Source organism: Balaenoptera musculus, chromosome 6, assembly GCF_009873245.2.
Source record: "Balaenoptera musculus isolate JJ_BM4_2016_0621 chromosome 6, mBalMus1.pri.v3, whole genome shotgun sequence".
NCBI classification, from domain to species: Eukaryota; Metazoa; Chordata; class Mammalia; order Artiodactyla; family Balaenopteridae; genus Balaenoptera; species Balaenoptera musculus.
The window spans coordinates 31,919,154-32,207,511 of record NC_045790.1 but is presented as its reverse complement, the minus strand read 5'-3'; the positions used below and the strand labels follow the sequence as shown (position 1 = coordinate 32,207,511).

Below are 288,358 nucleotides of genomic sequence, written 5' to 3'. Positions count from 1 at the left end.
CTGAGAAAAATATCAGGGAGTACTTTATTCTGAATATTATTAGGTTTTCTTTCCTTTAAAAAAAAATTGAACTGTGAGCTTTTATTGGAATAATAAAATATACAAGATAAATTGTAGTTGTAATTTATTCTCCAAAAACCAATTCCTGAAACTATACACAATGGAAAGAACTATAAGAACAATCACTATGCAGATCAGTGGGCTTTTCTGTGTATTTCTTACTAAATAATATTAACATCTTTGTATATATTTCTTGTTAAAAAAAAAAAAAGAAAGAAAAGAAAAACAACTTTAAGTACTAACAAAACTCTTATAGAGTTCCCATGATATGCCGGATACTTTATATACATTATCTCATTTAATTCTCAGCATGACCCTGCAAGGTACATGCTCATATTCCCATTTGAAAGGTAGGAAAATAGAGGCTCTGGGAGTCAGCACAGAGGTTAAGAGGAACTTGGGCTCCAGAGCCAATGCACCTTGGTTTAAAACCCACCTCTCACTTCTGTCTGACCTCAGCAAGTCACTGAGCTTCCCTGCTTCAGTGTCTTTATGTGTAAAATAGGGATAATAATACTCAAACAGAAGTCATCAGGATTAAATAAGCCTCCATAAATGTAGGTTCTTCTTGTTTTTAAGTAAATGTCTGAAGCTCACAGAGTGGAGACTTGTCCTCTCTCATGGCAATAACCAGCTCCCTCACCCTCTGAATTTGCTGTCCTATAAATGCTTTAAATCTCAATTCAAAAACAGTAACATGAGTGGCACTTCAATCTACTTTCTCCAGATCATAGAACAAGCGCCCATATCTGGCATCCCATCCCAGAAGCACAGAGGCCTGGCTCTGACCCTCAGGCAGGATGCTGGTGGCCACACCCTGAGACAACCTGCAACTAACAAGGTTCCCAAACCGCTGGCTACCGGGTCGCTTCAGACCCTCCATGTTCTGCAAAGATGTGTATCAACAGCGTGCGCACCTGCAAACACGGGCAACCCAAACACAAAAACACCCAGCAAGAAAGGGTGGAGAAGCTGTCTTTAACAGGTTAATCTTTAATTTTCTCAAGTCTGTGGAAGTGATAGGGAAGAAACATTTTTTTTTTAATGGAAAAGCTGACTGTGACCACGAAGAACATTCACTTCAGCTGCACAAACATTTATTGAGAGTTTACTGGTTCAGACCCTGACAGACGCAAAGGAGTAGGATTGGAATTTTAAGTAGTTTATAATTGGGCTTCCTATTAAATATGGCAGGTTGAACACCTGTGTTCGCTCCCCAGATCGCTCTACAGTGACTGAAAACTAATTTTTCAAAAAGAAGAAATAAAGTTTAAAACCACCCTCTCAGCTGACCCCCATCCTTACTCTCAGCTAATGACCTCGCCTCATGTTCCAAGAAAAACTCTCCCAAACTCCCATCACCACGTCTCCCCCTTCACCTGCTGCAGCGTTCACACCATGTGCCCTTCCTTCCTGTGACTGAAGGCCGCCTTCCAGCTGTAAAGCTCCCCATGCTGTGAGCTAGTTCAGAGAACAACTCCAGAATTCTCCCCCCATCCTACCCTATCATTTATCCTCTCTACGGGGTCATCCCCCGTCAGCATACAAACTAGCTGAACTCTCCTTGCTCCTTCAGCTCCCTCCCTATTTCTCCACATGAAAGGGCTGCAAAACCATTTTACAATGCTTCTGCATTTATCCCAACTCCTCTCCCTTTCGTAGGCTCACTCCACTCACGTTTTCATCCCACAATCTTAGCGTGGTTACCAATGACATCCTTCTTGCTAAATCCAATAGTCAGTTCTCTCTTTCCTTACTTGGCACAATTTATCACTCCTCCAACTTGATACACTTTCTTCCCTTTGCTTCTCCAAACACCACTCTTTCCCGACTGCCCCACATCCCTCATATTTAATCCTTTGTTCTCTCTTCCTGTTCCAGGGGAACTTGGAGGCCACATATTGAAGATGGTGGCATCAAAGGATGAAAGGACCCTGAGTTCCTGAAGATGTGGAGAACATCTTCTCATCTCTTTTAATGACCTACTTTGGAAAGAAATTTTTATTGTGTTAAGCTAGCATGATGGAGAGGTTATTATATCAGTTAGCGTTCTTAGCCTGACTCATATATTCAACCACTGTAATAAGAAGGCAGTGAAAAATCTGATTAATCAAGAAATAGACATTGAAGCAAAGTATTTAGACATATGGCTGTAGATAGCCAAAGAAACAGGAAAAAGAGGTGAAAGTGGTACATCCAAGGAGTAATCCTAGTAGGACTAGGGTGGGGTAGGGTGGGTGACTGCTGGTTTTTATTATAAGCCAAATACTATTGATAATACTTAAATTTAACTACAAATATGCATAATTTAAATAAAAATATAAATTACTGATTTAAAAGAGGTTTACAACTTTCGAGGAGAAGGAGACATGAACACAGATAATTATAGAATACATACTGTAAATACCCAAAATGACACATGATGTGTTATGAGTGAAACATAGGAAAAGCTCTTAAAGTGGATCTAATGCAATTGAGGACAGTACAAGTTGTGTTCCATTTGGTTAGGCTGTTTTGCAGGTTTTGGATATGATGGCTTCTTGGAGGGTAGAAAACTTGGGAGTGTTTTCTTTCTTTTTTCTTGTCTTTATCTTTTGGGAGAAGTGTAAGAGGGAGATATTTTAAATAGTAAGTGGAAGAAGGCCAAGAATCAGGGCTCTGCTAGCACATACTATTCCTTTGTGCAAATTTTTTTAAAGCACCCCTTCCTTGAGACAATTTTGTCTGTTGGAAAGTTGCTTTTACCCTCCTATGTTGTTAGAATTAGATGCTTTACTGACATCTGGTGGATAATCATCATAATAAATATTCAAGTTCAAATATTCATACCTGCAAAGTGAATTGCTCTCCTTAGATGTGTGATGTGGTCCATACACAACCTGTACCCAGGCTTTGGGCATCGTCATTGCTAAAATATCTGTTGACAGCTCCAGGCCCTTGGACCCTGATCCTACCTTGCCAGCCTCTTTGCCTCTTTCCCCTTCTCCTTTCTCTCCTTCTCTTTCTCTCTGGCCCTCCTGTCTAAGAGTGCCTGTCCCCTCCAAAGAATCACCCCCTTCTTTTGCAGAGCAAAAGCCCTGGTTTCAGCAGACACCTAGACTTTTAGAGCTTCTCCTTCTATCCCAAGCTCTATCCAAAACTACGATGTAAATCCAGAGCCTACTGTTTATAAAAAAAAAATTATTTTCCACCTCAATCTAGAGGCAGGTCATAATTCAGTCTATCTTTTAATTAAATTCTGTGCACTGAGTGAATGGGATCCTAAGGCAGCTGCTGAAGACTCCTGGCCCGAGGCTCTCTGGTTCCACCATTAGGACCATGAACACCACGTGGGCTTGGAGGTGAGTAGTTGCCACACCCACTCATATTGTTTCCAAGCCCTCCACTCAGACAGGGGCCAGAAAGTCAGTGCGTGCTTTCTTCACCCCTTCTCTTAGGAATCTAGGCTGGTTTTGCTGATGGTTGCTCAGAGCCCCTCATTCAGCTCAGTTGATTAAAAGGGAAGCCTCACTTATTTTTCCTCTGTTTTTTCTTTTCCAGTTTACTTAAGAGATTGGCTGATACACATTTGAAGAAAAAAATAATCATACTTCACTCTTTCCAGGTCTGACTCCTCTCTTTCCCTTTGTGGGAAATTGAATGAACCTGCCTATGATTTGAGGATATAAAGTGACCCAAACCCCTTTACCTACATGCATAGTTTGATGCCACCACTTCTCTGGATTACTTTCTAAAACCCATAATACCAGATTGGATTAAAAGATTTACGTTCAATGAATCCCTTTCTTGCCATCTGTCTGCCCTAACACTACTGAAGGGAAATGAGGAGGCTACAGGGGGCAACCCAATCTCAATGACTAGCTTCTGAATCATTTTGATTCTTAAAACATGCTGACCTGTCGTAAAACAGAATAATTCTAGGAGACATAGTCCCCAAACCAGGTACAGTATAAATTCAAATGTCTTTAGACAATTTCATCATACTCTTCTGAGTTTGAGTCCTGGGAAATTTTTAAGAAATTGGGATAATTTAGTCCACCAAGAAAAAGAGAAAGAAGCCGGAGAAGATTTGACTGCCTTGAGATATAAAAACAGCTGTTATAAGGGTCTTACCATTCATTTTTATTTATGTCCAATAAAATTACCTTAACCTGCAATTATGTAGCTTTCAGTTAGAGAAAGATCTCAAATGTGTGGATAAATAAGCTTTGGAAGGCCATCCTCACTCACACTAGAGAGCTTTTTTTGCTTTATTGGCAGCTCACTGGAGGCAGGGGAATGAAGAGATGGCTTCCCGATCTCCCTGGAGCCCTGAGTCCACCCTACTCATTCAACAGGCATTGATTGGGCATCTCTATTTGCCAGATACTTGTGAGATTAGGAGTACAGAGTGAATCAACTAAAATCCTTGCCCTAAGGAGCCCATGACCTGCCAGTGGAATCCGGTTTGTACAATCCTGTGAGAACTCTTTTTGTCCACCAGGTGAGGGGAAGTCACTCCCTTAAGCTAAATTCCTGCTGATCTGAGCATCTCTCAGACTCACCTGCCAATATAAGTGCAGCTGTAATTTAGCCTAAATCACTGAACACCAGGAATCTATGCCTTCCCTGAGAAGATCCCTTGGCTCTCTGTAAGCCAGCCAGCATGGGAGGAAAGAGGGTTTTTTAAGTATCCTAGAAGTACCTTTACATGTATTATACATTATGGATGATTGAGGAGTAATGAAAGGAAGGAATTCCTACCCCAAATTGGAAAGTTCAATGCTGATCTGTCTCTTCTGCAGCTGTAGTTGAGGCTTCGCTTGCCTGTCCAGGATCACAAGTTTTGTAAAAAAATCAAAGCGCGGGTAATATCAAGACTGCACACACTGAAATGTGAAAATGTGTCATATATTTCCCTTAGTCCTCTTAGAACTAGGTCATTAATAGCATGCTTAATTAACGACAATTTTTCATAGATGTGTAGCAGTCAAGGTTCCAGTAGGAAAGAGATGACATGCTCAAATTAGGATAATTCAAGAAATATTAAATCAAAGAACTATTTAAAATTTTGCAGGGAAACCACAAGGAATAATGCAGTCCCCTGGAACTACTGTCACTGTAACTAGACACTCGGGACTCAAGGGAAGAGAGGAAGGCATGATTACCAACCAGAAGGTAAAAATCCTGTAGAGGATGCCATCTTGAGAGGAGCTGCAATCTTCTGTCAAAGGGCACAGCCATCCAAGGCCAGCCAGCCCACAGGAGCAGGGATCCAGGAGAACAAATATCCCAACCTCACTCTCCTCCCTCCAACTCCATCAGCTGAATCCAAGAGGGAGCTGGAGGGCAAGGAAGCCCATTTGTTCTGTCAGGTTCATTACCATTAGGGAGAGAGCCGGGGAGAGTAGATGTGGACGGGCAAAGAAAGCATCCAGCCCAGAACCCGAGGTCTGAAAATGACAGTTCCTAGAGTCCCCCAAACAACTTTAAAATTATCACAGTCAACCCAGGGTGATTAAGAAACAGATGTAGCAAATTCTCAGTCCAAATTTGACCAACCTCCCAACCCAACTTCCTGCCCCCCATGCACTTTTTTCCAACCTTGTGTCATCAAGTGCCAACGGACATCCTTAATAAGTCACCGGAATGTGTTAATGAACTCAGTGGGTGGAAACGTTTCACAAGGCATACGTCTGTCAAACCATCATCTGGTACACTTTAAATATCTTACAATAATTTTACTCCAATAAAGATGTTAGAAATAAATAAATAAATATCTTACAATCTTGTTTGTCAATTATGACTCAATAAAGCTGAAAAAAATAATAAACTATTTTTTTAAAAGAGAGAAAAATAATGTCACCTGAAAAAATAAAGATACTGGTAACAATTTAGTAAATGTATTTAAGATAAAGGGTCAGAAGCATGATTACTAAATGGAGGAGCACCCATAAAAATTCAAAACCTTTCACAATTTTTTAAAATAATTCTTGCTTTTCTTCTCATTGCTCTATATATTCTATATTGTTCTATCTATATCTATAGATAGATACAGATTCTATAAAAATAGAATGAGACTTGCCATTCAAAATACCCAACTGAATACAAATATTTACCTTTTCTCTCTGTAAAACCCGCACTGAAATAATAAAATGAATATAAATAATTAAAATAAATCCATAGCAATTCCTGTAAACCAGAGAACAGTGCCACCAGAAGATCAGATAGTGATAAATTTAGAGATAAAGCAGAAGGGAAGCAATTGATGGTAAACTAATAGGCCTGAGGAACTCATAAACCCAAAATTAACAGGGAAGGACATCCAAAAGTAGTGAGGTTCGCCATTCAGAACTTCGGAATAATCCCAAGTCAGCAACAAAGGCCTGGAGAAGGAGCCTTTAGGGGGCTAAAATCTGACCATTGGCTCTAGCTTTCTGAAAGTGCACTTCTGATGAGTCTGCGACCCTGGGTGGTTGCTGGGAGCCACCAAAGCTGATTTTTATAAGGGACAGATGATGCCCTTGTTACCCAGAACACAAGCTACCAGCACACCTGCCTTGTACCCGGCAAGAGAAGGAGCTCACTGTGCGGGCTGAGGCGCTGGAACCCACACTGGACACTGTCAAAAACAAAATACAGCGAGTAAATTTGCAGCTCTAACTGGCTTTATTCAACAATTCCTGAATTGGGCAGCATCCAATCTAGCAACTTGAAGGACGCTCAGCTCCTGGGAGTGGTACAAAATGGAAGGCTTTTATAGAAAGGAAGGTGGGGCAAGGAAGCCATTAGCAAAAGAAACAAAAAAAGGTTATTTGGGGCCAGGACACCTTCTTTTTGGAGGGTAGGGAACAGCACGGGGTTTATCGTGCAGATTGCCTCTTCTTCCTCTGGAGGTGGGGCGGGGGGTGGAGAGGACCTACTTGACCAATGACCTCGTTGGTGCTGAACAGAAAACTGCTTGATTAGGATTACATTTCTGGCGAAGGTCGTAACTGCAAATAAGTTTGGTATTGAATCTAGGTTTGGCATCATGAACTTTAGCACAAGGGACACCATCTTGGGCCTGTGGTTTTTCTCCTTAACAGCACTTTGGAGGGGGACATCGGCTCCAGGCCCACAAACCAGCTGATGCCTTTCCGAATGATTTCAATCAATATTAAATTTAAGAAATTTTGTTTTAAAAAACATATGTGTAGTAATCCCACCCTTCAGAAATTATTTCTGTACATATGTGTGTGCACCCACACCTAGATGCATAGACAGGTATCTATTTTAATGTTCAGAAAATATTAACACAGGTGTTTGGGGGATAATTGGATTTAGTGTGGTTTGTAGCCTTCTTTTTGTACTTTTTAAAACACACACCTGTAAAGATTGAATGGACCACAAAAGGTGACGTATCCTCCTTACTGTGTCAGAGCAGAACTGGGACACAAGCACAACTTCTTAATTCCTCTACTTGTGGGCCTGTGAATCCTCGGTCACATCAGCTGCAATGACCAGCCTTCACAACCAGCAGCAGACCCCCAGGCTCCCAGAGGAACGTCGGGTGCCTGACTCACCAGTAAATGTAATTCTTAGAAAATTAGGGGACAAGGGATGTGATGGGGGGTTCTAAGAAGATCAGGAAAAGACTGAACTTCCTGCCAACCTAATGGGTTAGAACTGAGACTCTTTATAAGCGGACATCAAGACAAGAGGGGCCTAATCTATTCTTCCATGCTGTTCTCATCCATTATCGCTCTCAGGTGTTACCCTTCTTTTCAACTCTGTTCCCTCATTAGAAGGAAGAAAGGAAGGAAGGATTGCCATTTATTTTTATATTTTTGTATCTGTATATATATTGCTATATATCTTTATATATTTATGTATCTCTGATTTGCTAACTCAGTCTTTTAATCAACTGCTTTATAACACATATTCCAGTAACAATTATTCCATTTATCTGACAATTGCTTCCTTCTCCCTCTATCCCACACTGGAATATAATCTCTAGGAGGGCAAAAAGAATACCTATTTTGTTTATCACAATATTTCCACTGCCCAGCACAGTCCAATGTCTATGTAATTAATAAAAAAATGTCCTTAGAGAACAGACTTGTGGTTGCCAAGGGGGAGGGGGGAGGGAGAGGGATGAATTAGGAGTTTGGGATTAGCAGATGCAAACTATTATATGCAGGTGGATAAAAAACAAGGTCCTACAGTATAGCACAGGGAACTATATTCAATATCCTGTGATAAACCATAATGGAAAAGAATGTTTAAAAAAGAATGTAAATATATATGTATAACTGAAAGAGTTTGCTGTACAGCAGAAATTAACACAGCATTGTAAATCAACTATACTTGAATAAAATAAATTTTAAAATAAAATAAATGTCCTGAGTGTGTACCATGTGGCATTTCACACACTGGGTGCTGTATCTACATCATCTCATTTTAGGGACTTCCAGCAGTTGGACTAGATATTCTGAAATAGCTGACAAAACACTCAAATGTTGGATGAATTCATCAAACACAATTTAAACCACATCGTTGCACTCACAAGAAAAGACATCTCCACCCCACGTCACCCTGCCAAAAACCCCAAACCTGAAAGCTTAAAATAGAACAAATTCAGTAGCTGGGGCTACACTGGAGTGAGAGCCAATGTTGATGCCAGGGACCCAGAGCCTCAGGAATTCACAGCCACGGGCATGGGAATAAGATACTGGGCCTTGAGTCCACTGAAAATGAGACTCTTGCAGAAAGCCAGGACCCCTGAAGTGGCTACAAACTCAGTGAAAGGGTGGGCAGGGGAAAATCAGCCAGAATCAAAGGGAACCCACAAGGAAACTTACCTGTCTCTACCGGCTCCCAGTAGAAAAATCAATAATCCTGTAGTGTCCCTGGAGAGACTGTAAACGTAGGCCTGTTCACACAAGAAGCTGAGAAGAAATCCACCCTGGCTGGGAGGGGCTTTGCAATGTGTCCCCTTGGCTGGCGTGAACCACACATCCCCAAATTCCCTTCATCCCAGGTTTCCTGTCAGAGCGGGAGACAAAAGAGACCTTGTGGGAGATTTGGAGGCTGGAGGAGAAGCTGCAGTCATGCTGAAGCTCACACACTTCCTGGTTTACCTGCTGGTGCACCTCAACTGCATGAGGCCACAGCCGGGCCTGCAGCGGCTCCTCCTTCCTCTGGGCCCTCTTCAACTTCTCTGACTCCTGGGCCAGGTGTGTCTGTTGAGCTTCCTGAGGAAGAGCCCACGCCACCAAGATCAAAGGTGATGAGAACGGCCATGGTTTTCAGTCTGTCCTCCGAGGCTCCTGTTTCTGCAGTGGTCTGACTTGTCCTTGCTCTTCCCCGTGCTACAACCGTCCTCTCTTCTTCAGCACCCGTGGGACTTGGCTCCAGCATCAGATGCAAAGACCGCAATCCCACAGAACCTGCTTAAATGGCAGCCATGAGTGCATAGTCAAGTACTGCAAAAATCATATACGTGTACTTATCCTGGGGGTCCAACTGCTCTAATTGAACCCTGACTGACACAGAATTTGGTACCTGAGTCTGATTCTAGAGGAGCAGAACCTTAAGGATAGGTTCCCTGAATTGCTTCTGGGTTTTCTTTTCTTATTATTTTTTAAAAATTGAGATATAATTGACATATAACATTGTATTAGCTTTAGGTACACAACATAGTGGCTTGATACATGTGTACACTGTGAGATGACTACCACAATAAGTCTAGTTAACCTCCATCACCGCAGTTACAAATTTTTTTTTTTTTTTTTTTTTACAAATTTTTTTATGATAAGAACCTTAAAACTCTACTCTCTTAGCAATTTTCAAATATATAGTACAGTATTATTAACTACAGTCACCATGGTGTACACTACATCCCCAGGGTTTACTCATCTTATAAGTGGAAGTTTGCACTTTTTTGATCACCTTCCCATTTTGCTCATCCCTCCCCCCCCCACCTCTGGCAACTACCAGTGTGTTCTTTGTATCTATGAGCTTAGTTTGTTGGGTGCTTTTTTGTTTGTTTTATATGCTATACATAAGAGCATATGGTATTTGTCTTTCTCTGTCTGACTTATTTCACTTAGTATAATGCATGCCATCAAAGTCCATCCATGTTGTCACAATGGTAGGACTCGTTTCTTCTTTAATGGTGAATAATATTCCATTGTGTGTATATATATCACATTTTATTTATCCATCCATTCGTTGATGGATGCTTACATGTTTCTGTGTCTTGGCTATTGTAAACAATGCTGCAATGAACATAACTGCAGTTATGATAGTGATATCATTTCCTTCAGATAAATATTCAGTAGTGGAATTGTTGGATCATATGGTAGTTCTATTTTTAGTTTCTTAAGGAAACTTCATACTGTTTTCCATAGTGGCTGCACCAATTTACATTCCTACCAATAATGCACAAGCATTCCCTTTTCTCCTGTCCTCCCCAACACTTTCATTTCTTGTCTTTTGGTAATAACTGTTCTAACAGGTGTGAGGTGATAGCTCACTGTGGTTTTGATTTGCATTTCCCTGATGATTAGTGATGTTCAGCACATTTTCATGTGCCTGTTGGCCGTTTGTTTTGTGAAGAAATAAAACAAAACAAAGAATTGTTTACAACACATACTCTTTCTTAGCCCTGCTCCCTGTCAACTGAAACTGTTCTAGTTCTTGAAATGTTTGCTCCAGACTTAAGATTAGAAATTATATAATTCTTCCAATCATGTGCCTGAAGGCTAGAGTTAATGTATGATTTTCATGTTTTCTTTCATTTCTTAAACCTTAATTTAGCTTTTATCTTTATAAATATATACATAATTTTCTAAGTTTTTTCCTTCCCTGGTTGACCCATGCTCTTGATTAACCCCATCATGCCATGTCATTTGGTATCTGCCTACCCAGAGCCCCTTCTAAGGAAAATCACTCTACCAACAGCCCCTGCCACCTAACCTTAAAGCACTTGGACCCTCTACACCCTCATCTTTGCAGATTGGGCTAGGAAGGGCAGGACCCTCGGGATCAGGGTGACACTGCAGAGTGACCAGGCTGAGTCTCTCTAATCTAATTCATCTCCTGGTGTCTCCTGGGGCAGAGCTGTTGGGACACATTTTCCCCAGGGTCCCATGTTTGGAGTGGTCCCTGATAGCTCCCCTTCACCCACACCTTCTTACCCCCACTCTATCTTGGGACATGAACCATTTTGAAAGTTGAAAGTGAAGTTGCTGCTGTGAGAAAATGAGTGTAGCGCAACATTCAGCTATGGACCTCACCAGTCGGCCATCAACTCACCTTATCCTTCTTCCTCAAACAGAAACACCTTTCTTTTCAAGTTGCTTTTGTTACAGAATTAAGGAAATGGCTGCTAGGGCTTGATGAGAAAATCCACCAAATGTCCCAAGCATTGCTAATGCTCAGAAAGATGGGCTTTGTGTATGTTCTTATGAACAAAGTTTCCTCCCATAGGTGGAAGAAATGCCAGATACACCAAGCATGGATAGTTCCAAATTTATTGTTTCAACAGAGACAAAAAAGAAGAAAACATTACCAGCAGAGACATGGCCTCTGGGAAAGATTTGGTAAATACTGAAGATTCAAGTCTCATCCCCCAATCCCATCCCTGTGGGGCCTTGTCAGCAAATTCATTGCCCTCCCAACCATCAAAGGAACACTTCTTTCTCACAGAAGAGTCCTGAAGAACCTCAAATGCGAAGAGAAAAGCATCTCAACAACAGTGGTTTTAAGGGAACTTTTCAGAAGGAAAATCTGCTCAATTAAAGATGGGGGATGGAGCTCTTCAGGAAATCTGTGCCTCTGGAAGAATACTGGGACAAGGGAACTTTGAAGTGGTCCCTGAGGTTGCAGGGGACCACTAAATGGGCAAAAGATAGCAGGCTGGAAGCTCCACTATCAAGTTACTTGGACGAAAGTCGAGCTTCCTAAAAAGTGTGAAACAGGAACACATCATATGTCAGGAGCAAGTGTTTGAAACGTCTAAGTGAATGTACCTTGTGACGGAGCTTTGTGGGGAGGGAGAACTTGAAGACTGAGAATGAGTCCAGGTTGATCATCCAAAGCCTCGGTCATGTCAGCTAGAGCATATCTTCACAACAGGATACACAGAGATCTGAAGCTGGAAAGCACGATGGTTTAAAGCAGCTTTATTGATGCTACCAACTTCAACATAAAGGCAATTGTGGCTTAGCTCTGCAGAAGCCATGCTGTGAGGCACACGTGGGACCCCTGCAGCTATCAATGCCCATGGCCAAAGCCAGCAGTGTGACATTGGGTCACAGATGCATAAGGACATGTTATTATGTGGGAACCACACTTTTTAGCAAGCTCAGAAGAGAAATTTTTGAATTAATAAAAAAAGAGAGAACTATGTTTTGAAATCCACTTGAGGATTCGATAAGTGATTGTGCCAAAAGCATTTTGAAACAACCTACAAAAGTGGATCTTGCAACTAGAATCCTGCCTGAGGAACTGTTAGATGACCAGTGGTTAGCAGGAAACATGCTTTCTTGGGCAAGATCCACCAATGTGCTGGAAATTCTTTAAGAGGGAAAAACAACTCAAGAACTGATGAAGAAAACACAGCAAATGGAAAGAAAAGCAATTGCTCCATTCGAGGACAATCGAGAAGTTACCAGCACAGGGGAAGTGGATCTGGTGTCATAACACTTTGATTGAAGAGGAAAACTAGCGTTCTGCTTGTGAAAATGTAACTCCTGTGACCAGAAAGAAGGTAAAATGGCCTATTTGGACATGTTCTCTTCAGCCTCCACGTCTTGCAAACTCTTTCCAATTGGGCTCAAGGAAGAAATAGAGAAACCCATTGTGATTTTGAGCCAAGGAATAGCAATCAAAGGAACTATTAAATCCAATGCCCTGTGTAGAACCAGAAAGTGTATGGTTTCCTCCCATGCTGACCAGTACAATGACAGGCTGCTCTTCCTAGTGATAAGATGAAAGGATGGGAGGGGAAAGGGTGGAGCTATGCTGAGCCTGTTAACACGCTGAGTCCTACATCTGCTTTGCATCCATTTAAAAGTGAAGCTAGGGGCTTCCCTGGTGGCACAGTGGTTAAGAATCCGCCTGCCAATGCAGGGGACACGGGTTCGAGCCCTGGTCCGGGAAGATCTCACATGCCACGGAGCGACTAAGCCTGTGCGCCACAACTGCCGAGCCTGCACTCTAGAGCCCACGAGCCACAACTACTGAGCCTTCGAGCCACAACTACTGAGCCCATGAGCCACAACTACGGAAGCCTGCGCACCTAGAGCCCATGCTCCACAGCAAGAGAAGCCACCACAATAAGAAGCCCACACACCACAAGGAAGAGTAGCCCCTGCTTGCCACAACTAGAGAAAGCCCGCATGCAGCAACAAAGACCCAACACAGCCAAAAATAAGTAAATAAAATAAATAAATTTTTTTTTAAAAAGTGAAGCTAGTTATCTCCAGAGCAGCATGACCTGCATAAGGGGGGTTAAAGGACAGCCACTGGTGGGCTTGATGGCAGGCTGTGACTGGAACCCAGTTGGGACAGATACAAGGGTTGTCTAGACAGGCAGAGACCCTCAAAGCAGTAAGGCCCCTTGGGAAGACTTCGGGGTACACTTGCTCAGTTTTACTTATATCAAATTGTATTTAGTCACAATTATTTATAGAGGAATACAAGTGGCCAGATATGATCATGGAGGTCCCAGATTAGATGCATTTTGCAAGAGAAGACTTTGTTAGGAAATCCCCGATAACCTTGACACAGGCTTTACAGGAAAGTGCTCTGACCATTCACACATGTTCTCATGGTTTTAGGTTGCTAGAGATTGCTCAAGACAACTTATTTTAAACTTGGAAAAATATATTTTCTAACTACTTACTATTAACCAGCTGCTAAATTCCCCAAACATTGATAGAATTAATTAAAAGTAGATGTTAACCTTACCTCCCCTGGCCCCTCAAAAAGTGAATTCTGCAAGAGCAAGGGGAGATTCACTGCTGGTGGCAATGTTAATCAGAACAAATTTTCTGAAAGTTATGGAGCATATACCAAAAGGCCTCACAACATGCATATTCTTTGCACAATCATCTTTGGCCTTGGTTTTCTCATCTGTAAAATGAGAACAATGATGTCCCCTCCTCAGATTGCCATGGGAAAACTGAAATTCTGTGTTCAGATCAGCTGAAATGAATAGCTGCTCAGTAAATGCCATTTCCATTTCTCTCTTACCTGTGGTAAAACCCCATCTTGTTTGCCACTGTGTCCCTTTGCTGAGGTCCTGCATATGTACGACAACTTGGTGGATACCGTGACTACTTGTGTTATTAGTTAGACCTGGTGCCTTGTGGCATGCACTCTGAGATGGCTTTTAAACAGAGATGATAAGCAGTGTAAGTCTGAGGCCAAGAAGCCAGTTGCAACCAGCTCATGAGACATTAAATCCATGATGTCCTCACCCTGTTAGCTTTGTGTTCTGATCAAATAAGCCTAGAAGGAGACAGAAAATGCACCATGACTATCTGTGGTGTACCCAGGACTGTCACATGTGTGATCTTATTTAATCCCCACAGCAACAAGATGAAATAAAACATTATTAACTCTACTGTAATGGGTGTGACTGTAATGTAACATGGTGGATAAGGGCCCGCAGCTCAGAGGAAATGAGTGGCTCCCACAAGGCAGTCAGAGGTAGATCTGGGGTTTAACCCAGGTCTTCTGACTCTGAGACCCATCCAGGGTCACCACCCCAGGAGGACTTCTGATTCCATTTCTGACCCAGTCAGCACTTCTGTGTGCAGGCATCATGCTGGTTCTGGGAAGGCAGGGGGCAGTGAGCCAAAGCCCCAGCTCAGCACACGAACTTGGGTTTCCACTAGGGAGTCGGTTTGTGGGGAACAAGGAAATGCACTGAGGGGAGCCCCTGGGGTTGGATGGTCAGAAGATCCAAGGAGACTGTACCTGAAATGAGACCTGGAAGTACCATCCCTGTAAAGATCTCAGGGTGGGGAAGCCCTAGCAGAAGAGCAAGAAGAGCAAAGGCCTCGGGGTGGGTGGGGAGCGAACAGGGAGGGGATGGAGGAGAAAGAAGGCCAGTGTGGCTGGAGCAGAAGGAAGAATGGAGAGTGTGAGAGAGGCAGGGGGTGACCAAGGTCTTGATCAGCCAGGGCCACGTGGACCAGGATGGGTTGTACTCTGAAGTGTGGAGGGAAAGCTTTAAAATGTTTGTAGCAGGGAAATGACACCATCTGATTCAAATTGTTTAGAGCCTTCCCTGGCTTATGTGTGGGGAGTGGAGTGAGGGCAGTACCACCAGTTTGGGGGCTGTTACTGTACTTCCAGAGTGAGCTGGTGGCGCCTGGCCAAGGGCAGAATCGGGAAAATGCAGCAACGTGGACCATTTTGCTATTTTTGAGGTATCACTGAGTCAACTTGCTAATGAGTTGAGTCTGTGATGATTGGGAATAAGGGTAGGGGTAGGGGAAAGAAAGAATTTGAACAAGGTGGGTGGTGAGGCCATTAACTGAAATAGGGAGGCCAAGGGGACAAACAGATAGGACGCTGGAGATGAAGAACTCTATTTTGGCTGTGGCAAGTTTGAGGTGCTGGTTTGATACCCAGATGAATACAGGTAGGCAGCTGAACTGACCTTTTGCCCTATGGAGTGATCAGAGTTGGGTTGTATCAACTAGGAAGTGAGTATAGAAGAGAGCGAGTTTGGGTCCTTGTTTAGAAAGTTGGAGCAACTGCCTGCTCTGCCTTAAAGATGGTCTTCACTAAGATTGAATGAGTGCAGACTTCTGTTTCAACGTCAGGGATCGTCACTAAGTTGCAAACACCACACCACCATTCCTTCTTCTCAGAGGTAAGAGGGCTGATGAAGAAAGATGGCTTTGTGGAGAAGCTCTCCAACGGTGAAGGGTTGGGAGGGGTCCTGGAGTGATCACCACTCTCCCCTCCAACACCAGCTGGTTTCTCTCAGTCCTGGCCTCATTCCAATGAGCCTGGGACAACTAAAAATAAGTTGGTCTTATTAAGGACAGGTCTTATCCTGTCCTTGTTTCTGTGAAGCCCATCACCATTGCACAGAAATATGTAACACGACGGAGCCCATCATGTTGTTGAGTTGCTCGTGAAGCTTTGGGGCAGTTGACCTGAGAAATGTGAGTAATGCCAGTGCTTCCTTTTCTCAAACTTTATAGGCACATGTTTCTGCATGGAGAATTTAACACATGGAAGTTTTCATTTTGTAATTTCCAGATGTTCTGCTGTTATCTATGAGGAAGACCAATACCATTTATTTTCTTTGTTTGCGTGTTAAACACACACACACAACCGTCCTCCCATCTAGCTACAAAGCAGGGAATATTTTTTTCTTTGATCTTTATCTTTCCTCTCCCTTTGAATACAGATCAAGCATGGAAAATTTCCAGTCAAAGGAATAATTCTTCCCAAAGCTGTGATGCAAATGAGGAGGGGGTGGTAATGACGTACACCTGGATACAAGGCTGACCACTCGTCGTGGCATCCAGGGGGGCAAACACTGGCCTGGGAAGGCCGCCCCCGCACTGTGTTCACCCCTCCACAGCTTGTCCAGCCACTCGGCCACCCTGGGCTTCATCTCCCACCCTTCCAACAAAGAGGATGAAAGCATTCATTCTCTCCCCAAGGATGCCATGGAAAGGGCGTGTGCGAATCCACTGTGTGTGCTGTGTGGTCTGGGTCACTCTAAGATGGAAAATGTAGGAACGGAAGTATGAAAGTAAAAGACATGCTTTAAGGAGAAAGTCTTCTTTGATCTCACTTGGTGATTAAATAAATCAGTATTATTCACCCAATACGTATGTTTCCCACTCATTCCCTCAAAAACACTATATACAAATAATATTATAAATGTCTACGTACGTCTATCTATGTAGAGACACACATACTTCTCATACGCAATTATACACAAGGACACTGTAGGTTGCATGTATATTAAACATCTAGAAATCTTTTCTGAACTCCTACCCTGTGCCAGGGTCTATGCTAAGTGCCATGGTTTCAAAAATGAATAATGCGCAAAATATCTTTCCTTGTGGAGTTCACTATCTAATAGTGGATACAGAGTTCTAAACAACCTCGGCCTGCTTATCAAGTGCAACATTAAGCATTTTGTTCAGATATAGAGACATTCAGGGGAGATTCAGAGCACCACTATCTTGCAGACAATAGAGGCTGAATAATGGTCCCCAAAGATATCCACATCCTTACCCCGGAAGCCTGCAAATGTGATTATCCATGTGGGCCCAGTGTAATCACAAGCCTCCTTATATGAGGGCTGCAGGAGGATCAGATTCAGAATAAAGAGATGTGACAACAGAAGCAGAAGTTAGAGGGATACGTTTGAAGATGAAGGAAGGGGCCACAAGCTGAGGAATGTGGGTGACCTCTAGAAGCTGGAAAAGGCTAGGAATGGATGGCTCCCTCTGAAGCCCCCAAAAAGGTATCAGCCCTGCTAATATGCTGAGTTTAGACTTCCGACCTCCAGAACTGAGAGAGAATAAATGTGTGCTGTTTTAAGCCACTAAATTTGTGGTAATTGGTTATGGGGGAGACAGGGAACTATTGTATTGATAGAAGGCTCAGAAGGGATTCCTGGAAGAGGTCAGATTTCGGTTTGAAAGCTCAGCAGAATGTTTCAGGAAGCCAGTACAGGGCAACAGGCTGGGGCAGCCAGAAAGGGGAGCGTCTCAGCAGTGGGTGAGAGTGTAGAAGCAGGTGTGCTGCAGAGGCTGTGCTTTAGTTTTTCATTCTGTTCTGATGGTAGAGGGTAGTGGAGAGGAGGGAGAGGTGACACTAAGCAGTCTGTGAAGGTCTTGCATGGGGAATATCAGTTATCTATGGCCACAATAATGCTGCACAATACGCGATGCCAAGACTGTAGCTTTAGACACCACCCATTTCTCATTTCTCACAAACCACTGGGTCATCTGGGGGGCTATGCTGATGTGAGCAGACTCAGCTGATTTAGTTGGGCTTCTCACGCATCTGCGGTCAGACAGCAGGTGGGCCGTGAGATGGATGGTCCAGGTTGACCTCAGCTGGGAGGTCTTGGCTCTCCACGTATCTCTCACATCCTTCCAGGGGGGTGTCTTGGGTATGTTCTCTCAGTAGTATCAGGGTCAAAAGAGAAGAAGCAGAAATTTACAAGCACTTTTCAACCTTCCTCTTGGCATAAAGATTATTACCATCCCTGGTGACCTAAATGGGAAGGAAATCCAAAAATGAGCGGACATATGTACACATATAGCTGATTCACTTCGCTGTACAGTAGAAACTAACACAACATTGTAAAGCAACTATACTCCAATGAAAATTAATTTTTAAAAAAAGAAATAAGTAAAGAGGAAGAAGAGGTTACAAACTTCCAGTTATTAAATAAATAAATCATGGGGATATAATGTACAGCATAGGGAATATAGTCAATACTATTGTAACAACTTCATAATGTATAAAAATATCAAATCACTATGCTGTACACCTGAAACCAATATAATATTTTATGTTAACTGTAATTTAATTTTTTAAAGTAAAAAAAAAAAAAGATTACTACCGACCCATTGGCAAAAGCAAGTCACAAGGTGTAATCATTTGCTAGGGCTGCCATAACAAAGTACCACAGACTAGGTATCTTAACACAACAGAAATTTATTTCCTCACAATTCTGGAGGCTAGAAGCCCAAGATCAAGGTGTTGGCATAGTTGTTTTTTTCCAAGGCCTCTCTCCTTGGCTTGTAGATGGCCATCTTCTCCCTGTGTCTTCACATTGTCTTCCCTCAGTGCATGTCTGGGTCCTAATTTCCTCTTCTTATAAGGATACCAGTCATATTGGATTAGGACCACCCTAATGACCTCATTTTAACTTACCTGTTTAAAGGTCCTATCTCCAAATACAATTACATTCTGAAGTACTGGCGCGGGGGTTAAGACTTCAACATACGAATTTTCGGGGGGACACAGTTCAGCCCAGAACACATGGCTTAGTCCAGAGTCAGTGTGAGAGGGGGGTACCAAAGGGTGTGGACCCTGGAAAGCATGAACATTTGGGACCACTAATGTAATCAATCTACCACACAAAGAATTGAGAATTTTGATTGAGATTCATTACATGGTTGGAAGTCTGAGGAGTTTTAACTGGGGAGTATAATAATAATAAATTGCATTTAAGGAAATTATCGTTCCAAACATATTTCTTGCTAAACAGAGCATTGACTTACAGAATACTAATAAAAGTGGGTTCTAAATGTCATGGCTTTGATCCAACATACTGATTTCAGTTATCTATTGCAAAGTAGTCCAAACCTTAGTGGCTTAAACAACCATTTATTAGATTTCATAATTTTATGAATCAGGAGCTTGGGCTGGACTAGCTAGGTACCGCAAAGCCCCGAGAGAGAACTTCCAAGAGAGAGAAAGTAGAGGATTGCAGCCTTTTAAGGATGGGCCTGGAAGTGGGCACAGAGAGCCCTCCACTGCACTCTATTGGTCAAAAGAGTCACAAACAAGATCCCTCTATTCATTTCTAAAATCCTGTTGCTTCCTCAGGAAAACGGGGCCTGAATAGCTGGCTTTCCATGTTGTCCTTTTTGCACATGTTTGAGAAGGGCTTTACAAGAATGTGAGCAACGCTTCAAACCTATGTGGAACGAACAGCACATGACCTGGAAGGCAGGTTTGTGGCCTCTTCTCCATCCTGGAGAACTAACCCACACACCTATGCATGGCATCCAGACCCAGGGTCTCCCAGCCTGGGCTCCTGTGTTCCTTGGTGCTACCAGCAGCAGTGGGCTCCATGCCCACTGAAAAGCGGTGGAAAGAATGAAGGAGGACGACCTTCTGGCCCTTTCCTCTTGGTGTTATCATTCTACTAGCCCCCTCCAACAAAGGAGTGAGGGGCCCGGGAGAGCATGGTTCCAGCCCCTCTGCCCCACGAGAGCCTGGAGGTGGGGCTGAGTTCCTGGAGGTGGGGCTGAGTTCCTGGAAGGCTTTTTCCTTCCACTCGCTCCTCTCAAAAGTGCTCACTTCCTCAGAATCTCCTCAACCCACCTCCCCTGCTCAAAAGAGAAAGGCAGTTAATCTTCCCGCTACACACGCTAGAACTTATGTCTGGGATTGGGCTCCCCCAAAGCGGACTCCGAGACGAGGATTCAAGTGCAAGAAGTGAACTTGGGAGGTAATGCCAAGGAGCACCTGTATGGAGTGGGAAAGGGAAGGAACCCAGGAGAGGACGTGTTAACCAGCAGATAGCCATGATGGGCAGCCAGGGCTCACCCTTGCTGACCTCTGGGGATGCCGTAGAGGGTACCTCAGAGTTGGCCCATGCATATGGGGTGGAAGCCGGGATACTGACTTCCAGCCCCGCCCATCCTGGCTGACGACTGCTCTCAGGCGCCAACTCCCCTGCACATTGCACCTGCCCCAGGAGTGGGCCTAGCAGCCAGAGACAGCCTCAGGCAGAGCCACGGGTGCTCCTGTAGGAAGCTGCCAGCATGCGCAGGGCAGGAACAGTAAGTGTTGAGGGGATAAAGATGGGGCACCAACAATGTCTGCCACCAACTCATATCCAAGGACCCACATTAGACCTCACATGATGGCCTTTTTTACCAATTACATCACTGCGACGTTTTTATCAAATAAGAAGAAAATCAAATTTTGAATGTAGTATGTATCTTCAGCAAAATAAAATATAATGAGAGAAGTTAAAACAGTACAGAAAGGTAAGGAACCAAAAATAAAAGTCAGTCTCATCTCTGTCTCCGTACCCTATTCCACAGAGGTATCCACTCTCTTAACTATTTTCTGTTGTAAATGCTTAGTTATAATCATCCCTCTAAATCATATACTTAGACAGGAGGTCCTCATTATCCAAGGACAATTGGCACCGGAAAAAAAGCCTCTTAAAGTGAACCCATTTAAAATGGAGATCAAAATTTCACAGTAAATGGTGATTAGGAGATTATCTTGCAAACTGAAACTAAAATGATAAAAATAAATGCATTTTATTTAATTAAACTTTTACTATAATGGCAACTGTGCACTAATTCTTAGAAAGAATAAAGAATAAATCAAGCATTTATAGGGTTTGGGGAGTAATTCTGCAGACAAAATTGCATAATAGCAGGATAAGACATGGTGCATTTCGTATTTGACTTTCACTGTTTAATCATAGAATGGACATTTTTGCAAAGAGCATTTGAAGACTTCATAAATTCCAAGCACTTCTCTTTATTGTGTGATATTCAAATCCATTTCCTATGAATGACTGCACTGTTGTCACCGTGCTCAGCTTTTCTCTTCTCAGTTGTTAACTGGCCTCACTCCACCGAGTCCTTGTTTGTCCTTGACTTTGAGTGTTATTCATGAAGCTGTCCTGTATCACTTTAGAGTTTACATAAACTCCTACATCTTACCTAAGGTTTGCAATTGACTGAATTAATGTAATAGGTGCAGAGAACTGCAAGTGTCAAGAAGGGAAGATGTTTTAGTAGGAACTAATTTTACCAATATTTATATCGTTTTTTAATATATGCATACTTTGACAACTTTTGATTCCCTACACAACCTCATAAGTACAGGGACCAGCATAATGAATATTCAGATAGCAGGGAGCATTGTACCTCCATTTCTTAATTTACCAATTTTGGACAATATCCACTGACATTCCCACTATGAAAGATGGGAAATCACTACCCTTAAATTGCCTGCTTCATCCCCACTCTCCGTACCGCTGGATTTTTATTGTATAATCTTATTCGTTCTTCTAGGTTTGCCTTTATACTTTTAGATATACTTAAACTTCTATTTCCTGATCCAGAAACGTTAACCTTCATCTCTTGACTCTGTCGCTGAGAACCACTGTCTTGAGCCACCAGCAGAGCTTGCCCAGTGGACCTAAGAACATGGAGACACGTGTAAGAAGTCACGACCACAGCTGTGCAGGCCCCTGTAAGGCAGTTGAAATAGCAGTTGATTCGGACCAGGTCTCTAGATCCATTCTGTTTTCAGTTTCATGGGGAAACTGAAGTGGTCGACTGTGCCAGAAACGCACATCTGTGCGCAGCAGAGAAACCATCTTTTATATGACAATCTATTACGAAAATAGGAGCTAACGTCAATGATAATTTTCAAACCAATGTATCTATCCTGTAAAGTGAATTAAACCTAAAATCTGAAAGAACAGTAACCTTGAGGGCAGAAGTTTCCAAACCTGGTAACACATCCCAAGCACCGGAGAGCCTGATTTCCCAGTCCCACTTCTGGCCTCTGGGAGGAGGGCTGGGGAATCGGGCTTTTCATCAGGAATGCCAGGTTTGTGATCCTTCTGGAGCCACTGCAGCCCAGGGCCTCACAAGAGCACTTCTGGACCACCTCTGTAGAGGCGGTCAGTTGTCCTGGCTAAAGCCACAGGCACTGAAGCGGGAGGAGGAGTGGTGAGAGAGGGGAAGACACGTAGTGTGCACCTCATTCCCACCTAGTGCCGGGCCAGGCTCTCCACGTGTTTTGTCCCCTTTCATCCTCACAACACTGCCATGAAGTATTAATATTCCCATTTCACAGACAATAAAACTGAAGCTCAAAGAGGTCAGGCAAATTATTCAGGTCATTTAGCTTATAAATGTAAAAACCAAGATTCAAACCCATGTAACTTGATTAAGCAAGACCATTTCTGGCTACAGAATGGAGAAGATGGTGTGATGGGTTGAATTGAGTCCCCTCAAATTTCATATATTGAAGCCCTAACCCCCAGTACCTCAGTTTGTGACTGTACTTTGAAATAGGACATTTAAAAAGATAATTAAGGTTAAATGAGGTCATAAGGGTGGGCCCCAATCCCGTAGGACTGGTGTCCTCGTAGGAAGAGGAAGAGACACCAGGTATGCAGCAGTACAGAGGGAAGAACCGTGAGGACACGGGAGAAGATGGCATCTTCAGGCCAAGGAGGGGGGCCTCAGGAGAAACCAAACCCGCAGCACCTTGACCTTGGACTTGCAGCTTCCAGAGCTGTGAGAAAATAAACGTCTGCTGTTTAAGCCAGCCCATCTGTGGTATTTTGTTATGGCAGCCCTGGCAAATGAATACAGAGGGAAAATGGAAAACGCAAGGAGAAAGAGAAGGGAAGGGAAAATAAAAGAAAGGGAAGCAGAACAAGTAAGGAGAAAGCGTTCATTCTTGGTTGCACTTGGGATTTGGGGGAGGAGCTTGCACATCATGAATCCGTGGAAGAGCAGCGAACAAAACTTGGAGGAAGCCTCCTTTAACCACTGACAGGGAGGCCCCTAGAATGAGCTGCACATGGACACGAGCTCTCCACACGTGTCCCCATCCCTCCTGAGCGTCTGCTGGCCCCCAACAAGGGATGACCTCTGCTTCCCCGCCTCCTGCACTTGACATAACAGGATGCCCCAAATGGAGGCATCAAGAGGAAATCGTACAGAAGTCCGACTAAACAGTCAGATTCTGTTTTTCAAATGGGTTTTCAAATTCATCATGGAGGGATGGTTTACATCTGTGTTTTTCCCAACTTTGCAGCCCTGTGTTTTCCCTATCCTCACTGCTGCTGGTTCTGACTTCAAAGGTCCAGGGAGGTTTAAAGAAGCGAATTGAAGACAAGCGGCTTTGTCTCCATCAAAAGCAGGTTCCACAAAGCAGCAGCAGCGCTGCACACAGAGCGTGTTGATTGCTCCACGTTCACAGTTAACAGCCTGTCAGCTGGGGAGGGGTCCGCCCTGGTAGGGCCGAGGCACCTGCCGAGGCGTGTTCACAGCAGATGCTTCGATCTTGCTTTAATGTCATCTAATCATTAGACGAAGCGGAGCTTAAAAGAGATTCTGTCTGAGGATGCAAAGGGCTGAGCACCTCACACTAGTAGCTGAGAAAGTAGGGTCTTCAAAGATGTGATAAACTCATGACCACAGGGAAGTATTGTTAGTGCTGGGGAGAGAGGATTATTTTTTTTTTTTTTACTTTGCATTAGAGATTCCAAGAAAATAGGACAGTTTGGGGTTGTTTGTTTGTTTGTTTTGGCTTATAAACAACAGGAATTTATTTCTCACAGTTCTAAGGCTGGAAGTGCATGATCAGGGAGCCAGTATGGCTAGGATATGGCAAGAACATTTTTCGGGGTTGTAGATGACCAACTTCTCACTGTGCCCTGATGTGGTGGAAGGGGTGATGGAGCTCTCGGGGGTCTCTTTTATAAGAGCACTAGGCCCAAACATGAGGGCTCCACACTTGTGACCTAATCACCTCCCAAAGCCCACCTCCTAACACTAACACATTGGGTGGGTTTAGGATTTCAACATATGAACTGGAGGAAGAGGGGGACACAAACAGACCACAGCCCAGGGTGACCAGGGAAGGCTCCTGTGAGGTGTTTAAGCTGAGATCGTCAATGAAGTGGGACTTCTGTGGCTGCAGGTCTTAGAAACACAACTCAGAGTCGCAGGCACACACACCCTGAAAGAACTTATTGACTTGCCTAATAAGGAAGTCGAGGAGTGGCTGGCTTCAAACATGGCTGAACTTAGGACAAGGTCATTTATCGTGTTATTAGTTTGTGTTTGGCTTTCACTGTGTTTTTCCCCTCTGAGTACCAGAAAAGCAGTCATGCCTTCCTTGTTTCCAGACTTCAGAGAGTCGTGTTATAGGGAAAACAGCAGGAGTTGCCTGTACCCCACTCACCTTTTGTTTCCCTGAAACATGGTGTCCTTGGGAGGGTGCCTGCGTGTGGGAGCCTCTAAAACACACCCTGAGATAAGAACTTCAGTGCCCATAGCTGTTTGGGAGGCATTGTCAGCAGCACCGTAGGAGGGAGGGGAAGTGAAGGAGGGCAGGAAATGGGCAGGTTACCAGCGTGGGTGACTGGAGCTCACGCCCACCGGGAAGCTCTGTGAGATGGTGTGGACAATGCCTCTGAGATATCCCAGTCGAGAGGGGTATTTATCCACCAAATCCCATCCATCATTGGTTGAGGGCTGTTCCTGGGGGTCATTAACAGCCCAGTACTTCAACCTACCCTGTGAGCAGGCCAGGAGGCCACAGAGGCCAGAGGAAGGCAGAGTCTATGCACACTTGCAGTTGGAAGGGGCTTGGGAATGACGAGGGCTGGGGGGACTTGGGTGGGACACCACAGTCTCTGCCCCAAGGGTTATGCTGAGGGAAGAGAGAGAGGTGAGTGCCTTTGAGGACCATGAGAGAGAGGAAGAGAGTTCCCAGGAATGAAGGAGTCAGGTGTCACAAAGACCGGCAGGGTTCACACATAGGTTGGTCAAGACCTAAGGTTATGGGCCCCAGCGAGGCAACAGGACTGGACTGGCCATCCTGTGTTTGTCTTCCACATTTTTGGGACCCAGGAATTGTTCCTACCACTGGAGTTTAGCCTCCTCGGGTGCACTTCAGAGCTACCAATCAGAAGAGACACCCAACGAATCTTAAAGGACACTCAACCAATCAGAATAGATGTCCAACAAGTTAGAATTGACATTCGGCCAGTCAGAACCAACAATGGCCATTAACAATGGGTTGAATAGGTAGAATAGCTCTAGCTGTAGGGAAACCCAGACCTAAACACAGGCTTGAGGTCAGTGAGCTCTGAGTATCAGTTCCCAGCCTCCACTTCCTGCATCCTTTCTCTCCTCCACATTGTCTCTCAGCAACCCAATACCTTCATGTGGCCCAGTGCTCTTTGCTTCAGAATTCTCACTCAGGAAAGTCTCGTTTATCAGTCATTTACACTATAGTCTGAATTTAAGACACTAAAGCATCTGAACAGCGAGCTTCATCTTGACTGTGGAAGAAAAGGCAGAATCTCCGTGAAAGATGCATCGACAACAGGGGAGTTTGCCCTGAAACAACCCCATGGTGACAGCCCACAGGGGTAGCCTATTAAGTAGGGCAATCTTACTTTAGTGTTTTTAGGGATATTGCTGCCTGCCTGTCTTCCCAGACCTGTCACAGCTATTGGGTCTTCTGTCCCTCACATGTCAAAGTCTGATGACCACCTAGGTTACCAACTCAGCTCTTCCTTACTGACCTACCCACACATAACATGGTCTCACCAGAAACCAGCTCCATGTTTTATTATTCCACCGAGCAGTGAGAAGCCTCAGGATTTTTTTTTTTTAATTTTTTTTTGGTTGCATTAGGTCTTCGTTGCTGCACACGGGCTTTCTCTAGTTGCAGCAAGGGGGGGGCTACTCTTCATTGCGGTGTGCAGGCTTCTCATTACAGTGGCTTCTCTTGTTGCAGAGCATGGGCTCTAGGTGCATGGGCTTCAGTAGTTGTGGCTCATGGGCTCAGTAGTTGTGGCTCACGGGCTCTAGAGCGCAGGCTCAGCAGTTGTGGCACACGGGCTTAGTTGCTCCGCGGCATGTGGGATCTTCCTGGACCAGGGCTCGAACCCGTGTCCCCTGCATTGGCAGGTGGATTCTTAACCACTGCGCCACCAGGGAAGTCCCCTCAGGCCTATTTTAAACAGAAAGTCCTGTGCCAAGTACAAGACGGTGCCAGCCAGGTTCCAAAGAACACCATGCGTGTGCTCTTGGTCATCTTGGATGAGGGCTGGAGCTGCGGAAGGGTCAGGAAGAACTCCTGTCTAATCTTCCACAGCAGCATCTGGTCCCTCCTTACTGTTCCCACAGCTACAACTCACCTGAGACTGCATGTCATCTCAATCAGTCCCCCAAACCCGGGCGAGTTCTCCACCCTGACTTCCAGCCACCACCCAACACCCTGTCCTGGATGTTGCTGCAGATTTTTCATTTGAAAACACAGCTTGAGGTGAGCCATTCCCCCCCAGCTGACCCTCCCCTGGGTTCCTGCTGCCTATTCAGAAGTTCCAAGCATTGAACCTGGATTCAAGGTAACAAAAACAACTGGTGCCATGCAGCTTTCCTACACTCTTCTCCCAGTTTCAGAGTCCTGGGAACAAACCACCCCCACCTCAGTGGGTAAAACAACAACCATTTAACATGCCCATGGATTCTGTGGATCAGGAGCCAGAAGGGCACAGGAGGACAGCTCACCTCTGCTGCGACGTGTCTGGGGCCTGAGAAGACTTGGAGGCTGGGGTGACCCAGTGTCAGGAGACTGGAGTCATCTGAACGCCCAGGCCTGGGCTGGGAGGACAGGAATGCTCGCCAGGGTGCCTCTGTCCAGCCACTCCGTGTAGAGCGGCTTCCTCCTGCCCCGGCAGGCTCAGCGGGGTCGGGCTTCATACACGAGGGCTCAGATGCCACTGGTGAGTGCTCTCACCCACAGGGCAGGAGCTGCAACTCCTCATATGGTCCGGCCTCGGAAGTCCTGTGATGTCACTTCCACTGCATTCTGATGACTACATACAGGGCATGGCCACAGGATTCAAAGGGAAGGAAATTCGACTACACCTCTTGATGGGGAGAAAAATATGGGGTCATCTTTGGAACATACGATCAGCCGCGTACCTCAGAGCCAGAGGACACATTGGCTGTTGGCCAAGCATGCCCACTCTCCCACCCCTTGTCCCTTAGCCCCAGCTGCCTAAATCCGACACATCCTTCAAGGCCCACCACAAATACCATCTCCTCCGTGAAGCCAGTGCCCCTGCCGAAAGTAAACTCCTCCTCCTCTCCACGGCCCATGATGTAGCTGTTCTTCTCGGGTGTCTACCCTCTTCTACCCTGCAGCCTAGGTGTCTGGGCCTGCCCTGGCTCATGCCCCAATCTCCCTCTGGCCCTTCTGTGTCTGAGCATTGGACTGACCCGCAGGAGGTTCAAACCCCATACATTTTCCAAGAGTGCACTGCGCACCGTGAGGGGCCAGAGTAATGGGAACAACGTGTGCCGGACATGTGTCTGTGGATGAAATGTGTCTCTGGAAAGTTTAGCAGCCTTTGAAAGCAGCCCAAGCCTGGCCCAGCCCCAGCTGGCAAGCTCTGGAGGACAAGCTGGGCATTGTCACTTGTACTATCCAGGCCCACATTCTCGCCCATGGCTCCTTTAATATGATGCTCTGAAACGAGGTTCCCCGGCACTAGGCAGACATCGCCTCCGGGGCTGCATGGGGCAGGCCGGCACCCAAAGCTCTTGGCTGTACAAATTCTCGGGTCCTGTGGAGCCTCGGGTCAATCCGAGACATCTTTTCCATTTGGTCAATGACACTCCTGTGAAACACTGTGGCTGCTCCATCTTCTTTTTATTTCCAGCTTTATTGAGGTATAATTGGCAAATAAATGGTAAGCTATTGAAAGTGTACATCATCATGATTTGATATATGTATACGTTGCGAACGGATTCCTCCCATCCAGTTAATTTCCTCCATCTTCTTGATCAAGTTCTACAATTTATACCCAGGGATCAGATCCAGCCCAGTGCCTGCGTTGGTGAAGTTTTACTGGAACACAGCCATCCCATTCATGGCATTTTGTCTATGGTTACTTTCCCACTACAGTGGCAGAGTTGAGTGGTGTGACAGAGATCATGCCGCCGGCCAAGCCCACACTATTTCCTATCTGGCCCTTTAAAGAAAAAGTTTTGCCCAGCCCTGCTCTAGATGCTCCTGGATGCCCTCACCACCCCCCGGTCTAGAGATGGGTGTCAGGGAGGAAAAGGACCAGCTGGCATGTCCCACCTTTTCACTCCACTCAACCAAAAACATAGCCCAGGGGTTCAAACAGGGAGGAGAAGACTCCAGAAAGCCCACGAGACAGAGTCCCACATAATGGATCAAAGGCATAACAAGAAAGAGATCCCTGGGACCACCAGGCCACCCAGCCTCTGCTTCTCCCACCTCCCCCTATAGAGGTGGGCAAGCTCCCTTCCCCCACTTTAGTAAGAGCTGGGATTGGTATTGTACTAAGGGAAAACCCAGAAAAAGAACAAAAAAAGAGGGTTGGGGTACATCGAAGTCTCAGGAGTGAACTTGTGGTCAAACGAAGGAGCATGTTGCTGAGGGAAGGAAAGTCCAGCTCCAATCAGCCAAGCGAGAACCGCCCCCAGACTCAGGGCCTGCAGCCCCCCCTCCACCAGGCTGGGGCGCAGTGGCTGGCTGGCCATGAAAGCTGGGTCCTCACATAAGATTCAGGTCCACCATACAAGGTTCTGGTTCTCTGGGGTCCGTTCTCATCCCAAATCACAGCTGTCACCACTATCCCAGGACCCCTCTTATAGGACTGTTAGACCCATTCTTCATCGCCACAGTGAACCACCCGCCAGACAAGTCTCTACAGAGGGACACTCTATTCTTGCCTACCTGCAGGAGACAGACGGAGACCCTCCCCTGAGCCCAGGGAATGCTCAGATGCTTTCCTTCTCAGGGGATCAACTTGTAGACTTTCCTTTAAGGAAGGAAGCTTGCTGAATCCTAGTCCGTAAGGCGTTCCAAATAATGAGTTCCAAGAGTGAATCTGTCACTTGCCAGCTTTGTAACCTCAAGCAAAGTACTTAAATCTCCTGAGCTTCATTTTCTTTTTCTGGAAATGGGATAATAATACCACCCGGGATGGTTAAATGATATATATGAGGCCCTTGGCACACAGGATAAATGAAGGCTTTAAACAAATGGAAACAGTGGCATGTATGTGACAGGGGAAGTTTCCTTCTCTCACAGCACCCCTTGGGAATATCCCTGTTTCCTCCCTTTTAGCCCATTTCACCCAATTCGTCCTTATTTTTCCCCACAGAAATTCCTTTCTCTTTTTATTCCATTCTTAAGGCAATAAAGAATAGGAGATACATTTGTAAATTAGATTTCTATTTGATTAATTATACTATATTGAAATTATTATACTAAACTGAAATTATACTATATTAAAATTTGGCAGGACAGTCCTATACCCCTGCTTCCTTTCTTTCTTACCCCAGACCAAAATCAGCCCCCATATGTGGAGCCAAATTTATTTATGAATACATATATATATGTGTGTTTGTGTGTACCCGGTTTGCATAAAGGTGTAACTAAATAAAACTTTTAAAATACTAGGACTGAATATCAAAAGACCAGGATTCCAGTCCCTGCTTTACCACAAACATTTTGTATAACCTTTGGAGAGTCACTTGACCTCTATGGGCCTCAGTTTCCCCATCTGCAGCATAAGGGATTTAGACTAGATTTTATTATGTCCTTGCTGTATTATAGGATATACAATGTGAGAAAGGGGTTTGGACAAAAGGCTCTGAAGGCTCTTCTGATTTGGAGCCAATCAGTCATTGCTGAGTCAAAGCTGGTAGGTTCCCGGAAATTAGAAAAAAAATTTTTTTTGCCAATGATAGAATTTATTTTATTTTTTTATTGAAGTATAGTTGATTTACAGTGTTGTATTAAGTTCAGATGTACAGTAAAGTGATTCATTTATACATACATATATATCTGGGGTTTTTTTCAGATTCTTTTCCCTTATAGGTTATTACAAAATATTGAGTAGAGCTCCCTGTGTTGTACACTAGGTCCTTGTTGTTTATCTATTTTATATATAATAGTGTGTATATGTTAATCCCACATTCCTAATTTATCCCTCCCCCTCCCTTTCCCCTTTGGTAACCATAAATTTGTTTCCTATGTCTGTGGGTCTATTTCTCTTTTGTATGTAAGTTCATCTGTATCATTTTAGAAACCAGTTTTTAATTTGATTTCTTCTTATGTCAGTCCTCCTTATTTTTGCTCTCTCCCCTAATCATGTAAACTTCCCCTACAAATTTGCCCTCAGTCATCCTTCAAAGAAAAGAAAGTCTTGGGCTTCCCTGGTGGCGCAGTGGTTGAGAATCTGCTTGCCAATGCAGGGGACACGGGTTCGAGCCCTAGTCTGGGAAGATCCCACATGCCGCGGAGCAACTAAGCCCATGCGCCACAACTACTGAGCCTGTGCATCTGGAGCCTGTGCTCCGCAACAAGAGAGGCTGCGACAGTGAGAGGCCCGCGCACCGCGATGAAGAGTGGCCCCCGCTCGCCACAACTAGAGAAAGCCCTCGCACAGAAACGAAGACCCAACACAGCCAAAAATAAAAATAAATAAATAAATAAAAGAAAAGAAAGTCTAAAAGAATCTGCCAAATCCCTGATTATTGGAACTCATCATTCTATGGGTGTTGGGCATTTTCAGAACATACGCCAAGGACTGGGGCTCTCCGAGGTGATCAGTTGTCTGCCATGGAGCCAAATGTGTGTGTGTGTGTGTGTGTGTGTGTGTGTGTGTGTATATATGATAAATATATGTATGTGTCCTTGGTTTGCATAATGAAGTAGCAAAATAAAAAGGAATTATTTCTAAAGGCATCATAAACGTCATCTTCAGCAACCTCCAGAAACCACTGACTGGGTGGGGTTAGTCCCCAGCCCCCAGTTAGTAGGTCTAGGCCAAGAGCCTCAGGTCCTTTGTCTGGGGTCCCAGAGCACTGCTCGATCTTCAGAGGACTGTCGTCTCTCAGGAGAAGGTCGGGGAGGCACAGGAGAGCTCAGCGGCGGTGGCGAGTGGCCTCAGGAGCCGTGCCAGGACTCCTGCTTTCCCCGCTGCCTCAGCCCATCCCTCTGCTGTGGACCACAGCCCAGCACCTGATGCACCCACGCCCTCTACTCACTGTCCTCACCTTTACAGTTGGCTCTCAGTCAGCGAGGCCAAGCCTAACCCCAAGCAAGGCCCTCCTCTCAGGCCTCTCTGCAGCCCTTCTCTCCTCCCATCTACCTTCCACATTCCTCATCAGTGATCTCTGAATTTCAAAAATGATCCGGCCACCCATTGTTTAAAAATACTTCCCGATAGCTTGAAATTCACTCTATGGCACTATGACATTCAAAGATTCAACCTACCCTTGCCACCATTATTTTTATGCCATAGACGCCTTCCCCACCATACAAACGCAAACACACACACGCACACACACACACACCACACACAAAGCCAGAAACATACACTCAGACATGCACAGACCCACATTCATACACACACCCAAACCCTAAATACACAAAGTCACACACTCATACATACACATAACACAAACATGCACACAACAAACACACTCTCATACACACACACACACACATACACACTCCAGAGTCACCATTTACTCAATGAACCCTCTTTGTATTTGCACACAGTGTTCTATGAATCTGGACTTTGAGACATCATCAGTCAATGGTGACCCCCTCTTCTTGTCCCAACTCCTCTATGATACAATTGTCTTTCTGGGCGGTAAATTATCTATTTCTATGTCTTTTTCCATCCAGATGGAAAGCTCGTAAGGGGTAAGGACTGAATGGGTCTTAGGATTGGAGCATAACAAGTCTCTCACAACAGGTTTGCTGAGCCTGTACCTCAGGTTGGGATCTGAAGCACAGACACCTGCTCAAGTATTATCACAACTATTGACGTAACTCATGCTGATCCCCTTTCATTAGCACCCACCATGACATCTGCTCTGTTTGGGGTAAATGCAATCCTATTGACATTTTCTAGAACTCTCCATGTCCTTATTTTGCATGTCTGTGTTAATGAGCAGCTTCTCCCCATTCATTCTCACCCATGTGGTGTGCAGATGAGTCAAAGATCACTGTGTACACTCCAGGAACGTAAGTAATCCCAGCCCGAGTGGACCACACAGCCCAGTCGCCAAGTGTATCCACAGGATTATTACTCCTCTCTTCTGACCCCAAAAGTCATTGTCACCCGTCCAGAACATGCTTAATTACATAAATTTCTTCAATGGGATTTTTTCTTACCTTGCAGTCTCTCTTTCTCTCTCTTTTTTAGCAGACTTTGTTTTTTAGAGCAGTTTTTTTTTTTTTAGAGCAGTTTTGGGTTCACAGCAAAATTGAGAAAGAGGCACAGAGATGTCCCACATACTCCTGCCCCTCCCCCGCAAGTCTCTCCCATTATCAATATCTCTCAACAGAGTGGAATGCTGACACAATATTATCACCACAGTCTACAGTTTCACTAGGTTTCACTCTTGGTGTTGGACATTCTATGGGTTTGGATAAATGTATAATGACATGTATTAGTCATTATAATATCACACAGAGTAGTTTCATTACCCCATACTCTGCTTACTTATCCCTCCTTCTCCCTAACTACTAGCAGCCACTGATTTTTTATTGTCTCCATAGTTTTGCCTTTTCCAGAATGTCATATAGTTGGAATCATACAATACATACCTTTTTCAGACTGGCTTCTTTCACTTACTAATATGCATTTAAATTTCCTTCATGTCTTTTCATCACTTGATAGCTCATTTCTTTTTAGCGCTGAATAATATTCCATTTCCTGGATGTACCACAGTTTATTTATGCCTTCACCTGCTGAAGGGTATCTTGGTTGCTTCCAAGTTTTGGCAATTATAAATAAAGCTGCTATGAATATACACACACAGGTTTTTGTGTGGACATAGGTTTTCAACTCCTTTGGGTAAATGCCAGGATCATGATAGCTGGAAAAGGTATATGTAGTCTTATAAGAAACCATCAAACTGCATTCCAAACTGGTGGTACCATTTTGCATCCCCACCAACAATGAACGAGAGCTCCTGTTGCCCCACATCCTCGTCAGCATTTGGTTTTGTCAGTGCTCTGCATTTTGCCCATTCTAATAGGTATGTAGTGATATCTCATTATAGTTTTAATTTGCATTTTCCTGATGACATATGCTGCTGAACATTCTTTCATATGCTTCTTTACCTACTGTATATCTTCTTTGATGAGCTATCTTTTAAGATCTTTGACCTATTTTTTAAGTGGGTTGTTTGTTGTCTTATTGTTGAGTTTTGAGTGTCCTTTGTGTATTTTGGATAATAGTTTTCTTTATCAGATATGTCTTTTGCCAGTATTTTCTCCCAGTCTGAGGCTTCTCTTTTTATTCTCTTAAAAGTGTTTCACAGAGCAGAAGTTTTTAATTTTAATAAAGTCCAGCTTATCAGTTATTTCTGCCATTTATCATGGCTTTGGTGTTGTACATAAAAAGTCATCACCGCACTTCCCTCGTGGCACAGTGGTTAAGAATCTGCCTGCCAATGCAGGGGACACGGGTTCGAGCCCTGGTCCGGGAAGATCCCACACGCCGCGGAACAACTAAGCCCATGCACCACAACTACTGAGCCTGTGCTCTAGAGCCCATGGGCCACAACTGCTGAAGCCCATGTGCCTAGAGCCCATGCTCCACAACAAGAGAAGCCACCACAATGAGAAGCCTGCGCACCGCAACAAAGACCCAATGCAGCCAAAAATTAATTAATTAATTAATTAAATTTATTTTTTTTAAAAATCAAGGCAAGTTTGAGAAACTGCCAAAGCTAAGAAAAGCCTAAGGAGATATGACAGCTAAATATAATGTATCCTGGATAGGCTCCTGGAACAGAAAAAAAAAAAGTCATCACCAAACCCAAGGTCATCTAGATTTCTTCCTATGTTATCTTCTAGGAGTTTTATACTCTTAAGCTTTACATTTAGGTCTGTGATCCATTTTGAGTTAATTTTTGTGAAGGTTGTACGGTCTTTGTTTAGATTCATTGTTTTGCATGTGGATGTCCAGTTGTTCCAGCACCACTTGTTGGAAAGACATCTTTTCTCCACTGTACTGCCTTTGCTCCTTTATAAATATATTTTGCTGCTTTGGCTATATTTATTGGGTCTACTTCTGACCTCTCTATTCTGTTGCATTGATCTCTTTGTCTACTCTTTTGCCAATACCACACTATCTTGATTACTATAGCAATACAGTAAGTCTTAAAGTTGGGTAGTGTCAGTCCTCTGATTTTGCTCTTCTCCTTCAATATTGTGTTAGCTATTCTGGGTCTTTTGCCTCTCCATGTAAACTTTAGAATTAGTTTGTTGATATCCACAAAGTAACTTGCTAAGATTTTTATTGGGACTGCAATGATCTATAGATCAGGTTGGGGAAAACTGACATCTTACCAATATTGAATCTTCCTATCCATGAACATGGACTCTCTCTCCATTTATTTAATTCTTATTTGATTTCTTTCATCAAAGTCTTGTAGTTTTCCTCATATAGATCTTATAAATATTTGCTATATTTATACTTATTTCCTTTTTCTGAATGCTAATGTAAATGGTATTGTGTTTTTAATTTCAAATTCCATTTCAAATTCATTGCTAGTAATTGACTTTTGTATGTTAACCTTGTATATATAACTTTTGTATATTAACCTTGCATCCTGAAACTCTGCTATAATCACTAATTAACTCTGGGAGAGTTTTTGTGTGTGTGTGTTGACCCTTTCAGCTTTTCTACATGATCAATCATGTTATCTTTGAACAAAGACAGTTGTATTTCTTCCTTCACAATCTGTATATCATTTATTTCCTTTCCTTGTCTTATTGCTTTAGCTAGGACTTCCAGAATGATGTTGAAAAGCAGTGGCAAGAGGGGACATCATTGTATGATCTTAGTGGGAAATCTTTGAGTTTCTCACCATCTGTTCTTGTATGTTGTCTACTTTACCCATTAGAGCTCCAAGCATGTTAATCATAGTTGTTTTAAATTCCCAGTCTTATAATTCCAACATTCCTGCCATGTATGTGTCTGGTTTTAATGCTTGCTCTATCTCTTCAAACTGTGCTCTTTGCCTTTTAGTATGTCTTATAATTTTCTTGATAGCCAGATATGATGTTCTAGGCAAAAGGAACTGCTGTAAATGGGTGTTTAGTAATGTGTTGGTAAGGAATGGGGGAGGGGAAGCATTCTATAGTCATGTGATTAGGTCTCAGTCTTTTAGTGAGCCTGTGCCTCTGGATTGTAAACTTCACATGTGCTTCTCTGTCTTCTTCTCACTCTCCACCCTCCACTCTACCCCTGTATTAGGTGGAATAGGAAGGATAGAGGAGGCTAGAGCTGGGTATTTTCTTTCTCTTGGGTCAGTTAGGCTCTGATGTAACCCTAGCCAGTTAGGCTCTGGTTAAATAGTTTCTCCTGAAGAAACAACTTTGTTAAGAACAGAACAATCAGATTTCTCTTTGATAGTCATTGTGAGGACCTGGTAGAGCTCCTGGAGATAAAACTCACGAAGGCATGTGGCCTCTCTGTGACTGGGCCCACCTGGAGTTTTTTAAACTCCAATCTTGTCCACACTGAGCCTCCAGCAATTCATCAATTACAGCTAGGTTTACTTAACTCTGGCACTGCTTCCCATGAATGTTGCTTTGCTACTCGTGGTTTTCTGCCCTGGTAAGTTTTGATTCTCTGTATTCACCAGTCTGTGGGGGCAGTAGTTTTCCCTGTGACCTCACTTCTCTGATGGATCTAAGAATTGTTGATTTTTCAGTTTGTTCAGGTTTTTAATTTATTGTTAGGATGGAGTGGCAACTTCTAAACTTCTTACATGCCAGATTGGAAACCAGAAGTCTCTAATGAGATTATTACTCTTGAGCAATGGGTCTTTCCCAAATGTGAATAGTATGAGGCAATTATGGAATAACAGTAACTTGGAATAGGTAGATAAGGAGTAACTCCACCAACGAGAAGATTTTGACTCCCATAGTCAATAGAAGGACAGACTCAAAGGAACAGATAAAATATGAAATGATATGGAAGAGGAAACCACTGAACACAAGAGGGGAGAAAATCTACTCTTATCACATGGAATAAAATCCACTGTGCAAATCCCACATTGCTGTAGTTTGGAAATTATAAGTTTGGATCTCCCTCTCTAAACCTTTTATTTTGAGGACATAAAATTATGTGTATAATTAGCATATGCATGACTCTTCCAAATTACAGGTTTCTTAACCATATCAATGATTTTCTGTTTGTAGCCTTGGAATCTTGCTTCAAATAGAATCTTTTGTGAAAAATCCAAGAGATAAACAAAAGTAGGTGCATATGACTGAAGGGTTCTTGTCCTCCCTGTCACATCCCTGGCCCCTGAGGTGCCTCCTCTTTTTTCCTGAGGCTCTTCAAAGTAATTTTTAAAAATCATACCTCAGATTATCCTTATTGTAATCTATAGTTTTCCTTACAGCTTTCTGGAAGAGATTCTACATGATACACTTTCTACAACTTCTGCAAAGCAGCCCCTTTTAACAAAGGAGGCCACCTTTCCCCTCACTCTTAAAACTCTCACTATTTTGAAAGAATCCAAAGGAGAAGCTAAGAAACTGCAACATAGTCTTCCTCCCTCCGGAGATTTCCTCCTGCCCAGAACAAGGCAGATGCTGTGGGGAAGTGAAGACGCAATAACTCAATGGCCTTTAGTCCTCTATCTTTTGCAAGATCCAGGATCCTGGGTAGAGAGAAGGAGCAGGATACTAAAATACTTGAACTGTACACCCAGTCTTGGAGCCCAGAAGTTATCTAGGGGATGGATGTTGATTTTGTCTCTCAGTAGCAATGTATTCTCCTGCTGACAACAGCACACAACTTTCCTGAGGGTCCACCTCTCCTCCACTTGTGCTGTACCTTCCAACTTCAGGGCTGAAGCATGTGACTAACACCAGAAATCAGGGGATCAAATTCCCCTGGCCACAGGATTGACTCAGGAGTGGGAATATGACTCAATCAAAATCAATAAAACATAGTGATACTTTTCTGAACTTGTTAGAAGTGGATATTTCTCATATGAACCTGAACCCGAGAAGAAGAGGGACTGGCAGCCATCTCACCATCAGGTGGCGCCTGTGAATTAACACACACATTGGGAGGAAACCAAGAACTGACAGTATCATTTGAGCTTCTGGATCAAGCCACACCTGCAGCTAGCCCTACACCATAGTTTTGAGCCAATAAATTCCCTTGTTATTATTGTTCTTTTGTTGAAAATTGGTTGAGTTGGGTTTTTATCAACTAAAGGTCCAGACTGATTAAAATGCCCAGGAACCAAGTGCCTGAACATCCAGAAATGCCTGTCAACTCAACTTCTTAACAGCTGGACCCTGCCTCTAGGACTGAGTTGAATGTCTTGACAGACTAAAGCTCAGACTTCTTTCTTTTGTACTCATCTAATGGGAAACTACCACTGGGCTTTGCATATAACATCCTGGCCTGCACCTTAAACCTTTTTCGTGAGCTGACATAGCATTCTGGGTAACTGAAAGTTGGAGCAGATTTTTTATTCCAAATTTTAAGTATTTCTCCCATACAAAGACCTGAACAAGAATGGTCATAGCAGCATTATTTATAAGAGACCAAAATTGGGAAAAAATTAAAATGTCCATCAACTGGTGAATGAGGAAAACATGTGGTATGTCCATGCAATAGAATAATACTCTACAATGAAAGGAAATAGACAACAGATACACGATGAGACATGGATGGACCTCAAGAACATTTCATTAAGTGAATGAAGCTAGACACAGGAGACTGCATATTGTATGTTTCCATCTGAAATGTCCAGAAAAGGCTAATATACAGAGACAAGTAGATTAGTGGTTGGTGGTGCAGAACAGGGGTACTGGGAGGAACAGGGATTAACAGTAAAGGTACATGAGTGAACTTATTAGGGAAATGTGAGTTATGGTAATGATTGCACCACTTGGTAAGTTTACCCAAAAATAAAATCATCGAATTGAACACTTGAAATGGATGAACTATATGATATGTATACTATACCTCATAAAGTATTGTTTTAATTCTAAAATTCACAAGTTTGTATTTTAAAATCCTTTTTGCATGGCTCTGCCTCTGAGCCTCACTAAATCAGCTGGGTGAACCATACTGCATTTTCACCTGATTATTGCCAAAGGTTTTACACTAAAAATTCAGAAACTTCAAATACGGAGCTAACACTTTGAATCCCAAAAGACCTAGGCAGAAAGTTTTTTCTTTAATTAACAAGTCTCCAGCTTTGATACAGCTGCAAGGTGTTCATATTTCTGTAGGCTGGGGTCTAACTGGTCAGGATTTTTATCATACTTTCTTCTCTCTTCCTCCAGAGCCTCCTCCTGGGGAAAGAGAGACAGCTAGACAGTCAGAAGTGTTTGAGGCAACCTGCAATAGGGGCCCTATTCATTCCTGCACTCCCCTTCACCTAGCACATAGTAGAAGCTCCATAGTTATGTGCTGAATAGAAAGGCAGGGCATTTGTAGTTCATTTGTGAAACATACATGGTCCACCGCCCAAGCACCTCCAAGCCAGCAGCTGGCTAAAGACAGCAACAGTGAGTCAAATTTGTGTTTGCAGGGGAAACAAATAATTAAAACAGATCAAAGACTCAATGTAATAATTAGAAACATGCTGTTCAGTTGCCACTGAGGATCTCCACTCTCAAAGATGGAGAAAAGGCCACAGGCAGTGTTTTAAAACTGTCTTCACTCCCTAACCCCATCCCTTGAGTTTAGTTCTCTTTATCTACTGAGGGGCTGACATTTCTTCTTGCCATATTTGCAACCAAAGGATCAGTCCCCTTCTTTCTCAGCCTGTTGGCCTCTTGTACATCCTTTAAGACAACCTGCAATGCCACGTCCTCTGGGAAGCTGGTCCTGGTCCCTCGGGGCTCAGGCTCACAGCTGTTGGAGCACTTCCTACTGCTTTGCTCTATGACCAGAAATGAGGCTGCTGACTCCGCCCCGGGACCATAGGCCCCGTGAGGGCAAAGCCAGTGGCACTCACCTCCTTGGCCTTTTGACTGCCCACAGCGAGCGGGTACCCAGCCTGTGCGCAGAAAGGCTCACTCAGACACACACCACTGACTCGACAGTGATGGTGTCTCTTGCCCTCCTGGAAGGGTCCACCACACGCCCCGCTGCCTTACGTATCCAGCCTCACTCGCCTCTAGAGTCACCGAGAAGAGAAAACATTCGGACCGAATATTCGCTCCACCTCTAAACTGTTTGAGCTAGTTTTCACCTGGTTCCTCCCCGTCCAGAAGAAGAGACACCCTTCCTCCTCTGCAAAGCCATGCTTTCCATTCCATCCTTTTCCGTTTCTTTGTTGCATCAAATATCCGCCATCTCGCCTGATGCCCTCCCCCTCCTTCACTTCTTAACCTCTCAGCAAACTCCAGTCAACTTTGCCCTCACCTCCTTCTCACACGCACCAGCATGCACACATGGCACTCAGTGACAGGGGAAATGATGCAGGAAGGGAGGCTGAGAAGAGGAAACCAAAGAGGGGACACTGGCACGAACACCACAACACACTGGCGGCCCGGGGCTTCTGCCATCAGCCTTCTCTCCAGGCAATCTCATTCCCCCTCTAAGTTTCCGTTAGGAGCAGCACGGCCCACAGGCCACTCCTGTCTTTGTCTTCCCCGGGAGGGTCACCAAGCGTGTAAACTTTACCCTTCCCTCCCCGCCCTTTCCATCCGTCCACCTTCCATGCCCGTCTCACTTAACAGCACCCCACCACCTGCCTGTGGGCCACACACGGCCACTCAGGGGGCCCCGCCATCAGGCACCAAGGCCCAGTCGCTAAGTCTCCAGACTGATTCTTCAATCCTTCTCTCCTGCCACTACTTTCTTGGCTCTCCAAGTCCCCGACAGGCAACCTCAGAGAGCTGACTCCAGCCTCACCTTCAGGTGACATTTGGTCACGTCACCTGCTCATCTGCCTTCGCTGGCTCCTCATCGCTCAGAAATTACTGTCCCCAACCTCGGTGTGGCCTTCGAGACCTTCTAAAGCCCCCACTCTGAACCTTCCTGCCACCCCCCACCCTTCATTCCAGCCTCACCAAATGACTTGCCCCTTCTTACCCCACCATGCCCACCCTGCTCTGTGTCTCTACAAGTGGTTTTTTTCCCCTTCTCATCTTTCGAGATCCAGCTCCCTTTCCTTGGCGCTCACAGCGCAGTCGCAAATCTAGCACTTCCTGCCCTGCCTGAGTGGTCGATCTGTGTTTGCTTGTCTGTGTCCCCATCCAAACTGTAAGGATCCTTAAAGCAGGGACTCCAATTTGCTCACCTTCACATCACAGTGCCTCACGTAATGCCTGGCATATAGTAGGCATCTTAATAGGTTTTAATGTTATTCAGTTATGGTAATGCCAACAGATCGGGAGAGGATTGCCATTGAAAAAATAGTTGATTACTCCCAGTTCCTAGGAGAAGAGGGCCCACCACACCTCGGGGGCCACGTGGGGAAAACCAGGATCCATCAGGAGGCAGAGGGAGTGAGGGGAAAACAGGGATGAGAGACTTTATTGTGGTTTCCACAGAAAGTAATGGGCAAGGCAAGGCAAACAGGCTTAAAATTGGCTCGTTTGAATAGTTTCAGAGCACTCGGGTGGGGGAAGGCTTCTTCCTAATTGCCTGGCATCTGGCCCTTGGGTGATAGGGCAAATGGATAGTGGCCCTAAGTGTGAACATCCAGTAAGGGAGGTAGTTGGGGGGTAGACTCTGGATTAATTGCTTTGGAATTGGAAAGGCACCCCTGGGAGGAGGACATGGGAGGCAATGAGGGAGACAAGACAGCAAGGGCAGGCGATTCAGGCATATCTTCAGTTTGTCCAGAACAAGGTGTGTCTGACATACGCACGCAGGGCAGATGTTAAAGCATCAAGTTTACAAGATGGCAGAAACATGGTTGGGTGAATGGATGGATGGATGGATAGATGGCTCATGTGCTAGTAGTTTCAGACAGTCTAGAGAGATCACTAAAGCATTTTGATTTTCCATCCTTTAGTTTTTTGCATATTTCAGATATAGGAGAATTATGATTTGTCTGTAAAACAATTTTCAGAAAAACTTTGAGAAATAACAACAGTTTTGTTTCATAGCCTGGCTATGGTATATATATTTTACAGATACCATTTATTCACAACTTTTTCCTTCTAATTATGGTTAAACATAAAACTCACTGTAGTTCTAAGTTGGGGGAGAGGAGTGGGGTGGGGAGGGGGAGTGTGGAATCTATAGTCACCATCCCAATAAATGCAATAAAACGGCAATATCCTGGTTTTGAAGAGCTCATTTGCACTAATAGAGTCCCAGACCTGAGTGGGATGTTCAAGGTCAGATGGGAAGAGGACTTTAGGAAACTGAGCCTCAGAATGGTTCAGTGGCCTCAGAAATGACTGCGCCGAGACTGACACCCCAAGTCCCCTATGCCTGATGCCCAAGGCTCTCTCTGTCTCTCTGCAGCTGCAGATACAAATGTTTGCCACCAATTAACAAATTACTGATGATTTCAAACCTAGTGCAAAGATGTTTCAAAAGGAAGCCACACTCTGGACACAGAGCCGGAAATCCAACTCTCAGATGCATCCCAGAAATATCCCTGCTGTGCGTCCCCCACTTTAATCTGTTTTCTGTGATTATAAGGGGATTTAAACTTTTTTACAATGCCATTACCAATCTCATTAAAAAAACAAAACAAAACCATCCTGCCAGTGTACATAATCCAAGTTAATATAAATCCAAACAAATACAAAAGGAAGAAAGATTGTATTTATAAGACGGAAGAGAGCAAACCATCGCCATTACTGAAATCTCATTTTCAATGGCTTTGGTCCACACTCAGAATAGCGTTGAAGACCATTTGAGATGCTCAGAGGCGAATGTGAAGCTGAGATACCCACGTCTCCCAAAAGAGAGGCACAGGGGCTCGTGTAGCGTGGCCTTTAGCTGGGAGCTAATAAAAAGTGGGGAAATAAAACACATTACTGCAGTCAGGACAAATGAGACGGTATTTGGTTAAGCAGGCCACACAGTTTATTGCCCATTTCTCAGGCCCCAGTTCATTAAGCATCGCTGTTGAAAACCATGGTTGATCCAAGTTCTAAATGAAGTGGACGCTCTTGGCAATGAGAGATTTGGGGAACTGCAGACTAAACCTGTTTAGTGTTTTTCCCCCAGGTGACAGAGCACAGGGACCAAGCAGTCAGCACGCCCAGCCCCTCAATCCGGGGACGTACAGCAACCCAGTTCAAACAATAAGGCATCGTCAGGGGCCTGGGGGCACTTGTGCTGCCACCATGTCTCTCCAGCCTCCAACACCAAAATCACATCTCCCCCGGCTTTGTTAGTTCACTGCTATTTTCTCCGTGCTGGGTTAATCGCAGCAGCCCCACTGGGGCAGTCGCTGTCTTCACCAAGGTGACCATGTTTTTCTCTTTCTGCCCTGCCACTGCCCCTGCATCAGGACCCCTAGGTATCTTGTCTCTGGATAAATTTGCTAACTTGCAGGAAAACTTCCAATTAAAAAAAAAAAAATCCTACTCCCCACCCCGACCCCTCAGAATTCCTTGAAGAATTTCTAATTCCAGCCCCAGCACCTGTTAAAAACATAGTCCCAGGTGATTGTAATGCATACGCCAGGATTGAGAGCCCTGAATATTATCTCTACTTATTATATAGACATTATTATACTGAAATAATACTTTGCATACTCTGGATTAGTTTGAATATGGACTAGACAATTGATGATATTATGAAATTACTGGTAATTTTCTTAGGTGTGATAACAGCACTATGGTTGTTAGGAAGATTTAAGTACACACTCATAGAGATAGAGAAATCATACATAGCAAAATGTAAATCACTGAATCTAGATGGAGCATATGCAGGTGTTCATTTTACTATTATTTCAACTTGTCTCACACTTTGAACATTTTCATAAGAAAACGCTGAAATAAGGAAAAAGTCAAATACATATTATTATAAAATCCTTATTATAACTACAATTTTTTAAAAATATTAATTAATTAATTAATTTGGCTGCACCAGGTCTTATTTGCGGCATGCATGCGGGATCTAGTTCCTCGACCAGGGATTGAACCCAGGTCCCCAGCATTGGGAGCATGGAGTTTTACCTGCTGGACCACCAGGGAAGTCCGTATAACTACAATTTATAATAAGAAAAAATTTTAATTTTTATTACATACAGATTTCCCATTTCAAGATATGCTAATCGTTCAGAAATCTAAGAGGAAGTGACAAAAAAAAGTGTCCTCTGCACAGACTTCAGGGAAGGCAGTTCAGGAATGTTCCTCAAAAGCAATTCCACTGCTAAGAGTTTAGCCTACACTTGTAAGAAAACAAAGGGAGCTCAGACATATGAAGAAGGATATTCAGCACAGTTATAAAAGCAAAAACACCCCTCGACTGGGGGCTGACATAGCCACAGGGTAGAGTATGACTCAGCTGTCACAATTTAGGTTACAGATCTATGTGTGTTAACCTGCGGGAAGATGTCCGCAGTTGAAAAAGGCAGGTTAGGTACAGACAGGCAGACACATACAGACAGGGAGACATTATACCTTTTTTTTTTTTTTTTTTTTTGGTCTTCAGTCTTTTTTTTTTTTTTTTTTGGTCTTCAGTCTTTGTTTCCTGAAAATTTTTAAATGCTCATTTATTACTTTTGTAATTAGTCGGGGGGAAAAGGCCATTTCCATTTGGGAGCCAAAAGGACTCATGCCTTGAGACCCAGAGTAAATCAATGGGGCACAGCATGTGCCACGTGGCCCTGTCAGTTCCCAGGGAGAGGAAGGATCACTCTTGACAGTTTCCTTTTTTTTTTTTCTGACAGTTTCCTGTCACCCATCCTGAGGGAACACGTGCACCCGGATCCCTCCCAGGGACGAGAGGGTGGGCCCAGCATCTCAGCTCTCAGGCTCCTGCGAAGGAAGAGCACAGGGGGCCATTCTTCCCCTCCTCCCTCCAGGCTGCCAGGCTGCATTTCATAGTTTGACTGAAAGTGTGCCATCCCGTCTGTCTCTCTACAAACAAATGGAATATTCTGAGCTTCCAGCATTTGGAGGCACACAGCTTGCATGTTTTTATGAAGAAAAATAAACACTGTGTATGGTAACAACGGAGTCCTGATGGAGAAAACATGCTGCCATCCAGAAGCACTGGCACAGCCCAGGCCGCAGACTCCAGGCAGGTAGGGACCGGCCTGGCAGTGAGGGGACACAGGCCTGGGGGCGAGGAGCATTGGAGGCTGTGTGTGCACGTGCCATCGGGAGGACACACTTATCTGGTCCTGTCCCCACCGTTCCTGAAGAACAAAAGGCACATGTTGGTTATTCCAGTGGCGACAGTCAGTGGCGACGTCCAGTTCCCTCCGGGCACCCAGTCACGACTCCCATCATTCACGTTCGCCCCTTCCCGCCCCCAACCCTCCCCCCACCTCCTCCGGCTGCTCTACATGAGCTCACACATGAGCTTCCAACCCATGCCTTAGGACCACTGAGCAGTGGCTCTCAAAGTGCCGTCCTGGACCAGTAGCATCCGCATTGCAGGGAGCTCGCGAGAAATCCAAAGGCGCAGGCCCCGCCCTGACCTACAGGAGGGGGGATGGGCACAGGCAAAGGGCAAGCGCCTGGGCCCGGGAATCTGCACCCACTTACACACTGTCCAGAAGGCTCACCCAGTGGGTCCTACTGACGCCTCTTTGGCCAGCACTGTGTCCTGTGGACACTGCTCCCTGCGAGGAAGACTGGGTAACGTCGCTTTTTCACTGGGCCCATTTAGTTGGGGCACACACACGCACACGCACATCCCCAATAAACCAGGCTTCAGTCAGTGAGGAAAAGGGGAAAGAAGGCTGCTGGGAGGTGAGGTCGGAGGGTCCCTGCTGCCTTGTGTGTCTCTTCTTCGTCCTCCCTCTCTCGGCCTCTCATAGCAAACGAACCACGGAGAACGGTCCACCACCTACACTGGCAGACTGGAGGGTGCTGGAGTTGGGGCTTTCCTGCAGGGTTAATCCACTTCATCCCTGACCACCTTCCGTGTGAGGGCAGGAGAAGGTAACCCCCTCTCTGTACTCTCTCTTTTCTCATCGTAGGATAATACTCCCTTTGGTGGCAGCTCGCTCCTGATGTTAGAAAGGTGTCCTCACCTTTCCTCACCAGAGCCCTTTCCGTATGAGCTACATGCTGGCAGATCCTGGTCTCTGTCCTGAGCAGGAGCTCTGTGTGTGGTGCCCACTGGGAGAGCATCTTTATTCAGCCTGCACAGCCGTGTCTGAGCCAAGGACCAGACGGCCCCGCCACTGCTGACCTTACCAGCCTCCTCCTTCCCTCTTGCCACCTCCTAATCTGACCACACTGAGCACCCGTATCTTCTCCAATACCTTGCGTCTGTCTCTCTGCAGGCTTTTGCATATTCTATTCCTGCTGCTCCGAACTCTCTTCCCTGGCTTCAGAGTCTGAAGTTCATCCCACAGGTCCCAGCTCAGACATGACTTCCTCCAGGAAGACTGACCTGACCACACAAGCCCAGGTGAGATGCCCATCCTCTGAGCTGCTCTCGTCCACCCCAGCCTGCTTGGCTGTCATTCATTGGTGCTCCTCCCCACATCCCGTAGACCAATGACCTAAGACTAAAGCTGGACCAGCAGATGAAGCAAGCAGGTCTGAATACAAACACCAGCAGTAGGCGGAGCCTCGTTCTCATAAGAATAGGGCGTCCTTCTCGTAAGGGTAACTGACCTAACTGTCCCCCGGCACCAGGATCACCAGATGCGCTATTTTTGAGACTCTTCCTTTCGTAAAAAGAAGTCATTGGGCCGTAGTTGCTAAATGAGCAGTGAGCAGAAAGAAGATGGGAGGAAGCTGAGTCAGTCTCTAGATTTTGCATGAGAGTCAAGAAATCACCACCCACCCCTACCAAAGCTGACCCATATTCTCCCCCTGAGAGCAACGGGCAGCTTGACTCCCAGGCCAGGCTCTGAAAGCAGGGCCTCATCTCTCCCACTGGTGCCTGCTTCCCTTCCTTCTGCCTGGGGGTTTCCTATGAAAGCCTCTTGTGTGGCCAAGAGTGATGAACAACTGTCTCCAGGCTCGCCGTTATAAACAAACGAAGAACCCCAGGCAACATGTGGCAAAAGTGAAATAGGTGTTAAAGAATACAGTTCTCACCAAGAGGCCAGGGGACTGCCAGAGCCTCCCAGGAAGCTTGCACCTAATGCCAAAGCAGGCCTGGGCTGTTCTGGGAGTACTGGCCCAGAGAGGGGTTGACCTTCCTCTCTCCCCAGTCAGCACATGGACTAGGTCAGGCCCTCACTTGTCTGCAGATAAAACCACCATTTCCCGCAGAGACCTGAACCCCTACTCCCAAGGGAACAGAACAATCACAGTCATGTTCTTCCCCCTGCTTTACCACCCCTCCTATGACTTTATTTCTTCCGGGTGCTCTTCCTCACTTAAAGGCTGTAGGCCAGAGTAGCTTGGGGAGATCTTTGTAGCATGTGTTCTCTAGTAAACAATGGCGAAAAGTAAATCCTGATAATGGAAAAAACAACGTCAAAGGAAAGGAGAGGCAAGAACAAATACTCGTTTAACCCAGTATGTGCCCTGCGCGGTAATAGCTTTTCTCATTCATTATCTTAATACCCACAACCATCTTCAGAGGTAGGTATTACCATATTACAAATGAGATGATTGAAAATCAGAGAGGTTCAGTAATTTGTCCAAGATCACACAGAAGAGGCAGGAAATCCTAAAATGATCACCTTTTTTTTCCTTTTTCTCCTGACTTTAAGGTGGCCGGCTTTCTGCTCCTCTGCAATGTGAAGTCCATCTGCCTTCCGAAGACCCCCTCCTCCCCTGCCACCGGCTCACCCACTCCCACCCAGGCCCCTGGCTTGCAGGAGCCTTTGTGTCTGTTTGACAAACCACAGGAGAGAAAGCTGGTCCAGGCGCAGGTCAAGCAAAAAAAAGCAAAGTTTTTTGGAATGAGGGGTTTAAAACCCACCTTTTTTTGAATGATCCCAATTCTGAGAGAAACAAATGCAAACCAGAATTCTTTGGCTGCAGTCTGTTGGAATATCTGGACACTTTTCCCAGCATGTGACATCATTTTCCTTCCAGACTTCAATGTTAAAAATAGCCTGGCAAACCCTTTGAACTATTGTCTCCTTCAAACACAGTTGGATTGTATGTGTGTTTACCACTTGGAAGAAACACTCTGTGAGACGAGACATGCTGACAGTCTGTTCCAGTGGCTAAGGGGATCCACAGACTTGTTGAACTTACACTGAACAGACACACACACCTGGACACACACACACACACAGGCCACTCTTACGTGGTACAACCATTCCAAACCAGCTGCTAGTTTTAAACAACCCTATGAGGTGATCCAATTGACAAAACTCAGCAGGAAGCCACATTTTCTCTCTCCCATTCAGGTAGATCAGGCAAAAGTGCCTGATCAGGAAGAATTTTAAGACGCTGCCATCTTAAAATTACTAACTGCTTTTCTGCCTGGATGGGCCCAGCAGATTTTGTTCAAGGAAGAGTCGCTAGGTGACCTTCCTGGCTCTTTAAAGGTGAGGGCATAGGCCTGCCCTGGGCCTTAACAAAGGTCACTCCTTCTAGAACCACTTTCCATGCAGAGCAGGCTGCTGGAGAGACGTGAGGAGATTTGCTGTAGAGCGAGGACACCTCCTGGGAGCACAGGGATGGGGACCTGACCTGAGTCTTTGAGGTTCATGATTCTAGAGCCTCTAGGTTGGACTGGAACATTCTGGCCACGGTCAGCTGGCAGGATAGGATCAAGAGCTAGTCAGAAGACAGGCGTTTGACTGACAAGCCCAGATCAACACCAGGACCAGTGGGCCGGGCAGCCCTCCTAAACCAGTTGCCCTGAACGAAACTGGCAGAACCTTCAGCAAGCGCGGAAGTGGTTTCCCTCAGAGAACCACAGAGGCTGCCAGGGATCTGAGGGAAGGGCTTGGGGGGGAGGCCTGACATTTGGAAACAGGGCTGATCCCTTTAAACTGAACAAACCCCAGGTGGCAGGGAGACACCAAGAAAGGTGGTTCTGGACGTTCTGTAAGGTGGGCAAGAGGGTGATTGTGGCTCACCTTGAACGTTACAGGAAGACATCACGCCCGTCACACCGCTCCTGGGTCTGTGCCCCAAGCTGGTCAAGTAGGTCATTCAGGTTACACCCCGTGCCTCACACTCAGCCTGCAGTAGAGAAAGACTGGGTGTCCCCTGCTGGACTTCTTTCCACTCCAAAGACTGAGTGCCTTGCCTGCTTCTGGGGAAAGGGGTGTCGACTGCAGAAACGAGCCCCATTGAGGGTCACCAGGGAGCGCACAAGACGCCTGGTCAGATTCGAGCTTCAGATAAACAATGAATAAGTTCTTAGTGCAAGAATGCCCCAAATATCACACTGCTGTTTATCTGAAATTCAGGTTTGACCGGGCATCCTATCTTTTTGTCTGCTAAACCTGGCGGCCCCAGTCTCACTGCAGAATCTGCTGTGGGCCTGTTTTCGTTGTATTCTTCCCATGCACCGTACACAGCCCTCTGCCCTCTTCCCGTGAATCAGAGGAAGTGGTTGGGCTGAGCAAGGATGAGGGTCCCTACCGTCATGGGTGTGATTTTTTTATTTAGTCAGGAGGGGAGGAGGATATAAAAGAATTGATGCCTTAGGAAAATAGGTTTGAAGACCCAGGAGGCCCACGGAAGCTGTGGACTTGAATTCCTACCATTCTTTGTGCCCTGCTAAGCCCTGGGGCAACTTAATGATCCCATCTGTTATGTTTTTCTTTTTGAATCTTTTTTTCCCCCAAAACTTAAATGAACAGTAACCAGGGCCCAAAGTCCCATAACCAAGCTGTTCAGTCACCTGCTAACTGCCCCTGGTGGGGGCTTCACACCCACACAAATGTCCCTGTCCATCCCACATCCACATCAGAGATGACCAGCTGGGAGGAGGCGTGGCTGGCCCTCCTGTGAGAGCAGAGGTGGGGTGGCCTGAAGGTCTGAAGGGCGTGCACCCTGTGGGAAGCTCTCCTGGCCGCACCTCCCTTTGCGTCCTTGGGCCAGACCCAATGCACCAGCTGGTACAACTGTTTTTGAGCATCATCATGCCCAGGGCCAGCAGGAAATAGTGCCCAGCAGAAGAGCCTGCTTGAGTCTGTGCAAAGGCAACAGGAGACCCCAGCCTGGGGAGGCCGGCCTCATATAACACTGACCTCCAGAGCCAGGCCGGCCCCAGGGACCTTCGCAGTGCAGGCCATCACCAGCCTGCTCTCCTCCTGAGCCACCCCCACCCACCCATCTCTCCCAAGGGTCCCAGGACAGGAGGAGAAGCCCCAGTTTTGAAGGGGCTTTAAGGAACATCTATCTTCTCCCACTTCCCATCTCTGTCCTCATCCCTGCCTGCATCCCTGCAGAGACGGGGAACTCACTCCTCCTCAGTCAGCATATTCCCCCCTCCCCCCCATTCATCTCCTTACATTGAGTCCAAACCCATCAGTGCTCACACGTTCACCCAGACCCCACAGGGGCCCATCTAGAGCCCTGCAGTCCTTCTACTATACGAAACCTGTACCAGTTTATTGAGCAGTTCTCAGCTCTTTGGGGGTACAAGCATGAAACAGTTTTGTTTTTTGCCAAAGATTTTTTTATTGAGGTATAACTGACATATAACATTATATTAGTTTCAGATGTACAACATGATTCAATATTTGTATATATTGCAAAATGATCACCACAATAAGCCTAGTTAACATCTGTTGCCATACATAATTACTAAAAATTTTCTTCTTGTGACGAGAACTTTTTTTTTTTTTTTTTTTAATTTATGGCTGTGTTGGGTCTTCGTTTCTGTACGAGGGCTTTCTCTAGTTGCGGCAAGCGGGGGCCACTCTTCATCGCGGTGCGCGGGCCTCTCACCATCGTGGCCTCTCTTGTTGCAGAGCACAGGCTCCAGATGCGCAGGCTCAGTAGTTGTGGCTCACGGGCCTAGTTGCTCTGCAGCATGTGGAATCCTCCCAGACCAGGGCTTGAACCCGTGTCCCCTGCATTAGCAGGCAGATTCTCAACCACTGCGCCACCAGGGAAGCCCGATGAGAACTTTTAAGATCTACTCTCTTAGCAACTTTCAAATATACAATACAGTATTATTAACTATAGTCACCATGTTATACTTACATCCCCAGGACTTACTCATCTTATAACTGGAAGTTCGTACCTTTGGACCCCCTTCACCCATTTTGCCCACCCTCCATCCCCGCCTCTTGCAACTACCAATCTGTTCTCTGTATCTATGAGCTTGGTTGTTCTTTGTTGTTTTAGATTTCACATATAAGTGAGACCACACAGCATTTGTCTTTCTCTGTCTGACTTATTTGTAATAGGGAAGAACAAATCTGACTCCATATTAGATCTGTTCCTTTTCCTGTGCTTAGTCATGCTGGCTTAGCAACTTTTGTAAAAGAATGTTGCCATAGCCTGAAATATACAGGATAGCCTATTCTCAGGGCTCTGACCTTTGAGTCCGTTCATATAGAGATAAAAAGTTGCAGAACAGAGAATAACATTTGTCATGTTGGAGGTTTACCGGAATATCGTGACCTGACATATGTGGACAGCTGCAAGAGCAAAGGATTCCGACTTCAAGAAGTTTGCAACAACTAAGTTTGCACGCCCCTCCCTCACCTGGCCTTTGAAAGTGCCTTGCTGAAACCCTTCAGAGAGTTCGGGGTTTTCTGGGCATGAGCCAGCCATCTCCTTGCATGGCCCTGCAATAAACCTTTCTCTGCTCCAAACTCAGACGTTTTGGTTTGTTTGGCCTCACTGTGTATCGGGCACATGAACTTGCGCTCCGTAACAATTTCACGTAACATAATGGTCAATAATTATTTTCAATTATACTGTGTCAAATCTCCCATTTCCTTCCCTCAATGACATTTTGAGTTCATACATATATTTAACTTCGAATTTGATCCAAGCCTCATCTTCTCCCTCCTCCAGTGCTCACTCGAGGGAGACCCTGAGCACATGCAGGGGAGAGGTCGTGGTTGAAATTCGCATCACCCCTGGTCTTTGGGGCCATGCCCCTCCAGCGTGTTGGGGTGAGGAGCAGGGAGAGGCAAATGAGCAAGTGTTTCTTTAGTTCACTGGGTCCCACTGTAGCTTTCTTTCTGTTGGTTGCCTCTGCTTCTCGGACTGAGAGTTAGCGACAAGATCTGGTCCAGCTGTAAACCTCCTGGTTGGGTGGCACAGCTTTTCTGGCTCACGTCGAGGGGCTCTTGGTGCCCTCTGGGGGCAGGTGTTTCGGGAGGCCTGTGTCTGCAGGTTCCTCCTCATGGCACAGTTCCCTGCAATCTCCTAGTGCCCTCAGCTTGATACCCACCAGGGTTCTTGGCCTTCCCCAAGCAATAGAAATTGACCAGAGCCAGACAAGAAATTCAGGCAACGCTTTACTGGGGTCCCTGCTGCAGCAGTGGGTGGGGGGGAGCGAGAACAAACAACAGGTTCCCTTGCTTGCTCGCTCCCTGAGGCGTAGGGGTGTGTCCAGGGGTCAGACCGGAGGGGAGGCCTCGGTGTTTTGCCCACCCCTTAGGCGGTGTTGAGGGCTGGGGCCATGCTCAGTACCCTGCTTTTGCTCCCAACACCCTGTTTTTTGGCTCCTGGCTCTTCGGAATGGCAGTTCAGTTGGTTTTTGTTTTTGTTTTTGTTTGTTTTAGCCTTTTGTATCTTTTGGTCCAGAATTTGCCCCAACTGCGCATGCACACTGTTATTTTTAGTCCCATATAGTTTCTTTGTATTTCGTAGCTCGAGGAGAGGTGTGTCCAGGTACAAGCACTGCAGCACTGCAGCAAAGGGTCCCAGGTCCCAGGCCTGTCTCAGGCTCATGTCACCAGCATCCAGCCCACGGCCCTGGAGTAGGGCAGGCGCATCTGCTGGGTGGTGCCCTCGACGAGGACGCCGGAGAAGCATCTCCATGGCTGTTCCCACAGCTCCCCCTCCCTGGTGCACCAACACCTAAGCACCCCCGTCTCACCTTGCCTGTCCCGTCCACTGGCTCAGAGAACTCTGTTCACTGGTGATCTCATAGGTATCGAAGGCACAGGTGTGACCATGCTTAGTGAAAACAGCCGGAAAGTTCCACCTTCCTGATATTAAAAAGTTAAAATGGCCAAGGTCACTCCAACAGAATGTGACATTGTAGTAGATTCAAAACGCAAGGAAAATAAGACTACATGGCTGAGAGCACCGTGGAGGTGTGCAATTCTCTCTCTGTATCTTGAAAATGACTCCCCACAAATACGGACATAAAACTGGCTGAGCCATTCAAGCCCAACTGGGTCAGGCAACTTCCCAGAGCACCTGGCAGTTATGAAAGACAGTGCTGGGCTGCTTCGTGGTTTCATCTGCTATGTTTTTATCTCTTTTCCCCCCAAACTTAAACCAAACTGTTATTCCACATTGAGAATTCATCACACGGAAAGCCTTAAAATTCAACCCATCCTGCACAATTTGACTTTTCTAAATGAGGAGAGCATATTTTCCTCATTCTTGTACTCTCATGACTCAAAAGGGGTTAAAATAAACTTTCCATGCTCTCGCAATAAATAAAAAGCAGCACCTTGAAGCTGAAGCCAAACATGAAAACGTTTAACTCAAAAGCGAAAGGAAAGGTGGTTAGTGTTGTTTATCCAAAGAGTTGAGTTGCAGCTTCATTAGACACACACAGAACTCATCATGTGGGAGCTGGAAGGCTGGTGGGTTTTGTTTGTTTTCCCTCCTCTGGATTAGTTTTCTGTTGCTACACATTTAGCAGACTGAAATCACTCCAAATGTAGCAGATTAAAACAACACAAACATATTACCTCAGTTTCTCTCCGTCAGAAGTCTGGGCCCAGGAGTTTAGAGGGCTCTTCATGGCCTGAACCCACACAAGGCTGCAGGCAAGGTGTTGCCAGGGCTGTGATGCTCTGGGCACCAGCCGGCTTCCAAGTTAAACTTCATTTAAGTTGTTGGCAGATTTCCTTTTCCTGGAGAACTGGAGTCCCACTCCTTTGCTCTGGGCCAGGGTCGCTCCCAGCTTCTGGGGCCGCCCGCGTTCCTCGGCTCACGGTCTCCCCACTTCCATCTCCAAAGTCAGCGACGGGTGCTTCAGATCTCTCTGACGGACATTTCTGCCTCCTTTCTCTGAGTCCTCTGCCTTCCCCTTCTGCTTTTAAGGGTTCGTGTGATTACTTTGGCACATCCAAATAATCCAGGATAATGTCCCTATTTTGAAGTCAGCTGGCTGGTAACTTTAATTACATCTGCACAACCTTTCAGCAGTACCTAGATTAGTGTTTGACTGAATAACCAGGGAATGGGAATCCTGAGCGACATAACTAGCATTTTACTGATCACACTCTTCTTCCCTCCCATTTGCTAACTTGGTTTTTAGCTTAATTTTCTTCTTGCATAGATGGAGGTCCAAGCAAGTCTAATACAAATTTCACTTCCTTTCCACTCTTCTGATTTGGGGGGTATTGGGGTGGCAGCATCTCTGCCATGGCAGAAAAACCACTGGACTTACACACCACACAATCACATACCACATCACACACACCACACAGTCACATACCACACCACACACACCACATACAGACACATACCACACACACATACCATATACACACCCTACATACACACATATACCACATACACACACACACACACATCCTATGTGACTCATGCACATCTCTTAACGGGAGATCAGCTAGAAACTTTTAGATCAGGAAAAAAGATTATGAAAATGGTACCATTTGCTCAAATTACTTGGTTAATGAGGACATTTCTGTAAAGACAGGTATTTTCCACTCGCCCACAATGGGAGGTAGAGGGGCAAATGCTCCAGAGCGTGAGTGGCAGTCACCCAGATCTCTGTGAGGACTACCAGTAGGACGTGTCTCTATGTACGATCACTTTGCCAACGTTATCTGCCTTAGGTAAATATTCTGTCATGTGATTGCGTAAATTAAGGTGATTGCCTAAAATACCTTCCATTTATACATGTAACAGAAACCAGAAACACTTTGTGGAGGTTTGAACAACGTGCATGAGTAGACGAGGGGCTCCGCACTCTCCACTTCCCCATGCTGACCCTCCTTAGGGACTCACTCAGCAAACTCATTAATCAGGAATTTGTTTGCAGTTCTGGTGGGAAGGAAAATTATTTGTCAATTGCTGTAAGACCTGCTAGCCTCGGAGAACTGCACTCTGTGACATATTGACGTAGCCTAGAATCCTTAGTTGAAACGTCAAGATCCATAGTGCACATGCACTTGTTAAATCCAAACCCATGATGTCAGACAGAGCACAGGTAACTTTGGTGTGACTATCTCTGTCCGTTTTCCCTCCTGGACTATGGAGCAGGTTGCAGCAGGCCCTGGCTCAGAGGGAGGGTGGGCTTGTTTCTGATTTCCTAGTGGGCCTCTCACCCAGGGGCAGCTAGTGGCCTGAGGGATCTGGGGGTCAGCTACAAACTCATCCCCAAATAAGGGAGTTGAGAGGCAAACCTAAGAAACCCAACTGGTTGTTGGATCCAGAAGTGAAATCAGGGGTTGATACCCTCCCAATGATTCTTTAGCTTTCTAAAACATAGCACTAATCCCATTGCTTATTTGCTTAAGATCCATCTGTAGCTCCCCACTGACCTATGGAAACAAACTCCATAGCATAGCTTCCAAATCCTTTCATGACCAGAGCACCCCCCACCCCCCACCCCGCCTCTCCTCACCTTCCCACCTCCAGCCTCTGTGTGTCTTGTTCCCTCTGCTGGAACACCTGCACCTTCCCCCACCTGCTCTGCCTGCACTCCCCCCGCTGCCAGTTCCCTTCTCCACTTTTCAAGCCCCAGCATTCTTTAAGATCCAGCTGGGTCTCACATCCCTGCACGTTTCCCAGAGGCCCCTTTCGGGATTGGTCATTCCCGTGTGCCCTCTCGGCAATTTTGTCCCTTCTCCTGGCGTCATGTTCTGTCTTGCATCGCTGTTGTTTATTGAAACCATGCTTATCTCCTCCATGGGCTCCGAGTTCCTTGCAGATAAGAACCACGCCTTACTCCCTTTCTCGTTGCTTTCACTTACCACGGTGCCATACACATCGGTACTGAATAAAATTTTGACAAACGAATGAGTGAATGAATGCTCTCGATTAAGAGCTGCCAAACTCATAGGCAGATTTTCTATGTGTCTCAAATCCAAAGGCAGGTGGAAATTCTCCTCCAAGAATAGAACAATTAAATCACTGAGGCAATAAGAAAGAAAAACTTTTTTTTTTTTTTTGGATAGACCTACCAACAATAGAAAGTACAACTTGTAAACAAAGGATAGGAACATAAACATAAAGCTTTGAAAAAAAAGAAGAAAAATCAGTCCTGAGGTGCTTTGCTACAATTCTGAAAAATAATCAAAATCTTAACCAGTATTTGGGCAATGACTTGACATTTTGTGCCTTTCAAAATACAAAATGTACCAGCACAACTGCGGACCAATGATCAGACAACTAGTGTCACTGAAAAGTCCATTACCAAATCCCATCTGCCCAGATTTCTCATTTCACATGCGCTAACATCTTGCTGCTCTCCTATGCCACCACTTAAAAGCCTCATTATTAGGCATGGGGAGTGCATATTTGGATGGTAGAGTATTTGCAATTATCCTTTAAGGTGCTTCCCAGAGCTATAAAGTCAAAGCTATAAATGGCAAGATGGTTAATGTAACTGTCAACAGACTATGAAACAAGTCTGAAATTGAGTCAGTTCTGCTCAGCCTAAAATGATGTGCCAGCAGAGTGTACACATCAGAAAAGATTTGATGAGAGGGCGGTTCAAGGAGCAGAGTCAGAAAGCTGAGTGGCCTCAGGCAAGCCACTTAAGCTCTCTTGGACTGAATTCATCTTAAAAAGAGTGGGGGACTCAATGACCTCTGAGGGTCTTTTCAGCACTCAAGATTTTATGGAAGGACAGAAAATTTCTGAAATACTAAGTAGAATAAATGAGAGTCAAATGGCCCACCACCCACAGAGTTACACTATTTACTGAGCTGTTATTTTGTCCCGGGCTTTATACATGACACCCTACAAATCTGGGTTTCTATAACCTCACAAGTTGTAACAGTATTTGGTGAATTAATTAAATAGACAGTAAATTCTCCGCCCAACGCAAACTATTCCAAATTAGTAAAGTAGACCTATGAAAGGGCATCCTCAGCTCCATAAGTTATTTAAATCAGACTCTACTCAAACAACGATGTGAGTGACTCCGCAAGCCCACACCAGGCCCTGTGCCCCTCCCAGTGATAACCCTGATAAAGGGAAACACTCATTTTCCCAGGAATATTACCATCTAGTTTCATCAATAAGGACAACAAAATAGAGACATGCGTCTGACAAAGATGCAAAGGCTGAATTAGTCAGGTACTAAGAGCTGTTGGGTTTGCCCTGCTAGTGGTTCACTGACAAAAGTGTCTCCAATTTCCACAAATTCTAGTGACATTTTTGACCCCAAAGGAAGAGGCAATTTCTAGACAGTTTTAAGCAAGATACAAAGACGATAGACTATCTCTTGCTTTCCTTTCCTCTGTCATAAATGTGCATTATTATCTTGTGGGAATAGAGTGGACTAAATTCCTGAGTTGCATCATTTTCTTTCAGCCAATAGGTTGCCGCTCTTACTTCGGGTCTCTATAACCTCACCAGCTGTGATAGTAGTACTTGGTGAATTAATTAAATGGACATTAAATCCTCCACCCAATGCAAACTAATCCCAAGTTAGAAAAGTAGACCTATGAAAAGGCACCCCTGGTTCCTTTGAAAGAAGTCAGATAATTTGAAAGAATCCACAATTAATAAGATCCCAGGCCTCTGAAACTGGGACACAAAAAACAAACGTACTGTGGACAGCTGGCGAACACAGGGGTGGTGCTGATGAGCAGGGAGGCTAAAGATGAAAACAATCGTTTGAAAGATCTATGGAGAACTCGCACCTTGGGTGTTATTACATCTGTCCCTAGTAAGTTCCTAGGCAGGCGGCTTTGACTTGGGGTGGGGGCTATTTGAATATTAACATACCAAAAATGAAAGGTAAAGTCTTGCTCTGCTATGCCCAGATTCTACCCCTATGTCATCCTGTGTGGACTTGTAAAATAACACAATTTTTGAAACAACTTTCCACTTCTCTAAGTCTGCAAAAGTAAGTTTCATTGTTGCTGCACAAGTTGACACTTGCATATGATGCAAAACTGCCCTGTGAGTCACAGCCCTGTCACTGCCCCTGATTCTGCATTTTTCGGCCCATTGATTTTACTCATTAGAGTCCATGACTGTCTCCATACACAGCCCCCCTTGCACTACCTGTACAGTGGATCCCAGGCAGGTGCCTAAGGGGTAATGGACACGCTGTAAAGTGTGGCACTTCCCTCAAGAGGGAACTCTCACAATCCATCTTTATTAATCAATGGTTTCTCATCATGTTGATCCTCTAGATTTATAAACAAGTAGCACAGGAGATATTTTAGACATATATATATAATTATTATATAATTGTATATATATAATTATATAATAATTATATATATACAATTATATAATAATTATATATATATAATTTTTCTCAGGACCTGCTTTTTTCTTTCCTTTTAACAACAACAAAAGGTTTATGATGGGTATAATTGGGGAACTGGACCATGTAGTGGCTGAATTGCTATCTGAATTCCATCACGCTTACCCACAAGGAGGCATATGACGGGGGACAGCCCATAAACAGAGCTACTCCTGGGAAGTTAAATGTGACGGCCATCCTGCTACAGTTCCTGAGTTAGCGAGGGTCCTGAGATTGGACTTAGAAGCATTGCACGATACCTGTTCCTTGAGGGTATAAGCAAATTGGCAGGCCCATGTAAATAAGCCATGCTTGAACCATACTGGCCATGAAATGTACTCCCTGGTGAGATACTGTGGAATCTGGGATGACAACTTGTAAAACCCCCAATGCCAGTTCTTTTTTTGTTGTTGTTGTTGTTTATTTATTTATTTATTTATTTATTTATTTATTTTTGGCTGTGTTGGGTCTTCATTTCTGTGCGAGGGCTTTCTCTAGTTGTGGCAAGTGGGGGCCACTCTTCATCGCAGTGCGCGGGCCTCTCACTATCGCGGCTTCTCTTGTTGCGGAGCACAGGCTCCAGACACGCAGGCTCAGTAGTTGTGGTGCACAGGCCTAGTTGCTCCGCGGCATGTGGGATCCTCCCAGACCAGGGCTCGAACCCGCATCCCCCGCATTAGCAGGCAGATTCTCAACCACTGCGCCACCAGGGAAGCTCTAATGCCAGTTCTTAGTAGTCACTTTCCTGCTTGACTTGAATAAGAATCAACTGATTTTCCAACATTTATTAGTTGTGTGATCTTTAGCAAGTTAGTTTCCACATCTGTGAAATGGGGATAATAGTACCTGTCATAGGGTTGTTGTGAAGATTAGACATACACATAGTACATAGATTGGTGCCTGTAGCATTGTAGGCACTCTGCAAATGCTAGCCTTTATTATCATCAAAGCGAAAAGCATTATTTTATTCACTCCAAGTATAGGACAGATCAACGTGCTTTGGAGTGGTCTTACTAAAAGGTTTTGTAAATTTAATGGGCTTACTTGGAAAGATATGTGAAACTTTCCGCGTCACATTAATTAGAAGTAAAGCAATGTAGAAGAGTCCTAGAAATCTCTTCCTGTTCAGGATGCTTATGCTTTTGGGTTTGGTATACAAACCCTAGGAATGACCCATGGTGGATGTCTTCTACAATGCAAGCAAGAGTGCACCTTGTCAAAATGGTACAGCAGCAGTTACCCAGCTTTCCAGTTGATACTATGGCACTCACACCTTTAGAATTACCAAAACTTGAGGATGATGCAAGCCAAATTTAACCAGCCAATGAATAAAAAAGTCTCTATAAAAATTTGGTCAAGGGGCTTTCCTGGTGGCACAGTGGTTAAGAATCCACCTGCCAATGAAGGGGACACGGGTTTGAGCCCTGGTCCAGGAAGATCTCACATGCCGCAGAGCAACTAAGCCCATGCGCCACAACTACTGAGCCTGCACCCTAGAGCCCATAAGCCACAACTACTGAGCCCACATGCTATAACTACTGAAGCCCGCACATCTAGAGCCCGAGCTCTGCAACAAGAGAAGCCACTGCAGTGAGAAGCCCATGCACCGCAACGATGAGTAGCCCCCGCTCGCTGCAACTAGAGAAAGCCCGTGCACAGCAACGAAGACCCAATGTAGCCAAAAGTAAATAAATAAAATAAATAAATTTATTTTTTTTAAAAAAAGAACATGCTATGGACTATACTTAAAAAAAAAAATTTGGCCAAGAACGCAATCATAAACTAATACAAATATAAAGCTGGAGTGTTTAGGTTATCTTATTCTTGTTTTGTATTATAAAAATGCTATATTCCTCTAACTAAAATTCAATCTAGAAAAACAGGTAATTGTGGGCTTATTTCTAAAGCTTATTTGTTGGCCCTGTCAGTTAAAGTGATAATGCAGTTACAGAATAAACTATCTTCCCAGTAAAAACATAAATTCTTTAAAGAAAACAAAACAAAAATGTACTTTAGGTTAAGTCTATGAGACAAAATGTACTCTAGGTAAGTATGTTAGACAAAATTCTTTTCCCTCACCATCACAGGTATAAAAGCAGCCTTGAGGGAAAGCAGAAAAGACAGAGAAAGGCTTGTACTAAACCATTACCTGTTTTGTTAAACATAAAAAAGACTCCAGGGTCTTTTTCCTTTAATGTATATATATATATAATGGTTAGAAACAAAAACTGGATGGACCGCCCTCCTCCTAACCACCCATAAAAATACTGATTTGGAAAATAGGAGAATCATTCCATGGGCGAAAAAAGAAAATTTTTCCATTGAGAACGTTTTCATGAAGCACCCAAGAGAGTGCTTCACACACACCCGATACTGTCAGGTTTCGCTCTGCCCACACACCTTGGGGACCCTGTGGTGCGTAGTGATAAAACAGTTGCATATTTTTCCAGCATCATCAAACTATCTACACAAGGCTGGCGGGGACGGCTCGTTTGCAGAGGTGGCACAGGCCGCCGATTACTCTCTGGGAGAGAAGCACAGAGTGGTCGGCAAAGGGGCCGAGGGCGGGTCTGAGCCCCAACTCTGCTATATACTAGAAGTCCAGGTAAGTCATATGGCCTCTCTAAGCCCCACGTTCCTCACATATTAAATTGCAATGCTAATGTATCTGTTTATTTATAGTGCTTTCGTGATGCTCAAATGAGGTAACTTTTAGGAAAGCACTTCTTAAAGAGCTGTTGAAATGCTTTTTTTTTTTTTTAATTATTTATTTATTTTTGGCTGTGTTGGGTCTTCGTTGCTGTGCGAGGGCTTCCTCTAGCTGAGGCAAGCGCGGGCCACTCTTCATCGTGGTGCGCGGGCCTCTCACTATCGCAGCCTCTCTTGTTGCGGAGCACAGGCTCCAGACGCGCAGGCTCAGTAGTTGTGGCGCATGGGCTTAGTTGCTCCGCGGCATGTGGGATCTTCCCAGACCAGGGCCCGAACCCGTGTCCCCTGCATTGGCAGGTGGATTCTCAACCACTGCGCCACCAGGGAAGCCCTGAAATGCTCTTTAATCTATGAATCTTGTGTGGATGAAAGGCAGGGATCTGTAGTTCCAATCAGTGGGTGGATGGAAATTGGTAACTGAGTAATATTAAAACTTCATCCCATTATATTTGCTCATTGGTCTAACTGATGTAACTCAACAAAGGGATCTCTGTTCCCTCGCAGCTTGCTCCCTGGGTCCATCTTGTTATATGATGCACCACTGAGGAGGTATTCACTTTCAATATTAATATTTCACAACATTTGTGTCCTCCATTATTACTACAGAGAACTTTCAAGATGCTGGAAAGTCAGCTCTTGGGATAATATTCTTTCTGAACAAACCAATAACAGGTCTCATCACTGGAGGAAATAATTCCTGAGTTTCAAGTAGGCAATGACAAAAATATGTCGTTTCTGGCCCAGTAAACTTTTCTGGCAGACACAAAATAAAAATGAGTTTGTCTGACATGTTTGAGTGGATATCTGCTGGTCTTGCCTTCCCAGAGTGTCTCTTCCTTTTAACATCTCTTAGGACATATGCTTTGGGTGGAGCCACCCCTTCAGGGATGGACACTGAAGGTTGCTGGGTTTTCAGGTAGGTTTCAGACATACACACCTGTGTAACAGACATATCTTTTCCAGTAACAGAAAATTCAATTTTAAACAGCCTACACTTTGAAGGTGATTTATAACTGACGCAATTGAGATTTCACATACAGCTTGACACAGGGCTCAAGTGAGAGAAAGATGCAGTTTCCCTCAATGTCTTGCCTCTGTTCCTTCAACATTGGCTGTCTCGGGCACGCTCTCCTCTCAGGGCTGTATGGTGGCCGTCAGCAGTATATCTTTCCTTACCAAGACAGGGTCTTTGTTCCAGCACTACCTTCGCAAGTCCCGACAGTCATTCTGTTTGGATTGCCTTAGATGGTGTGCCCGCCCCAGATGCTCAGCAGAAAGAACAAGCTGGCTGGCTCGGCTCAGGTCATGGGCTCCACTCCTGAAGTGGGTACCTCAGAACACACAGATCTTGAAGGCTGGTTAGGGCAAAGGGGAGACTGGATGTGTGCCCACAGCATCCTGTAAGTGATCTGGGTTAAAAAGTGGTGTCGTTTTTGATATTTTTTCATCTTGTGTAGCTCTTCAGGAGGGGGAAATAAAGGTTGGCAAAGGTAGTTATCATTGGACATTCCTCTATAGTAAATACAAATTATACTCCTTTAACAGCAAAATTTTTAGATTCCGAAATTTATCCTATCCAGTTCATGCACTCTGTTTCAAGTGCCCACATTTTGAAAGAAAAAGAAAACAGATGAAATGTCAAACATTTCTAAGAATTAAAAGGAGGAAAACAGGAGAAAAAAACAGTCATAGATAATACAAAGAATAGGAAAGCATAAGTAATTTTAAAAAATAAGGACACTGTAAATAGAGTACATAACTTGACTTCACTATTTTACTATGAGCACTGAACATGAAAATACATTTTCAGTCTTAAAATTCTCTACTTAATTACACCTTCAGCTAGAGAAAAAAAGCTTGCAGAGAAGTCAACGTATTTTCAAAGGTGTAGACTTTACATTTATTTATTAAACACTAGCCTTTCCACTTTAATTTCCAATAATGAGCATCTTTGCCTTTTATAATTTCTTCACATTTGCCATTTATCACAGATCTTTATGTGGCCTAAAAGTACACTAAAAATATTTGGAAGATCAGCATCATAATTACCCCGACCGGATTTTTCCTGCTGCTCACCTCATCTTCGCTGGGCACTCTATCAATGGTGTCTTTGAGATGGAGAGTAGAATCCAGTTGATATTATAAAAATAAACCTTCCTAAATATTTGGAGCCATATCTCTTCAGCCCTTTAAAGCTGTCTGGGTTTACAGGTAGGAGGGCACTACAAATCCATTTCCACTTCACAGGGCTGAGTATGCTGTGTGAAGATGCACATCCACAGAGACCCCTTCAGTACTCACCAATGTCAACCATGTCCCAGACTCCCAAATACCACTGTGACTGGCCTGCATGATGCCTCAGATGCCACCATAACAGGGCCATTCACTTAGATTTAGGTACTGCATGTTTGGCAAACTCAAATTGAAAAACAGGTTGAATGACTCAATGCCCCCAATGCTCTAAAGACTTGATCAGATTTGACAGAGGGTGCCAGCAGGTCCAAGAGCCTGAGTATAAAGAAGGCTTATGAGGTAGAATGGGCAGAATAAATGGCCATGGGCCTAAGTTACTGTTCAGGGTCTAGAAAGAGGAGGCCACCACAAAGGCAGACCAGTATAGGTAAGTAGAAGTGCTTTATAAATATTATTAATAGCTGAAAACAACTGAATTGTAACATGGCGAGGACTAAATCTTCAAAACACTAACGCTCATAAAGAAAATGAGACTTTCTTCTTAGTTTCCTTTTTTCTATGCAGGAATTTGAATATGCTTTAACCAGAGAAATATTTACTTAATAATTAATGACAATATTCTGTCATGTAAAGTAGAATAGCCTTTCAATTAAAATATTGCTTCAACATGTTTTTTGCTAATGGAGAGAACTAGGGTTTACATACAGCTACTAAACTTTCACCAAAATAAGAGAAAAATTCACTGATTTTCAATTAATATTTTGTAATGATTAAAATACATATGCGAAAACGAAAAGATTCATAAAGATACATTTATAGTTTCATTACAGTAATTTATTTCTGGATCATGCACAAAAACAATTCCATTAGTACACTTATTGTATGATCCATTTCAGTGCTTATATTAATATGATCATCTTAATTTGGATACTTGAAATTCAGAAGTATCATATCCACTGCGGTTCATATGTTCTCCAAAGTGGAACTCCAGCTTAGTTATTTGTAATTAGGATTCAGACAAATGTCCATGTTTCTAAACACCACACAAAAACTGGCAAAAGTGGCAGAGACTGATTAAGAAAGATACTTAAATGCAGAACAAAATCCTGTATTCAAACAACACTATGACTGCAATAAAGGAAAAGCCATTGTGAACCATAGGTTTTTGCCAGACAAATTTTATAAGCTCAAGAAAGACCGACCCTCGAGCTTTTAATATTCCTCATTTTGGGGGGAAAGGCAAAGAACAGCATCTCCTTCTTTGGTAAGAATATGAGGCTAGTTGTCAGGAGACCTGGGCTAAAGCCCTGGCTCTGTCCCTCAGTGACCCTGTGACCTCACCTGATCTCTGCCTATTTTCTCGATTCTGCAGATTAGCTTGATGTAACTCATCCTTGGTGCTGAGAAACTGCGATGCTGAAAGAGCATCAGGTCATACCAGTGACTCTCACAGTGTGGCTCCTGCAGCGTCACCACCTGAGAATTTTTAAGAAATGCAAATTTGGGGGTCCCACCTCAGATCTACAGAATCAGTAATCTGTGTTTTGAGAAGCAAGTCCAGGTGATTCTGATGCACACAATATATACCGTATAACCAGGGGTCCACAACTCCCAGGCCGCAGACCGGTACTGGTCCTTGGCCTGTTAGGAACCGGGCCGCACAGCAGGAGGTGAGCGACGGGTGGGCGGGAGAGCCAGCAAAGCTTCACCTGCCACTCCCCATCGTTCCCCATCGCTTGCATTACTGCCTGAACCATCCCCCACCCCCACCCCCACCCCCGGCCCGTGGAAAAACTGTCTTCCATGAAACCGGTCCCAGGTGTCAAAAAGATTGGGGACCGCTGCTGTATACAGTTTGAGAACCACTGCATTAGATCAAAACTACAGTTAAGAAATTCACAGCTACAAATTCAACGTAAATTCAATAAATCTAAATTCCATAATAGACTCAGTTTATCAGCCACATTAATTTTCAGGATTATGGCACTGAAGGCACCTCAATCATTCTTTGAAAATCTAAAAAGACATAGCCACAAAGGTAAAATTTAGGGCCTTTTTAGCTACAAATAGCCTATGAAACTTAGTTTTACCCCTCATTAGGAAAGTTAGGATTTTAAAGTATTTCTTACTTTTCCAAAGCTATTTATTGTTAAAGAAAAAAGTCATTTCCTAACTATAAAGACTTTCTCTTCAATCTTGTGAATAATTATTTAATAAAAGGCATATTCAGGTTTGTAAATATACTAAAAGATATGCCTGATCTATAGAAAATATTATAGCAGTACATAAGGGGTTTTTACACTGCTAACATAAGAAACACACGTTCTGAGTTATTCTGCACATTCTAGTAGCCGCAGTTGCCTTGGTTTTTAATGTCTAGTTTTGTAAGATCCAAGAGAAGTGCACATACAGACATTGTGGCTCCATAATCCACCCTCTGAAAATATTATAATTATATATGTAATTACTTTCCATATATAGAAATAATAAAATAACTTTATGAATTGTTAGATAAATTATTAAATAAATAATACTTTACCTTGCTAAGGTATCCTCATCTTTCAGGTCACCACACATTAAGAGGGCTGGTTCAGTTTCACAATCTATTTAGTCTTTATTTTCTGACATTAATAAGAATTAGGCTATTTAGGGAAAAGACCTCATTATCAAGGCCCCTTGCTATGTTTTTACACATGGTTCCTCTGACACCAAAAAGAAGCTACACTGTGGATGAAATGCCTCAAATAAAACAATGAAAATCATTGATTTGGAAAATGCAAAACTCTGAAAAATACTCTTTTATAATTTCTTTTCCATAATTACAGGTTTTTCAAAAAAGATTTTAAAAAATTCTCTTCCGGAATAAGTGAAGATAATGTGCCAAAACCAAAGCACCCGAGTCCTGGCAAGAGTCTGTTCTTAAGTTATCTTTTTGGATTTGTTTTGTTACAACAGAAACTTAGTTCTTAAAGCACTTATCCAAAGACCCTGGACTTGTTTTATTTTACTTGAGGACAAAGACATTCTTGCAGCAGGACAGCTTAAACTCAGGAAGATGTCACTACAAGAAAAGGCTGAAATTCACTGCCATCTTCTAGGACTCGGTTACCAGTGTCAGCATGCCCTGAATTCACTTTAGCACATCTAATAACAGCACAGCTCAGGAGGTGCTATATAAACTTCATATACATTTAACAATGGCTCATAGCCTCACTGAATTTTTAAAGCTTTTTAACAAACTGACTGCAGTGATAGACTTTAGGTGCAGCCATGAGACACAATTTTAGAGAAAAGGGCTGTTCAAGTATATTTTTTATGATAGATAGGTATACTTATGCTATAAAAAACTTAACACTAGGGCTTCCCTGGTGGTGCAGTGGTTAAGAATCTGCCTGCCTAATGCAGGGGACATGGGTTCGAACCCTGGTCCGGGAAGATCCCACATGACTTGGAGCAACTAAGCCTGTGAGCCACAACTACTGAAGCCCGCGTGCCTAGAGCCTGTGCTCTGCAACAAGAGAAGCCACCGCAATGAGAAGCCCACGCACCACAACGAAGGGCAGTCCCGGCTCACTGCAACTAGAGAAAGCCCGCGCACAGCAACAAAGACCCAATGCAGCCAAAGATAAATGAAAAAAAAAACAAAAAAAACTTAACACTAGTAAATTAAGCATTTTTTTTTACAAATTTTTGTCAATGTTTTCAGATGTCAGATTATCATAATATTCCCCCAAAGATTCTATAGACCAAATAATCTGAGCTGGTTAAAAAGAATGAAAAAATGAATGCAACATTTAATAGAGCTTTTATTTGTTCAACTTGGTAAATGTAGAATGTAATGGTTTCAAGGAAAACTCTGGAGTATTTCAGTCACAACTCAACAGTTAACATGATTTTGAAGAACAGTCTTATCTTCAATATCTACCCACCCTTACACAGACACATCTACAGGAATCCATGTACATACATATTAGTTTTCAACAACCCAGGATTCTCAACAACTCTAGAATTTAGATTTCATATTCTCACACACTTCAAAGTTATCCATTTGATGCAGGATATAACCATAAGGAGATAAAAATTCATGCAATGATACTCAGGTTTTGAAAAAGTAAATCCAATATTTGATACTTCAATGCTATGTAAAGTGCATTGAATATCTAAAATAAAACAAGTGCCAATTTCATCATGAATTAATAACATATTTATTGTCTTGAAACCAAACAGGCCCAAGCTGCTTTCTGTCTTTCTGAGTCACCTCTCTATACACTCATTGCTCTCAAACTTCCTGTGTAATGAAAACCAAGATATTTCATTTCTTCTTTGCAGTTCACAAGAGATGGCAAAGGGCTCAAGGTAGGTATGTTCTTGATAATTCAGAGTCAGAAAGTACTTCTTCTTGTGCAGAAGGTTCATAGTCTCCTGCACTTTCAGCCAATTCAATATCTAACTCATCATTACTTTCTGCACTGTAATCAACTTCTTCAAGGAATCGAGGTTCATCTTCATCCAAAACATAAGTGGTGGGGCTGTAGCCAAAGCACATGGAACACACAAGATTTCGTTAGTTTTCAAGGCTCTAATATAAGATTATTTGGCCATACTGGATTAACTTTGATTTCAATATAATACAAGTAATTTGGGTTAATTTTTTAAAATGTTACCCAAATGAACAAATTAAGAAATTTATAGTAGCCGAAATCTATTGCATTGATAATAAAGGGTGAAATGCTGATTTCTAATTATCTGACAAGAGTGTCAATATATATGCTACAATTAGATAGCTACAAAAAACAATGGACTCGCTCATTAGGTTACTTCTTTGAAGGATTCCATCAATTTGTAGACTCTAAAAGTGTATTTTAATCACTATAAATCAAGTAACAGATAATTTCAACCGGCTTTATAAGAAACTGTGCACTTATTCTAAGTCTGTAAACTGTGCACTTATTCTAAGTCTGTAAAGTAATTATTTGCCATGAAAACGGCCCATATACCCATCCTCACAGTTTCCACTGGTCAAGAATAAAAATGAAAAACAAGTGAACACTCCATACCCAGGTTAATTACTTTCCCTTAGGACACAGAAGAAGATATTTGCTAAAAGCACTAAGTGCTTCTAAATATTTCATTAGGCAGGCTGTTTGGGATTAAGACAACCCTTCCACTAGGGTAACATATTCTTTCCTCTTCAAAAAAATCACAGTATTCTGACTTCTCCACATTTGGGAGATTTTACACACACACACACACACACACACACCCATATCAAAGAAACACTACAGAAACATTTCAACGTCCCCATTTTGTGAGCAAAACGATCTTAGCTTCATATAGATATATGTTTGTTTATATCCCACCTACTTCCCATTGCTGATACAATTAAAAGCTATAAAATCAGACAATAAATGGGGAACAATAATCTTGTCAAATGAGCAGAGAAAGAGATGTTATTAGGCACCTAAAATGAAAGAATTCCTGCAACTGAATATTAAATTCAGTTCAGATATCTGGAAGTTTAAACAGGAAAGACAAGTTAATGGATTATATTGTTCTAATTTTCTGAGACAAGAAGGCAAAACTCATCTGGTGAGAGTATCTTTTTTCCTAGAATTGTTTTAATCTTGCTAATTAAGGAAAAGAGAATAACACATTGCAAAACTACCTTGATCTTGTATAGTAAACTTCCTCTTAAACGCTGAGAGCTTGCACCATGATACAGTAGTCCTGATAAATCAAGCTGAGTGGTTTGGAAGATTGTGTAAGACTTTACAATACATCTAACATTCACAAGAACAATTTCACCATTATGCAACTAAAATATCATCACTCTGCTAGGTTTTTAGAAAAAAAAAGTTGGATTAAAAAATTATTTGCCTTTAAAATGACAATTATACTCTTTCTTTCTTTTGAAAAACTGTTAATTCATTCCATCTTGACCTTGGTGTTTCAAATTCTCAGGGTGTCCCAGGGAAGCTAAATACTAAAAAATTAATCAATTTGAACAAAGGGAAAGAGTTTAAAGAAAAAGCCTAGTCTTATAAACTGTAAGTCAATAAGGAAACTGAAGGAGAGAAGTTAATTCAGGGACAATAAAGATGCCCAGGATCAAGCCACAGAAGCTTCCAGAAAACAAGGAGACTTGGAGCTGGCATCAGATGCTGGCAAGAACTTTCAGACAGAGAAGCACGACCTGGAAGGCAAGCTCCTGGAAATTTAGAAGAAATCCCACAATAAAGAACGTTCAGTGCTCTGGATACAGAAAATAATTTAAGACTGTAAGTTCTTGGTTTTGGCTTATTCATATGCCGCCTGTGACATGAACTCCATTCACGTTCTGGCATCACCCATTCTAAGAGCCAGGAGTGGACTTAGTTTCATATTCTTAGCCCACTGCTGTAACCCACACTGGCCCTGATATTTGACTCCTGTTTCTGTGGATCCTAACAAAATCATGTTCCTGGTCCAGCTTCATTAAGGACAACACTACAGCTGAAATATTCGGTATATCCTGCAATGGTAACGGGGCCATCAGTGCTAACTTATGGTGGGGAGGGGGGCAGAGGGGACAGGAGAGGTCAGTAGATCTGGGTTTAAGGAGCTAGAGGGATACCGAGATGAGGAAAGAGAAGGAAGAAAACAACCCCCATCGCTCACTGAAAGCAGCCTTCTTACTGTCACTTTAGATGCTCTTCTTTTATTAAAGCCCACGCTGCCCTTTCTCTATACACGCCCTTTGTACCCTGCACATTCTATCTGATGTTTCTCATATGCATTTGAAACCATCTATTGAGGGCCTGTCTTCTCAGTACTAAATCACAGGTGTCTCTTGGCACCTCCTGACGGTCGGCTCCCAGACTACCTGATACACTGTAGCCCTGAACAAATGTTTGCTGAACTCCATGAGAAGCCACAAGGTTGACAAGATCATCCATTTTCATATCACCCAATCCCAGTGATTTTACCTTAGTGAAAAAACTTAAGGCACAAGATCAATCCTAACAACTCAGCTTTACTTTTATTAATAATTCCAACATATGTTTTGAGCGCTTTACAACTCAGGAAGTTCCTGCACACACATGATCTCACAATAACCTTCACTTCAGAGAAAGACTAAGGTAATCTGCCCTAGTGTTATAAAACAATCCCTTTATATCACCAGACAGGAATTCAAATATTATTTTAATCATAAAAAAAGAAAGTCTAATTTTTTTTATTGGGGTATAGTTGTTTTACAGTGTTGTGTTTGTTTCTACTGTACAGCAAAATGAAGTAGAGTTCCCTGTGCTATACAGCATGTTCTCATTAGTTATCTATTTTATACATATTAATGTATACATGTTAATCCCAATCTCCCAATTCATCCCACCCCACCTTTCCCCCCTTGGTGTCTAATCAACATTTAATTATTTCCCATCACTACTACGTTGCTTTTCCCACCACTACTTCCGTGTTCCCCTCATTTTCTTCACATATGTTTACTCCTTTTGCCCTGTTTTTGTTTCATTCTAATAGCTGTTCCATATATACCTGCCTTAATGTCCTTCTATTCTGGATTTAGAAACATTTCATTCTAAAAGAGAATAGCATTTTAATTCAAAAACAAATCCTCCTCATGCTGCTTCAGGGTAAATATCAAAACTTTCCCCCAGAGGGCATTCTCACAGGACAAATCATTGAAATTCTCTGTTGTATGGTATTGTTATGATGTGGACAAGGTTTATAATTCTGCTTCATTCAGATTCAGAAGGTTTTCTGGCTATCCTTATGTTAAACTATTAGGCACTGCACAAAATTAAACCTAAAAAATTAAGTGTCTCCCTCAGACGTACACTCATCTGCTGCCATTACGGCTGTTCTGACATCCGAGACACCAGAGTGTAGACCCTCAGCTCTGTTACCTGTACAAGCACGGGGGACACATGGAGTCGGAAAGTCTGGGTTTGTGCCTCTACTCCTCTGTTAGCCAGCTGTGTGATCTTGAACAAGTCACTTACTTTCTCCAAGCACCGGTTTTTCTCAAGTGTAAAGCAGCCCCACCACCTCACAAAGTGGTCTGGCTCAAATTAGATAGTAAATGGGAAAGCATTTGAAACTCCTAAGCTGCACAAGTATAAAATGTTATTATGACATTAATAAAACCTGCCTTGTTAAAGAAAAAAGTAAATCAATCTTTCTCCATTCCTAAAGAGTCCAGGTGATGGGCTGCCCCAAGCCTAGCAGACTAAAAATGCTGCCTTACCTTTGTAACTCAGGATCCTCCCTTAACCCTGCACTCTTTTACAATTCTGAGACCAACCTTCCTGTTTTCAGACAGTAAAATTTTAAAATAAATAAATAAAGATACCCTGGGGGAGAATTTCTGAAACTTATTTACAAACAGAAAAATATTCCATTGCCCACATTGTCAGAAATTTGTGACTCGCTGACTGTGTCTTTCTTGTGTTGAAATGTTAAGTCTAAGGTGAAAGAAAATCTCTATCTGCACAAATATTGGAGAGTATTTACTTATATAATTTGATTCCTACCCTATATAGCCTCTACTAATATCACAAAGTTAACAAAATTATCCATAAAATACACAAATAACAACTTTTGTCAGTCTTAAGTGCCCACGGCATACATATAAGTACTTGCACACACATTCACACGCAACACACACACACACACACACACAGTGTACAGAATGTTTAAAAAGAGATTATCTATTTGGAAAAAAAAAGGAAAGTTAAGTTGCTAATTTACTGATACTTTGTTGGAAAAACAGTGTAACAGTTGCCTTTGGTTAACAGTTAAGTCACTAAACTCCAACTTAGTTTGCTATTGATCTAAAAACACTCCTTGTGCATAATGAGAGGGTTAAATGGTTAATTCCTAACTAATACAGGACAGCTCCAAAAACTGAAACCATTCCCTTTCAGTAATTTTGCTTAATCATTTGGAAGATGCAAGATATAAGGAAAGTACAGGGGAATTTTGGAGTTAGACGTGGATGCAATTCCTGGTTCTGTCAGGAATTACTACATGGATGACCTTGATAAATTCATCTCTGAGCCTCGATTTACACACATATGTAGAGGGGTTACAATTCCATCTGTCTCTGGTCATTCTCAGTAGAACATTAAATCTCTGAGATTAAAAAAAAAAAAAATCTCTGAGATAACAATCCAACTTAACAGAAATTCGGAATGGGCACGCGTGTTGGGGGTCCCAAGACCACCCCAGGTTTAGTGATTTGCTAGGAGATTTACAGGATTCAGCACGGAGTTGTATTCAAAGCTATGACTTATTACAGTGAAAGGATACAAAGAAAAATCAACCAAGAGAAAAGGTGCATGGGGCAAAGTCCAGAGGAACCAAGGGCAGGCAAGGGCAGTGGCTAAGAGGCAGTGTAGTCATCAGAGCTTTCAGCAATTTCAAAGAATGCAGGCAAAAATTGGAGTTCAGAGCTGCGAAGTTTTCCTGAAGGAAGGGAGTTACAGAGATGTGACCCCCAACAGTTCTGACCTAGAGGTATTTGACAAATTCTTAAAATACACAATGCAAGAAGCGGAAAAGCAAAGCAGAAAGCAGCAAAACAAATAAAACAGAAAATAACAGAATTTTTGGCAGTCTTGTGGTGCTAAGGAAAGGAGAAACACTGGGCCTTCAATTGTGACCTCTGGAGGGCTACAACTTAGAAAGGGGGGAGGCATGAACCGAGAATTACACAAGCTTCATAAGTTTTGCAAACCCATCTCAAGTCAGCTCAGCTCCTCACTCAGCTGGGGCGATCTGCCCTACTCTACGGCCTGTCGGAGGACAGAATTCATTCTTTGAATGAATATGTGCTCTTCTTATTCTGATATATTATATTCTTATTTTGAAGTCTCAAATAGACACCTATGTGAGAAGAATAACTTCATTCTTCCAAGAGGCTACCAAGAATTTAACACATAAGTATCTATAAATATATCTGGTCATCAAATGTCTTGTCCAGCTAAGTCTTAGAGACTACCGATGACTAACTTGACACCTACCTGAATCTCAATGATAAGGATGATCACTGCCTCCTCTTATGATAAGCCTCAAAGCTTTCATTATAGTCAAATCTGGCCTGTGGTCCTAAGTGCTCACTTAAGTCCCAGTTATTTTTCTAGATGATTTCAATTTCCTCTGTATTTGTGGGTACAACAGCATTTCACCGACTTAGTACAAACGCACAAATGGTTCACTTTTAGTTATAAGCAACTATGATTTCCAGGGGACTTGGAAGTTGTGATACTATCTTCAATTACATGGCATGATTTATCTGCCTAGAAAATATTCCAGTAGCAATTATAGCTATAAGAATTTTCTACGTGGTAGTAATAAACGACTCTCATATGCAAACCAGACTCAAATATGTGCATCACAGTCACTAAAAAGGAAGATCCATTTTTAAGATTAGCTTGATTAAATGGTAAACTGTACAATTAAAAATGATGCACATTAATATTAGCAAGCTTTACTATACTAGATATTGCTGTGAACATTTGGCCACAAATGATCTATATTGACAGAGACTCTCCTTGACCAAACTTGAGGCAGGGTCCTCTGAGTCCTCTTTCTGACTTGGCCCTGACCTGGGGCTCTGTCCTTAGTTCAGGGCTCTGCCTGCTTACTCCAGGTTTAGCAAGTATCTTGCTGAGTCTGTTAATCCCTTACTCTCGGTATCTGATCACCCTGGCCTGCTTTCGGCAAAAATTCTGTCATGTCCGTTTAGTCAGAATCTCCCTTACCCCTGATGTTTACTCTTAGCAATTTTCCATCCACAAATCCCCACTCTATACCTCAGCTATAAATCTCCACTCTTCCATACTGTATTCAGAGTTGAACTCAACTCTCCCCAACTGCAAAACCCCACCGTAGCAGTCCTCCTGAATTAAGTATGCCTTGCTGTTCTTTAACAAGTATCATGAATAATTTTTTTTTCTTTAACAATATTAATTTAATTTTCTCGGAAGAAAAAGTTCTTATATATTTACAAATAAACACTAGATTCACGTAAAGAAAGTGTGGATAATATGGAGGTTACTGTTTCATTCTAATGTTAATAGTGTGCAGCAATCAATATCTTTGTATTACTTTACCAATAACGTCCAGCTATCCTCTCTTATACTTCTAGGGACGGGGTAGGACCTTCAACCAAGAACATTATGATGTTAACTGGTCCACAGACCTGTACTCATTTCCTATACCTTAGTAGAAATGTACTCTACATTTATCAAAACACATCAAATTAGATTTTTAAAGAAGCATTCACACAAAATAGAACTAATGTTAAGCATGTTTTACAGGCTTTCTTCAGCTTAAGTCCCTATTATTTTATTAGTTGCATTAGGAAAAATTTCTCATCAACTTTTCTTATGTCTTTGTTATGCACAAAAAGGAATTAAGTAGTGATACATGGATGAATCTCAAAACAAAGGTAACTGAAAGAAGCCAGACACAAAAGGTCATATATTGTATGATTCCATTTATTTGAAACATCTAGAATAGGTTAATTCATAGAGGCAGAAGCAGATTAGTGGTTGCCAGGGGCTGAAAATGCTGCTTAATGAGTATGAGGGTCTCCTTCGTGGGCAATTAAAAAAAGTTTTTGGTACTAGACAGAGGTGATTGGTGGTTGCAAAATATTGTAAACAAACTAAATACTATTAAATTGTTCACTTTAAAAATGGTAAATTTCATGCTGTGTGAATTTCACCTCAATTAAAAAAAACAGGTCCAAATACAGTTTGATTATAAGATAATAAGTAGGCTTCATTTAAACACGGCTATATTTTTTATTACAATAAACACTGTATAGAGTTTGGTATTTTTCAACTTCACTTTCCCATAATGTTTCAAACATACTTAAACTTAAAACCATATGCCTATTATCCTGAATTTAGTCACCATCACAATTTCCTAATGAGAAGTATTGTTAAACGCTTTATCAGTTCTCAATCCTTTAAATGAGGGTCACTGAGAATACTGCTTAGTTCAGGTAACAGGTAAAATAAAAACACTTTTGCTAAGTTCAAAAACACTATAGAGCTGTGTATGGTCAGGCCACTCAAGATGGCTGTTCTCTTGCTCCGTGTACATCCCCCACTCAAGGAGTGCCTGCCTCACCCACACCCTACTGGCATGACTGACCTTCCCTCTTAATCATAGAGCCTAATAAGCAACTTGCCCCACGCCCCATCCTCCCACCCCTACCCCCAGCTTAGTGATCTTCTACTCTTCAGATCAGAATGGCTCCACCTGCTAGTTTATCAAAGGGGCTGTGAGGGACAGGCTCTTCTGCTGGTTTCCCTGGTAACTGGTGAGCCAACCTGATGCCAATTCTCTGTGTCACTGGTAACACCCACCCCCCACCACCCGTAGCGAAGACTGCGGCCACGTCCTGCCTGCTCTTTCCAGGACCTTGCATCAGACATGTAAGGGTCACTATCCAATAAACCAAGGATGTTTCTAGCTGTCTCTGGGCTCGCTCTTCGGTTTTAAGGCTGGGCAATTACAAGGCTTGCAGGCCTGTAGGGTGCAGCCTAACAAGCTTTAAGTTTTTAAATGAGTTCTACCAACATTCCCAGCTTTGACCTAAAAGAAACACACCCCCTAGGAAAGACATAATGCAGACCTAAGTGTTGTATGAAATGGAATTTTTATTACACAACAAATACAATTGGGTAAAATTAAAATGATTTGTGTGTGGCAATTTCCAACAAATGCCCTAAGAATATAAACATAATTAATTTTCAAACCACAGGCTTCACTGAGAAGCAAGTTCTGTAACTTATGATAAACACAGTGGACCTCAAAGGCCACTAAGATGATGGAAAAAAAATAACTTTTTTAAAAAGGATAAACCCATAAAAAAAGAAAACTGGAGAGGAGATAATAGCAAAGAAGAGATATCAATAAAATGTTGGAGGATGGAGGAAGATGGATGAAATTAGTAGGCTTGAGTTCCAACTTCCTCCAATTTGCTGAGCATCTACAGTAGGGGAAGCCAAGGAAAAAATGCCGATTTGTATTACAAAGCCCTAGAACAGTTCAGGAATTGAAGATAATGGTTATATGGGGAACTGAAAACAGAATTGGTTAAAAGGTATTATAAAGAGCAATTAGATCTTTAGATCCCCTTGCTTGGGCCATGCCCTAGTTCAAAGAGATGGAAAGTTGACTTTCTAAAGACTTTTTATCAGAGAGGCTATTCACTTAGGGCAAAAGGCAGAAGTGGGGTAAAGGTGAGAAGAGTAAGTGAAAGTCTGCTCAAAATAAGTCCTACTAGGCTCCCAGAATGCTGGCTTATGCACCTGGGCAATATTTCTCAATTTTAAAAAATCATCCTCCCTAGTTTTTTTTAGAGTTTTTTTCCCCCTAATCCCCCCTTAATTCACTACAATTAAGAATTAAAAAGATAAATTTCACATCAGATTAGACTCAGCTAAAGGAAGCACAGGTGAATTAAAGGTTGGTTAGAAAAAATATCCAGAAAAAAGCAGATGGACAGAAGAATAGAAACTTATTCATGACAGTAAAAGACACAGAGGACATAGTAAAAAGGTCAAACTTAAAAGTAAATGGAGGGGCTTCCCTGGTGGCACAGTGGTTAAGAATCTACCTGCCAATGCAGGGGACATGGGTTCGAGCCCTGGTCCAGGAAGATCCCACATGCCATGGAGTAACTAAGCCCATGCGCCACAACTACTGAGCCTGTGAGCCTAGATCCCATGCTCTGCAACAAGAGAAGCCACCGCAATGAGAAGCCTGCGCAGTGCAATGAAGAGTAGCTCCCGCTCACCGCAACTAGAGAAAAGCCCAGCAACAAAGACCCAGTGCAGCCAAAAATAAAATTAATTAATTTAAAAAAAAAAGTAAATTGAGTCCCAGAAAGAGGGAGATAATGGAGCAGAATCAATGTTTGAAGAGAAAATGGCTAAGAATTTCGCCAAACTGATGGAAGACATCAAGCCGCAAATTTAAGAAACCTTGTGAATCCCAAGCAAAATAAATAAAATCACATCTAAGTTAAACCCCTAAATAACTAAAGACTAAGAGAAATTCATAAAAGCAACTTAACCTTAAAAGATAGATCACGTTCAAAGGGGCCACAATCAGACTAATGGCTGACTTGACAACTCAGTGGTGGAAGATTGAAGACAATAGAATGATCCCTCAACATGCTGAAAAACGTTTCTCTATCCAAAAAAACACCCCTCAAAAATGAAGGTGAAGACTTAAGAGTATTCTTTGAGTAGAAGAAAAATGACCCCAGACAAAAACTGATATGAAGAAAGAAATGAGAAAAGGGGCGGGGAGTGGCGAGGCAGTAAACGTGTGGTGAGATCCAATGACTGCATAAAACAGTAATAACAGCTACAAAGTGTAAAATGCTCATAGTATACTCTATCTGACAACAGTAGTACATATATTGAGAGGGGGTTAAATGGAGTTAACATATGAAGGATCCTATATTGTCCCAAGAGATAAAAATTCACATTTATATTGAGCTTGAATATAAATACGAATATACATTTATATAATATAAATGTAAAAAGTTTAGTTTAAATAAATCAAATAAAATCCTTTTAAAAACACAGGGCAAGTGGAACAAACAAAGCAAATAATAAGCAGGTAGATTTAAATCTAAATATGTCAATAATTACAATAAATGTAAATGAACTAATGTTCCAATTAAAAGATAACTGTCAGACTAAAATTTTACAAAAACAACTATATTCTGCTTACAATATATTTACATATAAAGAGAAGGTTAAAAACAAACACTAAATAAAAAGAGAGCTAGTTATAGCTTATATACATATAATACCAACATGGTTAAAGAATCTGTCTGCTTTTTAATATAAAGTCTTATATTCAGAAGTTTTAAAGCGTTCCAAGTAAAATAATTTTATAGATCGGTAGTTTTTATGCTTTGTTCAACTTCTAATTGATTTTTAGATTCCAATTATTGTTTATAAAACTAAAGTATCTTCTATTAAATGAAGCAATGGTATATATACTAAATGGAAAACCTGGGAAATTATTTTTCGTAATTATCAAAGATTCACTTTGAATAAGTCTCTTACCTTTTTCTTAAGTTTATTTAAACAAACTCAAATGCTATGTGCCAAATACCAACGGGTTTATGGTGTTGTGAAGACTAATTATTTGTCATCTATAAATGAGTTACTGATTACCTTGACAAAGGCATTTAATGTTTACTATTCTTGCCGCTGCAATTATTCCAAGCTTACTTGATATAAATTGCCTATAGAAAATAAATTAGTTCACAACAAATAGATACTCTACCTTGAGAAACAGTTAAACCTGAGGAAGATAAAATTAAATTGAGGGCTACTATGTGGAATAAAACCATCCACATTGTACACAGAACACAAAAGCATAAATTGAACAGGGGAAGATGGGTTTTGAAAGATTTTTAAGGGTCAACTCACTAAAAAAAATGGGAAGAACTTAATTCATTCAGATGATATGTCAGGTTTACATTAAGACCAGGAAACAGAAAGTTACCCAGGACAAAGAAAGGATCCAGAAGAGTACAGACAATAAAGAGAAAAGGACAGGAAGGTAATCTTAGTAAAAGTAAGTGGTTCCTAGTTCCATCTCTAATACCATCATCTGCCTTTTTCACTCCAATATGGAAACGTGGCTTCACCTGCTTCTGATTCCATATTCAATCATCAAGACCTCTCCATTGCCACCTGATACTGTCTCCTCAAAACAATCATTGCCACGTTACCTCCTTATTGAGCCTCCTCATCCTCCTCTCAAACATGAATGATTCCAGTTTCCTCAAAGGTTTTCTTGCCTCTACCTTCCCAGCTTCAATCAAATCTTTACATTATTTTCAGGCAAAAAACACCAATTAGCATACTCCACCCAGTGGCTTCAAACTGCCAACTGCCTAAAGGATAAAGTCTAACATCCTTACACTGATATTTAGGGGTACTGTAAGACCTTTCCCCCAACCAACAAGCAATCCAACCCAATCTGAATCTGAAATCTTATGTAGCAACCTACCACTTCCTCAACTCAGTATGTGACTGGTACTATGCAAGGCACCATTAGACAGTGTTGAAAGGCTTAAATATGGTCCCTGAGGTTAACTAGGAAGTTAGCTAGGTAAGGTGTGACTGACAGACTTCTCTCAGAAGCTGGTTTAGACAAATACATGCTTTGAGATCCTTATTATCCTTGCTCTAACCACAGAGCAATGATAGATAAAATGGAAAACAGGAAAACAAAAAAGACACAGATGCATACAGAAACAACATAAACATCTCCTTGGACCAGTAAAAGCATAGAGGCACAAAAATAGGTCATGGGTCTCCTGATTCCAGGTCCAAGAGCAGGCAGCAATAGCTCCTTCCAAATAACAGGAGGGCTTAAGTGTCCTAGAGCCAGGGAATTAAACCCAGACTCATGGCAATCGAGCAGCTGGAGTGAGGCTTCCCACTTTAGAAAGGAGGCTGAAAAAATAAGGCTGAGACTTCTGCCTAAGGTTAAGATTTTATAAAGTTGCAATTATTAAGTCAGAAAAAAGGAGACAAAGCAGCAAAGTCAGAACCCTCATGAACACAGTCACTTGTCCAGCAAAATCCCCAGTATCGTTGAAGGATGGGAAGTAGGAAATACAAGACTAATAAAATGCTAGTGTAAGCTAATATAAGCTTGGACTGGAGCCTAGAGAGGGCCAGGTAGAAGCAATACAAAATCATTAAGGGATTAAGGGCAAGACTTGAAAGAGCTGGCGGTTTGGGGGAAGCTCTCATTTAATATGACCTTGCAAGTTACAAAACTCTTGAGAAACCGTGATGAGCTTACCAACACAAAAATAATGGCATAATCTACAAATGACTATGAAAGTGTTTAGGGTCTTCAAAGAAGGGAAGAATAGTAGCCATAAGAATAAACAAGGAATCATGAAATTAAAAAATGCAGAAATGAAAAAGAACCAATTAGATGTGAAATATATAATCTTTAAAATAAAATACTCCCATGAGATAAACTTTAGACCAGAAACAACTAAATTTAGTGAATTATAAAATGCTACTGAAGAATTTACCTAGACTGAAAGAGATAGAAAATGTGAAAAAGTTGTTAAGAGACATGTGTGGAGAACACATAGAGAAGCTCCAGTGTAGGAATTCTGGAAGAACAGAATAAAGAATTGTCAAAGAAGCAATTTTCAAAAAAAAAAAAAATGGTTGAGATTTTTTCAAAATTGAAGAGTCCTCAAATTAAACGTACATATTAAGTGTCAACCAAGGTATATTCTTTTTAATATACCACTCCTAAACACAATGCACTGAAACTGAATAGCACTGAGGATAAGGATAAAACCTTAAACAAATGGAGGCATAGACATTTTGATAGAGGAAAAAGCAAATGCAAAGACGCTGGGATGATAAAAAGATTTTCATGTTCTAGAATAGCACTACTCAAGGTATGGTCCACAAATTCTTTGTTACTGGTCCATGGCAACAAAAGCCTAGGAATTAAAATGAAGTGTTCAGAAACTTTTACAACAATTTTACATAAAATTATGTGTCTGGTTACTCTAATAACAGGAAATTGGAGCTTATATTTGCATTCCTTGGGGTGCCCTCTTCCATTTGTATAGTACTTCATTCTTACTGTATTTTATTCAATTACCAATCCATAACAAATTGGAAAATAAAAACTAGACCTTTGCTAGTTTAGAAGCACTGTCATAAAAACTATAAGGATGGTCAGTGTGGTTTGGAATGGTAAGAATACAGAGAGAGAGTAGGACAAGCTAAAGGGGAGAGACGAAAGGTATAGATGGCTCATCTGGACCTCAGAGACTCTGATAATGGATATAGGCCATATATGTGGAAAATAACTGAAGGACTTTAAGCAGGGACAGTGACCACTTCGTACAAAGAAACTGGAGGATACAAAAAAGTAGGGAAAGACCAGTCAGAGGCTATTGGAGTAGAGCAGGCAAGAGATGATGGCAGCCTGGACCAGTGTAATGGCAGAAGTGGTGGAGGAGAAATAGAAAGATCTGAGAAATATTTTGGAGGGGTGAAATCAAAAAGCCCCCAAGATGATGGATTGATTAAGGGTAAGGGAGAGAGAAGGAGATGCCAAGAATAAGATTTCTTACAAGAGCAATTGGGTAGAGGGAGGTGGGATACAGATGAATGGGTTTGTTTGGGGGAGAGGTAGGGGAACAGAACTCACAAGTTGAGTTTTAGAGAAGTTAATTTTGTGTCCAAGTGTACAAAATCAAGTCGGAAGCTGGATACGTAAGTCTAGAGCTCAGAGAGAGGTCTGGAAGATTATATGTATTTTGGAGTTATCAATACACAGATGTATTTAAAATCACTGGAATGAGTATCATTTATGGAAAGTGTGTAGGTGAGAAGAAAAGTTGAAAGAGGAGAAAAAGCAAAGAAGATAGAGAAGGAATACTCAAAGGAAAGTTTTTTGAACACCACAGGCCCTTTTTTGGCCTCAACAAATAAACCCAAATGATCTGTGTTACATTTACTATAGCTTTTATTTCCAAGGTAATTGTTATCAGTGATTGCCAATGCACAGCAAAACTAAAGGATGATTATCAAAAGCTAGGAGAAAGAGGGAAAGGTGAGAAATATGTACAACTTCCCCTCCCACCCATTTTACCAATAATTGCAAATAATGACAAGAATTTACAATGATTCTTGAAAAGTTTCCAAGAAGCAATAAAAAGGACACAGCCAAATGAGTAAGCAATCATTATTAAATAAGATTTTAAAATCATAAATGACAGTAGCTATGAGGAAAAGAGCTTTGTCAGTCTTGGTGGTGGGGGAGCAGTCTTAAAAGCACTAAGTATATACCAATAATTCCATCGGAAACTTTGGAGCTAGCTTGTTTCATCTTCAGCCAACAATCAGAACCTCTCTCATTCCTCCTTATTCGCTCTACCCGTATTAGAAACCAACTAAAACAAAAGAAAATAAGAATAACAGAAATCTACATTCAAGAAGCAGCACTTTGAATAACTGGACACCAGTAGTATACATTAGAAGTATCAACCTCAAAGAACAACTCCAGAAAGCTCTGCAGTCACCTTTTCCCTCAACTTACCATAATACCTGGTGCTTACAATACAGAAGTATTACACTAGCATAAGCTTCTAAACATTTTGAATTTTAATACATCCTGCATAGGATATCAGTTATCATTCCTTGCTTAAGAACATATACAGTTACTACTTCTCTTCTATAAAATCCACACTAACCTTCCCATGAAACTGAACACCTGCTCCCGTAATGCCTTCTTCAACATTAGCTTTTCTGAGCTCCAAGCAATCCTTTCCACCTTACCTAAATTAGTCTACTTCTTATTGCCAACTTTGTTTCCTTCATGTTAGCTCCTATTTCTTTACCAAGCCTCATTTACTATCTTTCAAGTCCTAGCCTAAAACTTACTAATTTAAGAAATTTATTCCACACAAATCCAGGTGATTTTAAATTATTTACTCAGTAACTTTTTTCTCAGTATGTCTATGTAATTTTTAAATTTTGTTTTTTTAAATATATTAATGTATTTTCTGTATTTTTTATAATCACCATCATGCCCCTTCACAAATGTAAATTGTGCTTTTTCTACTATACTATCAGCTCCTTTCAGAACACTATCTTTTGGGGAATAACAAAAGTATGAAACACAACGAAGAGCACGTGCCATGAGACCATTCTGTCAGGCTGGGAGAGGGTGCCTGTCCTAACTAATGTGCAGAAATGAACAGAGAGTCATAAAAATGAAGAATTAGGGGAATATGTTCCAAACAAAGAACAATAAAAATATCCAGAAGCAGATCTTAATGAATAAAGGTAAGTGATTTACCTGATACAAAGTTCAAAATAATGGTCATAAAGATGCACACCAAAGTTAGGAGAGTAATGCATGAACAAAGTAAGAACTTCAAAAAAGAGATAGAAAATATTAAAAATCCCCAAACAGAAATGATAGAACTGAAGACTACAATAACGGCACTGAAAAATGCAATACGATGGTTTCAACAGCAGACTAGCTCAAGTGGAAGAAAGGATCAGCAAACCTGAAAACGGCAGTGGAATTTTTTCAAACAGAGGTGCAAACAGAAATAATGAAAGAGTGAAAATAGCTTAAAATATGCATTATAGGGGTTCCAGAAAGAGAGGAGAGAAAAGGAGGCAGAAAGGTTATTCAAGGATTAATGGCTGAAAACTTCCCTGACTTGGGAAAAGAAAGAGATGTCAGACAACTGGATCTAGGAAGCCTAGAAAGTACTAAAAAAGATATATCCAAAAGGACCCACACCAAAACACATTATAATTAAATCATCAAAAGTTAAAGACAAGGAGAATCTTCAAAGTAGCAAGAGAAAAAGAAACTCATTACATACACAGGAACCCAGATAAGACCATAAACAGATTTTTCAGCAGAAACCTTGCAGGCTAGAAGGGAGTAAGATGATATACTCAAAGTTCTGAAAGGAAAAAATTGCCAATCAGGAATACTCTACCTGGCAAAGTTGTCCTTCAGAACTGAAAAAGAGATATAAGTTTTCCAGATAAACAAATGATGAAGGAGTTCATCAACACTAGACCAGTCTTAAAAGAAATGTTAAAGGGAGTTCTTCAAGCTGAAACAAAAGGATACTAATTAGTAACAGGAAAACATGAAAGTATAAAACTCACAGGTAAAGGTAAATATATAATTAAATTCAGAATATTCTAATATTGCAATGGTGATGGGTACATCACTTATAAATCTAGTTTACAGGTTAAAAGACAAAAGTATTAAAAATAAATGTAATTACAATAATTTGTTAATGGATATACAATGTGAAAAGATGCAAATTATAACATTAAACAAAATGTGAAGGAAGGGGAAGTTTTGGTATGCATTTAAAGTTAAGTAATTATCAGATTAAAATAGACTGTTTATATTTAAAATGTTTTATGTAAGGGTAGCGGCCTTGGCAAAAAAGAAAAACAAAATGTTTTATGTAAGCCTCAATGCACTGCCAAAACCTATAGTAGATACACAAAAGATAAAGAATTCAAAGCATACCACTACCGTAAGTCCCCTACATACAAACGAGTTCCATTCTGAGAGCACGTTCGTAAGTCCAACAAAACTAGTCTAGGTACCTAATTAGCACAATTGGCTATATAGTACTGTACTGTAATAGGTTTATAATATTTTTCACACAAATAATACATAAAAAACAAACACAAAAAATAAAATATTTTTAATCTTACAGTACAGTACCTTGAAAAGTACAGTAGTACAGTAAATCAGCTGGCATACAGGGGCTGGCATCGAGTAAACAGGCAAGAAGAGTTACTGACTGGAGGAGGGGAGAGGAGAGGTGAGAGATGATAGAACTGAAGGATCATCAGCAATAGAAGACGGAGGGCAAGCTGCAACTTCACTCATGCCTGACGCTGATGACATAGGTTCTGGTTACTTGCTGGATTCAATTCTATCTACCCTCTTGAAAAAATGATCCAGGGATGTCTGGGTAGTAGCTCTTTTTTTCTCATCATAGATGACACAGCAGCGCTGGTTTGCATTCTGAACGGCTGCTGCAACCTTTGTGTACTGTTCTACATTCAGCTCCTGTGCCTCAAAACTAACAATGCCTCCTCAAATAAAGAAAATCCCCTTGCCATTTCCTGTGTCGTGAATCTCTTTGGTTCTTCAGTTACTTCCTCTTCTTCTTGTCTCTCTTCGTCCTTTCTCTGGGTCTCCAATTCCATCAGGTCTTCATTAGTAAGCTCCTCATGTTGCACAGCAAGGAGTTCAATGAAGTCATTCCCTTGCAGATCTAGCTTGAAATAAAGATACTGTACTACTGTACTCTATACAGTACTATACAGTAAAGTACACAAAAGCACAACCACTTGTAAAGGATGCACGCAGACGACAATGTACACCAGACACATGAACTAACTTACATGATTGGACGTGTGAACACATGTTTCCATCTTTGAAAGTTTGCAACTTGAAGGTTCGTGTGTAGGGGACTTACTGTACAGAAAATTATCAAATCACAAAGGAAGAGAGCAAGACAGGAAGAAAGAAACAAAGGAATTACAAAATAACCAGAAAACAATTAAAATGACAATAGTAGGCCTACACCTATCAATGATTACTTTAACTGTAAAGGGATTAAATTCTCCAATCAAAAAACGGAGTGGCTGAATAAATAATAAAAGAGACCCAACTATATGTTGCCTACAAGAGACACCTCAGTTTCTCAGTTTTAAGGACACACATCAACTGAAAATGAAGTGATGAAAAAATAAATTCAATGCAAATAGAAACCAGAAGAAAGCAGGGGTAGCTATACTTATACCAGAAATAAAAGACTTTAAGCCAAAGATCAACAAGAGAAAATAATAAGGTCATTATATAATAATAAAAGAATTGGACTTCCCTGGTGGCGCAATGGTTCAGAATCTGCCTGCCAACACAGGGGACACAGGTTTGACCCCTGGTCCGGGAAGACCCCACATGCCACAGAGCCACTAGGCCCATGCACCACAACTACTGAGCCTGTGCTCTAGAGCCTGCGAGCCACAACTAATGAGCCCGTGTGCCACAACTACGGAAGCCCGCGTGCCTAGAGCCCATGCTCCACAACAAAGAGAAGCCACCGCAATAAGAAGCCAGTGCACTGCACGAAGAGTAGCTCCTGCTCGCCACAACTAGGGAGGAAGCCCGCATGCAGCAATGAAGACCCAATGCAGCCAGAAATAAATAAACAAATAAATAAATTTTAAAAATAATAATAATAAAAGGATCAATTCATCAGGAGGATATAACAATTGTAAATATTTATGCACCCAACATAGGAGCACCTAAATATATAAAGCAAATATTAACAGATCTGAAGGAGGGAACAGACAGCAATATAAGAATAGCAATGAACTTCAAACACCCACTTTCAACAATGGATAGGTCATCCAAGACAGAAAATCAGTCTAAAAACAACCACTGGAATTAAACTACACATTAGACCAGACAGACCTAACAGATATATAGAACATTCTATCCAACAGCAAAAGAATACATAAACACACATGGAACATTATCCAGGGTAAATCATATCTTAGGCTACAAACAAGTCTTAATGAAGTTAAGAAGACTGAAATCATACTAAGCCCAACCACCATATAAAACTAGAAATTGATTGGGAATTCCCTGGTGGTCCAGTGATTAGGACTCCGTGCCCTCACTACTGAGGGCCTGGGTTCAATCCCTGGTCAGGGAACTAAGATTCCACAAGCCGTGTGGTGTGGCAAAAAAAAAAAAAGAAAGAAAGAAAGAAAGAAAAGAAAAGAAAACTAGAAATCAATTAGGAAAACTGGAAAATTCACAAGTACGTGGAGATTACACAACGTGTTCCCGAACAACCAATGAGTGAAAGAGAAATCAAATAATATCTTGAGAGAACTAAAAATGGAAACACAACATACCAAAACTGATGAGAGGCAGCAAAAGCAGTTCTAAGAGGGAAGTTTATAACAATAAATGCCTGAAAAAAGAAAGATCTCAAATAAACAACCTAATTTTACACCTCAAGGAACTAGGAAAATAAGAACAAACTAAGCCTAGAGTTAGCAGAAGGTAGAAAATAACAAAGATCAAACAGACAAATGAAATAGAGACTAAAAAGAAAAAAAAGATCAATGAAATTAAGAGCTAATTTTTTTAAAAGATAGAATAGACAAACAGCAAGACCTTCCAAAAAAAAGAGAGAGAGAAATTATAAATGAAACAGGAGACATCACATCAGATACCTCAGAAATACAAAGGATCATAAGAGACTACTATGAAAATTATATGCTAACAAATTGGACTATCTACAAGAAATGGATAAATTTCTAGAAACATAGAACGTACCAAGACTGAATCATGAATTAACAGAAAATCTGAACAGACCAATTATTAGTAAGGAGATTGAATCAATAATCAAAAACCTTCCAAGATAACCCCAAGACTAGATGGCTTCAATGATGAATTCTACCAAACATTTAAGCAAGAAATAATAGCAATTATTTTCAAACTCTTCCCCAATTAAAAGAGGAGGGAACAATTCCAAATTCATTTTACAAGGTCAGCATTACCCTGATACCAAAGTCAGAGAAGAAATTTTAAAAACAAGAAAATTATTGGCCAATATCCCTGATGAACTTAGATGCAAAAATCCTCACTAAAATGTATTAGGAAATCATATTCAACAATACATTAAAAGAATCATACATAAACCATGATCACCTTGCACCCTGAGATGCAAGGATGGTTCAACATATGCAAATCAATCAATGTGATACACCACATTAACAAAATGAAGGATGAAAATCATATAATCATCTCAATAGATGCAGAAAAGCATTTGACAAAATTCACCATCCATTCATGATAAAACTCAACAAACCAGCATAATAAAGGCAATATATGACAAGCCCACAGCTAATGTCATACTCAATGATGAAATACCAAAAGCTTTTCCTCTAAGATAAGGAACAAAACAAGGATGCCCACTCTCACCACTCTTATTCAACACAGTACTGGCTTGAGCAATTAGGCAAGAAACGGAAATAAAACGCATCCAAATCAGAAAGGAAAAAGTAAATTTTCTCTATTTGCAGTAGACAAGATATCATATAGAATTCCTAAAAACAGCACAATGTTAGAAGTAATAAATGATTTCAGTAAAGCTGCAGGATACAAAATCAATATACAAAAACCAGCTGCATTTCTATACACTAACAATGAAACATCAGAAACAGAAATCAAGAAAACAAACTTACTATAGCATCAAAAATAATAGTTAGGAATAAATTAACCAAGAAGGTGGAAGATCTGTACACTGAAAACTGTTAAGACACTCTACTCTTATGTTCAAAGCAGTATTATTCACATAGTCAAAGTATGAAAACAATCTAACTGTCCATTGATGGATGAATGGATAAAGAAAATGTGGCATATAGATATACAATGTAATATTATTCAGCCTTAAAAAAAAAAAAGGAAATCCTTTCATTTGCTACAGCATGGATGAAACTGGAGGGCATTATGCTAAGTGAAATAAGCCAGACAAAGACAAATACTGCATGGTGTCACTTACATATGAAATGTTTAAAAAAAAAAAAAAAAAAAAAAAAAATTGGAACAACTCAGAAACAGAGAGCAGGAAAGTGGTTGCCAGGGGATATGGGACAGGTGGAGGAGGCAATAGGGAGAGGTTAGTAAGAGTGATACAAACTTTCAGGTGTTGAGATGAATAAGGTCTGAGGAAGTAATGTATAACATGGTGACTATACTAGATAACACTGGATTGTATGATTGAAATTTGCTAGGAGAGTAAAACTGAAAAATATTCCCTCACACACAGACACAAAGGTAAACATGTGATGTGATGGATGGATATGTTAATAACTCAATGGGGTAAATCCTTTCACAATGTATACATATACCAAATCATCACAGTGTACACTTTAAATATCTTACAATTTTATTTGTGAATTTTACCTCAAAAAGATGGGGGGGGGGAAGAATACATGAAATAACTTAAAAGTAGGCTTCTAAACATCAATGAGAACAACTTTATTTATACTTATTTATAAATAAATATATTTATATTTATTTCCATTATCGTTTAGCAAGTGTTTTGAAATATAGAGAATGCTGAGGATCACTGCCTAATTATCACATTATATAAGAATCGAGTTCTAATTAATGTTTTACTACACTTAAAACTACTAAATTGATATATATATATATATAACATAGCTTGGTAATAAATTAACAAATCTGATGTCAATGTCCAACAATAAAAATCATGTAGATTCTATAAAATGGGACTATTCCTACCCATATGTATCAAACTATAAAATGCTAAACTCTGGTACTCTGATTAAGAATTGTGATACTAAATTATCTCTGAGACAATAACTGATCAAATTTTACATACACTGAATTTTAGGAGCAAAAGTTTACCTACTCAGAAGGATACTACTTGGCAGATGTAGTTATATTTTCAGAGGGATATTAAATTAGCTGTTTCTAGTAGATGTAACCAGAAGGTGATTGGAAAGCCATCTGATATGTGTAGATTATCAACAAAATAAAATTTCTTTTGAACTATGAATCTTGGCTCCAAGCCTTCTAAATTTACATATTATCTGATATAAGTAACTGTTTTCCACACTGCTTATTTTTAAGTTAAAAGTAAATCATTAAGATCACTAAAACAGCATTCCAAACATAAGGATATTTCATTAAAATTTTATCCAAATACCAATGTTAAAAGAAGCAAGACTTATGTATATTAATTCTAAAAATGCTCCTGGCTGTCAAAAATCTCTGTGCCTTTCCTCTGCGTAACTAATTTAATGAAGTTTAACAGTATACTACCGTATAACAATATAAAAAAACAGTATACTAACCATATAACAAAAGAATAAAACAAGTATGTCTTACCTAGTTACTTTGCAGCTCGATTCAATCAAGTCATTTTCAAAGTCAAGCAGGCTAGAAGGCAGATTATATTCCAGTGGGGATGTCAGTCTTTTCAAACGCAATAGACCAACACAAATTTTGCTCCCATCTCTTCCAATTCTCGAGTACCAATCTGTAAACCCTAAAAATAAAGAAATAATAAACATGTAACTAGGACATTTGCTATCCTCTGGCTGTATCTCACTAAAATTACATAAAATGAATTTGTAACTATATTAATAAATAAAGGCTGGCACTTTGTTAGTAACCTAGGACTCATAAGCACAGTGTCTTAACAACATAAGCTCATTTTAAGTCACAAAGGAAACTGTCTTAAAAAACCGTTTCTAAAATGTCTATGCTCATTCACTGCGTGAAAATTATTTTCACCAACACACTGGGGAGGAAAAAACAGATAAACATCTTGTGGTTAAGTTATTCTTGGAGCTCATGGGTGAAATTATATTTTTACGAGATCTTGCTAGTACTTCTTGTAATCTACTACTTGTATGCCGATGTTGAAATATTATAGTGCTACAATCAAGGCTCCAATTTGTATACTTGAACATTACTTTATACATACTTTTCCTGAATGATAAAAAGAAATTGCTGAGTAAAAAAACAAACAAAAGAAGGTAACTATGTCAAAAATAATCAGATGAATCTAAGCTAATGAGGCAGCAGTAAAATAAGTTCTTATGTTCCATGTCAGATGACAATGCCCATTTCAAAGGCGGTCTACTAACGCAAAAACAAAATTTTACCACAACCCTTTTTTAACCAATAGTTTCTCAATAAACAATATAAGGTTTACCAAAAGTTAAACATTACCAAATAAAAGGATAAAAATGGACTGTAAATCAAGATGCTGCTTATCATTTAATTTTCAGATAAAAATGAATCTCTAAAATAAATGCAATCCTTACACCAACAAAGGTTGCAGGTGTAGATGAGAGCAGACTAGACTTTCAATGACCAAACTAAAAGCACACAGTAACTGAAGAGAGAAATTATAAAAACTGTTATTTACTCTATGTAACACATGCCTTCATAATAATGATTGACTGATTGTTTAAATAGCTTGGCCATCTCCAAATATTCTAAGAAATGTGACCTAACTGACTTAGAAAATGTATTTGCCTTCTTAATCTAAAAGCTTTAGAAAGGCTATGCCTCTTTCTGAATTAGCTCATCAAAAATAAAAATAAAGAATATTTGAAGCCTAAAATTCAGTAATATAAGAACATTCTTGAGGGTGAAGAGATTTGTTTCTTAAAATATTATTAGACTTACACAACTTATTAGCTAATATTAACAAGTTTGTAAAGTATACGTTATGTGTGGGGGGGAGGATGGGGGTATATGGGAATTCTGTAGTTTCCACTCAATTTTTCTGTGAATCTAAAACTCCTCTTTAAAAAGTTTATTGGGACTTCCCTGGTGGCACAGTGGTTAAGAATCCGCCTGTCAACACAGGGGACACGGGTTCGAGCCCTGGTCCAGGAGGATCCCACATGCCATGGAGCAACTAAGCCCACACGCCACAACTACTGAAGCCTGCATGCCACAACTACTGAAGCCCACAGGCCTACAGCTCGTGTTCCACAGCAAGAGAAGCCACCACAATGAGAAGCCCATGCACTGCTATGAAGAGTAGCCCCCGCTCGCCACAGCTAGAGAAAGCCTGGGTGCAGCAACAAAGACCCAATGCAGCCAAAAATAAATAAACTTATTTTAAAAAGTTTATTAATTAAAAAAAACTTTAAAAAAGTATACGTTATGATCAAAGCACTGAATTTTAGATGTAAAAAACTTAGCTTATTATTAGTAATAAGACATACTCCTCTCCATAGTTTTAAATCAATGTAACTCTATCAACGGAAATCACATAAAGTACATATATGCCAATGTAAATCGTATAAAAGAGAAATGACTATATATTAGGTATTCATTTTATTTTTAAGATTTTATAAAGTAATTTTTAGAAAACTCGTCTAATGTTTTATGTTTCAAAATATATTTTAGCAATTTTTTAAACGTGGTTTTTTCAATGACTAAATAAATTTATCAAAACACAAAAAGAACATTCAAAAAAATCCAATGAAAGTCTATCAGTAGAATCCAAATATAGTAAGAAAGTGCTACTATTATTATGCAACAGATGATTTCAAGGGGCATGCAAGTCTCAGCTTCCCTGACTTCTTCTCTCCCTACTCCCAGACACCAGTTTCACAGACACTGACGCTTTAACTTACCTTCTCCAGCTGGACTGCATCTCTTTAAGAACAAAGAATTTATAGTCTATTTCCCTAAATCATAGGAACTACCTACGGTCCTTTACAAAAATGACTGTCAAGCTTTTTTCCATCCCACACACTTACAGTTCACTAAAGCAATGATTAGGAGGCAGGGTTTGTGGGCTGGAGTGCTCATGCTCCTCTCTTACCACAATCGTGCCTTTGGTAGTCTAGAAAACACTGTTTTACAATATTTGAAGAGATTTCAAAAGATAGCACATTTTGGAAGAATAGTATACTGTGGTCAACGTAAATCTTAGGGAAGAGTCACTCTACAGAAAGTACTGAAATTTCACTAAGTTCTACCCATCTAGGCCCCCAAAGTTTGAACGCCAGTTGCAAAATCTATACAATTTTCTCCCAGTTTGTTACAGACTGGAAAAATCATTTAAGCTTTCCATTTGAACATTTTGGCATCAATCATAATATGTTTACATTTTTAATACTAACCAATTGGAAGATTTTTAACTCTTTCTAAACATAAAGTTATAATCACTTTTATGTGAGGTATATGAAAATCACTATGAGATTCAGATTCCTCTTGCCCATGTCAAAAAAACAAAACACAACAAAACAGAATGAGTGGAATAATTAGCATGACACCTGAAAAGCTTTTTGTGGCAAGGCAAGAAAAATAAATATCCGGGTTTACAGTTGCTTACCTAAGGTCCAGTTCATTGCCTTTTAAGTTCTCAATCTTTTGTGGTACATACATACAATGGAATATTACTCAGCAATAAAAAAGAACAAAATAATACCATGTGTAGCAACATGGATGGACCTAGAGATTGTCATACTGAGTGAAGTAAGTCAGACTGAGAAGAACAAATATTGTATGATATCACTTATATGTGGAATCTAAAAAAATGGTACAAATGAACTTATCTACAAAACAGAAATACAGTCACATATGTAGAAAACAATCTTATGGTTACCAGCAGGGAAACGCGAGGAGGGATAAATTGGGAGATTGGGATTGACGTATACACACTATTGTATATAAAATAGATTAACTAATAAGGAACCACTGTATAGCACAGGGAACTCTACTCAGTACTCTGTAATGACCCATATGGGAAAAGAATCTAAAAAAGAGTTGATATATGTATATGTATAACTGATTCACTTTGCTGTACACCTGAAACTAACAAAACATTGTAAATCAACTATACTCCAATAAAAAATTTTTTTAAAAGTTCTCAAACTTTAAAATTAAAAAATTCAAAGTCACCTAACATTTAATTACTCTTAAATTTCAAAAATAAAGTCTGAACTCATTGTTTCCCATAAAAGCCTATGGTACCACAGAAGAGGAGTCTTAGAAAAGAAAAAAAAATTAGTGAAGGAATATGCATTTAAAAGTCACACACATATAAAATCTAAATTAAAAAAATTTTATAAGTAAGTGTAATGTGTTTATTTCTAAATGCATAAAAATATATTTACATCCAATGAATTAAAATTATAGAACATTTTATTAATAATGTACTACTTGCACAGCTCATTATAAATTACTAACTTATTTAAATGTGTATTACAGCATGCTTTCTTAAAAATTATGACTGTAAATAGACTCAACCAAGATTTCATAAGGATCCAAAGCAAGCTATTTAGTTCAGAGAAGTAAAAAAAACAAAAACTGTTCTTAAGATCGCATATAATTCAATTCCATTATTGCAAGTTACATTTAGCTCAGTATAACAAACATATCATTTAATACATACTTGAAAACTACTAGAGCATATATGGAAGACTTGAAATATTTTTATGGCTGGAAGTCCTGAGATGTTTTACCTTATATTTTCCCTGATCACAGCCACACAAAGTACTCTCCATGGTATAGCTTCTTTGTACTCCTATCTCTCTCCAAACTACAACACGTGCTGTAGATTCTTTAGATTTTTCTACTACGAAGCTACAGCTGCTCATGCAAAATGCTGGGGCAATGTGGCTCAGAATCTTAGGCAAAGTCTGCAAAGATAAGAATGATAAAATATTTCAACAGCTTTCTTTTTTTGTCATTTAAAATTATTTTAATTTCTAAATTTTGAAAAATTTTTATGAAAACAGTCATTAGAGCAGTCACGTGGATCTTCTTCCTATATCCCTTGCTATTCAAAACACTGAAAGAATCCTCTTACTAAATTAGACTTTTCTGCTTTCCTAGACAAATATTAATCAGGAAATAGAATGAACGAAAGGATAATATTCGTAGTAGCAACCAGTAAGTGGAATAAAACCATGTAAGAAAACCATGTTTTAAAATACAAAGAAAAACATATTTCAAAAAATGAAGAAACTTTAGTCATGAAGATGGCTTGACTAAGAGATTTAACACTGTAAACATCAATCAACCCTAAATGAAACAATAAAGCTAAGACACTCACAGTCTAAATGCCCACAACATTTCTGCAACTTAAAATTATTCTCAGGTTCACATGAAAATGAAATATAGCAGTATACCCTGGGGAATTCTGAAAGAAAAGGCTATGACTGGAGAAATAATCTGACAGATAATTACATATCTAACAGTTAAATGATGATACTGGTATAGGAATAGATGCATCTTTAGAAAGAGAGTTCAGAATTAGAACCAAAGGTATTTGTTAAAATTAGTATTATTATTATTGAGGAACATTGATCATTCACAAAAAGCTGATACAACTGGTCAGCCACTGAGAAAAACCAGCTGAAGTCACTCTCCACTGAATTAACTCTAATTAGATTGTGAATTTAAATTTTAAATTAATAAGTTAAATTTTTAAATGAAACTACAAACAGTAAACATAGAACTCTACTTTTAAAATCTTAGAATGAGAAGTCTTTCTAAGCTTCAAAACCCAGAAGCTACTTTAAAAAAAAAATCAACAAATATGATAAAAGTTTTAAATCACTACATATTATAAACAAAAAATTTTAATATACTTATAAAGAGTATACTTATAAAGTTATTTTAAAAATAATAATTAGATACTTGTATAAAAGTAAGCAGAGAATATGAGAAAAGGCTATTTTTAAAAAAGAGAGAGATAATAATTGGCCAAACATAGAAAAAGATACTTGACCTCATATATTATAATTACAGATACACAAACTAAAACCATCAGATATTTTTTTCACCTGGCAAAGATGACAGTAAGATGTTTGGAGAAACAGCACTGTCATTCACTGGGGAGTATCAATTTGTACAATCCTTATAAAAAACAATTTGGCAATACTAATGAAGTGACCACCACCAAGGGACAGTGAACAATTTTGGTACAGTCGTACAATAATAACAAAAATACACAATGAACATCTTGTGTAGCTATCAAAAAGATGAAGACAGATCCAGATATGAGGACCTATGGCCAACAAACATTATGTGAAGAAAAAGTTGCTGTGGAGCGTTAAAAAAAAATAAAAACCACAAAAACTTGATATACTATGTTTATATACATCTATGAATGAATGTGCTTAGAGGTAAATCTCACAATACACATGGTGAAAGTGATTAATTAGTGATTAATTGAGAGAAGATGACTTTCACTCACTACTTTACATTTCTGGAGTGTTTCCATTTTTTAACATAACTCTAATCATTTTATTTATTTGGGAAAGGGGAAGAAGAGAGAGGACACCAAAAAGAAAATGTGCTTTGAAGTTTTGCTAAGGGGAGTGGTATGTTACTGAAACTTTTTTTTGGAAAATAACCTGGGGTGTTTGTTTAGGCATAAATATAGTAAGAGAGACACTGTGACAAAATGAAAAGCACCCAGTACGTAAAACAATAGATCTCCCTTCAGTCCTAGGCAGACCTCAAAACACACCCATACATGTGGAAACAAGGTCTGTAACAGATGGCTGTATAAAATCAGCAGAGGAAGGAGGTGCTGTTTAATAAATGGTGCTGAGACAACTGGTTATACATGGGGAAACTAAAATTAGACCCCCACATTTCATACAAAAATAAATTCCAAAAAATAAAAAAATAAAAATAAATTCCAAATTGATTAAAAATCTAAATGTGAGAAGCATTTTTAGAGGAAAAGCTTTCAGTTTTTCAAACTTGAGTATGATATTAACTGTGGGTTTGTCATAAACGGCCTTTATTATGTTGAGATATGCTCCCTCTATACCAACTTTGATGAGAGTTTTTAACATGAATGGATGAATTCTGTCAAATGCTTTTTCTGCATCTATTGAGATGATCATGTGATTTTTATACTTCCTTTTGTTAATGCGGCATATTACAATGACTGATTTGTGATTATGAACCATTCTTGCATCCTTAGAATAAATCCAACTTGATCATTGTGCATGATCCTTTTTATATATTGTTGGACTCGGTTTGCTAATATTTTGTTGAGGATTTTTGCATCTATATTCATCATAGATACTGGCCTGTAATCTTTTTTGTAGTGTCTTTGGTTTTGGTTATCAGGGTAATGTTGGCCTTATAGAATGAATTTGGGAGTGTTCCCTCATCTTCAATTCTTTGCAGTAGTTTGAGAAGGAGTGGTATTAGCTTTGCTTTGTATGTTTGGTAGAATTCCCCTTTGAAGCTGTTGGATCCTGGACTTTTGTTTGCTAGGAGTTATTTTATTACTGATTCAATTTCGCTACTAGTGATCAGTCTGTTCAGGTTACCTATTGCTTTGGCCAAAAAGTTCCTTTGGTTTTTAAGTAAAAATAAAAGACACATTTTTCATTTTCACCAAGAACTTTATTGAACAATGTATTCACCCTTTTGTTCCACTACCTTCTGCCATTTTTCAAGCAACTTTATAATTCCATCTTCCCAAAGCTTTTTATCTTTTTGAGCAAAGAACTGTTCCAGGTGCCTTTTACAGTCTTCCAGGGAATTGAAATTTTTTCCATTAAGAGAATTTTGTAAAGACCGAAATAAATGGAAATCCGAAGGTGCAATGTCTGGCGAATACGGCGGGTAAATCAGAACTTCCCAGAGAAGCTGAAACAGTTTGTGCCTGGTCATCAAAGAAACATGCAGTCTTGCATTATCCTGATGGAAGATTGTTGTTTTTCTGCTGAATTAATTCCGGACACTTTTCATCAAGTGCTGCTTTCAGTTGGTCTAACTGGGCGCAGTACTTGTTGGATCAATTGTTTGGTTTTCCGGTAGGAGCTCATAATAGAGGACTCCCTTCCAATCCCACCATATATACAACATCAACCTTCTTTGGATGAAGACCGGCCTTTGGTGTGGGTGGTGGTGGTTCATTTCGCTTGCCCCCACAATCTCTCCATTCCACATTGTTGTACAGTATACACTTTTCATTGCTCATCAACAATTTGTTTTAAAAATGTAACGTTTTCATTACGTTTCAGTAGAGAATCTTACACGGAAATAAGGTCAAGAAGTTTTTTTTTCGCTTAACTTATGTGGAACCCAAACATCAAAGCAATACACATAACCAAGCTGGTTGCAAATGATTTTCAACGCTTGATTGGGATATTTTGAGTATGTTGGCTATCTCCCACGTGGTATAACGTTGATTTTCTCAATTAATGTCTCAATTTGATTGCTATCAACTTCAACTGGTCTACCTGACCCGTGGAGCATCATCCAGCAAAATATCTCCAGCACGAAACTCCACAAACCACTTTTGACACGTTCGATCAATCACAGCACCTTCTCCGTACACTGCACAAATCTTTTTTTGCATTTCAGTTGCGGTTTTTACCCTCTCTTGAAATAATAAAAACCAATATGACAAAAATGTTGCTTTTTTTCTTCCATTTTCATATTAAAATGGCTACACAAAAATTCACCCATTTCGATAAGTTTTTTTAAATGCATGTTGACATGACAGCTGTCACAATACAATCTAACAAAATTATTTTGAATGAAGTTAAAGACAACTAAATGCTACTAGAGCCATCTTATGGAAAAAACCGAACAAACTTTTTGGCCTACCCAATATATCTTCCTGATTCAGTTTTGGAAGATTGTATATTTCTAGGAATTTATCCATTCCTTCCAGGTCATCCAATTTGTTGGCATAAAACTGTTCATAGTATTCTCTTATGTTTTTTGTATCTCTGTGATATTGGTTGTAATTTCTCCTCTTTCATTTATTTTGTTTTTTTGGGACCTCTCTCCCTTCCTTAATGAGCCTGGTTAAAGGTTTATCAATTTTGTTTATCTTTTCAAAAAAAAAAAAAAACAGCTCTTGGTTTCATTGATTTTTTCTATTTTTTTTGGGGGGTGGGGTCTCAACTTTATTTCCACTCTGATCTTTATTATTTCCTTCCTTTTGCTGACTTTGAGCTTTGTTTGTTCTTCCTTTTCTAATTACTTTGGATGATAGGTTAGGTTGTTTATTTGGGATTTTTCTTGTACAGGATGCAAGATTAAAATACAGAAATCTGTTGCTTTTTTATACACTGATAATGACCTATCATTAGTTCAGGAATCCAAAACTAATTCCATTTAAAACTGCATCAAAAAGAATAAAATACATAGGAATAAACTGAAAAACCTATAATCTGACAATTATATAACACTGATGAAGGAAACTGAAGATGATACAAAGGAATGGAAAGATATCCCTGTTCATGAACTGGAAGAGTTAATATTGTTGAAATGTCCATACTACTCAAAGCAATCTACAGATTTAATGCAATCCCTATCAAAATATCTAGAATACCCAGGACATTTCTCAGAGAAGTACAACAAATAATCCTAAAATTTATATGGAACCACAAAAGACTATAAAGCAATCTGGAGGGAAAAAAAAAAAAAAAAAGCTGGAGGTATCACTGACTTCCTGGCTTCAGACTACACTACAAAGCTACAGTAATCAAAACAGGAATGTACTGGCACACACACACAAAAAAACCCTGACATATCGAGCAATGGAATAGAGAGCCCAGAAATAAATGCACTAACATATGATCAATTAATCTATGACAAAGGAGGCAAAAATATACAATAGGAAAAAGACAGTCTCTTCAATAAGTGGTGGTGGGAAAACTGGACAGCTACATGTAAAAAAGTGCAATTAGAAACATTTTCCATACCATATGCAAAAGTAAACTCAAAATGAATTAAAGACCTAAATGTAAGGCTGGAAACCATAAAACTCACAGAAGAAAACATAGACAGAACACTCTTTCATGTAAGTCACAGCAATATTTTTTTGATCTGTCTCCTCAGGTAAAGGAAACAAAAACAAAAATAAATAGCTAGGACCTAATTAAATTTAAAAGCTTTTGCACAGCACAGGAAACAACTGACAAAATGAAAAGACAACCTACGTAGAGGGAGAAACTATCTGCAAATGATATGACTGAAAGAGGTTAATATCCAAAATATATAAACAGCTCATACAACTCAACATCAAAAAAACCCCCAACCAACCCAATTAAAAAATGGGCAGAAGAACTGAATAGATATTTTTCCAAAGGAGACATACAGATGGCCAACAGGCACATGAAAAGATGCTCAACATCGCTAATTATTAGAGAAATGCAAATCAAAACCAAAATGAGGTATCACTTCACATTGGTCATAACGGCCATCATCAAAAAGTCTACAAATAATAAATGCTGGAGGGCTTCCCTGGTGGCACAGTGGTTGAGAATCTGCCTGCCAATGCAGGGGACACGGGTTCGAGTCCTGGTCTGGGAAGATCCCACATGCCGCGGAACAACTGGGCCCGTGAGCCACAGTTGCTGAGCCTGCGCGTCTGGAGCCTGTGCTCCGCAACAAGAGAGGCCGCGATGGTGAGAGGCCTGCGCACCGTGATGAAGAGTGGCCCCCGCTTGCCACAACTAGAAGAAAGCCCTCGCACAGAAACGAAGACCCAACACAGCCATAAATAAATAAATAAATATTTTTAAAAAATAAATAAATAAATAAATAAATAAATAAATGCTGGAGAGGGTGTGGAGAAAAGGGAACCCTCCTACACTGTTGGTGGGAATGTAAATTGGTACAACCATTATGGAGAACAGTATGGAGGTTCCTTAAAAAACTAAAAATAAAGCTACCATATGATCCAGTAATCCCACTACTGGGCACATATCCAGAAAAGACAAAAAACTCTAATTCAAGATGATACATGCACCTCAATGTCCACAGCAGCACTATTTACAATAGCCAAGACATGGAAGCAACCTAAGTATCCACCAACAGATAAATGGATAAAGAAGATGTGGTGTATATTATACAATGGAATACTCTCAGCCATAAAAAAGAATGAAATTTTGCCATTTGAAACAGCATGAATAGACCTGGAGGGTATTATGCTTAGTGAAATAAGTCAGACAGAGAAAGACAAATACTGTATATTATCATTTATATGTGGAATCTAAAAAATAAAACAAATGTATATAACAAAAGAGAAACAGACTCACAGGTATAAGGAACAAACTAGCCATTACCAGTAGGGAGAGGGATGGGGTAGTGGCAAGATAACAGTAGGCAATTAAGAGACACATACTACTATGTATAAAATAAACAATGCATGAACAATACAAGGATATACTGTACAGCACAGAAAATACAGCCAACATTCTATAATAACTTTAAATGGAGTATAATCTACAAAAATAGTGAATAACTACACTGCACACCTGTAACTAATGTAATATTGTAAATCAAGTCTACTTTAATTAAAAAAATGTGAAAAGCAAAAAAAATTAGAAGAAACATTTAAAACGAAAAATCTGAAACAAAATGGCAACATTTACTGAATCTGAGTAGTTCCTATATGTTAAATTATTTTCTGTAGTTTTATGAGTGTTTGAAATTCAAAAATTCCTGCCTTATCTGTAATAATTACCCTGTATCCCATATCTTCCACAACATCACATGAAGCTGCATTGTCATTCGTGTGCCACACTGTCTCTTTGATGCTGCAGCCATACATAAATACATTCTTCTTTCGGGAGTGGCCATGATAATCACAATAAACCTTGAAAAGATAATATATTTTAAAAAGAAAATCCTTCAAATTCATATATTGCCAAGTAAAGCTAGCTAATATGAAGCCAATAAACAGTTCTGTGTTCCTTTGTCCTTTTATTGTAACTGAGCCACCATTTAACAAGTAGAATCAATAAAAGTAATAATACATATTTACTTTTGGAAAGGATCTATGATTAATCTTAGAATGGCTAAATCCTTTGCAGGTAGGTCCTGCGTCAAGCCACGAGTTGCACTCTTTCTTTTGTATCTACTATTCATCACTTAAAAAACAATAAATTCAATTATAGGTCAAATCTACAGCTGCACTCATCACTGCCCCAAGGGTTGTTAAAATATTTACCTAATTTAAGAGAACATAAAAAATGCTTTCATGAAAAACATTTTAAAAGGGGGCATGGTTTCCCTTTAATTTTTAAGAGCATCATTTTAAAAATAGAAAATGGACAGATTTGCATGCCAATTTTGCCCCTCTGCAAAGTGTTCTATCTTTCCCAAAGGAAGACTAACTCATTTAAAGACTAAAATAATGGAAACATTCTAAACAAAAGTTGCTGAAAACAGAAGAAATACACATACACAGTTCAGGAGAGTCTCCCACCATGCCTATACTACCTTTCCTATGTGTATAGTCGAGACTTACCTGCTTTAGAATTAGCTAAAGAGCTCAGAAATAAGTTTCTACTAGTTTGAGAATTTGGAAGATACCTATTGTACTTTTACCTTGATATTGTTCAAACAGTGAAGTTAAATAGCTAAAACTTACAGCCAGGAGTTACCAATATTCATAAACAAAACAGAAAAGTAAAGGGCTCATGAGAATTATAAAAATTAAATCTAATGAAATAAGAATATCGATACACTGTATTAATTTGACAACATAATTAATACACAAGTGATGGATAACAAAGATGTGTTAAAGAAACTGCTTTTGAAATTAACACCCAGCTTTTATAACCAGAAAATAATCTACAAAATACTAACTTACAACAAAATCACCTCTTTGACTATACAAACAAATATTGCCGCTTACCAGTGGTAAACGCTTCACTGCAGCCAGATATTGCAGCAGACCCTTGGCATGATAAATTGTAGGATGTAAATCTGGATTTGGACTTTGCCACTGTCTATTCAAATCCTCTCCACTTAAAGAACAGCGGTGACTACACATATGTAAACACAATGACAAAGATTGGTACCAATAAACTCTTACATATACTTGATTTAATTTTATGATTCTATTCCACTAAATATTTCAAACAGGTATAAATGGGGTGTGCTCACCAGAATGCATATTATAGTCAGTAAGTAAACATTTATTTAGCATTTGCTATATGCAAGATCTTGTGTTACATGCATTTAACTGTGGTAAGCTTGCAGTTTTATAAGTCAAAATTTTCAAGCTATAGGAAAAATTCTCCATTCTGGGGTTTTGTTCCATACACCATAAAATTTATTCATGGTCATATTTTCCATTCTCACTACATAATAATCATTTCTTAAGCTAACATTCTATATTTTGATTGTATCAGTTATTATTAAAAGTGCTATCTGGGCCCTCCTTCTAAGAAAGATAAGTATTGTGTATGAAAAGCACACATTCTTGCAAAAATCCAAATACATTTTCATTAATCGTAGGTATTAAGTATTAAAGCCACTGAGTGAAAATTTAAGTAAACGGTCAGAAGGTGATAACAAATATAAACAGAATTCTAACTGGTCAATATGTTTCTTAATTAAAACTAGACATAAAGTCTCATTTTAGTTCCATAATCATACTACCTAAAAAGAAATTATTCTATTTTTTTAATTCAAAAATTTCCTAAATATGAGAAATATTCATGGTTCTTTTATTGAATAAATAAATATGGTGTCCTCGACTTTGGAGATGCTCATGACAGTTAGACTAACTTCCCCCTTTCAGAAGCACTAAAGAGACCTTGGTCTAACTGACACAATAAATGAACTGTACCAACTATAAGCCACCTCCACTTAAAAAGTAACGTTCCAGTATTTCCACTCTAAAGAATTCCTACTCATATCAAGAAGAGGTTAGCAGATGGAGCCAATATTCCATACTAGTGGAAAGAGATCCCAGAAGATTCTAAATCTTAAAACAACCTAAGACCATGCCATGACAAATAAAAAGGACTATAAGACAATGTGCTAAAAATCTTTTTCATATCCCAATACTGTGATTTTTCTAAAACAATTCAAGCAGACATACATTTTATAAAATCATATTCTCATGAATAGATACAGAATTTCTCAAAATATCATAGTACTAACAATATACAAATAATATTTTCATTTAAAAATTTATCAGATTAATTCTTCACTAAATTTTTTTTGTTCTAGAAAAATCACTAGATTTGTTTTTGAAATTAATGTGGATGCTATTATTTCAACAAGTTTATACAGGATAGCCACAACAATCTATAATATTTCTATAACTATTGCTTAACTTACTTTCCATTGATGACACCATCTGGATTTAGCATAGGGACAATTTTAAAAATATAGGATTCTCGTAAGCTCTGAGCAGTAGGGTTATTACTCATGAGATACTCCAATGTTCCTTTCATTACCCAACTTGCATTAGTCTCTCCAGGATGCACCCGAGCAGATAAGAAAACGTAAGGGCGATTTCCTAAAGTAGACATAAAACCTCAAATTAAAATGAACGTCTACTAAAAGTCTGTATGATGTTTGACTCTGGGGCTTTAGAAATATTTTTACTCAATTGTGAATACTGATATAAAGTCAAAGTAGAACTCACTGTGCACCTACTATATACAAGCACTATACTAGGCCCGCTAGAGAAAACAGATATAAAACCCATATAAGTCATGTCTTATATGAACATAACACATTAAATAGTATTTGAGTCATTTATTTCACAATGATTAATCTAACATATAAAATTAATTTTTTAATATTATCTTGGTTTCATAAAGAACAAGTATCTGGGGAAAATAGATGAAATATAAATTTATTTTTCATAAAGTCACGGAAAAAAGAAGGAAAATATAATCTTATTCCTGTTTTATGGTCGCTATGATAAGCACAGAACAATAGGTATATCTGCTCAGAGATTTACAAAGAAAACTATTTTTCACTATACATTTAGATATACAGGGCTACAAAATAACCATTCAGTTCATCTGCTCATATTTTCATGAATAGCAAGCTCTTTCTCTTTCCTGAAAATATTTTACCTTCTTAACAAAATTAGAACAGTTTTCTTATATGTATATATTTTTTACCATAGCTGTACATTTGAGGCAACTTTAAAAACATAAATGGCAGGGAAAAACAAGTAGCTATTCAGTACTAGCATCAAAATACTTGATTGGTTTATGGTAGTTTTATTTATAAATAAAATTAATTGTAAAGTCTTAAACTGATGGTATAATTTGTTGTACTATACTTTGGGTATGACTTCTAAGAATAAGAACTACAGAATATTAGTATCAAGAGACCTCAGAGGTCATCTCAGGCAGCTCCCTCATATGAGGAATCTGGGGCCCAGAAGTGAGCCCGAGCTAGGCAGTAACAGGACCCAGACTAGAACCCAAGACTTCGGATACCTATTCCTAGTACTAATGCCCTTACAAAATAGTCATGAAGCAAAGAAAAATAAGTAAGAATGATTGGTATTGTGAGTGAAGAAGACAAACTTACTGAATTGACAGATATGTTCATAATAATTAGACTCTGGCATTGCTGTTATAGTCACCAAGGGACAGCTGTTTCCAGACAGGGTTTCACATAACACATCTTTTCGAAAATAGATTTGCTGAGGATTGTGTGCTGATTCCAATTTTTGAAGATGCATCTTAATAAAAATTTAAAAGCAAAGTATATAATCATTCAAAAACTCCCTATGATAAACAGAAATAAATGCATCCAGATCTTGAACATAACTAAAAGTGAATCAGATTCCTAATCCCTTCTCCAGGGATTAGGGTCCAGATGCAGTTAAACATCAGTATTTGGGAACTTGAGAAAGGGGATAGATACAGTTTGGATACCCTTAATAGTGCGATATAACCAGTGGGGTCAGCGGCAGCAGCCTGTAAATAAGCACATTAGTATTTCTGTAGCAAAGCATATGAAGAGTCACGCTAAGTAGAATCAATATTCTAAATAAGCTCACATCAATTCAGGCCAGGCTTTGCTGCCAAATGGGTTATGAAAATGCTTTTGGTTTTCAAAGGCTTCTGAATGTTGAAATTTTGTGACTATAGATCTGTTAATGGCAACCTAAAATATGGAGAATGAATATTATGCAGCACAAATTTTTTAACAATTTTTCCTGATTTCAAATTAATAAAGGCTCATTGTAAAATGTCTGGAAGACACAGAAAGTACAAGAAAAAATTTTAAACACCCATAATTGCATCACCTAGATTACTACTAACAAATGCCAATATATATAAACAAAACTGTAATTACATGTAAGACTTTTTATAATCTGATTTTATCATTTAATAATTTATACATTCACATTAAGATATTCATAATTATAAATATTATGCCACATCATTAAACATGTTGAATATATGTCTTTTGAAAACACAAGTTTTAATGGTTTTAGTATATGGTCACACCAAAAATAAATTGTTCAATCCCTTATTTTAAAGATACTTAGTTGGTTTCCAAACTTTTGCCTATGTTCATTCACATAATCATGATTTACCATGTGGTCACTATTTCTGGGCTAGAAACTGTGCCAGGCATTGGGGATATAACAATGAATAAATGGTCCCTACCCTAGAAAAAATATACAGTGCTATGAGAGCTTGAAATAAAGGGAAGGGAGCCTCGCAGAGTCTGGGCAGGGAGGAAAGGTCTTCTAGAAAAAAATTACATTTAAAGTGAGATCCAAAGGATGAGTGAAATGGATAGAAAGTGTGCTGTAGGTAGAAGGAAAGCATACAGGAAGACCATGAAATAAGAAAAAAGAAGGACATTTCAAAGAACTGAAGAAGATTCATTATAGCTAGACCAGAAAGAAAAGGGTAAGAAATCGAGAATTTAACACAGAAGGAAGGGCCTGGTAGACCAGTCCTTCCCAAAGCATAGTATTTGGTAATTAAGATAACTAAGTGATACGTGGATAACCTTTAAAAAATTTTTAATAGATATGTATTTTACTGTGAATTAGAAAAAAAATTTAGCACATTAAACCTGTAATTCCACAGATACTAACTTAGGATGAGGATAATCTTTAAAGAGTGAATTACTTTAAAGTCTATTTAAAGATAAATATTAAGTAAATAACAGTTCAAACAGTATGAAGAAATGGCCAAAACTGTGCAAAGTAGTGGAGAAATGACTGAACGAGCTACGGTAAGAATTTTAGACTTCATACAAATGGCAAGAGAAATCACTAAGGAGTTTTAAGGAGCAGATTTATATGATTAGATTTGCCATCAAAGAGCCCTCTTGCTACAGTGTGATAAAACAGTGATGAAGAGGAAAGGGGATACAAGTGAATTTTGGGACACCAGTTAGAAAGAGGTTGGCATAAGTCCAGGTGAGAAACAATGGTAATGCGTGGAAAAGGTCATGGTAGTGGGACTGGAAGAAAGTAGGGGCATTTAAAATATATTAAAAAGATAACATCAGTAAAGAACAGTAACAAATACCATGTAAATAACAACACTATATTTCTGATGCTATGTTATTCAGCACAGAAAGATATCGGTTTATACCTTTACTGTAGGTTGGAACCTTACTAAAATAAAGTGAGCCTCATTTAATGTTCTCGGCCTTGACATTTCTTCTGCTCTATAGACTATGTTTTTCTCTCATTTTCTCCTCTCTCATAATTTGGAAGCTTGTTTCTAATCATAGTGTTCCAATTCCTTTCTGGGTAAATTGATCATACGAAGCTTCACGATCCTTGATCATTAGGACAGACATTCTGTTCTGAGTATAAATCTGCCACAGTAATTACTTGAATTTTTTGTTTTACAATGCAGATAATCAAAAAATCTCAAAAGAACCCACAAAACAACTCTTATACCTCATATTCTAAGCAATCTGGATCTAGGACTCCATATGAAACCATTGGAAGAAATGAATTCACAACAGAAAAACTTAAATTGCATATACATTTTCTACTGTTACATTTTCTGTGAGATTCAATGCTTTTCATTAAACAAGTAGAAATCTCACCTAGTTAAAATTTATAAATTGTGATCTGTAGATTTCTACCCAAAGTGGAAAGTAAAAATCATGTCATATTTCCATAGTATTTCTATTAAATAAAAATGAAGACTATATTCCCATTTTACTTTAATGATTTCAACAAATATTGTATTATTTTCTAAAGTCATCAACCCTGAATCTTTTTCTTATCTTATTTAGATATTTAATTAAAGCAATTTTTCTTCAATTATCTGACACATACACATACAACACAATAATGGTCACAGTAGAACTTAATGAGTTCTCACCTGTAAAGTTGAATACGTATATGGATAGTGATAAGCAAAATAGCACACATCATCTTTATGTGGAAAAATGACAGTGAATGTAATTGTATAGTAGGATTTTCCCTTTTGCCCACCTGCAGCAATTGAACTTCTTGAGAAGTGATTTCTGCAACAGAAAAGCATGTTTATTTCATCCACACCAAAATTCTGATTTTTCTTGCTATTTTAGTAAACAGAACTTCAGAAAAAAAAAAGAAAAACCATAGTTTGTAAAAAAGTTTAACTTAAGGGCTTCCCTGGTGGCGCAGTGGTTGAGAATCTGCCTGCTAATGCAGGGAACACGGGTTCGAGCCCTGGTCTGGGAGAATCCCACATGCCGCGGAGCGGCTGGGCCCGTGAGCCACAATTACTGAGCCTGCGTGTCTGGAGCCTGTGCTCCGCAACAAGAGAGGCCGCGATAGTGAGAGGCCCGCGCACAGCGATGAAGAGTGGCCCCCCCTTGCCACAACTAGTGAAAGCCCTCGCACAGAAACGAAGACCCAACATAGCCATAAATTAAAAATAAATAAATAAATAAAAATTAAAAAAAAAAAAAAAAGTTTAACTTAAATACTCTTAAAAATGAGACTTGGGGGACTTCCCTGGTGGTCTAGTGGTAAAGAATCTGCCTTACAATGCAGGGGACGCAGGTTTCCTCCCTGGTCACGGAACTAAGATCCCACATGCCGTGGAGCAACTAAGCCCGTGCGTCATAACTACTGATCTCACGTGCCTCAACTAGAGAGCCTGAGTACCACAAACTACAGAGCCCACGTGCTCTGGAGCCCGCTTACCACAACTAGAAAGAAGCCTGCGTGCCACAGTGAAAGATCCCGCGTGCCGCAAATAAGACCAGATGCAGCCAAAAATAAATAAATAAATAAATAAATCTCTATAAAAAATCAGTATGTTGTTTAAAACAAAAATTAGACTTGGTACTAAAAAAGCAGTTAATTGCTATCAGTCAACATCATGACTTTACACTTCTGGATTTACTAATTAAATAGAGCTACTACTCTGTACATCAATAGAGGTTTTAGAGCCCCATTCTTTGATAGCCATACACATTACTGGATCCAGGCAGTGATCACCAACAGCTGCTACGACCATTGGATGAAAGGCTGATGGATCAGACGACAATACCTGAATTCACTGATCAATTTTAAAATTACAAAAGAAGAAATAACCAGAGATGATATGTTTCCTAATATGATGCAACAGGAATTCCCTGCACCATCTATGAAGTATTCTTGTCAAAAATGAAACCTGAAACTGATAAAGCTTCTATATCTAACTATGAGTTTATAGGAAATTGGTGAGATAGAAGAATTCATTAACACCACAGGGATGCAAACAGCAAAATCCAAAATGTGGAAAATCCTGCATGACAAATGATCTAATTTCTTCAATAAATAAAGGAGAAATTTAAAAATAGAGAAGAAGGAAGCCTATAAATTAAGAGACTTAAAGGACATATGTGTGATACCTTGGTTGGTCTGATTTAAACAAACCAACTATAAAGTAATATTTATGAGACAAGTAAGCCCGAACATTGGATATTTTATCATATTAAGGAATTTTCTTAGGTGTGACAACGGCCTTGTGGTTAGATTGTCTTAAATATGTATCTCAAAAAGACAAAGACCTTTGAAGTATTTATGGATAAAATATATCTGGAAAAAAATAAGGATAAAATATGCCTTAAAAAATTCAGTGTGGAGGTAGGGGTGAAAGTACAGCTAAAATGAAACCATGTGTTGATAACTGTTGAAACTCAGTGATGAATACATGGGGCCTCATTATCCTATTATCCGCTTTTGTAAATGTTTGGAGATTTCCATAATAAAAAGTTTTTAAAACTACATATTACTTTCCAGACTTTAAATATCATTGAGATATGATGACCTAAAGATGCTTTGGTCTATCAACTTCATTTCTAAAATTCCAAATCACCTTGTATTATTTAAGCCAAGAACTGAAGAAAAGCCATGGCCTATAGATTACTTATTCATGCACACAGACATTCAAGGTAGATCACAACCTTAGAACTACCCTGGGATCAGATCTTCTAATATAATCTTATAAAAATCAAGCTTGCTATTAATGAAAGTAAAAGAACACTGACCTAAAAGAATGGTAGAGTCTTCATTAACTTAGCCACTACATCTTGAATAGATATTCAATGACAAGGTGCTAAGAGTTGAGGAAAATGCAAAATAAGGTCTGGAAGTAGATCCTGCCAACTCTTTTACTCCAAAAGCTTAACATCTAATTGGGGAGGTATTTATGTCACCACATTACAGCTACCTGGCATTTTATAGGTTACATTCACTCACATACTCGTGGAAAGTAGTTTTGTTCTCATTTTACAGATGAGACAAACAAGTATCAAAGGACAGTGCAAAAATAGTTTTTAATCCCCACTATCTGGATTTCAGGCTTGAGGAAAGCAACTAGAACAGTGCTTGTTACATAGAAAGTGGTTAATAAATATCTGTTGAATTGGCCTGAATTCCAATTCCGGATCTGGAAGGAGCCAAAAGAAAAAATAAAAACTAAACAAACAAAAATCCTTGCCATCACCCCTTTCATAAAAAAGAAAAACCACCTGAGATGCTATGACCATTCACTTTACAGTGTGAAAAAGAAAAGCATTCATTGATTGATGATTTCTATTGTGCAAAAGAGAAGCATGAAAGAAATACTTTTTGAAAAACGTTGTTTCACCCTTTAACAATTTAAATCATTCTGCCAAAATCTAACCAAGCACTTCCCAGATAATCACTGCTCCACTCCAACTTATGAGAAAGAGATAAATGATAAAGTATATTTATATTAGCCTACCATTGAAAGAAATATGAAATTCATTCAGGTGAAGAAGAATTACATATAACCTTATGCTTCTTTCCTTCATTTATTTACTATTTATTTTGCTAATAAAATGGGGAAAACCCTACTGAGATTAAATCCAAGGAACAATTTCTTTCTTAGAAAGCAATAGCACTTAAGATCTAGGTTTTTCCAAAACCCTATCTAAACCATTAAAAACAGTTTAATTTTAGAATTCTTCTTCTTCTAACGGATAAAACTAAAAGAAAAGGAACATTAGTGCTAGTTAAGCACAATATAAAATATAAAAACTCAAAATCCACTAAACAGAAATGCCAGGATTAAGATTAATAACAGAGAAAAAGAGGAATGTCAAGTGCATTCAATAGTGGATAGAAGTTATCTTGAAATGTATTACATGCAGAAACAGTAAAAATGGGAAGCAAGGCATATGATAATCCTAGATTACTTAATCATGAATTGAATAATCCAATTATTCCACTGAAGCAATAAATGATTTCTAGCACTTATTTTAACTTGATAAATAGATCACCTATTTGAAGTCAAAGTTGAACTGTGAAAGCAGAAGTAATGTAACTGTGGAATACATCTCCAAGTAAAATATTTTGGAAGTTAAAATGAGGTAAACATTTGTGTGCAGAAGAGAAAAGAATTACACTTAATATCACCAGAATAATAAAAAAAACCACTGTAAATTATTTCCTAGAGTTTCTAATTTCAGTCTTACTCAATGAAGTTTCCAGAATTTTAAAGCTAAAAAAGTTGAGAACACATCTAAGTGGGGGAGGCAAGATTTGGACCTAAGTCTGTCGTCTGTCTACAAAACACGTTTTATTTCCACTAAATATACCCCCATAATGGATCTCAAATTTTTAAAAACTCTGTTGGAAGTAATACTAAAGCATATCACCAAATTCAAAGAACACAATAACTTTTTATCTTTGAACTGAAATAAGACGAATTAATATTTCCTTCTGTAAACTGATGTCCTATTATTGTCAGAATACTTACTTATAGTAACAAATGTCAGTCCCCACACGAATCCACCATGGTCTAGCATTTAACGCTTCCTGAACCGAATACATGAGTGGTTGCATACCTTGTTTGACAGAGAGAAAAAAAGAGAAAATTCTTTTCAGAATTTTTGAGTTAAAAATTAATCTTGCCATTGTAGGAAGCACCAAACATTCAGGAAAGCTAAAAGAAAATACATTTTGGTTTTTCAGTATGCATTTAAAAAATCTGAGATCTTTCTTTAAAATCTCCTAAATCAATCAATGATATGTTTTATTTCTAGTTTTAACTAAAATGGAGTTACAACTTCAATGAGTGAAAAGTCATTAAACATTTTTCTATTATCTTTTCTATATTAGATCAATTATATACATTATAATTATAATGTATAATTGTATATAATATATAAGAATTATATATATGTAATACATATTACACTAAAAATTATACATATATTCCTTATAACAAGTGAAAGAGACAAAAATATATATTAAATTAAGTATGATCACCCCTCTAACTCTCCATAGATTCCCATCTACACCAAGGTAAGGAAAACAATGCCACTAAAATGGCATGACTGTTTTCTTCCTCAGCCTTCCCCATACAAATAGGTGTTTATAGCATGGAGAAGGAGAGAGGGGATGAGGAGGGAGAGGGACTGTTAACAAAAACAGAATTAAATATATAGTATATTTTCTTAGGTAGTTTTACAAGTATATTTTCCACATGCACTTTAAAATCATTTTAAAGGTTTCTAGGTTTCTAACAGGAATTAACGAAATTCATATGTTAATTTTGGAAAGGTTGACAATTTTTATTGAGATCTCGTTCAACTTTCATTTCTTCATTTTCTTGCTACAGAACCATTATGTTAAACTTATCTCTGAGTATTTTTATTAGTCTTTAATAGTCTCTAGGGTTTTCTAGGCATGCAAATCATATCATTTGTAACTTAAAATATTTTCTCTCCTCTTTTAGTATTTGTAACAGTTACTTTATTTTCTACTTTTATTATAGAGAAATGAAGCAACCTCAAAAATGATTCTGAATATAGTGGTAAGAACAAAACTCTGTCTTGGTCATTTTAATCAAAATACTTTGCCATTCAATGCAATTATCTGCCTATTGTTTTTTTAACAAATCAACTTTATCTTATTTAAATAATAGAAAGAGCTAACACTGAATAATTTCTATGTGCCAGATATTGTTCTAAGCATTTTTACATATGTTAAGTCATTAAATCCTCACAATAACCCTCTGTGGTAGGCGCTATGATTATTCCTATAACTGGAGCAGTTTCTCCCATAATTCTTATTACATTTAAGTGTTTTTAATTATTTCATCAAATGCCTTTTCAGCATCCAGTAACAGAATCACATGGCTTTTCTCCTTTAGTCTCTTGATGCAATAAATTGATAGATTTCCTATTGTGAACTATCCTTGCATTCCAAGAAAATGCTATTCTTTTACTGCTGTATGATTAAATTAGCTAAATCTCATTTAGAATTTTTGCATCTAAAAATTGGTCTTTAAAAAAAAAATTACCTTTACCAAGCATTGGTATAATATTACACTAGCTTCAGAAAAACATATTAAAAAGCTGTCCATCACTTATTAGAATAAAAGTAAAATCAATTTTTTTAGAAGTAAATATAATTTAGCTGGAATATCATCCTGATATGGTGACTAATAAATACATTTTTTATTTCCTTTTCAACAGTTATAGTCTGTTCAGAATCTTTACTTTTTTCAATCAATTTCAGTATTTCTATGTTTTGTTTTATTTCTATCTCATTATTTTCGGCATTTTAAAAAATTCTCTTCTCTATCCTTTTGGTTTTATTTTTTGTTTTTCTAATATCTTGAGTACTTATTTTTTGAGTACTTAAAAACTGAGCACTTGAGCAATAACTTATTTTCAGTTTCTTTTATTTTAAATAATGCAGTTATTAAAGGCATTCAATTTTCCTCCAAATACCAGTTTAGCTATGTCCCATAAGTCTATAAAGTGTTCTCCTTTGCTATACTTTCTAGATCAGAGCCATCCAATTAAACTTTCTGCCAGAATGGAAATGTTCCATATCTGCACTGTCCAATGTGGCAGCCACTAGCCATGTGTGGCTGTTAAGCACAGGAAATAAGCCTAGTGCCACTAAAGAACTGAATTATTAAATTCTCACAATAACTGTCTTCTAATCAGGTTGTATTTCTCGGAGCTTTTGCTCTACCTATGTGGGTGCCATGTGGTTATGGCTGTTGTATTGTATAAGAGGTTAGTGTTCTGTATAGCAAATGAAACCAACAACAAAATGAAACAGCAACCTAACAAATGGGAGAAAATATTTGCAAATCATATATCTGATAAAGGGTTAATATCCAAAATATATGAAGAACTCATACAACTCAATAGCAAAAAAACAAACAATCTAATTGAAAAGTGGACAGAGGATCTGAATGGACATTTTCCAAAGAAGACATACAGATGGCCAACCCGGCATGCTCATTGCGCCATTACTTACAATAGCCAACACATGGAAGCAACTTAAGTATCCATTGATGAGTGAATGGATAAAGAAGATGTGGTATGTATATAATGTATGTATGACTGTGTGTGTATGTGTGTGTGTACATAGTGGAATATTATTTAGCCATAAAAAAGGAATTCTTGCTATCTGCAACAACATGGACACACCTTGAGGGCATTATGCTAATAAGTAGGACAGAGAAAGACAAATACTGTATGATCTTGCATATGTGTGGAATCTTAAAAAAAAAAACAAAAACCCAAACTCACAGATACAGAGAACAGAATGGTGGATGCCAGAGGCAGGGGCTGGAGGGGTTGGTAAAGTGGTCAAAAGGTATGAACGTCCAGTTATAAAACAACTAAGTCATGGTGATATAATGTGCAGCATGGTAACTAGAGTTAATAATACAATAGTATGTATTTGTAAGTGGCTCAGAGAATAGATCTTAAGAGTTCTCATCACAAGAAAAATAAAGTGTAGTGATGGATGTTAACTAGACTTACTGTAGTGATCATTTCACAATATATACAAACATTGAATCATTATGTTGTACACCTGAAACTAATACAATGCTATATGTCAATTATATCTCAGTGGGGGGGGGGGGAGATTTGCAATTATTATAGCATCTTCAAGGACTGCAACTTGTAAATACACAATATGCAGTCAGTGTTTTTAACCCTGAATTATTCTTTGTCTGACATTAATATTACCACTTTTCCTTTACTTTATTTGCATTTACCTAGTTTATCTCTGCCCAATCATTTCTTTCAACTTTACTTTATCATTTAATTAATAAACACACACACACATATTCTCTGACCCTACAAATTGTATAATTTTCGATATCTGATTTTTGAGGACATTTTGGCTCATTCACAGTCAGTAATGACAGACAAACATTTCATTTCATTCCTTCCAACTTACTTTCTTTCTACTATTCATTAATTTTTTTTTCCTTCTTTACAACTTCTTATTTCACTTGCTTGGTTACATTTTTCCACATTTCCTTTTCTTCTTCTATCATTTGAAAGCTTTCTTTCGTGTTTCTCAATTCCATTTCCCATCCTAATAGTTATGATTAACTGATATTTCTCTAGTATACTATTATCATATTAAATAACTAAGCAATCCCATCAAGACAAGTTAGCTTTCACTTCTCCCATATCACCCCTTTTAGAACACTTTCACTTAACACATTTTAAAAATTTCAAGTCTTCTATCTTGAGATCTTTTTCCTCATTTATTTTTCTCAGAGAGGGTTCAGGGTAGCAGATTTTCTGAATTCTACATATACACAAACATGCAGTTTGTTGGCCGTGACAAAAAAGTGACAGATTTTGCAAAAGACATTTGGCACTCCTCTAGCTTCTAGCACCACAGATGAGAGTCCAATACTAACCTAATTTTTTCACGTGCAGAACAACATAGTGATCAAGAGCATGCAGTCTGTAACCAGACTACCTGGGTTTGAATTCCAACTTTACCACATGCCACATGCATGATCCTGGTCACATTACTAAACCACTCATGCCCCCTTTTTCTCTTCTGTGGATAACAACCTTGCTAGGCTGGTTTGTTGTGTGGATTAAGAGTATCACATGCGTTAGCACTTAAAGAAGGCCTGGCACATGATAAATTTTCAATAAACATTAGCTGCTGTTATTATCAATATTATTTAAGTACTGTAACCAGTTCTTTTAAAGTGGAAGTATGTTAAGATTTTCTCTTTATATCTGAAACTCAGGTATTTCACTGGTACATATAAAAGATTCCTGTCTTCCTTATTTCTTCCTAGGAGTCAGTGAGGCATTTCAATCCGAAACTTCAACCTCTTCCAGGCACACAAAACTCATAATAATGGTTAATTATAGTAAGGTGGAACAAGGTTCAGGCTGAAGTCAAAGGGCATAAAAGATTTATCTGAAGTGTTCTAATTTTATAAAAGACAATGTATTCTCTTATTACTTTTAAAATGATGGTTAATTCTGGTCACAGTGAAGGGAGCTATATTTGGAAATTCTGAGTATAATGAAAACCATCTGAACAAAATAGGTTGCCCCAGTAAGAATCATTCAAATGAGGTAACTCAGATTGAACAAATCACAATCTACTCAACCTGATACAGAAAGGCCATATTTGAGTAACTGATTTAGTCATTAGCCAAAGGATAAACTTTTACATGTATAAAATAAATACATTAAGAACTGTCAAGCTTGTCACTTGAATACAGACAATCAAAATATTAAACTGCCAGAGTGAAGCCAATATCCAATGGCACTAGCCTCTAATAATATCTATGTAAAGGCTTAAGTTGTATGAGTACATGCTCAGTAACAAGTGCAGATACAATGAAAGGCAAGGTGTTTTAGGCCCTAATCATCAAATGTATTGTGAATCACAGACTCAAATTTTTCAAGTTGAAGCTAACAACATCATTTAACAGATGAGGGGGAGCTTGAATAACCTGAAGGTACCTATCACAAGCTGCATATATGTTATCAGTAACTGTACAGAGAAAAAAACACATGCTTCTAATATGGCTGGTATCATAGCAGAGAGTCATACTAAAAACAGGAAGATGAGATTCTTGGTCTGCAGGGTAATGGTAGTCACTTGAATCAGAATCACTCCACACATCCTCACCAAGAACAAATAAATAAATTCAACAAGTAGCACAAATAAAAACCACACACGCCCAGGCCTTCAGCATTACTGGAAGACAGAATATAACAGACTTCAAGTTGCCTTTATGTAGAAAAATGGGCAAAGATATACCACAGAAGTGGAAACAGTAAAGGAGGGATTGAAATCATGAGCTCAAAGTAGATTGCAGGCTAAAAAATACTAAGTGACACGAAGAAGGAATTTTATGAAGTCACAATTCACAGTGAAAATATAGCAAGGCACAATATCTATGCACCAGATAAGACCAACCTCTTATGTAAGGCAGAAACTACAGGAAATACAGGAGAAGTATTAGAAACATACTACTGATAGCAGATGCTAACACTCCACTCTCAGTATAAGACAGACCGATTAAACAAAAATTAAGACTATTTATATAGATCTAAATAACATAATTAATAAGGCAAATCTTATATAGATATGTTGAACACTGTATCCTGATAGTAGAGAATATACCTTCTTCTAAGAGCATCAGGAATATTCACAAAAATTGACTATATATTAGGTCAAAAGGAAATGTCAGTAAGTTCCATAAAAGAGAAATATTACAAACAAAACTCTCTGATCACCATGTAATAAAACTAGAAATTAAAATCAAAATGAAAAACAAAACAAAAAGGGAGGATACCCATGCAGAGGCAAGGGAGACAGGTTGACTTGGGTGTCAGGCCTTGAAAGGGGTGAGGAGGGCATCTGCCCGAAAGTGCAAAGGACAGACTGTTACGTACACTGGAATTCATCAAATAAATAAATATATAAAGAATAGTAGAAGCCAAAATTCTCCATGTTGGAGAAGGAAGTTGTAAATATGGAAAGAAAACTAGAATAAATCCTGTGCAATGAAGGTATCAGTGTGACTTCATGGAGATACTGTGTGTGTGCTTATGTGTGTGTTTGTGTATAACATACACACACAAAAATAAACATACACATATGTATAAATTACTACCAATGAAAATTTCTATATAAACGCTTGTATATACAAATACATATTCCCTAGCTCTGTCCATGGACAGGTCCAATAACAATGTAGACACTATGCATACAGATCTTATTTTTAAAATACCATTCTCCAAACCAGGGCTCTTTGAAGAAACGATTGTTGAAAGGCAAGATGAGCCCTGAGCATCTTGTGCCAAAAAAGCAAGGACACCCATAAAAAATGACAGGGACATGTCAAAAGAACACACAATGCAGCATGAAGGGATCCCAATGGCCAAATCCTGGGCAATTTAAACATCAAAATAAATAATGATAGCAACAAATTACAACCCACTGAGTAAAACAGTAAACAATTCTATACTGATATTAACATGTAAAATACTTACTAACTACAAAGAGAAAAAAGGTAACTTTACAATGGAAAAGTCTGGCAGACACCAACTTAATCAAGTGAATAAATTATTACTATCAGTAATAAAACAAAATCCTGGGTCACCAAAACACAATGTCACTTCTGTGATGTTCCTCCCAAAGATGCCTAACTTAAATCATGAGGAACATGAGACAACTCCAAACTGAGAACCATTCTACAAAATAAGTGCTATAATTTTCAAAAGTGCCAAGGTCATGAACATTAAAGACCACAAAACTGTTCCTGACTAAAATAGTCTAAAGAGACTTGACAACTAAATACAACATGTGGTTTGAGCTGAATCCTTGTGCTATTAAGGTCATTAATGAGAAAATAGGTGAAACTTAAATGGGGGGTCTAAGGATTAGATGGGATTCATATATCAATGATAATTTCCTGATGTTGATAGCTATCCCATAGTTACATAGAAAAATGCCATGTTTGCACAAAATATACTGAAAGTGTTCTAGGGTGATGGGGCATCACTTTCGAAGCCCAACATTTAGATAAAGGGTACAACTTTTCTGTAAGTTTGAAATTATTTCAAAAAAAAATTTAGAAAACGATGATCATAAACTGAACTAGTCTTCTTGACATATATTTTGTGCGTGGCATTTTATGTTCCTAATAGGATCTTCATAGTTCATTCATCCATTGCCTCATTTATTTAATAACTATTTAACTGAACATCTACTAAATGCCTTACTATAAATAACAGTGGTCAGCAACAGATACTGTCCCTGATCTTGTGGAATATACAAACAATTTGCAGGGAGGGGCACATAGAGAGGAAAGGTATTAATCAGCCACATACAAAAACAACATAAAACTGTGAAGAGCACCCTAAAAGGAAAAAATTACAAGCAACATTTATCAAGGGGACTAAGCCAGTCTGGGGAGTCAGGGAAGACTTCTTTAGTCAAGAGATAGCTCAACTTCCAAGTATGGAATTAACTAATGTGAGCAAGGTGGGAATGCTACAGAATTGACTCTGAAATTCTATTTTGTTGCCTGGTTCCACATATGTTCAATTTATATAAGAGAGTGGTTAAAAATCTTCATATATCTGGAAGATATGGGGGAGGGAGGGCAGGGGGAGAAAGAGGGAGCTTGTGACTAAAGCTCCAAGTTACTAAAACGCAAGACTGCCATCTAGTGATAATTTGAGCAAACCCCTTTCAAGTAAGGGGGGGGGGGGCCCGAGAGGGGGGAGGGAGTGACGGATTATAACAGATATATCAGTAGTATATAGTGATATAAATTCTCATATACAAATTTACAAATAAGATCATTCATTGTGAGAAAACTAATATTTAATAGAATCACCTAAAAATTCTCCAAGAAAAGGGCAACTTGTGAAACAAAAGAAACTATAATTCTGCTCTTTTTTGAGGGACACTGCCAAAGAACAAGACCTCTATTGGGCACATCTGCTAGAAGAACAAACATTTAAATACTCCCCCAAGCAGCATGTCCCAATGGGGAAAAAATTTTTTTTTACAATTTCCTAATTAATATTATTTCCTGACTTCAATCATGCATGGCAATTAAATAAATTCTTCCAGCTGAAGATGCTTCCACTGCAAATATCTTCAGTCATCATTACCATCCCTGAAGTGAATTCAATATGAATCTCATGACAATTAACATTAACTACATAGCTGGTTATCATTTCTTAAAATGTTGAATTCTAATTTACTAAAATATTGGTCTCTCCCGTCTTCTAACTCTATTGATGTTCAGACAAACCAAGATTTGCTGTATGTTGCATTACCCTAACAAATCTAATACTAGAGTTCATTTAAAAATTACATCTACCAAACAACTCTTTCTACAGCTTCTACCAACCTCCTAGTTAAATACTTACAAGTATAGGAAAATGAAAGACTCACAACAGACAACTTCTTGTCAGAATCTGGGAGGAATCTCTACTAAACTTAAGACAGATGGAGCAGGACTGAAAGAAATCCAGTACAGAATATGCCTCACAATCTATTTTTATATATACATATTTTGGTTTCCCACAGCTAAAAGAAGTGTCATACTACACCTTGTAGGCCCTTAAAGAATAACACATAAAGAAAATAAAGAACAGCAAATATAGAAAACATTTAAAAAGTATCAATTATAAAAAGAATTTTAAATAGGTTAAAATCACATTTTAAAAGGCAAGGGTCAAACAACAAAATGCAACCTCTATTTACAAAAACAATCAGCAAAGATGTATCAAACAAATTCAAATCAATATAATATAAAAATACAATTCTGGGCAAAAGATACTGAATGGAATGAATGTGACTATTTTATACTGTTAATGGGTATACACAAAAGGAACAGGAAAAGTTATAAATGTCTATGTGCCAAATGATACAGCATTAAAATAGAAAAAATATGTATACATTTTAAATACCTCATTTTAAATGAGGTATTGACAGATACATAATAGAAGTGAAAGACTGTTGAGTTTTCTTAAGCCTTGGGCAAGTAGACAAGACAAAAAATAAAAAGGATACAGAAAACTGAATAAACCGTTTTATAACAATAAACCTAACAATGTATGTTAAATTATGTTGCCAACAAAGAATACATATTTTCCAAGAACCTGTGAACACTAAAACTGATCAGATATTAAGCCATAAAAATTATTTCAAATCATAAATTTCACATCTATGAACAAAACTGATTAAAATTTGAATGCAATGAGAAAAATTATAGCCAAAATAATTTAACCAACTAAAAATATAACAAACCCTTTTCTAAATAATTCTTGGGCCAAAAGGGATACCAAAACCAAACACAATTAGAAGCCATCTAGAAAATAACAAGGAGGTCTTAGTATCAAAATCTGGAGGGGAGGGGATACAGAATTAAGTTGTAATCGAGAACAAACCCAAAACCTAAATGCTTGCAGGAGACTTCCCAACATGGCAGAGTAGAAAGACCCTGAGCTCACCTCCTCTCAGGGGCACACCAAAATCACAACTATCTGCAGAACCACCTATGAAAAAGACTACAACCTATGAGAAAAGATCTTCTACAACTAAAGATATAAAGAAGAACCACAATGAGATGGGTAGGAGGGGGAGAGTCATGGTATAGTCAAGACACATGCCCCTCAGTGGGCAGTCCACAAACAGGAGAATACAATTGCAGAGGTTCTCCCCAGGGAGCAAGGGGTCTAAGCCCCACATGAGGCTCCCTAGCCCAGGAGTCCTGTGCCAGGAAACAAGCCTTGAGAATGTTTGGCTTTGAAGGCTAGCAGGGCTTAAATTCAGGGGGGCTGGAGGGCTGTGGGAAACAGACTCTACTCCTAAAGGACAAACACAAAATCTCACACGTTCCAGGGCCCAGGGAAAAAGAAGTAATTTGAAAGGAGCCTGGGTCAGACCTAACTGCTGATCTTGAGAAGTCTCCCAGAGAAGCAAGAGGAAACTGGAGCTCACCCTAAGGACACAGACACTGGGGGCAGCCATCTTTGGATGCTAGTTCTATCAGACACTGGTGCTGGCAAGTATCACTGTGGAATCCTCCCTCTAGCTTATTAGCCCCAGGACCCCAGGACTCAACAGCCTGTAGGCACCAGTTCTGGGCCAGCTGAGGCCAAGCAACTAACTGGGCCAAGACATACCCCCCACCCACCAACAGGCAGGCTGCCTTAAGAACCCCTGAACAGACAGCTGCCCCAGACACAGCTGTGCCCACCAGAGGGCCCAGGACCTGGCCCCACACACCAGTGTGCAGGCACTAGATCTGGGACCTCCAGGGCCCTACAGGCAGAGATTCCAAGACCCAACTCCACCTACCAGCAGGAAGCTGACACTGGCCTCAGGACCAGCCTCACATACCACTGGACAGGCACCAGCCCCTGCCCAAAAGCAAGCCTGCTCTAGCCTCAAGACCAGTCTCACCCACCAGTGGGCACTCACCAGCCCCAAGACAACCTCAGCCCTGAAGCCTGCCGGGGCAGGACCCAGCCCAACCACTAGCAGGCCAGCAACAGACCTGGGACAGTTGGGCCCTAGTCCCACCTACCAGCAAGCCAAGACAAGTTTCAGGACACCCCAAACCCTGCAGCCAGCTGTATCACAAACCAGCCCCACCCTCCAGTGGTCTGACACCAGCTCTGGAACCCCTGGGCCCTCTAGCCAGACCCCAGGACCCAGCTCTGCTTGCCAGTAAGGCCAGCACCAGCTCCAAGACTTGGCTTCAGCCACCAGTGAGTGAGTACTGGCCCCAGGATCTCCTGGACCCCAACTCTGTCCACCAGTGAGCCAGCACTAGCCCTAAGGCCCCCTGGGGTTCCACAGCCAGCCACCTCACAACCCAGCCCTACTAGTCAGTGGCTGGCAGCCTCCACACAAGGCAGGGCTTGGCAACCAACCAGACCAGGGGCCAGCCACACCTACCAGTCCACCCACAGTGGTCAGCCCACCACAACAGAAGGACCCAAAAAGCCCATATAGGAGGCACCACTAGAGCACACAGTTCTAGTGACCAGAGAGAAGTACACAGCTGGGGCGCATAGATATCTCCTACAAAAGGGTACTTTTCTAAGGTCAGGAAACATAACCAACATACCAGATACATAAAAACAAAAACAACGGGAGGAGGGGCAAGATGGCGGAAGAGTAAGATGCGGAGATCACCTTCCTTCCCACAGATACAGTAGAAACACATCTACACGTGGAACTGCTCCTACAGAACACCTACTGAACGCTGGCAGAAGACGTCAGACCTCCCAAAAGGCAAGAAAATCCCCACGTACTAGGGTAGGGCAAAAGAAAAAAGAAATAACAGAGACAAAAGAATAGGGACGGAACCTGCGCCAGTGAGAGGGAGCCGTGAAGGAGGAAAGGTTTCCACACACTAGGAAGCCCCTTTGTGGGCAGAGACTGCGGGTGGCAGAGGGGGGAAGCTTCGGAGCCACGGAGGAGAGCGCAGCCACAGGGGTGCGGAGGGCAAAGCAGAGAGATTCCCGCATGGAGGATTGGTGCTGAGTAGCACTCACCAGCCCGAGAGGCTTATCTGCTCACCCACCGGGGCAGGCGGGGCTGGGAGCTGAGGCTCGGGCTTCGGTGCTAGCCGGGAGGGTGTCCGGGAAAAAGCGTGCAGCTGCTGAAGAGACAAGAGACTTTTTCTTGCCTCTTTGTTTCGCGGTGCGCAAGGAGAGGGGATTCAGAGCGCCGCCTTAACGAACTCCAGAGACGGGCGCGAGCCGCGGCTATCAGCGCGGATCCCACAGCAACAAGGGCGCAGAGGGAAAAACAGAGAGATTCCCGCACACAGGCTTGGCGCCGAGCAGCACTCACCAGCCCAAGAGGCTTGTCTGCTCACCCGCCGGGGCGGGCGGGGGCTGGGAGCCGAGGCTCGGGCTTCCATCGGATCGCAGGGAGAGGACTGGGGCTGGCGGCGTGACACAGCCTGAGGGGGGCTAGTGCACCACAGCTAGCCGGGAGGGAGCCCGAGAAGAAGTCTGCAGCCGCCGAAGAGGCAAGAGACTTTTTCTTGCCGCTTTGTTTCGCGGCGCGCAAGGAGAGGGGATTCAGAGCGCCGCCTAAACGAACTCCAGAGACTGGTGCGAGCCGCGGCTATCAGCGCGGACCCCAGAGGCGGGCGCGAACCGCGGCTATCAGCGCAGACCCCAGAGGCGGGCGCGAGCCGCGGCTAACAGTGCGGAACCCAGAGACAGGCGCGAGCCGCAGTTATCAGCGCGGACCACAGAGACGGGCAGGAGACGCTAGGGCTGCTGCTGCCGCCACCAAGAAGCCTGTGTGCGAGCGCAGGTCACTCTCCACACCGCCCCTTCCGGGAGCTGGTGCAGCTCGCCGCTGCCGGGCTCCCGTGGTCCGGGGACAACTTCCCCAGGAGAACGCACGGCGCGCCTCAGGCTGCTGCAACGTCATGCCGGCCTCTGCCAACGCAGGCTCGCCCCGCCTCCTCCGTACCGCTCCCTCCCCCCGGCCTGAGTGAGCCAGAGCCCCCGAAGCAGCTGCTCCTTTAACCCCGTTCTGTCTGGGTGGGGAACGGACGCCCTCAGGCGACTTACATGCAGAGGCGGGTCCAAATCCAAAGCTGAACACTGGGAGCTGTACGAACAAAGAAGAGAAAGGGAAATCTCTCCCAGCAGCCTTAGAAGCAGCGGATTAAAGCTCTACGAACAACTTGATGTGCCTGCATCTGTTGACTACCTGAATAGACAACGAATCATCCCAAATTCAAGAGGTGGACTTTGGGAGCAGGATATATTAATTTTTCCTCTTTTCCTTTTTTTGTGAGTGGATATGTGTATTCTTCTCGGTGAGATTTTGTCTGCATAGCTTTGCTTTCACCCTTAATCCTAGGGTTAGGTCCGTCCGTTTTTTTGTTTTGTTTTTTTTTTTGTTTTTTTACTTAAAAAAAAATTTTTTTTCCTAATAAATGTTTTCTTAATAATTTTTTCCTTATTTTCTATTTTTAGAAATTAAAAAAAATTTTTAATAAGTTTTTTCATATTTTTTATTTTTAAAAAAATTTTTTTCTTAATAAATTTTTTTCTTAATAATTTTTTTTCTTATTTTTTATTATAAAAAATTAATAAATCTATCTTTAAAAATTAAAAAAAATTTTCTGAATACATTTACTCTTAATAAATTTTTTTTCTTATTTTTTATTATAATAGCTTTATTTTATTTTATTTTATCCTCTTTCTTTCTTTCTTTCTATTTTTTTCTCCCTTATACTCTGAGCTGTGTGGATGAAAGGCTCTTGGTGCTCCAGCCAGGCATCAGGGCTGTGCCTCTGAGGTGGGAGAGCCAACTTCAGGACACTGGTCCACAAGAGACCTCCCAGCTCCACGTAATACCAAACGGTGAAAATCTCTCAGAGATCTCCATCTCAACATCAAGACCCAGCTTCACTCAACGACCAGCAAGCTACAGTGCTGGACACCCTATGCCAAACAACTAGCAAGACAGGAACATAGCCCCATCCATTAGCAGAGAGGCTGCCTAAAATCATAATAAGGCCACAGACACCCCAAAACACACCACCAGATGTGGACGTGCCCACCAGAAAGACAAGATCCAACCTCATCCACCAGAACACAGGCACTAGTCCCCTCCACCAGGAAGCCTACACAACCCACTGAACCAACCTTAGCCACTGGGGACAGATACCAAAAACAATGGGAACTACGAACCTGCAGCCTGTGAAAAGGAGACCCCAAACACAGTAAGATAAGCAAAATGAGAAGACAAAAAAACACACAGCAGGTGAAGGAGCAGGGTCAAAACACACCAGACCTAACAAATGAAGGGGAAATAGGCAATCTACCTGAAAAAGAATTCAGAATAATGATAGTAAAGATGATCCAAAATCTTGGAAATAGAATAGACAAAATGCAAGAAACATTTAACAAGGACGTAGAAGAACTAAAGAGGAACCAACCAACGATGAAAAACACAATAAATGAAATTAAAAATACTCTAGACGGGATCAATAGCAGAATAACTGAGGCAGAAGAACGGATAAGTGACCTGGAAGATAAAATAGTGGAAATAACTACTGCAGAGCAGAATAAAGAAAAAAGAATGAAACGAACTGAGGACAGTCTCAGAGACCTCTGGGACAACATTAAACGCACCAACATTCGAATTACAGGGGTTCCAGAAGAAGAAGAGAAAAAGAAAGGGACTGAGAAAATATTTGAAGAGATTATAGTTGAAAACTTCCCTAATATGGGAAAGGAAATAGTTAATCAAGTCCTGGAAGCACAGAGAGTCCCATACAGGATAAATCCAAGGTGAAACACGCCAAGACACATATTAATCAAACTATCAAAAATTAAATATAAAGAAAACATATTAAAAGCAGCAAGGGAAAAACAACAAATAACACACAAGGGAATCCCCATAAGGTTAACAGCTGACCTTTCAGCAGAAACTCTGCAAGCCAGAAAGGAGTGGCAGGATATACTTAAAGTGATGAAGGAGAAAAACCTACAACCAAGGTTACTCTACCCAGCAAGGATCTCATTCAGATTTGATGGAGAAATTAAAACTTTTACAGACAAGCAAAAGCTGAGAGAGTTCAGCACCACCAAACCAGCTTTACAACAAATGCTAAAGGAACTTCTCTAGGCAAGAAACACAAGAGAAGGAAAACACCTACAACAACAAACCCAAAACATTTAAGAAAATGGGAATAGGAACATACATATCAATAATTACCTTGAAAGTAAATGGATTAAATGCTCCCACCAAAAGACACAGACTGGCTGAATGGATACAAAAACAAGACCCATATATATGCTGTCTACAAGAGACCCACTTCAGACCTAGAGACATACAGACTGAAAGTGAGGGGATGGAAAAAGGTATTCCATGCAAATGGAAATCAAAAGAAAGCTGGAGGAGCAATTCTCATATCAGACAAAATAGACTTTAAAATAAAGACTACTAAAAGAGACAAAGAAGGACACTACATAATGATCAAGGGATCAATCCAAGAAGATAAAGCAATTGTGAATATTTATGCACCCAACATAGGAGCACCTCAATACATAAGGCAAATACTAACAGCCATAAAAGGGGAAATCGACAGCAACACAATCATAGTAGGGGACTTTAACACCCCACTTTCACCAATGGACAGATCATCCAAAATGAAAATAAATAAGGAAACACAAGCTTTAAATGATACATTAAACAAGATGGACTTAATTGATATTTATAGGACATTCCACCCAAAAACAACAGAATACACATTTTTCTCAAGTGCTCATGGAACATTCTACAGGATAGATCATATCTTGGGTCACAAATCAAGCCTTGGTAAATTTAAGAAAATTGAAATCGTATCAAGTATCTTTTCTGACCACAACGCTATGAGACTAGATATCAATTACAGGAAAAGATCTGTAAAAAATACAAACACATGGAGGCTACACAATACACTACTTAATAACGAAGTGATCATTGAAGAAATCAAAGGGGAAATCAAAAAATACCTAGAAACAAATGACAATGGAGACACGACGACCCAAAACCTATGGGATGCAGCAAAAGCAGTTCTAAGAGGGAAGTTTATAGCAATACAAGCCTACATCAAGAAACAGGAAACATCTCGAATAAACAACCTAACCTTGCATCTAAAGCAATTAGAGAAAGAAGAGCAAAAAAACCCCAAAGCTAGCAGAAGGAAAGATATCATAAAGATCAGATCAGAAATAAATGAAAAAGAAATGAAGGAAACAATAGCAAAAATCAATGAAACTAAAAGCTGGTTCTTCGAGAAGATAAACAAAATTGACAAACCATTAGCCAGACTCATCAAGAGAAAAAGGCAGAAGACACAAATCAATAGAATTAGAAATGAAAAAGGAGAAGTAACCACTGACACTGCAGAAATACAAACGATCATGAGAGATTACTACAAGCAACTCTATGCCAATAAAATGGACAACTTGGAAGAAATGGACAGATTCTTAGAAATGCACAACCTGCCGAGACTGAACCAGGAAGAAATAGAAAATATGAACAGACCAATCACAAGCACTGAAATTGAAACTGTGATTAAAAATCTCCCAACAAACAAAAGCCCAGGACCAGATGGCTTCACTGGCGAATTCTATCAAACATTTAGAGAAGAGCTAACACCTATCCTTCTCAAACTCTTCCAAAATATTGCAAAGGGAGGAACACTCCCAAACTCATTCTACGAGGCCACCATCACCCTGATACCAAAACCAGACAAAGATGTCACAAAGAAAGAAAACTACAGGCCACTATCACTGATGAACATAGATGCAAAAATCCTCAACAAAATACTAGCAAACAGAATCCAACAGCACATTAAAAGGATTATACACCATGATCAAGTGGGGTTTATTCCAGGAATGCAAGGATTCTTCAATATACGCAAATCAATCAACGTGATACATCATATTAACAAACTGAAGGAGAAACACCATATGATCATCTCAATAGATGCAGAGAAAGCTTTTGACAAAATTCAACACCCATTTATGATAAAAGCCCTGCAGAAAGTAGGCATAGAGGGAACTTTCCTCAACATAATAAAGGCCATATATGACAAACCCACAGCCAACATTGTCCTCAATGGTGAAAAACTGAAACCATTTCCACTAAGATCAGGAACAAGACAAGGTTGCCCACTCTCACCACTATTACTCAACATAGTTTTGGAAGTGTTAGCCACAGCATTCAGAGAAGAAAAAGAAATAAAAGGAATCCAAATCGGAAAAGAAGAAGTAAAGCTGTCACTGTTTGCAGATGACATGATACTATACATAGAGAATCCTAAAACTGCCACCAGAAAACTACTAGAGCTAATCAATGAATTTGGTAAAGTAGCAGGATACAAAATTAATGCACAGAAATCTCTTGCATTCCTATATACTAACGATGAAAAATCTGAAAGTGAAATTAAGAAAACACTCCCGTTTACCACTGCAACAAAAAGAATAAAATATCTAGGAATAAACCTACCTAAGGAGACAAAAGACCTGTATGCAGAAAGTTATAGGACACTGATGAAAGAAATTAAAGATGATACAAATAGATGGAGAGATATACCATGTTCTTGGATTGGAAGAATCAACATTGTGAAAATGACTCTACTACCCAAAGCAATCTACAGATTCAATGCAATCCCTATCAAACTACCACAGGCATTTTTCACAGAACTAGAACAAAAAATTTCACAATTTGTATGGAGACAAAAAAGACCCCGAATAGCCAAAGCAATCTTGAGAACGAAAAATGGAGCTGGAGGAATCAGGCTTTCTGACTTCAGACTATATTACAAAGCTACAGTAATCAAGACAGTTTGGTACTGGCACAAAAACAGAAACATAGATCAATGGAACAGGATAGAAAGCCCAGAGATAAACCCACGCACATATGGTCACCTTATCTTTGATAAAGGAGGCAAGCATATACAGTGGAGAAAAGACAGTCTCTTCAATAAGTGGTGCTGGGAAAATTGGACAGGTACATGTAAAAGTATGAAACTAGAACACTCCCTGACACCATACACAAAAATAAACTCAAAATGGATTAAAGACCTAAATGTTAAGCCAGACACCATCAAACTCTTAGAGGAAAACATAGGCAGAACACTCTATGACATAAATCGCAGCAAGATCCTTTTGACCCAGCTCCTAGAGAAATGGAAATAAAAACACAAATAAACAAATGGGACCTAATGAAACTTAAAAGCTTTTGCACAGCAAAGGAAACCATAAACAAGACCAAAAGACAACCCTCAGAATGGGAGAAAATATTTGCCAATGAAGCAACTGACAAAGGATTAATCTCCAAGATTTACAAGCAGCTCATTCAGCTCAATAACAAAAAAACAAACAACCCAATCCAAAAATGGGCAGAAGACCTAAATAGACATTTCTCCAAAGAAGATATACAGATGGCCAACAGACACATGAAAGAATGCTCAACATCCTTAATCATTAGAGAAATGCAAATCAAAACTACAATGAGGTATCATCTCACACCAGTCAGAATGGCCATCATCAAAAAATCTAGAAACAATAAATGCTGGAGAGGGTGTGGAGAAAAGGGAACACTCTTGCACTGTTGGTGGGAATGTAAATTGATACAGCCACTATGGAGAACAGTATGGAGGTTCCTTCAAAAACTAAAAATAGAACTACCATACGACCCAGCAATCCCACTCCTGGGCATATACCCTGAGAAAACCATAATTCAAAAAGAGTCATGTACCAAAATGTTCATTGCAGCTCTATTTACAATAGCCAGGACATGGAAGCAACCTAAGTGTCCATCATCCGATGAATGGATAAAGAAGATGTGGCACATATATACAATGGAATATTACTCAGCCATAAAAAGAAATGAAATGGAGGTATTTGTAATGAGGTGGATGGAGTTAGAGTCTGTCATACAGAGTGAAGTAAGTCAGAAAGAGAAAAACAAATACAGTATGCTAACACATATATATGGAATCTAAGGAAAAAAAAAAAAAGGACATGAAGAACCTAGTGGCAAGATGGGAATAAAGACTCAGACCTACTAAAGAATGGACTTGAGGATATGGGGAGGGGGAGGGGTGAGATGTGACAGGGTGAGAGAGTGTCATGGACATATATACACCACAAAATGTAAAATAGATAGCTAGTGGGAAGCAGCCGCATAGCACAGGGAGATCAGCTCGGTGCTTTGTGACCACCTAGAGGGGTGGGATAGGGAGGGTGGGAGGGAGGGAGATGCAAGAGGGAAGAGATATGGGAACATATGTATATGTATAACTGATTCACTTTGTTTTAAAGCAGAAAGTAACACACCATTGTAAAGCAATTATACTTCAATAAAGATGTTAAAAAAAACAAAAACAAAAACAACAACTTAGGCAGAATAAGTTGACAGAGGAACACGTTTCAAACGAAGGAATAAGATAAAACCCCAGAAGAACAAAGTGAAGTAAATATAGGCAATCTACCCAAGAAAGAGTTCAAGGTAATGATCATAAGGATGATGAAAGAACTCAGGAGAAGTAAGGATGCACAGGGCAGGAAATTATAAGTTTTTAACGAAGAGTTGGAAAATATAAAGAACAACCAAACTGAGATGAAGAACACAATAAATGAAACAAAAATTACACTATAAGGAATCAGTAGAAGACTAAATGATACAGAGGAAAAGGATCAGCAACCTGGAAGACAAGAATAGTGGAAATCACTGACGCTGAACAGAAAAAAGAATAAGAAGAAATAAGGACAGTTAGAGACCTCTGGGGCAACATCGAGCATACTAGGATTCACATTATAGGGGTCCCAAAAGGAAGAGACAAAGGAGCAAATAACACATTTGAAGAAATAATAGCTGAAAATTTCCCTAACCTGCGAAAGGATACAGACAGCCCAGTGCAGAAAGCACAGAGAGTCCCAAACAGGATCAACCAAAAGAGGACCACACCAAGACACAGTGTTATTAAAATGGCAAAAACATTTTAAAAGGAGCAAGGAAAAAGCACTAAGTTACATAAAAGGGAACTCCCATAAGACTATCAGCTGACTTTTCAGCAGAAACTCTGCAGGCCAGAAGGGAGTGGCATGATATATTTAAAATGATGAAAGGGAAAAACCTATAATCAAGAATATTCTACCTGGCAAGGCTCTCATTCTGATTTGATGGAGAGATCAAATGTTTTGCAGACAAGCAAAAGCTAAAAGAGTTCAGCACCAACAAACCAGCTTTACAAGAAATGTTAAAAGGACTTCTCTAAGTTAAAAAGAAAAGGCTACAACTAGGAACATGGAAATTATGAAAGGAAAAAGCTCATCAGTAAAGGCAAACATACAGTAAAGGTAGTAAAACAACATGTACAGAGCTAGTAGGAAGGTTAAAAGACAAAGGCAGTAAAATAAGCTATATCCACAATAAGCAGTTAAGGAATACACAAAACAAACAGATATAAAATATATATGGTATCGAAAATGGTAATTGTGAGGAGAGAAGAGTACAAATGCAGGGTTGTTACAATGCATTTGAAATTAAGAGATCACCAACCTAAAATAATCATGTATATAAATATAGATTGCTACATATAAACCTCATGGTAACAACAAAACAAAAATCTATAATAGATACATACACAAAAGAAAAAGGAATCCAAACATAACACTAAAGATAGTCATCAAATCATAGGGGAAGAGAACAAAAAAAAGAAACAAAAAAGACTTACAAAAACAACTCCAAAACAATTAACACAGTGGCAGTAAATACATAAGTATCAATAATTACTTTAAATATAAATAGAATAAACGCTCTAATCAAAAGACAGACAGCAGCTGAATGGATGCAAAAACAAGACCTGTAATATATGCTGTCTACAAGAGACTCACTTCATATCCAAAGACACAGATTGAAAGTGAGGGGATGGAAAAAGGTATTCTATGCAAATGGAAATCAAAAGAAAGCCAGGGTAGCAATACCTGTATGAGACAAAATAGATTTTAAAACAAAGACTGTGACAAGAGACAAAGAAGCATATCATATCATGATCAGGGGATCAATCCAAGAATAAAATATAACAATTACAAATATATATGCACCCAACATAGGAGCACCTAAACACAAAGAGCAAATATTAACAGACATAAAGGGAGAAATCAACAATAACACAATATTAGTAATGGACATTAACACCCACTTACATCAATGGACAGATCATCCAGACAGAAAATCAAAAAGGTAACACTGCCCTTAAATGACACATTAGAGCAGATGGACTTAATAGATATATATAGAACACTCTGTCCAAAAGCAGCAGATAACACATTCTTTTCAAGTGCATATGGAACATTCTCCAGGATAGATCACATGCTAGGCCACAAAACAGGCCTCGGTAAATTTAAGAAAATTGAAATCATATCAAGCATCTTTTTTGACCACAATGCCATGAGACTACAAAAAAAAAAAAACCTGCCAAAAACACAAACGCATGGAGGCTAAACAATATGCTCCTAAACAACCAATGGATCACTGAAGAAAAAAAAACCTGGAGACAAATGAAAACAACAACACAATAAATCCAAATTCTATACGATGCAACAAAAGCAGTTCTAAGAGGGAATTTAAAAGCGATACAGCTTACCTAAGGAAACAAGAAAAATCTCAAATAAACAACCTAACTTTAAACCAAAAAAAAAAAACCTAACCTTACACCTAAAGGAAAAAGAACAAACAAAACCCAAGGTTAGTAGAAGGAAAGAAATCATAAAGATCAAGAATTAATAAAATAGAGACTAATAAAAACAATAGAAAATATCAGTGAAACTAAAAGCTGGTTCTTTGAAAAAATAAACAAAATTGATAAACTTTTAGCCAGACTCATTGAGAAAAAAAGAGGGCCCAAATCAATAAAAATCAGAAATAAAAAAGGAGAATTTATAAGCAACACCACAGAAATAAAAAGAATCATAAGAGATATGCCAATAAAATGTACAAACTAGAAGAAATGGACAAAGTCCTAGAAATGTACAATCTCCCAAGACTGAACCAAGAAGGAATAGAAAACATAAACAGAGCAATTACCCATAATGAAATTGAATCAGTAATTTAAAAACTCCCAGAAAACAAAAGTCCTGGACCAGATAGCTTCACAGGTGAATTCCACCAAACTTTAGAGAACAGCTAACACCTATCCTTCTCAAACTATTCTAAAAAGTTGCTGAGGAATGATTCCTAAAGGAATCATTCTATGAAGCTAGCATCACCCTGACAACAAAATCAGACAAAGAGATCACAAGAAAAGAAAATTACAAGCTAATATCACTGATGAACATAGACTCAATAATCCTCAACAAAATATTAGCAAACTGAATCCAACAATATGTTAAAAGGAGACCGTACACCATTATCAAGTGGGATTTATTGCAGGGATGCAAGGATGGTTCAATATCCACAAATCAATCAATGTGATACACCACATTGACAAATTGAAGAATAAAAACAATATGATCATCTCAAAAGATGCACAAAAAGCTTTTGACAAATTTCAACATCCACTTATGATAAAATCTCTACAGGAAGTGGGTACAGAGGGAACACACCTCAACATAATAAAGGCCATATATTATTAGCCCACAGCTAACATCATACTCAATGATGAAAAGCTGAAAGCATTTCCTCTAAGATCAGAAACAAGACAAGGATGCCCACTCTCCTCACTTTTATTCAATATAGTATTAGAAGTCCTAGACACAGCTTTCAGATAACAAAGAGTAATAAAAGGAATCCAAATTGGAAAACAGGAAGTAAAACTGTCATTGTTTGCAGATGACATGATATTATATATAGAAAATCCTAAAGACACCACCAAAAAACGACTAGAGCTCTTCAATGAATTCAGTAAAGTTGCAGGATTCAAAATTAATACATAGAAGTCTATTGCATTTCTATACACTAACAACAAACTATCAGAAAGAGAAATTAAGGAAACAATTCCATGCACCAATGCATCAAAAAAGAATAAAATACCTAGGAATAAACCTACCTAAGGAGGTAAAAGACCTGTACTCGAAAAACAAAAGGACACTGATAAAACTGAAGAAGACACAGATGGAGAGACACATCATGTTCATGGATTGGAAAAATCAGTATTGTTAAAATAACCATACTACCCAACACAATCTACAGATTTAATGCAATCCCTATCAAAATACCAATGGCATTGTTCACAGAACTAGGACAAATAAATTTAAAATTTGTATGGAAACATAAAAGACCCTGAATAGCCAAAACAATCTTGAAAGAGAAGAACAGAGCTGGAGGTACCACGCTCCCTGACTTCACACTACACTACAAAGCTTCAGTAATCAAAACAGTATGGTACTGGCACAAACATGGATACACAGATCAATGAAACAGACAGGGAGCCCCAAAATAAGCATGCACCCCAATGTTCATATTATTTACAATAGCCAAGATATGGAAGCAACCTAACTGCCCATGAACAGATGAATGGATAAAGAAGATGTGTATACACACACACACACACACACACACACACACACACACACACACACACACAAATGGACTACTACTCAGCCATAAAAAAGAATAAAATTTGCCATTTACAACAACATGGATGGACCAGGAGGGTATTATGCTCAGTGAAATAAGCCAGACAGAGAAAGACAAATACTGTATTTTATCATGTATATGTGGAATATAAAAAATAAAACAAAATAGTGAACATAACAAAAAAGAAACAGAATCACAGATATTGTGAACAAACAAACTAGGTTACCAGTGGGGAGAGGGGAGGTGGGAGGGGCAAGATAGGGGCAGAGGATTAAGAGGTACAAAGTACTATGTATAAAACAATTAAGCATCAAGGATATTGTACAACACAGGGAATAGAGCCAATATTTTTAATAACTATAAATGGATTATAATTTATAAAAATTTTGAATCAATATGTTGTACACCTAAAATTAATACAATATTGTAAATCAACTATACCTCAATTAAAAAAAAAACCCTAAATGCTTGATCATCAAACAAAAATAAATTTAAATAAATTTAAGCAAATAAACTAGAAGTTAGAAAAAGTATCAACCTGCAGGAAGGACAAGGGAGAAATTAATAAATTAAAAAAAAAAAAAACTTTTAAAGGAAATAATGAATAAAACTAAGAGCCAGGTTTTTAAAACAGTAAAATAAAACAAATTATGTTTTAAGCACACACACACAAAAAGGAAAGCAAACAAGGGGACATGCAAGTACACATACTACAGATATCGCATACAACTCTCTGCTAGTGAATTCTGAAAATCTAAATGTCACCTGTGTAAGAAAAAATAAATCATCAAGACTGCCTCAGTAAAAAATAGAAAACTAGACTATATGGACTCACATAAAACTGAAGAAGTTATCCAGATGCTCCCTCTCCCCCCCAAAAAGGGGCACAGAATCAGACTACTTTAGACATATAAATGCTATTTAAACTGCTCCAGAACACTGGGTAGGGAAATAAAAGCTGTTCATTTAAGTGTTCAATGTTAGCATTAGCCTGCTTCCAAAACTATAAAAAGACAGTCCTCCAAACAGGAAATTGTCTTGTCTAACTTATGACCAATGATGTAAAAACCTTTAAACAAAATACTAACAAATGCAAAATATTTGTATTAAAGATTAACTCACAGGGCAAAACAGACTAATTTCTGAAACTCAAGGATGGTTTACTATTAGAAACATTATTAAATAATTATAATACAGCACATTAACAGCTCACAGCAATATATGGTCACACTGATAAATGCAAAAAGTGAAATAAAATATTTCTGATTTTTTAAAACTCGGTAAAAATAGCAATTCTTTAGTATAAGAAAGAATATGTATCCCAAAACGAGCTAACATACATAACATAAATACTAGCAGGATTTCCCTGGCGGTCCAGCAGGTTAAGACTTCACGCTCCCAATGCAGGAGGCGCGGGTGTGATCCCTGGTCGGGGAACTAAGATCTCGCATGCCAAGGGGCACCGCCACAAAAAAAAAAAATACACACACACACACACACACACACACACACAAACAGCACTCACATTAAATTCAAAATCAAACAAGGATGCCCAAAGTCTCCTTTTAGTTTAAACAATCTCAAAGTTCCAGCCAAAAGCAATGAAACATATACAATATAACTAGGGATAAGGAGAAATTCTAGGGACCTACCAAGAAAATTCAAAATATCAACTGAGAAACTATGAGAACTAATAAGAAACTAAGGAGTCTGATTTTCAAGTAAACATATAAGAATCCTTAGCTTTCTTAATTATAAATAATAACAAGCTTGAAAATAGGGAGAAGTACTCTTTCACAACAGAAAAAAGAAATACATAAAATACTTAAGAATGAAGGTATACTTAAATATATGGAACTTACAAAAAGAAAACTAAAAAATTTAGGTGAGAACATAAAAAACTTGAGTAAACAAATACACCATGTTCCTATGTGGCAAGATCGAATACAATATAAGAAATCCGATTTCTCCCACATTATTCTATAAGTTTAATGCAATGGAAATTTGGGCCACTTGATAAAATTACTCAGAATGATATTCAGAATAAACTATTCAGGAAAAATAAAGTTAGAAAAAGTTGTTAAATTGTTTTTGAAAAAGACTACAGGATGTTAAACTATATTATAAAGTCAAAATAATTTAAAAAACAAAATGGTTCTAAAGCAACAATGATGTTACACAAGACTGAAAGGTCAGAATAATTAAAATCAAGTGATGCTAGAGCAACACACAGCCCCCAAACAAATGCTAGTATATCGTGAAGGCCACAGCTTGCGAGAGTTGTGGAGTTTCAAACCAAAAGGGATACACAGTATGGCTAACAGGTCAGAATAATTCAACCCAAATTGGTGGCGCAGTGGTTGAGAATCTGCCTGCCAATGCAGGGGACACGGGTTCGAGCCCTGGTCTGGGAAGAGCCCACAGCCGAGGAGCAACTGGGCCCGTGAGCCACAACTACTGAGCCTGCGCATCTGGAGCCTGTGCTCCGCAACAAGAGAGGCCGCGACAGTGAGAGGCCCGCGCACCGCGATGAAGAGTGGCCCCCGCTCGCCGCAACTAGAGAAAGCCTTCGCACAGAAACGAAGACCCAACACAGCCAAAATTAAATAAATTAATTTTTAAAAAAAACAGAAAGTCAGAAATTATGAGTAAGCAATAGTGTGATACCTTAAACCAGTTTCTAATCTGTTTTTTTCTAAACTGACCGTTTTCTATAACAATTATAACAGGGCAACAATGTACAACGTCTTCTGAGTGGTGTTCCCCATCCTGTTTTTACTAATGGGTCAGGGATAGAGTTGCAAATGAGTTACAAATGTAAACGTCTGACACCTCAATGAATTCATCAACAATAGTTTAAAACTCTTTTGAGAAAGAATTAGTTCAGCTAAAGCTGCTTAACTACAAACGATAGGATTACGTTAGATCCCAATTCACAGAATATACCAAAAATCCTGCATGGATGAAGTTAAATATAAACACTAAAATCATACTATCAAATGCACTTCAAAGAAGCTGAACTGATTCAACACTCCCACCAACACTGTAAGGACCCATTTTCCCTAGTCTTCACCAACGTAAGTTCATTTCCTTTGAGAAATTCTACTTGGAGGAATTTATGGCAAAGCAATAAGCAGAAACATACACACAAAAAAATAATTAAGGATATCTATTGCAACACAGCTCGTAATTTTGAAATGTTGAAAAAGACAAATTCTCGTCAATCTGTTATCATTTAAATAATTATTGTACATTACTCAATAGAATACTATACAAACATCAGTAATAATGTTGCTGAAAATATGTAATGGCATGGGGAAATGTTTTTACAATATATTGTGTAGTTTAAAAATATAGTTTACAAATGAGTTTTCATATTGTGATCCCAAATCTATAAAAGGGTAAAATTTACTTTTAAAATTATGTGAATGTGAATAAGGTTAAGGATGGCTAACAAAATGCTAAACAGCGGATTTTTTTCTTCTCTTTGCTTCCTAGAGATTCTTCTCTAAAGTGTATTTTCTTTACCAAATTCCCTAATTCAGACAGTGGATCCCATAAGATCCACTGTTCCTAATCAGAAAAAAAAAAAAACCACACATTTACAGCTGGCAAAGAAATTCCACTTCTGTGAATGTGTAACTAAATTATTATACACACAAATATTTAGTACAATAATGTTTATCTCAGTAGTATTTAAAATAGAAAATAATTAGAAACAACTTAAGTTGTAATAAGTTCACTAAACATTGTAATCATTTCATGATATAAGTCAAATCATAATCCTGTACACTTTAAAGTTATACAGTGCTGTAGGGTCGGTTATATCTCAATAAAACTGGAAGGAAAAAAAAAGCAAGTCCAACAAAAGAAAGTTTGGATAAATGAGTTACAGAACTTCCATAGGATGTCCATTAAACTCTGCTTCAGATGGATATTTAATAACCAGAAAAATACTGACAATATAAATATAATGTTTGGTTAAAATATAGACTATGAAACTGTGTGGGTTGTGAGCATTTATTTTTTTAAATAAATACATAACTATATGTATGGAGAAATCACATACTGCATTATTTTAAAAGCTGGAAAGAAACAACAAACATTAAAATAAGTTTCTCGGGCTTCCCTGGTGGCGCAGTGGTTAAGAATCCGCCTGCCAATGCAGGGGACATGGGTTCCAGCCCTGGTCCAGGAAGATCCCACATGCCATGGAGCAACCTAAGTCTGTGTGTCACAACTACTGAGCCAGCACTCCAGAGCCCACGTGCCACAACTACTGAAGCCCGTGCACCTAGAGCCCGTGCTCTGCAACAAGAGAAGCCACCGCAATAAGAAGCCCGTGCACAACGAAGAGTAGCCCCTGCTCACCGCAACAAGACCCAACGCAGCCATAAATAAATAAATTAATTAAATAAATTTATACAAAATAAACAAATAAAATAAGTTTCTCTGGATGATGTACTGTTGATGGTTTTAATTTTCTTAACAACACTGTGTTTTCCAAATTCTCCACAAAGTGGGTTTGGAAAGGATGATATACCTACAAAAATACCCAAAGGGCAGGAGAAACTTAAAAACTAAAGCAGCCATCTGTCTCATTGTTTTGATTTAGTTTTACAGAATTTTATTCATTTTCAATTTAAAATGACACTAAAGGAAGAAATTATTTATCACACAGAAGTATAGTTTTTTTTTTAATAGAGAAGCATCGCTCCAAAATGTGTGCTTTTAAGTGTAAAAATTAAAATATTTTAATGAAGCTTAAAGTAGTAAGTACTATTTTATAAAAGTGAATAAATAAATATGGCTAGTAAAAATGCCATCTACCTATAGCACTAGTATTTGAAACCCTGGCTTTGGTATTCCAGTACAGCTATGTAAGATGTAACCATGAGAGGAAATCTGGTGAAGAGAACATGGAACCTTTCTGCAACTTCTACAATACTTTAACTTTTTATGAATCTATTCAAAATAAACAGTTAAAAAGAGACTGCTTTATGTAATTCTCTTCTGGATGAATAGACTTTATTAAAAACTTGATTTTAAGCTGCATACATAATAAATCTTTATAGTTGTATTCAATTTGGATGAAATCAACCTCACTTATTACATTTTAAAGGGCTTGCTTTTATAAGGGTAACTCTTTTCACTAACAAAGCAAAGCTTAGTTTATGTCAAATATTGCATAAATATCTGAATTTTGAAAACTAGAAAAAACAAAAGAACACTGAAACTTTTAAAAAACATTAGTAATTTTTTAAAAACTTCTATCCTACAGTTACAATGCCTGCATGCCCTCTAAATTGGGAAAGAAAGTTGTCTTACCATAATTAAATTGACTGTTGGACTTTTCACAGTTAATGATGTTGAACCTATAAGCAATGCTTGGTCGCATTCCACTGACTTCAAAGTAAAACCACTGATGATAATGATTACTATTTATATCTGAGTTCAGGATAAGGTCATATTCATTTCTGAAAACAGAAAATAAACAAATTTGATGAAAATTAGGAAAATAATCTGTGTACATACAAAATGGGAAAATTTTTAATGACTTACTTTCTAATTTGAATTACTTTGCGCAGATTCCCAGATTCAAATTTGGAGTTAAACTTCAAAATATCTCCTTCTTCTGGAGTGGTGTAACTAAATGAAATTTTAAAGTAAGAATAATAAAATACATTGCATTTAAACAAGTGAGCAAAAAATAAAACTACACTACAGATTAAAAATACACCATTATTGCTGCCTCACCCTCCTCATTATTTTTAAACCAAAGAACAAAACCACCACAAGCAAAATACAAACTTCGGCTAATATTTATAGACAAAAAAATTATAATTACGAGATTTGTTCCCACATTTACAGTCAGTGTTAATCACAAAAATTTTAGAAATAACTAAGAAGTTATGAATAAGGTAGATTTGTTTTTCATTTTTGAGAATATTATTGCAAATTCAGTCATTAGCTCTGACATAACTTTACCCTAACAAAAATCTTTTTAAAATGTTTTATTTCTTCCAAATGAGACTACTGAAATATGAAACTTCCCCAAAATATTAGAATGTTGAGGGAGAGGGAAAACCCACGTGCAGGCTGATTAAATTTCTTTTTTGATAAATAGTAGTCACCTTCATCATTTTTCATTTTCACTTATTTACTTATATTTAAGCCATAAAATACAATGGTACCAGTGATAATCCTAAATTGGAAGTGATGTTAAAACATCAAGGATCACAAACAAATGGCTTCAAAGGTCAGGCAAGTAACTTAAAGGACTGAAGCAGATTGTAAGCAGTAAGAGACAAAAGAGAGAAGTGGGGACTGTGGAGAGTTAGGAAGCATATGTTCCTTCTAAAGGGGATGGTTATTTGTTGTCCTAAGGAAATGAAGGCTCAGTATTACAGGACAAAATTGTAGCATTCATGTGATATCTCCACTCTCTTAAGTGGAGGTAATTTCAGTTTTTAAAAACAGAGCATCAGTTTGTGACCTTTCCCTTATTAAACCCATTAAAAGCCCACCTAAGATCAAATAAAAGCTTGTGATATATTCAATTTAAGTAAATAAACATGATTTACATTACCGTTACATCTCTGCTAAAAGATGAAAACGTAGTGAGGGTTAACTAGGTGGAAGTTAACTATATTTTTTTGTCTTCTAAAAGAACACTGAAATTTTACAGTAGGAATAAAACCAATAAAAGTAAAACAAACAAACAAAAAGCATACTTACTTTGGGTTATCTAAGTCATATACCACTCGATCTATTATATCACTCTGATGTATTAGCCTCTCAATATCTTGGGCAATTTTTGTCCTGAAATCATAAAAAAGAAGTTTGACCAAAATTCATTATTATCTCCCAAGTAAGTTTTGGATAAAAAAGTATAAAATGATTAAAAAATTTCTTAAAATAAAAATGATCACTCCTCCACATATTTTGTGTACAAAAAAAAAATCAATTCATAACAAGACAAAAACCAGTATTTTAAAAGTCTGAGTTACAGAAAATAACTAGCTACAAGGCCAATAGTTTTCGAAAAAAAAATGTTGAATGTCTATTATGCTTTTCTACATAGAAATTCTTAATCTAGCAGTTACGCAGTTAAGCATAATTTATTTTTAATTTTTATTTTACAAAAAATAACTCATCACTCACAAAGCAGTATATCAAGAAAAAAACCCAGTATCAAAGGATTATGATATAAATCCTTGATTTAGAGTCAATGTCGTAACTTTCAAAAGTCAAATTCTTTCTAAAGAAACAAACTTTTAAAAAGCTATTAATTATAATAATAACAAATCCAAAATTTATATCAACCAGATCTCCAACAATGAAAGAGATGGCACTTATATAAGTACCATACCAAAAAATACAAGTGCTCAAGTATGGTGAATGACTAAATACATCCATTTGTCAAAATAATTTATTAAATCTTAAGGTTGATATCTACCACAAATGTGCAAAAAATTAATACTTACAAAAGTTTGGGGCTTTACTTAAGGAAAATGGTATTAAAAGGCTGATATGATAGCTCAGTTCTACAGCAATGTTCTGTAATGTAAAACAAGGTAAAAAAGCTCGACACCTACAGGGCCAGCAGGTGGTGAACCTGAGGAGACCTGTGGAAAACTGGGGAACGCAGGCTCTGTCTAAAAACAACTGAATGTTGCCAGGTAGGAAACAGAGGTTAAGGATGTCATACCAATTTTCCAAGAAACAGCAGAAACTTGGATCTCTATGTGGAATCTCTCAAATGTTAAATGTTGGCATTCAGTTAAAAAACAAAAACAAAAACTTCTGCAAGTGAAGCTAAAATCATGAGCAAGTTGAATATGGCCTACAGGCCACTGGTTTTCAACCTCTGACACTGCATTTTAGGGGATATAACTCCCCATTTATATTAAATTTAGATTAGACCTAAAACCAATACCTGAGGGAAACCTTGCCTTGCCCTCAGACCTCATTAATAAAGAGGACAATTAGCCTTTTATTCATACATTTGTGTTAAGCAGCACAGCTTTCATAAAAGGTATCAATCCTTCGTTACTTTACCTCAGCTGCCTATTAAAAGATATGGCTCTCCAGTCAAGACAAAACAATAAATATTTTCTAGGTACCCTTGGGGACTATAACCTTAAACTTATTGACATTCATCGTCAAAGGCTTGGCTCAGAAGAAAATAATTTGTGTAAGGCAGTCTGAAAAATTTGCAGCCCATTCAGTCTAGTAAATACTCAAAAGTTCACATGATATATGGCCAACACCAAAACTGTACTTTTGTTAGGTTTCAACCAATACAGAACAACATTATGAGAAACAATTGAGTACACCTCATTGCTATATTTACTCAACCATCAGGATATTATGAGATATGTTGTTCATTACATAAGTGTTCTCTGAGGACCCATAGAAGATATTCTTCACGAGTATGGTATAACCACATATATATGATCACTACGTATGAATACCTAACAGGACAGGCTCATGACGTAGACCAGGCTGACTCTTGGCTCTGCCATTTGCTAGCAGTGTAACCTTGGATAAGTTCCTCAAGAATCCTAAGCTTCAGCATAGTCTTCCATAAAACAGGAGAAATAATAGCAATTTCCTCATAGAGCTGTTATACCATTAAATGACATAATTTATAAGCATATACACACTGCATACAAAGTGCTTTTTACTTATTTCTGTGTCTGGCTCATAAAAACCACCCAATATAAAAGTTTTCTGCTAGTGTTACTCCTACTAATACTTCTATTATCTCCATTCCAGAAGTACCTGAACCATTCTAAATGTGATATAAAGAAATCCAAGGTTTTGCTTTCCTTATTTTGCTTTTGCCACAATTCCTTCACCTACTTTTTTAATTTTAAATTTCTCAACAGGTAATATATTGACCTGGTACAAAAATCAAATATTACATAAAAGTATAAAATGAAGACTCTCACTTTCAACACAACCCACACTGTTCATTTATCCAGTTAACTACTTTTATTACTTTCCTTCCACAAGCACCTTGATTATTTTATTTAATAATACATCTTGTAGCTCTTTCTATTGGTGTACAGAGATCTTTTTGTTTTTTAATCATTGCAAAGTATTCATAGAATGGATATACCATAATTTATTTAACTAGTCTCTGATCGATGGGCATTTGAGTTGCTTCCAATCTCAAAACAATGTTACAATGAAAAACTTTGAACGTAGATGTGCAAATTACTTGTGTATATGTACATATATATCGTATATATATATCATAAATTTTCAGATGTGGGATTAATGTGTCAAAGGAATTTAATTTTGATAGACTCTGTCAGACTGCCCTCCACAAGAGGTATTAACAATTGAAAATCCCACCATCAATATATGTGAGATCCTGTTTCTCCACAGCCTCATCAATAGAATATACTGTCAAGCTTCCACATTTTAGCCAATTTTTGATATGTGGGAAATATCTCAGTACATTTTAATTTGCATGGTGGGATGGGGAGAGGGAGGTCCACGAGGGAGGGGATATATATGTACATAGAGCTGATTCACTTCGTTGTACAGCAGAAACTAACATAACATTGTAAAGCAATTATACTCCAGTTAAAAAAAAAAAATGTCTCTTACTTTGAAAAAATGCTGAACATATTTCTGAGGTTAAGAGTCACCACGTTTCTTTGCCATTTTTTTCATTTTATTTTGCTGAAAGTATTTTTGTAAAATACCTTAAATGCTTTTTTAAAACAAGGTAACATGAATTATATTTTATAACATCTATTATTATAAAATACAGCTAGGCAATTTTTCTAAAACATACAGAAAAACAATGTGAAGAAAATCAAAATGCTAATTTTATGTAATATGAAAACAAGGAAAATACACCAAAAAATGCTAAGCACGCTTTAAATTGAGATGCTTCATTTTAATTTTTGATCCAACTTAAACCAAAAATATGGATTTCAAGTAATCATCATTATGTATTTACAATAATTTTTTTTAAATGTCAGTGCATTATCCACATTGAGATATGAATCTTATAATGGATTTTTCCCCTTCCAAATGAGGTGAAGAGATTTTTAATGAAATTTTATTCATTTATTGTACTTTCTTTTAAAAAGATCAGTGATTACATACAAGAAAGATTATCATAAAGTAGAAATTCAAAATGACAAAAAGATATTTTCACTGAATAATTTTAAGGAATCTAATGCTTCCTTTTCTGAAAATGATAAAATAGTAAATCCTCATTAATTCTGACATCAGTCATTTACAATGTTACTGCACTCAGATAGGGATTGAGCTAAAAGTTGACATTTACAAAATGTTTATCATTTGCTCAAAAAATAAGTTTCAGCAGATGAGGCAAATAAGATAAACAAACTAGAATCAATATCCTCAATGTATTTCAAAAAAAAGGAAGCACTTCTGAGTATTTTAGTAATACGTATTACCTGGCCCATATTTGATATTTTATTACAAATACAGAACCATAAAGCCTTCAGACTACCTAGCTACAGGGGTCAGCAAACTTTTCCTATATAGGGTCAGACAGTAAATATTTTAGGCTTTGCAAGGCACATGGTCTCTGTCACTACTATTTAACCTTGTCACTGTGGTGAAAAAACAGCCATAGATAGTACATAAACAAATGGGACTGGCTGTGTTCCAATAAAACTTTATTTATGGACACAAATATGAATTTCGTATAATTTTAATGTGTTACAAAATATTATTTTTCTTTGGATTTTTTTGAGCCATTTAAACATATAAAAACCATTCTTCGCTGGTGGGCTGAACATAAATAGGCAGTAAGCTGTATTTGACTTGTGGGCCATCGTTTGCTATCCCTCATCTAGATGAATTATCAAACTTTCTTGATCGTGACCTTCAAGAAAAACATTAAAAAAATCACAGCCCTACATACACACACACGCACGCAAGCGCACACACACACACACAGCTGAAAAAAAAAGTTTATAAAACGATACCTGGCTGCACTAGATGTGACACACTGTTATTTTCTCTTTCAATACTGACTACTAATGGACATCAACCCACAGTTTCAAAAACAGTGATCTGCTTTTAGTTAAGAAAATTGGTATCTGGAGAAATAAAGTTATTTGCTCAAATATACACACACAAAGTCAGTGGGAGAGCCCAGTCTAGAATCCATGTGTTTCGACTTGCTTTTCAGAGTATCCTGACCCGCCAAAACGCCTCACCACGCCACATGGTCTCGGCACTCTCAAGTCAAGTCCAATTGTCCAAGTATTGCCGCTACAGGCATTTGTTCTTGCAGTCTCAAATTAATGTCACCTGAAGGAACAAATAATTCTGAAGTTTTCTACCCGTTATTCAAAAATGATGGGAGAAAAGAAGCTTTGACACATTGCATCTCGCTGCATCGGGATGACACTGCCCACCACAAATTCCACATAAATACTTGACAAATATTTGCAGAGTACATAAAATAAGGAGAAAAAAAGTAACAACCCTCAAATATGAGAGTACTGCTGCCTAGTATGTATTGATAATTCAGAAATATTTTAAGTATATACTTTTTGCATTAGTTATATCTAAAGCAATTAACATTACCGGGGGAAGTCCTACACATCTAAATAAACAGAATCATAATGTTTGGTTTCATTGACATAGAGTTATATTCTTGCCTCACATCAAATATCTGACACCCATGGAAATTTTGACAAATGATATGAAAATGGAAATTATGACAAATAAGATGAAAGGTGTTCTTTGCAACACTCACAGTCACACAAAATATATAATGATGCAGCAAAAGAGACTAGCAAAGGTTAGATTACTTCATAATTTCTGACTTATTTCTGCTGCAACAAATCAGAAAGCAAAAAAATATTTTCATCAAGGTGATGAAAATCAGTGGGGTAAGAAATCGTTGAAACTTCCAGGAGAAATGGATCATCTAACCCCCCAAGGTGTTTTAGGGTAAATTGTAAATTTTCCAGAGTGGATGCAGGAAACCGGGTTGTAAATCATTGGGTTTTCTGTGTTTTCACTTCCTTGAGCTCCATCTCCTTTGCACTTAAACTTGCACCAACACACCCACCTTTAAAACACATATCCCAACTCTGAGTGACCTTTTTATCATTTATCATGCTGTTTAGTTTCAAAATTATATCTTAAAGCTTTGGTTTGAATAACATACAAACTCCGTGGTACATTTCCCTGTGTAGAGAGGCAATAGAAAAAGTCAATTACTTCAGGAAAAAAATCTGAAGGTGGCCTAATATACTCAAGAGGTCGAACTTCTAATCTGTTGATTAGATGCGTAAAGCAATTGCAATGTCTGTGTTTCAGGAATGAGGTGAAAGAATTCACCATAAATATGAAGAAAGAGGGGAGGATTGAGAAGAGCCACAGTAATTCCAGTCTGTATAAACTTCTCCTCTACCAAGAAAGGCATAGTCCTGCGGAGACAGCAAGTAGACTATGGGACTATGGGTGGAATAATCCTCTCTTAAAGACCCAGCCAGGCAATGACAAAGCCCAACAGTAAAAAAAGCTGCTCAGAGAGGACAGAGGCCACCAGAGTTGAGGGTGTAGCTCCCCACCTGCAGCACAGACATTTTGAGAACCCACAGAGTAGGTATAACAACAATTCGTGGCCATGATACATTCATTTGCAGTACAGCAACACTTAATTAAAACAAGTTTCTTTACTTATCAATATCAATAAATGTAGCAACTGAAAAGGTGATCTAATGTTAATCAGAGGCTCTGCTTAGCAGGAATTTATGTCTTTTATTAGCACAAATGGGTAAAATACTTAAATAAGAGTCTTGACTGAGAAAAGCTTTCATAACAAAGTCCATGAGGGGAAATAAGAAGGATCCTTGGTAGTTAAATTAAGGCTGAGAATCAGAGACCTATATAATAGTTATAGCCCAATTCCACAATCTTCCTTCCTTCTAATCTTACTTCAGATATTATAGGCTAATAAGGAAAATTAAAACTTTCAGACTGAGGCAATTTAATGAGGAAACTTGCTCTCAGCATTTAAAGAACACTTAAAGTTCAGGAAGTGCCTTCTGTAGTCAAGATGACATCTTTGACTTTCAGGAGATAGAGAGGCTAAGCAGTGATGCTGAAAAGGAGAAAAATCTAGCTGCTGACTGATTGTGACTCATGCCAGTCATGTGAGTTCAGGTCCTTCAAAAAGCAAATGCCAGACACAATCACAGTCTCTTGCAGCCAACTGTGCAAGAGATCTATTAGGGGAAACAGGTGTGAAAAACAAAGGTGAGAGAGAGCAGTAGGTAGGCGTGAAAGGCCTTCAGGTCTGTCCTAAAAGCAGATTTTACCCCTGGGAAGAGAGAGAACACTGAGTAGGAGAGCCTCACACTGCAGTGCAGCTCTGCAAAAGTCTCGACCATGCCAACAAGAAGCCACAGAGCAAAGACTGCCTATGATCAGATCCCCGCATTGCTCAGGAATGGCTCAGCTCTAGTACCACCATCATGGTCAGCCGATGGCTGAAGCAATGCAGAGAGGACATGGTCTCAGCAATAATGCTGCAAGAGATCTCCAAAATACAGTGGCTGAAGGCTGGGGGCAACTACAAGCCTCACAGCAGGTTCTCTCAGGAAGGGAGAGATGAGAAACTCATTGCCATGGCTGCCACAGCCCACCCTTGTGCTGCATGGATCCACTTCTCCACCCATCTTTGGAGAGCAGCTGCTCCACAGTTCCTGTGGGCCTCTACTAAGGAGACACTTAAAAGAAAAACATGAGCAGAACAAACGCTGTCCCCATCCATCACTGCAATTATTCAGGGCTGCAACTCATCTCCATCCTCCGATATCTATCAAAATTCCCCTCTGCCTCAGCTATCACACCTCTGCAGGTCTTGGCAGCTGATGTGATTAAGTGACCCAAACATTCCTTAGGTGTCTGAGACCCTGGCAATCATATCATCCTCATTCCAGGGTGGCCGTGATGTGTCCACTCACACTTAAAGTTAGTGGATCACTTGAGTGCCACCCATAGTCAACCTGCTGCCGTTGTGTAGAAGCAATCCTACCTCCTTTAGCTGATCTGGGTCCTGTCTGCTGGTCCTAGACACAAGAGACTAAGGTAAATCATTGGCAACCACAGCTTGCAGTCAAACTGTACCCTTGCTATGTCCCCTGTGGAAAGACTACACCCACTTTGAGACTAGGACTACTAACGCTGCAGAGCTCAGAGGTGCAGGGACACACGCTTGCACAAAGTTCCCTAGCGGGACGCTGTGAGCTACAGTAAGTAGGACTGTTTCTGTTTCCACCTTCTGCTTCCCAGACCCATTAGTCTTTCTACTGGGGATACAGAAGCAAATGGAAGTTTCTAACTTAGTGCCTATACTGCATCCTGAAAGACTGCAGCCCATCCTTGCAGAGTATTTCCTCTGAGTTGGAGCTTCATCTGTGCCTTCTGAAGGCCACTCCAGCACTCCAAGAGGCCCGTCGCCTCTGGATGATGCAGTCTGTGATACAACCAATGGATGACAAGGCAAAGGTCCCCCCACCCACCCACCCGTCCCACGTCCCAGCAAAGTCAGTCCCTTGTTCTGATGCTATGTTGTATGTGATTCCACACCTATGGATCAAGGAGTCAATTGGTAGCGTTAAACATATACTAAGTTGCCAAGTAAAAATGATTAATTATATTATATACTAAATATAAAAAATAAATAAGACACAGGTGTTGCCTTAAAGGAGCTCATAGTCTAAGGAGGATCAAATATGCACAGTAATGTCTTCCTTCATCATTACATACCATACTCATAGCAAGAACATATAAATGTTCTTAAGTACTGGTAAGCCACCATCACAAACCCTTAATCATAATCTCTGAAAATAGTCAAGTCGCACCAAAAATGTATTTACGTGCCCAATATTCACTAGTTGGCAACAGTTAATACTAACCATAATTTTTTAAATTAATTGGCAATATTTAATAAGTTCGGTTCTATGAATCCCAAATTTTTATATTGTATATTTCCAATTCCAAATTTTACAACAAAATAATGCTGTCCATATTGCTATTTTTAGATTATATACCTAAATCAAATTCAAATAATAATCAAATTACTAAATTAATATATATTACTAATATAATATTTTTTCAAAGATTACTAAATAATCTTTTTATATTTTCAGAATCATTCTAAATAGAAAATTTCTAAATTGTACAGTGGTCAGGTTTATTATGCTGGCTTCATTTGAATAGGTAATAAACTTAGAAAATAAAGTAAACCCATACAGACAATTTCAAAACAATGCAAAATTTCCAAAGCAGGATAAAAAATGACACTAACTTTATTTTTTTTCTTTTGATAGGCAAGAAGTAGATTTATTACTACAGGATGCTTGTGAGGGATACAAGCACGCAGGTGAGGGGGCTCTGCCGACACTAACTTTAATTCAGAGTAATTTTCTTCCTAAATACCCAAAGCAGTTTTTTGCAGCATGCTCCATATTTTGACAATGGTCTTGTTTACGAGGAAGAGGAAATCTGCAACTCACCTTTGTACACCGTAAGGCCTTTCCAAAATAGGCTCTTTGAATGGAGGAGGAATGTGACCAAAATAATCAGGATAAGCCACCTCTGAATATTCTGGGACAGACTTTGTACTTTTCACAATCTCAATATAAAGATCTGAGTCGTGGAGTGTTGGTCCATCAGGAACTTCAACTAATGCTTGTTCCACTGATGCAGTAGACTCAGTGTCTTCATCATCCTCAGTCTCGACTCCAGTACAGCAAAGCTTGCCTAGCTGAACAGTTCTTCCCTCAAACAGAACATTCCCACAAGTAGCCACGTGTGAACATGCGTTAGCGCACGTCAGGGCAGTGACAGGGAGACTGCAGTCCTTCTTCGTTCCTGCAGTAAAACCCGGGGCTGTTTGAGAAGGAATATTCTGCAATGTAATTCGGTCCAAGGCCTTCACAATATCATTGTTTAAGCCATGGCCCGATGAAATAGTTCTGTTCTGATCACCTAGCTGCTGTTGTAATGTTCTGTCATTATCTTTAATGTCTTCTTTTGCCAGAACCGCACAGGCTGGTTTCTTATTATCTTCATCTCCTTTAGGAGACACAGTCACCTTCATTACAACTCCTTTTCTTAAATTGCCGGAATTCCCAGATGCTTCCTCTCCTGCCGTGGGAACAACAATAGGGCCACGCACTTTTCCCTCAAATACAAAAGCTTTTGGTTCTCTGGAGATTAAATCATAGTCCTTTGAAAATAAAAAATAAGTTTAATCTTTTATATGTAAATATTTACACGTATTAACAAACCTAAGATCATATTCATTTTATATGCTGATTCAGAAACCTAACATTTGAAAATTTTAAATGTGGATAAAACAGGGTATATTTTAATTTTGCTAATAAAAGATAAAATGTTTAACCAGCACAAAATTCATTACACTTATTTTACTTTTTCTATTATAAAAATAGTGCCTATATATAACAAATATGAGAAATTTTAGAAAAGTATAGAGACATTAAAATCATCCAAAATCTATTAAAGGAAACAGAACAGCTAAATTGTTATTCACTAATTCAACAGATATTTAGAGTGTTTGTTTTGTGCCAAGCACTGTTTCAGGCACTTAAGACCCATCAGTTAAAAAACAAACAAACAAACAAAAAAAACTCTTCCCTTTTGCAGCTTATATTCTTCTGCAGAAGGAGGGGAGAGGACTGTCAATACAAAAAGTAATAAACATGATACAAATATATTTTATGGAATGTTAGAGGGTAAAGTGTTAAAGCAAAAGAAGAGGGGGAAAGGGGAAAAGTCATTCACATACAGATACTATTCCAAGCCATGAGACTGGACATCATCAGTGGAAAGAAACAGACAGATAAGAGAAGAAGACAAAAGGCTGTACACCTCGGGATACTACAATCTTAAGAGGTTGAGGAGATGAAAATGAAACAATAGGAGATGGAGAAGAAAAAGCTGGGCTGGAAACATGAAAACCAGGGAAGAAAAGTGTCCTGGAAGACAAGTAAAAAAAAGGATGCTGCTGACAGATCAAATAGCCTTTTCTCTTTTTATACTTTTAGACATTTTTTTGGTCTATGTAAGATTTTATCAAAAAAAAAAAAAAAAAAAAAACCTCAATGGATTTAACCTTTATTCTATTGCTGGGCATTAAATCCTTCACAGAATATGGAAGGATTTAAACAAACAAATAAGATGTATATTTAAGCCATTTCCAAAATTTTGCTATTATAAAGAACTCTGCAATGAACATCCTTTTGCATAAATTTTTTGTTTAGGATAATTTCCCAAGCACTGAAATGGAATTACAGAGCCAGATACTATAATCAATTTTAATGTCTAATACAAATTGTCCAAATGCCTTCCAAAAATACTTACATTAATACTATTCCCAGTAACTGTATATGAGAGTATCTATTTCAACTTTTCTCTTCCTTGACAACATTAGGTACTATAGTTTTTAAAAATTTTTTCTAAAGTGGTAGATAAGAAGTATGGTCTTACTGCCACTTTAATTTGCATTTCTTTGACTACTAGAAAAGCAAACAATTTTCCATATATCTATTAACCAGTTTATTTCTTCATAGGTAATATATTTGTTCCTGGAATATAGGGATTTTCTTGTTTTGTAGTATAAATTCTCACATTTATTTACACACACACACACACAGAGACACATCCCTTAACCCATTTTTGCAACAATTTTTCTGGATTTACAATTCATCTTTTAATTTTGTTTAACTTCTACACACACATTATGTAGTCAAAATTAAGACTCTTTTCCTTTGTGATTCATTCCTTAAATATCCACTGTATAAAAACCAAGGATTCAAATATTATTCACTTTCGGCCTCTGCACTATATCTAATCCAAGGAGACAAGGAGGCACAAAGGAGGTAATGGGTAAGTGTCTCTGCATTAAAAGGGCTGAAGGGAAGAAATCTGCATTTAAAAATCTGTTGTAGGAAACCTGGTGGGCTAGGTATCTACCCTACAGAAACATTTACAACTGTTGGAAAATATATTAAAATATTTTGGGAGTTCCCTGACGGTCTAGTGGTTAGGATTCAGAGCTTTCACTGCCTTGGCCCAGGGTTCAATCCCTGGTCAGGGAACTGAGATCCTGCAAGCCACATGGCACGGCCAAAAAAAAAAGATATTAAAACATTTTAAGTATGACAACAAGTGAATAAGAAAGCAAGGATTAAAAACCAAATGGTAAGTGAAGATGGGATCCCAAAGTTTTAAGACTGAAGCTGGCTTTCACTTGAAAAATGTTTGCTAAAACAGGTGACCTAGGGTATAGGTTTTCCCATCTCAAAAAGTATAAAGAACAGGAGAGTAACCCAGAGCTTGCATAAAGTGGGGAGTCCAACAGAAGATACACCTCCCATAAAGATGGAACCCCAGAAAACTAAACCTTCAGTATAGAGGCCCTAGAAATACCCTACCACAAAACAATTAATAGCAAGAAAAGTCAACTGTCTCAAACCTTAGCACTTAAGAGGGTGAAGAATAGCACTACTCACAAAATGGTACCAAAAGCCTGCTATCACATCACATGAATTTGCAGCCTGAATTCACATTATCTGGGTGGTCCAAAAATCCTCAATGAGGAATTTAATCTATTACAGTGCTTGTCAAAAGCAACAACAACAAAAACTTCTGGAATTTCCACAAAATTATAAAGAAAACGAGCAGCTCATGGTAAAAAAAAAAATTTAAAAAAAAAAACTGCAAGAAATTCAGACATTAAAACTATAAGACTAAGGAATGCCTATATTTAATATGTTCAAAGAAATGAAAGACAAGAAACAAGAAGTTAAAGACTGATGAAACATTTTTTTAAACCTTCTAAAAATCAAAAACAAATTTAAATGCCTAATGTATGTTTCTAATGACAGATTAGATGGAGCAAAAATTAGAACTAGGGAACTGGCAGACTGTTCTGATGAAATTACCTAAATGCAGCACAGAGAAACAAAGAGAAGGAAAACATTAAAAAAATGAGTTAAAAGATATGGAAGAGAGTTAGAAAATCTACATTCAATTAGAAATGCCAAAAGAGAAGAGAGAGGGAAAGAGAAACAGGCAGTATCTGAAGAAGAGAATAAAGAATTTTTCCAAATCCTATGAGAAAACAACACTCACAGATTCCAAAACACAATGAATCCCAAACAAGACTTAACAAATATCTACACTTAACAAACATTTCTGGGAAACTGTAGAGCATTGAAGCTAAAGAAACAATCTTACAAGTCACCAGAAACAATTTCTTATAAAGCGAAAACATACACTCAACCCAGCAATTTCACTTGTAGGTATTTATCCAAGAGAAATGAAGGCATATTTCCTACAAAGCTTTCCTACAAAAAAGCTTTGTACACACATGGTAGTATCAATTGTATTCATGATAGCCGAGAACTGCCAACATTCCAATACTCATCAAGAAGTGAATGAATAAAGAAATCGTGGTATATTCATACAATGAAATACTACTCAGCAATAAGGAAAAAAACCACTGATAAATGCAAAACACAGGTGAATCTCAAAAACATACTGAGCAAAAGAAGCCTTACACAAAAGAGTACACACTATATGAGCCCAGTTTTGAGAAATTCCAAAACAGGCAAAATTAACCTGGAGTGACAGCAGATCAGTAGTTACCTGGGCAAGAGATGAGGGTATTGTCTAAAAAGAAAGCCAGGCAGAATTTCTGGGGTGACAGAAACAATTCTATATCTTGATGGGGTTGGTAGCTACACAATTGTATATATTTGTTAAAACTCATTGAACCTAAATATTTGTAATTTATTGCATGTAAATTACACTTAAGTAAAGTTGATTTTAAAAAAGCAGCTAGAGGAAAACAGTGACTAACTTTCAAGAAGAATTACAAAATAAATACTTTTTTGGACCAAAAAAGAGACAGACAGACACTATAAAACATTTCAAGCAGGAGGAAAGCAATTCAGACAGAAAGTCTGAGAAACAAGAAGAAATAAAAAATAAAAAGGTAGTGAAAATGTGTGTAAATCTTAAACACTGAATCTAAACAAAAAGCAGTAGCAACATATGAGGTTTTTTTTTAAAGCTAGAATTAAAATATAAATTCAAAGCATATAAGTTTTGAAGGTTTGGGAGGTGTATATAAAGTATCCTAAGTTTCCTTTTATAATTAAGAAGAGAAAAGAAAGATCCTAATTAACTTCAGAATTTAGTAAATACATATATTAACTATTTTATCAAGAGTAACTAGAGGGCTTCCCTGGTGGCACAGTGGTTAAGAATCCACCTGCCAATGCAGGGGACACGGGTTTGAGCCCTGGTCCAGGAAGATCCCACATGCCACGGAGCAACTAAGCCCGTGTGCCACAACTGCTGAGCCTGTGCTCTAGAGCCTGCGAGCCACAACTACTGAGCCCGCATGCCACAACTACTGAGGCCCGCATGCCTAGAGCCCGTGCTCCATAACAAGAGAAGCCACCACAATGAGAAGCCTGTGCACTGCAACGAAGAGCAGCCCCCGCTCGCCACAACTAGAGAAAGCCCGTGTGCAGCAACGAAGACCCAACACAGCCAAAAATAAAATAAATGAAATAAATAAATTTTTAAAAAAAGAGTAACTAGAATTTTTGCATATATGTCAAACTTACACTCTAAATGAATGCAATTTGTTGCACATAAATTATACCTCAAGAAAGTTGAATAAAATTAAAATAACAAGACTGTATAGTTTTCATATAAAGGTGAAAAAACTGAAACGAGGAAAAATAATCCAAACAAAGGCAAGAAAAAGACACAAAGACACAGAGATGAAACAAATGAAAATACAAAATAAGATCTCACAAATTCAAATATATGAATAATTATATGTAAGTGATCTAAACGCTCCAGTTAAATAGCAAAGACTCAGACTTGAGTTTTTAAAATCCAACTATATGCTGTTTAAAAGATAAACATCTAAGGGTAACAAGAAGTTGGTGAAAAAATTTTTAAAGATACCAGGCAAGTAACTAAAATTTATGTAACTACATTAATATTTTTTTAAAAAAACTTTTTGCCTTAAAGTCTTACAGATAAAAACTAACTTCAATAAAAGGTTCAATCTGAGGGAATTCCCTGGTGGTCCAGTGGTTAAGAATCCACCTTCCAATGCAGGGGACGCAGGTTCAATCCCTGGTGGAGGAACTAAGATCCCACATGCCACAACTGCTGAGCCTGTATGCCTCAACTAGAGAGCCCGCATGCTGCAAACTACAGAGCCCACGTGTTCTGGAGCCTGTGCGCCGCAACTAGAGAGAAGCCCGTGTGCCACAATGAAGAGCCCGCGCACTACAAGGAAAGATCCTGCATGCCGCAACTAAGACCCGATGCAGCCAAAAAAAAAAAAGGTTCAGTTTGAAAGGAAGAGAAATCAATTTACACTTATACACATTAAATAATAAGCCTCCAAAAATATGTAACAAAAACTGACAGAGCTGCAAAAAGAAACATATTTGCAATCATAGTGAGAAATCTTTAACACACTTTTCTCAGTAATTGATAACACAGGAATAAAAATCCATAAGGATAGAAAATTCTAAATTAATTAATTAAATTCTAAACTAAACTAATTAAATTGTGTTAATTCTAAAGACAATTAACAATCTTATCCTATTAGGCGAATATACAACTGTGCCTAACTGCAGCAGAGTTCGTTTCAAAGACATGAGAAATAATAACAAAAGTTGACCATATTCAAAGTTATAAGCCTCAAAAATTTCAAAAGATTATAATCATAAAGGATATGTCCTCTCCTCCCACTACAATATGCTAGAAGTCAATAAAAAGATAAACAAAAAATTGGAAATTAAAAAGCCAACTCTGGGGCTTCCCTGGTGGTGCAGTGGGTGGGAATCTGCCTGCCAATGCAGGGGACACGGGTTCGATACCTGGCCCAGGAAGATTCCCACATGCCGTGGAGCAACTAAGCCCGTGTGCCACGACTACTGAGCCTGCGCTCTAGAGCCCGTGCTCTGCAACAAGAGAAGCCACGACAATGAGAAGCCCGTGCACCACTCGCTGCAACTAGAGAAAGCCCACGCACAGAACAAAGACCCAACACAGCCAAAAATAAAAACAAATAAATAAATTTATAAAAAAAAAAAAGCCAACTCTGACATTACCAATGAATCAAAGGAAAAAATCATAATGGAAAAAAAGTTTCAAAACAAAGATAATGAAAGCACTAAATTTCAAAACCTGTGTGATGCAACTACAACAGTAATTAGAGGGAAATTTATAGCCTCAATATGTAAATATTAGAAGAGAAGAAAAGCTGAAAATTACTGGACGTCTATCTTAAGATGATAATAAAAAGAGAGAGAGAGAGAATGAAAGCAGGAAATATCAAGACATGGCACTGTAAGCATATCATTTAGAAATATGGGGATTAACTTCAAAAACATATGGAAAGGTGATTGTAGGAAACAGCAGATAGGAAGGAGACTACAGTTTTTCCTGATTAAACTATGTAAAACTATTTGCTCTTTAAACTTTGTCCATGCATAACTTTAATAAAAACTTAAAACCAAATTAAAAAGAGGGGAAAAAATAAACATAACAAAAGTCCATATGGTAAATGTCATCATGCTACCACAGATGTATGAAAATAGAGCTGTGAAAATGCAGGATTTTGACACTTCTAATATTCTGCTATCAAGAAACAAAAGAAAATAAAACTATACTTGCCACTACAAATAAATAATCATAGCTTTAAAAGCATGCGTAAGGTCCCCTCAAAAAAGTCTGTTGCTAACTACTTTAATAATTCTTTATGTGGACTTCAAATGCACTCATTCTGCCTCTGTCAGGCCACTGAACAGTAGCTTTAACACATCTGGAAACAAAGTGGGTGGTGTTCAGGTAAAAACAAACACATCAAGCAACTTTAAGCTTCAGTGGTTGATGTTGAAAGTGACATGTAAATCCAAGTGGAAAAAGTCATAATCAAAATTAATTCCATTTCTGTTTAATATCTCATGATCTGCCATCTCATATCATTGTATCATTTGATACAATGATAGATGAAAAAAATTCAAACACTTTCTATTTAGAACCAACCAATTATTTTTAATTCTCAAAAATACATCACTTAAATATTGCTGCCTATACATAGTTCCAACACACACTTAAAAAATTAGAGACTAAAGTGTTTGAACAGTGCATTCCTCTGAAACTGAAAAATGAGAAAGAGTGCCAACACAATTACTTTAGAATGATTTTCCAATTACGCACATAGAAGAAAATGTGCTATTTCCTGCAACATATACTATATACATAGACCTAACTACTACTCTACTTTAAGCTTTAAAAATATGGCATTAATAAATATGCACTACCTGAAATACTGGAAGTAACTTTTTTTGCTTAAACACAATAAAACACAATAAAAAGGGGTAACTCACTTGGGAAGAATCCTCAGAGCTCTTAACACTCAGACACACCTGTCTTTACCATCTGACCCTGGTCACACCAAGTCAGGCCAAAAGTACGAGTCTGTTCTAGGAGCAGCCAAACTAAACGACAAGTTGGCCAGCTCTTCAAAGGTGCCAAGCAGGAAACCATCACAGGTGGCCTATTCTGGTTGTTGAACTAACAGGCAAACGTACAAGTACTCATCGACATAGTCTACAAGAAAGAACTGGCTTGTGAAATAATGCGAATCAAAATCCTGACCTTAACACCTACTAAAAAACTAGTCATCTCTATGCCCACATCAAAACTCCTATAGTTTTTACTCACATTATATAATTCTTATATGTATACAAATAGAGAAGAAAATAGGTCATTTCCTTACAGAATAATCAATTCCTTCCCCAAACCCCTTCCACAATATATTTTTTCTGCTTTAAATTGGCAGTATTTGTTATCTCTGGGATTCTGTTTTAAAGTGGTTCTTAGTTGGGCACAAAAGTGTGAGAAGAGCAGCCAGATACTTCCTGTAGGTGGCATGAAAGAAAATCACCCTGTATCCTTTCCCAAATGCCTCTTCTTGTCTTCTTCTTTTTCTTTGACAAATAACCTCTCCTTCATTCCTGCCCTCTTTCTACTACCCCTGATTTCAACGTACCTTCCAACATACCCCAAATCTATGGGGAGTACCAAGACACTGGGGGAGGGGGAGAGGGAGCAACTTGCTGCTTCTTCTATTGCATCCAAAAGCTCATTAGTTCCCAAAGAGAAACCTGAATAATTAGAACTGTGAAATGTAAACATTAGCTACAAGTATTTCTCTGTTTTTATTTCTCACATATAGCTTCACATTTAAGTTTTTTTTCTTTGAGCAACCAGGAATTAAGTGTGTGAAACTTGGTGGGGGGGGAGGGGTGGGAAGAGGGGGAGGGATGGGGGTTTTGCAGCAAGAGCTAAATAAATCTAAGATTATCAGTTCAAACTCTTTATTTTACAGTTTAAGATTCTGGGCAGTTTCAGGGACTTACTCAAGAACGCACCACAAGTGAGCGGCAGAGTGAGCGTAAGAAACTATATTTACTACTAGCCATCAATTCAATCAGCTTTACTTGCTGTGCAATCCAAGCTGAATACTATATTCTAGTAAATAAATGAGGGTAAGAAATGTTAACAAGAAGTCACTGTCCTTATGAAGCAACTTAGATTCAAAGACTTCCAGTTGTCCTCTTTCCCCAACCTTCCATGCTTATATGGTGACGATCAGGAGAAACAATTCAACGAGCACAGACTATATTTTTAATTAAGCATTTTCTCAGCTCTCATCTCCCCTCAGCTGAAAGCAACTGATAAAAATAAGGCTTTAACATAAGATTCTGAAATGCCATTTTAAAGATTATTTTTTAAAAGAATAAAAAACTATGTCAATTAACTTGATAAACAAAAATGATTAAAAAATTTAAAAGCTAGTCCAAAAATTAAATGGCCTAGTCCCCTCGTTTTACCGACAGCAATTTGTAGCTCAGAATGCTGAAATAATTGTCCAATGTCACTCAGAAAAGCAACAATACTTTAATTTTTTAGAAGTGAAAACAGTGATTATAGGTCTAAGAAAAAAAGAACTTTTTCTTAAAATTAGTTAAGATGCTGAATTTTCTGTATACCTGAAAATCATCAACAAGCTCAGGGAAAAGGTGTTCATACATTTTAAGTTCTTCTATTGTTCGTCCTGGTTCTTGCTGGGGTTTTAGTTTGTTAATATCCGTTTCAATATCATCATTCTGAAATAATAAAAATGGTATGTCACCAATTAAGAAAAACGAAAAATTACAAAATACATTTCAGATTTAAAGCTTTCCAAATTATTAATTACATGTACATAGAGAATAATCACTGCAGAAAGGTTGTATTAATTTCATTGTAAATTAAAATTTGCTTATATTTTTTGGTTGTTATGTTATTGTTATTTTGGTTGTTATGTTGTGTTTTCTTTTTATCAAAGATTATTCTAACATAGCATGGTATTTGGGCTCCTCAAGATAGAAAAACTAACATCAAGATCGATACTAAACTACGTTCGCCCCCCCAACCTCCCCAACTGCCATCCTTTCGCTCAGATTAAAGGGCAGTAAAACTTAAGAAAACTAAATTGAAAAACGTAAGCATATGATGGTGGTGGTGATAAGCAAAATAACTAACTTTTATAGAGCAATGAAAATATGTGAGGGGCTATGCTAAGGATTTTACATAATGATCTAATTTGATCTGCATAAGAATACTATGAAGCAGATAGTATCATGACCTCCATTTAATTAAAAAGGAAACTGAGGTACAGAGAGGTTAAGTGGCTTGCAAAGAGAGGAGCCAGCATGTGAAATCACTAATCAGTGATTTCAAAGAATACACTGTTAGTCAATATAACGCATTGCCTCAAGAGCGACTAATGGTTATCATGCACCCTTAGAAAAGCTCATTACCACCATTCACTCTGTTTTTCAGGGAAAAAAAACAATGAGGAGTGGAACAACAGCCAAAAATGATTTCCATGTCCCTTTGGGGGAAAAAAAGAGGGTAAATGTAAAGAAATATGACCTCAGAGGAATAGGGTATGTATCCAGGATCAATTTGATCTGTGTGTGTACAAAGAGCTAATGTACATCATGATGGAAAGACAAGTGTGAGTTACCTACTATCCAAGCTATTTTCTAGGACCCTCAACAACTCTGGCCTTTCACAAATACAAATCCATCATTACCTTCACTGATGGCTAAAGAGAGATAATAAGACAACTTAATAATTTTCAATTGGTATTCATCTTCAATTTTACATTTATCTTACTATCAGAGTAAAGTACTTATTTTTCAGACTTAAATTCATTCTACTATGTGTCAATCCTTAAAATGCTTTATATACATGTACCTGATTATATTTATATACTGTCATATTAACACATAATTTAAAAAAGAACAATATACTATATATTTCTCATATTTCATATTCAGGAATTTAGCTATTATTTCTTTAACCAATAAAAAGATTTTCCCCATTGCCATAAATAATAAAGACTGGTTTTATTTAAAGAGTATCATATTAATTACTGTATCATAATTGTGTAATATTACATGAATATATAATTTCATATATCCTTAAATTATGCACTGATGAACCAAAAAAATGTAACTTTCTTGATTAGCATCTATTAAAGTAGATAATACTTTCCAAATAATAAAAAATTTTTAAAAGGTATTCCTTTCTCTAAACATACTAGTAGTTCAATATTCATTACTATTTTATGAAGATATAGCTTTACAAAGTAGCTATTTTAAAAATTAAAAAAAAATTTTCCTGTAAAACAGGCACAGTGAGGAAAGAAAACTATACTTTGAGAGGTCAATAGCAAGAAATTTTGTGTTTTGGTTCGGGGGGAAAAAAAAGATAAAGAGCTCCTGACACACTCAGAAGAAATAAACCTCCTACTACTCCTTAAAGTTCTTCTAAAATTAAGGAGAAAAAAAAAAGAATGCATTGAAGCTTATATACTGACAAATCCTGGCAATCTGGAGACGACTCTTCTACAACAGAACCTCCAGGTTTCTATAAATGCTCCAAACTCTGAAAAATCTGGGGCAAAGAGAATTGAATCACTATGGTGAGGAAAAAACAGTCTCTATGACTACAGTCACATTAGAACACAGATATTATACCCACTACAATGTAGCAGGTTCACCTAAAGCATGAAAAAAGTGATGTGATTTAGATAAAAAGGAAAAACTAAGGAAAGTCCAAATGTAACAGACAACGTGAGTAAGAAGCAGACAGTGGTAAAGAAGAAAAATAAGATAACACAGCTCAGCAGTGTCAAAGAGCCAACAATTCTGTAGCCCTTGAAAAAAAGTAATATTTAGCAGAGCAGAGTGGTAAAGAAAGCAAACATTCACACTGGACTGGTTTATTCTGCATCTTGGTCCCACCTCTTATCAGCTACACCAATAACCTTTCTGTACCTCTGGTTTCTAATTATCAGCCCTGTAAAGCAGAGGTAATAATACCACATACCTTATAGGATTACTATCAGGATTTAATGGTTACTACAGGCATACCTCGGAAATATCTCAGCTTCAGTTCCAGGCCACCATAATAAAGCGAATGTCGCAATAAAGCGAATTTTTGGTTTCCCAATACATACAAAAGTTATGTTTATACTATACTGTGGTCTATTAAGTGTTCAATACATTATGTCTAAAAAAGCAATGTAAATACCTTAATTAAAAAATACTTCATTGCTAAACAATTACAATAGTAACATCAAAGATCACTGACCACAGATCACCATAACAAATATATTAATAATGAAAAAGTTTGAAATATTGTGAGAATTACCAAAATGTGACACAGAGACATGAAGTGAGCAAATGCTGTTGGGAAAATGGCACCAACAGACTAGCTCCACACAGGGTTGCCACAAACCTTCTTCAATTTGTTAAAAACGCAGTATCTGCTAAGCTCAATAAAGGGAAGTGCAATAAAACGAGGTACGCCTGTATATGTAAAGTGCACGGACTAGCACAGGATTAACTGTTCAATAAATTCAATCTATTATTTTTTCTTATTATTGTAACTGCTGTGTTAAGGTAAAATGGGGAAAATGTGAGCAATCTCAAATACCCCAGTGAATAATGCTGCCAATAACTGTATTTTATAGATGTGACTGTCAAAAAAGACAAAGAAATCTGTGGAAATGTTCTAAATTAAAGGAGACTTAATAGAAATGACAATTAAATGCAATACCTGATGCTAGATCCTATACTGGAGAAAGAAAAAAAATCTTTTAAAGGGGATTATTAGATCAGCTGACAAAATGGAATGTGGATGGTAGATTAGAGAAAAATGATATATCACTATAAATGTATTAAGTTGGTAATTGTATTGTGGTTATGTAACAGAATACAGTCAGTCCTCCGTATCCACAGGTTCCCATTCCTCAGATTCAACCAACCATGGATTGAAAATATTAAAAAAACAAAACTCCAACAAGTAAAACATGAATTTGCGGCACGCCAGCAACTATATACACAGCATTTACTTTGTATTTACAACTATTTACATAGCATTTACATTGTATTAGGTATTATAAGTAATCTAGAGATGACAAAGTATATGGGAGGATGTGTATAGGTTACATGCAAATACTATGTCATTTCATATAAGGAACTTGAGCATCTGTGGATTTTGGTATCTGAGGTGGGTCCTGGAACCAATTCCCCCTAGGACACTGAGAGATTACTGTATCACTGTCCTTAGAGAAAATATACACTAATGTATTTAGGGGTAAATTACCATGATACATAATATATGGAACTTATCCCCATATGATTTTTTTAAAATTTTAAATATGTATTCATGCATACACACTATTTCCAAGCAGAAAAATTAGAATCACTGTTATAAATTCCTATCGAGTTCTATTTCCCTGCCAATCTCCATCTTTACATCTGTAGTGGTCACAACAGATATTTTTAATGAGGACCCTGAGCCATGAAGAATAAATTACACTCAACATACTTTGTTTTTAATACACATGGAAACATACATAAAAGAAATGTTTCCATCAAAATACAAAACTTTAAATTATAAACTGAATATTAATCTAGGAAATTTTACTATCTCTAAACACTCACTTCCCGAAGAATCCAAACAGTTGATTTTAATATACCCCCTGTTATCTAAGGAACACTTTACATGCAGAATATAAACTCTTCTAACTTGGATCCTACCAGTTCTTTCACCATATCAAGTCCAGAACCACCAACACAGTTACCCCAGATTTTTTGCCTTGAACACCAGAGCCTGCACTGTTTTTCGTCTTTGTAGCTTCTTGAGGCCAGGATGCATGCCATCACATTGTCTAGACTGGCTACCATGACAATTTCACCAAAGCTTGGTGATCACATCTGGTGATAATAAAACTGGTTCTACATCTGCTATTAAGATAGAAATCTCCTTCCAGTATCTTAGATTCTATCTCCAGAGAGAGTCAAATACTCAGTGTACCCCAATTTTGATGTAGCATTTCAAGACAAAAAGGTCTCAGCAGACAAGAGTCAAATGAACTCCCTGTGCCCCAAAAGGCATTAAGCTAAACAGTTGAAAAATAAAGGAGTTAAGATGCTTTTCTGCAGATACTAAAATGGCCCCCTCTACCACTTAACAAAGCAAAACGGGTTGCCACCTAAGAGTCTCAAAAAACACTTTCCTTCAACCTTAGATTTCCTTAGACTTTAAAATCTAAGCCAGAAAGGTTAGATAAAATCTTCCTTGTCAGAGAGAGTGAAAATAACTTATTTTAAGGCCCTTTTCAGACTAATGTATTCAAAGCAACATTATTTTCCTTTCAATAGCTTAGTGTCCATAGTCATCCATGATAAAAAGATGTGGACAAAACAAATTAATCTACTGTTAGCTATACATATCTACCCAATCTTTGTTCTACACCTGTGAATACAATTTATAAAGTTGACTAAACACAGAAATTTATACCAACCTTAAAATTTTTATCTAGGTCATCTTCATTTTCGGTTTCATTTTCAGCTTCTAAATCAATATCATCGTTGTCATCACTTTCATCTACTACGTCATCCACTGTGATACAAAATGTGCTATAAGTAGGTCAGAGGTAAGCATTCTATAACATGCACAACCAAAAGTAGAATGTTATATATATATATATATAAAACACTGGTATTTCAATCACCAATGGAAAAGTAAATGAAATTTCCTTATAAAAAATGTCTCTAAGGTTGTTCCAGGTGTTGAAAAACCTGTTAGATGAAGTGAAAGTACTTCAAAATTTGGAAAAGCACTCTAAAAATGTATGAGCTTTTTTACTAATGTTGTCACGTTCTAAAAAATTAATAATGTCTTACATTGCAACAGCCTGAATGAAACACCTCGCTTCCTGTTTATGATAAATTTCAATAACTCTTTTCATCCATTTACAATTCACTCCCCATTTATTTCTTTCACTGACTGCCATGTACCATGCACTGTGTTGTGTGCTGGGAATTTTTTAAAAGATGTGTAAATATAGTCCCTGCCTCAGGGAGCTTATGAAGTTAAAGAGAGAAAGAGCAAAAAATAATTATAATACAAAAGGTATACACTAATGAAGGTGTATACTTAAAAATACCATGGGAATGGAATAATAAATGCAAACTGCCTGGGGCCAAGGTTATTAGTGATCACTTCACAAAACAGGTAATAATTAAGCAGTATCTTGGAGAAAAATATAGCAGCTTTCTGGGTGAACATAAGAGTGTGTGAGTGTGGCTTTTAAGAAGAAGAAATGATAATGCGAAAATAAAGAATTTAAATTATATCTTTGGAAAATAAGTTAATCGTGACTTAACTTGTATGCTTGAGAAAGTACTGCGAGAAGCAAATAAGAAAGAGAAAATGAAGGGTATGATGGGCCAATTAGTTTAGATTTTCACCCCATGGATGATAAGGACTGGGGATTTTAAAGAGGAGAGTGATTTAACTTACATTTTTCAAAAGATCACTCTGGCAGGTATGAGAAAGGGAGCATATATATGGAGGGGGACAAATTAACAGAGGAAAAGACAGTAACTGTCTGGACCAATACAGCAGTAATGGGGATGAAGAATGAATATGCATTAGAGAAAAACCCAGGAAATAGAATGCAAAAGGACATGAGGACCATAGAGGTGGAGGATACAAGAAAAGAAGAGTAAAGGAGTACTCTGAGAGTACTCATGTAAGCAAATGAGTGCATTAAAACAAAGTAGAGAATATTTTTAAAGGACATTTTTCTAAACTTTGTTTTTATTTTTTGACTCTATTGAGGAATAATTGACAATATAACTGTATATATTGAAAGTGTAAAATGTGATGACATATGGTAAAATGGTAAATCATGGTAAAATGATTATCAAGATGAAGATAATTAATACGTCCATCACCTCATATGGTTAACACTGTTAACACTTTGTGTATGTGTGTGTGCGCGTGCATGTGGTGAGAATGCTTAAGATTTACTCTCAGAAACTCAATACACAATGCCGTATTACTAACTATAGTCACCATGTTGTACATTAGATCCTCAGAACTTACTCTTCTTAAAACTGAAAATGTATACCCTTTGACCTTATCACCCCATTTACCATTCTCCCAGCCCTTGGAATCCAACTTTCTATTCTGTTTCTATGAAATCGTTTTTGTTTTTTTTTTATTCAACGATTCCACATATAAGTGATACCATACAGTATTTGTCTTCCTCTGCCTTGCACATTTCACTTAGCATGAATGCCCACCAGATTCATCCATGTATCCATGTTGTTGCAAATGGTAGCATTTCCTTTTTTTTATTGGCTGAATAATATTCATATATATGATATATGTACATCATACATATGAATCACTTTTCCTTTATCCATTCATTCATGGAAAGACATTAAGGTTGTTTACAAATGTTGGCTATTGTAAATAATGCTGGAATGAACATGGGTATACAGATATCTCTTTAAGATGATTTTGATTCCTTTGGATATATACCCAGGAATGGGTTTGCTGGTATGGTAGTTCTATTTTTAATTTTTTGAGGAACCTCCATGTCCTTTTCCACATTAGCTGTACCATGTTACATTCCCACCAACAGTGTATAAGGGTTCTGTTTTCTCCAAATCCTCGCTATTTGCTCTCTCTTCTTTTTGATAATAGCCATTCTAAGAAGTGTGAGGTAATATCTCTTTGTGGTTTTGGTTTGCATTTCTCTGATGATTACTGATGTAAGGCACCTTTTCATTATCTACTGGCCATTTATACATGATTCTTTGGGAAAATGTCTATTCAAGTGCTTTGCTCATTTTTAATTGGACTACCTTCTTTTGTACTATTCGGCTATGTAAGTTCTTTGTATTTTTTTGATATTAAACCCCTATTAGATATATGGTTTGCAATTATCTTTTCCCATTCTGTAGGTTGCCTTTTCAATATATTGTCTCCTTTGCTGTGCAGAATCTTTTTAGTTTGCTGTAGTCCCACTCGTTTATTTTAGCTTCTGTTGACTGTGCTTTTGTTATCTTACCCGAGAAATCACTGTTAAGACCAATGTCAAGGATCTTTTCCCTTAAGTTTTCTTCTAGGAGTTTTATAGTTTCAGGCCTTATATGTAAAGTCTTTTATCCATTTCGAGTCAATTTTTGTGAATGGTGTAAGACAGGGGTCCAGTTTCATTCTTTTGCATGTGGATACCTAGTTTTCCCAATACCATTTATTAGAGACTGTCCTTTCCCCATTGTATGTTCTTGGCACCCTTATCAAAAACCAGTTGACCATAATATGTTTGGGTTTATGACTGGGCTCTCTAATCTGTTACACTGGTCTATGTGCCCTGCTTTACTTGAGTACCATACTATTTTGATTACCATAGCTTCATAATAGCTTGAAATCAGGAAGTGTGATGCCTCCAGCTTTATCCTTCTTTCTCAAGATTGCTTTGGCTATCTGGGGTCTTTTGTGGTTCCATGCAAATTTTAGGACAGTTTTTGTATTTCTGTGAAAAATGACACTGGAATTTTGATAGGGATTGCATTGATTCTGAAGATCACTTTGGTCAGCATGAACATTTTCATATTAATTCTTCCAATTCAAGAATACAGGATATCTTTCAATTTTTTTGTGTGTCTTCTTCAATAACTTTTAACAACGTCTTATTGATCAGTGTACAGGTCTTTCAATTCCTTGGTAAAACTTATTCGTAAGTACTTTATTGTTTTTGATGCTATTGTAAATGGGACTGCTTTCTTAATTTCTCTTTCAGATAGTTCATTATTAGCGTGTAGAAACGCAACTGATGATTTGTATATTAACTTTGTGTCCTGTACCTTTACTGAATTCATTTATTAGTTCTAACAGTTTTTTGGTGGAGATGTTACAGTTTTCTATATATAAGATAATGTCATCTGCAAACAGATGATTTCATTTCTTCCTTTCTGACTTGGATGTATTTTCTTTCTTTTTTCTAGCCTAATTGCTATAATTAGGATATCTAGTACTATGCTGAGTAAAAATGGTGAGAGTGGGCATTCAGCTTTTGTTTTTCTGCTGAACTCTTTATCTCTCTTTCATTTCTGAAGGACAACTTTGATGGGTAAAGTTTTTTTTTAAATTTATTTATTTATTTTTGGCTGTGTTGGGTCTTCATTGCTGTGCGTGGGCTTTCTCTAGTTGCAGCAGGCAGGGGCTACTCTTCATTGCAGTGTGCGGGCTTCTCATTGCGGTGGCTTCTCTTGTTGCAGAGCATGGGCTCTAGGTGCACGGGCTTCAGTAGTTGTGGCACGTGGGCTCAGTAGCTGTGGCTCATGGGCTTAGTTGCTCCGTGGCATGTGGGATCTTCCCAGACCAGGGCTTGAACCCATGTCCCCCACATTAGCAGGCAGATTCTTAACCACTGCACCACCAGGGAAGTCCCGGGTAAAGTGTTTTTGATTGACAGTTTTTCTCTTCAAGCAATTTGAATATATCACCCCACTCTCTCCTGGCCTGCAAGGCTTCTGTCAAGAAATCTACTAATAGGCTTATCAGGATTACCACGTAGGTAACAAGTTATTTCTCTAGTTGCTTTCAAAATCCTCCCTTTGCCTTAAGAGCCTGATGAAAATGTCTTGGTGAAGATCTCTTAGGGATGAATCTATTTGCAGATCTTTGAGCTTGTGCACCTACATAGCCATACCTTCACCAGATTTGGTAAGTTTTCAGCCATTATGTCTTTAAATAAGTTTTCTGTCCCTTTCTCTCTTCTTCTTCTTCTGAGACTCCCATTACACAGATGTTGTTTCACTTAATCGTGTTCCACTATTCACATAGGTCTTCTTCACTCTTTTTCTTTCTGATTTCTTTTTCTCCTCTGACCTTATAATATCACGAGATCTGTCTTCAAGTTCACAGATTCTTTCTTTTGCTTGATTGAGCCTGATACTGAAGTTCTCTATTGCATTATTCATTGTATTCTTCAGGTCCAGAATTTGGTTCTTTTTATGATTTCTTTCTCTTTGTTGAACTTCTCATTTTGTTCATGTATTGTTTTCCTAAGTTCACTGAATTGCTTCTGTCTTCTCTTGAAGTATCTGAGCTTCTTTATTTTGAATTCTTTTTCAGATAACTCACAGATCTCCATTTCTTTAAGTTCAGTTACTGAGAAGTTACTGTGTTCCTTTGGCAGTGTCACGTTTCCTTGCTTTTCCAGGTTTCTGAAGGTTTTGTATTGATGTCTGCACATGTGAGGATGCAGTCAACTCTTCCAGCCTTTTTGGACTGGCTTGGGTAGGGAAAGACTTTCACCTGAAGGTGACTGCAAGAGCACCAGCTGGGTAGCATGCAGCATCTTTGCTTCCTGGGAAGGCACAGTGGTGGCGTCTTTATGCAGCTCCGTCAGTTGAGGTCAACATCAGCACTGACTGTAGGGGTCTTCTGTGGCCTATACTATGGAGGTCCTCAGGTAGCAGTGGTGGCTAGGGCTACTGGGATCCTCAGGGGCAAAGGCTGCTAGGGTCTTCTTGTACTCCTCTTTTCTGCCTATACGAGGAAGTTCTAGCTAAGGGGATCCCCCTTGGCACCTGATCTGGTATGCTGGATCTCACAGCAGTAACAGAGCCAGACAGGGTCCTACAATCAGGTGCATGTGGAACTACCACAATGCCTGGGTCCTTGGGCACTGGTGCACTTGCTGTGGCAGTGGCATTGGTGTCTAAGGTGCGAGAATGTGCAGATCTCTCATGAAAATGAGGTCTGGAGCTCTGGGGCTCACTGTAGTGAGTCCAGCTGAGGGGAGATGCAGCAGCTATATGAGCCCACAGCAACAGCTCCATCCCCAAGGAACAAATGCAAGAGGCAGGACTCCAGGCAGCTCCGTCAGCTGAAATCAACTTTGGTGAAGACTTGGGAGGCCTCGGAAACAAAGGCTATAAACATCCACAGCAGCAAGGCTCACTGGGATTCTTCTGCTGTCCTTTTCTCCATGGGGTAAAATTCTACTGAGGGGAACCCTCTGGTACCAAGCTGCTCTGGACTGGGGGATGGGGTGATGGAGATAAAATGCTTCCTGTACTTTTCTATGTGGCCATCCTCAGGTTTTGAGTTCTGCATGGTTTCTGATGCGTCTTCATTGAAGTTCAGAGCTATCCCTGAGATATTTTCATCAGTTTGTAGTTGGTTATTTATTGTTTTTGCTGCATTTGCAGGGGAGACAAGTGTTGGGACCTCCTACCCCTCCATCTTGCTGATGTAACCTTCTTTAAACTTCCATTTTATACTTCCATTTCCAATGTATTTTTTTATAGCAAAGATTATAAATTCCTCCCACCCAAGTATCTGTTCTCCTCTCCTTCATTTCAGTAACAGAACCTCTGAATTTTAGCTAGAGGTTATAGATTCCAGCCTCCCTCACAGTAGTTACAGCCATATGACTAATTTTTGACCAATAGTATGTGAGGCAAAGTTGTAAATACAAACTCCAGGTCACATCCTTTAAAAAGAAAATTGCCCTCTCCATTTTCTTCCATTACCATTTTCCACATGCACATGAGGAAACCACCATAGGAGATGATGAAAACAAAAAGAATCTTTTTCCTTTGATGACCTGGTGGACAGAAGCCTACTGTCCAGGATCACCTGCCCATCTTCTGGATGGGTATGTGAGAGAAAAAAAAAATATCTATCTCATGGCAGTGTAGCAAATGGGCTCTGGAGACAGAATACCTAATTCAAATCCTGGCTCCCTGAGTTACTAACTACTTGACCTTGAGCAAGTTACATAAGTTATTTGTGTCTCAGTTTCCTCACCTATAAAATGGAGATACCCACACATACTGTTCTTGGGAGACTTAAAGGAGTTAATATATATAACGTGCCAGGCAAAGAGTATGTGTTATATGGGACTTCCCTGGTGGTGCAGTGGTTAAGAATCCGCCTGCCAATGCAGGGGACATGGCTTCAATCCCTGGTCCGGGAAGATCCCACATGCCATGGAGCAACTAAGCCCGTGCGCCACAACTACTGAGGCCATGCGCCTAGAGCCCATGCTCCACAATAAGAGAAGCCACCACAATGAGAAGCCCATGCACCACAACAAGGAGTAGCCCGCACACAGCAACAAAGACCCAGCACAGCCAATAAATAAATAAATAAATTTATTTTTAAAAAAGAGAGAGTATGTGTTATAAAAACATCTGTCATTACTATTGTTGCTTGAGGGACTGTGGTACTGTACTGGGTCACTGTGTAACAGCAGCTCAGTCTATCCTAACAGACAGAGTTACCAAATTGCTCTAAATTCTTTTGGAAATAGACCACACAAAGTAAGTATTTATATTGCATATAGTAACTGGGTCTATTTATGTCAATGTACTAATGCCAGTTAGTCGTGGATAAACATAGGAAAAACTGACATTTGGAAAAAGAACTGTTAGGAAAAAAGAAGGCACTGAATTCAGAAAAGCCTATTGCAAACAAGAAAGAGAACTCCTTGGATAGGGAGAAGGGAAAATGCAGTTCAGTATCAAAGAGAAAATATGTTTTTAATTTTTAGGCAAACCTGTCAAATATCTTCCTTTATAGGTATTTTCCTTTGGTTTCATACGCCAGATGTGAAATGTTATATAGCTTAGGGTGTCTGAGACCTTCTTTTCTATTCCAATGATCTATTCTTGTACCATCACCAATAAATATCAATTATTATAACTTAATCTCACAATTAAAATCAGGGAATATAAATCATCCTTGTTGTTAGTTTTCAAAATGTCCTTGGCTCATTTATAGTAAAGACAAAAACATAGGAAAAAACTTAAATGGCTATCAATAGGAAACTAGTTAGATAAATTATACTATATCTCTATGATATAACAATTAAAAGGTACAAGTCAGCACTTTCCATAAGGTTTTGGAAAGTATATTCCAAGGGGTTTATTTTGTTCATCCTATTGCTCCTATAAATGTGATCTTTCCCTTTGTGTTTTCTGTTACTGTTTTTTGTTGATACATACATATACATACACACACGCGCACGCGTGTGCACATGAAGGAAAACTAGTGAATTTTATTCATCTATCTTGTAAACAGGACTTCACTGAACTTTCATCTGGTTTAAGATACATTTTATAATTGATTTGCTTGGATTTTCCACATGAGCAATAACATCCTCTGCAGACACTGATATAACTTTATCTCACTCTTTTAATGATTAATACCTTTCCTTTCCCTGTCTTATTGATTTGGCCAGAGTTTTCAAAACAATGTTAACTAATAATGGTTGAGAAAGGGTTCCTCTAACACTTCATAACTATTTGTAATGTTGGTTGCTGATTTGAGTTAGATAATACTCAGCTAGCATGGAAAATATTCCTTACAAAATTTTATCTGAAACTAATAATGATTTTTATCAAAACTCTTCACTGCATTTATTAAGATAATCACTGGTTTTCTTGCTTTGACCTACTGATAAATTTTAATTAAAGTCTTAATAATCCTTACTTTGTCAAAGTGTCCTATATCTGAAAATGCCGCTCAATTCAACTTACTAGTATTTTAGATTTTTATATTTATTTTCATGAGTGACAATGATCTGTAAGTTGTTTCAGGTTATTCTTACCAGGTTTTGATTTCAGCAACATACTAGCTTCTAAACTTTTCTTTTTTTCTATGCTCTGGAAAATAAAGCATAGGAAAATTTCTTGAAAGTTGAGAGAACTAATCTATAAAGTCATCGTTGTTTGGTGTCTTCACTGAAGGCAACTTGATTTCATATTCAGTTGCAGGTTTTCTACTATTTAAGTCAATTTTAATTACCTATATTTCCCTAAAATATTGTCCATCTCAATCATATTTTCAAATGTATTAACAGGAGCTATCTTTAGCATCCACTTAGATTGACTGGATCTCCTCTATTTAACTTGCCAAGAACTTAGAGGTATATTAAAATCACCCACTAATGTTGTGTTTCTATCAATTTCTCCATATTATCCAAATAATTATAGCTTTATCTACCTTTGTTCTAGTGCTTGGCACACTTGTTATTATCTAGCTTGTATAAAATCATCTTTGATATCTTGCTTTAAACCTTTTGTTCTGTATCTATATTTTGTGGGGTAGTAATAATGTCTTCCTCACCTTTCTTGAGCTGAGAAAAACAGATACACAGTTGCCAATCTGTTTATTTTAAGCTTTCAGTCTTGCTGTTTTAAGAGTTTCTAGGATGCATCAGCTACTTAGATTTTGTTTTTAACCCAACCTGAGAGTCTCTTTTTTTTTAATGGGAGTATTTTATCCTTTTAGATATCTTATTACTGAAACTGATTTGCTTGTTCTTGCTTTGTATTCAGCATTCTCTGGATTTTGTGCATCTTGGAAATTTTCTTACTTTTCTATAGCAGTGATGGATGGACCTCTTCAAGAATTTTTTCCAAGAAGGAATATACATTATTTTATACAGAATTTCAAAGGGTTCTTAGTCTCTGAGGTCCATCCATGAATTCCCATGGTTCAGTAGATTCTAGTCTAAGGATCTCTGCTCTAGATGTTACTTTTACATTTTGAAACACATATTTGGGCCACTATTTCTATAATTACCATCTTAGAAATACAACAATATTATAATTTAAGAAATCTATGAATATAAATTGCAAAAGACCCAGTTTACTATAGCCGTATATTATGTATCTTCCACCAAAAATTAGTTGATATATTTCAAAATAATAGTAGAGCAACTATTCAGTATTACATAATTAACAATTTGTAATGTTAAAGACAATTACTCTACTACCATGTCTTCTGCATTCTTGACTTAATTCATCACTGGCCTGGCTGAAGTATTATTTCATATAATTACTTCAGAAGGGTTCCTGGGCAATATGCTTCTGTACCCTTGCATATCTAAGAATATGTCACCTTCACATACGGGTGGCTTCTAATAAGTGTTCAGAAATCTTGAGTCAGAACTCTTTTCCTTCGAATCTCCAGAGTCTGCTTCACTATCTTTTGGCATTAAATGTTTAAGAGAATAAGTGTGGAGCCCAGCTCAATTCACCCATTAACAAATGTTAAATGCACATTTATTACAACTCATGCAATCTAACGCATGCTGAGGATAAAATGAAGGTAAAAACAACAGTCCTAGCTTCGTGGAATTTACAGTCTAACTGAGGATGGTAAAAACTAATGAAAATTGTGATAAATGTAATGAAGCCTGATGTGTGAGAAAATGATGGAGAGCAGGGTGTTTTCTTTGTGTCTATGCAATTGCTATTAGAACCCTGCTCTCACATCTTATTCATGAAGCCTTCTTAGTCAATTAAAGTCTCCATTTCTAGTTCAGTGATCCATCAGTCTGAAATGATGCAGAAAAGGAGCCCTCAGAAAAATATTATCTCTGTCTTTTTTTCCCCCATGTTTGATATATTCCCTGCACTACAAGTCAGCTTTCTCTATCCATGTGATTATTCTGGACACTGAACAAAGAACACTCTGGGGTATATCGTATCTCTCTCCCAGTGTTACTACCTGCCACATATAGCGAAGTCTCACAAGCTTTCTACCAGTTAGACCATCACTTAAACCTCCATAATCCTACATTGAGAGAGAGAAAGAAATTCCAACAGCTCCTTGATTGTCCCTCCAAATTAGGTACTAGTGGCCCTCAACCTGGAGCCAGAGATACTGCATTTCATAGAAGGGTGAATAGAGTTGACACTCTTCCTTAATCTATTCTTTTCTCCAACATGTTTGTTGCACACCCTATGTTTATTCCATGGGAATGCTCCTTTTATCTAGTTTTCAGATTCAGTACAGATTTTTCCCCTATTTTTTTTTTTAATTTTTATTTATTTATTTATTTATTTATTTATGGCTGTGTTGGGTCTTTTGTTTCTGTGCGAGGACTTTCTCCAGTTGCGGCAAGTGGGGGCTACTCCTCATCGCGGTGCGCGGGCCTCTCACTATCGCGGCCTCTCTCGTTGCGGAGCACAGGCTCCAGATGCGCAGGCTCAGTAATTGTGGCTCACGGGCCCAGTTGCTCCGCGGCATGTGGGATCTTCCTAGACCAGGGCTCGAACCCGTGCCCCCTGCATTGGCAGGCAGATTCTCAACCACTGCGCCACCAGGGAAGCCCTTTTCCCCTATTTTTGAAGTCTGTTGGCAATTTTAAATGGAATGAGAAGAAGCAATTACATCACTGTTTTCACTTAGCTATGTTTAATCAAGCCCCAGACTTAGACTTTTAAACCTTTTAAAGGAAGTTTCTGAATAATCCATTTTGATATCTTGTGTAGACTAAACTTCTACTTTAATAACTAAATACTTTAGAAATGAAATCATAACAGTGAACTCTGTGATATATACCATAGGTAAGTCTATATCAAGGATAATAAACTAATTCTAATTACTTGAAAATTTTCTTAAATCACTTACTTCAAAGAGTTGCTTTTAAATATAATTAAAAACCTCTTATTTTTTTAAAAAAGTGATCACCTAACAAGAAAATACTTTAGAAATTCTATTAATAGCCTAGACTACTTTCTCTTTTTAATTTTGCTATGTCTTATCAAAAAAATTCTGCTTTGGGCTTCCCTGGTGGCGCAGTGGTTGAGAATCTGCCTGCCAATGCAGGGGACACGGGTTCGAGCCCTGGTCTGGGAAGATCCCACATGCCGTGGAGCAACTGAGCCCGTGAGCCACAACTACTGAGCCTGCGCGTCTGGAGCCTGTGCTCCACAACAAGAGAGGCCGCGATAACGAGAGGCCCGTGCACTGCGATGAAGAGTGGCCCCCGCTTGCCGCAACTAGAGAAAGCCCTCGCAGAGAAACGAAGACCCAACACAGCCATAAATAAATAAATAAATAAATAAAATTTAAAAAAAAAAATTTTGCTTTTTGCCCACATTAAGAAGTGGAAACCCTTACTTCCTTTGCTATGTATACAATATTGCACCAAAAATGACAAAAAGCCAATTTATGATCATTTCATATTTTCTATCAGGTAAGTAACTGTTCAAGTTTTGTTAAACATAAACCATAACATGTCTGATGATTAGACATCTTTAACTTTAAAAAATGAAGTTCATTAAAAAGCTACAAATATAAGCTCAAATATAATTACCTAAACAGTTAATGTTTACATTCTTAGATTTTGAAAATTTATATAAACTATCAAATACTGTTCCTGTGTGGCGCTTTAAGTTTTTCACAATTCACATTTCCACATATGTAGCACACCCCACATTCCTTCCCTTAATTACTCAACCTCAATTTCTTATATTTGAAGAAATATTTATTAACTAAAAAATAATATGAAAGTTTATCATGTTCATTAAAGCCTTCTTTTGCTAGGGAGATGAACAAAAGCAAAAATAGATAAAGTCACACAATTCCAATAACCACTGAAAGTCAGCAAGAAGCATGTGGTCCTACCTTCAGGGGGTAAACTGTAGAGCTGGGCCACAGGTCCAGTCACAGGAATAACTGGTAACTGGAAATGGAAAGAACTTTTAATCGTTGGGAGTGGCAGGCGATTTTTAGGGAAACACTTCCTCATTATCAGACTGGAGGTGTTGACAAGAGGATCAAGGGTCCTGACTGCCAAACATTCCTGTTTTATAAGAAAAGAAAAAAAAGATAATGTGCCTTTGGTGAATAAGTGAAGCAATTTTACATGACTTCAGAAAGTAATATATTAATAATTTCAAAAGGCAAATATCACAAAAACCAATATTTTTAACATAATTATAAAACAGCTTTGACTAATCAGAAATATCTCTTTGTAAGTAAGAACCTCATATGGCAAATTTAGCAGTAATGTTCCTTAAATATCTTAACTAAGCAGAAATCAGTACCATCTTTGGTTCCAGAAGTCACCAAAGCACTAAGTAATATCTATGAGTGACTCAGGGAGCATTTAGCAAGCCTAGGGTATAAAATAAAAATGAAAATTTAAGGGAAGAAGAAAAAAAGAAGAAAGATTAAGAAATTAAGAAAGGTGTAGAAAATAAAAAGGAATGTGCATTTGGCTGAGCCTTTCTCAAAATTCTATCAGTTATCATGCAATAGCACCCCTAATAAGTTAGCTGTTCAACTTATAAAAGAATAGCCTGAATATCACAATTTTAAGTTGTAAGAGTTTAATTTGCTATCCTGGTATCTAATCTTGAGAAGGACTAGTGAACAGGGAATTTGAAACTATTTCATATAACACTGTTATTATTATTGACAATTGACATTTAGATGGCTTTAGATGGCACTTTGATAACCTGTGAAATTTTCAATAGAAATCTTCACACCTGACCTGTCAAAACAGATGAAAAACTAAGGCTCATAAATGTGAGGTGGCATAAACAAAGTCAACCAATTCTTCCTCATATATTAAATATCCATCACTGTCTATATTAGGAATAGTAAAAATAAGTGCATGTGATTGATCTAGAAAAGAAAAAGCTAAGAGTTAACATAAAATACGTGTTCTTAACTACTCTCACACAGAAAAAGATTATTTGTTGTGCGTAAGACCAAGAGGGCACAACCAAGATGACTGGTTGGAATTTTCAAGACAGATTTTGTTCTAATAATTATAGCCTTGTAAAAATAAAAGGTTTCTTTGCAATATCCCCACTCTCCATAACTGACAGTCTTCTACAGATGCTAGAATCTTGCTAAAGATATTGTTGAGAAGGTTTATGCGTAAGATGGCTGGCAGAACCAGGATTCCTAACGCCAGGTTTCACTTTTGTACCTGCACTATTTAAAAATATTCTCTCCAGAAGAAAGACACTGAGAACACTCACAAACAGCATATCTGCCTGACCAGCCATAAAGGATTCATGAATACTTATGAGGGGAACATACAAAACTGAGTACAGCCAACTGCACACCTTAGAAAACGTGGCTATATGGAATCCCTTCCTGCCCAGTGGAGAGATTTATATACATCTTCCTTTTACGTATGGGGGAAAAACCTCATATTGCAGAGATATGCACTGAGCACTTTCTCGAACTCAGTCTGATGTCACATTTCAGAAACGATTGTGCCTTTTGGCTTTCGGATTTTTTTAATATATTTATCATACTTTTTGAGTATTTTTAGAAATACTAAGTATTCTTAAGAACCAAATCCTATCATTAATAGATAATCATAATAATAGGAAGAAAATTAAAAACTCACTTGCGAAGTGTTATAAAGAATTTTCATCCCATTGGCATCAATAAATGCTTTTCTTCCCAACTTGATGCTTGTAACACTTTTTAAACTCTGTAAAATTCCTTTTCGAATGAGCATGTTTCTATGCCGATTATCATGGCGGTGCCAATCTACATAAATTGTTAAAAGGACTTGGACATATCCTCTGTCTACAGCTCTCCTGGCATTTGTTTCTTTAACAAAAGAAAATTGAGAAAGAATATTTTTTAAATAATAAGAGACACTAGTAGAATAAATCAAATTAAAAACATAACCACAATACTGTAATGAAGTCTTACAATACTTTTTTTCCAAAAAAAAATGGCAACCACATATTTAAATATTTTTTAGCTAACAAAATAAATATGACAAGTTCCAGGTAATTTTCCAGAAACCTGCCCATATATTGTTTTGTGGTTAATAAATATCAAAATATCTTTAACACAATTAAGGTTGTGTATTTTTAAATGTTAATACTAACAAAACTTTCATATATTTTAAAACTTATGAATATACTGACTTTCATTACACCAAAAGGAATATATAAGCCTTTAACTCACTAGCTGTGACTATGATTTTGTTAAAAGCCATTATCATTATTGCAACTTCTATTACAATCTTTGTGTGAAATAAACTCCATTGGATTGTAGCTCCTACTACAAATTTTATGTGTTTCTATTGAAATTATTTTAAATTTTAATTACCCCCACAATTATATAAATATCCATGCTACAACAAAGCTAAGTGAAAAATACTTAAACAACTTTTTAGTAAGTGAAATGTAAGAAGCATTATATGATTAGAAGATAGTGCTTTATTGTCATTAATTTTTTAATATATGAAAAAACTACATCAAAAATTTTTTTTGTAAACAGTCAATTTTATTGGGGTAAAATTAACAGAAATAAATCCATAAATTTGATGTACTTCATTTTTTTAATGTTAATATTTAAGATTTTTAACCAGAAGGGTGCATTTCACTAAGATGAGAGCAAGGGAATCATATCTTAGCAACATCCTGAGCCACCCAGCACCACATGGGTGGGCCAATGATAAGAGTGCAAGATAATGTGGAATACCAACCCATCTGAGGTTGTTTAATTAGAAAGAAATACCAATCTCTTCCTCATCTACGTTTACGTATAAAATGACCACCTAGCTCATGGCATGGACACTAAGATAATGCAACAGTAAGGCTGTGCTGCTTTTAGTTGCCTGAAAGAGTTACTACAGTTTTAAATGTGCTAATACCCACCTAAAACATAAAGACACCGAGATCAACAAACTTATTAATGCCCTCTTAGAAATTATGTTCTGATATTTGAGAGCTGGAAGAAACTCACAGGGGTAGGAGCGGGGCACTTTCGTATGTAAAAGGTTTAATACCTCTGTTGTGTCTGGAAGAGCTACAAATGTAATTTCAGATTCCACTGCTACAAATGTAATTCCAGATTCCACTGGAATTCCCAAAAGCCTAAATGGTACTTATGAGAAATATTTAAATTCTTTATTGAAGATCAAATAAAAAACTTGTGCATAACTCAAACACAGGTGCTGAGTGACTCTTAAGAGAAGTGAACAGAGCTATCTGCAATCCAGGAGCCTTTACTTGTCAGTTACTTTTTTACCTGATGGAGCAAACAGATATGTTTGCCCACCATCCTCCTTTGAAGGAGAAGAAGGGAGGGAGTAAAAGGAAGCTTATTATTTAAAACTGAAGATATCAGCATTTCAGTCATTTTAGGTTAACTGATATCTAAAAATACTTGAAACTTAAGAGTTTTAGTTTTTACTGACTTCAAATTAGTGACTTTGTCATCAGTGATTCTGAAAATTAGTAAGCTTTAATAAGAGTTTAGTTTTCATGGCTATTTTAATCTACTCTAAATCAAAAAATATGCCTACATTAATTTAAAAATTAATCTTTAAACAATTTGAACCACAAAGGCAGGGAGGGCACATCAAAGCAAGGTTACAAATATCTTTGAAATTAATCCAAGTATTCTAATCTTGGTCTAAAGTTTATCACATCATATATGAAAACAAAGCTACATAGCTAATCTAATTGAATAACACACATTTCATTTCAAGGATAAAACTGTAAACTGAATTTTATGCACTCTAGTATATAATACTAATACCTAAGGTGATTCTTTAAATTTAATAAATCATTACCAAATATCAGATTCTCAATCGATTAATCATTTGCTACTGTTCTTCTCATCAAACTTAAGGGCAAGTTGGTCTCACCCTCAATAGACAGTTTTGGGGAAAAATAACATTGAAAGCCATCAACATAGATCTTTAGGACTAAATGTTATTGTGATTAAATAAGATGTTAATTTAATCAACCAATGGAATGGGGGAATGGGAGTGCTAACAAAAATTAATATTTAAAATACAGACACTGAGTATCATGGAGAGAAAAAAAGCACATAATGCAGATGGTTACTCTCCAAAAATACCATATTGTGTTAAGACACATTTCCTCCAAAACTTCAATTTTGAAGATTAAAAAAATTGTGCTTTAGTCTGTAAATGCATTTAGCAAAGTGTAAATTTACATTAAGTCATTTTTAATGTTATAAATTTGAATTTTATGGTAGAAATAATACTTCTAATAAAGAGGTCCTAACTGAAAATCATATGTTATACAGAGACAGTAGTTGTCAAAGATACTCTTCATGGTAGATGTTCTCAAGGCCATGTTAGCATCACTTTTTCAAAATGATACTATATAATATTTACATATTACTTTCCCCTACTAACAAGGCTTTATGTTTATAAAAGTAACTTAGAAAAAGGAAGTCAATATACTTGAATAAATTATATAAATGTACTGATAAATTAGAGCTCAATAAACATAAATGATCTTAGTTATGATGTATATCAATCAACTGTACTAAAAGATAAAATCAACTTTGACATTATTATGAACAAGCTTTATAAACATAAACTAAATCTACATTTCCAGTTTCTTTAACATAGTAGATAGAATACTCAGAAAATAGTATCTAGTATTTCTAGTATTTAAAAACTTACTTGATTTTAGCAATGCAGCAAGAGTGTCTAAAGCAACCCTGTCAACATGAGAAAACACAAACAACAACAAAACTAGTAAAATTAATCTACAATAGTAAATTCATACAATCTTTTCAGATAAGTTATTAGTATCTACTCCAAATGTCATTCCTGTTATAATCAATTACATATGGCATTTCTCTATATGCCTCACTTCCTTCAGGTTAAAATTGGATATGAGGAAGATTGAAATATCAACAAAAGAGCACCAAAAAAAAATGTTTAAGAAAGAAAAAGAAGAAAATTAACAATGTCTAAAAGTCTTCGTTATCGGAGGTTAGGTGAATGGAATCATTGTACCTGTGTCTGACTGGGACAGAGTTCACAAAGGAATAATACTAAGAATCATAGATTCTGATTCACAAAAAAATTAAAACAAAAACAAGTTTTAACACAAAGTTTGCGACTACAAAATTCTATAGATATTCGTAGGTATCTGACTTCAAAGTATTTTAGCTCTATCAAGCAATAATCCTAACATTTAATGTGATAACAAATGTAAAATATTTTGGAACTAGGAGGTTTGGGGAGAGGAAGTATGAACCCTTAACATTTTTCAGCCATACGGCATCAAAGAGAATAATGACCTAATTAACATCTCAAAATTTCTCACCGCCCATTAGAGGACTTATATATTCTTTGAATATAAATGTACAGTTACACACAGTGAAATCAGTGGCCATTAATCAGCTTTAAAAATATATATGACATCACTGTGGAAAACCTGTAATTCAAATATTTTTTTAAAAATGAGTTATTGAAGAAATGGAACTTTCAGGAACTTTAAAAATATAAGCCAGTACCTCTTAGTAAGATTTCAACAAGGATAATTAATTTGCATAAAAATCTGTACACTGTCAAATTTAAGCATTTCACTCATCACTAAGCATTTGTTGAATGCCTACTAGATACCCACAGTAGCAGGTTCTTCATGGGTATAAAATTAGAAAACAAAGTTATCTCTTTCACAGATAATTTTACAATCTAGATAATGTAATAAAGTGTACACATCTATGGAAAAACTACTCAAGAAATTAAAACTGAAAACAAGGTAATAAAGTTAATAAAGCTGCATACACATTAGTGGTACACATAGCATGACCAGATGATGACTTCTAAGATGACTTAGAAGATTTAAAACGGATACTGATTTAAGATGGATATTGGTTCAAAATAAAACCTGAAACAATAATCCAGGACTAGGTACAGACTAAGTGCTCATTTATAATAAATGCTCATTACTGCTACCCTCTAGACCAAGTTGTTAACAGTTACATTTTGGTTTATTGACACAAATAAAGCACCCATATAAACATTTATTTATGATAACATTTGTAAAATAAAAACAACAGTATATGCTCTAAAAAATATAAACTCCTGCATGTAGCTTTCTCAAAACAATGTGCAGTTTTGGTAATGGCAAGTTAAAAGTAAATGAAAACTATAAAATTATTAACAGAATTTTCACAGCACTGAATCATCAGTAAGAAACTTTTCATAATCTTATAATTATGCAATAAAATGCACTTAAGACTGTAAAACTATCAGAATAAGGATGACTTTTAAATTGGTCAAAATCAGAACTAAATGGATCTTCTAAGTACAATGGCAATTTTGGGGAAAAAAGAAAAGAAGACTTCATTCAGCAAGACCTGATAAATGCCAAAAATTGTTACACATGCCTTGTATATGTGTTTTCTAGTTTAATTCTTTAAAAAGAAAATTCCTAGTCCATAGAATTGGCACATTTTATGAATAAAGAAACTAAGGATTTCAGAATATAATATGCCTAGGGTCACATAAAAACTAAGTGATATGAAAAATAAATCACACAAGATTCTTGTTGAGAAAGAAAATTATGAAATCAGAAATGTCAGTCTCCTCCAAAAAGATATGTTGAAGTCCAAACCTCTAGCACCTCAGAACTTGGCCTTATCTGGAAACAGGGTCTTTGTAGAGGTAATCAGTTAAAATGAAGTCATGCTGGAGTAGACTGCCCTTAATCCATCACGACTGATGCTCTTACAAAAAGAGGGAAGACTATTTGAAGACAGACACACAAGGAGAGAACACCATATGATGACAGAGGCAGAGGCTGAAATGTTGCACCTACAACCAAGGAACACTAAAGATTGCCAGCAAACCACCAAAAGCTAGGAATAAGCAAGGAAGGATTCTCCCCTGCAGGTTACAAAGGGAACACTGGTCCTGCTGACAAGTTGATTCTGAACTTCCAGCCTCCAGAGACAATAAATTTGTTATTGTAAACTACCAACTTTGTACTAGGTACTTTGTTACAACAGTCCTAGGAAACTAGTACAATCGCTTAGCGGCAATCATTTGCAATGAACTCAGAATTTTCCCATTTACAGCTAAGTCTTAATTCAAAATTTTAAAAATCTTAACAGTACTTTCAGAAACAGTCTTTCTGCCTGCTGGCAGTTGTTTACAACACATTTGAACCAAACAGAAGTGCTCTGACATTTTCTAAGCCTTAAACTACATGTTTTTCTCTTGATGTTTATTCTTCAACACTGCCAAAACTGGATATACACCCAATTCCTTCTGCCCATCATGCTTGTTCCACAGCCCCATTAGATGAAAAGAAATTATGAAGTTTGGTGCAAAGTCGTCTTGACAGTTTTACCAAGATGATTTTTAAAAGGTATTTTTTAAAACTTCAGTACAAAGGAATTTCTGTAATTCTATGTCAGTTATAAGCCAGTATGAATTTATAATATAAAAGTTACCCAACAATTACAGAATAGTATTTATTGAAAAGTACATTTTTATATGTTGATTAGAATTTCTCAGCACCAATATTTTATACTTCCTCATATATTTTTCAGTCTTCATAAGTCCCACACAGAATAACATAACTAACAATGGCTTTAAAAGCAGCCTGTGGCTTATTCATTTGGGAGCAGCGAGGGAGGAGAAACTGAAGCCCCAGGTACTCATGAAGTCATTTAAGTTGGGGGGGCGTCAATCCTTGCAATAACCTCCAAACCTGTAGTGAAACTCGGAAAGAGTTACAATAACTTTTAGAGTTGCTTCCTTCTAGATTAACAATGTTTAAATCCAAAACCTAAAATGGAAAGGAAAGGAAATTCTAAAGGGAAGGGTTGCTCTTCAAACATAAATAATAACCCTCAATCTTCTTCAACTAACTAAATGCAGGGCATTAAGGGGAGGAAGAACTGGTATACAAATGCTCTAGATGTTGAGATTGTTTAATTAAGGGGGAGATCCTACAATTATTCAAAATAAAGGAATCATGATATAGATGTCTGGTCAATGAATGGTTTATCCTTTTTAAAGTAAAAATAAAGTTTAAAGAATTTTTCTTTTTAAAATATAGAAAAAAGAATGAAGGAATAATGTAGATAACTTACATTCCTTTCTCAGAAGTTTAGACCCACTGATTTCTACATGGTTTTGGAAATATTCCATGTTGTATATTATACAGATACTTGTGAAATGTTCTTTTCTCCTAGGAACTTTTTATATTAGATTTGGTAACTTGGTTACAATAGAGTAATGTAGATCTTAAGTAGGAGATCATAACCAAGATAAAGATTAATTTTAAAGTACTTTAAAGATCAAGAAGAGAAAAGGCATAAAAATTTTAAAGATAAAGAATATGTTTTTAATATTAACTAGGATTCATTCACATCCACATTACTACATTACTCACCTAAACTAATTACACTGCATTAATATAGGCATTGTGCTAATTACAAGAATCACCTCATTAAATCCTCATAACAACCTTATGATGTATGCACAAATACTACCATTTTACAGACAGGAAACTGGGGCATAAAAAGTTAGGCAACTTACTTCATATCATGAAGCCAGTAAGAGCTAACACACAAATCGAGTTCTGCCTGGCTCCAGAGCCCACTCACTACACTACATCAATTCTGGAAGTTGGTTCTACTAATTGTGAACAATCATTTTCTTTATCTTGTCACATTTCATCAGATGCTCTAAGACTGTGTGTATGATCTTTATATAAGTAAATATGCTGTCATCCCACCAAAAAATATTTAATAAATAATTATATGTGCAAGTAATCTTCCATTTTCAAGAAGGGTAAAAGCTAAATATCTGACCTTTATTAAGAAAGGGTGAAAAGACTGCATATGTTCTGGACATTATTCATTTGTAAAATTTAACCAAATAGTTGATGTGGACAAGTTCTTCCTTATAAAAGAATCACAGCTAATAAAAGCAGAAAGAATGAGAAAATTAGAAAAGTCACTATTTTGGAACCTTTTAAGAAATAATGGATCAGGCAATGCTATGAAATATTGCTAAGTTTTTAGGTGAAAGAGGATGGAACATTTCAACTCAATGATTTTAAGGGGTGCAAAACAGAGACCCAGCACCAACTATGAAATATTTTGACCATTAAAAAAAAAAAACAAACAAATCTAATCAAGCCTCAAGCTCCATCAGTCTACAGAAAATTTGAGGGATATACCTACAAATTAAGTGACCCCAGTATACAGTCATGTTAATCTATGTTGGGACATTCTATAAGATGCCACCCAGTTCCTTCAACAAATAAACAAAACAGAATGGAAAAGTAGGGGGGGGCTTCCCTGGTGATGCAGTGGTTGAGAGTCTGCCTGCCAATGCTGGGGACACGGGTTCGAGCCCTGGTCTGGGAAGATCCCACATGCTGCAGAGCAACTGGGCCCGTGAGCCACAATTACTGAGCCTGCGCATCTGGAGCCTGTGCTCCGCAACAAGAGAGGCCACGATAGTGAGAGGCCTGTGTACCGCGATGAAGAGTGGCCCCCGCTTGCAACAACTAGAGAAAGCCCTCGCACAGAAACGAAGACCTAACACGGCCATAAATAAATAAATTTAAAAAAACAGGAAGGATGAAGATTTAAAAAAAAAAAAAAAAAGTAGGGGGCCTGTTATTGACTGCAAAAAATTACAAGACTTATCAATCAAATAGAATGTAGAGCCCTTATTTGGATCCTGATTTGAACAAGCCAACTGTAAAAAAAAGACATTCCTTAGACAATCAGAAAATATTAGATGAACTTAAAGAATTATTAATATTGTTGAACAAAGAAATGATACTTTGGTAACACTAAAAGAAAAAAACTATGTCTGATAGTGATCATACTAAAGAATTTACAGTATAAATGTCATGGCTGATATTTGCTTTAAAGGGCATTTGGAGACAACTGGAGAAAACTAAACACACTGGATTTTAGATTGTGTTAGGGAATTAATCATTTTGTTGAGCATGATTATAGTATTATGGTTATTTTTTAGGTCCCTATTTAGCAGAGTTACATAATGAAGTATTTAGGGGAAAAGTGAGAAAATATCTGGTATTTGCTTACAGAAATTCATATATATGTGGATAACATTTGGGATTTGCTTAAAAATACCCCAGGAAAAATAAATAAAAGTCTGGAGGGGGAATAAATGAAACAAACATGGCAGAATGTTGATAACTGTTGAATATAATAAGTAATAATTAATATAATATAAATGCTGTATTTGAAAAATTCCATAATAAAAATTTTTTTTAAAGAATGACCATTAATTTGGCTTAAGAAAGTACTAAACATAATGAAATAACTGGAAACTGCTTTTATTTTCCGAGGTTGAAAGACCTACAAATGAATATGTGCATATGTGTGTGTGTGCGTGTATTTATTTATTATTTATTTATTTATGGATGTGTGTGTGTATATATATATATATATACACACACACACAAATACACACATATATAACACATATTTTGAGATATATATACATATCTCAAAGTAAGAAAAAGAATAACATGATTCTGACAAAAAAGAAATGTATAAATTTAAAATATATCCAGATAATTGTAAGACTGAAGGAAGTAGTCATTAAAAGACTGTAAAATTGGGTAGGGAATATAGTAGGCACTCAATAAATGTTTCTGAATGAATGAGATTTATAAATGGTCTTTTTTCCTATTATAGTATCTAGGAATGTTCAAAGTCTGAATTTCCATAACACTATGTTCAATGAATTTATCTAATTTTGATATATTTTTGAAGATTAAACTTTATACTAAAGAAAATCTTTATCATAATTAAATCACTATTTAAGAACTGAGAAAGGACCCTAGACACAATTTAACTCAACCTGCTCATTGTACAGATCAAGATGGTAAGGCCCAAAATAACAAAGGGTATACCTCTATTTACACTTAAAACATTTACTCACTTCATAAGACTGGAATTCTTCTTACTAAATGGTCCGATGATTTTAAACATCAGTTCCACAACTCCATTTTTCCCTAAGGATACAGAATTCACAGCTGGGAAGGTGAAAAAAAAGATGTAAAGTGATTTAAAAACCTCAGGGAGTAGAAATGTGTATACGTGTGATACATAACCAAAAACATATACATACAAAATTTTCATTTTGTGTTAACTTCACAACACTGAGCTAACTAAAAGCTGCTCTGAAATTGTTTAGTAAATGTGAACTCAAGTCCCTCGTAAAGTCCACCTTAGTCAATACTTCAAAGGAAGGGTTTTTTTTTGCTTTATTTTTTAATGGGAAGTTGCAGGGAAATTGCAGTTACATGTTGTTAAAACAAAGTGTTAGACAAAGGCATGCCAATGGGAAGATGAGGTGGGAAAAGAAGTTAGAACAAATTATGAAAGGTCCTAGAAGTTGTTAATTCTTTCAACTGCAGGGAATTACCCAAAAGGAACAACAAATCAGATCTGCATTTTAGATACAGGTCAGCTCTAACAGCATTGTAGGAAAGATGGATTTGAGAGACACATTAGGAGACTGTGGTCTAGGTGAGAGGTAATGAGAACCTTAACTAAAGCGACTGCAGTAGGGAAAAACAGGTAACAACTTTAGACAGAACATGCAAATAATTACCTAACCAGAAAATTGTGCCTAACATTTTCAATCCTGAACAAATATTATTTAAAAATTATAGATACACTGTTTACTGGCCTCCTGGTGCTTAATTAAATAAAATGCCACCAAAAATGTAGTTCCTCAAGTTTTGTATGACAATTTTAATTTCCTCTATATCTGTTTATTACTCCATTATCGCTTCTAATTTTAGTCTGTTTTGTCTTCCATTTTCCTTCATTCAGTGGTTTATCTGTTTTATTTTTTAAATCAACTTTTGAAGACTTCATAACGTATTTTTTCTTTACAATTTCATTCCTCTGCTTCCCTTATGTTTATTGCTCTTTTCCTAATTTCTTTGTTTAAACAGCCAATTAATTCATTTCCTTATGCACTTCTTAATTATTTAAGTGTTAATTATTTAAGTGTTCAAAACTATTTTCCTGTGAGTACACCTTTAGCTATACTGTCAAAGTATAGATACAGATAAATAAATACACACACACACACATCTACCACTTTGATTATCATTATTTTGTGATGATGTTCTGCAATAATATATACTGTACAGTCTCAATTCTGGGTGTTTTGTTAATCATTCCAAACCCATTGTCAGGGAATAGAAGAAAATCCATACCTCAGGGGCTTGGGACCTAATATTACATTAGTGAGAGAGGGAGAGAATGTGTGTATGTGTGTGTGTGCGTGCCCATTGGGAGACACTTCATCTGAGACTCTCTCCCTGTGATTACTGTTTTCTCCAGCTTCCTCAGAGTCTCCTGTGCTATTTATTTTCGGTTCTGCTACTTCCCTATTCGTTACTGAAGAGAATTAGCTCCATGTGACTATGCCACCGCATTCCTTCCTTCTCAATTTTCCTCTCATCTGTGAAAATCCAAATAGGCATAGCAGTTTTTCCAGCTGCCAATATCCTCATATTCCTCCAAATCTTTTCCACAGGCCACCTAATCATCCCCCTTACTACATGCCTTTACAAACTGGGGGAATTATGAGAATTCTGAAGATTTTGTCAACTCACCTTCTTACCCTACCTCACTTTTGTGGTGGGGGGTTAGAATTACAAAGAGCCATATTAAATATTCTCTTTCCTTGTCCACAAATTTTAGAGATTTATGGAGTTAAAGTACAAAGTTTTCATTTTGTGTTAACTTCACAACACTGAGCTAACTAAAAGCTGCTCTGAAATACTCACAGTTGGCAGCATATACTCGTAAAAGCTGAACACAAGGCAAAACCAAGCGATGATTCTGCAAATTCTGTTTGACCAAATTCAGGGTTATATTTAGAGCTCCATTAATTCTAGCTTTCACTCCAAATTTTTTGTCTGTTTAAAAAAAAATGAACAAACACAATTTATTCATATGTAACTTCTGAATAAAATGAAATGTCATAAAATGATTAAATTTCTAAAACTAATATTATAAATTCCTATTATCAACTAAAAGTTGATCTGAGATAATTAAAGCTGTAATCACTTTCTTATATGATTATGATTAAAAGCTTAACTAGTCTGTAAGCTTTTTAGGCACTGAGACATGACTATAAGATGATTATTAATGAAAAGCAAACACATTCTACCTGCATGCTCCTCAAAGCATTCCCATCCACACTCCCTCCTTCTGGCCTCAACAATATCCATGTTACGTGTATCTTTTATAACATATATATGCCAGGGACACACACACCAAGACACACTTCTGACTTTAACGCATTTTTTCTTCCTTTTTCCACCATATGCAATAGAATTACTCAGAAATTTAGGATCCTAAATTCTTGCAGGTCACTAGTTGACTGTAAAAAGCATTCCATGACTCAGACCAAGAAAAAGCAGTAGCATTTTAGATTGTAAAATTTACCAGTTTCAAGGCACACAGAATTGATGTAACAAAAATAGTTCCACCTGAAAGTCATACAAATGAAACCCTTACCTTTCGGTCCAATTTTTGCAAGAATGGAATGAATCTGCACCATTAACTCCTCATTCAGGGGAGATTCTTTGCTGGCATTCATAAGTAACTGTAATAATATTTGTGAACCGCCTTTGGAGACTAAGAAACTCGCTCTTCGACCTCCACCTAAGAAGTTTTTTGAAAGAAATACGTTGAAATCGCAAATTCTTCTGTAACATATTAGATATCACAACTTGTTAGCTTTAAAGAAGTATTAAAAGTGATGACTTCAGAAAGCAAACAAATAGTATCAAAATAAAATTTTATTTTATTTATGTTAGTTTAAAAAATAGCACAGACAGTAAATAAAAGTGATGCAAAACTCTACATTCAAGGCTCTAAAACACATGGGTTTGAGGGACACCAGAAGATACCAAAAACAAAGCAACAACAAGAGTATGATATTTTCGCTTCCAAATTCCAATACTCAGAATAGCCTCTGTATGAGTATCAGAAAATTCCAAAAAAAGTACACATGATGCATTTCTGATCATTGTTTACAAACAGAAATTACACCAAAGGAAACAAAAACTTACCAGCTGACACCAGCTCAACAAGAATGCTTAAGATATTAAGAGTAGTTTGAAGATCTTTCGTGTTCTGAAATAAATAGTTTATTTGCTTTATTAAAACATTGTAAATTTGTGATTCCCAAACTTTTTCTGTCAGTCAGGAACCACCTATATTTTACAGATGACCTTTTTGGTTTCTCTAAGAATAAACGTATTCAGGTTTTCACTATTCTCACACATCACTTCAGTCTCTTCTTATTGCCCTTAAAATTTTTTGGAAATCATCTGAGCTATTATTTTCTTATTATCAACAGGAATTAATTTGTCATTTGAACTCATCAACTTCTACCAAATAGATAATACAAATAAATGTATCAAAATATAAAAGGCACTACAATGTATATATGGTGACTATCCATCCAGGGAGCTCCCCTCTCAAAAAGTAACGGCATTATCAATTTCTTATGTATCCAGCAAGATAGTGTGCACACATAAAAGTAATCCATGTAAAAATACATGTATACATAGATTTATTTCTCCAAATGGTATTACTGCTCTATAGGTAACTATTTTTTATACTAATATTTTTACATGTCAATAAATAGTTTCTTCATCCTTTTTTAAGGGCCACATGATATATTCCACTGCATGGCAATACCATTGTTTATGCAACCAGTCACCTATCAATGGGATATTTAAATTTTTTAAATCTTTTGCTATTAAAAATTGCAACCAAAACTAAGTACATACACTTACAGGGAAGCAAGTACAACTGTACATGGGATAAATTCCTGGAATTTCTGGGTCAATGATATGGGCATTTATTTTGATAGTAGATATTACTAACCTGCTCTTCATTGAGCAATTTACACTCCAACCCACAATGCAGAAAAGTAACTATTTCCCAAAGTCTGAACAACCAATCTAATAAGAGAAAATGTTTAAATACTGTACTTTGGTTATATTTCTCTTACTAAAAGCAATGCTTGGATGAAGAAAACCACACAGACAGCAGAACTGTGGCCTATTCAAGGAACTGCCTCATCCCCAGAGTAGAAGGATTTTACAGTGTTTATTTAGAGGAATTTCGGAATTGCAATGTATCAGTGACTGGAATGGGACTCTTGCTCTTCCCCTTTCCAAAAGGGAATAAGTGTTGTCTCTACTTCACCATTTAAGGGCAGAGACTAATGGAACCAGAAAGTCAAATCCAGACCAGAAAAAGGACCACACATTAACCAGAGACCCTCGTCTCAGCACTGGGGGTGTTAACTGGACCACTGGCTTACTGGGGACAGAGTTGGAAGAATGAGAGACAAACATTTGTTAAAGAAAAGAATAGACTGCGGCAGGAGCAATATTGCTAAGTGTTCATCTTCTTCCTGGGTACACAGCCAAATCACATTTTCCAGCTCTTTTGCAATTAGGTTTGGGCCATGTGACTGATTTCAGGCCACTGGAATATGAATGGAAGTTGCACTGTTATCTCATTTACCAGGGAGGTAGGATAATTTTTTTTTGAATACAGTTTTTTATTTTTAATTTTTAAAAAATTTTATACAATTTTAAAAGGTTACTTTCCATTTACAGTTATTACAAAATATTGGCTATATTCCCCATGTTGTACAATACATCCTTGTACAAAACTATCTTGCACCCTATAGTTTTTTTTGGGGGGGGGGAGGGGATATAGTTGTTTTACAACGTTGTGTTAGTTTCTACTGTACAGTGAAGTGGAGTTCCCTGTGCTATACAGCAGGTTCTCATTAGTTATCTATTTTATACATATTAGTGTATATATGTGAATCACAATCTCCCAATTCATCCCACCCCCCATTCCCCCCTTGGTGTCCATCCATTTGTTCTCTACGTCTGTGTCTCTATTTCTGCCTTGCAAACAGGTTCATCTGTACCATTTTTCTAGAGTCCACATACATGCGTTAATATATATTTGTTTTTCTCTTTCTGATTTACTTCACTCTGAATGACAGTCTCTAGGTCCATCCACGTCTCTACAAATGACCCAATTTTGTTCCTATTTATGGCTGAGTAATATTCCATTGTGTATATATACCACATCTTCTTTATCCATTCGTCTGTCGATGGGCATTTAGGTTGCTTCCATGACCTGGCTATTGTAAATAGTGCTGCAATGAACATTGGGGTGCATGTGTCTTTCTGAGTTATGGTTTTCTCTGGGTATATGCCCAGTAGTGGGATTGCTGGGTCATATGGTAGTTCTATTTTTAGTTTTTTAAGGAACCTCCATACTGTTCTCCATAGTGGCTATATCAATTTACATTCCCACCAACAGTGCAAGAGGGTTCCCTTTTCTCCTCACCCTGTCCAGCATTTATTGTTTGTAGATTTTTTGATGATGGCCATTCTGACCAGTGTGAGGTGATACCTCATTGTGATTTTGATTTGCATTTCTCTAATAATTCGTGATGACTAACAGACATATAGGAGAAACTGACAATAATACATAATAGTAGAAGACTTTAACACCCCACTTACATCACTGGACAGCTCATCAGACACAAAATCAAAAAGGCAACAGTAGTCTTAAATGACACCAGAGGCCAGTTGGACTTAATAGGTATCTACAGGATGTTACATCCCGAAACAGCAGAATACATAATCTTTTCAAGTGCACATGGAACCTTCTCTAGGATAGATCACATGCCAGGCCACAAAACAAGTCTCAACAAATTAAAAGGCACATGAAAAGATATACAATAAAGATAATTATTATAGAAGTCCAAATCAAAACAACAATGATATATCACCTCACACCTGTCAGAATGGCTATCATCAAAAAGAACACAAAAAACAAATGTTGGCGAGGATGTGGAGAAAAAAACCCATGTACACTGTTGGTGGAAATGTATATTGGTGCAGCCACTGTGGAAAAGAGTATGGAGGTTTCTCAAAACTAAAAATAGAACTACAGAATGACCCAGCAATTCCACTCCTGAGTATATATCCAGAAAAAACAAAAACACTAATTTGAAAAGATATATGCACCCCAATGTTCATAGCAGTACTATTTACAATAGCCAAGAAGATATAGAAGCAACCCAAGTATCCATAAACAGATGAAAGGATAAAGAAGATGTGGTATATATATATATATATAGAATAGAGTATTACTCAGCCATAAAAAAATAATGAAATTCTGCCATTTGTAGTAATGTGGACGGACCCAGAGAATTTTATGCTTAGTGAAACAAGTCAGACAGAGAAAGACAAATATTGTATGCTATCACTTATATGTGAACTCTAAAAAATAATACAAATGAATGTATAAAGCAAAATTGGAACATTCTCACAGATACAAAAAACAAACTAGTGGTTACCAGTGGGGAGAGAAGATGGTGGAGGGGCACATTAGGGGTACAGAATTGAGTTACAAATACAAAGTTACAAATACAACGTTACAAAGTTATGTATAAAACAAATAGGCAACAAGAATATATTGTATAGCACAGGGAATTTATAGCCATTATCTTGTAATAATGTTTAATGGAGTATAAACTGTAAAAATACTGAATCACTATGCCGTACACCTGAAACTATAAAAAATATAATATTATAAATCAATACTGTACTTCAATTAAAAGAAAACAAAAACAAAAAAAAACAGAGAATTCCCTGGCAGTCCAGTGGTTAGGACTTCACACTTTCACTGCTGAGGGCACAGGTTCGATCCCTGGTCAGGGAACTAAATCCCACAAGCCATGCAGCACAGTCAAAAAAACACACACACACACACACATGAACTCACTCCCTGATCATTTTTTTTCCAGTTCTACTAAGATATAATCTGACATATAACATTGTTTAAGTCTAAGGTATACAATGTACTCACTCACTTCTTATTTTTAACATTGCACTGAATAAAATATAAAATCTTGATTCTGACTATGTCTTGCTGATCCACCCCAAACTGTTATACTAGCATTGAAACTTAATTAATATCGATATAATATAGTTATTCAACCAATGTATGAAGTGAACTTAATCATAAATGTATAACTAACAAAATAAATGAGAATTTCCAATTTCAATCCTTTTTTTTTTTTTTGGCCACACCACACATTATGCAGGATCTTACTTCCCTGACCAGGGATCGAACCCATGCCCCCTGCAGTGGAAGCGCAGAGTCTTAACCACTGGACCGCCAGGGAAGTCCCTCAATCATTTATTTTATGCTAAAGATTTATTTGCAACTAATGCTTTATTTTCTATTACCAATTAGAATGGCATGTAAAGATTTAAAATATGGTTATCATTATAATCATAGGGAAATACACTTAGAGGTTTATCTAATGTATGCTGGAATGTTTATATCCCCGTTCCAAATAATTTAAAAAAGAAAACAAACTTCCATTCATTGGCTCTACCTCTAGGATAAAAATTTTGTACTTTGTCATTTTTTTTCTCTCAGTATTGGTTGCTATTAACAGCTACATAATTAAAGCATGTCAGTGAGTTACCTCTAATGTTGACAGCAGAACTTCCATTCCTGTAGAACCTTTGGCTGTCATTTCTCTCCTTGTTTTTTCTGAAAAGTAGGAAAAAAATTTTCTTCTAAAACATGAAAGAAAAAAAATTACATATAGTTTTATCACACAGTTAATATTTACTAATATTAGATATTATATTAGTTATAATTATATTATATTAGATAATATTCCCCGTGGTATACGACATATCCTTGTGGCCTATCTTACATCAAATACTTTGACCTCCCACTCCTCACCACTATATTGTCCCTCCCTCCCTCCCCACTGGCAACACTAGTTTGTTCTCTATATCCGTGAATCTGCTTCTTTGTTATATTCACTAGTTTGTTATATATTTTAGATTCCACATTTAAGTTATATCATACAGTATTTTTTTTTGTCTGACTTATTTCACTTAGTATAATGTCCACCAAGTCCATCCATGTTGCTGCAAACGGCAAAATTTGTTCTTTTTTTATGTCTGAGTAGTATTCCATTGTGTGTGTCTGTGTGCTTGTGTGTGTATATCACATCTTCTTCATCCATTCATCTGTTGATGGACATTTAAGTTGCTTCCATATCTTGGCAATTGTAAATAATGCTGATATGAACATTGGGGTGCATATATCTTTTCAAATTAGTGTTTTTGTGGGTTTTTTGGACATATACCCAGGAGTGGAATTGCTGGGTCATATGGTAGCTCTATTTTTAGTTTTTTGAGAAAGCTCCATACTGTTTTACACAGTGGTTGCACCAATTTACATTCCCAATGACAGTGTACAAGGGTTTTTTCTCCACATCCTCACCAACATTTGTTATTTGTGTTCTATTTGATAATAGCCATTTTGACAGGTGTGAGGTGATAGCTCATTGTGGTTTTGAGCTACATTTCACTGATGATTAGCAATATTGAGCATCTTTTCAGATGCCTGTTGGCCATCTGCATTTTCTCTTTGGAAAAATGTCTGTTCAGTTCTTCTTCCCATTTTTTAATTGGGCTCTCTGGGTTTTTTTTTTGATGTGAAGTTGTATGAGCTGTTTATATATATTAGATATTAATCCCTTATCAGTCGTATCATTTGCAAATATTTTCTCCCTTTCAGTAGAAATGGAAACTAGATGATCCTTTTCATCACAATAAATAGAAAAAAAAGGTTGTTTTTTTGTTTTGTCAATGGTGTCCTTTGCTTTTAAGTTGAATTACGTCCCATTTATTTATTTATTTTTGCTTTTATTTACTTTACTTTAGGACATGAATCCAAAAAAATATTGCTGCAATTTATGTCAGAGTGTTTTGCCTATGTTTTCCTCTAGGAGTTTTATAGTATCCAATCTTACATTTAGATCTTTAATCCAATTTGAGTTTATTTTTGTATATGGCATTAAAGAATGTTTTAATTTCATTCTTTCACATGTAGCTGTCCAGTTTACCCAGCACCACTTATTGAAGAGGCTGTCTTTTCTCCATTGTATATTTTTGCCTCCTTTGTCATAGATTAAGTACCTGGCTTTATTTCTGGCCTCTCTATCTTGTTCCATTGAGCTACATGTCTGTTTTCTGTGCCAATACCATACTGTTTTGATTACGGTTGCTTTGTAGTATAGTCTGAAGTCTGGGCGTGTGATTCCTCCAGCTCTGTTCTTCTTTCTCAAGATTGTTTTGGCAATTTGGGGTCTTTTGTGTTTCCATACAAATTTTGAAATTATTTGTTTCAGTTCTGTGAAACATGCCATTAGTATTTTGATAGGGATTTCACTGAATCTGTACATCACCTTGGGTAGTATGGTTATTGTAACAATACTGATTCATCCAATCCATGAACATGGTATATCTTTCCATCTATTTTTGTCATCTTCAATTTCTTTCATCAGTGTCTTATAGTTTTCAGAGTACAGGTCTTTTGCCTTATTAGGTAGGTTTATTCCCAGGTGTTTTACTCTTTTTGATGTGATGATAAATGGGATGGTTTCCATAATTTCTGTTTCTGATATTCTGTTGTTAGTGTACAGAAATTCAGCAGATTTCTGTATATTAATTTTGCATCCTGCAACTTTACCAAATTCATTGGGGAACTCTAGTAGTTTCTGGTAGCATCTTTAGGGTTTTCTATGTATAGCATCATGTCATCTGCAAACAGTGACTATTTTACTTCTTCCTTTCCAATTTGGATTCCTTTTATTTCTTTTTCTTCTCTGATTGCTGTGGCTAGGACTTCTAAAACTATGTTGAGTAAAAGTGGTGAGAGTAGGCATCCGTGTCTTGTTCCTGATCTTAAAGAAAATACTTTCAGCTTTTCATCACTGAGTATGATGTTAACTGTGACCTTATCACATATGGCCTCTATTATGTTGAGGTATGTTCCCTCTACGCCCACTTTCTGGAGAGTTGTTTTTTTTTTTGGCTGTGTTGGGTCTTTGTTTCTGTGCGAGGCCTTTCTCTAGTTGCAGTGAGCGGGGGCCACTCTTCATCGCGGTGCGCGGGCCTCTCACTATCGCGGCCTCTCTTGTTGCGGAGCACAGGCTCCAGACGCGCAGGCTCAGTAGTTGTGGCTCACGGGCCCAGTTGCTCCGTGGCATGTGGGATCTTCCCAGACCAGGGCTCGAACCCGTGTCCCCTGCATTGGCAGGCGGATTCTCAACCACTGCGCCACCAGGGAAGCCCGAGAGTTTCTACCATTAGTAGATGTTGAAATTTGTCAAAAGCTTTTCTGCATCTATTGAGATGATTATATGGCTTTTATTCTTCAATTTGTTAACGTGGTGTATCACACTGTTTGATTTGTGGACAGTGAAGCATCCTTGCATCCCTGAGATAAATCCCACTTGATCATGGTGTATGATCCTCTTAATGTATTGTTGGATTCAATTTGCTAATATTTTGGTGAGGATTTTTGCATCTATGTTCATCAGTGAGATGGGCCTGTAATTTTGTTTTTTTGTGATATCTTTGTCTGGTTTTGCTATTAGGGTAATGCTGACCTTGTAGAATGAGTTCAGAAGCATGCCTTCCTCTGCAATTTTTTGGAGTAGTTTCACAAAGATATGTATTAACTCTTCTTTAAATATTTGGCAGAATTCACCTGTGAAGCCATCTGATTCAGGACTTTGGTTTGTAGGGAGTGTTTTAATTACTGATTCAGTTTCATCACTGGTAATTGGTCTGTTCATATTTTCTGTTTCTTCCTGGTTCAGTCTTGGGAGATTGTACGTTTCTAAGAATTTGCCCATTTTTCCTAGGTTGTCCATTTTATTGGCATATAGTTGTTCATAGTAGTCTCTTATGAGCTTTTGTATTTCTGTGGTTTCAGTTGTAATTTCTTTTTCATTTCTGATTTTATCAATTTGAGCACTCTTTTTTTTTTTTGATGTATCTGGTTATAGGCTTATCAATTTTGTTTATCTTTTCAGAGAACCAGCTCTTATTTTCACTCATTCTAATTTTTTTAAGTCTTATTTCATTTATTTCTGCTCTGATCTTTATGATTTCTTACCTTCTACTAACTTTGGGTTTCATTTGTTCTTTCTTTTTCTAGTTCCTTTACATGTAAGGTTAGGTTATTTGAGATTTTTGTTTCCTGGGCTAAGCTTGTATCACTACAAACTTCCCTCTGAGAACTGTTTTTACTGCATCCTATAGATTTCAGACCATTATTTTCATTTCATTTGTCTCCAGGTATTTTATGATTTCCTCTTTGATTTCTTCAGTGATCCATTTCTTGTTTAGTAACGTATTGTTTAACCTCCACATATTTGTGGTTTTTGCAGTTTTTTTTTCCCTTGTAGTTGATTTCTAGACTCATAACATTGTGGTTATAAAAGATACTTGGTATGATTTCAATTTTCTTAAATTTACCTAGGCTTATTTTGTGGTCTAGCATATGAACTATCTTGGAGAATGTTCCATGTGCACTTGAAAAGAATGTGTATTTTGCTGCTTTCAGATGGAATGTTCTATATATATCTATCAAGTCCATTTGTTTAAATGTGTCATTTAAGGTCAGTGTTTCCATATTGATTTTCTGTCTGGATGATATGTCACTTGATGTAAGTGGAGTGTTAAAGCCCCCTACTATTACTGTGTTACTGTCCATTTCTCCCTTTATGCCTGTTAATACTTGCTGTATGTATTTAGGTGCTCCTATATTGGGTGTAAATTTATTTACAATTGAATTGATGCCTTGATCATCTTGTTAAGTCCTTCTTTGTCTCTTGTAATGGTCTTTATTGTCTGATACAAATATTGCTACCCTGGCTTTCTTTTGATTTCCATTTGCATGGAATACCTTTTTCTGCAGAGGAAATGTTTGAAGCTAGCAGAGGTTGACTCATGAGGTTCAATGAAAAAAGCCATCTCTATAACATAAAAGCCCAAAGTAAAGCAGCAAGTGCTGATGTAGAAGCTGCAGTGAGTTGGCTACACGAAACAGCAGATTTTCAATGTAGACAAAATAGCCTTATATCGGAAGAGATGCCATCCAGGACTTTCATAACTAGGGAGAAGTCAATGCCTGGCTTCAAAGCTTCTCTCATTAGGGACTAATGCATCTCGTGACTTGAAGTTGAAGCCAATGCTCATTTACAATTCCAAAAATCCTAGGGCCCTTAATAATTATGCTTAATCTACTCTGCCTGTATTGTATCAATGGAACAATGAAGCCTGGATGATAGCACATCTGTCTACAACATGGTTTACTGAATATTTTATTTTATTTTTTTTTTAATTTTGTTTTAATTTTTTTTTAATGCTATTCTTGTCTGCTTACATTCTTTTTATGTATGTATGTATGTATACATTCTTTGTATGTATGTATGTATGTATGTATGTATGACTGTGTTGGGTCTTCGTTTCTGTGCGAGGGCTTTCTCTAGTTGTGGCAAGCAGGGGCCACTCTTCATCACGGTGCGGGGGCCACTCTTCATCGCGGTGCGCGGGCCTCTCACTATCGCGGCCTCTCGTTGCCGAGCACAGGCTCCAGACGCGCAGGCTCAGTAATTGTGGCTCACGGGCTGAGTTGCTCCGCGGCATGTGGGATCTTCCCAGACCAGGGCTCAAACCCGCGTCCCCTGCATTGGCAGGCAGATTCTCAACCACTGCGCCACCAGGGAAGCCCTTACTGAATATTTTAAAGCCCACTGTTGGGACCTACTGGCTCAGAAAAAAAGATTCCTTTCAAAATGGGACTGTTCACTAACAATGCACCTTGTCACTCTGATGAAGAGCTCTGATGAAGATATACAAGACTAGTGTTGTTCTCATGCCTGCTAACACAACATCCACTCTGCAATCCATGGATCAAGGAGTAATTTTGCCTTTCATGTCTTCTTATTTAAGAAATACATTTCATAAGGCTATAGCTGTCATAGGTAGTGATTCCTCTGATGGATCTGAGCAAAGTCAGTTAAAAATCTGTAAAGAATTCACCATTCTAGATGCCATTAAGAACATCTGTGATTCATGGGAAGAGGTCAAAACATCAACATAAACAGAAGTTTCAAAGAAGTTGATTCCAACCCTCATGGATGACTTTGAGGGATTCAAGACTTCAGAGGAGGAAATAACTGCAGATGTGGGGGAAACAGCAAGAGAACTAGAATTAGAAGTGGATCCTGATGATATGACTGAATTCCTGGAATCTCACGATAAAATATTAACAGATGAGGAGCTGCTTCTTATGGATAAGCAAAGGAAGTGGTCTTGAGATGGAATCTACTCCTGGTGAAGATTGCTGAAGTGACAACAAAGGATTTAGAACACTACAAGAACTTAGTTGATAAAGCAGCGGTAGGGTTTGAGAGGATTAATTCCAGTTTTAAAAGAAGTTCTATTGTGGGTAAAATGCTATCAAACAGCACAACATGCTATAGAGAAATCATTCGTGAAAGAGTGATGTGTGGCAAACTTCACTGTCTTATTTTAAGAAATTGCTACAGCCACCCCAGCCTTCAGCAAGCACCACCTCAGTCAGCCACCTTAAATATTGAGGCAAGGCACTCCAACAGCAAAAAGATTATGACCCACTGAGGGCTTACATTTTAAGCAATAAAGTATTTTTTAATTAAGGTATGTACATTTTTTTAGACATATGCTATTGCACACTTAATAGATTACAGTACAGTGTAAACGTAACTTTAATATGCACTGGGAAACCAAAAACTTCATGTGACTCACCCTACTGCAATATTTGCTTTATTGCGGTAGTCTGAAATCGAACCTATAATATCTCTGAGGTATGCCTGTAGTTCCACATATGAACCACAGCATATATTATAAATAATTTATTATTGATAATAGCTGTATAATGTAGTTATAATGTCCCACAGTTCAGTTACATCAAAATTAATTCAACCATTCTCCATAGTTGGATATTTAAGGTTGTTTCTTGATCTTTGACTTTACAAACACTGAAATAAACACCTCCAAATATTCTTTTATATAATAAGATTTTTATTTCACTCAGATTTCTGAGAGTGAAAGCGTTAAGTAAAATAGCAGGTGCACTTTAAATTTTAATAAACATTGCCAGATTCTTTCCTCCAAAGTTTATAATAATTATTGTACCACCTACAGTGTATGAGAATACCCTATTTTCCATGCCTTCAACAGCACTGGATATTGCCATTCTCTAATTTCTGCCAATCTAAGTAGTGAGAAATACCTTAGTTGTTTTCATTAGTAATTCCTGACTTTTAAGAAAGTAAAGAACCTTTTCATATGTTTACTGGTTATTTGCATTTCCTCTTCTTTGAGCTGTAAATTCCTAATCTTTCTCTCTCAAATGGATAGACAACTGGATTATCCTATAAATAATGATGGGACAATCTTTCACTACTAATTTACACTGTGTTAACTATAAACAGAGTCACTGTATTATACAACCCCAGGGGGCAGTATTCAGGGGCTGGTTTCCCCATTTGTGGGTGGCAGTGTGGGAAAAAGGACAATCTCTGGTAGTGGTATGACTAGGGGCATTTTCAGTAGTGATGTTGGAGTCGGGACTTCTAGACTATGATGGGGAGAGTCTACAGTGGTGAGAGCAATTATACGCAAGTAGTATCTATAGGTTCGGAGAATTTGTCTTCTTTGTTTTGCTGGGGTGTTTTGTTTGTTTTAAGGAGTTATTTCATATGCGAATACAATGAATATACTTGGTACATCTATCTATCTTTGCACTAATACAGTGACCATCCGTATACATTTACCTTAGTTGATAAGCACAATATTTCAATGACCTACACCTCCAGAATAATGAAATAATAAAAAAATAAATTAATTAAAATAATTGTGAATTGTCTGGATCTTAATTTTAACAGAATGCCTTCAATGTGTCACTGTTAAATATAAAGGTAGCTACTGGTTTACCCTTATTTAGAAAAAGAAAAATCAAGGTTTTTTTTTTTTAATCAAGCACAGATTTTGGAATCTTAAATTTCTTTTTTAGCTCCTATTGAGATAATCACATGGATTTTATTCAACCTGTCCAAATAATGCTACACTGATATATTTCCTGATATTATAATTGGACTTAATTCATTAATGTTTTATTTGGGATTTTTCAAATTTAGGTTCCTGAGTGCAAAGTTAATACTTTTCTTCTCTTGTACTCTGTCAAGGTTTTGATACCAACTCAGTAGTACTACCTTCATAAAACAGATAAATTATGCCTAATTACAGATATTTATTGAACATTTTTAACATTATTTTTACATGCTTCTCATGTAAATTACATGATAATTACATGATATCTCTTATCTCTATTTCAGAGATGGTGCAGCTAAGTCCTAGAGATTCAAAACTTCCCTAAGGTCACCCAATCACTGAATGACAGGGCTTGCATTTCAAAGTGGGGAACAACACTAATAACCAACATAATATCTGCCATCTTTTTGTCAACATTCTAGAAAAAGTAGTACTGGAATTAGGTGTTGTCTGAAAATTGGGGAAAGGGGGGCAGTCACACATAAGTAAACTCATAATCATTTTTTAGAAACAATGCTTTGAAGATCAATTTCTTCCACAGTTATTCACTTTTCTACGTCTTGAGTCTATGGGAGAAAGTTCAATTTTTACATAAAACCATGTATTTATCAAAAGTTTGAACATTCTCACCATCTACTTTTAAAGAATTAAGAAAGCATTCCAAAAATAAGAGATTAAAGTTCACCTTGACTCTGAGCCAGATGAAGAATTTTTGATGTAACATGTCTGGCAGTATCTGATTCTGTAGATTCAGTATTGATCTTCTCCAGCTGAGCCAGGAGTCCCACAATCCGAGAGTTATTTGTAAGGCTAAAAAAAGAATGTTACTTTAAATTAGGGCACATTCTACATCAATTGCAAATAAAATACTATAAAGATCAGTGTTAAAAACAAATCAAGGGGCTTCCCTGGTGGCACAGTGGTTGGGAATCTGCCTGCTAATGCAGGGGACACGGGTTTGAGCCCTGGTCCGGGAAGATCTCACATGCCACGGAGCAACTAAGCCCGTGTGCCACAACTACAGAGCCCGCGTGCCTAGAGCCGGTGCTCCACAACAAGAGAAGCCACCGCAATGAGAAGTCCGTGCACCGCAACAAAGAGTAGCCCCCGCTCACCGCAACTAGAGAAAGCCCATGCGCAGCGACAAAGACCCAACGCAGCCAAAAATAAATAAATAAATATTTTAAAAAACAAATCAAAACAAAATTCTACCCTTCTAAAAACATTAAGCATTTACACATGTCACATTTCCTTACTCTGTGTTAGAGCTTAACATTGCTAATGTTCTGTTGATTTACGTGAGAAACATTCTATTTCAGGAAACCACAAATGTGCATTCAACCCTATCCAGCAATCTTTTATCACATTCTGACAATTCACCTTTCCGCTCTCCAAGCAGACTTTTTATACATCCTATGCTCTCCTCAAAACTCTAACCATCCCTTCTAACCCACTCCATTCTCAGTTAGTACCCTGCTTCATAACTATTATAAAATCAAACAAGAATACATTCATTTTCCCACCAACAGTTCCTTAAACCTCTCTGATTCTCTACCCACATTCTTTCTTTATTCCCATTCATTATACATTTGCACATTTGGTGCTATTCTAGGTACTGCCAACAGTAAACAAAATGAACAAAAATTCCTGCCCCTCAGAGTGAACATTCTAATGGGACAAATTAAATACATAAATAATTATATAGTATGAAGGAGGTAGGAAGCACTATGGAGAAAAGCGGGTTGTGGGAATAAAAGATGCAAGGGCACGGAAGGTTGCAATTTTAGACAGGGTGGTCAGGAAAAACTTTGAGAGGGTACCATTTAGGGAAAGGCCGGAAAGGAGTAAGAGAGTGAACGGTGCAGATACCCACAGAAAGAGCTGACCAGAAGACAGAGTCACAATCATCAAAACACCAAGGCAGGACCATGCCTGCTGTATTCAATTAAGAGTGAGATGGCCACAGCAGACTTAAAGGAGAATATCGGTAAAAGATGAGGTCAGAGTTGAGGGTTGGGTAGAAGAGAGCACAATCATTTAGAGCCTCATAGGCCACTGTAAAAACGTTGACTTTTTTCAACTAGGTGAGACGGGAAGTTTTTGAGGAGAAGAGTGATGTGATCTGACTTGCTTTTATTTATTTATTTATTATTTATTTTATTTTTGGCTGTGTTGGGTCTTCGTTGCTGCTCACGGGCTTTTCTCTAGTTGCAGCGAGCGGGGGCCACTCTTTGTTGTGGTGCGCAGGCTTCTCATTGCAGTGGCTTCTCTTGTTGCGGAGCATGGGCTCTAGGCACGAGGGCTTCCGTAGTTGTGGCTTACGGGCTCTAGAGCACAGCCTCGGTAGTTGTGGCGCACCGGCTTAGTTGCTCCATGGCATGTGGGATCTTCCCGGACCAAGGTTTGAACCCGTGTCCCCTACACTGGCAGATGGATTCTCAACAACTGCACCACCAGGGAAGCCCTGACTTGCTTTTAAAAGGCTCTCTTCGGCCGGTATGTTGAGACTCAAAGAACAATCCCTCCACTGGCATGCCTGACCCCAGCCCTTCTTGCATTCCCAATGTATTTGTTCCTTCACTTAATCTTTCTCTGATTCATCATTTAGCTCTCCCTTTCAACTGGATCATACCCATTGGCACACAATATGATCCAGGAGCTCCCACTAGTTACCACCCCATTTCTCTGCTACTCCTTGAAGGAAATGTCTGTACTTGACCTCTCCATTTCCTCACATGTTGTTCACTTTTTCAAACTACTAGTTTGGCTTCTGCACTCTGAGGTCTCCCCAAAACCTCCTGTGGTCACTTCTTTCCTTGTCAGATTCAGAATCTCAGCCCTATCCCAATCAGCTCCTTCTTTCTTCACTTTCTCCCTTGGGCTTCAATGGCTCCATATTCTCCTGATTTTCTTCCTATCGCCACTTCTTTTAGATCGACTCTACTGGCTCCTCCTCCAACAAACCTCTAGATGCTGAGGACCCCCCACAGCTCTATCCCCAGCCCTCTTCCCTTCACTCTCTCCATTCTACTGCCCCGAGCAATCTCATCTAACCCCACAGCTGGGGGTTAGATTAAAATTGATATGCTGCCTGGCTCCTACATTCAACTCCAGCCTCAACCTGCTCCTCTTCCAAATCTTAACTTTCCCAAACTCATATGAAACCATCAGTTGCTCAAGACAAAAATCTAAACTCCCTTTCCCATGCCCAACTCAATATTAGCTCCATCTCTAAAACACCTCAAATCCATCCACTTCTCTCCACATCTCATCGTTATTACTACCCAAGTCCAAGCAATCATCATTTCTCACTTGGCAATTACAGCACCCTAAATAATCTGCTTTCATTCTTGCTGCCCTCATACCGGGATCCAAACACACTGGCCTTCTACCATTTCCTTAAATATAGCAAGTTTTTTCCCAATCTCAAGGTCTTTATATTTGCTGTCCTCTCAACCTAGAGGATAATTTCTGCCAGTTCTTCATATGGCTGGCTCCTTCTCATTTCAGGTTACAACCTGAAGATGTCCCCACTTCTCCACCAGCCCTTCGGCTTCCAATATTAAAATGTGTCCAACAATGTAAGCTTCACAAAGGTAAAGACCTTGCATGTCTTATTCTATATATGTAGTATTTCGAACAGTGGCTAGCACAGAATAGGCAATACACAGCTATATTCAGAATGAACAAAAAAATGAAGAAGCATATGGAAAACAGTATATTTATACTATTTTTAGATTAACAACTAGACTCAATGCTTTAAATTTGGAGGTACTTCATCTGAAAAAGTATCTGGAGGATGAAAAAAACATATTGAGCATACTATTTAAGAATGTAACTAAAATAAAATAATACAATATTTCCTAATTTTGCAAATAGCCAGCATAGTATGGAAATGAAAATATATATCACTTTGTATAAATCTCTAAATGAAAAAAACAACTCAAAATGTATACAGTATGATATTAACATAAAGTTTTAAAATATACAAATTCAATACAATATATTCTTTAGTGTGTGTGTGTGTGTGTGTACATATATTTTCCCCTCCCCAACAATGGTATCATTAATATGTTTGTCTATCTTTATTTTTTGTAAACTGGTAGTCGAATTTAAAGGTCTCATCTGATCAAGGCCTGATTTGGTGACATGAAGTCTTTATAAGTGGTACTGTAATCTTCCATAAGGAGGCAAACAGGGTCTGGTTATCTTACTTTTGTAATATAAGCAGTCACTGGTTACCACTGCCTAGACCCATTACTTTATTAGGAGTTGAAAAGCACTGATACCCTATCATTTCCATTCCTTCTACTTCTTAACTAGGACAACCCCATAAAAAGAAAAATCCCTTATTTAATTATCCAGAGGTATAATTCATCAAATAAAAGCAAAATAAATGCTGGATTTTTAATTTATCTTTATTTACAAGTTTTCAGAAGAATGAGTTCATTTCCAAAAGTCCTCCCCAAGTAATCAATGAAGTATTTTGACTTCATGTATCAATATGTACTCACAGATTTAAACGCATATGATACATTTTATCCACTGTAGTTATTAATGCTCAAATTGCCCCATCTTTGATCAGTGGGAGCCTCTTCATGTGGGCTCCCAAGTCCTTTTGTTATGATCCTAGTCTTTGATAGCTTCCTGGATTTCTGATATAACAAGACTATTATTAGGCCAGCAGTTCTCAGTATGCTCTACAAAACTGAGTACTTGAGACTCTTTCAGAAAATCTGTGAGGTCAAAAACTATTTTCATAAAAATACTAAGACACTATTTACCATTGACACAGTGTTGACATTTACATTGTTGATCTTAAGGCAATGGTGGATAAAGTGCTGGCACATGATACAATCAAGACAGTGCCACCAAATTGTAGTCACTGTGTGATAACTAGCAGTCACCATGTTCTTCACCAACATGCACTCACAGTTAAAAACAAAAATGCCAGTTTCACCTATGAGTATACATTTTTTTAATATTCTGTGTGCACATAAGACATTTCAGCTGCACAATGAAATATGATGGTTGAGGGAAAACACTTGTGTGGTTGTTTAAACTGCAAGCTGAACTAGTTACTTTTTCCATAGAACATCATTTTTACTTTAAAAAAACAACTGACAATAATTATTCGCACTGGGGTATCCTGGCATACATTTTCTTGGCAATAAACAAAGTGAGTCTATCATTTCAAGGAAACAACTGATAGATCTGTTACCAATGATTAAATGTGAACTTTCAAGCAAAAATTAGAATCTTGGAAAACAAAGATCTACCATCATGACCTTGACAGCTTCCCCCCTACTTAAAGAATTTTCTGATAAAATCACTGGTGATATTAGTAAATGTAATTTTTTTAAACGGTGTAATAAACACTGTCAATATTTAGAAGGTCTGCATAACTCACTGAATCAATATGTTCCAAACACTGACCAATGTGTGATGTTACAAACTCAGACATGGGAAAAATAACCAGTCAATATGCAAAAGAGACCAATGGATTTTAATGTAAAAGACAACAAAAAGTTCACATATGTGGCTTCTGATTCCACAGTGCAACTAACCTTTAAGAAACTACCACTTATCAAGTTTTAGTGTAATATCAAAGAACATCCACTTCAATTTGAATTTCAAACAATATGGCTTTATTTCTAAAGTACATTGTTATCATTCAGAAATGTTTATTCCTCACCTATAATTATTATTCTTGCTTTAATCACATTTTACTGTTTCTCTCCAAATACTGACCACACAACTTTATTTTCCTCCATCATAAATCAAAGACAATTAGCCACAATTATCTGAAAAGGCCTTTTATTCAAGTATTCCTTCCTTTTCTAAATATATATCTATGTGAGCCCTATTGTAGTCATATACTTTAACAACACGAATACACAGAAAAACATATATGTATGTATAACATATGTGTGTTACTATATACAATATGTATATTGATGTATGTATGACAGTTTGAACTCAGAAGCAGATAAGAGAATCTAGCTGTCTTCCATTAAGCCAGACATTAAAGAGATTTGCAAAAATTTAATAAAACATGCCACCTTCTAAATATTTTTCACAATTTAGTTATTTTAATATAAAATATTACTATGTTATTATGCAATGGGTTTATTACTGTTATTTTTAAATGAAGTTATACAAATTTTTTAATTTCTCAGTTTTAATTTATAATATGGTAAATATCAATAGATAAAAAATAACGCACATTCAACAAAAGCTTTTTGGAGTCATTAATTTAAGAGCACAAGGGGGTTCTTAGACAAAAAGTTTGAGAACTATTGTTCTCAACTTATCTTGCACATTTTGTGCTCTGATCTGGAATCGACCCTTTCTCCAAAAAGCCCTGGTTCTTTTTGGTAAGAAATGGTATTAAGACACCACAGTCCGCATACTAGAGAACAAATACATCTTTAAAAACAATTCTGTAACCTAGATTTAAGAAAAATTTGCATTATGGAAACCAGGATTCTGAAATTTAATAATTGAGTGGTTTTTTTTGTTTAGTTTTCTCCAGTTATTTTTCTCTTAAAGGTCATCTGTTAGCATTTTTCAGTAGCTAATAAAACATCTACTATTAAAAATATTCAAAAACATACAAAACACACTGATCATAACACATGCTCTATTCCATTCCAAAGTAAGAGTTTGAATTTTAAATTAAATTACACCACTATCAAAGTAAAACAACTTGCAACTAAGTGATTTCTTTCTAAGAATCATGCTCTTACAAACTATAGATGGATAGATGCCATGAATTTTTTGAAGGACGGCAAACAAATGTAAATTAAGAACGTAGGCAAGTTGATTTCCCTATTTTCACTTTTCTCATTGACAGAATAAAAACTGAACAAAATATTCCAAGCCACCCCCAACTCAGATCTAAAAATTTAAGGCTGTTGACACTAATGTTGAGAGAACTGCAGGGTGAACACCAGAGGGCAGCTCTACCTCCTGAATGATTGTTAGACTTTGGAAAATCCAAGGATAAAGGAAAAAACAAAAGCTATACAGCTATTCAATGAACAATCTGAGCTACACAGCAGAGCAGAAAATTGTTAAATAAAGAGGCTCAGACAAGGATTTATCTTCCCTGCCTTGCCCTATTTTTAGATGAATCAAAATGAGACCAAGACCAACCTCGGGAGGTTCCATTTATAACTGCTAATGTTAATTACTTTATAGTAAAAAAAATCATGGAATTGAAAATATGATCAATGTGAAATACATCAAATCGAGTTAACTTTCCAATGTATATTTTAAAGACACTATCACTCAAATATTTGTTTCACTGTAGTGGTCTCCTACTGCTTTTGATTCTTTGAGTTTACATTCAGCCTTACAGCTATTTCCCTAAAACATAATTTTTTTGTATGTTACAAAAGTCTCAATGGTGTATAGATATTATCTTGCAACAAATAATTTCCCAAGGAAGTGCAAAGGCTAAAGAACCTATCTTCACATTATAAATAAATTTTATTACCTTTTCATCTTAAAATGTAAATTGAATACAGATAGTAAACGTCTTCATAAATAAGATATAAACATCTGACAGCAAAAAAATTCATTAAGATATATCAAAGTTTTCGACTTAACCAAGACTCATAACCAAGACTCTCCCCAAAATGATCTACAGAATCAAGGCAATCCCAATCAAAATACCAACAGGCTGTCGTGTAGAAATTGTCAGACTGATGCTAAATACATATGGAAATGCAAAGAACCTAAAATAGGCCAAACTTTAGAAAAAAGAGAAAGGTTGGCAGATCAACACTATCTATATGCTAAATTCATATGGAAATGCAAAGAACCTAAAATAGGCCAAACTTTAGAAAAAAGAAAAAGGTTGGCAGACCAACACTATCTAAATCTTGAGACTCATTATAAAGCAACAATTATCCAAGCAGTGAGGTATAGGCACTAAGATAGACATGTGATCAACGGAACAAACAGAGTATAAGAATAGACCTACACATCCACAAATAACTGATTTTTGATAAAGGTACAAAGGAAACTCAGTGGAGAAAGGATAGTCTTTCTAAAAATGGTGCTGAACAACCAGATATCCATATGTACAAAAAAAAAGAACTTCTATCCATACCTCGCACCATTTATAAAAATTAACTCAGAAAGGAGCATAGACCTAAATGTAAAATCTAAAACTATAAAAACTTCTAGAAGAAACATAAGAGAAAACGTTGGTAATATGGGTTATGCAAATATTTCTTAGATGCAACTCTAAAAGCATAACCCATAAAAGAACAAATAAGCAAATGGAAATCATCTAAATTTGAAACTTCTTATCTTAAAAGATACTGCACAGAATATGAAAAGACAAGACTGGAAGAAAATGTTTGCAATTCAAATATCTGATAAGGGACTTGTATCCATAATATATAAAAAAATTCTAAAACTCAACTATTAAGAAACACTACAATTTCAAAAACTGGAAGATTTGGAAAGATATTTCAATAAGTGCATGAAAAGATGCTCAACATCATGTCATTAGGGAAACGCAAATTAAAATCACAATGAGATACCAATACACCCCTATTAGAATGGCTACAATTTTAAAAGAATGATCATAAGAATTTAAGAATTTAAAAAGAATGACCATACCAAGTGTTGTTGAGAATGTAGAACTAGAACTTTCATACACTGCTGCAGGGAATAGAAGATGGTATTAACGTCTTTGTAAAACAGATTGTTGGCAGTTTCATAAAAAGAAACACAGACCTACCATATGCTTCAGCCATTCCAATCCTAGGTATTTAGCTAATAGAAAATAAAGTGTAAGTCCAAAACTGTTCATAACAGCTTTATTTGTAACAACCAAAAACTGGAAACAACCCAAATGTCCAAAAGTTGAATGGATAAACAAATTGTGGTATATCAACACAATGGAATACTACTTACTAATCAAAAAAAAGGTATGATTGCAAGAGATGATTCTCAAAAATAATTGTGCTGAATTAAAGAAGGCATACCCACACCCCTACCTTCTACCTCTACCCCCCACCCCCAAAAAAGACATACTGTATGGTCCCATTTATATTAAGTTCTAAAAAAGCCAACACTTCTGTAGTGACAGAAAGCAGATCAATGGTTGTCTGGAGTGAAGGATGGGGTGGGAGAGAAAGATTACAAAAGGGCACCAGGAGATATCTGAGCATGATAAATATGTTCAGTATTTTGATTGAGAGGATAATTCCAGTTATACATAGGCCACACTTACCAAACTGTACTCTCTATGTACAGCTTGTTGTAAGATGATTATATCTCAATAAAGCTGTTTAAAAATTCATAGGTACTGTTGGCGTAGTGGATAAGGCAGAAACTAAAGACGAGTGATTAGAGAGTGTGAAATGAGATGTAGATTTCATTTATAGGCTATTTCAAATTTTTTGGCTTTTGAGGAAATCAGATAAATTGAGGAGTAGCAGAAGAGCAGAGTCTAAATATTGGAAAGCCTAGATCATGTTTAAATGATAAGGAATGGAGGAGTTAAAGATTCAATACAGAACAATACTAATGATTAAAAGACCCTGAGAAGGAAAGAGAGAGGTGAAATCTAGAACACAGGTGACAGTGCTAGTCTTTAAAAAAAAAGAGACACATCCTCTGTTGCAGTAAATAACAGGAGGGTAAACAGAGGATAGAATCAAGTAAAGGGGAGTATGCAAATTTGTGTAAGAAATATAAGGATAAAAAAACTGTATTATCTCTATGATATCACAGAGAAGGTCAACTGCTGAGGGTATGTATGTGATACATTGGAGGATTTCAAAGATTTGAAAGGTATGAAGAAAGTGTAAAACAGTCATTAAAAAATTGAGAAGAATGAGCTTTATAGAGAACCACAGTAGTAAGATTACTGATCAATAATGATCCGTAATTTTAGCAATATCTTCCAAGTTAGTTTATCCTCCAACATCATTCAGCTGCTCAGTAAAGGTCTACCCAGAGAAAGGACTTCGTCAGGTATGTGTGATGAAATAACACAAGTGAGGTAAAAAACATTTCAGGTATTCAAAGAGTGTAATGATGAACAATGGATTCTACACTGGGTAAGAGAGGAAGAGATGATAAAAGTCAACAATAGCTCAGAGCTCTGGATAAGGCAGAACTCTTTGCAGTACAGCCACTTGAACAAGTGAGCTGGAAAAGTAAAAGATTTTTGTTGGAAAATGAAAAGTCTGAATTAGTACTTTGAAAGGAGAGTTTTGCTGGTGATAACATTTAGGGCATGAACATGATGATGGAGAGTAGGGAGTAGAGAAAAATTCTGCTTCTTGTATCTTATAAAATTTTCAGGGCTTCCCTGGTGGCGCAGTGGTTGAGAGTCTGCCTGCCGGTGCGGGGGACACGGGTTCGAGCCCTGGTCTGGGGGGATCCCACATGCCGCGGAGCAACTAGGCCCGTGAGCCACAATTACTGAGCCTGCGCGTCTGGAGCCTGTGCTCCGCAACAAGAGAGGCCGCGATAATGGGAGGCCCGCGCACCGCAATGAAGAGTGGCCCCCACTTGCCACAACTAGAGAAAGCCCTCGCACAGAAATGAAGAACCAACACAGCCATAAATAAATAAATTAAAAAAAAAAAAAAAAAAAAAAAAATTTTCATTACTTGATTTGTCTCACCACCCACTCACATGGTCTTTAAATCTGCCAATCTAATCCATCTAATTACAGTCCTTGTCTAAACTCAGCAAGTATCAATATTCCACCCACTCCTCCAGATTTGCTAAAAAGTAAGAAAGTCTCAAGCCAGCCCTGCCTCTTCAAGTCCATATCACACAATAAACACCTATTTATTATGAGGATCCTGTTTTCTAACTCTATGGACCCCACAATTTAACACTTCACTATATACTGGTTAAACCACTACACTGCATTTGTGCAGGTGTTCTCATCAGGTTATAAGCTTCGTGTAAAAAGAGTATAGGGGGCTTCCCTGGTGGTGCAGTGGTTGAGAATCTGCCTGCCAATGCAGGGGACACAGGTTCGAGCCCTGGTCTGGGAAGATCCCACATGCCGCGGAGCAACTAGGCCCGTGAGCCACAATTACTGAGCCTGCGCATCTGGAGCCTGTGCTCCACAACAAGAGAGGCCGCGATAATGAGAGGCCCGCGCACCGCGATGAAGAATGGCCCCCACTTGCGCCAACTAGAGAAAGCCCTCGCACAGAAACGAAGACCCAACACAGCCATAAATAAATAAATAAATAAATAAACCCAAAGTTGAAAAAAAAAAAAAAAGAGTATAGGGCTCAATTCTTTAGAACATACTCAACACCCATTTTCTGCAAAGCACTGTGTTAAGTGTTATATTTATGTTTCTTTTCTACTCTCACAGATTCAGTGTTGGGTTAGGTACATAAAAGTGTTTAATAGATATCTCACAGTTGAGAAATAAATCTAAAAGGGGCAAAAAAATAAATAAACTAAAAAGAGCAACTATAGAAGCCTTTAAAGACAGAAAGAATATAATAAATTTTCTGTGGAAATGGATGTGCTTTGATCAAGTCTTATGTAAGGAAAAAAATTCAGTGGCCAGACAATATATAAATAAGTGAGCACAGGTGTGTTCCAGTAAAACCTTATTTACATACACTGAAATTTGAATTTCATATAATCTTCATATGTCAGAAAATATTATTCTTTTTATTTTTATTCCCAACCATTAGAAATGTAAAAACCACTCTTAGCTCATAGGCCACACAAAATAAGAAGTAGGCCAGATTTGACCCATGTGTCCTAGTTTGCTGACTCCTGCTTTAACTGAAAAGTTAAACACTAATAAATATAATAAAATAACATAAATATAACACACTGTATTTAAAACAAATATTTCTTAAAGCAAAAAGTTTCAAATGATCACTTCATGTATTAGTTCTGTAATTTATACATACTGGTATTTAAAATTGCAGTACCAGGGCTTCCCTGGTGGCACAGTGGTTAAGAATCCACCTGCCAATGCAGGGGACACGGGTTCAAGCCCTGGTCCGGGAATATCCCACATGCTGCGAACAACTAAGCCCGTGCGCCACAAACTACTGAAGCTCGCACACCCCTAGAGCCCATGCTCTGCAACAAGAGAAGCCACCACAATGAGAAGCCCGCGCACCGCAATGAAGAGTAGCCCCCACTCGCTGCAACCAGAGAAAGACCACACGCAGCAACAAAGACCCAACTCAGCCAAAAATAAATAAATAAATAAATAAAACTAAAATTGCAGTACCTTTTCTCTGGTATCACTTTTAACTTGCTCATCTTGAATTACTCTTCATTTCACCATCGCAGATAAGCTGAAAAGAAAAAAAAAGTTAATGATATTAAACACACAATTCTGTTTTCTATATATTAGATATCATAAAAGCCATACAATTGAAAGGTTTTATCATGGGCAACATAAGACTGGAAACCACAGGAGAATGTTTGAGTTTTATGTGCTTCTGGCAGGTCACTTCAATCTGCAATGTGTGACTATTAAATTACCTAAAATGAGCCAGCAAAATGTTATCAAAAATCCTAGTGCTACAAAAATGCAAAAATTTAACATAACACAATTTATGATATAGTGCCAAGATTTCTTTTTAGATAATTCAAATTATCCTTCCTGTTCTAATACTCCACCTTAAAATACTCAAACCAATCACAGCATCATGTGATTAGTGTATTGTCCACCATTCACACAGCAGTGCAATACTGGTTAATATGTATAATTATTTCTATATGAAAACACCTTAATCAAAAACAAATTGTTTAGACAGAGCAAAAACCTTCTAAAACACCATCTCATTTAATATACTTATGCATATTTTCCCGCAATCAATACAGGTTTCATCTTCAGAAAGTGCATATTACACATTTAAAACCTTAAATCTTTTTTTTTTTTTAATAGAAGGAACCTAATATAGGAATTGGTTACATGGGTGTTGAAAGGCTAGCAAGCAAAAGAGGAAACCTAGGGAGGCTCAAGATAAAGAGCTGCAGGAAGCAGTTACCACCCTGGGCTGCAAGGACAAGAGGGAGAAGGGGTTTAAAACCCTAAATCTCAATTCACACAATTTTTATAATTTTTCAGATTTATTTTACAACTATTCACCCCCCCCCCCAAAAAAAAAAAACCCTGGATATCTTTTAATTTTACATATCAATGCTTATTAATGAAGCAGAATTTTGTGGCAACACAAGAAATTTAAAAATTACTGCCAATTCAACAAGTTACATTCTTATGCAATATTTAGTAATGTTACATTTAAAGGAAAACAAACATGCAAAAAAAAGAGACTTCAAATTGTTTAATATAATAGATTTAGAAGATATAGATATTCTGGATGTAGTTCTTCAACAACAAAGAACTTTTACATTAACAAAATAAACATGACTTTTTTTCATTTTTCTAATTAACTCAATTATGAAAGAGGAAACATGTATTTAGGGTTATGTACAAAAATTACATAGGCTGTTTTTAAGGTAGATAAGACATTTTTTTTTTTTTTTTTAAAGAGCAGGTGATATACAAGCTGGCTTTTTATTTTTATTTTTATTTATTTAAACACTATTTTTTATTTATTTATGGCTGTGTTGGGTCTTCGTTTCTGTGCGAGGGCTTTCTCTAGTTGTGGCAAGTGGGGGCCACTCTTCATCGCAGTGCGCGGGGCCTCTCATTATCGCGGCCTCTCCCGTTGCGGAGCACAGGCTCCAGACGCGCAGGCTCAGTAATTGTGGCTCACGGGCCTAGTTGCTCCGCGGCATGTGGGGTCTTCCCAGACCAGGGCTCGAACCCGTGTCCCCTGCATTGGCAGGCGGATTCTCAACCACTGCGCCACCAGGGAAGCCCCAAGACATTTTTTTAAATGCTGTTTTTTCTTACAATTGACTTTTTTAATGACTACAAAGTCAAAGTAACTTTTTCCAATTTCCAAATTACTTAAGGGGGGGGATCTTGTGTGTCTTCAAAAGTGCTGTTGCTGCCATAAACAGAACTTAATTAAGCTACTTCTCCTTGTTGAGCAGTATGACCTTCTCTAAAACTACATTAACAGCAAGCCCACCTCAGGAGGTGAGGGGCCGCATCTCGCCTGTCTCGGGTGCCCAGGGTAAAGAGAGCAGTAACACTGACGTTGGCAAGCATACTAAAGCGAGATGATGGGTCTCAAAGGGTCCCCGGACATCAGCCATAGCCTCCGACTCTGCTCGGAGGGCTTCTATGAGAGACATGCTGCTTATTAAAGAGGTTGCAGGACATGAAGCTAATTTATAATACGTTGCACATGTAAAGTGCACTTTTCTGATCCAAACAAGCTTCGCTGCTTTCAGCAAACTGTAACTCCAGCCTCCCAAAGTGAAATGCTTGACCAGGATCACTGGTAAAATATGTATAAGTTTACTGAGAGAACATTCGGTTGATGGCACCGGCTGGGCTCCCATGAGGACATGGAAGGATGTTGTTTCGGGATTAAACTCTGTTTACTGATCCTCTCAATTCTGATGCTCGACTGAATCATGAAGCTGCAGAACATCATCTGTGGGACAAGGAGGACTTGGGGAATAAAGTTGAAGACTACACGAAGCGTTAACTGCCAGATGATAGGAGGAGAAGGCTGCAGGGCTCATAGGCTGTGTGTTACAAGTCTGTCTCCAACTTAAAAGGAAGCCCTCCTCCCCAGTCATCAAGCTCCCTCTCAGTCCCACTGGTTGTCCAAGTCCTGTGACCATGTTGTCCTGAGGAAGAACCTCTTCACAACTGTCCATTGTAGATGGAGAGTTCTACATAAATACAGCAAGAAAATGTGTTTGAAGTTCTAAAGGGTTGCCTCCTTACCTTAACATATTTACTTTTTTGAAACTGTACTAAATAGGCCTCTGCTATTCCTGAGAAGTTGTAATGAACTCAGAATTGAGCCTAGAGCTTGCTTCTTCCCTTTTTCCCAGACAAAATCAGTTCCCTGCACAAGTGATGCTAATGATGTGCTCAGCGTAGCTTGCAGACTGGTGATAAGAAATCCATCACAAACTGTGATTGGATGTAAATTCTCTTAGCCCTTTCCTAGATGTCATGAAGCTTCCCGGAATGTATAGTGTCATTCACTGTAGATCTCTACTGAAATGTGCATTGTATTTAATGTAAGTATATTTGGAACAGATTTGTAATTTGTACAATTTAATGCTTTAATTATTTTTTTCTATTGTCATTTAGTTTGTATTTTCATTGTATAGAGCCAACAGAAGGATGTTAAGTCAAGCAACTACTTAAGAGAAATACAAAAAAATACAAAAGAAGAAAAAAAAGTGCATTTCACTAAGCCAATATGTCCCTTACAGTCAGTTTTTCTTGCTGAAGCCTGATGCCACAGTACTTCAGAGAAAAAGAAAAGCCTTCTTTTTGCTGTGACAGTTTGTGTTCATTACAGTATGGTGTAACAGAAAGAGCAGGAACCTAGAAGCAGAAGTGTTGCATCTCATGAAGTTTTGTGGCTTTGCCAACCAAGTGTGACAAAGCAAGAAATGGACAAAGAAGCTGAGACCTTATGCAAGGGAGGCTGGAAAGTCCAAGATCAAGGTGCTGGCAGCTACAGTGTCTGGTGAGAACTGGCTATGTGGTTCATAGACCCCCATCTTCTCACTGTGTTGTGGCATGGGGGAAGGGGCCAGGGGTTTCTCTTAGGTGTCTTATAGGAACACTAATCCCATTCATGAGAGCTACACCCTCATGACCTAATCACCTACCAAAGGCCCACCTCCAAACACTACTGCACTGGGCATTAGTTTTCAAAAAATAAATTTTTAGGGACACAACATTCAGTTTGTGGCACTATCTGAATCACTTTTATGATCTGACCTACCTCATATTTATTTTAAAATATTTCAGGAGGTTAGGAAAAATGGACACTTTAACAGAGCTTAACAGTGGTTACCTCTGAGCATGGGGGTGAGTGGAAGAGGGGGCTGGAAAGCAAGGTGATAGTGGAAAAAAGATTTTTGATTTCTTATGTTTCACCATATTGTTTTACCTTCTTATTTTGAAATTATTATAAATTCACAGGAAGTTGCAAAGATAGTAGAGAGAAGTCCCGTGTTCCCTGTTTCTCCCAACAGTTATATGACATTTTATGCTAACTCTAGCACAGTATCAAAGCCAGCAATTTGATATTCATACAACATGTTTCTCTAGTTCTATGTCATTTTATTACATGTGTAATTTATGTAACTACCATGTTTTGTTATATTTTTAAAATATTAGAAAGCATGGATTTATACTACTTGAATAATTAACTTTAAAAAGATGATGAAAATCACTGTAATCTCAAAATTCATTCATTTAACAAACATTAATGGCTACATAGCTTCAACTGTGTATGGCCAAAGAAAGTACTTCCAAGAAGGAGCATTTGATATAGCTGATCACTCCCTCTTCTTGCAAATACTTTATTTATATGGCCATATTTTGTTTTCTGCCTACCTCACTGCCACTCCTTCTTAAGTTTCCTTTACTAGAATGCCCCAGGGCTCAGTTCTTGTCCTTTTCAACTCCAGTCTCTTCCTTGGTGATCTCATCCAGTCTCATGACTACTCAACATCTCCACTTGGCTCTCTAATAATATCACAAACTCAACATATATAAAACTAATCTGACTTTCCCTTCCCTTCCCAATGTGCTCTAACCTCAGCTTTCCCCAACTGTAGTTAGAGACAATTCTCTCTCTCCAATTGCTCAGTCTAGAACCTTAGCGGCCTTCTTGACTCCTGTTTTATTTTACACCCCACATCCAACCCATGAGGAACTCCTGATAATTCTGTTTTCAAAATATATCCAGACTCCAATCACTTCTCCACGTCTACTACCATGATTGGGCCACTGCCCTTATTAGTCTCCTTTCAGTCTATTCTCAACAAAACATCCTGACTGATCCTTTTAAAAACTTGGAGAAAAGAGAAAAAAAAAACTTAGATAAATCTTATCAGCACTCTGCTCAAAGCCCAGCAATGCTGCCCATTTCAATGACATTAGGGACCCTAAGGGAATACCCCAGCCCTTCCCTCACTAACCTCATCTCCTACCTACAACTCTTCTCCCTCACACTGCTCTAGACACACTGGCTGGGCCTCCTTGCTTTCCACCAACATGCCAGGCTCACTCTCGCCTTACTACCTTTACCCAACCTGTTTCCTTTGCCCAGAATGTTCTGCCAGATATCCCAATGACCAACCAACTCCCAAACTTCCCTTGCCCAAGTATCACCTTTTCAATAAAGCCTATCCCAACCATCCTATTTAATACTGTAAATCACTTCCAGACCCCGGCATACCCACTGCCCCTTGCCTCAGTTTACTTTTGTCTTTTCCCAGAGCACTTACCACCTTCTATGACAGGATGGTTCAAAAGTATCAGAACACATTGAAAATTGTACTCTCAATAACTGATTATAATTGAACAGGTGTCAAAACAAATTTTTAAGGGAACAGTTTATTTCCATATACTTATAAATGCTCAATATATGGCCCTATCACACCACATACATCAATCCTGTACTCTAATTCATCCCAGACTCTTAGCAGCTTATCACCACTGGTGACTACAAAAGAACCACAATGGGTTCCTTCATTTCCTCAAGGTTTTGAGGAAAGCAGCAGCAACCCAAGGTTCTTGATATAACCACATAAGTCACATAGTTTAACATCTAATATCTTGGTGGTCACTTACTTGACTCTTTTTAATCACCTTGTAAACTAGACAATTTAACTCTGTGCACTATTTATTATCTATTTCTCTCCACTGGAATTAAAGTTCCATAAGGGCAAAAATCTTTGTTTTGCTCACTGTCTCCCAAGTACCTAGAACAGTGCCAGCACATTGCAGGTGGTAAATAAATTTCTGAATGAACAAACAAAAATTTGAGAAAATTTTACTACACAAATAAGAAATCTTCATTTTTAAAAATCCAACAATATCGTAGATATATTGGCACGCAATATCTATCCCAATTTCTCTCCAGTATGCCTTCCTGTACTACAGGAACGTGAAAGCTTTCCAAAAAGAAAAAAAAAGTATTTCCTAGACTCTCCTGCAGCTAGGGTTCCAGATGTTTTCCTCAATTTCATCATTTATGAAATTTATTAGACTGAAAGTCAGAAAAAGGCCACTTGATCCCACAGGTAAGTACCAACTTAAACGTGCTTAGTTCTTCTACAGCAGCGTATGGAGAGGTCCCAAAGTCTAGTCCAGGGTTTCTCAAAGTGGGGTCCACAAGCTGAATTCTTTGAGAGCTCACAATTGGGGGCAGGGGGTTCTTTTTTCCTTCTCTTTTACTTTTGTGCACCAAGCAATGGCAGCATAATTAATGATTTTGTTACAAATCAGCTGTGTGTGATAGTGCACAGTAGGACCATGTTCATTTGGTTAGAGTTGGCCTTGATAATTGAAGACTGCAGGACACAGGGAGAAGATCATAGGCTAATGACTATCAGCCTCTCCCTCTCAAATTGCCTCCCCTAATCTCCCCTTGTGCACTGCTAACTGCCTTATAGGAGCAAACAAGCTCTGCAAGTGTAATGAAAACCTGGAGAGAAATTTTAATTTTAATGAAAAAAACTTTATACCCAGTTGCCCCCACTCCTAATGCTTTGCTATTGGTCTGAACATTCCAAAATGTGGACTAAATAAATTACCAGGGACTTCTACTGTGAAATGTTTGGACTTTTTGTGATTTTCGCATTTAATTGTTTGGTATGTCCTTATGTCTCACACATTAACATTTGTTATTTACAAATATGCCTGATAATCCAATGTGGCAATTTTTGAGGCTGAGGTGTGAAAGGAAGGTCAGTGGACAATTCTGGTAAGATTAGTAATGAAGAGTTGTATCATGCGAGTCATTTCACTAAATTAATGCAACAAGAGACACACACAAAAAACATATCCTTCTAATGAAAACTACTTATCAATGGATTTATACAATGGAATATCCTATTCCATTTTGTGTTGTCTGTGGAAAACAACGTTTCAAGTGCAGCAATGGCTCCAGCAATATTCAAAAGACACAGCTGCAAAATATAGTCATTTGACACGTTAAAGGTATTAATGGGATCTCAAAATAAGCATAATAAAGCTTTTGCTTTAAAAAATTACATATAATGAAAAGGCTGAGGTAGCAAGTTATATAGTAGTAGACCTTACTGACCGGAAAAAGGAAAGCCACCCCAATTGCTGAGAACCTAATACGGCCAGAATATAAAATTTTGCTGAGTGAAATGTTTATATGAGATGCAGTAAGAGAAATTTTTAAAGTTCTACAGTACAATAACAGTAAGGTAAGTCAATGTTATTGACATGTCATGTGATGTTAAAGACCTACGTGATAATAGGAAAACAAGTTTCTCTAACCAGATTGATGAGCCAACAGAGTTCATCATCTGTAATATTTATAAGATTACATTATGTATTTATAGATTTTATAAGATTTGAAAATGGTGAAATCAAGAAAACTTTTTTTTGCTACAGAGTGCTGCCCAAAGCCAGCAAAGGACAGGATATTTAATGTTTTGTCCTCTGTCTAGAAACAAAAGGTCCCTCTTGGAGGAACTATGTTGGCATCTGTGCTGAAAATGTCCCACCAACAGCTGGCTCCATGTGAAGATGTGCCACTGTTGTTTAAACTCTCCCCGCACCCCGAAAAAAAAAACCAAAAATCAAAAACCTGACTTCTCAACACAGTGTTTTCTTCACAGAGAAATGCTAGTGTCAAAAGCTCTGGGAGATGAAATGAAAAAGTTCTATTTGAAGCTACAAAAAATGATTGACTTTATTAAACAAAAACCTGTTTACTCAAAAATGTTTAAAGAGCTGTGTGAAAGCCTGGACAAAGAGCACATAAATCTCCTGCTCCATGCAGAAGTCCAGGGGCTTAGCAGATGAAGAGTTCTCAACAGGACATCCAAGCTGAATGGTGAGCTGCAGGGGTACTTTTGCAAACACAGTAGGCCAGATTCTGCTAAGTGCTTAGAGGATGAAGAATGGCTACTGAAACTAGCCAACTTAGCAAAGATTTGTTATCACATGAAACAAATGAACCACTCTCTGCAAGACTTTAAAGAAAGCATTTTGACTTCAAGTGACAAGATGCTTGGGGAAAAGATCAAGTGACAAAAGGATATCAAAAGATGCTCTTATTGCTGCTTGGACTTGAGAGGGAAAAAGGATATATCTGCAAATCCCAAGTCTTGCTGACCTAGGGGAACAAAATTTAAAAATAAAATAGAACAGTATTTTCCCTTTCTTTTCCAACAAGTATAGGGCTGAAATGAGAGACCCTTTCTCTGAATCATCTGTGCAGGCTGAGAACTTGACTTTGAGGAGGAAGAATTTTGCACACTGCGGTCTGACTATGAACCCAAGATGGTATTTACTGATCTGCCCCTAAAAAGTGCTGGATTTCTATCAAAGAGTAGTGTCCTGCACATCATAAGAGGGTAATGAACATCTTGCTGCCAGCTTTCAATTTCATTATATGTGTATGGAATTTTTTGTTTAACAAGCATCAAGAGCAAGTAGGAAATCATCTTATGTCAGTTGAAAATGAAATCTGTGAATGGTTATTTAAAGTTCAACCAAAGAAAACAAAAACAAGTTTCATATGAAAGACATAAACTTCACTCTTTATTTTTAGTCTTAAAAACTAATAAGTTTATTGTATAAAACCTTTTGATAAAATATCAAGTGATCAACACACATATATATACTCATCTGTAATTCCTGGACCTATATTTGAGCCTCATCATGTCAGTCAGGAAAAAAAGAGTTTGTTTTTATCGAATTCTGGTATAAATTCTAATGGGCTATATTTTTATTACTATTACTTTGGCTTATGGTTTTTAGATAGCAAATATCTGCACTGTCAATAATTTTCATGTTTGTAGTAAACACTAGTTAAAATCAGTTTACAGTGGTACCGGCAAAAAGATAGACAAAGAGACCAATGGAATGGAACTGCAAGTCTAGAAATAAACACATACATTTATGGCCTATTGATTACTGACAAGGGTGTCAAGTCCATTCCATAATGAAAGAACAGTCTCTTCTATTGCTGGGACAACTGGATTTCCACATGCAAAAGAATGAATTTGAACACCCACTCACACCATATATAAATATTAACTCAAAATGAATCAACGACCTAAATATAAGCACTAAAACTCTTAAAAGAAAACATGGGAGTAAATCTGTATGACCTTGAATTTGGTGATGGATTCTAAGTTATGGCAACAAAAGCATTAGGAACAAAAAATAAATAAATAAATTGAACTTCAAAATTAAAAACTTCTGTGCATCTAAGGACATTGTCAAGAAAGTGAAAAGACAACATACAGAATGGGAGAAAATATTTGCAAATCATACATCTCATAAGGGTTTAATATCCAGGGACTTCCCTGGTGGCGCAGTGGTTGAGAGTCTGACAATGCAGGGGACACGGGTTTGATCCCTGGTCCGGGAAGATCCCACATGCCATGGAGCAACTAAGCCCATGCGCCACAACTACTGAGCCTGCGCTCTAGAACCCACGTGCCACAACTACTGAAGCCGGCACACCACAACTACTGAAGCCGGCAAGCCACAACTACTGAAGCCTGCACACCTAGAGCCCATGCTCTGCAACAAGAGAAGCCACTGCAATGAGAAGCCCGCACACCACAACGAAGTGTAGCCCCCGCTTGCCACAACTAGAGAAAGCCTGGGCACAGCAATGAAGACCCAATGCAGCCAAAAATAAGTAAATAAATAAATAAATTTTAAAAATAAAAGAATGTGGATAAATTGAAACCCTCACACATTGCTGGTGGGAATGTAAAATGGTGCAACCACCATGGAAAATAGTTTGGCGGTTCCTCAAAAAGAATTACCATATGACCCTGCAATTCTACTCGTAGGTATATACCCACAAGAATTGAAAACAGAGACTCAAACAGATAATTGTACGTCAACGTACATAGCATTCTTCACAACACCAAAACATAAAAACAACCTAAGTGTCTACTGAAAGATGAATGTAGAAAATGTGGTATATACACAAAATGGAATGTTATTTAGCCATTAAAAGGAATAAAGTTCTAACACATGCTACAGTATGAATGAACCTTGAAAACATTATGCTAAGTGAAATAAGTCAGAAACAAAACAACAAATATTGTATGCTTCCACTTATATAAAATATCTATAACAGGCAAATTCATAGAGATATAAAGTAGATTAGTTTACTGGGGGCTGGTGGCAAGGGTGAATGGGGAGTCACTGCTTAATGGTTGCAGAGTATCTGTTTGGGGTGATGACAAATTTTGGAAATTAGATAGTGATGACTGTTGTATAACATCGTGAAAGTAATTAATGCTACTGAATTATAAGCTTAAAAATGGTTAAAATGGCAAATTTTATGTTAAATATATTTTACCACAATAAAAGATAAGTTTTTTAAAAATCAGCTTACAATATTTTTTTAAACTAAGTCTACCAAGGCTACTTTTCAAAAAAATTGAATCCCATTTTAGCTTAAGCCAGTTATTTAACAGAAATTTATTATCATCACCATATGTGTTTTTAAAAATCATAAAAAGGAAAGAGATTAGTCTCCAGAACAGTAAGCTAAGTTTAACTACCTGGTTATTTTTCAAGTAAGGTGGGTTAAAGTCTTTATTTGCATTAAATAAAGAAAAATAAAATTACTCTTGTACAAGCCATATACCACAAGCCATGCTATTGATATCTTGTATAGTAAAAATCTGTAAGACTCCTAGGCCTACTTGGATAAAGTACAAAAATACAGTGGGAAATTTAGGAAAAGGAAAAACTGTTTTTTCTACCTGCATTACTAACTCACATAAGAGTTTGTATCCCGTGTGCGGATGGAGATCCATACAAAAGAATAGACTAATTAGATGGCCAAAATATATAGAGGCACAGAAAAATATCATTCTCTATCAAAAAAGCATTAGCAATCATTACTGGAGTACTGTATTGTAAGGCCTAAAATTTCAAGTGCTGTTCTGACAGCTTTGAGCCTCACAGGGCCCCAGAGGCCTAATGAGAGTTCTCCCACCCTCACCATAGCCAACAGGAAAGACTCCTCACCCAGCTCAGTCCACTATCAGCTGAATCAGTTGCACTCCACTCAGTCCTCAACCCAACTAGTTTCAGTTCCCTGCCAGTCCTCAGAATTATTCAAACAAACTAATCACATCCTCCCACGGGGGTGGAGAGTTGCGGGGAGTACTTCATCCTTTTGTTACTCCAAAGCCAATCTCCCATAGACAATTTGGCTAGTTTACTCTACTCCCAAGTACCATTCCCATAGGTTGTGAGTACATGTAACTAAACAATTACTGTCTCACCTGATCAGGGTCAGGTAGCAGCCATCTTGTACAATTTAGGACAGGAGATCTCTCTTTCACCAATCAGGTGAAGGGAGGTGAATAGGAGGTGGTCAGACAATTACTGTATCTAAACTTTCTGTTTACACTAATATCACACCTGTAACCTGAGACTGAAAATTATTTCATGGATCCTCCGGGTTATAAAAATTGAGAAAGGCTAGTCTAGTCTCTTGTAGGCAGGGCTGGTACAGACCAGAACAGTCCAGTGTGGTTCTAGAGCTGGTTAGTATAGCAGGAGATTCCTGATCACCATGGCCCTCCTGACCACAACATTTTCCTGATTTTAAAACAGCAGTAAAGATCTAGAGGCAATTTCACAATTAGACAGGAGGCCTCTTAGTCAAAAAAAGACAATAACTCCCTGTGCTTCTCAGTTCTGTGCAGAGGTTTTGGAGGTTGTTCCTTTGAAGCTCAATCAAGAGTCTCTTTCTTTAGATGTTCTAAACAATTCTGTAAACACTTAATACCTGTGCTAGATATTGATTCATTCCCCCTCCTCTCCAATTCACCCTTTTGGCCTGTACTGTGAAAATGGATTTATGTACTTAAAATACCAATTTCTTTGCCAACTGACATGATATTAAGCTTTGTCAAGAGAGCACTGGAAAGGACACTGTAGGGAAAAAGATTCTGTTTCGTGGTTCCAATGTGCTCACTTGGCTGCAGCAGGCAAGGCTTCTCCAGGACCCACCCCGACAAGGATGGTTTCTCCAGCACCAGATTCCTGCAGGCAGTGCAGCTTCTCCAACAGGAGGTTAGGCAGTTTTGTAGCAGAGTGCCGCTGGTGAGTCACCTCCCCAGGAACGCTTTCCCTGGTACCCAAGAGGGCACATATCCAGCAAATTCTCCTAGTGCCACACCTTACCTACTTGACTTGAACGTGCCCTACCTAACCAAGGATAGATGTCAGTGAGCCCTGGGGTTAGAAACTGCTCTTTATATCAGCTATTCCTATATTCTTTAGCATTACCTTGACTTCTTACTGGTAAATCCCAAATTGCTCCAATCCCGTTACAGTCAGTAATTCTTTTTTTTTAATTTTTGTTGGAGTATAGTTGATTTACAATGTTGTGTTACTTTCTGCTGTATGGCAAAGTGAATCAGTTATACATATAAATATATCCATTCTTTTTTAGATTCTTTTCCCATATAGGTCATTAGAGAGTACTGAGTAGAATTCCCTGTGCTATACAGTAGGTCCTTATTAGTTATCTATTTTATATATAGTAGTGTACATATGTCAATCCCAATCTCCCAATTTATCCCTCCCTCCCTTTCCCCGCTGGTAACCATAAATTTGTTTTCTATATCTGTGACTCTATTTCTGTTTTATAAATAAGTTCATTTGTACTTTTTTTAGATTCACATATAAGCAATATCATATGATATTGTCTTTGTCTGACTTACTTCACCTAGTATGATAATTGCTAGGTCCACCCATGTGCTGTAAATGGCATTATTCATTCTTTTCTATGGCTGAGCAATATTCCATTATATATACGTACCACATCTTCTTTATCCAATCCTCTATCAATGGACATGTAGGTTTGCTTCCATGTCTTGGCTATTGTAAACAGTGCTTGCAGTGACACTGGGGTGCATGTATCCTTTCAGATTATGGTTTTCTCCAGATATATGCCCAGGAGTGGGATTGCTGGATCATATGGTAGTTCTATTTTCAGCTTTTTAAGGAACCTCCATACTGTTCTTCATAGTGGTTGTACCAATTTACATTCCCGCCAACAGTGTAGGAGAGTTGCCTTTCCTCCATACTCTCTCCAGCAATTATTGTTTGTAGACTTTTTGATGATGGCCATTCTGACCAGTGTGAGGTGATACCTCATTGTAGTTTTGATTTGCATTTCTCTGATAATTAGTGATGTAAGCATCTTTTCATGTGCTTTTTGGCCATCTGTATGTTTCTTTGGAGAAATGTCTATCAGATCTTCTTCCCATTTTTTGATTCTTTTGTTTGTTTTGTTTTGTTTTTGGTTTTGGAGGGTTTTTTTTGACATAGAGCTACATGAGCTGTTTGTATATTTTGGAGATTAATCCCTTGTCGGTTGCTTCATTTGCAAATATTTTCTCCCATTCTGTGGCTTGTCTTTTCATTTTGTTTATGGTTTCCTTGCTGTTGCAGACACTTTTAAGTTTAATTAGGTCTCATTGTTTATTTTGTTTTTATTTTTCATTACTCTAGAAGGGATCGACTGTCCTAAATTGTACAAGATAGCTACTACCTGACCCTGATCAGATCAAAAAAGATACTGCTGTGATTTATGTCAAAGAGTGTTCTGCCTATGTTTTCCTCTAAGAGTTTTATAGTGTCTGCCCTTACACTTAGGTCTTTGATCCATTTGGAGTTTATTTTTGTGTATGGTGTTAGAGAATGTTCTAATTTTATTTTTTTTACATGTAGCTGTCCAGTTTTCCCAGCACCACTTCTCAGCCTTTAGGCTAAGATCAAGTGTAGTCAATAATTCTTTATACTACTCTTTCCCTGTTAAATTACTATGTGGCTTCTATCTCCTGATCGGACCCAGACTGATATATCACAACAATTTTTTAAGCTCTTTAGTACCCCATGGTAAATAAATCCTCTCTGCTTAAGTTACATCAAGTGGATTCTGTTCTCTATAATTAAGTCTTCACTGTTTTCTCTTTGAATAAAGAATTTTTAGGGGTGGGGTGGGTGGAAGGATTTTACAATATTCATAACATCATTTTTTTTAATTAGGAAGTGATACTAATTATACATAGCCAGGGTTAGAATGGCTACTGAAGATTATATTCCCAGGTCAGGCTATTAAATAGTTAATTGTAATATTAACTCATCTTAGAGTACTACCATTCCTGTAATGCCTAACCACTATTTTAAAAAATTAGTCTACAGTGAGATACCACTTCACACCTACTAAAATATCTATAATAAAAAACACAGATAATAACAAGTGTTAACAGGATATGGAGAAACTAGAACCCTTATACATTGCTGATGGGAAAGTAAAATGATACAGCTGCTTTGAAAACAGTCTAAGCAGTTCCTCAAAAAGCTAAACATAAAGTGGCCATAATGACTCAGCTATTCCATCTCTTGGTACATACCCAAAGAAATGAAAAGTTATATCCATACAAAAGCCTGTACACAAATGTTTATAGCGGCATTATTCATAAAAACCAAGAAGTGGAAACAACCCAAATGCCCATCAACTTACGAATGGATAAATAAATGTGGTATATCCATACAATGTAATATTATTCAGTGACAAAAAGAAACAAAGTACTTATATGTGCTACCTGGATGAATCTTAAAATATTATGTAAGTGGAAGAAGCCAGTCAAAAAAGACCACATAATTATATAATTCCATTTATATGAAATATCCAGGATAGCTAAATCTATAGAGACAGAAAGTAAATTAGTGGTTACCTAGGACTAGGAGAGATGGGGATGGCTGCGTGGGAAGAGGCTAAAAGGGTGTGGGGCTTCTTTGAGGGGCAATGAAAATGTTCTTTCTAAAACTGACTGTGGTGATGTTTACACAACTCTGTGAATGTACTAAAATCCACTGAATTGCATACTTTAACTGGTGAAATTGTATGGTATGTGAGTTATATCTCAATACACTATTTAAAAAAAAAGGCTTAATCTCTGCAGGTACTTTCATAATTCAACCATTCCTAAATTAGGATTAGAGACTTAAATCCTTCTGTACCTCAGTGCCTGCTTCTCATGATAGAATACAATACCCTTTACACAAAAGCAAAACTACAGACCCACCTGGCTCTTGGGGACTATGTATTCTGAGTTATTTACCCAAAGAGGTTTAGGGAAAAAAAAAGCTGCACTATGCTGTCACATAAAAATCCACAGTATACACCTCCCCCAGTTGGGGGAAGAGTCTGTATAAATTGATTTTTATATATTTAAATGTGGCTACACTGGAATTAAATGTGGAATCTGGCCTTAGCAGAAAATCATACAAGCAAATAAACTAGCTCAAGCTAGCCCACACCTAAGGAAAAGTAAACAATTTTGTATATTCCAGCTCAAAGTACAAAGGTTTGGATCTTCTGAATTTTTGAGATTTTCCTGATCTTTTGCTCTCAACTAGAACTAGTTCCAGAGCCTAGAGAATCTAAAAACTGAAACCCTCAGTTCTCACTGGCTTAACCCTGGAATCAAGCTCATCAGCCAAGTCAATAAACAGGCACACACACATAAGGCATCAGTATTTCATACATGTAAGCTGTCCTAATTTTCATTCCACAAACAAGCCACAAAAGAAATTCTGACACACAGCAAAGGTAAAGCTGTATATTCTAAATATATAAAGACTTCAAATACACGTGATTTTAAATTTATTTCAAGTCAAACTGCTACAAAAGAAAAAAACGCCAAGAACCATATACTGTTCACACTCCAAAGCCCCATCTAAATCTCTAAAAAACAATCTGAGGAAATATGATTCCCTTTGACTTGACTTGCTTAAACAACTTGGTCCAGTTCCCATTCAGCCAGAACAACTTCACTAATTTACTCTCATCTGTTTACTAATGGGTCTCCCCACAAGGTATCATTAGACAAAAAACTTCCACTATTTAAAAAACGTTTGAGAAACACTGTTCTAATCAATAATAATAACCTTTGCTGTTAAATACCAGATAATTGTTCTTGTTGGAATGGTTGTGGGCAACTAGGAAAAGACTGTAGTTAAAGAAAATCTGGGTAGCTGGTCCTACCATGGGGAATGGGAAAACAAGTATGCTGAAAAGAGCTTTTTTCAGCTCTCCCTTATTGTTTCATCATCTAAAAGGAAGAAACCACTTTCAAGAATATAAGTGAGCTACTATTCCCCCACACCAGCTATGTCAATGTGATGGAAAATTGTAAATCCTGAATATTTAATAAGATCCCAAAGAATATGCTTATACCCCCTTTCCCTTATTAAAGGAAAAAGAAACTTTAAAGAAAAGAGATAAATAACATCTATCGTCTAAAGGAAAGAAGAGTAACATTCCCAGCAATAGGCAGATAGAGATTATTATCATTTAAATTAAGAGAGAAATATATACATTGGACATGATCTGTGTTTATTAACCTACTCTAAAATTACAATATGTAATGTATACATTTTCATCCAGTTACATTAAACATATGACATTTTATGATTAGTTTACTAATGTTTTACCTGATCTGCAAACAGGCAAATTTATTTCACCTATATTACTGTCATTAATTTTATCAAAAAATGTGGATACAGTAAACCTATAAGAAGGTTATACCTTTTACCTTTCTTCATTATGCATCCTCATTAAAAACACAAGCATTTGGTTGGTTCACACACTACTCCACAAAGATGCTCTGACATTTACAAAGGTCTAATTTGTTCTGCTATGTGATGTTTAATTATACTACAAACTAATAGGGTCTTATTGTTGGAGGAACAGAATCCAACTACACTTCAATTTAATTAAATAGTTTATTTAAAATAACTCTTCCACCCAACACTGATTCCAACTGACTATTTTATACTTAAACAAATGCCAAAAATTCCTAAATCCATATAGGTGATGGAAGAAATTAAAATTCTTACCTTGAAACACATATTTTCCTTGCCTCTAACCTATGACTCTAACCCATTAAAATGGTTTAAGTTTTGTTTGTTTCTTTGTTTGTTTTAAGGAAAGTACCCCAGCCCTAAGTCACCTCCCACTAATATCACAATAGGAATCAAAATATACAGAACGTGAGGAACTCAAAAGCTATCAGGCATATAAGAAACTATAGCAAAAGGACAAAAGTTCCTCCTTACGAATAATTACTTTAGATGTAAATGGATTAAACTCTCCAATAGACATTGACAAAAATGGATTTTAAAAACATAATCCAACTATATGTTCTCTACAAGAGACTTACTTTAGATACAAAGGTACAAATGGGTTGAAAGTGAAAGGATGGAAAAAGATATGACATGCAAATAGTAACCAAAAGACAGCACAGGTGGCTGTACTAATACCAGACAAAATAGACTTTAAATCAAAGGAGGTTATAAAATACAAAGAAGAACACTATATATTAATAAAAGGCTCAAGAGAGCAAGAAGATATAACAATTATAAACATTCATCTAATAACAGACTACCAAAATATATGAAGTAAAAACTGACAGAATTAAAGGGGAAAATAGACAGTTCTATAATAATAGTTGGCAGTTTCAACACCCTACTCTCAATAATGGATAGAACAACCAGTTGGAAGATAAGTAAGGAAAATAGAGAACTTGAACAACACAATTAACCAACTAGAGATAACAGACATATACAGAACATTCTACCTAACAACAGATTATACATTCTTCTCAAGTACAAGTGGGACATTCTCCAGAATACATGATATATCAGGCCACAAATTATGTCTCAATAGAGTTTTAAAGACAGATAATCATACAAAGTATTTTTCCTAACTACAACAGAATGAATTTAGAAATCAGTAAAAGAAAAATTAGAAAATTCACAAATTTGTGGAAATTAAACAATACGCTCTTAAACAACCAATGGGTCAAAGTAGAAATCCTAAGGGAAATTAGAAATACTTAAAAGACAAATGAAAACAAAAAACACAACATACCAAAATTTATTAGATGCAGTGAAAGTAGTGCTAAGGGGGAAATTTATAGCTATAAACACATTAAAAAATAAGAAAGATCTCAAATCAACAACTTAACTTTACAATTTAAGAAACTAGAAAAAGCTGAAACCCAAAGCTAGCAGAAAGAAGAAAATAATAAAGACTAGGGCAGAGATAAATGAAATAGTGAATAGAAAATAATACAGAAAAACCAACAAAACAAAAGTTGATTCTTCAAAAAATTAACAAAATTGACGAAACTTTAGCAAGATTAAGAAAAAAGAAGCAAATTACTAATCAGAAAGTGCAGATATTACTGATTCCACAGAAATAAAAAAGATTTTATGAGAGTACTGTGAACAACTGTGCACCAACAAAGTGGAAAACCTAGGTAAAACTGACAAATTTCTAGAAACCTATTAAGTCACAAAGAAATAGAATATCTGAATAGACCCATAATTATTAAGGAGATTGAGTCAGTAATCAAAAAGCTCCCAACAAAGAAAAGCCCCAAACCTAATGGCTTCACTAGTGAAATGTACCAAACATTTAAAGAATATCAACGCTTCTCAAATTCTTCAAAAAACTGAAGTGGAGGGAACACTTCCTAACTCATTCTATGAGGCCAGCATCGCCCTGATACCAAAGCCACACAAAGACATTACAAGAAAACTACAGACCAATACCCCTTTGAACACAGATCCAAAAAATCCCCCACAAAATACCAGCAAACTGAATTCAGCAGCATAAATGTAAATCAAAAGCACAATGAGATATCACCTAACACCCAACAGGATGGCTACTATCCAAAAAAAAACAAAACACAAAAAAACCCACACACAGATAATAACAAGTGTTGACAAGGATGTAAAGAAATTGGAACCCTTGTTCAATGTTGGTGTTGGTGTGAATGTAAAATGATGCAGCCGTGATGGAAACAGTATGGTCATTCCTCAAAAAATTAATAATAGAATTACCATATGACCTAGCAATTCCACTTCTGAGTATGTACCCAAAAGAACTAAAAGCAGGGTCTCAAAGAAATATATGCACACCCATCTACACAGCAGCAGCATTATTCACAACAGCCAAAAGGTAGAAGCAACACAAGGATCTATCAATGGATGAAAAAACAAAAAAATTAACAAATATGGTATATACATACAATGGAATGTTAGTCAGCCTTAAAAAGGAAAAAAAATTCTGACACATGCTACAGTGTAGATGAACCTTGAAGATACCGTACTAAAAGAAATAAGTCAATCACAAAAGAGCAAATACTGCATGATTCCATTCATATAATGTAGATAAAGTAGTCTAATTCAGAGAGAGAAAAAACAAAATGGTAGTTGCCAGTGGCAGGTGGGAGGGGAAGAAATGGGCAGTTATTATTTAATGGAACAAGAGTTTTAGTTTTGCAAGATGAAAAGTTCTAGAGATGGATGGTAATAATGGATGCACAACAATGTGAATTACTTAATGCCACTGAACCGTATATTAAAAATGATTAAGGGCTTCCCTGGTGGCGCAGTGGTTAAGAATCCGCCTACCAATGCAGGAGACACGGGTTCGAGCCCTGGTCCAGGAAGATCCCACATGCCACGCAGCAACTAAGCCCGTTCGCTGCAACTACTGAGCCTGTGTTCTAGAGCCCGCAAATCCACAACTACTGAGCCTGGTGCCACAACTACTGAAGCCGGCGCGCCTAGAGACCATGCTCCGAACAAGAGAAGCCGCCACAATGAGAAGCCTCTGCACCAAAATGAAGAGTAGACCCCGCTCACCACAACCAGAGGAAAGCCCGCGTGCAGCAATGAAGACCCAACGCAGCCAAAAAATAAATAAATAAAATAAAATAATTTATTTTAAAAAAAGATTAAAACGCTAAACTTTATGTTATATATATTATACCATAATTTCTTAAAATAAATTTTTAAATCAAAATATGGACCAAAACTATGAATGAGTCAATACGTTAAAGATTGGAAAAAATAAGTTTCAAATGTAAACACAAAATTAAAATTGGGGGGATTGGTTCAAGATGGTGGAGTAGAAGGACATGCTCTCACTCCCTCTTGTGACAACACCAGAATCACAATTAACTGCTAAACAATCATCAACACTGGAATTCACCAAAAAAGATACCCCAGATCCAAAGACAAAGGAGAAGCCACGATGAGATGGTAAGAGGGGCGCAATCACAATAAAATCAAATCCCATAACTGCTGGGTGGGTGACTCACAAACTGGAGAACACTTATACCACAGAAGTCCACCCACTGGAGTGAAGGTTCTGAGCCCCACGTCAGGCTTCCCAACCTGGGGGTCCGGCAACGGGAGCAGGAATTCCTAGAGAATCAAACTTTGAAGGCCAGCGGGATTTGATTGCAGGACTTCGACAGGACTGGGGGAAACAGAAACTCCACTCTTGGAGGGCACACACAAAGTAGTGTGTGCATGGGGACCTAGGGAAGGAGCAGTGACCCATAGGAGACTGAACCAGACCCTACCTGCTAGTGTTGGAGGGTCTCCTGCAGAGGCGGGGGGTGGCTGTGGCTCACCGTGGGGACAAGGACACTGGCAGCAGAAGTTCAGGGACGTACTCCTTGGCGAGAGCCTTCCCAGAGTCCAACATTAGCCCCACCAAAGAGCCCAGGTAGGCACCAGTGTTGGGTCGCCCCAGGCCAAACAACTAACAGGGAGGGAACCCAGCCCCACCCATCAGCAGACAAGCTGACTAAACTTTTACTGAGCTCTGCCCACCAGAGCAACACCCACCTCTACCCACCACCAGTCCCTCCTATCAGGAAACCTGCACAAGCCTCTTAGATAGGCTCATGCATCAGAGGGCAGACAGCAGAAGCAAGAAGAACTACAGTCCTGCAGGCTATGGAACAAAAACCACATTCACAAAAAGATAAATGAGATGAAAAGGCAACGGCTATGTACCAGATGAAGAAACAAGATAAAACCCCAGAAAAACAAATAAATGGAGATAGGCAACCTTCCAGAAAAAGAATTCAGAATAATGATAGTGAAGATCCAGGACCTCAGAAAAAGAATGGAGGCAAAGATAGAGAAGATGCAAGAAATGTTTAACAAAGATCTAGAAGAATTAAAGAACAAACAGAGATGAACAATACAATAACTGAAATGAAAACTACATTAGAAGGAATCAATAGCAGAATAACTGAGGCAGAAGAACGGATAAGTGACCTGGAAGACAAACTGGGGGAATTCACCACTGCGGAACAGAATAAAGAAAAAACAGTGAAAAGAAATGAAGACAGCCTAAGAGACCTCTGAGACAACATTAAATGCAACACCATTCGCATTATAGGGGTCCCAGAAGGAGACGAGAGAGAGAAAGGACCCAAGAAAATATTTGAACAGATCATAGTCGAAAACTTCCCTAATGTGGGAAAGGAAATAGCCACTGAAGTACAAGAAGCGCAGAGAGTCCCATACAGGATAAACGCAAGGAGAAACACGCCTAGACACATAGTAATCAAATTGGTAAAAATTAAAGACAAAGAAAACTTACTGAAAGCAGCAAGGGAAAAACAACAAATAACATACAAGGGAACTCCCATAAGGTTAACAGCTGATTTCTCAGCAGAAACTCTACAAGCCAAAAGGGAGTGACATGATATACTTAAAGTAATGAAAGGGAAGAACCAACAACCAAGATTACTCTACCCAGCAAGGATCTCATTCAGATTCGATGGAGAAATCAAAAGCTTTACAGACAAGCAAAAGCTAAGAGAATTCAGCACCACCAAACCAGCTCTACAACAAATGCTAAAGGAACTTCTCTAAGTGGGAAACACAAGAGAAGAAAAGGACCTACATAAACAAGCCTGTAACAATTAAGAAAATGGTCATAGGAACATACATATGGGTAATTACCTTAAACATGAATGGATTAAATGCTCCAACCAAAAGACACAGGCTTGCTGAATGGATACAAAAACAAGACCCATATATATGCTGTCTACAAGAGACCCACTTCAGACCGAGGGACACATACAGACTGAAAGTGAGGGGATGGAAAAAGATATTCCATGCAAATGGAAATCAAAAGGAAGCTGGAGTAGCTATACTCATATCAGATAAAATAGACTTTAAAATAAAGAATGTTACAAGAGACAAGGAAGGACACTACATAATGATCAAGGGATCAATCCAAGAAGAAGATATAACAATTATAACTATATATGCACCCAACATAGGAGTACCTCTATACATAAGGCAACTGCTAACAGCTATAAAAGAGGAAATAGACAGTAACACAATAATAGTGGGGGACTTTAACACCTCACTTACACCAATGGACAGATCATCCAAAATGAAAATAAATTAGGAAACAGAAGCTTTAAATGACACAATAGACCAGAGAGATTTAATTGATATTTATAGGACATTCCATCCCAAAACAGCAGATTAGACTTTCTTCTCAAGTGCACACGGAGCATTCTCCAGGATAGATCACATCTTGGGTCACAAATCAAACCTCAGTAAATTTAAGAAAACTGAAATTATATCAATCATCTTTTCTGACCACAACGCTATGAGATTAGAAATCAATTACAGGGAAAATAACGTAAAAAACACAAACACATGGAGGCTAAACAATACGTTACTAAACAACCAAGAGATCACTGAAGAAATTAAAGAGGAAATCAAAAAATACCTAGAGACAAATGACAATGAAAACACGATGATCCAAAATCTATGGGATGCAGCAAAAGCAGTTCTAAGAGGGAAGTTGATAGCTATACAAGCCTACCTCAAGAAACAAGAAAAATCTCAAGTAAACAATCTAACCTTACACCTAAAGGAACTAGGGAAAGAAGAACAAACAAAACCCAAAGTTAGCAGAAGGAAAGAAATCGTAAAGATCAGAGCAGAAATAAATGAAATAGAAACAAAGAAAACCATAGCAAAGATCAATAAAACTAAAAGCTGGTTCTTTGAGAAGATAAACAAAATTGATAAACCATTAGCCAGACTCATCAAGAAAAAGAGGGAGAGGACTCAAATCAATAAAATTAAAAATGAAAAAGGAGAAGTTACAACAGACACCACAGAAATACAAAGCATCCTAAGAGACTTCTACAAGCAACCCGATGCCAATAAAATGGACAACCTGGAAGAAATGGACAAATTCGTAGAAAGGTATAACCTTCCAAGACTGAACCAGGAAGAAATAGAAAATATGAACAGACCAATCACAAGTTATGAAATTGAAACTGTGATTAAAAATCTTCCAACAAACAAAAGTCCAGGACCAGATGGCTTCACAGGTAAATTTTATCAAACATTTAGAGAAGAGCTAACACCCATCCTTCTCAAACTCTTCCAAAAAATTGCAGAGGAAGGAACACTCCCAAACTCATTCTATGAGTTCGTCATCACTCTGATACCAAAACCAGACAAAGATACTACAAAAAAAGAAAATTACAGACCAATATCACTGATGAATATAGATGCAAAAATCCTCAACAAAATACTAGTAAATAGAATCCAACAACACATTAAAAGGATCATACACCATGATCAAGTGGGATTTATCCCAGGGATGCAAGGATTCTTCAATATATGCAAATCAATCAATGTGATACACCATATTAACAAACTGAAGAAGAAAAACCATATGATCATCTCAAAGGATGCAGAAAAAGCTTTTGACAAAATTCAGCACCCATTTATGGTAAAAACTCTCCAGAAAGTGGGCATAGAGGGAACCTACCTCAACATAATAAAGGCCATATACGACAAGCCCACAGCAAACATCATTCTCAATGGTGAAAAACTGAAAGCATTTCCTCTGTGATCAGGAACAAGACAAGGATGTCCACTCTCACCACTATTATTCAAGATAGTTTTGGAAGTCCTAGCCACAGAAATCAGAGAAGAAAAAGAAATGAAAGGAATACAAATTGGAAAAAAAGAAGTATAACTGTCACTGTTTGCAGATGACATGATACTATACGTAGAGAATCCTAAAGATGCCACCAGAAAACTACTAGAGCTAATCAATAAAGTTGTAGGATACAAAATTAATGCACAGAAATCTCTTGCATTCCTATACACTAATGATGAAAAATCTGAAAGAGAAATTAAGGAAACACTCCCATTTACCATTGCAACAAAAAGAAGAAAATACCTAGGAATAAACCTACCTAGGGAGACAAAAGACCTGTATGCAGAAAACTATAAGACACTGATGGAAGAAATTAAAGATGATATCAACAGATGGAGAGATATACCATGTTCTTGGATTGGAAGAATCAATATTGTGAAAATGACTATACTACTCAAAGCAATGTACAGATTCAGTGCAATCCTTATCAAACTACCAATGCCTTTTTTTACAGAACTAGAACAAAAAATCTTAAAATTTGTATGGAGACACAAAAGACCCCGAATAGCCAAAGCAGTCTTGAGTGAAAAAAGCGGAGCTGGAGGAGGCTGACTCCCTGACTTCAGACCATACTACAAAGCTACGGTAATCAAGACAATATGGTACTGGCACAAAAACAGAAACATAGATCAATGGAACAAGATAGAAACCCAGAGATAAACCCACGCACATATAGTCAACTAATCTATGACAAAGGAGGCAAAGATATACAATGGAGAAAAGACAGTCTCTTAAATAAGTGGTGCTGGGAAAACTGGACAGCTACATGTAAAAGAATGAAATTAGAATACTCCCTAACACCATACACAAAAATAAACTCAAAATGGATTAGAGACCTAAATGTAAGACTGGACACTGTAAAACTCTTAGAGGAAAACATAGGAAGAACAACACTCTTTGACATAAATCACAGCAAGATCTTTTTTGATCCACCTCCTAGAGTAATGGAAATAAAAACAAAAATAAACAAATGGGACCTAATGAAACTTAAAAGCTTTTACACAGCAAAGGAAACCATAAACAAGACGAAAAGACAACCCTCAGAATGGGAGAAAATATTTGCAAATGAATCAACAGACAAAGGATTAATCTCCAAAATATATAAACAGCTCATGAAGCTCAATAATAATGAAACAAATAACCCAATCCAAAAATGGGCAGAAGACCTAAATAGACATTTCTCCAAAGAAGACATACAGATGGCCAAGAAGCACATGAAAAGCTGCTCAACATCACTAATTATTAGAGAAATGCAAATCAAAACTACAATGAGGTATCACCTCACACCAGTTAGAATGGGCATCATCAGAAAATCTACAAACAACAAATGCTGGAGAGGGTGTGGAGAAAAGGGAACCCTCTTGCACTGTTGGTGGGAATGTAAATTGATACAGCCACTATGGAGAACAGTATGGAGATTCCTTAAAAAACTAAAAATAGAATTACCATATGACCCAGCAATCCCACTACTGCTCATATACCCAGAGAAAACCATAATTCAAAAAGACACATGCACCCCAATGTTCATTGCAACACTATTTACAATAGCCAGGTCATGGAAGCAACCTAAATGCCCATCGACAGATGAATGGATAAAGAAGATGTGGTACATATATACAATGGAATATTACTCAGTCATAAAAAGGAGCGAAATTGGGTGATTTGTTGAGACGTGGATGGATCTAGAGACTGTCATACAGAGTGAAGTAAGTCAGAAAGAGAAAAACAAATATCGTATGTTAACGCATATATGTGGAACCTAGAAAAATGGTACAGATGAACCGGTTTGCAGGGCAGAAATGGAGACACAGATGTAGAGAACAAACATATGGACACCAAGAGGGGAAAGCGGCAGGGGGTGGGGGTGGTGGTGTGATGAATTGGGAGACTGGCATCGACATGTATACAATGATGTGTATAAAATGGATGACTAATAAGAACCTGCTGTATAAAAAAATAAATAAAAGAAAATCTGGACCCAAAAAATAAAAAATCTGTTGAAGAGGAAAAATTAAATAAAGTTAAATTTAAAAAAATTAAAACTGATGAGATGAAATTAACAGATGAAAGAGACATTTTCAAGGCAAAGAAAAAATCCCAGAACTCTAGAGTTGTAGCAGGCTTCAAAGATCTCGTGGAAGTCAAATTCTTTCACTCTGTAAATTAGGAGAGAAGCTCCTCAGGGAGGTTAGCAGTCTTGCATCAACTATCATCAATCAGTTCTGCCTACATTCAACAAGAAGCTGTGCCTACCATAAATTAACAAATCTGGAGTTTTTGTCAAAAATAGCATTATTTTCAATTCATTAAACTCTATTATATGTAGACAGTGTTAACATTTTTATTACTATTATTCTACCATAAATCCTTCATTGACATTATTATTATTATTATTCCCAATGTAAACTATACCCTTATAATCATAATCGTAAATCATTTTCCCCACGTGGAAAAGATGTGACACAAAGACAGCAAGTGCTGGGCACCTCTCCTTAGGATGGTTCATCCTCAGCAAGAATTAAATGAGAAATGAAGGGAGCTAAGTAGTTTGTCTTTTTTTTTTTCCAGCTTATGAGCTGGGTATCAAGCGAGGTTTCCATACTGTGCCTTCACTATATTTGTCTAACATGTAAAATCCAAAAAAAATTAGATTTGAACATTTATATGGAAATGTACTACCAAATCTTTTTGTTTTAAGATAGTGTAATTTCAGAATACTAATAATAAAGCCCCCTTGTATCAGCACTTGACTAAAACCCTAAGAAACCTCTCAACTTTCTATGAATAATCTTAACTCTGCTTAAATGTTTTTTTTTTAAAGAAGGTCTTTACAGGGACCCAAAAGTCTGAAGCAAAAAGAGACTAGAAATAGTTACTACCACTTCCCTTCCTAATCAAAGTTTGGTAGAAATCCCCTATGATTTATACTATAAGTCCTCAAAGTGTGGTCTGTGGAACCCTGGGGTCCCAACACCCTTTTAGGGGGTCCACAAGGTCAAAACTATTTTTATAATAATACTAAAACATTATTAGCTTTTTTAACTATATTAGCATTTACACTAATAGTGCAAAAGCAACGGTGTGTAAAATTTCTGGCACCTTGGAACAAATTATAATGGTGGCACCAAACTGTACTGTTATTAGTGATGGTATTTTCACCATCAAGCACCAGCAATTATAAAAAAGAGTCTGTTTCACTTAAGAATGTCCCTGAAATAGTAAAAAAAGATATTAATTTTATTAAATCTTGGCCATTGCATACATATTCTTTTAATGTTCTATGTGAAAAAATGGTTAAGTATGCATGAAGCATTTCTTGCTATATACTAAATTATAATGCTTGATGGCTGTCTCAAGGAAAAGTGCTTCTGTAACTGAATTGAGACCTTGAATTAGCCTTTTTCATTAAACACCACCTTTACTTAAAAGAATGACTTAGGTATTTTGGCAGAGGTTTGCTCAGAAATGAATGAAGTCTACTTGTCACTTACAGGAAACAACTGACAATCATATTTGTTGCCAATGATAAAATTTGAGCTTTCAAGCAAAAATTAGATTTCTGGAAAACTCATATCCACCATCATGTCACAACTGGGATAGCTTCCCAATAACTTGTTTCTGATGGAATAGGTGGTGATACTGATATTAACAAACATGATTTTTTCAATATTTTATAATGAAAAGTAACTCACTGAACCAATATTTACAAATGACCAGGGCATGATGTTATAAATTCAGGCATGGGCATTAGATCCACTCTAAGTTCAGACCAATGGATTTTAACATAACATTATCAAAAAGTCCAATGTTATGATTTCAGATTCCATACTGTAACTGTCAGGGAAGAAGAAAACTTTCCTCTACCCTTCTTCTAGGTTATCCTGGCTGGTCTAAGAATTAAATTGGCATGAGACAGATTAACAGGAGAAAAGCAAATTTAATTTCATATGTATGGGAATCCCATCCACATGAGGGGTCAGAGACCCTCCATACATCAGAGTTTCAAAGACAGAAAGGTAAAATGAAGTGTATATGTCATCCTGAGCTACAGAATGGGATAGGGGCCTGGGGCTTCCAAGAACTAAGGTCATTCACAGGACAGTAAGAAGAGCAGATGATTGACAATATGATGTTTGTCTGCCATATAGATGGGGCCACTAGGATAAAATTTATCTCTGGTGATAACTCTTTTTCTGGGAAAAATCCCCAATTTAAATCCTTCTAGGTAGTTAAGGAAGGGGCAGTAGTTTCCCTTGAACAGGCAGTTTCTCAACTGCCTTTAGCTCAAAATAATCCACACTCAAAAGTGGCACATTTTGGGGAGGTTCATTCCAAACCCTTACATAACTAACTAAAAACTGTCATATGCTGAGTTTTGATGTAGTACCAAACAAGTATATCCATAATTATCTGGAGGCTATCAAAATATCCCTTCCTTTTTCAGCCATTAACTGGGTGAGGCTGGATTTCTCTCTGTATATATACTTCAACCCAAACAATATATTGCAATAGACTGAATGCAGAAGCAGATATGAGAATCCCGCTGTTTCTATTAAACCAGACATTAGAGATTTACAAAATCTAGAATGCCAGTCTTCTCACTCCTTTATTTATTCTTGAAAAATAGTCATCTTTCACTAAAAAATACGTTTATATTAACATGTAATGGGTTTATAATGATCATTTTAAGTGAATTAATAAAAATTTTGCATCTTTGCTTTAATTTATAATATAGTATAGATATAATCCACAAAAGCTTTCTGTGGTGCTCAATAATTTTTTAAGAGTATAAAAGGGTCCTGATACCAAACATTTGAAAGCACCTGATGTAAAGAACAAAGTATTAATATCAGATCCCTGCAAACCAAAAAGAACAAGAAGTACATTTAAAAAAATTTTTTTTAGTTTTCCTAGGAAAATTACATGAAAACTGAAAAGGAACACAATGGCAAATCAAAATTAACCTCATTCTAAGTAACATCAATACAGAATTTTTAAAAAAAAAGAATGCTTAGATGAAAGTGATTTTGTATATCCAGGAAACATGCAATATCTTGATCAGATAAACAGATAAATATATCCATTAATAGTTTGATAGATAATACTTTTGATAGCTGCACATGACAGCCAAAGAAACATGCAATCACAAACTCAAAAACAGGTGATTAAAATAGCAGCCACCACCACCATGAGGGAGACAATCCAAGGTTCTGTCAGAAGGGACAAACAGGGATACTACAGCCACTCTCCGGCAGCATCTCAGGGCACCCAGCTCAGGGTCTAGCTGTTCTAAACTAAACTACATGCTTCCAAGTCCGGACAGTAACACTAAGCTCTCACTTAGCCCCAAAAGAGCAAATGGGTCATCGTGGAATTAATCTGGAATAACAGTGCTCGATCAGCCCAAAGCCCCTTTTCGGCTTACTAGATCCTTTGCACTGAGGAAAAACACTAGCAATATTTACTGAGCATTTACTATGTGCCAGGCATTGTGGGCTAAGCACTTTATATGTATTAACTCATTTAATATTCAAGATCATCTTAAGAGTATACACCATAATTATCCCCATTTTTGGAGTTGAGAAAATTGAAGCACAAAAAAGATAAATAACTTGCTCAAAGCAAAGCCAGGATTCAAATCCAGCCTGTCTGGCTCTGAGGCCCAGACCCTTAGCCACTACACTGTAGTACACAAAGGCACAGTAACCAACAATAATATATAAAGTTTAAATTCAGTGTCCACTGTAGACAATTTCTGTTGTTTACACTGAGACCTACTGCCTAAGAGAAGCTCCCAATTTGCAGAGAGCCCTCTGACAGGTCATCCATTACTACCCATGCACTGTTCAACTTCCAGGTATTAAGGGGCTTCGAGCAAGAAAAGTAGATTTTGGAAGGTGAAACTGTGGAGATTTAGTTTTTGTCCAAGATATAGAATATAATACAAATTAGATGATTTCACACATCTTGGACCTCTTTTCCTTCCACTATTGAAGATAAAACCGTTATTATATAAGAATCTAGCTAGACTATTCCAAAGAGAATAATGCCTCAATTCAAGTCAATTGAAAGAGCTTTATAAAAACTGCTTTTACAAAAGTTCAGATTACATTATACATTTAAATGTTTTGCAATGTGACTAATTACAAGGGTAGCTCTATGTCTATACTTTTCATTTCAGTGTTCAGAGTGAGACTGCAGTTCTAAGTATGTGTTGAAGCAATTCAAGGCAGAGTTTTGAGGTCATTAAAAAGGAACCTAGGGGGCTTCCCTGGTGGCGCAGTGGTTGAGAATCTGCCTGCCAATGCAGGGGACACGGGTTCGAGCCCTGGTCTGGGAAGATCCCACATGCCACGGAGCAACTGGGCCCGTGAGCCACAACTACTGAGCCTGCGCGTCTGGAGCCTGTGCTCCGCAACAAGAGAGGCCGCGATAGTGAGAGGCCCGCGCACCGCGATGAAGGATGGCCCCCACTTGCCACAACTAGAGAAAGCCCTCGCACAGAAACGAAGACCCAACACAACCAAGGCTAAATAAATAAAGTTAGAAAAAAAAAAATGAACCTAGGGCTTCCCTGGTGGCACAGTGGTTAAGAATCCGCCACAACTACTGGGCCTGCGCTCTAGAACCCGCGAGCCTACTGAAGCCCTCGGGCCTAGAGCCCATGCTCTGCAACAAGAGAGGCCACCGCAATGAGAAGCTCTCGCACCGCAACGAAGAGTAGCCCCCGCTCCCTACAACTAGAGAAAGCCCTCGCACAGCAACGAAGACCCAATGCAGCCAAAAATAAATAAATAAAATAAATAAATTTTTTTTAAAATGAACCTACAACTTCATTGTAGAAATTAATTCAAGCAAAGTGGAATGGGAAACAGAACAAGTCGTGTTACAACTCAGCCTTAAGGATGAGAAATAAGGAGTGGATAAGGCACTGCTAACTATCTCACAGTAATTACATAAGAAAATGCTTACAGATCTTTCAGGGTTTTCTTTGGTTTTAACATTTGGCACACCTTTTAAAATATGTACCATTATAAAGTGCCTTAAATAAATTACTACTTTTTTGGCCTACTGAACTGAAAACATTCCACAATACAATTACAAAAATAACTTTCTGGTTTTCTCAGGGAAAAAAAAAAGACAATTTATAAGACGAATTCAGAGGTTAACAAAGAAAGAGATAACCCGATTTACATAAAGATTCCAACACGAACATAAATGGTAAGTGAAAATGAGTGATCCAGAAGACCGATAAAGTCCCTTCTACCTGCAAACTGTCGTACATCATAAACACTGCTACAATTTTGAATACCTGAAAGAAAAAAAAACCACACAGAATTAATATTGCCAAAGAAAATTTCGACTGAGTCTTACAACATATTAGGTCATCGGCAGTGCTAGACCTGCAAGCACTCGAGGAAGCTATCTTAAAATGAGAAATGGGCTTTAAGTTATCAACATTCACAACGATGTGTAAAACTCTATTCTGTAATGAGTAAATGCCCAGGAAAGGAAACGAACCAATTCAAAACTGCACTGGTACTTTAAGAGACTTAAAGGCACAGGAGGGAAACAACCATTGAGCCCAGCAAGCCTTTGCGTTGGGTTGCAGGAGTCCCTGAACACTTGCATGAAGAACCCGCAACTCAGGAAGGAAGGCTGGAGGGAAACTCTGCACTGTCATCTAGGGCGATCTGATTCAGGTTCAAATCAAACCCACAAGGCGCCAAGTTGTAAGCAGAGAACACACTTTAGGCCAAGCCACCCACTGAGAGGGAGCAAGCCCAGCCATTGCCGACGTCACACCACAGCCCACCCTGAAGCCCGGCGCACCTAGTGGGTGGGAGCTGGGGCGGCTGGGGAGGCGGGGTACGCGCCCGGCCCCTGCCCTCCGCCCCTCGGCTCCGCTCCGCGCTGTACCGCAGCCACCCGCGCGGTCACCACCGAGAGAAAGGGAGAGCAGGGCAGGGGGCCGCCTCTGCCCTGAGACCGCGCCGGGCACCCTCCGCGGGGACTGGAACGGGAACGACCGAGCCTCCATGGGTGGGGGCGGGGAGTTTTCCAGAAACCGGCCAAAGGCCCCACCCATCAGGGGTTCCCCTCAAGACCCGGTCCACCCCCCGAAAGACACGGGTTACACAACCTGTCAGGTAAGGGGCGGAGGGATCGCAGGACGCAGACCGGTGCGGGCCCGGGGTCGCTCCTCCCCGGCCCCTCCAGCCCCCAGGACGCCGCGGCTGAGGAGATAGGAGGGGTGGCGGGCGGGCGGGATAGCCGCAGCCGAGGGGCTGCCGGCCCGGACGCGCTGACGGCGGCGGGGCGCTCACCGGCTCAGGATGGGGCGCTGGCAGGGACTGGGTAAAGCTGCAGCAGCCGGCTCCGCGTCGGCAGCGCGGGCAGCTGCTCTCCGGGGGCCCGGCGGATGCCTCGCCGCCCGCCGCCGGGTGTTTTCATACAAACCCCGGTGGCAGAAGAGGAGGAGCAGGCGGCGGCGGCGGCGGCGGCGGCGGCGGCGGCGGCGGCGGCGGCGGCGGCGGCGGCGGAACCTGCCAGCATCCCGGGCAACGTCAGCGCGGCGCCCCGCCCACCGCACTCCTCGGCCAGCCGGTTCGCGCGCGCCGGGCGGGAGGGAGGGTGGGGCACGCGTGCGCGCGGGCCGGGTGGGCGCGCGCCGCGGGGAGGGCGGGGCACGCGCGGGCAGGAGCAGGGTGGGGGGTGTTGGGGAGCGCGCGTGGAGCAGGAGGGAGCGCGCGCAGGGGGGAGGGCGGGGCGCTCGCGCTGTTGTTTGGGGGCGGGGAAGGCCGGGCCGAGAGTCTGGAGTAGGGCATGTGCGCGACGCCGGCTGTGGTCCGCTGCAGCTGCCGGCCTACCCAACCAAATGGTTCTTCGGGCGGCTGCCCATGTCCCGCAAGTCACCTTCCTGTACGCTCCCAGTTAGAGACAACGCCTTTTCCCAGAACTAAGCCGGAGCCCACGCCCGCCCTCTTAGGAGGCTTTTAGCAGCACCGGGCCAACACCATGCCACCCCGGTACCTCCGACCCACGTGGTACCGGGGTGGCATTGGACCCTGGGGACCGCGGTAAAACTTAGCCTTTTCCTCACCTCAAGGAGAGTCCATAATAAGAAGGTGAAGACAAGCAGCTATCACAGCTGGGCTCCCAGAACACAACGAAATTCCACTTTGTGGCCCTGACTCAGTAAATCAGATACCTAGTGCTGCAACGAACAAAATAGCATGCTGATTTATTTTTTGCTTTTTTTTTTTGTAATGTGCGTACATATAGTCACAAAAATGGTAATGCTAAATGGGCCACTGAAGGCAGAGACGGAATGTTTTATCTGAGCCAAAGTAATGTGTCAGAAAGGTAAAATACTGATACAGCCCCTTCTGTTTTGACTGCATGTAAACGCACTATAATATATTCTTAATGAATACTGCCATTTACTTTTTTTCAAGAGCATGCATCATGTTTGCTGCTGTTTATAGTAGCTGTTAAGGAATGTAAAATTATTACAGCCAGTTAGGGAAATAAATTGAGAGCTGTGAGGTTTTACTTTTGTTTTCTTACCGTCAAGTTTAAAAGAAATTAAGCAGGTGTGAAGGTCATTCAAAAGGTAACCCGAGGTGCAGCACCTGTGCTTTCTGCAGTTTGCCCTTGGCAGATGTCTTTACTCCGATAAACAAGAGAATGCCATTTTATAAATGCCATAGTTTCCTTGACTGTGAGCACCAAAAGGCAGGGTACAGTATTTTAAATAATTTTAAAACAACTACCACCCCAAACCACCCAGGCTGAAAAGCATTATCTGAGAACACCTAATTATCTAAATATTTAACACTTTACGGAAATTAAATGTATGTAATATACATGAAACTTTATTCAAAGAGCATCTTCCTAAATGAATTAACCTGCAATGTAGAAAGGTATAGATACAAATGTGAATGTGTGTTTTTGCAAAATTTGCATTCAACTTTAACAAAGCATTGTTAGTGTGGTTCAATGGCCAGGACACAGACCCAGTAGATTAACCCACACAACTAAGTAAAATGCAGAACCAATCCCTGTTGTTCCCTCAGCTTTGTCAACACGCCCTATTATGATATATAAAACTCGTTGTAAATAATTGTGTGATGTAGACCAGAGTCTGACCTTACAGTGATATTCATTTAACTGGGATTCTTCAAATCAGTCTAGCCCATACCTTGTAAGTATTCAATAAATGTTTGATTATTTTAACTTTGGACTAGACTGGGAGAGAAAGGTGAGCGTTGGAGCCCAACTATCTCTTTCTCCTCTTTTGCTGATTTCCTTACCTCCATACCTTTATTAGAGAAATATACAAAATGCCACAAACTTTATCATGAAACTTTAGAGCCATAAGGTTTAGAATAATAGTGGTCCTCTCAAAAGTCTACAGTCATTTCCATCTGGAACCATAAATGTTAGAGGCACAAGCTCAATCATGAAATTTCTGATACGTATCCAATCTTCTGGAGTTGTAACCTCTGTAGGATTGTTGTAATTATTCAATATCATTCAACAATCATCAATTTATTGAGCACCTCCTATGTGCCAGACACAATCCTCCTGAAATCTTCTGAGGAGTTAAACAAATGATAATGCTCAACAAAATACCTAATAGCTGTTATGTGTCAAACTAAAAGGTTTCCCATAAAAAAACATGGAGCAGAAGTGCAGCAAGAACAACCTGAGCTGAACCTAAACAAACATGACAAGGCTGGGAAGCAACCCCAGCATTTCACATAATGGTGTGGTTCTGGGGGCAAAACCTTTTTACAGTGGCAAATGGTTTCCAGTGGTCATGTGGTAGATCGAATGATATATGATTCAGAGTCAGAAAAACTGAGTTTAATGATCCATATCTGTAAACCACTATACTCTCACTTTCTTCATTTGTGAAATGAACTTAAATATTCCTGCCAAATCTGACATTTGAAAATTGGAAATACCCTTTGATCCAATTAATGGAATTTATCCTAAGGAAATAACCAGGGAAGTGGCAGAGAATTTAGCTAAAAGAATGATTATCCCGGAGTGGTATTATAAACCATCTTAAGTGTTCAAGAGAAGGCACCTGGACAAACATATTATTGTACATCCGTGCAATAGATGACTAGGAAGCCGTTAAAAATGATGTGGTAGAGAAGGAGTTTTTAACCTGGGGCCCAAAAGGTTTCATTCATGAACAGCTGTGGATTTACCTTGAGGCTAATGGAGTGAGCAGTGAAGAGAGGTCTCATAGCCCCTCACTTGTGCAGGCGCCTGTGAGTGCTGAATTGCTGAGAGTTAAAGAATTTTCTAGGCATGAAGGGGAAGCCAAGTTGCAATCAAGAAGGATTTCTACGTAGCATTTCTGGTAAATTCCTAAACAGATCTCATTTAAAAAGCACCTGAATCTCCAAGTCTCAAGCAAGATATTGTAATTTCTCATTCTAAATAAATACATTTATATATAATTTTGTGTTTTTCCTTTTAGAGGGCTCCCCACAGTGTGAGAAGGAGGGAATTTCCCATCATTTTCATGTCAGTTTCTCAATCCTACAATCTAGACAAGTGTTTTGTTTTGTTTTGTTCTTAATAACCAAAATAATAAATTTTTAACAGAAATCACAAACACTAAAACTACTCTTTATTTCTATGTAATAAAACTGTTTAGCATTTCCAAACGACTAATAATTAACTGATTTGAAAACATTAAAGAAATAGTTTCATACCAGCTAATCATTAATTAGATTGAAATTTAGAAATGGGGAGTCAAAACTAAATTCACTTTCTCATATTTAAGAAATTCTTCAGTGTCTGATATATTGTTAAATGAGAAAAGCAAGTTGTTGAACTGTATGGATTGTACGAAGAAATTTGTATTTTTAAAAAATCAATACTACAGAAATTATTATGCATTTATAGTTTCATAAATAGGGTTCTATAAGGGAAAATACCATTCTACTTACTAGAATTACTTGGGGCCAGGTTGGGGTAGGCACTGCCATTTTATATATTTTGCATTATTTAAATGTTTTAAAAGTAAGCATGCAACCTAAGAAAAAATAAAGTTGAAAACAAAAAAATAAAAATAAAATAGTGTCTCCAAAATCATATAAACTTCAAATCCCATAAATCCTGGATCCTCCTCTATTTATTAACTGATAAATTTTAATTGTGTAATTGCATAGCTGCTTCTTTTGGGGCCTAGGGAGTATAGCTTTCATTAGATTCTTAAAGAGGTCCAATTACAAAAGGATTAAGATCATGGTTTAAGAGGGATACACTTAATGACACATAAACATATTCATGGTACATTGTTTTGTAAGTTAGCAGATTACATGCAACATGATTCCATTTTTATAAAAACGTGTCTTTATATGTATAAAAACAAGACTGGAACATTAAAGTTTTAACAACAGTTATCACTTGGTAATGGAATTATAGATCATTTAAAATTTATTCTTTTTATTTCTCAATGGTTGTTAAACTTTCTACAATAAAAATATGATATTTTAACAAAAAAGTTACATTATTTAAGTTATCATAACTAATTTTGAAAGTTGTTGAGCAGATTAGAAGTTATAGTATATGTAGGCTTCCCTGGTGGGGCAGTGGTTAAGAATCTGCCTGCCAATGCAGGGGGCATGGGTTCGAGTCCTGGTCAGGTAAGATCCCACATGCGGCAGAGCAACTAAGCCCGTGCGCCACAACTACTGAGCCCGCGCGCCTAGAACTCGTGCTCCGCAGCAAGAGAAGGCACTGCAATGAGAAGATGGCGCACTGCAACGAAGAGTAGGCCCTGCTCGCCGCAACTAGAGAAAGCCCGCGTGCAGCAATGAAGACCCAACGCAGGCAAAAATAAATAAATTTTTTAAAAAAAAGTATAGTATATGTAAAAGCAGGTTGTAAATCATAAGGTCCCTACAAAGGTTAATTATTGTTTCCCTGGCTTTAAAGTAGCCACGGAACATGGGCACCAATAGACTGCATTAGCCTGAAACCAAAGGCAACCATTGGGAAGTCTCATTTATACATTACTCTCTTCTGTCACAATCGACTTTGTGGACAACACCTTTTAAAACAAGAGTTAATGCAAATATGAAAGATTTGGATTTTTTTTTTTTAACTACAAAGAAAAGTCATGCAGAATTATCTTCAGCTTAAAAATAAGAAATAATTTTTTATGAATTATTGAGGAAACATTATTTCCTATTTTTAGATATGTGAAATTTGGGCATACCTTTATACTCGGCTAGACTGGACTTTGATTCCTCTCATCACAATGAGATGGAAATTTCAGGACAATAATCAATCAAATTATTTGTTCTCTATCTGTATCAGTCCCCAGGTTCAAGATCCAGATCTTGGAGAGAGCACAGCAGTGACTCACAGAGATGATGGTGAAGTCTCTGTGGTACTGTGCTGGCAGAACTTGCTGGAAACCTGTCCTTTGGAACTTCCTAGAACTCCATCATCTAGGGTGCTGGGGAAAGCTATTCATGGGGAGGCATCCCACCGAGACACTCCACTATGAAACTGCCTGAAGGGGCGCCAGCTGCTGGCTACTGGGTGCCACGCGTTGGAGAAGTCACCGATTGGGACTTAATGTTGGTCTTCACTGTTTGCAGGTTAGGCACTCAGAAGTAGCGTCAGCCAAGTCAGCCTTAGTAAGCATAAGTCACGTTGCTGAGCCCATGCATAGCCTCTATCCCAACCACTGCAGCCAATTTGCTCAGGGGTCCACTGAGCAAACACTGAGGTGGCTGGGGAAAGTGACTGACATCTCAGAGAGCATCATTTTGTCCATCTGGTAATTAACCTTCCCTGCAGTAGATGCCCTTAGGTGGGCTTTCATGTGGAGCACAAATATTTTCACGGTTTGTGCCCATTCAGAGAGGTCCATCCACATAACCTCCTTTGCAAACTTCCTCCTCACCAATCTCTCAATCCCATCTCTTCCAAGTTCCTAACTCACCAGCCCAACAATTGGCAACTGCCCAAGAAGCAGCGTAGATCCATATCTATTCCTCAAAATTCTGCCCAAATGGAAGGATTTTCCTTCACTGTTGTCCTTCAGGGTCACCCCTGTGTGGGCTGTAATGCTGCAGCTGTCTACTTTTGTATGGTGCCAGCATATTTACAGACCCATCAGTAAACCAAGTTTGATTTTTTTCTTCCTCAGACAGCTGGTCATATATACAGTGTCCCCCAAAATATCTAGGTATTATCTGTAGTGCTTTCAGTCTTCCTTCTAGGTGGGAATCTTTGATTTGCCAAAGGACTCTAGACCTGTGATTCCTCCCTGAGAAACTGAGACTTAATGAGCTTTAATTCTGGGACACTGGTAAAAATACTTTTACAACTTCCTTTTGCATTGTTTAAAATTCAAAGTGACAGGCTTATGCCTTAACTATTTATAAAGAAATGCATGTCAAAAAAGTAAGAAAACAGGATTCATAAATAAGAGGGATTTTAACCAAAGGATTAGTGGATATTGCTCAAAGAGACATGAAAATATCTTACAGGAAAAGACTCAGTGGCTCTGGCCTGCATTGCTTATGAACAATGGTCAGGATATGCTGGTATATTGTTCCTATAAGAAATGAAAAATTGCTGCTTGGCTAGAGCCAGCCATTTCAGGCTCCATTTGGGGATTTTCCCAAGAATCTCACACAACACAGAACAGCATAGAAGGAATGCTTTATTTCTCTGGAAATTCATTTCTCTTGATCCCTGTGGAAGGCAGAATCATGCCCCCTCCCCAAAGATAACCCACATCCTAATCCCCAGAACCTATGAATATATTACTTTACATGGCAAAGAGACTTTTCAGATTTTATTAAATCAAGGACCTTAAGATAGGAAGATTATTCTGGATTATCTGGATTATTCTGAATTATCTGGGCCCAATCTAATCACATGAGACCTTAAAAGCAGAGAGTCTTTCCTGGCTGTGGTCAGAGGAAGATGTGACTATAGAGGACAGGTCAGACAGGTGCAACATTGCCGGCTTTGAAGGTGGAGAGAGTAGGCCATGAGCCAAGAAATGCAGTGGTCTCCAGAAGCTGAAAAGGAAAGGAAAGGGAATCTCCCCAGACTCTAGAAAGGAATGCACCCCTGTCAAAATTTTAATTTTAGCCCAGTAAGACCTGTATTGGACTTCTAATCTACAGAACTGTAATATAATTAATGTGTGTTATTCTAACCCACTGTGATTATGGTAATTTGTTACAGCAGCAGTAGAAAACTAATACCACCTCCATGTTGATTATCCATAAGCAATGAGAACTACTCTGTCTATTTGACTTCTTAAACACACATAACCTACTCAATTCTAAATGTGGTTATGCTGGGGTTTTTTTCTTTTGAACTTTCCAGACAGAAAAGGTAGATATGTTTCTTACTTCTGAATTGGAGGAACTCTCATTATTATGCAGTTATCATCTTACCAACCCCCAACCTCAGCCCCAAAGTCAGGATAGTTCATTCTCTAAATGAAGGTATTCTTACAGTAACCTGCATACACCGGGACTTAATTCATGTTTGCTGATGATTATGACAATAGTAATGACCATAGAGGAGAAGCTTTCTCTAGCCATAAAGGAAAACAATGCATAAAAACAAAACAACAATGAAAGACTTTTTAAGAACATTTTAATAGAAGGAAAATGTTTGAGCTCTATTTCCATATATAAACCAAAAATCTTCTCTTTAAATTAGCTGTTACACTTTACAAATATGCTTGCATAGGCTCAGAGTGTCTCTGAAAAACAAACAAGGAACTGATAACAGTGGTTGCCTCTGGGGAGAACTGGTAGACTGTGGCAGAGAGACTTACCTTTATTGAACACCATATTATGCTCTTAGATTATACTGTATGCGTGTAGTATCTAGTAAAATAACTACTTGATTTTTTTTAATTTGAAGATTTTACGTTACCTTTTATTTAGAATTTTATATAGAGAAAAGGCCTTTCTTGTAGAGATCAACCTGTACCCAGGTATTACAGATACAGAAACTGAGATGAGAACCAGTCAAATGTCATTACATTGCAAACTCAAAGTTTAAAAACTCCTCTTTAACTACCATATGACCCAGCAATCCCACTACTGGGCATATACCCTGAGAAAACCATAATTCAAAAAGAGTCATGTACCAAAATGTTCATTGCAGCTCTATTTACAATAGCCAGGACATGGAAGCAACCTAAGTGTCCATCATCGGATGAATGGATAAAGAAGATGTGGCACATATATACAATGGAATATTACTCAGCCATAAAAAGAAATGAAATGGAGGTACTTGTAATGAGGTGGATGGACCTAGAGTCTGTCATACAGAGTGAAGTAAGTCAGAAAGAGAAAAACAAATACAGTATGCTAACACATATTTATGGAATCTAAGGAAAAAAAAAAAAAAAAGGTCATGAAGAACCTAGTGGCAAGACGGGAATAAAGACACAGACACCTACTAGAGAATGGACTTGAGGATATGGGGAGGGGGAGGGGTGAGATGTGACAAGGTGAGAGAGTGTCATGGACATATATACACTACCAAATGTAAAATAGATAGCTAGTGGGAAGCAGCCGCATAGCACAGGGAGATCAGCTGGGTGCTTTGTGACCACCTAGAGGGGTGGGATAGGGAGGGTGGGAGGGAGGGAGATGCAAGAGGGAAGAGATATGGGAACATATGTATATGTATAACTGATTCACTTTGTTATAAAGCAGAAACTAACACATCATTGTAAAGCAATTATACTCCAATAAAGATGTTTAAAAAAAAAAAAAAAACTCCTCTTAAAAAAAAAAGCCATGTGGAAGAAAAAAAAATAGTCATGTGTATGTAGATGAACATGTGTGTTTGTATAAATGGCTAGAATATACACCAGAAGTAACAGTGACTGTCTTTGGGTGGTGGAGAAAGTGATTTTCATCTTCTTCTTTTTGCTTTTCTAATTTTCTAAAAATTTTAAGGGACATCATGTCACTTTTGTAATTGGAAGAAGAACCATTTTAATAGACAGAAACGTCCCATGACTTAAGCTCAGCTCACCTGACTGACTACATTCTCCAGTTTCCTTGTAGCAAAGAGAAAGTTTCCCAGCTGCTCCATGTAAGAGAGAGCTATCGGAGAGGAAAGTGTGCTGACCACCCTGATGGAAATCTCAGAAGGGCAGTTCCTCACTGATGAGTCTAATCTTCCACATGGTAAGTCAAGAAATTTGAATTTTCAGTCAGTGCATCGCAACTTTATCAGTTAATAGGAAGCTGATTGAAGTTAACTAAACTCACAAGTGGCCGAATTATACCCAGAAAAATAAACTGTTAACTTTAATAAGGGATGTGCTTTTCTGGCAAACAAAATCTCCGGCCTACTATTTTCAAAAGTTTTTTTTAGCGGTGGTATGCTTTCTCCAAGCAACTGTTTTGTTTTGGGTTCTCTGTGTGTGTGTGCGCGTGACCAATATGTAAAACAGAGAAAATGAAGCCAATTCATCTACTGGTACCAAATAAATAAGCAGAAGGTTGCTTAGTGAGCATAGACCTGAAGGAAAGAGACTTGGAGGAATACTCCATCCAGGTTCTGGGAAATGTCTGGTGAGTTTTCCCAGTTCCGCACAACACGTGTCTCTCTGAGAGATGGGAATGTACCTTTTCCTGACAGATAGGCTCTCTTTGCTTCTAGCGGTGCTGGACAGTGGTGGACTGGTAAACCAACTCTCTGAAAACTAAACAAAACTAGCAAACAAAAATCCATGGTCTATAACAACTGCCAATTTCTGTGGTATAAACATTCCCACTGTGGCTGATTTCAAGGGACCAACAGACTTTACCTGAATATTTAACAATCAGTTCTGTAAAACCTATACTGCCGGCTCCAGTGGAACACTGCTATATGTGTGCTCCATGCAAAACACAGTTTAGCAGGCTATAGCTTTCTTTGCTAATATTCCTTGTCTTGATGATATATGTAGGTCAGCTATATAAAATTTAGAGGTTTCCTGAATCTCTAATAGTCACACATCTACAAACCATCTCTGGATTGTTTCTGCCAAAGGTAAATCTACTTGTCATGTGTTCATTCTTTCTGGTTTTATTCAGAGGGCAACCAAATTCTGAAAGTTTCACTATTTATTGACAGCAGTGATTCCAACAAACTGTAGCCATCTCTTTGGCCTGGTGATGATTTCATACCTTACAGGCCTTTTCTTCCCTTATGAATCATGCTTCTGTTTATTCCTGGAAGTGAAATGGACAATTTTTAATAAATGCTGTGTTCATACAGCCACAGAAGAATTGGACCTGAACAAATAATTGAGTTAGTCTCTCTTACTATGTATTATCCATATGTTCTGGTTTCTTACTGAGGGCCTGCATGACCAGTTCTGCTTTCCAGCATAAGGTCGGTCCTGATAGTTTTTTGCAGATTACCATCTTGCACAGAACCATAAACACTGTAAAATATTTCTATTCACCTCCTAGGCAGTGTTAGCTAGTGTCGACTGAAAAAAAAAAAAACCACAACCTAAAAGTTGAGAGTTATGTTTTATTCGACAGACATTCGACTTAAACCTGGGAGACAGGACTCTCAGATCTCTCTGAGAGACCGCTCTGAAGAGACAAGAGGGGATGCCAGGATGTATAGGAGTTTTTGCAACAAAGACCAGGTAGTGGGAACATCAAAAGATTACTGTTAATTAAAGAAAACCAGATATCTCAAGTTAAGGAATTTAGTGCTTTTCTATGTATGGGAAGATGCAAGGGTCTGGGCTCATTGAAATCATTCCTTTGATATGCACCTCAGCTACCTGGGGCCAGTATTCTGCTTTTCTCCATCCTGAGTTCCCTCAGGGCTCACAGTCTGGGGGGCTGTAATGTGATGGCTGGATGGCTGCAACATCCTTTGTTTGCTGATATGGCAGGGAACATTTCTCATTCACACTAGCCTGAGTGGCTGATGTGAAATAAAGAAAACTTAAAATAAATGTCTACCCCAAATATCTCCGACTGCAGCTTCATCAAGTTCCCTGAAATTCTCAGCCTGGGAGTCACTCCTCTGAGGCAAATTCTAATTCTCCAAAGGAACTTAGAGCTATGAAATATTTAATTTATGAGGGAGATGCCTTAGCAGTTAAAAATATAATTTTTAGATAATTATGAGTTTAATGAAAAGAAAATAGGCCACAAAAGACAGATTACCATGAAGGAATGGGAGAAAGGTTCAGAGCTTGGAAGAATGCTATGTGTGGGCTCTGGGCAGAGCAAAACACAGTGAGCTTTGAAAGTGAGTAGAAGTCCACAGTAATGGGAGGTGAACTACTCAAAGACAGACTATAATTCTGTGACTTTTCTTGTCCTCTCTTGCTGGCTTTGATTCTAGCACATACATGATTCTGGAAAACAAAATGCAGCATTCCCTTTTCTAATTGAAGTACCTTCAGTTCCCTTGGCATTGCATCTGAAATTGAAAAGTGGATAAGAACACTTTGAAGATGTACCAGCCGGTACAGAGCTCTTCCCTCTATGAATTAGCAGCAATCATGAGTATTTGTTCAACAGAGTGTGCCTGGAAGGCCCCCAGAGGGTAATGGGATCAGGTATCACTAATGATTACAGGAAGATGAAAGCAGACAGTAGCTAAAGGAGGAATTTGAGCTGAGACAGGCAGCCTGAAGCAACTGGAAAGCCAAGTCATTACATGTGCAAAATCGATCCTTCTGTTCAGTCTTTGGGAGACTCCCTCATTGCCAAGAAGGGTTTAATTCAATTAGCAAAGAGCTGTGGGGAAAAGGCTTGTGCAACCTTGAGCCTGGCTGGATATCTTTAGCTCTAAAGCAAAGTTATTTTGGGAGGATCATCATAATTCGCTTGCTTCAGCACTAAACGCATCCGGGATATGCTCCCTGAAACTCAAAGGAATGCTCTGTCTCACATCCTGTGTTTCTGCATGTAACTTTCCTTGAACTTTACTACTGCTCCCTATACCCATCTCTCCCCGGCTTCCCACTGTAAGCTCTCTTCTCCCTAAATTGGATAAGAGCATTGTGAAAGGACCTTAAGTTGCGGAAGAGGAGCCATCTCTAAATGGAGCTATGGGGAGAAACTCCAATTCAGTGTGTGCCCTTGGGTAAGCCATGCCACCTCTCTGGGCCTTGGTTCCCTCTTTTCTAAAACTGAAGTTCTGGAAAACAAATGAACTGCAGGGCTGGGCTAAACAATCTCTAAGGTATTATTCCAAACAAGTGTGCCAGCTAACATAAATGTGACCAGAACAGCTTACGGGCAAGCTGACAGTCATCTGGTTGCCCCTGTCTAGCCACACTAGCATGCAGAGGTATTGAACCCCTTGGCTTTTAGGGCAGCTGGAGCCCCTGAGTCTGCCACTTACAGATGCAAACCTCCCAATCCCTTTTGGTATGCAGTATATATACCGATTTCTATGAAAAACACTAGAAAACATTAAGATCCCTTTCAGAGCTAACATTCTGTGAATCTGTAAATGTGGCATTTGCATTTCCCAGAGGGAGAGCTTCCAAAACCCTCAGGAAATATGCCTGGGAGGCCATGAAAAAGATCAGATGAGGGTTTTCTTTGGAGAGTCTCAAAAAGACAGGAAAGATGCTCACAGCAAAGGTAGAGAATTTGCCGGTAGTTGTTAAGAAGAGTTGGACTTTGGAGACACATTAATATTTTTGCACCTGAATAATAATAACAATAATAATTAAAAGGCGGTCCTTCATATAGATCTGGTATAAGGTATATGCTCGGTAAAAGATGAATGAATACATGACCTTTACTAAGAAGCCATAAGGTACAGTACTAGGATTATACATGTAATCCCATAGTTCCCTTGGTTAGTCTCAAGCTTGCCAGATACGTATATCTGTTGCCTCTACTAGACTCTGAGGGCCCCTTAAGCAAGGGCAATTTGTCTTACAGCACTTAACAAAGTACTTTGGATATGGTGTATACTCAATGCAAATTTGCTGAGTTTAATTTAGAGATACCAGTTTCAAGAAATTCCTGCTTTCAAAATATTTGCAGCGCATGGGGGGAACAAAGCTAATCAACTTTAATAATTATACACATTACAAAATTAATTATGCTTATTAATATGGAAATAATTCTAAGAATGCTTCTTAATATAAAACAGTAGAAACAACTCAGTTTTACCTTCATTAAATGCGCTTTCATTTTCACCTTTCATTGCTCTCCCCTGTGGCCTAAAATTGACCTGTTTTTCCTATTTGATGGGGGAGTTCGACTCTCCTTTTCAAAACCACAGTTTTCCCCTTGCTCTCTGCATGGGTAGCTCTGTCCAGCCTTCGGGTCTCAGCTGGGTTTCACTTTGTATCTCCTGGGTAGAGACTGAGATAAGGACTTAGGAAGGGATTCCTTAGAAAGAGAGTGGAGGAGAATGAGACAAGGAAGGAGGAAAATCCAATAAAGGACCCACTTATTGGCTGGGTACGGTTATGGACTACTGGGGCTCCCTCCCCTTAGGAGCCCTCTGCTGCACCACGTAGAACGTGCGTCAGAATTGTTCTCTAAAATGGTTGGAGTCTACCATTTCTCTCCTTTTTTGGTTAACGGTTGCCCCTGGTGAATACTTCCAGTTTACCCTGTACCTGGCGGAGCAAGCTCCCAAGGCAATTCTGCCAAGAAAGCCCCGAGGCAGAATTAGCAGTGGGATGCTGTCCACACGCGGGAGAACTGACCCCTACAGGTGCAGTGCGAATCGAACGCAGGTTAACCCCCACGAGGCTTTGCTGAAATAGGCAGCCATTAAAGCATTCTGCCTAACAATATTGATCAGCTTTAGTTTAATTATCAGGATATATCATTGTTTATCTTTGTTCATGAGCATCTAATGTTTGGGGGGGCTTCTTTCTTCTGGAGACAGTACTGCAGTTTTCCTCTAGGAAAGCCACTTCTCTATTGACAGCTATTAGGCTTCAAAAGTAGAGTCCACTCCTCGTTCTAATAATGGCCAGGAAGCAGTGTGCTCCGCAGTCCAGTGGATGTGTCTCTTGCTTCAATAGTGTTTGGACAGAACAGACCCAGAGACGCCCCTTCCTCCAGCCCCCATCCACCCTCCAACCTATTTATCACTTGCAACCTTTGGACCAACCACTCAGCTCTCCTCGGTCTCAGGGACCAGCCAACATCATTTTCTGAGCTTAGCTCCTTAATGCCAATCAACCATGAGCTCCCAGATTTGTCAAAATTATTCCACGGAGATAGAGGCTGTCATCAACCACCCGGTCTACATGCATCTGCCGGCCTCCTACACCTACTGTTACCCGAAAAACTGGGTTTGCCTCTTGGTGGGTGTCGAGTTAAAAGACACAACTGTGAATGTCACCTGCCATATCAGTAAACAAAGAATGTCGCAGCCATCAAGCCCTCAGCCACTGCCACCTCCCCCCCCCGCCCCCGACTGTGCATCTGATTCTGTATGGAGGCCCTAGACAGTTAAGGAATGATTTCAAAGAGCCCAGACTCTTGCATCTTCCCATACATAAAAAAGTACTAAAGTAACTTAAGATGTCTGGTTTTTCTTTAATTAACAGTAATCCTCTGATGTTCCAACTACCTGGGTTTTGTTGCAAAAACTCTTTTGTATCCTGGTTCCTCCCTTACCTCTTTGGAGCAGTCCCACAGAGCTATCTGGGAGGCTGTCTTCTGGTCTTAAGTCCTCAGAAAGTCTGCTGAGATTCTCAACTTTTAGCTTGTGCCATTTTTTTCAGTTGACACAACCAAACCAAAGATCAAGAAAAGGAAGGATTTATTACTTGCAGCAAGTAAGGAGAACACTGGGGATCTTTCCCAAAGCAGTGTCTCCTTAAACAGTAAAATTGAGGAAGCTAAGTGTACATGCATTTTCATGAAGGGACTTGGGTGGTCAAAAGACTCCAAGCTTTAGTTGATGGAAGTCACAGGGGTCCAGAAAAGGTTAACATCATCCTCCCTTAGGTTCCAGTTGATCTGGTGGTTGAGAGCTTCAGGTTAATCTTTACCACTGAAAGAGAACTGGGAGTTTTTACAACTGATGTATTATCTTTGCTATTGTTACTTTGCTTACTTGACAATAGTCATTTGTTTCTGCATTCTTTTACTCTCTTAAGATCATTAATTACTGAAATCTGTTCAAGGACTAGCATTGTGGCCAGTCTTAGATCACAAAATGGCTTAGGCCAGAAATGGCTTATTTATGTCAAGAAAGCCATGACTGGTTCTTTCTCTGGGGACCCCCTACCCTATCTGCTTATACTAACCCTCTCTGGGCTTCTACTTGGACCTTGACTACGATGTGTCTCTGCAGGGCGTGGGCCACTTTTCCCACAAATTGGCGGAGGAGAAACCCAAGGGTGCTGAGCGTCTCTTGGAGATGCAACACCAGCAGTGGCCTCACCCACTTCCAGGACCTGCAGAAGCCGTCCCAAGATGAGTGGGGTAAAACCCAGGCAGCTACGGAAGCCACCGTGCTCATGGAGAAAAACCTGACCCAGGCCCTTTTGGATCTGCATGCGTTGGGTTCTGCCTGAGTAGACCCCCATCTCTGTGACTTCCTGGAGAGCCACTTCCTACAGGAGCAGGTGAAACTCATCAAGAAGATGGCAACCACCTGACTAACGTCCACAGGCTGGGGGCCCCCAGGCTGGGCTGGGTGCGTATCTCTTCGAAAGGCTCACCCTCAAGCACGACTAGGAGCCTCTGAAGCCCAGCAGCCTTTGAGGAGCCCCTCTGGTGTCAGGGCTTCTGCCTGAAGCCCTCTCTCTCTCTCTGCAGCCACTAGGCTGCTTTTGAACCACCCTGGAGCCCTAACCCAAGCCCTGGACCAAATGGAAATAATAAAGCTTTTTGCAGCAAATAGTAATAATAATAGTGGCTAGGAGGCTCCTGCTGAGCCAATCAGAGCATCACGTTCCCAATCAGCCAATGAGAAGCAATGAAATATATTCTAGGACTCTCAGTTGTAACACATTTGCTGCACTGAGGGGAGAGCTAGTTTAAGGACTGAGCCCACACACGAAAAGCAGAACCAGAGGTGTAAGAGAAATAGGTTTTGGTGACATTGCTTGAGGTCCTAGATAAAACTTCATAGGTAGTGTCAACTGAAAAAATACACAATCTAAAATTTGAGAATTATGCTTTATTCGGTGGACAAAACTGAAGACTTAAGCCCAGGACACAGCATCTCAGAGAGACTCTGAGAGACTTCTCCGAAGAGGTAAAGGAGGAGCCAGGATACACAGGAGTTTCTGCAACAAAGACCAGGTAGTCAGAACATCAAAAGTTTACTGTTGGGGGACTTCCCTGGTGGTGCAGTGGTTAAGACTTTGCCTGCCAATGCAGGGGGTTCAGGTTTGATCCCTGGTCAGGGAGCTAAGATCCCACGTGCCTCACAGCCAAAAAACCAAAACATAAAAAAAAAAAAACCAGAAGCAATATCAAATTCAATAAAGACTTTAAAAATGGTCCACATCATAATAAATAAATAAATAAATAAATAAATAAATAAATAAATAAATAAATAAATAAATAAAAGATTACTGTTAATTAAAGAAAACCAGACATCTCAAGTTAAGGAATTTAGCGCTTTTCTGTGTATGGGAAGATGCAAGAGTCTGGACTCACTGAAATCATTCCTTTGACATGCACCTCAGCTATCTGGGGCCAGTATCCTGTGCTTTCTTTTTCTTTTTCTTTTTTTTTTACTAATGGCCTACTTGAGTTGGTTGGGTTTTTTTTTAATTTTTATTTTATATTGGCACATAGTTGATTAACAACGTTGTGTTATTTCAGGTGTACAGCTAAGTGATTCAGTTATACACGTATCTATTCTTTTTCAAACTCCCTGTGGTTTCTCATCCTGAGTCTCCTCAGGGTGCACTGCCGGGTGGGGTGGGGGGATGGCGGCAGCAGCTGACTGCTAGATGGCGGCCATCCCGTTCATATCCTGAGTTCCCTCAGGGCTCACCATCAAGGCGGCTGTAATGTAATGGCTTGATGACTGCAACATCCTTTGTTCACTGACACCGAAGGCGATATTTTCTTTTCATTCGCAGTAGCAAGCCCAATTTCTGGATTTTTTTTTTTTTTTTTAATGAGCCAATAAATTCCCCTTTTTGCATGAGTCAGTTTGGGTTCAGCTTTTCTATCATTTGCAACTTAAAGGATCTTGTATTGTCTAACTCCCCCAGTAGACTGTATGTTCCATGCGGGCGGAGACCTTATCTGTCTCAGTCACCATTGTATAAGCTGATATCGGCACAGTGCCTGGCACATAGTAAGTGCTCAAAAAATATTTGTTGACTTAAATAATTTATTCAGCTCCAACTTTGAGTAGTGTAAATTACACTACTGAAGAAAATTCTAGTGTTGAAAATAGTATGTAACTAAGGTGAGCTGTATTCATTCAGGTGCTGGCAGGAAATTAGGTCCAGATATTTTAACTGAGGAGGCTTTAATGAAGGGATTATTTAAAGAGTCCCTTCATGAAAGGACCACGCAAGAGAAACTGGGGGCATCTAGACCTTGCAACAGTGGGAATCCATTACCATGCCTAGAGCTGAAGGGGACAAGGGGAGGAAATACTGTCATTAAAGCTTAGGGAGAGGGCTTCCCTGGTGGCGCAGCGGTTGAGAATCTGCCTGCCAATGCAGGGAACACGGGTTCGAGCCCTGGTCTGGGAAGATCCCACATGCCACGGAGCAACTAGGCCCGTGAGCCACAATTACTGAGCCTGCGCGTCTGGAGCCTGTGCTCCGCAACAAGAGAGGCCACGATAGTGAGAGGCCCGCGCACCGCGATGAAGAATGGCCCCCGCTCGCCGCAACTAGAGAAAGCCCTCGCACAGAAACGAAGACCCAACACAGCCATAAGTAAATAAATAAATAAATAAAATTAAAAAAAAAAAAAAAAAAAACTTAGAGAGAGCAGAACTAGGGAGGAAGGACTGTGGTACAAGAGCTAGAACTGTGGAGGAAAGTTGCCACTGTCAAAACCACAGTGCCCCAGGAGGGAAGAAATGGTGGAATTAATACCCTGACCTCTACCTCCTCCTTGCAACCCTGGCAAAACCTAACCAGAAGTCAGTCTATAAAGGAGCCTGGGTGACACGATCCCTAGAGGTAGCCTCCAGGAACATGGAGAAAGGCAAGAGAATGGATCTGTATGGTCAAATGGAGGACAACTAGCACAAATAAGAGAAGATTCTCTTGAGAGAATAAAGAAAATAGACCACAGAGAAGAGGAAGGAAGTCAAATATGACTGAAACCTTCAAATCAAGTGTCAGTGCCGCTGCACTTCCTTCTTATGTTTTTTTCTCCTTGTAATAGGCATATGTCCCTCTTCATTTTTCCCACTTGACGCTTATTACCGCCCTCATCTTCCTAATGTTGTCTTTACGTATGAGTATTTTTTATTGAAGTGTAATTGACATACAATATCATATTAGTTTCAAGTGTACATCAAAGTGATTTGATATTTACATACATTTTGAAATGGTCAAATTGATGTCTAATTACCATCTGAGACCATACAAACTTAACACAGTGTTATTGACTATATTCCCTGTGCTGTACATTGCATCTCTGTGATTTAATTTTTTTATAACTCAAAGTTTGTACCTCTTAATCCTTTTCACCTGTTTCGGCTGCCCCACAACACCCTCCCATCTGGCAACCACCGTTTTGTTCTCTATGAGTCTGGTTTTGTATTATTTGTTTTGTTTTTTGGATTCCACGTATATGTGAAATCATATGGTAATTGTCTTTCTCTATCTGACTTATTTCACTTAGCGTAATAAACTCTAGGTCCATCCATATTCTTGCAAATGGCAAGGTTTCTTTTCTTATGGCTGAATAATATTCTATTATATATATACACCAATATCTTCTTTATCCTTTCATCTATCAACAGACAATTAGGTTTCTATATCTTGGCTATTGTAAATAATACTGCAAAGGATATATGCATAGGGCTGCATATATCTTTTCAAGTTAGTGTTTTCTTTTCTTTTTTTTTTTTTCACTGTTCAACTCATTTTATGAGGCTAGTATAATTAATTTTGATACAAAACCAGGAAAGGAAAATATGAGAAAGGCAAATTACAGGCCAGTTTCTCACATGAATACAGGTGCAGAGTATTCCTTAACAGAATATTAACAAAATAAATCCAGCAATTTTAAAAAATAACAGTTTTACACCAAAAGCAAAAAAAAGTGAAAATAGACAAATTAGATTACATTAAAACTTAAAACTTCTTCATCAAAGAACACTATTTTTTTTTGAATTTTTGAATTTTATTTTATTTATTTTTTAATACAGCAGGTTCTTATTAGTCAACCATTTTATACACATCAGTGTATACATGTCAATCCCAATCTCCCAATTCATCACACCACCACACCCACACCCCCCCCCCTTTACCCCCTTGGTGTCCATACGTTTGTTCTCTACATCTGTGTCTCCATTTCTGCCCTGCAAACCGGTTCATCTGCACAATTTTTCCAGGTTCCACATATATGCATTAATATGCGATATTTGTTTTTCTCTTTCTGACTTACTTCACTCTGTATGACAGTCTCTAGATCCATCCACGTCTCAACAACTCACCCAATTTCGCTCCTTTTTATGGCTGAGTAATATTCCATTGTATATATGTACCACATCTTCTTTTTCCATTCATCTGTCGATGGGCATTTAGGTTGCTTCCATGACCTGGCTATTGTAAATAGTGTTGCAATGAACATTGGGGTGCATGTGTCTTTTTGAATTATGGTTTTCTCTGGGTATATGCCCAGTACTGGGATTGCTGGGTCATATGGTAATTCTATTTTTAGTTTTTTAAGGAACCTCCATACTGTTCTCCATAGTGGCTGTATCAATTTACATTCCCACCAACAGTGCAAGAGGGTTCCCTTTTCTCCACACCCTCTCCAGCATTTGTTGTTTGTAGATTTTCTGATGATGCCCATTCTAACTGGTGTGAGGTGATACCTCATTGTAGTTTTGATTTGCATTTCTCTAATAATTAGTGATGTTGAGCAGCTTTTCATGTGCTTCTTAGCCATCTGTATGTCTTCTTTGGAGAAATGTCTGTTTAGGTCTTCTGCCCATTTTTGGATTGGGTTGTTTGTTTCTTTAATATTGAGCTTCATGAGCTGTTTATATATTTTGGAGATTAATCCTTTGTCCATTGATTCGTTTGCAAATATTTTCTCCCATTCTGAGGGTTGTATTTTTGACTTGTTTATGGTTTCCTTTGCTGTGCAAAAGCTTTTAAGTTTCATTAGGTCCCATTTGTTTATTTTTGTTTTTATTTCCATTACTCTAGGAGGTGGATCAAAAAAGATCTTGCTGTGATTTATGTCAAAGAGTGTTGTTCTTCCTATGTTTTCCTCTAAGAGTTTTACAGTGTCCAGTCTTACATTTAGGTCTCTAATCCATTTTGAGTTTATTTTTGTGTATGGTGTTAGGGAGTATTCTAATTTCATTCTTTTACATGTAGCTGTCCAGTTTTCCCAGCACCACTTATTGAAGAGACTGTCTTTTCTCCATTGTATATCCTTGCCTACTTTGTCATAGATTAGTTGACCATAGGTGCGGGGGTTTATCTCTGGGTTTCTATCTTGTTCCATTGATCTATGTTTCTGTTTTTGTGCCAGTACCATATTGTCTTGATTACCGTAGCTTTGTAGTATAGTCTGAAGTCAGGGAGTCAGCCTCCTCCAGCTCCACTTTTTTCACTCAAGACTGCTTTGGCTATTAGGGGTCTTTTGTGTCTCCATACAAATTTTAAGATTTTTTGTTCTAGTTCTGTAAAAAAAGGCATTGGTAGTTTGATAAGGATTGCACTGAATCTGTACATTGCTTTGAGTAGTATAGTCATTTTCACAATATTGATTCTTCCAATCCAAGAACATGGTATATCTCTCCATCTGTTGATATCATCTTTAATTTCTTCCATCAGTGTCTTATAGTTTTCTGCATACAGGTCTTTTGTCTCCCTAGGTAGGTTTATTCCTAGGTATTTTCTTCTTTTTGTTGCAGTGGTAAATGGGAGTGTTTCCTTAATTTCTCTTTCAGATTTTTCATCATTAGTGTATAGGAATGCAAGAGATTTCTGTGCATTAATTTTGTATCCTACAACTTTATTGATTAGCTCTAGTAGTTTTCTGGTGGCATCTTTAGGATTCTCTACGTATAGTATCATGTCATCTGCAAACAGTGACAGTTATACTTCTTTTTTTCCAATTTGTATTCCTTTCATTTCTTTTTCTTCTCTGATTTCTGTGGCTAGGACTTCCAAAACTATCTTGAATAATAGTGGTGAGAGTGGACATCCTTGTCTTGTTCCTGATCATAGAGGAAATGCTTTCAGTTTTTCACCATTGAGAATGATGTTTGCTGTGGGCTTGTCGTATATGGCCTTTATTATGTTGAGGTAGGTTCCCTCTATGCCCACTTTCTGGAGAGTTTTTACCATAAATGGGTGCTGAATTTTGTCAAAAGCTTTTTCTGCATCTATTGAGTTGATCATATGGTTTTTCTTCTTCAATTTGTTAATATGGTGTATCACATTGATTGATTTGCATATATTGAAGAATCCTTGCATCCCTGGGATAAATCCCACTTGATCATAGTGTATGATCCTTTTAATGTGTTGTTGGATTCTGTTTGCTAGTATTTTGTTGAGGATTTTTGCATCTATATTCATCAGTGATATTGGTCTGTAATTTTCTTTTTGTAGTATCTTTGTCTGGTTTTGGTTTCAGGGTGATGGTGACCTCATAGAATGAGTTTGGGGGTGTTCCTTCCTCTGCAATTTTTTGGAAGAGTTTGAGAAGGATGGGTGTTAGCTCTTCTCTAAATGTTTGATAGAATTCACCTGTGAAGCCATCTGGTCCTGGACTTTTCTTTGTTGGAAGATTTTTAATCACAGTTTCAATTTCATTACTTGTGATTGGTCTGTTCATATTTTCTGTTTCTTCCTGGTTCAGTCTTGGAAGGTTATACCTTTCTACGAATTTGTCCATTTCTTCCAGGTTGTCCATTTTATTGGCATAGCATTGCTTGTAGTAGTCTCTTAGGATGCTTTGTATTTCTGCAGTGTCTGTTGTAACTTCTCCTTTTTCATTTCTGATTTTATTGATTTGAGTCTTCTCCCTCTTTTTCTTGATGAGTCTGGCTAATGGTTTATCAATTTTGTTTATCTTCTCAAAGAACGAGCTTTTAGTTTTATTGATCTTTGCTATGGTTTTCTTTGTTTCTATTTCATTTATTTCTGCTCTGATCTTTATGATTTCTTTCCTTCTGCTAACTTTGGGTTTTGTTTGTTCTTCTTTCCCTAGTTCCTTTAGGTGTAAGGTTAGATTGTTTATTTAAGATTTTTCTTGTTTCTTGAGGTAGGCTTGTATAGCTATAAACATCCCTCTTAGAACTGCTTTTGCTGCAACCCATAGGTTTTGAATCGTTGTGTTTTCATTGTCATCTGTCTCTAGGTATTTTTTGATTTCCTCTTTGATTTCTTCAGTGATCTCTTGGTTATTTAGTAACGTATTGTTTAGCCTCCATGTGTTTGTGTTTTTTACGGTTTTTTCCCTGTAATTGATTTCTAATCTCATAGCGTTGTGGTCAGAAAAGATGCTTGATATGATTTCAGTTTTCTTAAATTTACTGAGGCTTGATATGTGACCCAAGATGTGATCTATCCTGGAGAATGTTCCATGTGCACTTGAGAAGAAAGTGTAATCTGCTGTTTTTGGATGGAATGTCCTAAAAATATCATAAATCTAGCTGCTCTATTGTGTCATTTAAAGCTTCTGTTTCCTTATTTATTTTCATTTTGGATGATCTGTCCATTGGTGTAAGTGAGGTATTAAAGTCTCCCACTATAATTGTGTTACTGTCGATTTCCTCTTTTATACCTGTTAACAGTTGCCTTATGTATTGAGGTGCTCCTATGTTTAGTTCATAAATGTTTTCAGTTGTTATTTCTTCTTTTTGGATTGATCCCTTGATCATTATGTAGTGTCCTTCTCTTGTAACATTCTTTATTTTAAAGTCTATTTTATCTGGTATGAGTATTGCTACTCCAGCTTTCTTTTGATTTCCATTTGCATGGAATATCTTTTTCCATCCCCTCTCTTTCAGTCTGTATGTGTCCCTAGGTCTGAAGTGGGTCTCTTGTAGACAGCATATATATGGGTCTTGTTTTTGTATCCATTCAGCAAGCCTGTGTCTTTGGTTGGAGCATTTAATCCATTCACATTTAAGGTAATTATCAATATGTATGTTCCTATGACCATTTTCTTAATTGTTTTGGGTTTGTTTTTGTAGGTCCTTTTCTTCTCTTGTGTTTCCTACTTAGAGAAGTTCCTTTAGCGTTTGTTGTAGAGTTGGTTTGGTGGCGCTGAATTCTCTTAGCTTTTGCTTGTCTGTAAAGCTTTTGATTTCTCCATCGAATCTGAATGGGAGCCTTGCCGGGTAGAGTAATGTTGGTTGTAGGTTCTTCCCTTTCATCACTTTAAGTATATCATGCCATTCCCTTCTGGCTTGTAGAGTTTCTGCTGAGAAATCAGCTGTTAACCTTATGGGAGTTCCCTTGTATGTTATTTTTTGTTTTTCCCTTGCTGCTTTCAATAATTTTTCTTTGTCTTTCATTTTTGCCAATTTGATTACTATGTGTCTCAGCATGTTTCTCCTTGGGTTTATCCTGTATTGGATTCCCTGTGCTTCCTGGATTTGGGTGCCTATTTCCTTTCCTATGTTATGGAGGTTTTCGACTCTGATCTCTTCAAATATTTTCTTGGGTCCTTTCTCTCTCTCTTTTCCTTCTGGTACCCCTATAATGAGAATGTTGTTGTGTTTAACATTGTCCCAGATGTCTCTTAGGCTGTCTTCATTTCTTTTCACTCTTTTTTATTTATTGTGGTCCATGGCAGTGAATTCCACCATTCTGTCTTCCAGGTCACTTATCCGTTCTTCTGCCTTAGTTATTCTGCTATTGATTCCTTCTAGTGTAGTTTTCATTTCAGTTATTGTATTGTTCATCTCTGTTTGTTTGTTCTTTAATTCATCTAGGTCTTTGTTAAACGTTTCTTGCATCTTCTCAATCTTTGCCTCCGTTCTTTTTCCGATGTCCTGGATCATCTTCAGTATCATTATTCTGAATTCTTTTTCTGGAAGGTTGCCTGTCTCCACTTCATTTATTTGTTTTTCTGGAGTTTTATCTTGTTCCTTCATCTTGTACATAGCCCTCTGCCTTTTCATCTTGTCTATCTTTCTATGAATGTGGTTTTTGTTCCGCAGGCTGCAGGATTGTAGTTCTTCTTGCTTCTGCTGTCTGCCTCTAGTGGATGAGGCTATCTAAGAGGCTTTTGCAAGTTTCCTGATGGGAGAGACTAGTGGTGGGTAGAGGTGGGTGTTGCTCTGGTGGGCAGAGCTCAGTAAAACTTTAATCTACTTGTCTGCTGATGGGTGGGGCTGGGTTCCCTCCCTGTTGGTTGTTTGGCCTGAGGCAACCCAACACTGGAGCCTACCCGGGCTCTTTGGTTGGGCTAATGGCAGACTCTGGGAGGGCTCATGCCAAGGAGTACTTTCCAGAACTTCTGCTGCCAGTGTCCTTGTTCTCTCGTTGAGACACAGCCACCCCCTGCCTCTGCAGGAGACCCTCCCACACTAGCAGGAAGGTCTGGTTCAGTCTCCCCTGGGGTCCCAGCTCCTTCCCTGGGTTCCAATGCACACACTACTTTGTGTGTGCCCTCCAAGAGTGGAGTCTCTGTTTCCCCCAGTCCTGTCAGAGTCCTGCAATCAAATCCCGCTAGCCTTCAAAATCTGATTCTCTAGGAATTCCTCCTCCCTTTGCCGGACCCCCAGGTTTGGAAGCCTAATGTGGGGCTCAGAACCTTCACTCTAGTGGGTGGAGTTCTGTGGTATAAGTGTTCTTCAGTTTGTGAGTCACCCACCCAGCAGTTATGGGTTTTGATTTTATTGTGATTGCACCCCTCCTACCATCTCATTGTGGCTTCTCCTTTGTCTTTGGATGTGGGGTAACTTTTTTGGTGAGTTCCAGTGTCTTCCTGTCGATGATTGTTCAGCAGTTAGTTGTGATTCTGGTGTTCTCGCAAGAGGGAGTGAGAGCATGTCCTTCTACTCTGCCATCTTGGTTTCAGCCAAGTCTATTTCAACAGCATCGCCCTCCATCCTCAACACCCAACATCACAAAACTAGTTACTGGTGAAGCTCAGTTGTCAGTGTTCTCCAGCATGTTATGGTGCCTGTCCAATAATAGCACCATCCATGCTTGCCCTGGTCTCACTGTCAGGACAGGTATTTCAGTTCATCTGCACTAGCCCCATGCTCGGTTCCCCTCAAATTAGTGTTTTCATTATCTTTGAGTAAATACCCAGAAGTAGAAATGCTGGATCATATCTAAATCCTATTTTTAATTTTTTGAGGAACCTCAATATTATGTTCTGTAGTGGCTGCACCAATTTACATTCCCACCAACAGTACACAAGGGTTTCCCTTTTCTCCACATCCTCACCAAAACTTGTCATTTTTTAAAAAAATCTTTTTGATAATAGCCATTCTGACAGGTGTGAGGTGATATCTCTTTGTGGTTTTAATTTGCATTTCCCTGATGACTGTCGATGTTGTGCATCTTTTCATGTGCCTGTTAGCCATCTGTGTGTCTTCTTTTCAAAAATGTCTATTCAGATCCTCTGCCCATTTTTTAATCAGGTTGTTTGTTTTTTGATATTAAATTGTATATATTCTTTATATATTTTGGATATAAACTCCTTATCGAGTATATGATTTGCTCATATATTCTCTCATTCAGTAGGTCACCTTTTCATTTTTGTTGATGGTTTCCTTAGCTGTGCAAAAGCTTTTTAGTTTGATGTAGTCTGTTTATTTTTGCTTTTGATGCCCTTGCCTGAGAAGACATGTCAAAAAAATATCTCTAAGAGCAGTGTCAAAGAGCTTACTGCCTATGTTTTCTTCTAGGAGTTTTATGGTTTCAGGTCTTACATCCAAGTCTTTGATCCATTTTAAAATTATTTTTGTATATGTTGTAAGATAGTGGTCCAGTTTCATTCTTTTGATGTATTTGTCTGGTTTTCCCAACACCATTTATTGAAGAGATTGTCTTTTTCCATTGTATAGTTTTACCTCCTTTGTCATAGATGAATTGACCATATAACTGTGGGCTTATTTATGAGCTCTCTAGTCTGTTCCATTGATCTGTGTGTCTGTTTTCATGCCAGTACCATACTGTTTTGATTACTATCGCTTTGTAGTATAGTTTAAATTTTAAGGGCACATGATACCTCCAGCTTTGTTCTTTCTCAAGATTGTTTTGGTTATTTGGGGTCTTTTGTGCTTCCATATAAATTTTAAGATTCTTTGTTCTAGGTCTGTGAAAAAAATGCCATTGGTATTTTGGTAGGGATTGCATTGAATCTCTAGATTGCTTTGGGTAGGATAGACACTTTAACAATATTAATTCTTCAAATCCATGAGCACAATATATCTTACCATTTATTTGTGTCCTCTTCAATTTTTTTCATCAATGTCTTATAATTTTAGAATACAGGTTTTTCACTTCCCTGATTAAATTTATTCCTAGGTGTTTTATTCTTTTTGATGCAATTGTAAATCGGATTGTTTTTTTGTTTTGTTTTAATTAATTAATTTATTTGTTTATTTTTGGCTGCATTGGGTCTTTGTTGCTGTGCACAGGCTTTCTCCAGTTGTGGCGAGCGGGGGCTACTCTTCATTGTGGTGTGCAGGCTTCTCATTGTGGTGGCTTCTCTTGTTGCAGAGCACAGGCTCTAGGCATGTGGGCTTCAGTAGTTGTGGCTTATGGGCTCTAGAGCACAGGCTCAGTGGTTGTGATGCATGGGCTTAGTTTCTCTGCGGCATATGGGATCTTCCTGGACCAGGGCTTGAACCTGTGTTCCCTGCATTGGCAGGTGGATTCTTAACCACTGCACAACCAGGGAAGCCCCCGGGGTTGTTTTTTAAACTTCTCTTTCTTAAAGTTTATTATTAGTGTATAGAAATGCAACCAATTTCAGTATGTTAATTTTGTATCCTGCAACCTTATTGAATTCATTCATTACTTCTAATAGCTTCATGGTAGAATCCTTAAGGTTTTCATATATAGTATCATGTCATCTACAAATGGTGACATTTTACTTCTTTTTAATTTGGGTGACTTTTACTTTTTTTTTTTTTTCCTAATTACTATGGTTAGGACTTCCAACACTATGTTGGATAAAAGTGGTGATAGGGGCATTCTTGTCTTTTTCCTGATCTTAAAAGAAAAGCCTTCAGCTTTTTATCATTGAGTATGCTGTTAGCTGTGGGTTTGTCATATACGGCTTTTATTATGTTGAGGTACACTCCCTCTCTACTCACTTTGTTGAGAGTTTTTATTATAAATGGATGTTAAATTTTGTCAAATGCTGTTTTCTGCAGCTATTGAGATACTCATATGATTTTTATTTTTCATTTTGTTAATGTTGTGTACTATGCTGATTGATTTGCAGTTGTTGAACCATCCTTGCATCCTCAGAATAAATCCCACTTGATCATGGTGTATGATTCTTTTAATATATTGTTGAATTCAGCTTGATAATATTTTGTTGAGGATTTTTGCATCTATGTTCATCAAGGATATTAGCCTGTAATTTTCTTTTTTTGTGGTGTCTTTGTCTAGTTTCAGTTTCAAGGTATCACTGGCCTCATGAAATGAATTTGGAAGCATTTCTTCTTCAATTTTTCAGAGTAATCTGAGAAAGATAGGTATTACCTCTTCTTTAAATGTTTGGTAGAACTCACCTATGAGGCAGGCTGGTCCTGCAGGTCTGTTTGTTTGGGGAGTTTTTAAATTACTGATTCATTACTAGTAGTTGTTATGTTCAGATTTTCTATTTATTCATTATTCAGTTTTGGAATATTGTGTGTTACTAGGAATTTATTAGTTTCTTCTACATTGCTCAATTTGTTTGGGTATAATCGTTCAGAGTAGTCTCTTATGATCCCTTGTGTTTCTGTGGTATCAGCTGTAACTTGTCCTCTTTCATTTCTGATATAACTTATTTGGGCCCTCTCTCTTTCTTTTTTGGTGAGTCTGGCTAAAGGTTTGCTACTTTTGTTTATCTTTCCAAAGAACCAGGTCTTTGTTTAATTGATCTCTCTATTATTTTCTTAGTCTCTATTTCATTTATTTGCAGAATCTGATCTTTATGATTTCTTTCCTTCTACTAACTTTGGGACTTATTTGTTCTTTTTTTTCTAGTTCCTTTAGATGTAAAGTTAAATTGTTTAGTTGAAATTTTTCTTGTTTTTTGAGGTAGGCCTGTATCTCTATGAACTTTCATCTTACAATTGCTTTTTCTGTGTCCCATAGATTTTGGACAGTTGTGTTTCTGTTTTCATTTGTCTCTAGATATCTTTTAATTTCCTCACTGACCAATTGACTGTTTAATGGCATGTTGTTTAGCCTCCACGTGTTTGTGTTTTTCCGGTTTTCTTCTTGTAATGATTTCTAGTTTCATACCATTGTAGTTGGGAAAGACGCTTGATATGATTTCAATCTTCTTAAATTTATTGAAAACTGTTTTGTGGCTTAACATGAGTTCTATCCTGGAGAACGTTCCACGTGCACTTGAAAAGAATACGTAGTCTGCAGTTTTTGAATGGAATGTTCTATGTATATCTATTAAGTCTATCTAATCTAATGTGTTGTTTAAGGCCAATGTTTCTTTATTGATTTTCTGTCTGGACGATCTATCCATTGATGTAAGTCCCAGACTATTATTGTATTACACTCAGTTTCTCCCTTTGTGTCTGTTAATATCTGCTTTATATATTTAAGTGCTCCTATGTTGTGTGCATAAATATTTACAAATGTCATATCTTCCTGTTGGATTGACCCCTTTATCATTATGTAATGCCCTTCTTTGTCCTTTGTTACAGTCTTCGTTTTAAAGTCTATTTTATCTAAGAATTACTACCCAGCTTTCTTTTGATTTCCATTTGTATGGAATATCTTTTTCCATCCCTTCACTTTCATCCTGAGTGTGTCTTTGGATTTGACACACTCAGGCTGAAAGTGAATGGATGGAAAAAGAGTGAATATCTAGTAGGGAGCACATAGATGGGTCTTGGGGTGTTTTTTATTCATTCAGCCACCCTATGTCTTTTGACTGGAGAATTTAGTCCTCACACTTAAAGTAACTATTGATAGATATGTACTTACTGTCATTTTGTTAATTGTTTTCTGGTTGTTTTCATAATGCTTCTCTTCCTTTTTTCTTTTCTTGGATTCTTCCTTTGTGGTTGATGACTTTCTTTAGCGTTATGTTTGGGTTCCTTTCTCTTTGTTTTTTGTTTATTTATTATAGGTTTTTGGTTGTGGTTATCATGAGGTTCATGTATACAATCTATATATAAAGCAATCTGTTTTAAGTTGATAGTTGCTTAAGTTCAAATGCATTCTAAAAGCACTACATTTTATCCCCCACACAATTTATGTTTTTTATGGCATAATTTACATATTTTTATTTTGTGTATGCATTAACTATTTATTGAAGTTATAGTTGCTTTTACTACTTTTGTCTTTTAACCCTCACACTAGCTTTACATGTGGTTAATCCACTACCTTTACCAGTGAGATTTTTTTTCATATATTTTTAAACTTATAGTTTGGCCTTTTCTTTTCCACTTAAAGAAGTCCCTTAAATATTTCTTGCAAGACCATTTTAGTGGTGATGAACTAATTAATTTTTGCTTGTCTGGGAAACCCTTTACCTCTCTTTCAACTCTGAAAGATAACCTTGCCAGATAGAGTATTCTTGATGGTGAGCTTTTTCCTTTTGGCACTTTGAATAGATTATGCTACTCCTTTCTGGCCTACAAAGTTTCTGCTAAAAAATGCAGTAACTGCCTTATGGAGGTTCCCTTATACACCACTAGTTTTTTTTTCTCTTGCTGCTTTTAACATTCTCTTTCTATCTTTAACTTTGACATTTTAATTATAATGTGTCTTGGTGTAGATCTCTTTGGGTTCATCTTGATTGACACTGTGCTTCCTCAACCTGGTTAGGGAAGTTTTCAACCATTATTTCTTCAAATAAGTTTTCTGCCTCTTTCTCTCTTTCCTCTCCTCTGAGACCCCTGTAATGTAAATGTTACTATGCTTGATGTTGTTCCAGAGGTCCCTTAAACCATCTTCATTTTTTGAAATTCTCTTTTCTTTTTGCTGTTTTGATTGGGTGATTTCCAATATGTATCTTCCAGATTGCTGATCCATTCATCTGTATCATCTAATGTACTTTGGATCACTCTAGTACATTTTTCATTGCAGTTATTGTATTCTTTTTTTTTAAAAAAAAATTATTTATTTATTTATTTATATCTTTGGCCATGTTAGGTCTTCATTTCTGTGTGCAGGCTTTCTCTAGTTGCTGTGAGCAGGGGCTACTCTTAGTTGTGGTGCGTGGGCTTCTCATTGCAGTGGCTTCTCTTGTTGCGGAGAATGGGCTCTAGGCACGCAGGCTTCAGTAGTTGTGGCACGCGGGCTCTAGAGCGCAGGCTCAGTAATTGTGGCGTGTGGGCTTAGTTGCTCCACGGCATGTGGGATCTTCCTGGACCAGGGCTTGAACCCCTGTCTCCTGCATTGGCAGGCGGATTCTTAACCACTGCGCCACCAGGGAAGACCAATTGTTGTATTCTTTAACTCTGGTGGGTTCTTTATTATATTTTCTAACTCTGTTGAAGTTTTCACTATGTTATTTCATTCTTCTTCCAAGTTTGGTGAGCATTTTTATGACCATTACTTTGACTTCTTTCTCAGATATATTACTTATCTCCCTACTGGGGTCTTTTTTAAGGTTTTTGTCTTGTTCTTTCATTTAGTACATGTTTCTCTGTTTCTTCATTTTGCTTAGCTCTCTGTGTTTGTTTCCATGTATCAGGAAAAACTGCTACCTCTCAGACTTGAAGGAATGGCCTTGTATAGGTGATGATCTTTCTCATTCAACCATAGCTGTTGGTTGCCTCTTAAATCTTTGTGGTTGTCTATACTACCTGATTTATTCTGAATATACCCCTGTTGTTGAGGGTGTACTGTCAGTGTTCCAAGGAGAGGAATCTCATTTTGCACCTAGTTTCAGGCTGATTGGATGACAGACCCTTAGGCAGCTCTTAAAATGTATAGATATGTACAGTCCTGTGGGACTGTAATTGTAATCCTGCTGGCCTCCAAACCAAGAGATCTGGAGGTGCCCCTGGGCAAGAGTTGCAAAAATCAGGGCTCCTGACAAGTGTCTATGCTCCTTTCTGGGGAGTCTTGTCAAGCTGTAGTGATGCCAAGTGAGTGTACAAGGATAGTGTCTCCCGCTTACATTCCCCGAGAGCACCTCCTTAGCCTGTAGGCATGTGTGAGACCTATACCCTCTCCCTCAGGGTAGTGTCATTATGAACTCATGTATTTTAAACATGTTCAAAGTATTTTTATACCTTGCAGTTATCATCCTTATTAGTGCTCAAATTTCTCCATCTTTGGCCAGTGGAAATCTATTCAAATTGGTTTTAAGTCCCTTTGATACAACCTTAGTAGTCTTTGGTAGTTTTCCTATTGTCTGGTATTAAAAGATATTCCAGCCTCATCTTTTATTTTCCTGTCCCAAACATGGAAGCAGCCATGTCTCCAAAGAATCCTGGTGCCCTTTCCTACTCAGTTGAAAATACCTGAAAACAATAATCAGCTGGATAGAAATGAGGACCTGTAGTAGACAGATGGTGGTCTCAAACTGGCACTTTTCAGTATATCATTGTTTCCAGGTCTTTTAAGTAGAGATAAGAAATTATGGTAAATTGCAAAAATGTACACAAGTCCCTCCCCTTCCTGTATACCACATGTCTCTGACCTTAACACTTCTCCCATTGAGATATGGATCTATTTCTCTAACTCTAGAATTTGGGCTTGGCCATGATACTAACCTTGGCTAGTGGACAACAGGAGAAGTGACAAAAACATAGACTTGAAAAGCACATGTGCAATGGGGGCTTGATCAGGTACTACTGGGAACAAGCCTGGGTTAGCTTCCTTAAGAATAAAAGACCACATGGCAAGAAGCACCCACCATCCTGGCTGTCCCAGCTGAGACCCCATACATGTGATTGATGCTGTCCTACCCAGTCCCTCCCCAAATTGGCCTCCCAAACCAGAAGAACCACCCAGCTAATCCACAGAATCATGAGAAATAAAAACATTTGTTGTTTTAATCCCTTAAGCTTTAGAATGGTTTTGTTAAGCAGTAAAAGCCAACTGATACAAAAATATGTATTTTAAAGCTAACATATATCATGTGTTCACATTAATACTTTAAGCTAAAATCCAATTTTACAGGGCTTTTACTTAAGCCTTGATATTTTGCTGAAACTTCTTTCTCTTACTCCAAAAATTCTTATTTTAAACAAAGATGAACATGATTAGCTCTTTGTTTTATCCCAAACTATACATCAAAAGGTCTCATAACAATAGTACAGTCATCCCTCGGTATCCCTGGGGGATTGGATTGGTTCCAGGAGCCCCCATGGATGCCAAAATCCACAGATACTTATATCCCTTATATAAAATGGCGTAGTACAATGAATACAGTTGGTCCTCCATAACCGCGGGGTTTGCATCTGCAGGTTCAACTAACTGCAGTTGAATCCACGAATGCAAAACCTGTAGATACTAAGGGCCAACTGTATTAATGCTACCTCTGTCACAGGTTGGGTTTTCTGGAAGCAGATACTGAGATGGAGTTTAGAATACAACATGAGAAAGGAAAGGGGAGGAAACAGAATTGGGCAGAAGCCAGATCAATGTGACATGATGTGATCAAGTCCCTCCAAACCTTGGCTAATCCACAGGAAATATGGGATGGATAATGCCCATCACATATGTCTCATATTGGACTGAACTTGCCAGAACTTTATATTCCTGTCCTGCTTAGTCACCAGATATGGGCTGCACCAGGAAGGGCATGCACCAGGCAGGGCAGCTCTGAACTTGAGGTTAACCCTGAAGGAGTTGATAGCCCAAGGCTGGCCACTGACCATACTCCCTGCTCTCAAGGGGAATCTGGGCAGCACTTCTGCATGTCTACAACAACCTCCAACAATATGATTATTGAAAACAGCTTAGGATTATGTTAATAGTTCTTTTTGTCCCTGGGGTATATACTTTAGGTATATGCAATCAAATTACTATATTTTAAAGACATTTGGAATAATGTCTCTGTCTGTAGTTAATACTAATAACTGGATCTCTTTTTTAGTTTATTTGTTTATACTTTAATTTTTACACTTAATTTTATATTATGATTATGTGGAAACATTTACATGGTTCCAAAATCAAATATATGAACAAAATGTATTTGAAAAAAATCTACCTTTTTTCTCTGACTTCAGCTTACAGGTAACCTATTTTTTAAATTTAATGATTTGTCCTGCCATTTCATTGTTACTTCTAAATCACTTCACTAAGCAATTTTAAATAAATCATTTCATTGGGTAATTAGAGTAATTTTGTTAATTACATTTGCCTAGAACTTCAGTTTACAGAAGTTTTCTTTAATCCATGATTGCATTGTGTAAAGGGCTTCCAGAAGACAATGTACCATTAAGTCTCTTTATGGACCTATTCTCTAGTGGGATGTGCTCCTAAAAGACACACATTCTCCTCTCCTGAAAATTATAAAGACTTAGGCAATTTGTACTTTTTGGATCCAGGGCTCGAACCCATGTCCCCTGCATTGGCAGGCAGATTCTCAACCACTGTGCCACCAGGGAAGCCCCTCCTTTGCCACTTTTAAATACTCCCATAAATGTCTTGTTGTTGTTGTTGTTTTTGAGAACCTCCTTACTTTCTGGTGCTACAAGATGTCCCAGACTTTTATATATCCTACCCCAGTCCTAGAATCAGCCATGGTTCCAAAGAACCCATTAATTCTACTGGATAAGGGTATTAGAAACCAAAGTTTGGGCAATGAATATACTTGTTGCTACCAGGTGTTGTTTGCTTAGGCCCTCTCAGCTGACAGACAAGAAATATTATATGTGTGTAAATACTAATCTGTGTGTGGTAGGCCAAAAGTGCTCCCTCCTCCCATAAAGATATTTGCCTTAAATCCCTGGAACCTGTGAATGTACATTATTTGGGAAAATGATCTTTGCAATTGTGATTAAGGATCTTGCGATGTGGAGATAATCCTGGATTATCTGCGTGGGCCCTAAATATCATCACATGTATCCTTGTGTAAGAGACACAAAGAGGACATACAAAGAGGAGGAGGCGATGTGATCATGGAGGTGAGATTGGACTGATGCAGCCACAAGCCAAGGAACATGGGAAGCCACCAGAAGCTGGAAGAGGCAAGGAACAGACTCTCCCCTATAGCCTCCAGAAAGAGGGCAGCCCTGCTGACACGTTGATTTTAGACTTCTGGTCCCCAGAATTTTGCTTGCTTTAAGCAACCCAGTTGTGGTAATTGTTACACAGCCACAGCAAACTAAAACAACTATGTATATACATAGGTGTATATTTCTATCACCTCTATCTACATTAAGCTAAACATGAGTTCTTACTGATGTCTCCAACTCTAATCCATTACATGGGTCATTCTAGCCTCCTACCCTTGCTGATTTGTAAATTCCCACTTCAATGGTAAGAAACCTGGCTCCCTCATCTGTCATCAACTCATTAAACTATTCAAGTCCAGCATACATGTAGAACAGTATCACAGTTCTGATTCTCCCAAAGGGAATAGTTTTATCAATCAGAATACGGTACCATGTGCAGTTCCTTTTGCCCTTCATCTTACAGACTGCATTCATTTCCAAAGTTCTTTAAGTCATCAACTTTCCCCCCAGTTCCTTCAGTGAGGTTGTTTCATACATTTGTAATACAGTTAGATTCTCTTGAATCTGCATTAGACTGCATTTTTTCATGATATACCATGACCTCCCAAATTTTAAAAAAATTTGCATACATTACAGTTCATTCTTTGTGTTGTAAGGTTCTGTAGGTTTTGATAAATACACGATGTCATGTATGCACCATTACAGTATTATGAGAATAGTTTCATTGCTCTAAAAATCCCCTACCTACCCAAACCCCTGGAAACCACTGATTTTTTTACTGCTATCTCTATAGTTTTGCCTTTTCCAGAATGTCATATAGTTGGAATCCTACAGTATATAATCTTTTCAAATTGGCTTCTTTCACTCAGCAATATGCATTTAAGATTCCTCCATGTCGGGGCTTCCCTGGTGGCGCAGTGGTTGAGAATCTGCCTGCCAATGCAGGGGACACGGGTTCGAGCCCTGGTCTGGGAAGATCCCACATGCTGCAGAGCAACTGGGCCCGTGAGCCACAACTACTGAGCCTGCGCGTCTGGAGCCTGTGCTCCGCAACAAGAGAGGCCGCGATAGTGAGAGGCCCGTGCACCGTGATGAAGAGTGGCCCCCACTTGCCACAACTAGAGAAAGCCCTCGCACAGAAACGAAGACCCAACACACCCAAAAGTAAAAATAAAAAAAATAAATTAAGAGTCAAAATGATAAAAAAAAAAAAAAAAATTCCTCCATGTCTTGTTGTGGCTAAGTAATTCATATCTTTTTGTTGCTAAATAATATTTTATTGTATGGATGTAGCATAGTTGTTTTTGTGTGCTCATAGGTCTTCAACACAAGTAGGTAAATATCTACTAGTGTCATTGCAGGATCATATAGTAAGATTATATTTAGTTTGAGGATATTATTTTTATGGATATTCTTATTCTAGAAAAGAAAAGCATTTCATTGATAGCCTTACTCTTTTAAGTAAGAGAATTCAGGTGCTGTTTTAGCATCTGATTGTCTTCTCTATGCCTTTTTATTCTCCATGTCATTTTACTGCATAAGCAATAAAATCTTGCCCATTTGCAAGACCCAATTTGAAATAAGAAAAACTCTGAATTAGGTATATTTTTAAAATAGTTTCATTACTTTCACATATGTAGAGGTATGAAATTAATGGTCAAGTTTGCACTGACTAATAAAGTTCTCTTTGACTAATAAAGGGATTGCTTTTCACTAACAGATATGAATTATCAAACATAGTACAATATGTGTAATTTGAAAACTGTATGAAAGCAATATTCTTACTAATATATGCCTAACATTCTTTGTATTAGGATAACAAGTTTGCCTCTTATTTCTCTCCCCAACCACTGATGGGTTAAAATATGGCCTACAGTCTGCTCCCATTATTTCCCTTATGCATAATTAATGTTATATATCTCCTCTTAATTTCCTTGAAGTAGGGACTATAATCTTTTCAATCCTAATTCTTAGTCCAATCTGACATTTATTGGCTACTCAATAAATGTTCATTAGGAGGATGGATGGATGATCTTGAAGTTAGAAAGAACTTTATGAGTCAGGGCACCTTTCAGATAAATAATCATCATCCCAAACCTTTCCTGGACTATCATGTATTCTAAATCAGTGGAGTCTGAATTAATAAAGAAACTGTTGAAGAATTTGTGACTCTACACTCAGCACCTTTTACATTTTACTTCTACTCAGTATTTATTGTCTGTTATGAACTCAGCAATGTATAGTCAAACACAACCTGTACAGCATACTCCCCCAACCACAAGAAAGCCACTGCACCTGTGGTAATTGACTACCTGAACATCAGATGCCTGGGCTAATGGGATTCCACAAAGATCACACTAGCCAGAAAGACTCTTGGAAAATGGAGGAATTTTCCAAAAGCCAGAGAAATGTGAGATTAGTGGAAGGAGAGAAGGTGGAAGATCCTTAAAGGCCTTGCCACTAGGACAAGGGAAAACCATGGGAGAAGAGGAAAGTTAGGCCAGAGCTCAGATGGAGATCAGCTTTCATCTCAACTGAGATTGACCACAATGGGGGGCTCAACCATCTGAGGAGGCAGGCTGGTTGGCCGCCTGCAGAACATTCAGCAGCTGACCTTGACAATGCACATAATAGGAAGCGAGAGACAAACACTGTATTTCAGGATTTCTCAAATTTTAATGTGCATACAAATCACCTGGGAATCTTGTTAAACTGCTGATTCTGATTTAGGGACTACTGATAAAATCTTCATTCTGATTCAGAAGATCTGGGGTTGGGGCCAAGAGTCTGCATTTCCAACAGAAAAAAAGTCCATGGACTACACCTTGACTAGCTGTATTTGACTGAATTGCAATGGAAATTCATAAGAACTCTCTACATTTGTCTGAGTTTATCTGGAAGTGTCTAGATTAAATTTTCTGATATCAGGCAGAAAGGGGGGCTTGAGATAAAAGTTCAGTTTGGGGGGAAAAAAAGTTCCATTTTTATACACCAGATTTTATGACTTGAGAAATCCAGACTCACTTTTACTCTTTACTGTCCAATTCAAATATGCCCTCCTCCCCGAAGTCTTTCCACATATTTCCATGGTTGGGATTAACTATTCTTGAAAACTCATTCTCATATGTTAGGGACTGAATGTTTGTGTCCCCCCAAAATCCATATGTTGAAATCTAACCCCCAATGTGATGGTATTTGGAGGTAATTAAGTTATGAGGGTGAGGCCCACATGAATGGGATTAGTGTCCTTATAAGAAGAGGCCAGAGAACACAGCTTGCCCCTTTTTCAGCCATGTGAGGATACAATGAGAAGTTAGCCATCTGCAACCCAGAAGAGGATCCTCACCAGAACTTGACCAAGCTGGCACCCTAATCTGGGGCTTCCAACCTCAAGAACTATGAGAAACAAATTTCTATTGTTGAAACATCATCGAGTTGATGGTATTTTGTTATAGCAGCCCAAGCTGACTAAGACATCATGTTTCTTGTAAAACTAATTTTAGTATATATTCTACATATTTCATGCATCAGTGTTGGGGAGGAAGAATTTTCCTCTACCCCTCTAGGTTCTTCTGGCTGGTCTAAGAATTAAATTGACATGAGACAGATTAATACGAGGAAATCAAACAATCATTTAATAACATATATACAAGGGAGGGACCCATGGAAACTGAAGTAACTCTTCCAACTGGCTGAAACCCTCACTTTAAATACCATCTTCAGCTAAAAACAAAAGAGGATGTTGGGGGTAGTGGTTTGGGACTTCAAGGGGAGGAAGGCAATTCATGTGGAAATGAAAAAGCAAATGTTTGGTAAACAAATGTTTGCTGGGCAATGCAGAGACAATGGGACACAGAAAGGAATTTTAACAAACAGACTTTGTCTGCTAGGTTCCTCCTTGTCTACACACCTAGTTCACACTGTAGTTATATCTATGGTGATAGCACCCTTCTGGTCCCGTATCTACATTCTTTTAGGCAGTTAGGGAGAAGGTCAAAGGTTCTTTTGGACCTTGACTGTTTTCAGTTTGAAATGATTACTTTGTTATTAATTATTATTAATTGTTGTAGGGGAACAACAAATTTTGTTCCCCTACAACAGTTATTTAGTATAATGGCAGAGATGGGGTTATCTCCTCTCTTTTTCCCCAAGCAAAGTGATTCACCGAAAAGTAGTTGGTGATTGCTCCTTGAATTGAAAATATTGGTTTAAAATATACTAGCGATAGAATGAGAATAGTATCTCAAAAATTAAGTACTGTGTCATGAAATCAAGCATTAATCAAAAAACATTTGAAAAGACAAAAATGAAAACAGTGACTGTTGGCTGGAAATTTCTCTAATCAACAGAAGAAAATGTTCTCACAGTTTGGGGAAAAAGGATGATTCAGCTGAAACAAGTCCATAGTTGTTTAGGTAGTAAGTATTTAACCTTTAAGACAGCTAAAAGACTTTATCTTCAGTAAATCTAAAATTATCTTGTAAAGACTGTAAAGCTAATGACAGTTATCACATGCAAACTTAAAAAATATATATATTATCCAAGTTAGTTTATACCTTACAGAAAGCTGCCAAGCTTCAGTTTTCTTTCAGCAATCGTATTTCAAAAAATTGGGTATAGTAGAATTGTTCCATACATGAAAGTTAAGTTCTAATATAAAAGACCAAAACTGAGGTTAATCCAAATTCCTCTTTAAAATCCTTTAAGACATCAGTAAGATATATTATATGTATATATTTGTAATCAATTTTCTTTTTTTTGTCAAGTATATGTAGTTGAATTCATATAATTTAGATTCACGCAGTAAGCTAGATCTCCACTGTATAGCATTGGGAAAATAAGAATGTTAAAAATGTATTTCATTAATATCTATTTATAATCTGTTCTGTTTTTGTTCAGAACAGCAAAGAACTGTTAGTCATTTGGCAAGTAAATCTAGCATGGATAACAAAGAAGAAAAGCTCTTCTTGGTTAGAAAAAAATACTCCTCCATTCCCTGACATTAAGATTATGTGCACTGGGGCATGAATTAGGTAGGCCTCAAAGGATCTGAGTAATAAATTGTATACAAATCCATATGCTCACATAGGACGGGAAGACATGAGCTATGAAATGATCATTGAAAACCTAGAACCTGTTTTGTTGACCATGAAATCCTGCCATTATAATGACAGTCCTTATAAAAAGATGAAATATTCATTTAAATGGTTTACTAGCCTTACCAAAGTCAAGAGTGAAATTTAACTCTGCTTTTAGGATTTCCTGCTGTCCACCAGTGAGCTTTTCTGAAATCGTTACTGAACAGCTGCACCTACTAGACCATAATCTAATAGCTGGAGAGAGCCATCCATGGTTAGCCCTGTTAGTAAACCAGTTTGTTTTGGTTTTTTTTTCCCCTGGACTTTTATTTCTTTTGATCTATTTTCTAATTCTTGTGACAATATCAGTGTCTTAATTGAAGTAGAAATAGCAGTATCTTCATAGCTGATAGAGCAAGTCCTTCCTACCTATTCTTCTAGTGCCTTTGCGATATTGGGATCTTTTATTTCTATGTAAATTTTTTTAAATTTAAAAATGTTAATACCACTTTAAGGGTTATTCTCCATTTACAGTTATTACAAAATATTAGCTCTATTCCCTGTGTTGTACAATACATCCTTGAGCCTATCTTACATCTAATAGTTTGTATCTCCCACTCCTCCACGCCTATATTGGCCCCCCACCCCGGAACCACTAATTTGTTCTCTATATCCGTGAGTCTACTTCTTTTTTGTTTTGTTCGCTAGCTTGTTGTATGTTTTAGGTTCCACATATAAGTGATATCATACAGTATTTGTCTTTAACCAGTTTCAATTCACTTTCAAGTGCACGCAGGAGTATGACTGACACAGTGTAGTCAAAGCGATACCTCTGAGAACCGGAAGGTGTTGAAATGAGAAACTGTCGGTGAGAAGGAGCGACCTCTGGGGCTCCGGATCCACGGGTCTCCTCATCCACACAGCCCCCCCACAAGCAATCCCGGGGGGCCCCAAGGCCTTGGCCGTTCAGACGAGAAAGGCTTCCCGGGCTCACATCGAAACCTTGGTCGTTTGCTCTCCGGGCCCTGGAGCGCTGCTGGCAGAAGGGGAGCGACTGGGGGTCTCCACAGCCCCGCCGCCCTCCCTCAGCATGAAAACCCTGCAGACACAGCGGCTAGAAGTACTGAGCGCCTACCAGTACGTGCTCACTTTCCTCTTCATGGGCCCTTTCTTTTCCCTTCTTTTCCTCTTCCTCCTCTGCACGCCGCTCTGGTGTTTCTCTGTTCTCTACTTGGTATGGTTATTCCTGGACCGGGACACACCCCACCAAGGCGGAAGGCGTTCCGAGTGGATAAGGAACTGGACTGTTTGGAAACACCTAAGGGATTATTATCCCATTAGGCTGGTGGAAACAGTAGAGTTGGCCCCCGACCCGAACTAGGGGCTGGTCTCTCACCCACGTGGGATCATGAACGTTTTGTAACTTCTCCACTGAGAGCACCGGCTTCTCCCGGCAGTTTCACGGGCTTCGGCCCTCGACAACCGCCCTCTTCTAGCTCCCAGTCTATCGAGACTGCGCTCAGTGTCTGTAACCAGATAGTGGAAGTGGGAAAAGGGGACCGAAGGCATACATACACTTGTTTCTGTAGAGTTACTTCCACTCCTAAGCCACCAGCTAAATTCAGTCACGTAATCACATCTAGCCCGAGGCAGGCTGGGAAATGTAGTCTAACCGTGCCATTTAGGAGGGGAAATGCATTCTCTCTGAATAGCTAGTAGTTCCATCAGGTCAGACAACCACGCACAATTACAGTGATTTGGGAGACTCTTTTCTAGGTTTGAGAGTTATTCAGATTAGGATTTAGGTGAGCCTTCCGCTTTGTAAGATTTGAGTCTGGGACTGTGAGTTTGCTCTCACTGTTGGAACTAGGATGCATACCATGGAGAGACACGCAGACAGACGCAAAACCAGAGCCAACAAGATTGCCATTCTTCGGTAAGAGGGACTGCTGCCACCTGGAGGATGAACACCAGAGAGAAAATCCAATTCCTGGGAAGCTCAGAACAGCTGTGTGAATGCATGCTCTTACGTTTTAACATTTCAGGTGAAATGGTGCATAGGCACAAAGCCTTTTCCTTCCTAAACTCTACCCAAGCAACCAGGATTATAACGGAAATATAATAATGAGCCAAGTCAAACTGTGAGGGAAGAGCTCTGAGTGCTACTTCCAAGGCTTTGCTGTGGGGCTTTGAAATCTTCACATTAGGACCTGGCT

At 38.4% G+C, this 288,358-nt stretch overlaps 1 protein-coding gene and 3 pseudogenes across 1 annotated transcript; 3 read left to right on the top strand and 1 right to left on the bottom strand.

The window, feature by feature from the left end:
* The first annotated feature begins 11,423 nt into the window (after positions 1-11,423).
* On the top strand, positions 11,424-12,609 carry LOC118896988 (annotated as a pseudogene).
* A 54,223-nt stretch (positions 12,610-66,832) lies between these two features.
* On the bottom strand, positions 66,833-246,907 carry AGTPBP1 (ATP/GTP binding protein 1). Its single transcript, XM_036856416.1, is given in 27 exon segments — positions 66,833-67,722; positions 89,729-89,843; positions 89,846-89,888; positions 93,838-94,014; positions 100,833-100,964; positions 102,009-102,138; positions 103,445-103,625; positions 104,660-104,813; positions 107,443-107,587; positions 111,322-111,409; positions 139,788-139,936; positions 140,022-140,108; positions 141,198-141,281; positions 149,999-150,714; positions 159,608-159,724; positions 164,485-164,582; positions 176,418-176,595; positions 178,162-178,370; positions 181,219-181,256; positions 187,495-187,588; positions 189,362-189,493; positions 190,098-190,244; positions 190,655-190,718; positions 195,130-195,197; positions 203,301-203,425; positions 214,872-214,938; positions 246,755-246,907. Coding segments are annotated over 26 exon segments (3,681 nt in total). The 5' UTR covers positions 214,904-214,938; positions 246,755-246,907; the 3' UTR covers positions 66,833-67,544.
* Positions 215,562-217,215, top strand: LOC118896987 (annotated as a pseudogene).
* Positions 246,908-260,827: 13,920 nt separating the features above from the next.
* Positions 260,828-262,344, top strand: LOC118896985 (annotated as a pseudogene).
* Positions 262,345-288,358: the final 26,014 nt, after the last annotated feature.